General features: G+C 32.9%; 5 protein-coding genes across 10 annotated transcripts; 2 read left to right on the top strand and 3 right to left on the bottom strand.

The window, feature by feature from the left end:
- Positions 1–17,398: 17,398 nt before the first annotated feature.
- On the bottom strand, positions 17,399–98,146 carry LOC118197726 (J domain-containing protein-like). The gene is made up of 5 exons (XM_085811551.1): positions 97,847–98,146; positions 75,339–75,417; positions 75,118–75,257; positions 56,460–56,544; positions 17,399–24,721 (listed from the first exon to the last, which is right to left on the bottom strand). The coding sequence occupies exons 1-5, from the start codon at positions 97,922–97,924 to the stop codon at positions 24,630–24,632; spliced, it is 474 nt and encodes a 157-aa protein (XP_085667677.1). The 5' UTR covers positions 97,925–98,146; the 3' UTR covers positions 17,399–24,629.
- A 17,999-nt stretch (positions 98,147–116,145) lies between these two features.
- Rrp45 (exosome complex component Rrp45) lies at positions 116,146–117,680 on the bottom strand. Its single transcript, XM_035369259.2, has one exon. It carries the CDS (start codon positions 117,532–117,534, stop codon positions 116,236–116,238), a length of 1,299 nt encoding a protein of 432 aa, XP_035225150.2. The 5' UTR covers positions 117,535–117,680; the 3' UTR covers positions 116,146–116,235.
- A 406-nt stretch (positions 117,681–118,086) lies between these two features.
- Positions 118,087–264,915, top strand: LOC146998682 (uncharacterized). 6 transcript variants are annotated; one of them, XR_015039678.1, is made up of 7 exons: positions 118,087–118,434; positions 124,414–124,546; positions 130,483–130,537; positions 152,343–152,480; positions 177,802–177,877; positions 258,930–259,009; positions 259,211–264,915. XR_015039678.1 is itself a non-coding variant. In XM_085811549.1 (5 exons), exon 5 carries the CDS (start codon positions 144,165–144,167, stop codon positions 149,220–149,222), a length of 5,058 nt encoding a protein of 1,685 aa, XP_085667675.1. In that variant the 5' UTR covers positions 118,099–118,434; positions 122,024–122,179; positions 124,414–124,546; positions 130,483–130,537; positions 144,154–144,164; the 3' UTR covers positions 149,223–149,840. The 6 variants fall into 6 exon arrangements, 3 of the variants coding, with proteins under 3 accessions (XP_085667675.1, XP_085667674.1, XP_085667673.1); XR_015039679.1 differs by lacking the exon at positions 177,802–177,877; XR_015039677.1 differs by lacking the exons at positions 258,930–259,009; positions 259,211–264,915 and having other exon boundaries at positions 118,088–118,434; positions 177,802–179,565.
- Positions 177,774–268,296, bottom strand: LOC118197723 (T-box transcription factor TBX20-like). Its single transcript, XM_035369258.2, has 8 exons — positions 267,866–268,296; positions 265,618–265,981; positions 235,750–236,041; positions 209,203–209,485; positions 207,872–208,039; positions 190,286–190,362; positions 186,262–186,371; positions 177,774–182,121 (listed from the first exon to the last, which is right to left on the bottom strand). The coding sequence occupies exons 2-8, from the start codon at positions 265,847–265,849 to the stop codon at positions 181,637–181,639; spliced, it is 1,647 nt and encodes a 548-aa protein (XP_035225149.1). The 5' UTR covers positions 265,850–265,981; positions 267,866–268,296; the 3' UTR covers positions 177,774–181,636.
- Positions 268,297–280,506: 12,210 nt separating this feature from the next.
- LOC118197725 (uncharacterized) lies at positions 280,507–283,721 on the top strand. The gene is made up of 2 exons (XM_085810337.1): positions 280,507–280,729; positions 282,769–283,721. The coding sequence occupies exons 1-2, from the start codon at positions 280,517–280,519 to the stop codon at positions 283,477–283,479; spliced, it is 924 nt and encodes a 307-aa protein (XP_085666463.1). The 5' UTR covers positions 280,507–280,516; the 3' UTR covers positions 283,480–283,721.
- Positions 283,722–288,358: the final 4,637 nt, after the last annotated feature.

Here is a 288,358-nt window from a genome sequence, read left to right as displayed (position 1 = left end):
GAAACAATTTAATTTCTCGCTGAATCAATGTTTTAATTTCAAATGCACTGACTGTCATCTTCAGTGACTTCTTCAAACTTTTGATAACTAGTTTTAAATCTAAGTTGGCTCAGAACATTTCACCGGCGTAACAATTAATGTCATCAACAGTAACGCAAGCCGAAGAATTACAATCTGAGCTGACGAAACCTAGTAACACGGCCTTTTGAGACACACGTTCTGTCTTACAATCCGAAACCCTGGATTTAAATATTCTCTAATCATTTACATTTCTGATGAGGAAACGGAAAAGAGAAGGGGTAAATCATAATAACTGGTTAATTAAAATAATAACCTTACAATATTCCCACTGATATTTAGTAATCGCAGTGAAGGTCTTTAATAAACTTGGTAAGATTTTTAGATTCTAAGCAAACCATGAGCAAGCAAAAAATGTAAGATTAAAACTAATTTTAAGTTTTACATAAGACTCGATTTTCTGGACAGCAATTCCAACACTCTATTTTAATTTTATATCCTTCCAGGCATCTGGAAGAAGAAATATTTTAGCAGTGGCTCCTCGTCCATCGGGCATTTTGGCGCGTAAACTCTGCCTCAGTGCTCCGTACTTTTTTCCCTCTCTGTGAAGCTATCTCGGTACCTAGTTCCTCGTGTGTAGACTTTCCACTGGTCGTTTCTAATTACTCGGTTGCTCTCTGCATCTGATGGATCCTCGTCTGGATCCATGAGTCTGCCTTCTTTTGATTAATGGCATTTCAGTCTTTTCTTTTCTCTTTTACCCTTCTCAGCCTCTTTACTTTTTTTCCAGACATTGCATTTTAGAAATCGCTGGTAATTTCGTCTTTTTTACCGCTGCCTCATCATTGGTCCTTCTAGGTCATTCCTTCCAAACATCTCTTAACAAAGATATATCAGTGTGGTGTGCTCGAAATAGCACTATATCTGATCAACGTTTACCCTTACATTTTCCCCATTTTGAACCTTTAAAGACATTGCCATTTCCCTTATTCGCTGAATCAAAAATATGAACTTAGAGCTTCGAACAAAATTTCCCCACTTTACTTCAGGGAGCATGAAAGAGAGTGCTTTGTTTTCTCAAGACTTTATATCTCTCACTTTAAAGTCGAATTCAAAATTTTTCTTGTCATTTGCTTTTGCTTTACTCTCGCCATATCCGAATTTCTGACCGCTTCATTGACTATTTTCTGAATGTTTGTCACCTGTCAAATATTGAAGAATTTAACATATTCAGTAACAAATTTTGCATATGTGGAAAATAAACAGTTTCGTGAACTCTGCACTGTCATTCTTATCTCGAGATGGCCTGAAATTGGTACATCATGCGACTCTCAACAAAATACTTAGTTTTAAACTCTCTCGGCTAACCGGTCTTAACCCGTTATTATTATTTGTTACTTTGGAATAAAACAAAAGATTATCAATAATTTCATAATTTGCAGCTATGTTTCTAATAGCCGTGATATTTTGGTGTTCAAAATAATCAGGATCTTTTAAACACACTTAACGTTTTTTAAATTCCTTGTCTCTTTGGAGTTCTATGATAACTGTTTCGCCAGAATCCAACTTTTTGAAGTTAACATTGCACATTTGAGTTCATTCAACTCCTCATAAAATGTTTTTCGATAGAGCGTCCGCAACTATGTCTGCTTTAACGGAAGTATGTTTAATTATTAAATTGTATTGTTGTAACTTAAGGGAACATCTTACGAACCTTGCTGGTAAATTCTTCCCGGAATACAAATGAACCACGGTGGCATAATCTGTATAAATATTTAATAGTCATTTCTAAAAAATAAACTTGAAGTTTCTGAGCCGCTTAAAGAACTTCTAACACTTCTCTTTTTGTAACGGTAAATATTCCTTTGAATTGCATTAAGTGCCTTGCTAAAATATGCAACTTGGCTATCCGTCTTGCATTAGCACTGCTCTTATCGCGAAATTCCATGCATCAGCAGAGATTTCTTATTTGGCGTTGACCCCAGAGAATTTTAATACTGGGACTTGAATCAAAGTTGCTTTCTATCTTTCGAAAGCTGTATTTGTTTTGGCCCACCATGGAAACTTAGCTTTCTTTATTGGTAAGTTTAATAGCGGTTTTCTATATGGGTAAGGTTTTTGATGAAAGTCCCTATAACAAGAACACAAATCCAAGAATAAGGCCAAATTATTCTTGACGCGTTATTATATTGTATTGGTGAAGTATTAGACTTGTTATCGTATTAAGTGAAGGGCAATTATTTTTTAATCTTACGTCTGTCTATACTTTTGAGATATCTAATAGCAACAAAGTTCTCTGGCGGCAGATTTGCATTTGGCCATATTTATTTTTAAGCCTGCTTCTTTTAAAAGCTAAAACACTTGTTGTAAATATCGAATATGTTCGTCTATAGCCTCGCTAGAAACAATGATATCTTCTGAATAAATAAATGGCTTCTTCCGGGGGCAGGTCTTAGTATAATGTCCATCACCCCCTGAAACGTGACGGCTGTTTCAAGTAAGCCAAACAGCAATTTCGGAAAGGCATAAATGCCTGATTTAATTATAAACGCAGTTTTGGGCATATAATGTGATTTCATACATATTGAAAATATCCAGAGGGAATTGAAATATCTAACGTCGTCGTATATTTTGTTGATTTAATTTTTACTGTAATTTCCTCGATTATTGGGAATGGATAGACGGAATATCTAGCAATGGTATTTAACTTTCTGTAATCAGTCGCAAAACGCCAGGCTTTGAAATAGATCGGGGTTGAAGATTTTTTTCGGCATAGTACTACCGGGCTAGCGTAAGGGCTACTTACCGGAGTAAAAATTTTGCTTTTTAACATTTTTTTTCGGTGTGCTTCTCAATAATATCTCTTCTATTAACTTTATCGTAGCGAAATGGTTTTTCTCGGTAGGAAGCTATTTCCGGTGTCAATACTGTGGTCTTGCAGCTTGAGTCAAGCCTGAAACTTCGTTAAATAAATTTGAAAATGCAAAATATCTTACTGTTTTAACTTAGTTTCAGCTTAACACCCGGCTTCAATTGTTGCAAGTCTCAGGCCACGCTTGTTTTTCTCCCAACTTATTCATAACAAGCTGCTTTGTGACTTCCTTGATCCGCCACTTTTAAAATATCCATTCCCCAAATTATACGTACCTGCAGATTTTCTAACACAAAGAAAACCACATTCTAATTCTCATTTTCACACGAACATTTAATATGACTTTTCTTTTCCTTTCTCGTGCACACCAGTTGCATAGGGCAGAACGCCGAAGTCGAACTCTACCCCTCCCTCCTCCTGCGATTCCAGGAGGCCATCCAAGCAGGCGTAGTCCCCGCGGTCTCCTCCGGACTTTATGTATAGCATTGGACAAAAAAATAACGCTCAGTCAATAAAAGTACAATGTCACCTTTGCAACCGGGCACCTCTCCGGTCACAAGTATTAATTTAGATGTGGTGTTCCATCCGCTAAGTCAGCACCCAGCAGAGGGTAGAGTGAAGCCAGCTCCCCAAGGAAGATCTCAAATCTAACAACGTTGCGACCTTACATCCGAGAGGCAGATGCCATATGGTATATATTATATTTCGTATCATATATACCATATGGCTCCTGCCGAGCCTGAATCCTCCTCCTGTGAAGAACTGTTATCACCGTGGCTGAGTACAGATTCTAGAAAGTAGCTTCGCCGGTTTTCCGGTTTTTTGGCGTCGACCTCCAGATGAAGATGGTTGCTTAAGGCAGCAGTAACTTTTGCCCCTTCATCACCAAATATTCTGCATCGTTTAAACTTTTCACGGAAAAACATTTCTCCCTAAAAAATTACTTTGCGATCCTTATCCAAGAATGCGACCGCTGGTACGTTGTTTATCAGGATATGAATGATTTGCAGAGTCAAATGTTTTATTATAATACTATTTAGCTGAATCTTAGAGGGATTCTGTTCCTTCGAAGGTGATTGTACTCTCTGCATTTCAGTACCCCTTGTTAGTTTTAATTCTTACCGTCTTCCCCTTGTTTTTTCCTTTTGCAATCATTATTCGTGGCTGAAATTTTCTTCCTATTATCAAAACGTCTACCGCCATCAAGCATTGGCTTCCATTATGTTACAGATCTACACCATTGTCCGCTCGAATCCCGATGTGCGCGTACTTTCTGATACTCTTCTACTTTCACACTTCACCACGAGCTCAAAAAATTGTTTCAGCGCGCTCTCAACTCAAAAAAGTTCTGAACTGGGAGGCAATAATCTAGAAAAGATAAACTGCCTGATTCTTTTAACAAAAATTTACCAGTGCACTTGTATCAGTTTATTGCCTGTCCCCGCAGTACGGCGGTTGCTGTGGTACCTTTCTGTGCTTCCGCAACTGGGTAAAGCAAAAAATGCGAATCCAATTATTCGAGAAAGTTCGCTACAGAACTTCTGCCATGGAACATACTTTAGGTTTCACTGAAGCGCGCTTCGTATCTACGACGTACCCAAAAACCTTCCATGAGACCTACTGGTGCCAGTGGAGACTGTGGTCTTGAAGAAGCCTGACCAAATGCTGCCTGCTCTTGAGCCGTTCTTCGAGCTTTTGTTAAGGAGCCATTGTAGAGTTTGACATGGTTTGGCAGCATAAACTAATATCAGACTCCTAAAAGACTTGGAGCGAATTATCGCTGTGCCTGAAGTGACAGTTTATTTTAAAATCATTAGATGTTTATTTGAGCAAAGAAAATCAGTCACGTGCAAGAAAAAATACACAAAACTATATTAAATATTCTAAGCATTTTACTCCCGTAGTCGCTTAATTTTGGCCCACTTGTGGGTGAGTAGCCAAGACAGCTCATCTATATTCTTTAACCGGATTTCGGACTCCAGTGAACGTAATGGTTGCATGGTTGTTTTTGTAGATTTTTCCATTTATGATATGATATGAATAGGACTAGTTTCTTTTAAGAAGTCCTCTACGAAGGCATCTGATTCCTAGAACATCCCTAGGACAGATAGACCTCACTTATTTTGCATATTCGACAGAACTAGCTTAGGATTTAGACTAGAGAGATAAGCGGCGCTACTCTCGCGTGTAATTGAGAAATATTTCTGCTAGTTTTATAAAACTGGTATAAAAAATAGGTAAAGGTATAAAAAGTTTCTTGTTCAATTATACAAGCAACCATTTTATACTCTCAGAAGAATTAATTTCTTTAGTGTGTTGGAAATTATATTCTCTTATTTATGTTACCTTGGCTTGAAAAACGTAGATATTTCCTTCTCAGCGATTTTGATTTTCTGGATAGTCTGCAAACCGCTATAACTATCGAAATGTTTCTGTCGGTAAATCAAAAGGTTTTTTAATTACGGAGGTTTAATAGCAGCTGTATCATGTGCATCTTGGCAATAATATAAATTGATGTTTCATGGAAGTCTCTTGGCTAGGAATATTGCACAAATCCGAGTCCAATTTAAACCAAGTAGCATGTATAATTTTTATGACCTTCGTTCTTAAAAAAAGGAACACATCTTAAAAACTGATTCGTAGTACACTAAATTTAAGGAAAGCATCGTATCATATTGTATTGTATCAAAAATTTCTGGTGTGTCGAAACAGTGCGCAATATCATCTCTTGTCTACTGAAAACCTCGAATAATAAATAATAATATATAATTTTATAGTTAATGCAAAATGATGTGTTTACTTCAGAATCGAATAACATTAGTGATACTAATAATGCTGACGATATGGTATTATGCTAAAAGTTCACATATAGAACGGAAGGTTACAAGCGACTGGCAGTTTTGTCCTCATCCTTTAAAATGGGTAACTTTCAAATAACAGAAAAATATTTCCTCTTAAATGAGTGCTGATTATTTATAAATGAAACAGTTGTTTCTACGATTCTGAGATACATGTTAATGTGTCTACCATTTACTTTTACTTTCATTTATGTTTTCGATAATATTAAGTGCATCATATATCAATATCTACAGTTTTTAGTTTCAAAAATTATAAAAATAACTACATTTTTTCCCGACAGTTTAAAACAGTTTTAAATTTTCTGTATTGTTATCTTATGACTCTACAGTTCCCCCATCATATATTACCATTTAAGTAATTCTTATTAATGCTCTTATTATTTTATTCTCATTTAGTAATATCACACTTTATTTAAAAGTGCAACCTCCTTGAGGCTCTGGGCAACCATTCTTCAATGAAATTCATAGAAAAGACAACAACATCACAATTTATATTTAACTTCTTAAGCTCAAGGTGTCACTTTTTACATATTACTGTTAGAGTATTTTTTAAGGTTTTGTTTTAACTCTGCAGTTAAATATACATGATAGCGCCATCTATTGACACTCGTAGTAAGTATTAATAAAAAATGTATGTAGCATGATAGAAATCTGTGAGATCCATATGCGGAACTATCTCCTAAAATGTACATACCTATTAAAGATACTAGGAACGAGTATCAGAGTAACATGTGTAAATTTTCAATATTATAGTTCCGAAAGTAAACAGAACTTTCATCTTCAGCTGACGAATCAAATTTTTCCTGCTTTTTCTTTTCAATGAAAGAGAACTTAGGTAATTATTAAGCGGTCCAAAATTTTTGAGTTTCGAGCCTAAGGAATGAGAAATTGTCCATGATTATCTTTCTTAATTAGATTAAAAATAGACCTGTAACTGGACTAGTATGTAATCATTTTACTTCTTATACTTTTCTTTTTGTTATTTTCTTAATTAATAGTAATCATCTATGCGCCGTCCAAGAAGGAGAACAAATTATTCCCTACGAAACACATTGTATAAAAAATATTTTTAAAAATCTATCAAAAAAAATCATGTAAAGTTTTAAAAACTATTTAAAGACACACTTTTTAACGCGTTGACGCCGGCCTGATCCACCGGTGGGTCATACTTATGTTTCGTGGGGCGGCCTGACCCACCAGTGGGTCATACTTGTCTGTTCCGTGGGGCGGCCTGACCCACCGGTGGATAATGATGATTGTTCTGCGGGCCGGCATGAATCACGGATGAGTAACGCTTGTATATATAAAAAAAATACTAAAATACGCGTGTATATAAAAAATATACAAATATTATATTATATTATAAAATATAAGACTTTATAATATAATATAATAATTTAATTTTATAATTTTAATTTATTATTTCATAATTTATATTTTTTTTTTATTATTTTAAAATTTTTAATTTATAATTTGACGCTGCGCCGCCCCATGAAAGGGACCGCTAGTTCAAACGCCGCCGCACGAACAGAACAATGAGTATCCGCGCCGCCGTCAAAGTATTAACGTACATTGCGTAATGCACTAAATAGTGACAAATAAATTTTTAGTTGTCATACTACTCTTGACCCTACCAGACTAATAATAAAATCGCAACGTTACTAATAGCGGAGAATTTTCAGTCAAAATTGTCGAAGTAAATCTTAAATAAATTGAATATAGTCATTCGTATATATGTGTTACTCTCATTGTTGCTTGAAATTACGTTACTGTAGAATTCTTACATAAGCTCTCTACGAAGTTAGATTTAGATGTATGTGACCAAGACTATAGAATCAACTAAATACAATATTTCTTTTAGCATTGAAGTAAAATTATGCAGCTTATAGTGTTTTTTAACTTGAAAGGTGCGTTAGCCCAAATCGACTCGAAATGAGACAAATTGAAACATTAACAAATCTTTTCGGGCAATCGTTAAAATCTGAAACCTTTCAAGGCGTTTTTTCTTGGGGGGGGGCATATGTTTTCTTTTATACTTTTTGTCAATTAGAATGTGGAAAAATAACAAAGAAAATCATTAATTCTAAATGCAAAAAACCATTTTTTTCCGATCAGCACAGCAACGAGGTACTTGACGTCGCATTTCTTTCAAAACTTTTCGATATATGTGATGGTGCAAAATTACATTAATTTCATTAAATTCCATTTTGATTTAGAAATGCGATCTTATTATCCCATAGAGTCGTGAGAATGCTATGAAGGATTTTTTTTAATTATTTATTTACATTTTTTTCACTTTTAGTAACCACGCAATTGCTAAAAAATGGAATGATTTCTAAAAATTTGCTAGAATTAGGTAAATTAGGTTAAATATTCAAAGAAACTCAGTCAAAAGGTTATTTTTAAGTTTTTTTTTTTTTTTTTTTTTTTTTTTTTTTTTTATGGTGCAAAGATCAATGTTCTACATTTAATCTGATTGTTAAAAAAGGGCATCCAAAAAAATTCAATATTAAATGAAAAAAACACTAAAAAATTATCACTTTTTCCCAAAACTGACGTTTTATGAATTTTATTACCGGTTACCCTATCTATGGACTTTCCACTCTAATATTGGTAAAAAAAAGGGATTCAAAGCTGCATGATTGCAATGCTTTTTGCCTTCGTCCCTTCACACATGATTGGGCTCATTACAAGCCCTGGGCTCATTACAAGTGAAAACAGAATGCAATGAGCTATGCAGTTTTGCTTTAAAATTATAACTCAGTTTACAAATTATAACTCATATATTTGCGTGAGAATGGGCTTTCATCATTAGTTCAAATAAAAGCAAAGTACTGAAATCGACTTGATGTGTGTGTCGATCTCGGATTTAAGCGTACCAGCACACATCGAAACACAGAAAAGCTGTGCAAGAATCGAAATGCTCATCCATCACATAAATGGGAAAAACTAATGTTTATTTAGTTTTTAGTTATTAAGATAAAAATTAGCTAAACTCTTACAGAGTTGAATTAAAAGCGAATAGAAATTTTCTTCTATTAACTTAATTCTTTGATACCGAAGTAAATTAAATTTAAACACAATATATACAATTTAATTAATTGTATTTTAAAAAACTTATGCTAAAAACTTATTTTCGAGGGGACATGATTAAGGCTATCAGCAGGAAATTTTAATTTATAAATGTGGTCCTTACTTGTTTAAAATTAGAGAAACGCTGGCCTGTACAACTGAATCTCAGTTTTAGCTGTATCAGTGTTACGGCCAAATCCAAATGAGGAAACGATCTACACATTCAAGACGATAACTGCTCGTGTTCATTTAGAGATCCTTTACCCTGAAATAGCGTGTGTGCAATGATTGAAGAGATTGACTGACGCGCTGCAGGTAGTTGTAACAAGCTACCACCTAACATGCTACAGCCACTCAAGTATGGCTGAAAAAGACAGATCGGCTTGCAGAAGGCTCCGAATTCAAACCCCATGAAACCTAATATATAGCAGGAGATAAGTACGGGATCCATATAGAAGGCGAATTTATGCTCAGTGATGCAGCAAGAATGACTAGCAATATTCCAGCAATTTTCCTCTATTATTTCGTAGAATCGATGTTGAAGCTACTTATAGCTGTTTTCGAGCAAGGGATGAAATTATATGCTGTTAAATAGAGGTGTACCCAGAGCTTAATTTCTAAGATTAGAAGTGCCGGAGCCCTATGGAAGACCGTCAGCAAAGAGGAACAAGAGTAAATAAATAAATGAAATGACGATTAAACTCATTAATAATTTTAAAATTAAATAGTTAATTATTATCAAATTAATTAATAGCTATTTAATTAGTGTTTATAAATTGTTATTTAATCAATAATTATTGTATAATTAATTAAGTTTAATTTCATTAATGATTATTAGATAATTAATTATAATTTAATTGATAATAATTAGCTAATTAATTCATTATAATTTAATTGATAATTTTTAGATAATTAATTATTATTTATAGAAATAATTGAAGATTGAAGTAATTAACTAAATGTAAAGAGATAAACTGAAATTTAACACGCGATTTTTAATAAAATTTTATTTTTATTTTAAAAATCGAGATAAAATTTCTACTGAAATTGTTATTCAGTTACATAAAAGAAGTGCCGCGGCCTTCTTATTCAGGGCTCCGGTGCGTTCCGGCAAGAATTATGATTTATTACAAAAACTAAGACGCACCGGAGCCAAGATCCGGTGGGTTCCGGCCCAATTTAAGTTCTGATCTTAGGGGGGAGGATAGTTCTTTTATCATCACAAAAATTAAATATACTTAAAGTAGAGCTGATGAAAATTCCAGGGCGAAACAGAATGAGGGTATGAGTGGGTGCAAACAAAAAATGAGGGGAATCTTGGTGAGAGAGGACGTTCTCTGTTGATACCGCGGCTCTCTGTTGATATAATTATAGCCATCAAACAGATGGGTGTCAGGGGTAAATGAGTCCTGAATCGGACTCCTAAATGTAAAGTTGCTGGTTACGCTTTCCCGCTTGGAATTTTTTTAATTGCTTTATAAGTGGATACTGTGGGAATACGATGTATAGGACGTGCTTGAGCAGTTTATCTCAGTATTTCATTCTTATTGTACTCGCTGTCACTTAACGCACATTTTAGAACACAAATTTTCATTCCTGCGAGGATAACTAACTGTAAGCATCGATAACAATACACTAGATACAATGGCATGGCAAGAAATTTAGGCGTTCCTAAATAAACTCCCCCAAATTTATTGCTTTTCTTAAAGGAAAAGGTTTCCGCATGTGAGTGAGGGGACTTTACTTGAACGTCTCATGCTTTCATGCGTGCGTATTTCTAGAGAAATAGAGTATTGCAAAGTCTGCTTATTGTTAAACTAAAAACTTTAGGAATTCTAAATTTCTTTCCCTTTAAATTGTGGTTAAGTTTTATAAAAAGAAGTACCGAAGCTCATCTTATTTAGGGCTCTGGCTAAAATTGCAATTTATTTTAAAAATTGAGCCGGGCTTCGGCGCAAGCACTGGGTGTACCTAACGTTTTATTGAGTAAGTATATTAAGATAAAATAACTGATGACAATTAGGTGAAACAAAAAGACTAGAGTAAAGCTCTGTACTTTCAGCAATCCTTAAAATCTGCTTCAAAGACTGCGAAAATGTAATTCAGTTTAATGACATTTTGGGTACATGAGCTTTGGAAAACTTTAAAAAGATCAGTCTATATTCAGAGAATAAACAGATCATACAACAACCACATTAATCTTCTTTATTTGTTAAGAGATAAATACAGATAATCAAGTAAAAATAATATAAATTTTAGCTGTAAATAAATAATTTTGTTATGATTACTGTCCGAATCATTTTCACTAACGCGTTAGTTTAGAGACATAGTAATTTTTTTTAATTTACAAACAAACTATCATATTGTATCGAAAAACTTGATTAAGGTACATAATTTATTCACACTAATGAAATGTTAACATTTTTAGTACATCTAAATACGTAACATTTGCAGCGTTTTCATTAAATAAACGGTTACATCATCTAGCTCTATACAAAAGGGTAAAGAATACATTTAATGCAAATAAATTTATAAGACATGAAACATACTTGTAATGAAATAATATGAATACACTTGGTGTAATTTACTACTCTGAATTTGAGTTACAGCGAAATATTTTCGACCTCTCTTCTTATAAACTTTAAGCATCGAAACTTTTACATTTCATATACGTCTTTCTTTTCAGTTTTTCGAATTTGCCTTCAAAGATCTCCTGCGGTGTCTTTGGAGTGAAACTTTTTTAAAAAAATTCTCTTTGAAAGTCTGTCTTCTTTCTGTACCAATCAAATTAATATTTTTGACGTTTTTTTAAATAAAATTATAAGATATCTATTTAGTTTTGAAAATTAGTTGAAAAAAATTCTTTTTTTAGTTATTAAAAAACATAATATGTTTTAAAAATATCACTTCTGTACCTTTTGAAATGCACTGAGCATTATTATTGTTATTTACATCGAATATGATAGAATTTTTCAAATTGTTAATTTTCAAAACAAGATTCTATTGTCTATGAAATTTTATTACATAATTTTGTTTCTTTTAGAACTAAAAAGCTTCTTTCTATAGAAGCAACACTTTTCAAAATACAAACAGTTTTTAGTAACATGTTAGAAGAAAACTGCCGATCATGATTTTCAAGGTAAAAATCGATAACAAACTGTAAAGGTTTATGCGTTATATTTGACTGTTCTCGAAATAATTTTTAGTTTCCCAAAGTTTTATTATAAACACGATTATGTCCGAAGTTATATTAAAATCATAGATAAAAAAAGGAATGTTTTCTATTTAGATCATTAAGGGCAAGGTTTTAAGCCTTCCCTCCTCCGCTTTACAATATTTAATATAGCAACACGTTTAGTTTTCATAAAAAGAGGCATGATGATGACGCTTATATGTGGAGGCACATCAAAATAGACATCCTAAAGTGTCGCATCTATAAGTGTGGATTTATAATTTTAAGTCGAAGCTGTAATTTATTAAATATATAAAGTCAAAAGAATATAAATTTTTATAGTAATAAAGTATTTGCATAATTTAACTTTTTGTCCAAAAGAAAAGTTTTTCACTTTCGCATGCTGACATGTGTGTTTTCATGCTATTCAATATTTTTACGAAAATTAAACAATGTTTAATAAACTTTTAAAGAAGTACATTTTTAAGGTCTTTGTGCATTACAGGATATTTTATGTACTAAGGAGCATCTCTAATTTTTTTGTTTAATTATTTTGCTCATTTGAATTTTCTAAAGAATGCTTTTTGAAACACTTATTTGTTCATTTAAATTTTCAAAAGAATGCTTTTTGTTGCATTTAGTCAAGCGGTCTTAAATTTGTACTCTTCTGTAATGAACACATTTTCGTCAGTTAACGAATTTTTCTCAAATTAGAAAAACCCTACTTCTAAAACATTTCAGTTATTCGGCACTAGATGACGCCACTAATGAGAATAAATTTTCGTGTTTTGCAATGTTAAACATAAATTTAACAATTACATTTAGATTTTAATTTTAGACATTTCAGAAAAAATGCATGAAAATAATATGTGAATATGCACTAGGAACAGTACAGAGACCGTTCGCACATTTTCAGACGATTTTGCTCTGCTGTAAAAAAAAAAAAAAAAAAAAAAAAAAAATCTTTCGCTTGGATTTTTTTTAACTGCAGTTATATTTTTGGAAGTATAATTTATCGTCTCTACTTGACAGTTTAGTTTTCATACAAAATGTCGCTTTTAAAGAAGCAATGGATAGAAGGTTAGCTTTGTTTTCTTTCCAAGAAAATTATTCTAATCTAGTTAATAAATAACGTTGTTAAAGTCATGGTTTTTCTATATCTAAAGCTACAATATGTAATGCTGTCCACAACAATGTAAAAAAAACGTCAAAATTTATCTTCAATAGAAATAAATTCTTCTAAATACGTATCAAAGGAAAAAACGGAATGTTTCGAATATTGCAGCCGCCAACTGATTAAAATGTTCAGTGTCAATTTTAAACAAAGTGATTAGTGCTGATTTGAATCTTAAAAAGGCGAAAAAAATAATGCGCATCGTCTTCTCCACGACATATCGCCGAAACCATAACTCGCTGCAGAATTCTTTATGAGAAATATTTATCTGGAAAAAAATAGAAAAATGTCACAATAGACGAATCTTTGGTGTACTTAAATGACTGCAATAAAAGGAGATGAACTTACTATCATAAAACAGGAGGAAAAAAATCGTAAAATATGGTTCAAGGAATCTAAGGAAAGTTTTTCTAAGGGATCAGTGAATATGGTTTCTGATAGTAATCAGTATCCAGTAGTTATGGCTCAAAGGCATCATTTAAGTGAAGATCAAAAGTGGCGAATAACTGGTAGAATCGAGGGAGGTCGCTCAAGATTTTAATATCCTTAATATAAATATCATATCAAGAGTTTGAAGCTGCTTTTTGAGTACTAGATCAGTTGATAGGCAACCTGACAGCGACACAGAAACCACGAAGCGACTACAAGAGATTTGGTTTTAGACTTTCAGGCTGCTGCAGAAACTAGGATTAACCATTCTACTGCTGCCGCAAGTGTAAGAATTAATTAGAAGGGTCTGTGAAAAGTATTGAATTAATAAAGCCGGCTATATTTCAAATCAGCCACAGTTACAGGCAGAAGCTAGGCCAGCATTTTGTAGTACCAAAGGTATTTGAAGCATTGCTGTATCGAATTAACTGTTCAGTTTCTGTCCAAATTTGAAATTCTGAGAGAAAACATCCATAAACCATGTATATAGGTTGAAAGAAAATAAAAATAACAAAAGCCATTTCTCCCCGCTAAGTGTATGCAGACCTTTATGGGTTTCAAAGTACCACTTCCAGTTGTTCAGTTTTACCCAAAATCTAATGAGCTCTTCATATGAATGCAGAAAACATAAAATACAGAAAACGGATATTTTTGAAAGTTTCATATAAGAGATAACATGGACAAAAAGATCTTCACACATATCCACACAGGCATTATTCTAAAAATAGTAAAGTCATATTGTGGGGACCTTAATTCGTGCTTATTCACTGAATACTTACTATCGAATTTTTGGACGGAAAACATACCTCCGTTACCTATATACAGAGTTTGGTGGGAGATAAAATATAACACTTTTTCTTCCATCTGTAATAAGATTTACTTCTAATGGAAGATTACACGAGTATAAGTATTCAGGACATATATGATAAATGGTCATCATTCAATTCATTATGTTGTACAATAACTTATTTACAAGCTAAAAAAATATCCCACTACCTAAAGACAGACTAACTTTTAGCCATGTAAGTGATTTTCATTTATTATTTTACAATGGTTCATGCTAAGGTTGCTAAAATGCCAAACTTAAAAGATTTGATAGTAAAAAATATTAAATGAATAAAAAAAACTTTTAAAAATCTAAACTTGCTAAATTAAAAAAAAAAAAAAAAAAAAGAAAAAAAAAAGAAAAGAAAACCTATTGCTCAATATACCCTGCATTTTTTAAACATATATTGAGTTGTAAATTAAACCTGATTAAAAAATTCATATCAAACATACAGACACCAGCAGCCAAGCATTAAAGTCTCCGAACACTGGTAGTTCGGCCAAGCTTCGAATTTGGCCGCATAAATGTGCAACATGGATATCGGCCAAATACGCTAAGAAAATCCTCCATGAAGGCATTCTTCCTTTTAAGTAGATAGCCTTCATGTGCTTTGCCATAATCAAATAAAATAAATCAAAACAGTATGAAATATAGTAGTTATTATTAAAATGTTGCAAAAATGCAAGCATCATTTTACATCTCTTTATTTTGATAAAGAACTGTTTACAATAAGTTTTCTCATAGCTTATCTATTGAAAGAAAGATTTTTTTTTCCCATTCTGCAAAGAGGTATAAATTATTCTTCTTTCAGTTTATCAGCTATAAATAAAATTTCAAGATTAGTTATAGAATATCTGTTTTAGTTTACATGCTACACCTAGTAGCCTGTTGTTTTACATTTGATGATGAAAAACTGCATCAGACCATTATTCTTCCCAAATCTTTTTGACGCATTAAGAGCTTTAGCCAAAAGATTTTTTTATTACAGATGATATTAATATTTTTTCAATCCCTTAGTTTAATCCCTACCATCATCACTGAGGGACATTGTAAGTAAAGATTATTGTCAGTTCCCTCCTTACACCATATAATAGTATGTTAATTTTGGATTCGAGTGTGTCATTGCTTAAGTATTCAAAATTCTATTTAGTACAGCCTATTGTCTTTAATTTTATACTGGTTGTTTGTTCAGTTCGGCATATTTATCATTAAATTAGATGTGTACACGTAATTAATAAAGATGGTTTGTATTATGTATTCTAGTTCTGATAATTTTGACTAGTAGTGATTAGTCAATAACTGACTAATCCTCCCCCCTCCCAGAGTAATTATGTCTTGGTCCTGTATGCATTATGACTGCTATTGAAATTGACTGCACCATCTGCTAATGACACCAACAGAATTTAGTACAGTCAAAAGTCTTTAATCCTGACTCGTCGGGACTTCGGCGATTCCGGATTATCGATTTTTCCGGATTATAGATCATCAGTTTAAATCTCGTAAGATGGCATGCAGAAATTCTAAAATTAAAAATATGAAACCGTAATTTATGAAATAAAGAACAATTATGATCTAAAGGTATCAAAAAAAAAAAAAAAAAAAAAGCTTAATATTTATTTGTTTACTTTATTAAACATTTCTCTCAATGTAAGTTATTTAAGTTGCTTCATTTTATGTGATAATACTTTCTCTTTAATTCTATAAAAAGAAATAATTTCTTGTTCAGTTACAAAGTTCCGCTGTTCAAGTCCCGTTAATTGCTGTGCCGAGAATACCGACTAACTTGTCAATCGAAATTTTTTCGTTTTCACTAACCTCTCTGTCACATTCTTCATGCCTTTATCCATTTTTTGCAGCAATTCCACTTTTTGTTTGTTGGATATCGAAACATACTTTCGTTTTGTGATCCTTTGGAAGTTCCAGCATCGGAAATTCTATTTGAATCGAAAGTTCAAGTTTACTTTTATAAAATTGCTCTTACAGTCTGCAAAAAATAATAAGCGGGATCCAATTCGAAGATTAAGGAACAACGCAATCATTAACATTAACTGAAATAGATAATTAGATAATTTTAGCTTACACCGTCCGTTATACATTAAACGCGCAGGCGAAAACGTATTCTGCACTTGCGCACACGCATATGCGCAGTAGTCAAGGTCTTAAGCGCACGCGTAAAACGCCTGTGCGCATGTGCCAACGCGGCGCATGCGCAGAAAGTTTTTAGCTTTGAGGTCCGGGTTATAGATCATTCCGGATTATGGGTGTCCGAATTAACGACTTTTGACTGTACCTGTAAAACTATTGAGTTTGACAAGCTTCAAAGCTTCCTACAGACCACCAAAAAACATAATCTCATAAATCCTATTGATGGACATCATTTAACTAATTCTCTGCAATAACCATAAAGCAGTGAATTTAAAGGTAATATTCATCCTTTAATTACTGCATATGAAAAAAAAAAATTTACATTTTTACTGCAGCTTTTTACAACTTTGTAGATTTAATGTAATTACAGCATGCTGTTATCACTGCTGAAGGAATATTCAGGTTGCTGATGGCCAGTTTAAAATTAGTTAACCCTTATACTTTTCTACTAATAATCCATAAAACCTTGATTTTGTTTGAACAATGAATATACTTTACTAACTATTATGGATAAAAACCAGACATTATGTAAAAATATATCTGTCCTTAAATTAAACAACTTATGATATGGTGAATATGTCTCTTTTATGAATGATTACTTTAGATTTTAAACACACTGCAGAACACCAAATGATTATTTTAAAAATTAAGAATTAGATAGATTAGGTTGCTTCTGTTTAGCTTAAATGAAATAGTTTACAGAAATTCTCTCTTTAAATGAAACGCAATTAACTTACAATTTATTTTGAGAATTACTTTGCAATTACAATATTTTGCAAGCGTTCATTTTGTGAACAAAATAAAAAGAATGCAGCATATGTATAAAAAGAAAAACACTTATAACTGGAAATTTATTTTAACAACCAAGTCCATAGCAATAACATTTATATAAATTTGTGCTAAAATATCAAATAATAACAATATATATAATTTTCCACCATAAATATAAAATTTTTCTAAATACAAAACAAAATATAGATAAAATTCTATATTAACATTAATATAGCAGTTCCAACTATTCGAGTTCATTTTATAATAGTTTTAATGACCATATAAAAATTCATTTTTGATTCATAATTAAATTTCTTTTCAACTTCATTTAACATTTATAAACATAAAATCTATAACAAATATGCAATAATAATATGGAAATATGTTTAGAGGGGAAAAACGTGTGGTTCAAAATAGTCACATGTTCAAGCAATAATAGATTTATTTCAATCATGCTTTAAAGGGAAGAAAAAAGAGTGAATCAATGTTTTCATACTTTTAACTAGAAAATATAATAATTTAATACTCTCAAAAAACAAAAATATTTTAAGATTAGCAATGGGCACTTCAGCAAAAACATTTCAATTCAAATGAATTAAGACACTGAAGAAACAAAATACCTTTAAGATAGGTCTGTTTTAAAAGCTTGCATTAAATTTTACTTTAAACAAATTTAACATAATTAAACAATATGTTTTTAATTAAATAATTTGAAAATTCAGATTCATCTGAACTTGCACGTGCTATTTCAGGACATCGTTTACACAAATTGCATCAACTTCTTTTTATGTACCTACAGATTACACGTTTGAGCTTATGATACAACAGAACTAAAACATATTTCAAGGTTGAATGTTTCATAAATGCATAAAAAATAAATATTGAAAACAATAAAATTTTAAAAACCATTATACACATGTATAGCACTATGCATTCCTTTCACAACACACTTTTTAAAAAAGGTGTTACAAAATGCATGATTTTGCTCCCCTGAATGAAAATTAATATCTTTCTAAAATAATTGTTAAACAATGAATTTTTTAGCTTGCTCTTTTGTAAGCTTAATGGAACACAGCAGCTGAAACTGTATAGCATAGCAAGAAAATACATCATTTTTTTTTTTTTTTTTTTTTAACTTCTAGCCTTTGAAAATGCTGCCCAGCCAGTAAAGTGGTTAGTGACTCTGACTGAAATAGCGATGGGCAACTTCAAATTTCAGAGCAAGAATGATTGTAACTGTCCATCCCTTCACAGGAGGCAACGATGGCCAGCAGGTTTTTCTATAATGAAATGGCTACCACTTCCAGCCCTTGTAGTTGCACAAGGCTAATGGCTATTAAATAAAGCACCTGGCCATTTAAAAAAAAAAAAAATGTGAAGACATGATGTTTTATGTTTTCAGAAACTGAATTAACAACTATTAAATACATCGCATTTATTTTTTGATTATTTAACTTCTTGATATATCAGCTAAGAAATATTTTGGCATGAATTTTAACACTTTAACACTTTAATCTGAATTTGTGATTCTTTGAAGTTTAAGAAATGAAATGGAAACTATATTTCAAATATTATTCTTTATATTTCGTATCTATTTCAGTTGCTTTAAAAGCAACAGCATGACTTTTATATTAATAGTTTTCTCACTGTACTTTATTATTATTATTATTATTTATTTAAAATAATGGCAATTTTGAAAAAATATAACAGATTCTAAAAACAGCTTGCTCATTTCTCAATAAGCATTTTAATGAAAAGGTACACATTAATATTTATAGGCCTCACAAATTTCCACAAAAGTAGTTATAACCAGCATGGCATAAACTAATTTTACCACAAAAGTGGCAATAACTGACAGCAGCTCTTAAAATATCTAAAAAACTCATTGAAGTATAGAAGTAGCAAGTAAAATGAAATACACTTTAAAATTCAGCTATGAGGTTTACAGTATTTTCAAAGTAGATTTACTTTTCAAATTTAGCTTAACCAACTGCACAAATTATTTTACGACAGAAGACTTATTTCCTTACTGTTTTCAAATTGCAAAGAATTTCTTATCATTAGTATAAAATAAACTAGACATTCTTAGAAGTCCAGCAGTATGTCTTCATCATGCAAACAAGAGTTATTAAACTTTTATAATTCTTCTTAGAATTCTTTTTTTGAATTAGACTATCATGTAAATGCTGAAACATTTTATAAAACTTCACTGAATTTAAAGCATGTAGAGGTCCTCACTTTGTAAGTGCTAAGTTATTGCTGAACGTGAAGAATCTTATGAACTGATAAGCGAATAATCGCTTGAGTTTGTGTGACAGGAAACAACAAGATGGAAAGGTAAGTAACCCTTTATTATTTTAATAAGGTTTAACAGAACTCCGTCTTGGAGTATACAATAAAAGCCGACACTTGGGCTTGAACTTAAGAATTCAAGCACAAGTGAGGCTAAGAAGTTCAAGCCCAAGTTGAGGCTAAGAAGTAAACTAAAACTAATCTAAACTAAAGAGATATAGCTGAAACTATCAAAGTTTTAATGGAGTTGGCCCCTTAAACATGAGATGACTGTGAAGATATCAAGAGCCTGAGTACAACCGAGCATAATAACAGCTTTGAGAGAGAGTAGCCAAAATGGCGGACACGTGCTAATCAGAAACTCCGATTCTCTCTAACTCAGCAAGTAAAACTTCGCGGTTAAATACTGCTCCTCCTCATTATGTATTAAGACATGATTCTAAAACTACGTTCTGGCTGGAAGTAGTAAGTTGAAGTTAAGAATTTGACAAGAAAGAAGTTTAACTCAAAATTTAACTGTTAATAAAATTAACATAATCCTTACAAGGAAAAAGCTGAGTTTGCTCAAAAAGTTATTTTATAAGGCATGGAATGGGTGTTATGTTCATGAATAATGTTCTAAGACTTTCTTTTCGCATACTTGATAATTTAGAACAAGCATGTTTTGAATGAAACATATAAATCTAAGTATCATGACAAATTATTTCAATATTGAAACTACATTTAACCTCTTTTTTGTATATTTCAGTCTTAAGATAATGAGATTTCTTTTTTTTACAGATGTATTTATTTGACCTTTCCTCCCCCCTTTGTTGTTGTTTAGAAGATTATGGAATATAGCAAGATATCTTCTACTTTTATTGTTTAATTTTTAGTACATATTTTTCCAAAATACGCTGCTATAAATAAACAAAACTGATTACATTTACTCTGTTTTATTAGAATTACATGTTAATTAATAAATATTAATTAATATATATTAATTAACACATGAAAATTAATTTACTGAAAATAACTCATTTCTGTCAGTTACTGCCAGTTTCAACCATTTACAGCTAATTTTTGCCAACAATAGAGCAAAAACTATTATCTACTGGCAGAATGCAGGGACATAGATTATAAAAAACTGATAAACAATCATCCCCATTTCACTCAAATTTAAATACACAAAGGCAACTCACATTTAATAGTAAATTGCTAGCCAACATATTACTGTATATGATTCGAGTGCAAACTAAAAAAGAAATAAAATTACTCTCTGAAACATGATAAATCATCATTTTAGATTACATTTCTACATTAAGTATAAATGAACTGAAAGCTTAAGTTGAGTAAGTTTACATATCAATTTACAGGATGATAAATAAAAAAAAGAAAAAGAAATTATTCTGTCTTAATGCTTATTGTTAGTTTTTACTCAAAATATCTAATCTGTATTTTTTAACAAATAAAAATCCAGAGTGTTTCAGGCAGAAAAAAAGGGGGAAAAAAGTCGATATAGTAATTTGTACTATAGCTATTTAAGCAGGAGCAACATAATTCTCATAAGTTAAACTTTTATAATCCTAATACAACTTTTTAATAACAGTAACTTGAAAATGCAGATTTTTATAGATCATTGTAAGTCTGAAGATATTTTTCCACAAATGGCAGCTTATGCAGATACTTGTTATAGTAAATTCAACTTCTTGTAACTTAATTAGACTCAGATTATGCATTTACATTTTAAAATGTAGCAGAATTAAAAAAACATTTCATGATAAAATTCCTCAGGGAAAAAAAATGTTTAAAAAAACTAAAATATTAAAAGGAACATAAAAAACAAAAAGTGTATAATATGTATAAATACGAATAACAGCACAAATAGAAGTATCAAATATCAGAACACAATTTACTACCATTCCAAAAGAAATTCAGTTTTTTGATATTCCTCAACTTTTCAACATTTCTTACAGCTAATCTTCTACTATTTAATTTCATATTCTGCAGAACTTCAGAATAATTTTTTAGATAATTAAAAAATATCATATGTGTGATATAATATATAAATAAATAAACAGACTTATGAAAGTTAAGGAAAACATTTTCCTTTTCTTGAGCACAAATTCCTTTTCTTGAGCAAAGATGCCAAATAAAATTTAAAATAATAAATAAGTTTTTCATCAAAAACAAATAACAAAGAAAAATTATTCCCATTTTAGAAAGAAGGATAAAACTTAAAACAAAAGTGGATCTTTAACTTGCTCCTAAGTAAATATTTTATTTCTCTACCAAGCCACAGATCTGAAAATACAATTGATCATGTCACAGAGAAACTATTCACCTGATTTATTTACCTTTCTTGAGTAACATGTAATATGACCAAATTAAACTTGACTAAAGCTTTATAACATCAGAGTATGAATTTAATAAAATATAAATATATAAAAACTCTTTCATACTTCAGTCAGAAGTGTTGCCAGGGATTAATTTCTAAAATCAGAAGTGGCAGAGCCCAATGGAAGTTATTAAATAAATGGTAAATAGTTAAATAATAAAATGAAATACTGGACCTCATCCTATTTGGAACTGCAGCTGGAATTATGATTTCACTCAAAACCTACGAAACAACTCAACCAGTTTCTGACTGAATTTAAGCTCTAAATATATAGTAAAATCTGCAACTTCAAAGGATTATAGAAACGAAGAATGCTAAAATGTATGATGAAAAATGTTAAAATGATTAAACTGTTACTAATGAGAATAGAGGGAATGTTCTAACCAGTAATAGAATATGGAGGAAATTTGAATAGAGGATGCGTAGGCATGAAAACAAAGACAGAAGAGTCTATCATCACTTTCTGAACATGACTCCGGTCAACATAATTCTAGCTGCCATGTGCAATGTGAAAGGGGAAAAAATTTCCTCCAGATCCGAAGATTAGCTGAGAACAAAGTTAGATATGACAAGTTTCGTATCCTTGCATTTGGTTACATCATCCCAAAAAGTCTGTAGGTACTCTTTTCCATAGGAAGACACTATCATTGGAATGAAAAATTTTCCTGCTGTCATAAATTCACTGTATTTGCTTAAAGAATAAGCCTCTGACTTGTGGATGGAGGCTTTTCTTTCCTTAAAAGTCTCAACTTCCATCCCAGGATCTGTTTCCAAGGAATGATAGGCATACATTCAGAAGTTAGAATCAATTTTTAATTTTATTATTAAAAATAAATTTTTTGAGATCAAAAGAATTTTATGCTGAAATCTTAAATAAAGTGCCCAGAGCTCCTATTTAGGGCTCCAGTGTGATACAACTGGAACTACGATGTATCTAAAAAATTAAGAAGTACCAGAGTTAGGCACAATTTAAGCTCTGAATACTTAAATTTAAACTGAAGCTTAGAATATAAGCATTTTGATTATACTCCACAGAAGAACATGAAACTTCAATTCAAGAATGACTGAAAATAAATTGTTTCTCGTTATTTCAGGAAACTGCCTGCAGTATAGCCTCAGTCACCTCATATAATATCAGTGTCAGCAATAAAATTAAAGCTGTATCAATCTAAGCACTGATTTTAAGTCCCAAAATAAGCTTATCAGACTACATATTAAATTTTAAAACAAAATTCGTATTCAAAAATATTAAGGGAAAAAATTATTCAGAAAGAAATATTTGTAAAAGAAAATTACAATAAACATCATTAATGAGCACATATGTCAATATATTATTTGTGAAAACTTATAATTTTTCACTATAGTTTTATAAAAGAATGTAATGCATAAAATAAATGCATTTTAGCCAAGAAATTCTTATTAATTTAGCTTGAATTTAATTCTGCTTCATTTATAAATAGAGAAAGCTACTATGATATAGTGTAAAATATTTATGATTTGATGAACACATAAACCAACTGAAAATGCTTACAGGCATGTCTTGACAAAAATGTTTTTTACAAAAGTTTAAAATTTTTTAAATTTTTTCTCAGTTTCTTACAAAATTTTTCTCTTTTTCTAGCTCACACATACATATATTTAAAGTAGTTCAACATTTTGCACTTATAACACCTAGCAGCTCATATGAAAGGGTTTAAGATGGAGAAATGTCTGAGAATATAAGCTCATCAAAAGATAAGATGCAGACATTTTAAAATTTTCGAAAAACATTATGGCTCTTTCATATGGAGGAGGAACTGCAATAATTAATTTTTGCATTCATATCATTCTACAGCGATAAATATTGAGTATGTTCTCTGATCTTGTGAAAGCTGCAAAAACCACATTTTGGCACTTCTTGAAGTTAACATTTGTTATTGGGTTTAAACAAGTTGGTTAGAATAAATGGAGTAAGCATGACATCACAAATGAGAAGCCAAGGGAAAATCAACAAATTAAGAAAGTGAAGTCAAGGGAAAATCAACAACTTACAAAAGTAAAACCAAGGGAAAATCAACAATGTAATGCCATGACACCATGGTCACCATGCAGCATTTCATTTTCTATATATTAAGCAGAAAAATCATTTGGGTTAAGCATTACAATTAGAGTAGGAGACTTATAAACCTTCAATGATGAATATTTGATACATAAGTAGCAATGATTAGAATATAAACAAAACCAAGGTGTTTGGCAATGACTAATAGCCACATAATAGCAGCCATGATAAGTTTTGACGTTTCATTGCTTCAGTTCTATTGTACAGGCCATACAAGGAACATTTATTCCCTTTATTTCTCTAGGCTTATAGAAATAATATTCACCAGTTTTGTAGGCTTAAAATAAAAATGAATATTCTTCGCAATAATAGTTGAATTGAATGAATAATAAACACTATATTAAAAAACTAAAATATAGCCTCATAGTTTTACAAGCATTTATAATATGCAGAATATATATATATATATATTTAAAAGAAATTAGACAATAACAGGAAATTACACTATATTGCATGCAATCATAACCACACTGACATCAGTTTATCAAACATTTAGACACATAACAATGCTTGAAATCAATTTTATTATATTTCATAATTGCGGAATTTTCGCAGAATATCTTTAGCAGGATCCCTTTCCCAGGTCACACACCCACACCTAGAAGTACTTGTTTCATCTATAAAAGAATGAGTGCAAATGAATTTATTGTGTAATTTTGCATCAATCTTTAATATTTATAACCTAAAAAATCAACATATATATTTTTAATTTTGTTCTGTAAAATATTGTCCAAATGTCAAATTATAGGCACACATGCTCACAAGCATTAACCAATTACTGCATAATATATTAAGCTAAGATTTGAAAAAAAAACAAACTTTTCTTTTGATAAGTATACATAGAAAATTTCATAGGCTTAACATTTGAAGCAGTAAAAAAGAGCACGTCAATTAATTTTTTCAAATTACCTTTGGTAAAAGTGATGCTTAAGATGTATACATTTTTAATTAAAATTTGATGCTTAACATGTATACCTTTTTAGAATTCATAATCAGTAAGGGTAAAATATGAAATAAATATATATTACAGTTTATTACAAATGTTATGAAAACTTGAAAATTGTTAAAATTTTAGGAGAAATTACATTTAAAAAATTAATTCTTAATTAATAATCATTTAATTTATTTAATACTTAATCTCTGTCATTCCCTTCCTTATGTGAAATTAACCATAAATAAGCAACACATAATTCTATGAGATAAAAGATGAATAACAGGGCAAGTGCTGACATGCTGAATTTCCAAATAAGAAGTGGCTGAAAAATTTCTAGCACACAAAGTTCACTTAATAGCTTATCTAAAGGATACTTTTTACTTAATTCTTACACTTAGTGAATACTGTTTATTTACCGTATATACCCGCTTATAAGTCGATACCGCGTATAAGTCGACCCCCCACTTCCGAAATCGATCGAGAAACTTCGAAAAATTTTTTTTAAGTACTACATTTATTCAAAATCATCTGAGGAAAAAAAAGTAAATATACGATAAAAAATACCTTGGTAAATAAACAAAATCAAAATCCTTCAACGTCCGATTCGCTAAACATTTCATAGAACTCTTCTGTCGTCATTGGCTCGTCATCATACATATTTTCAACTCTGTGATTAGTTCGTCACATAATTTAAGTCATGAAATTACTTCAAGTAAGTGACTTATTTGATAAGTCGCCCAATTTCAGTGCGGGAAGAAAATGAAAATTTTTATGGCTCCGCGTATAAGTCAACCCCCCCCCCCCCACTTTGAAGTCTTTTTTTTTGTCCAAAATATCTCGACTTATACGCGGGTATATACGGTATATGAATTTAATACTTAGCATTAAGGCCATAAGCAATTAACAATGATGTTTTAAAGAACAACAGCATTTGAAATGAAAATAAAATTAGGGTACGCTCACAGTAATATCGACTATTTAATTCACTTCAGAACTCTGCCTAAATGAAGTCACACAAACAATGAAAAATATACAATACTGACTACCTATTTCACCAGAAAGTTTTGAGAGCAGATTTAAAGATTTTGATGAAATACCAAATGCATTACAGTTTATTTGATATAAGTCTGATGCTACTACATTGTTAGTTGGCATATTTACATGAAAACTAGCAAATGAAATATACAAAATTGCAATTAGGTCTGTAACATAAATGAAACTTATTTAAGTAAACTTTTGTAAGTTGCAACATTTGCAGAATGTATGTACTCAATATATATATATATATATATATTACCATTTTCCGCTTTCTATTTTTATCTGATTTTATTTGTTTTATGTTTTAACTTGTTCCATGGTTTGATTTTCATATGTTTTAACTTTTCAAGTGTCACATCGATAGGTATTTTACCGTATTTTTTGCCATTACTAGTTTCCAACGCTTAGTATTTTACTGTGTTTATTTTCTCGTGTAGCATAATTTCTCACCCTTCAATGACATTGTTTTTTTAAAATGTGTTGAACATTTTTTGGAGCCACAGCTCCTGGTAACTTTTAGGCGAGCTTACTACAATTTCTAATATACTTAATTTTGCAGGATATTGCGCAAAAAATTATCTAGACCAAATTGGTCATACAGTATTGTACTAACTACCTTGCTTATTAATATTATTTCTTTTTCGCAGCTATAAGCGCAAAAAAATTCAGTAAGTTTTGATGTTTTTAGTTTTTTAGGTTTTTTAAGCTTTAGCTTATAAGTTGCCGGAAACTGTTTACAGTTCCACTTTTACGATAGGTTAGTCTTCCTTCCAAAAAACACTGTAAAGCAGGCTAGCTCCCTTCTTACTTTCAATTACTGGTTCAGATAAATAACATAGAAATAATTAAATGAAGCAACCAGCTTTGAAAAACCTGTAAGGCTAATGCTACTCCTCCTCCTTCTACTTCTAGTAAAACACAATCACTTTGAAAGATTTACAATTGCATCTACCAAATTACATGTAAAGAATGTTCCCTCACATATATATAGGTCAAACAAAAAACCCTCTCAACCTCAGAATTAATAACCATAGATCTCATATCAAAAAATTTAAAAATAAAAACAATAATAGCACCAAAGATTATCAGCATACAGCAATTCTTGAGCATTATAATTTACATAATTTTAATAACATAGAAATTAATGTGCTTGATATTGTACCAAACACCAAACTTAGACTGCTTAAGGAATCAATTTACATGCTTCAAAAAAAGTCACTTTATCCTTACGGACTAAATGCTTATCTTAGTAATACCACCAATAGACAGTCAGAAATCTCTATATATGGACAATTCAGATTTTTTGGCAATACTACTACCAGAGGATCTAGAGGAGGTGATTCCAAAAACAAAAAATTTTTTTCAACACAAGATCTGAAATTAATTATTCCTACCTTGAACATAAAGAATTCGCTAAAAATGCCATAAAACTTTTTCATACCTTTAAGAATACTACCTTAAGGAATCTGATTAAAATAATAAATCAACCTTCTCAATGCTTCCAAATAGTCAAGGATCTGATTATAGACTTCTGCAATTTTAAACTAAAGAATAGTAATTTTTTTCACAAAAAATTTTTTTGTACTATTCAGTTCAAACACACTTCTTACGATCAGTTAAAAATACCTAGCATATTTAAAAAATTTCAACACTTGCTTCCTGACCAACAACTTCAAATTAAGCCCTGTTTTAAATTTGAAAAAACTTTAGATCAACTTGTTATCAACCACCACGTTATACAAGATAATAGCATATGTAATTGCCTAATGCCTGTCTACAAAAAATATGTTGATCCTTTCCACCAACATGTTATTACTGGAGATCTTAATATCATTGAAGATATAGAATTGCGAACCCTTATGCAACTTGGCACCAAATTTCGTCCTACTTTCGGTATTAATAAGCACTTTTGCCTCAAACAATTCAATAATGATCTTGATAAATTTATCATATTAGCTAGTAATAGATCCAATTTACCTACTACAACTTTTCTTAAATGGAAAGCTGCACTAATTAAAGAATTTCAACATTTTCTGTTCAAGTCACCTTTTTTCAACTCTTTACACAATAAAAAGCATCTAGAGGATCTTATTCAAAAACTGCAAGATAACTTTATCATCACGAAGATTGACAAAGCCAGCAACAATTTTAGTGTTATTTGAAAACAATTTTACTTCAACCTTCTGCATAAAGAGTTAATTAACACATGCACTTACCAAAAAATAACTACCAGCACTAAGATTCTTCTCAATAAATTTAACGCGCTACATAAAAGACTTAAAATACATCCCCAGAAATATAACAACAGGTTTGCCAATCTCTATGCCCTACCAAAATTTCATAAGTCTCCAATAAAATTCAGGTTCATAGCTAATAGTACCAAAAGTTATCTTAAAGAAATAGATTATCTTTTGCACAAAAACTTCGAATGATAGGTGACCTAATTAATAACTATGATTTTAAGGATCTGCATTACAACTGGATGATCTGTAGTAATGAACTAGTTCTAAAAACAGTAAATTCATTTAAAATAGACCATATCCAATGCTACGACTTTGAAAACCTCTATACTTCTTTACCACTTGAAGAAATATTTACAAGCTTACTTGCTCTTCCAGATTTATTTCTGCAAATTTCTGCCATTATTAACAACGAAAAATGGCAACTTTTCCTCTCCAGCGTGCTTTTCAATAATTTTATTCAATTTAACAATAGCATCTTTAAACAAGTGCAGGGAATCCCAATGGGAGGTAATTTTTCAAGTTCTGTCTGTGAATTATTCTTTTTACAAAAGAATTGACCTTTGTCCGTTCACTCAGTACAGAAGAACATAAATTTTACCAACACATCTATAGATATATTGATGATGTCATTGAATTTAATAACTACAACAAAATAGAAGTTGCTAATATCTACCCTACATGCTTAAAACTAAATAAAACAAATACAGAGCAGCATAATGTAGTCTACCTTGAGTTACATATTATTGATTACAATTTTCTAAAAGTTTACGATAAAAGAAGAGAATTTAATTTTTCTACACTAAAATTAACCAACTGGAACTCAAATATTTCCAAAAGAGTCATCCTTAACACAATTTATTCACAGCTACTCAGAATAAAAAGAATCTGCAATACTGCAAAACACCTACAAGAAGAAATACTATACTTCGTAACTATCTTGAAAAGTAACCTTATTCCTCATAAAATAATTAAAAATACCTTAAAAAAAGCTGGCATTAGCCTTACCAATTTTTAGATTTTTTGAGTTAGATAGTGATATTTTATGCTTAAAGCCCAATGGGACGGTATAAAGTGGATGGCTGATTCAGAGAATCTAATGTAAAAATGTACAGATAATTCTTGTTACTACCTTTTCTTTCCTCCAAAAAATTTTGGCACAATACTTTTAATACTCTTGTTTAAATAGTTTTAAATTACTTTGATGGCCAATTTTACTACTTTTATTAACAAATCAAGCCTTTTCGTTTTTCATAGTAGCTTGATCGCCCTCTAGCTTGAAGAATTACGACTTTTTATTAACAAAATGACTGTTTTTTCCTTTTACTTTAGTGGCCATGTTAAGTAGTTTTAGCTGAATTAGCCATTTTCACTTTCAGTAACAATTTTTTCTTCAAACAACTTGACTGACGCCATTTTGAAATCTTTCCATGTTTTTCCGAGTTTTCCGACCCCCTTCGAAAATTAGACACGAGTTACAGCTAACGGACAGTCTTGTCGTATTGGCTGATGCCCTAAGACATCGCCCTCCCCTACTTACGTCACATGACGAGTGGGTTGACGCTGAAGGACACAGAAAGAAATTACAACCCCTTTTCAACTTAGTTTTAAGAGGGAGAGCTCTGCATCGCCACAGGTCAGTTTTTTCTGTTTCTTTTACTACAACTTTTTTTCTTGGTCTTAGCAAGACCCACTGTGTTTGTTTTCATTTAATTTAATTACAGATTTCTAAATTTTATAAAGGCATAAATCTTTAAGCTTGCAGGTCCAGCCCGTATGTTATTGTATATTTAGGACTAATAGCAGACCGCTATTTATTTTTTATCTTGATTTTTGATGTAATCGGAATAGTTTTTACATATTTTAACACCTTAATGTGTCATTTTGTGCGGACGCATCGGGAAATTGGAACAGAGAATTGAGACTAATAAATTTTCTAAGACACTTTGTCTAATTAAAAATTTTGTAGCGAAAAAGTTTCAATTGTCTGTTTCGGCGAAACGTGTAATGGAGTTAGCTTGATTCGACGTTCAATTAGAAATTTCCCTTGAAAAGCCAGATTGGACTTCGAATTCAGCTAATTTACCATTTTCCGCTTTCTATTTTTATCTGATTTTGTTTATTTTATGTTTTAACTTGTTCCATGGTTTGATTTTCATATGTTTTAACTTTTCAAGTGTCACATCAATAGGTATTTTACTGTATTTTTTGCCATTACTAGTTTCCAACGCTTAGTATTTTACTGTGTTTATTTTCTCGTGTAGCATAATTTCTCTTCAATGACATTGTTTTTTTAAAATGTGTTGAACTTTTTTTGGAGCCACAGCTCCTGGTAACTTTTAGGCGAGCTTACTACAATTTCTAATATACTTAATTTTGCAGCATATTACGCAAAAAATTATCTACACCAAATTGGTCATACAGTATAGTACTAACTACCTTGCTTGTTAATATATATATATATATATATATATATATATATATATATAATCAATCAATCAAGTGAAAAGGAATAATTATGCAATTATTTTATTTCATTCATTTATTCTCAAATGAGAAAAAATTAAATATTGTTAAAACATGTAAAGACGTGTAGGGTAAATGATGTTTAAAAAGTGATACCAGATGCAAAGCATAGCTGAACTCTTAAGCAAAGATAGTTTTCTTAAGATGACTTAGTATTGTAAGGTAAAGTGCCTGCAAGCTTTGATAATACAGTTTCCAAAATTGTGAAATGTCTGTGGCTAAGTTACTTAAATCTGACCCTTTAAATAAATTCAATAGAAGGAATTTATTGAAATCACATTCTATGATTGAGATTATTCCAAGAATCTACATACCCTAAAATCTTGTTCCCAAAGTTATTTGTAAGGATATCATGGGCACTTATTTTGATGGGAGGGGGACATTATGCCATATGCAGCCAAGAATCATCAAAAGAATATCACCATGAACAGTACTAGGCCACATAGAAAATGTATATATCTGTCTCTAGTGAATGCACCATCATGAGAACTAAGTTATATGGCCATTTACAGATGTTTTAAACAAACTCTGCTATATGGCCATTGAAACTGATATTTCTGAATAATTTAGCAGTGGTTTTTAAATAGCTCAATATTAAATTTTATCTATTAAATTTTATCTTTTATCTTTATTCCATCTCATAAAAAAATTTCACCTATCCAAAAGAATATCATCCAAATCTAAAATGATGCACTTTAATCTAATTTTTTAAAAATAAAATTACAAAAATCATAGTGCCTTTCACAATCACTGACAATCAAATTCTGCTCAGTATAAGGTGATATAGATGGCCTCTGCAATTACTGAACAAATTATTCACATGTAATTTTTAATAGCACATATGTTTTGTTGATCTGCATAGAATTTTTTGTACCCAGCAGTTATACATCCTTCTCTGGTGTTTGATTTCTCCTGATGGTTAAAATCCGCAGTTCCAATTCAGTTTTCTAAAGTAGACTAACTATGCTATTGGATAATCTGGAGGATAGAAAATTTAATGTACACTGCATTACAGCATAGTTAGATATTCATCTTACAGAAAAGTTCTCTAGTGAAACTCATTTTATATGCATTTACCATATTAGTTGGTGACAATAAAAAAAGCGAAATTTAAATACTATCATATTTTATGGACTCATTTCATCTCTTTTAAAAATACACTGCCAGTAACATAATTCACATTTATTAGTTAATTTTATGCAACATTTACTGTTTAACTGCAAACAAAATATTGTAACTAAAGATAAACTTTTGAAATTAAATATCTTTTCAAGTGTGTTTCTCATTATTTTGTTCAAAATTACTTCAACAGAGCAAGTATTGCATATTTATCGCATATTATTATTTTATTTTTCATCATATGCGTACATTAGTGTACATGTTAAGGCTAAACCATGTAGTGTACATGTTAAGGCTAAACCATGTATCTTCTCATACCAAACAGAAACTGAACACACACATTGCAGAAAATTCCATAGATAAAAGTTTGCCAATTATGTTTAACTTTTCAACAGTATACGGTTGATTTTCTGTTACTAGAACTTGCTGCAGCAGCTGAAGTATTTAGATTGGAAATGAGAAAAAAAAGTGTTTCAGGATTTCAAAAAGGGATCCTATTTATAGAACAACAAGAACAACAACCAAAAAAAAAAAAAAAAAAAAAAAAAAAAAACTGAGAGCTTTTAGATTTTGTATTAAGCTCAAAGGGGCATTTTTTTACTGTTTTGTGCATAATCTTTATTTATTAAATATCATGTTCTTCCCACTTAAACCATAAAATTCAGTTCAAGAGCAATATCGCAAAATAACTTTAAATTGAGCATATCTTTAGAATTTCCAATACACAATCTCACGCGATGGAGATAATCCCCCCCCTCCACACAGCATTGCCATTGCTCCCTTTGAAATCATTGAGTTTCTTAATCAAAAACTCATAAATGCTTTACAAAATATGAAATAAATAATAAAACAAATTCCAAATTCAGGCTTCCAGATGCCCATATTTGGGTGGAGACGTACGTTATACAAAATTTGATGGCTCTAGGTACTGTTGTTTTACCACAATGTGAGAAACATACATACCTGTCATGACATGATGACCACGCATGCGCAGTTTAGCCGAACGGCCTGCAACTCCTCTCTCTCATGAGACTTACTAGAGAAGAGTAGTTAGTAGCACAGTAACAAAGGTAATGTGCTGTATGTCAGCGTGGATGCAAAATGTGCAGTTATACTTGTGTGTTAATCGTTTGTACTTATTATTTTATTTGTGTGTTAATAAAGTTTTGTGCCGTTAAAATGGTTGGTTTATGCAATGCCACATTACGATACGTCTACGGTAGGAATTAAACATATATCCAGAACCTGCACACCCAAGAAGAAGGATATGACAGTGGTGTCAGAACAGAAGGATATGTCATTCTGCAAAGTTCACGGATAAATGCATAAGTAAGTCTTCAGAAAGGTAAGAAATTTGTTCAATTTATTTTGTGGTAAAGTGAAATTCAAGGTTACAAAAATGGCTGAAGAGCTAATGAAATCTAAGAAAGAACGGAAAGTTATTCGTTCAGCTATTACTAAAGTAACAAATTCTATTGAATCATTAATTGCAGCCGGTAACCTTGAAGACCTTGAAAAATCACTGGAAATTTTAAAAGCAAAAGCTATTTCTTTGAGAGCGTTAGATGAAAAAATTAAAACTTTGACTGATGTTAAAACTTTGACTGATGTTAATGACATTGAAACCGAAATCGAAAGTGCCTTGGAATACGACGAAAAGATTGCGAAATGGAGCTTTAGAGGCACAAGATTATTGAAAGAAAAAAGAAATAGCAATAATTCGCTAGTTTCTAATGGTTCTTCTAATGATAGTAACAATTTATCTTTTTCTGGTGTCGATAAAAGTTCTGAATATAATGTTAAATTGCCAAAGATTATGAATGATAAATTTTATGGGAATGCTGAACATTTTACAATTCTTTTGACATGGCAATAAATCAAAACGAAAAACTATCTAATGTGGATAAATTTAATTACTTGCTTAGCCTGTTACGCGGTGCAGCTTAGCCTGTTAGGCGGTGCAATAGAAGGCTTTTCTTTATCTCCACAAAACTACGACGAAGCTTTTAAAATTCTCAAAGAGAGATATGGTCGAAAAGATCTCCTTATTAATTCTTACATGCATAAACTTTTAAATTTACAGCCTGTCCGAAGTTCTAATGACATTAATTCTTTGAGGGAATTGTATGACACCTGCAACGTACAAGTAAGGTCACTAAATTCGATAGGGGTCAAAACCAAATTGTATGGAAATTTACTATACCCTTTGTGAATGAAATGCATACCTCAGGATATAACGCTTGATTTTGCTCGTCAAAACGCAGATGAGGAAATTTTTAATGTCGACAACCTTATGAAATTTCTAAAATGGGAAATTGAAAGTCGCGAACGAACTTCATTAAATTTATTTTATTCTAAGAGTCACGCTAATTCTTTCGAAAGACATTCTCAACCAAACGAAAAGCGAAACAACTTCCACACTCAGAATTCATTCAACGCCAACAAATTTGGCGCCAGCTATTCTTCTAATGTAAGCAAAATTGCAGTTGTTCGACCTTTCCCTTGCTTATTTTGTCAAAGCGAAAATCATGTTTCGGAAAAATGCGTTATTTTTCCGGAAGAAAGGAAAAAGAGTTTAAAGGCTTCTAGTTGGTGCTTTCTTTGTTTCGAAAGGAACTGTAGAACAAAAAATTGTCCTTCTCAATTAAAATGTTCAAAATGTAATTCTAAGTATCATAATATATTGTTGCATGAAGATAAGGAAAGGGTTGTTAAGGAAAAAATTAAGAATAATTCTAACGCCGTAACTGCAAAGATTTCTTCTAAATATTTTACTGTGAATCAAGAAGTTAAAGAATTAATAGATGACTTGCCAACCGTTAAACTTACACGTGATGGCAAATTAATTAATGAAGTTGCAGATACAGGCATGCAATTAACCGTTGTCAAGGCTGACCAGAAAAATACTGTACGCCACAGGGAAGTGTTATCCTCACGTCAGCTTTCGGGCAAGCTTTAAAAGCTCCTCTCATTAACCTACCTTTAGTAATGTATTCTGAAGATGATAAATTTATGTCACCTATTTTTATAACATGTGCAATGGTGGATAAGTTATGTAATGATTTACTCTTGTCGTTAAGTGCTTTTAATGAGTTAAGGGGAGATGATAAAAGAAAGTTTAATTTTGAATGTAAAAATGTAAACATTACTAATGATAGTTTCGGTGAAATGCCTTTTCATGAAACTGAAAATTTTGACGAAATACTTAAGCATGATAGGGAAAACCTAATCAATGAAAAATGTAATGGAACTGTTAAGAAGATAATAGAATGTTGTGCTCTTGCATACGAAGATACAGGTAAGGATGATTCCAAAGGTAGCATGAGACACGATCAATGTGTTTCAGATTCAGAACTGTTTCGAGAGCAACAAATGAATGACCCATCTTTAAAAACATGCTGGCAAAATGCTAAGAACGGAAGTAATAACTTTATTGTTATTGACAACTTTTTGTATCATAAAGTTTTAGGAGAAAGAGTTTACCAGTTAGTCGCTCCTAAAGAAAGAAGAAAACAAATTTTGGACTTAGCTCATTCTAGCTTATGAGGAAGTCACCTGTGAACCAAGAAGACAGCCGAATGTTTGAGATATTCGTTCTATTGGCCTGAAATCAAGAAAGATGTAAATGAATATTGCAGTACTTGTACTTCTTGTCAACTTCAAGCGAAAAAGGCGTCCCTTTGATGATGTTCCGATTACGCCAGTAACACGCCCTAAAGAACCATTCCAGGTAATTAATGTGGATATCCTAGAACCTGTAGAGCCAAGCTGTAGAGGTTACAAATATGTTCTGTGTGCTGTTGGTCAATGTACAAGGTGGCCCGAAGCGGTGCCATTGAAGAATTCGAATGCCAAAGCAACATGCGATGCATTGTTGCAAATCTTTTCACGCACAGGAATCCCTCAGATTGTTGCTTCAGATCAAGGAGCTAATCTTACTGCTTCGTTGACTCAAGAGTTTTTGAAAAGGTTCGGATCATCCCCAAGGTTCTCGACTCCTTATCATCCAAATCCAAGTTCAAATGGCCTGGTACAAAGATTTAATGCTGTTTTAAAGGGAATGATACATCATACCATTAGAGAACATTCCAAAGATTGGAAGAAACATCTACCGTACTTACTTTGGGCTTATCGAGAAGTTCCTAATACTACGACTAGTGTTAGTCCTTTCCAAATGCCTTTATGGAAGACGTCCTAATGGCCCTTTGTCTATTTTGAAAACGTCACGGACTGATGAAACTCCTGCTCCTCATGGACAGTTAAGTTCAGTTACCGATTATCTGAATGATTTGAAGATGACATTGGAAAAAGCTGCTGAATACGCAGGACTTACAGATGTTGGAAAGCAACGAGCTTATGCATTCTATTGTAACCAAAAGACTCGTCATAAAGAATTCAAGGGTTATAGTTTTAATCCCTGATAGTCAAAACAAAGTTTATGCCAGATGGACAGGACCTGCTACAATCATCAAAAAGCATACTGATTATAGTTACATAGTACAAATGCCTGACAATTCCTCGAAGCACGTTCACGCAAACAAGATACGAGAGTTCAATACCGCTGTGAATAATGTCGGTGTGATATATGATACAGATATTGATTTTGGCGAAGTTGAAAACGTTCCAAGAATTGTTCCACGGAAAGCAAAAGAACACTATTCTAATGAAGAATGTGATTTTATGCACCTTGAACATCATAAGAAGAAAGAACTTATGGAAATTTTAAGAAGGCATAAGAACCTAAGAACTGATATTCCGAAAATCGCCAATGTGAGAGAACACAGCATCAAACTGAAACCTGGAAATATGCTGAAAAAGCAGAAACCATATCGAATACCTGAAGTTCTAAGAAATGAAGTTGATCGTCAAATAGATAAGCTATTACAGCTAAAGCTAATCGTTGAATCAAAAAGTAAATATGTGCATCCAGTAGTTTGCGTGTCAACAAAAGAGAATGGTAACATTATGTGTAGATTAAAAGACTATGCTGAGTTTATTGATGACGTGACTTAAAATGACATGATTATATTTTCCAGTGAGTGAAGCATGACTGACGTTATAAACTATGAACTATAAGATATTTTGACTGTTTAGTTTGAACATTTATTTTGAGCTAAAATGCTAATTTTTCTCCTAACGTTATGTAATATGTTTAAAGATTTAGCCAGGGTTTGCTAAAGTATTGTGTTTAATTTTAAATGATTGATTTGTATTGTCTCGTTTATATGATAACTGCTTATATGATTATGATTATGTGAAGGATTTAAGTTTGAAAAGTTAATTGAATGTTACATCTTTTAAATGAATAGGATTACTGAATTTATGCTGAAATAATTTTAATTTAAAATGGTAAGAATTGGTTAATTAAGTTCGAAAATTTCATGAATGTTATTTTATTTGGTTTCAAGAAATGTTTATATGTGTGGATTTGACAGATCATTGAAAGATGCAATAAAATCTTTTAGAGGGGAGGTGTCATGACGTGATGACCACGCATGCGCAGTTTAGCCGAACGGCCTGCAACGCCTCTCTCTGATGAGACTTACTAGAGAAGAGTAGTTAGTAGCGCAGTAACAAAGGTAACGTGCTGTATGTCAGCGTGGATGCAAAATGCGCAGTTATACTTGTGTGTTAATCGTTTGTACTTATTATTTTATTTGTGTGTTAATAAAGTTTTGGGCTGTTAAAATGGCTGGTTTATGCAATGCCACATTACGATACATCTACGGTAGGAATTAACATATATCCAGAACCTACACGTCCAAGAAGTAGGATATGACAATATCTTTGTGCAGATTCTTCATTATTTAACTTAATACAGGGCTCTAATATTTGGTGGCCAACAATTTAAAAAGTGATTTGCCATTTATAGTGAATCAACACAAAATGCCAAAATGAAATTAGCCCTTCTGGGCTAAAAACCACAACATTTCTAATAATCAATTAGCCTAACTGATTCAGACTTTTAAATTCACTGGAAAATATAATATAGAAATTCTTCTCAATCTAATTCCTGTATTAAGATTCATACATGCTAACTATACATACAAATACAGTAAACTCTCGCTACAACGATACCCGATACAACAATAACTCCCTCTACTACAATAATGTTTTGTGGTCCCGGTGATTTTGCATATAAACTAATGTTAATCTCCCCTCAATATTGCGATATTCTCTAGAACAATAAACCTCTGTAAAATGATTTTTTCAATCTAAATTTCAATATTATTTTCTCCCTTTATAATAATATTTTGATTTTCAAATTCTTTTTTTATTTTCATTTCCCCCCCCCCGTCTATTAAGACTCATTGTGGATATTCAACTTATCCCTGAATAAATAGCTATTGTTCAGATTTCAAAACAGATGAAGACCACCCTTTATGGAATTGAAGTGGGTGAGGGGGTGAAGTGTAAATGTATGCCTAGTCTCATTTCCCAGTAAGCTTTGGAATTCTGATAAGGTTTAAGGACATCTAGACCTGTCTGGTCACCTTGTCACAGAACAAGTGCCCTTTGTTAGAGGAACAGAAGGAGATGGAGGCGGGGTATTGTTAAGTGACGTACTGAAAAGTGAGTTCAAAGGTTGTTTTATAGTCTTTAACGATTTTGAGTTCTACGCGAAACATTTGGTTTAAACTTTTCTTTCTTTCACGCGATATTGTTCCCTAAGATGGCAGGGCGAAAGCAACTATCTTTTTGAGATAAACTGAACGTGATCAATGATATTGATGAGGGAATGAAGCAGATTGATGCGGCTAAGAAACATGGATTATCGCAATCTACAGTTGCAACGTTCCTAAACAAGAGAAAGCAAATCGAAGATGCTGTAACTTCAAATGAAATTAACCCAAAGCGAAAACGACTGAAAGTTGCGACAAATGAAAACATTGATGCTGCTGTTTTAAAATGGTTTCAAGAGATGAGAGCAACAAATGTCCCAATAAATGGACCTTTATTATGTGCAAAAGCACGGAAATTTGCAGCAATGCTAGGGAACGAAACTTTCAAAGCTAGCAATGGTTGGTTAATGCGTTTTCAAGATCATCATGGAATAACTTTTCAAGAAGTTCACGGAGAGAAAAAGTCAGCCCCGATAAATGACGCAAATGAATGGTGGCAAAACAAGATGAAAGAAATCTTAGAAAAGTATGCTCCAGAAGACATTTATAATGCAGATGAAGCTGGGCTGTTTTTCCAACTCCTATCCGATTGAACATTGGCATTCAAGGGTGAAAAGTGTTATGGAGGGAAGAAATCAAAGCAGAGACTGACTGTTCTGTGTACAAATAGCACAGGAACGCATAGAATACAACCTTTTGTCATTGGTAAATCATTGAAGCCAAGGTGCTTTAAGAACGTGAAAATGTTCCCGTGGAACGCTTTAAGAACGTGAACGTTCCCGTGGAGTATAAAGAAAATAAGAAGGCTTGGATGACGTCTAAATTTTTTTCCGAATGGTTTCAGAAGTTAGATAATTAAATGAAGAAGAGAAAGAAAAAAATCGTTTTGTTGATAGATAACTGCGGTGCTCACACGTCATTTCCAAAGCTACAAAATATCGAAATCGCTTTTTTCCCTGCCAATTGCACTTCAATTTTACAGCCTCTTGATATGGGCATAATTAAGTGCTTCAAAGGATATTACAGAAAACGGTTGGTGGACTCCATACTTGTAAACTTTGAAAATAAAATAGAAGACCCTTTCAAAGCTGTAAATGTCAAGGAAGCGTGTGAAAATATTGCTGGAAGTTGGTGGGAAGTAACAGAAAAAAACCATTCGGAATTGCTGGAAAAAGGCCGGTCTTTGTGTTATGGAAGATAAGAAATCTGATAATGATGAAAATTCCAAAGACAATTATCTCTGAGATGATCAAGAATGTGTTTTGCACATCAAAAAATTCGTATCCCAACTTGAGGAAACAAGCGGTAAAAAGTTTGGAATTAGTATAGAAGACTATTTAACAGCAGATGATGATCTAATGGTTTTCGCAGGAGTTACTGATGAAGATATTCTCTCTGAAATTACTGATGAGATAGGAAACAATGATGAAGATGATAATACAGGTCCATCGCAGTCGTTATTGTCATCCCAGGAAGCTCTTCAATCTGCGAATTCTCTACGGACATTTTTTTCAAGCCTTCCGTCGACAAATGAAGAACATTTTCGTGCACTAGACTTAATGCATACAGTATTGGTGAACTTAACAGTTAAAAAAATCAATAAACAAACAAAAATATTGGACTAGTTTCAATAAAAAGTGTTTTCAGGTATATGGATATTTCTGTGCTTATTTTCTGAATTTATCTTATTTATTTATTTTTTTAGTATTTAAACCACTATTATTAGTATTTTACAAATTAATTTCTTCTAAATATAGACTTAAAAGTAGTATGTTATGCACCTTAAACTAATAATAATAATAAAAAAAAAAAACTCTTATTAAATGCTCAAAATATGTGGGCCCTGGATATAACAATATGCCTCTCTACAACAATGTATTTATTTGGTCCCTAAAATATTGTTGTAATGAGGTTTCACTGAATATATATTTAAACACATTTAAATTTAAATTTTAACAAACATGTATAAAAGTAAAAAAGGAAATTTAAAGTCAAAATTTAAGGGGGGGGGGGGAAAAAGCAAATTTAAAGCCAAAATAATTTTTTTTAAATTAAAAATAAAATGTACAAACATATAAAAGAATTAATTCTCGAACTAATCTACAATATCATTTAAATTCAGAAACATAAGCAAATCAAGTGCAAAACCAATCCATGAAAATAAATTCACTAATTTAGCAAATTAAAATTAATCCAAACAATTTTTTTAAAAATGCATAAGTGAATGACTGTTGAGCAGGCAGGAGACAGACTTATCAAGGGGAAGTTGCCTCCAAACCTAACTCTCCAATCATTCAATTCGTGTTTCGTCATTCATGCAGGCAAGGGTAAAAGTCAAAAGCAAAAGTAAAAAGTGAAGAATGTCCAAAAAGAAATACCAATAAAGTGGTACCCTTAGAAAGTAGCATTTAAGAATTAAAGTTCTAAAAGGAAAATACATATTATGCTATCTGAATTTAAATGATATTGTAGATTAGTTTGAAAATTAAATCTTTTATACATTTGCACATTATTTTAACTTTAAATTTGCTTTTTTACGTATATAATGTTTGTTAAAATATATATATATATACAGGGGTTGGACAAAAATATGGAAACACCTTTAAAAAAACATGTTTCTTTGCTTAATATGGTGTAGGAAACCCGTTGGCATCCAAAACAGCTTGCAGTCTTCTCGGAATGGATAAATACAGTTCCTGTATGTTTGCCAAAGGAATATTATACCATTCTTCCTGCAAAACGGTGGCGAGTTCAGATAACGATGTTGGCGGTGGATAACGAGAACGCACTTTCCGTTCCAATGTAGACCACAAAGGTTCGATAATATTTCAGGTCTGGTGACTGTGGTGGCAAGGGGAGATGGGACAACTCATCCTCGTGCTCAGAAAACCAGTCCTGGACAATGTGAGCTGTGTGAACAGGGGCTTTGTCGTCTTGGAAGACACCATCACCATCGGGGAACAAAGTTTGTACCATGGGATGAACTTGATCGGCCAAAATGTTCACATAAGTCTTGGCAGTCATGTGCCCTGACACAGTTATCATGGGGCTAGCAGAGAACCACGATATGGCTGCCCAAACCATAACAGAACCCCCCGCCATGTTTCACTCTTGGCAACAAGCAGTCTGTATTATAGGCTTGAGATGGCGTTCTCCAAACGTAAACTCGGCCAGAAGTGGGAAACAATGTGAAAGAAGACTTGTCAGACCATATTACTCAGTTCCACTGCTCTATAGTCCAGGCTTTATGACTTAAACACCACCTTTTCCTGTTACGGGCATTAGCATCACTAATGAGTGGCTTCTCAATTGCAGCATGGCCAGCAATTCCCTGTTTATGAAGCTCCCTTCTAATTGTTTTGGTACTCACAGGGTTCGGTAACACAACATTCATTTCAGCAGTAACTTTTGCAGCTGTGGTCTTCTTATTTTTCGTCATAATTGCCCTTAATGATCGTCTGTCACGATTACTCAGGACACACTTTCGTCCGCGCTGTGATTTAGCAGATGATGTTTTTCCACTTTTCAAATATGCGGAATAAATCTTTGATACAGTACCTCTTGAAACACTAAACACCTCGGCTACCTTGCTTACGGAAGCACCTACCATACGTGCTCCAACAATTTGCCCACGTTCGAAGTCTGTTAACTCTGACATAATGCAATGACAACCTCACATAACAGTACTCTGACAACAACTGAACTGTTTAGCACATTTACGAAGTTGTATAGGTGGCGTCAGTAGTCAAAAACGCCAGCGCCACCTACATATTTCATTAAAATCAATCTTTCTTTTCAAACATGCATTTCACAAGGTGTTTCCATATTTTTGTCCATCCACTGTATATACAGTACAAAGTCCTTAATCTGGACTCGTCGGGACTTCAGCAATTCCGGATTATAGGTCATCAATTTAAATTTGGTAAGTTGGCATGCAGAAATTATACAATTAAAAATATGAAATCGTAATTTATGAAATAAAGAGCAATTATGATCTAAAGGATATCAAAATTTACAAAAAAAAAAAAAAAGTCAATATTTATTTGTTTACTTTATTAAACATTTCTTACAATGCAAATTATTCAAGTTGCTTCATTTTTTGTACTAAACGTGCATGCGTAAAGTATACAAAAAAAAAGTTGATGGTTTTCAGGTCCGGATAATGGACATCTGGATTACAGACTTTGCACTGTATATATGCAAAAATTGCTGAAAGCTAAAATATTATCTATATATCTGAAAGTAAATCCTTCATTGAAAATTAACGAGAAATCTGTATTCTTTTAAAAATAAGTATGTGTAACAAAACTGTGTTGAGTAATTTGTTTCTATTCTGATATCACTGATTTGCAGATCAACAGTATTCTGAAACGTGATGAAACTATGAAAAAGTCAGCATGTGAGATATACTTTCCAGCTATTAGCATTCAAAATATTAAGCATATATGGAAAGAATTCAGGTAACTCTAGCAATGCTGTATATTTCTTTTAGTGCCTAGGACAATTTGAAATAGATAGAAACTTAACTATTTAGCTAGAAAAAGAGTATATCATTAAAGGTCTCTTCCTCTGAAAAAAAATTAAGAGTCTGAAATTAATAATAATACTTTTCCCTTTTTCTATTTTTGTGCATTTTTATTTTTTTCCAAATTATTTTACCAACTTAGATTAAGTTCCATTAACTTATAAATTTGAAATTTTTTCAATTTTATGTCATACTTTGTTTTAATTTAAAATAGTATTTAATTATGTTATGTAATCTTAGAGTAATTGTGCAGAATATTGTTTTGTTAAGTCCTATTTACATATTTTTTCAATTTTAGTTATATACAGGAACTTTGATTATCTGCAACCCTGACAAAAATCACAAAAAGGTATTTACTTTTTACTAGATCAGTAACCAAGAATACTTTTATATCACCAACATAGTTATATCATAACCCACAGTAACTTCACTGAGCTTCCAGGATGGAAAAACTAAGACAAGCTGCCTTCTTAGAATTAGTTAAAAACTTAACACAAGCTTTCTTGCTTAATGAAAAAGTAACATTGCAGCAGGGGAAAGACAACAGGTTTTCCAACTCAATGAAAGTAAGGAATATGCATTTGTTAATTAAAATATTGGAAACAAAAGGTACTTTAAAGGAAAATGTTTTAAATGGAATTTGTTTGGCCACAAAAGCTCCGATTGTTAGAAGTCACCTCTCAAATAGGGTAGATATAATGAAAACAAGCTTAACAAAATCTAATGTTGGATTAAAGCATAAAAAAGAGGAAGAAGCTTATGTAGCAGAAGTTCATGTAACTAATTCTAATATAGATCCCAATATTTGGTACATGGATTCTTATGCTTCTTAACATATGACTCCACATAAAGATGATTATCAGGATGTTAGTATTCATCAAATAAAAACAGGAAGTTCAGTGATAGAAGTAAAGGGTAAGGGTAAAATAACTTTCCTCTTATCCAAAAATTAAAAAAAAAAAAAGGGGGGGAGTCTGTAACTTTTAGTAATGTTTTACATGTTCCGAAGTTAACAGCCTATTTACTGTCCATTCAGTATTTAAATAAAGTATTTGGAATGATTAGTACTTTTACGAGATGTTCTGTGTATGATGGTAAACATTTAGTTGCTAGTGGTATGGGTATGGGAGATAATTTGTATTCTCTTATTTACGTAATGAGTGGGCTTTAATTACTGCTAAAATATTTCAAATGAATTATTACATAAAAGAGTGGGCCATTTAAGTGAAGGAAAAGATATGGTCAAAAGTTTTACATTTAATGGAAAATTGTTAAGTTGTGTGTCATGCATCAAAGGCAAAATGCATAGACAACCATTTCCTAAGGGAAAAGTTAAGCGTACAAAAGTTATTAGGCATAGTACACAGTGTCCTGTGTGGGCCTATGAATGTTGCATCAATTGGTGGTTCTCGCTACTTTATTAGTTTTATTGATGATTTGCCGCGAATAACTTTTGTTTATTTTTTGAAAAATAAATCTGAAGTCTTCAAAAAACTCAAAATATTTCAAGCTTTGTTTGAAAGGCAAACTGGCAAATCAATCAAAATCTTACATTCAGATAATGGGCCTGAGTATGTAAACAATGAGATGGATAACTATTTAGCATCACATGGAATACAGCATCAAAAACCCATTCCATTTACACCAGAACAAACGAGTGTAGCTGAATGTAATAACAGAACTCTTGTTGAGTGAGCACGATCAATGTTGGTGGATGGTCACCTTGACCAAAATTATTGAGCTGAAGCAGTGCAAAATGCAAATCACTGTAAAAATATACCTCCAACTATTACAGTTGCAGGTATGACTCCTTATGAAAAATGGTATGGTGACAAGCCAAATTTAGAACACTTGAGAGTGTTTGGATGTTGTGCATTTGCTCACATTCCAAAACAAAAACGCAAAGTGGGATATAAAAGCAAAGGAATTAATGCTTGTTGGATAGAAAAGGCTATGGAATAATAGATCCCAAAACTTATGAAATAATAAATGCACGAGATGTACACTGCTAAAAAAAATGGGACAGTTCTATATCTCCCGTTCTACTGGGCCGAAATTCAAATTGCATTCTTCATGTCTCAAAAAGCGCGACTTATGATATATATTAGATTTATATATAGCACTATTCTAACATAGGTATTTTGACACAAAATCGGACTTTCTCTGATATAACATACCCATTTTTTTACATATTTCGATTCTACAACTCAAATTATGCCTAAATATGAAATTTTGTAAAATTTGGAGCAAAATTTACGGAGAAATTCACAAATTTATGTTAGCACTTTTTTTTCAGTTTGCGCCAAGAATAGTTCACTTGGCGAACTTCTTAATATATGGCAACATAGTTTCCTTACCCGTAAGAGGAAAAAAGTCACAATCGTTCCTTTTTTCCAAATAATATTCTTTATATTATATTTTTAATTATAACTGTTATTATTTTAAGTATTTTTTTCTTTTTTGAATTTCATTTTAATTGTTTAAGTTGCATGGTTTTTTTTTTTTTTTTTTTTTTTTTTTGGAATAACTGTTTTAAACATTTCTATTTACCTATTCGAACTGCATAAATAAAGGTGCAGCGTTTATTTTTTTTTTCAAATAGTTTTCTTTATATATATTTTTGGTCATAGTTATTATTTTAGGTAATTTTTAAATTTTTATACTTTTATTTTAATTGTTTGTGTTGCATTGTTTCTTCAGATAATTGTTTTCAAATTTTCTATTTATTCCTTCGAACTGAGCATTTTAAATATATTTATTAATATAAATTTTCCAGAATTTGATTTTAATTATTTGAATTGCGTTTCTTTTGGAAGAATACTTTGTAACCCAGACTATGAGGTGTTTGAAAAACGCATATATTAAAAGAGAAAATACAGTAAAGCACAGTTAACACGCCTTTCAATGTTCTGTTCAGAAAAGACATATATAAATAAGAGAGATGTATAACCGACATTTTAACTTAGGATGACTTGCATACACTGCTTTAAGTAGTTTTAACATTGTGCCCATTGCTTTACACAATTTTATCCTAAATTTGGTTTCTTAAAATGTTATTCGTATTTTAGTCAAATATTTTATTTTTGAAATTGCAAGAATCAAATATCATAAGATTAAAATGTTTTAAATTAAAAAAAAAAATACAAATACTAAATTTTACCCAAAAATTTATTTTTTTCTTCTCTCTTTTTTTTTTTTTTTTTTTTCCTTCAGGCATTCTACTTTATTCTTGCTCTTTTTCTTTAGGCATTCCGCAAGTGTATTAAAAAGCATCCAACTTTTTGAAATATCTTGATATATCTGACAATCATTTTAAATAAAGTTATCGCCTTCCATTTCATAAAGGCTCACAAATGGCCGAGCAGTAAAGTCGCTGAACACTGGTAGTTCACTCCGGGGTTCGAATCCCGGTAAACGGGCTGGTTGCATGGCCGTTTTCATGGATTTTCTCATGTGTACCGTGTATGCCAGCTGGTTTCCCTTAATTCTTTACGAAGACATCCTTCCTTTTAGGCAGATAGCCCTGCTTTGCCATAACTTAATAATCCAATTCAATCCATTTCATCAGTATTTGGTCAGAGCCTTTATCAGTCTTTAGGGGCGAAACATTTTGAAGGTATGACATGAAAGGAAAGACTGGTTTCATCAAGAGGTTTTGGTTTATTTAATTATGACAAAGCACACTAGGGCTATCTGCCTAAGGGGAGGGATGCCTTCATGGAGGACTTTCTATGGGAAACTGGCTGCATACACATTACACATGGGGAAAACCAAGAAAACGCCCATGCAGCCAGCCTGTTCACGGGATTCGAACCTCGGACCGAACTTCTAGTGTTCAGTGACTTTACCGCTCGACTGCTGTTTCATCAGGAGGTAAAAAAAAAAAAAAAAAAAAAAAAAAAAAATCTTTAGGTGACATAAACATACATCACTGGATAAACTCCTGAATCTTCAAATAATTCGACTGAGAAAATCATGGGATTCTCCATTTATGATACGATATGATGTTCTATAACGTAATTTAAATTTATACAACCATATAGTCTAAAACCAGTCGCTCTTCACTTTAATATGCAATGATATCGTTTTTGTCTTTTCTATTAACACAAGCTCAATTCATGGCATTTGCTGGTGTACACGTCCAAGTGTTTTCTCTTTGAACACCTAATTTTTTTGCAGTATTCTGAAAGTATGCTCAAATGCATCCAACTTTTTTAAACATCTTGGTATGTCTGACAGCCAAATTTCCCTGCAAATTTTTGCTTACTTTTCTCCCTAATTTTCTTCTTTCCTTCTACAGATATTTTCAGTGCTCACAGAAGAAAATTAAGATTTTTCGATTGCTAGACTTCCATAAATTTTGCATTCTTGTCAATTTTTTAAAATATCAATTACACGAATTGCGTTTCAGCTGAAGACAGTTTTTCATTTTCTAGCGATTTTAACTATAAATAAAGTTTAAAGTGAAGTCCTAAGGATAAATATTTTAATTAAGAGATTTTTGCTAAAAGAAAAAGAAATAAAACAGTCCAGCAGGGTTTATTCTGTACCACTGAGTCACCCGATTCTTATATCGGCTGAAACAATCTAAATCATATTAAAGATCATGTTTTTCATACAATATATAACGCGAGAGAAAAATTAGCTTCTTAAAACATTCTTTCTAAGAGGATTAATATAAAAGATTATATTTATATATATATATATTTTTAAAGGTGGGACTTGAACCAAACTGTCAAACTTTTAAAGTTTAATTTACATGGTGGTTATAATTAAAGTTCCACTTTGGAATGGTCATAAAAGGAAAACTACTGGACCAAGTGTTATCAAACTTGGGAATCGTGTAAAGGAGGTTATGGGAATTTATTTTCTGTGGGGGGGAAAAAAAAAAAAAAAAAGAGTTCAAAAACTCACCACCAGGGGAAAAATGGCGCTGTATGCAATATTGTTAAATTAAATAAGACATGAAAACATTTGTTTAAAATGTGTTTAATAGTTTCCGAAACGTGTTACAAAGCATGTTCAATGTAGCATCCAGCATTTTCCGAAAGCAAGTTAAATCCTGTTACTGCATTCTCAACAGCAGCTCTTAGCATATCAGGAGGAATGTACGTACATGTCAGTGTATCACATTTTTCATTTCTGCCAAATTCTTTAAATTATCACCACAAACAGTGCTTTTGAGATAACCCCACAGCCAAAAGTGACAGGGGTTGAGGTCTGGTGGGAAGAGGGAAAGTGTCGGCCTATGAGACGTTCATTCGTGAAATGTTGCCTAAGTAACTGTGTGACACATGAGAGGTGGGGCCCAGCCCTGCATAAAAATCGTAGTACCTAAAATGCCACATTACTGCAGTTCACGTATCACGAGACATTTTAACGCTGACTCTAAGTGAGCTGCAATCACGGTGGTCCAGCTATCGACTGTTCTTCAGAGAAAAATGGTTCAGTTATAAAACTAGCTGTCATTCACCACCAAATGGTGTGGAATGACTGCTATGCAATCGAACTAGATAGATAGCATGAGGGATTTCTTTGGCCCAAATCGATTATAACCCTTTGACGTGCGCAATATTATTTTTATGATTTTTTTAACTAAAAACTCTAGAAATTGAATATTATGATCCTAGAGACGAATAATATATGAATTAAAAAAAATCTACTCTTGCCCATTGTTCTGTGAGTGATGGTCGCACTGTGAAACCACCGCGCGTCTAGGACTTTGAAACTTACTGATGTAGTAGGGAAAAAAAACTTACCATTTTCCATGCGCATTTCCTTAAATGACGAAATTTACGGATTAAAAAAAAAAAATTTATGTAAGAATTGCATTATTTATATTTTTTTTACATTATTTTACAAAGTAAATCGTCAGAAAAAATTTTAAAATAAACATTTATGTAATTTTTCTATAGCAGTGAAAATATAAGTACCTACATAATAAGGACATTTGGAAAAATGGATTAAAAAACTCAGTAAAAAAAGGATAAAAAAGAACTCAGTGTTTTTTTTTTATTTCAAAGAAAAAAAATTTTTTGTGACACTGTTCAAAGCTTGTTTTGGCTCTTTGGTACATGCATAGACACACATTGCACGTTTCGCACATACATCTTGTTCTATGAGGTTTCTTCCTTGTGCTACAAAATGTACACTGCCTGGATTTAAATTTCGCTGGTATATGTCCAGCGTTATTTAGTTTCTTTTCACCTGGCTCATGACATTTGTGGTTTTTTATGTTAATAGGGAGGACTTTATCTTTTTGGCTTTGTACGGATTGTTCGTTTCCCATTCATACTTATTTTATTCGTATTTCGTCCCAAAATATTCAGAAAATATTTTTAATTTAAATAAAACCTTTATGCAATTTCTATTTTTAATTATAGCAAAGTATATTTACATTAAATTTAAACCACAGGAAATAATTTATAAAATCACAATACTAGCTTGGGGAGCAAGTGTGTTGATGTCAGAGAAAAGTATTTGGAAAAGAAAGACCTTTTTACTGGGCAGGTGCATGTATTGTTAAGTAATAAAATAACTCTGTGGTTTCAAACCCCTTTATCTGTATCCGGGTAAAAATAAACATTCCTATTTGAAAAGCAAGCGAACGTCATTGAGAAGCAAACGCCAGTGGTTTCAAGGCATGACCACCGAGCCTCTAGAGGATTGTAAGCACTGTGACACAATGCTCTAGTGGCGCAGTGGTCGCGCCCTGAAACCACACAGCAAATGCCATATAGAGAGAGGTTTTTTTTATATATATGCAGTTTAATTACTGCAATTATTTATTGTTTATGACAGAAATCACGATTTGCGATGACTAACTCTGAAATTTAAAGTTGTTTATAATAATAAAAGGAAGTTATTTTGTCTCATCGAAAACGAATTTTGAAAGGCATCCGATCTGAAGTATTAATACCTAAAACATATATGATTCTACAGTCATTTTGTGTTATTTAGATGTAAAAGATCAGTAATCAATTCATTTTCACTCAAAAATTTCGGAAAAAAGAGGAGAAAAAAAAATCAGAAAATGGTGGTTTCAGGGCGCGACCACCGAACATCAAAGGGTTAAAAGCGTTTTGAATCAGTATCTTCATGTTTTAGGGCCGAATTCAGGCTCAAAAATTACAAATTAGCGATCTATAAGAAAACGATTTCCACACTGTATGCACTTGTGCTAGTGATTTGTGATCTCACATTTTCTAATCATTAATTCGTGGTTTTCACAGAAGAATTTCTCACTTACACGGATGGCGCACTCGATGTTTGTCGAATTTAATGCCTTTAAATGGTAATTTGCTTACTTCAAAGCTTCTTAATGGTATAAAAGATATTAAACCCATGTAACAAAAGGTTAAGTTAGATTCCAACTCATATTTCATTTAACAATATTGCATACATTGCCATTTCCCCCCTTGCGGTGAGGTTTCGAACTTTTTTTTTTTTTCCACGGAAAATAAATTCCCATGACCTCCTTTACATGATTAACAAGTTTGATAACACTTGATCCAGTAGTTTTCTTTTTATGACCATTTCAATGTGGAACTTTAATTATAACCACTCTGTATATTATTAAATTTTAATTTGAAGCTATGCGTTATATGTATACCATGCGTAAAATTTTCGCTTTTATGGAAAAATAAAGAATCGAAGCAAATATACTTAGTATAATGGACCAAAACTAAAAATATTTCCCCTCACTCTGAAAATAAAATATTGAAACCTTGAATTTATTGGGTTATCAAAATATTTAATTTGACTTATCTTCTAAGTCCTAGTTCCAACAACAATTCTGTCAAAAATTCCGAATTACTTAAGCTGAAGTAATTCGGAATTTAGTAAATATTCACTGTATGTTAATAAAGTAGTCAGAGTGTAATAAAAATAGATTTTACGCTGATGCATTTTTTTGTCTGACTTCACAACATGTAATAAAAGAGAAGGCTTGTAGAGATTTGTTTTTAACATGCCTCTAAAAGTAGATGTTATACTGCTTTTGTCTCTTCAATGTCAAAAAACTTTCCTTTGAGAGGCAACTTTAGTTTTTGAGAAAGAAAGAAAATCACAAGATGACAAATTTTTAGAACATGCAGGACGATTAAGTACACATACTTATTTTCAGAACACAAGCGTTTCTCCGACTGGTTATTGAATAATGAAAAGATGCATTGTAATGCAAAACAAAACATTTGGAATACGTTTTCTGACTGAAAACGTAAAATTAAAAGTCATCTGCTTAATTCACAGCCATTTACAAGTCAACTACTCGGGCAATTGCAGAATCGTTTTGATCCTGAGCTTGTAAGACAAACCTAATATCACTTTAATCTTCCGAGAACATTCCTTCTTTAGCTCATATTCCAAGAATATTAAGTGAATACAATTATTTCAAAAGAAATTGAATATTTGTTTGCATTATGGCTTGGTAGTTTACTAACGAATTAACAAAACTTAAATTCTGCTTTTTGTGTCTAAGAATACAACAATATTTTAAATATTTACAAATAAAATATTAAATTGGAGCCTCATTAGTTGCCTAGCATTTTAAGATTGTTAAATACTAATTGTTTGTTGCGAAGTCTAACCCAGGCTGCATGGTTGGTTTTCGTAGTTTTTTTTTACAAAGGTTCTCTATGAAAGCATCTTAACCAAATAGCTCCCATGTTCTTTCTATGTTCAAATAACCAACTAACCTAGTTTAAGTGCGATTTCCAAGTGAAGTTACTAGCAAAACTCGAATACTCATTAAAAATGATGTAGCTTGCCCATCAGGAGTAACATGAAAGATACGGTGCCAATAATTGAATTGCTGTTACAGTACGCTGTTTCTAAACTTAGATGGGCATTCCTTAATTAAATATCATTGATTTGTAACTTCTATTAGAGCTGACGGTAAGAAATGAAGTGTAAATAAATAATATCGTATGCAATCTTGATTAACATAAAATTAAAAATATTTGCATAGAAAAATATTTGCATTCAGACAGAAAGTTTTTTGAAATATTTGCAGTTACTTTATAAGAAGGATTTATTAATAACCGCAATAATTACTTATTATATTACTGATGATTAGGATTCAGTTCTTGACAATTACATTCTAAATTAGAATTTTAAGGATATAATGAAAATACACTACGCACAAAAATACATTTTAGGATAAAAAATTAGTTGATTTTTTATGCTTTAAACCTTCTTAAATTCATTTAATAAACATCATATCCTCGTTGTTAATTGAATCCAGAATGTTGGGTGTCGTTTATATAATTATTCTTACTCGTCCACAGAATCTGCTGGCTTATCCAGCCATTAAGTAGCTGCAGATCATTTCTACATAACCATTGATCTTCCATTAATTCAGTCTCTAGAGGGTTGTATGTTTATATCATAATTTCACTTTTATAAAAATGATTGTTCTAAATCTTATGTTTCTATAAAAATATACCATGCTTTAAAAATATGGATGATAGTATCAGCCGCTCTTTCAGCCACTTCATAAGCAACAGTTTGTTTAGAAATAAATTATGCAGTTAATGTCATAAAATTCAAATAAACATCAAACGAAAATTCTCAGTTTTAGACAATTCGATTTAAACGAAGTAAAGTAGCAGACGATAAAACGCCGAAGGTAAAAATTTACTCTTACAAAAATTTACTCTTATTTTTTTTAAAAATGAAGAAAGAGAGAAATTTAAAAAAAGTAGTTAAAATTTGAATAATATCATCTATAATTTAAAAAAATAGCTTTTCATATAGCATTAATAAATATTTATTATGCATCATTGAGAGAAAAAATTTCATATAATTAATTCTCTGTAAAATTTTATTTGAAATTTAAGGTCAAAAATAGCTGTGGCAATTCACTGTAACAAAAATCCATAAACCACATTTGGCGTTATTATCACCCAAAAAAAAGTTGCCAAATTTCAAAACGCGAAAATATGTAAATTCGTGTATATCTTAGAAAATTTTAATAAAAAGTCTAATTTTTTGCAGATATGCTTAAAAATACACCTTTTTTAAGATGATGGTAAAAATTTTATACGTTATAATTCAAAATTTTTTTCGAAAAATTTATAAAAATTATTTAAAAATAGAAATTTAAAAAATAAAACACAAAAAATGGGTAAATTTTATTTGGAATGAACCTAAATTTTGAAATGTGAAAGGAAAATAATAAAAGTTTAATAAAGAAAGAGATATTAATAAATCTTTACCAAATTCAATTAACATTGAGGAGCTAAAATTTTGAGAGCTAATATTTTAAAAACTACTCATACGATTTTTACAAAACTTGGTATTCTGGCATAATTGAGTCGTAGAATTGAAATATGGAAAAAAAATCGATATGTTATTTCAGAAAATGTCCGATTTTGTGTCAAAATACCTATGTTAAAGTAGTGCTATACATAAATCTAATATATATCCTAAGTCGTGCTTTTGAGACATGAAAAACGCAGTTTGTATTTTGTCAATCGGCCCAGTAGAATGGGAGATATAGCACTGTTCCCCACCCTTTTTTTTTTTTTTTGAGCAGTGTACAGTTTTTGAAAATTAAATGTACCACAAAAAGGCATGTAATAAGCAAAAATTGTATAATGAATCTTCATTCAGTGGGAGCATTATTATGACATTTTCAGATATTGAGAATGAAATAGCTGATGATCAGACTAATGAATTGGAAAGGATGGTTAATGATAGTACTCAATCTGATCATCATGAATTAGTTTATGATAGTATTAAATCTGATAGCGATGAACATAATACAGCTCAAAATGATAGACACAATAACAGTAATATAGTTGATGAGCTACCTATGCTGACCAGAACAGAAAACTTAGATTCCTGAAAATTTATCAAGACTTTGACACACACGGAATGCCAGAAGTGTGAATGCCAAATTTAGATGATATGTGCTTTATTAAAGCTTTGGCAGCAGCAACAAATGATGTGCATTCTGAACTGAAAACCATTGAAGCATTAAAGGGAAATGATGCAAACCATTGGAAAGATTCTATATGTGAGACTATAATAGGTCATATTAAAAACAAAACGTAGGAAATAGCAGAGAAACCCTATAATACGAACATTGTAGATTGTTTTCAAAATTAAATGTAATTCAGTAGGCAAGATTGAAAGATAGAAGATACGTTTAGTTGCTAAGGGCTATTCTCAGATTGAGGAAACAGACTGTATTGAAACATTTGTGTCAGTTGTCCGTTATGTAACATTAAGAGTTTTATTAGCTGATGCAGCTGTATATGATTGGGAAATTGTACAAATGGATGCTGTAATGGCTTTTGTACAGGGAACTATAAATAAAGACATTTATATGAAAATTCCAAACAGTTTCAGTGAATTTTACAAGCAAAACTTAAAGGGAAAGGTCCTAAAATTAAACAAAGCATTAGATGGTTTAAAGCAGAGTGGTAGAATATGGTACCAACTGTTAGAAAAGAGCTTAATAGAAATGGGACTGAGACAAAGTTCTTTTGATAGTTGTGTCTAAAATAAATGGAAATAAACAACTAGTTATTGTCACTATTTATGTTGATGACTTACTCATTTTTAGCAATAACATAGAACTTAAAAAATTAGGTAAAACAACAACTTAACGAAAAATTTGAAATGAAAGACTTGGGACCAGCAAATTATTGCTTAGGAATTAAAATTGAATGAGATAGAACTAAAAGGTCCATTAGCCTTAGTCAAACCCAGTATGTAGAGAGTATGCTTCACAAATATAATATGCATGAATCTCATGGTGTAAAAACACCACTAGACCAAAACCAAGTGTTACCTAAACTGCAGATACCAACTAGTAAGGAACAAAAGCTACCTGTTCCTTATCGGGCTACCGTTGGAAGTCTTCTTTATGCAGCTCAAGCAACACGACCAGATATAACTTATGCTGTGAATTTCCTTAGCCAGTTCTCCAATAATCCAGCAAGGGTTCACTGGAATGCTGTCAAGCACATCATGTGATATCTTTGAGCCACTACTGATGCTACATTGTCTTTTTCAAAGGACTATAGTACTGACGTCCTTGGTTACAAGGACTCAAACTATGGAGGTGATGCTGGGGATCGACGATTAACCACTGGATATGTTTTCCTCAGTAGAGGTGGTGCAGTATCATGGTGTAGTAAGCGTCAACCTACCATTGCAACTAGTACAACAGAAGCCAAATATATGGCTCTTCCTGCAGCTACTAAAGAAGCCATATGGCTCAACAAAATTGTTACAGAACTTGGGATTATTACTGCAAAGCCAGTATTATTATACTGCGATAACAACAGTGCTATTAATCTCAGCAAAAATAGTGTGTATCATGGTAGATCGAAACATATTGATATACAACACCATTTTGTGCGAGAAGCTGTGAAACTTCAGCACTCTGACATACATTATAAGACTACTAATGATACGATTGCAGACTTTTTGACAAAAAATTTAAACAGTGCAAAACATAAAATGTGTGCAAAGATGATGGGTTTAAAATGAAGACTAATGCAACTTAATGCTTTATTACATGTACGTGTGCTGAGGTAATTTCTCATTGTATTTAATTAGGATAATAATATTTAAACCTAAAGTGGGAGTGTGAAAACAGTGGTGCCATTTATGGGCCAAGAACATTTAATATGTTCTTGGCCCATAGATGGCACCACTGTTTTTATACACTTCTATAACTGTGCAAGCCAATAAAACTTCACTTGTGTTCCAAACTCCCAACAGGTATGTTCTGTGTTATTTATTCTCATACATGTAAGTAACCACTCTCTGCTATATTGGGTTTCTAATATTCTGACCAGCAAAAACATTATTGTGATGGAGCATCCTCCTTATTCACCTGATTTGGCTCCATGCGACCTTTTTTATTTCCAAAAGTACAAATCTTACTTAAAGGAAATCAATTTTACCTCAGCTGAAGAGGCTCAGGCAAAAACAGAAAATCTCCTCAAGGGCCTTCGAAAAACCTCGTTCCAAAACTGTTACCAGCAATGGTAGCACTGAATGCAGAAGTGTGCATATGCTGAAAGGAACTACTTTGAAGGTGATAATGTCACAGATAACTGATTATGTAAGTACAATGATTTATTGGACCAAACTTTTTTTTTTTTTTTTTTTTTTGTGTGTGTGTGTGTGTGTCACACCTTGTACATGTAGAATTTGGTCATGATAACAGAAAAGTACTGAAAATTCTCAATATGACTAAGCAAATGTTACAGATGACAAAACACAATGACATACTCATGGTTTATATGTTTATGGACTCGAGTCTTTTTGTCTGAAAATTTACAATACTTAAAAAAGAAATTCTGTATATCATAAAACACTGATACGTACTTCTCTCTTCACAGCAATTTTCAGGAAGATCACAAGCATTTTCTAACATCAGATCTTTCTGTTTTTTAGTTACCCAATGCACAGACTATCAAAGAGGGAGTGAAAAAATTATCTATTCAGTACTATACAGAAATTTATAATTTGTACCATACAAAAACATAGTTTATTGAATACAGAGCATGAAAAAAAAAACTCGATTGGTCATTCGAATTTTAAAAAATCACATTAATCATATAAATGATTTGAAACACTTATTAGTTTCTAATTCAGAAGTCAAACAACAAAAATCAGCGTTATATTTACAAAATTTTTCACAGGACTAGTTTCGATGGTTTTACCGAACCACCATCCTCAGCTGCAAAACTGCAAATGAACAAGATAGGAAATAATGATTAGATAAGATAAGAAAGCCTGGACAAGAATAAGCAAGTGGCGCCATCTGTTCGTGAAACCAGAACTAAAACATAATTTCTTTAAAGGCAAATTTGGATTGGAATTAGGATCGTTAACTAGAACAGAAAGATTTTTATGAATGTGAAATGTCTCTAGAAAATCCAGTTCTCCAATGGAAGATGTTTTTTGAATAATTTTGGCAGCAGAAAAATTGAAAGTGTGATTTTCGGACCAACAATGTTGAGCAACAGAAGACTTCTGGGTTTCCTTTTTTCTAACATATGCCTCATGTTCCTTGACGCGAAATTTTAAGACTCTCTTAGTTTGGCCAATGTAAATTAAACCACACTGGCAAAGAATCTTATAAATACCCCAGGAATTCATATCCGGAATGGGGTCCTTGAGTATGGAACTCGGAATTTTATTGATGGGAGAATAAACATCCCGAAAGTTAAATTTCTGCAAAATATGTGCAACTTTGTAGCTAATTGATGGAAAGAAGGGAATGACAACAGAATTTTTATAATCTCCTAAAACAAGAGTGTGCCTTTTAGTGTGTTGAGATGAGAATTTTTTAACTGCTTGATTAATAATGTTGGGTGAAAAGCCCCTGTCAATAGCTATTGCTTTTTTTTGTTGTTGTTGTTTGACTTCTGAATTAGTATTTATTCAGCGTGTTATTGTGTCTTACTTATTAGTTTACTTCAAGCATTTCTTTACATTCAGAAACTCCATTACTACTTTCAAAATTAAATAAAGAGCTCGTATGGCTCTTGACAAACCTAACAAGACACATATTGAGCTCTAACATGTGGCTCCGAGTATCGTGAAGGTGTCCACCTCTTCACTTATTATAGATGAAATGAACTTTGAGTGAATTGAGTCTGAAATTATACTTTCATCTAATAAACATATGTATTACTTTATATGTATTACTTTAGTTCTTATTTTTCCTATATCTTTAATGAATTTATATGGCAATTGCTAATACATATTCTTATTTTTTAAATACATGATTTACTCTTTTCTGAAAAATTTAAATCATCCTGTATACAGTGGCATAACTAACACTCTTGGGCCCTTACGCAAAAAAATTTCTTAGGCACCCCAAATAAATTTACGGTATTCAAAGAAAGAAAAAAAAAAAAAAAAAGAGGAAATGTTTTAGATTTTAACTGCCACCCAAAAGGGTTTGTATGGGTTTTTATGCTCTCGCTGAGCTCTACTTTGTTAATAACCCATTGACATTCAAGAACATCAAGAACTATCTTCAGCCAATACCAAGCAGTATATTATTATTGTTATATGACAATGTAAATTTGAAAATATAACAATCTGTTTCTAAACATGCACATGTCCACAGTAGAGCCAAATTAAATGGTATTTTTTGGACCTGTATTTTATTTGTATGTTAAGGGGGTTAAGTATTGCTTTCTTTGCACTTACGCTACATAAAGTCGAACAACAAAAATCACGAGGTTTTCAAAAGTTGAATAGCAGTATACATTTGGAATTCCCATTGCAGTGTTAAGTTTTGGCATAACATTTTAATAAAATTTTTAGTCTTTTCTCAGTTTATCATATCAATATTCAGCTTTCTTAGAAAGATGACTAATAATTTTCTGTCTTTTCATTATTATTTTTTTATCTGTTAAGTTTATTAAATATCATGTTCATCTCACTTATGCCACATAAAATTCAGTTCAACAGAAAAATCACAAAATATTTAAAAACAGCATATCATTAAGATTCCCGACAGAGGGTTAAGAGTTTGCCATACATATTTTTATAGTCACTATATTAAAAAAAAAAAAAAAAAACTAGCTGCCTAAAATAGTTATCATAAAAAAAGAAAAATTGTATAATGATTATAGTTAGTTCAGTTAGGATTATTTCACAAGAATATTGAATGTTTCTAATTAAACCTCTCATGATTCTAATGCATGTTTATTTAAATCAATCATACGAAAAAGTAGAAGAAAAAAAATGCTGAACTGCGCTTATTGCTTTTAAATTGCTCAATTTATTATTTAGTAACTTTCCAGATTAAATTTGAAAGTATCTGAGGTTTTAATGAACGGTTCTTATCTTAGGTTTAATGAACACGATTACATGTGCAAGGTAAAAGAATTTTACTTTCGGCAATGGCGACACATTGCTTTCATGGAGTCAAGTTTGTTAATTAAAACTGAAAGATTTAATTAACAAATTTGAAAATTTTTAAACCTTACATTTTTCTGAATAGCAACAGTCTCACATGCTGGAGATAAAAATGTCTTATTTCAAAATGTGTTTGTCACTGCTGGCTTTCAAACTGTTGAGTTTGTTAATCAAAATTGCATTAGAGTTTTACAAAGTATGAAATGAATAATAAAACAAATTGGAAATTAAAATTCAGGCTTCCAGGTGCACATATTCTAGTGGAGAACGACATTATTCAAAATATGATGGCTCTAGATACTATCATTTTTTTCACAATGCAAGCAACATACATTCATACATGCAGGTTCTTCCTTATTTAATTTCTTTAAAAATAATACAGGGCGACAATATTTGGTGGCAACAATTTGAAAAGTAATATGCCATTTATAGTGCCCAACGCAATACATGTTATAGTAAACCACAAGAATCACTCATATTAATAAATTTAAAGTTTAATGTTAAGATTGGTTTTTGGACCTTGGTTTAATGGAAATAATGGATTTAACAGATTATATATTAGTAAATATGTGAAAAAAATTTTAAAATGCTGTGAATGACATGTTCTGAAAATTGAGAACTGCAAATAACATACCATGATTTTTTTTTTTTTTTTTTTTAATTTGCGAAATTTATGCCAAATTAAATACTCAAATTGTGCCCAGCTACTTCTTTGATTTATATTTAAAAAATGTGTCTATTGGTTATTTGATCATGATAATGAATTATACAGAAATAAATTAATATACAAAATAATTACATAAAATTTAAACAATGCCAGCAAACCAAAATCATTAATTAATTTTTTTAGTGAAATTTACTGTTTATGACATCAGTTTCTTTCAGTTGTAGTTTTATTTTATTAAAAGTCACACAGGTTTATGAATCATTTTATAGGCACTGAACATTTATTACTGTGGGAACCGTAACTGAGTAAGATTATGTAAAAGAGCAATCTAGATGAGTTCACAGTAAGACAAGAGCTAAACAACAGCAAGGATAGATGTGTCCAAAACATTTTGACGATTATTCTTTTTTCTTTTCTTTTCATTCTAATGTAAATAAATAAACCTTAGTTTAGCATTACTTGATGTATTATAATGGTGATTACAGTAAGGCTTATTCATCATCAACCTTTTCTCTACATAACTATGGTGTCAGAAGTAGTTGTTTCGATTTCCTGTCCATAGTTGGATTGTGCTAGGTCATCTGTGTTAGATCCTGATCACCATTGCATCTGGAATAGTAAAGTTCACCCATTTTCAAATGGATTACATATTGAAGAACTTCAAAGCTAGAAGGTATGTAGATTTTGTTTTCATATTTGACAGATTTTAAGTGAAATAAAACAAACCAATGTTGCACTGAAGCATGGTAAAGCAGATAAAATTAGAACCTTACATAGATTAATTTTCAATACAGACGACGATAGATCAAATTGAAAGAGAATTAGAAACTTTTATGGTTTTGACTTTGCTTCAGATAGTGACGAATTTCAAAAGAAATTAGAAGAAGATGTAGAATAAAACTTTTCATTTAATGAGCTAACCTTAATTTCTAATATTTTAAGTATTTCATTTGGTACATCAGAAATAACAAACAATAAAAAAAAGTTTTTATTGTGGTTTGAAAAATCATATTTCCAAAAACTGTATTCATAAAGATAAGGGAATTAAATGTTTTAAATGCAAAACTTTTGGTTATAAAGCTTTGGAATGTCCTAAAACAAATTAGAAAGCAGAAGTAGCCATTTTGAATGCTAATGTTGAATCGAAATTGAACAAAATGTAATGATTGGTAATTTAACAGTAAAATCATTAATAGACACTGGGAGTCAAGCGACATTGCTTGAAGAATTATGTCCTTCTACTTTGATGTGGTTTGTAAAATGCTGAATAGAACCATTAGCCTATTTTAAAGGAAATATTCAAATTGATGACTTTAAGTATAATGCTGACATTTGTGTAGTGGAAAATGATGTTATGTCTTGTGACGTCATCGTAGTGTCGTCATCGTAATGTGTTAATGCAGGGTGTAATTCTAATAAATGATAATGGAGTAACAATTAGAAATAGATCTCAGTGCATAAAAGAAATAGATACTTTATTTATTCTTCCAGTTGGGGGTGAAAGTGAAGTAAATATTGAATCTGATGTTCTGAATATTTTCAGAGATTGCAACAATTAGTTTCAAGTTATGTACAATGTAAGACTAGAACAACAAACATAAAAATGAACATTTTGATAAAAAATAATCACCTATATTTCATCAGCCTTGTAGGTTGCCATTTTCAGAAAAAAGAATTGTTGAAGCTCAAGTAGCTGAATGCACTGTATGAATGATGTATGAATGAATGAATGCTCAAGTAGCACAAGGAATAACAGAATCTAGTTCTTCAGAATATTGTAGCCCAGTTGTAATTGCTAAAAGGAAAGATGGAATACCTCGTTTGTGTATTGCTTACAGGAAATTTAATAAAGTCATAGTAAAGGATAGGTTTCCACTTCCATTAACTGAAGATATTCTAGATCGAACAATCACATGAGTTTAGTACGATCAATCTTAAAAATGGGTTTTTCTATGTTGACGTAAACAGGGACAGTAGGAAGATATATCATTTGTAACACATGAATGTCAATATAATTTCAGTTTCTCAAGGTTCCTTTTGGACTCTACAATTCTCAACACAATTTTTTATGTTTAATTAATGATGGTATTGTTTTGTGGTATATGGATGTTGTAATAATCTTCTTGTCCTCTCTCAAAGAAGGAATCGAATGGCTTGAATGAGTCTTAAACCTTGCTAGTAAGTACAGACTAGAGATTAATTTCAAGAAATCTCGTTTTTTGAAGAAGCGAATCAAATTTTTGGGTCATGTTATTGAAGAAGGTAAAGTTTTTCTATTCCCTTTAAAATTGAAAGTGGTCCTTAATTTTCCAGAACCGATTAGTTTGAAAGAAGTTCAAAGTTTATTTGGTCTTGCCGGATATTTTCGCAAATTTATTCTAAATTTTTCCATAATTTCTCAACTATTAAGTGATCTCCTTAAGAAAGGTAATGACTTTCACTTTAGTGACAACGAAAGAAACACTTTCAATGTTCTGAAATAACATTTATGTGAAAAACCCGTACCCAGCACCAACCGTATCAGCACAGCGGTACTAAAATGCAAACTGATGCTAGTATCCATGGTAATGGTTGTATACCCATGCAAAAATTCTACGATTAATGCCTACATCCTGTTTATTACATGAATAAAAAGACATCTGATGCAGAAAATAAATTTACCAGTTATGAACTTAAGGTACTAGCTGTAATTCAAGCCTTGAAAAAATGTACACTTTATCTTTTAGGAAAACACTTCAAAATTATTACTGACTGTAATGCGTTCAAAATGATGATGAACAAGAAACACTTAAATACACAAACAGCATGTTAGGCATTGATGTTAGAAGATTTTGACTATGAAACAGAACACGAATGACACATGATGACACACTGAGCAGAGTCCCTGTTATGGTCATCACTCAAGATAGCTTCATTTTGAAAATATGAAATGTTCAAGAGCAAGATGATCACATCTGAGCTATCAAAGAAGTCTTAAAAGTTAAGCCTTATGATGACTATTGTGTTAAAGCTGATTTACTTTATAAATTTGTAGATGTTAACGAATTACCAGAATCAATGCAAACTGATATAATTAAGGACACACATCTTTGTGGACATTTCGCTTTTAAACAAACTGAAGACCTCTTCAAACAAGAATTTTATATACCTAAACTTAAAGATGAAATTGACAACTGTATTGCAAGGTGTTCCTTGCATATTAATTAATCATAAATGTGGCAAACAAGAAGGTATGCTGCATTCTATACCCAAACAAGATGTGCCATTTCATACATATCACATTGATCATTTAGGACCACTCCAGAGTACTCATTACAAGTATATTTACTTCGAAATATTTTCAAGATTATTGTCCAACCAACAGTATCTAGCACATTCAAATTACTACAGGACTGCCTCGTGCCAATGGACAAATTGAAATGAATTCTGTCATAATTTATGTTCTCTCCAAATTGTCAATTCAAAATCCGTCAAAATGGTATTCACACTTTGGTGAAATTCAGCAAGTGATCAATTCAACATACCAACGCAATATAAAAACAGCTCCATTCGAACTCATGTTTGGAAATGAAATGAAATCTGCTGAATCATGATAAAATTACAGAGCTGTTAAATGCAGAGATCCAGTCAATATAGTATACAGTAGCTGTGTACATACATATATTGACCAAATCCTCTTGCATTTCTGTGATATTAAAATTTTTTTTCTGTTTGAGTATTCTTTATATTCTCATTTACTTAAAAAAAAAAAATATTGAATTTTTTTCCTTTTTTTGCAGTAAATATTTTATCATTCAAACCATATCACTGTTCATTTTTGTTCTTGCATTTTTCTGATAATAGCTTTCTTCCTTTTTTAAAAGTTTTACATTTGCCTTTAATTAAAAAAAAAAAAAAAAAAAAAAAAAAAAAAAAAACTTTTTTTATAACATTTTATGGTATTGCATTGCATCTTTCAGATGGCAGTATTAGTGCAGAGTTCTAGAGATTAAGTGAATTATGTGAAACACGTTGAAAGTTTTTGCCCCAAGCTAACAATCTATTGTTGAGGGAAAATGAAAAGAGATTTTTGAAGCTATGTATTTGTGAGTAGTGTGGATGTCATCAAACAAGGAACAAGGAAGGTTGTCAGCAATAACAATCCTCAGAGTCAAGAGGTTAAGGGTGCAGAATTTTTCTGACCAATATTGCAGTTGAAGTGTTTTTTTTTTTTTTTTTTTTTTTTTTTTTTTTTTAGACTTTGGGATTCTGATCACATTTCACCATTGTCTTCAAAGCATTAATTTATTTTCCTGCCTAATTTAATTTCATGCCTCTCATTTTTGGAGTTCAGTAAAATCTCAGCTCAACTCTGATTAGACACATGCATAAAATAAACTCATGTCTATAAATTAAGGATAATGCAAAATCAGGCAAAGGAAGTGTTAGAAGCAAAACAAATTTGACTTATTTGTAAAGCTTATTTATTAAACAAAAGGTAAACAGCAAAAAAAAGATACTATATGTTTGATATTATTAAAAAAATTAGCGGTTTTTTCTCCCTGGAGAAAATTACAAAAAAAAAAAAAAAAAAAAAAAAAACCTATTTACAACAAACCAATATTACATGGTTGGTATGATGGTTAATAACCAATATTACATGGTTGGTATGGGACTCCGTACAACGCCTAGGCACGCTGAGTATCAAATTATCGATCTGATCTTGGGGGATATTACACCACTCAAAAAGCAACGCTCTAAGTTCCAGTAGACATGTAGGAGGAGGTTGACGGGCTGCAACTCGTCGGCCAAGCATGTCCCACGCGTGCTCTACTGGATTCAAGTCCAGTGAGAATGCTGGCCAGTCCATACGGGTGATATCCTCCGATTGAAGGCATTCGCTTACGATGTTTGCATGGTGAGGACGGGCGTTGTCATCCATAAACACAAATTGTGCGCCCATTGCACCCCGAAACAAACGTACATGTTGTTCTAGAATGACGTCCCGATAGATTTCAATTGTCATGGTTCCAATTTGAACAGGCAGGCCAGTTCTGAAACCTTGGTTCAGTTCTTGGTGGTAACGGGTACCTGGAGCTCTCCATATGAAAGTCTGGCGAGAATCAGACTGCAAGCTAAACCTGGACTCGTCGGAAAACATCACACAAGTCTACTCATGCATATATGGATGTTGTAATAATCTTCTTGTCCTCTCTCAAAGAAGGAATCGAATGGCTTGAATGAGTCTTAAACCTTGCTAGTAAGTACAGACTAGAGATTAATTTCAAGAAATCTCGTTTTTTGAAGAAGCGAATCAAATTTTTGGGTCATGTTATTGAAGAAGGTAAAGTTTTTCTATTCCCTTTAAAATTGAAAGTGGTCCTTAATTTTCCAGAACCGATTAGTTTGAAAGAAGTTCAAAGTTTATTTGGTCTTGCCGGATATTTTCGCAAATTTATTCTAAATTTTTCCATAATTTCTCAACTATTAAGTGATCTCCTTAAGAAAGGTAATGACTTTCACTTTAGTGACAACGAAAGAAACACTTTCAATGTTCTGAAATACATTTATGTGAAAAACCCGTACCCAGCATCAACCGTATCAGCACAGCGGTACTAAAATGCAAACTGATGCTAGTATCCATGGTAATGGTTGTATACCCATGCAAAAATTCTATGATTAATGCCTACATCCTGTTTATTACATGAATAAAAAGACATCTGATGCAGAAAATAAATTTACCAGTTATGAACTTAAGGTACTAGCTGTAATTCAAGCCTTGAAAAAATGTACACTTTATCTTTTAGGAAAACACTTCAAAATTATTACTGACTGTAATGCGTTCAAAATGATGATGAACAAGAAACACTTAAATACACAAACAGCATGTTAGGCATTGATGTTAGAAGATTTTGACTATGAAACAGAACACGAATGACACATGAGAGCATGCAGTGTCCACAATGCATGCTCTCTACTCCAGGCTAACCACAGGCGACAGTGAGTTGCAGTAAGTGGAATGCATCTGACAGGTCTACGAGCATATAGACCAATCTGCCCTAAGCGTCTGTACACGGTCTGCCTTGAAATTGTCGTACAAGTGGCTGAAGAGAGCTGACGAGACAGGTCTGAGGCTGTGCTCCGCCTGTTTCTTTTGGCAGTAACTGCCAAATACCGGTCCTCATTCAGCATTGTAACTCTGGGGCGACCTGTGCTGTAACGTCTACTCACATTACCATCATCTTGGAATCGTTGCCAAAGCCTGGAGATGACACTCTGGGCAATTCCAAGTTCGTCTGATGCTTCCAGTTAGGTACGGCCACATTCCAGACGGCCGATAATTCTACCATGTAAAAAATCATCCAAATGCGTCCTTTGTGTCATAACTATTCGGTTATTGCCCTGAAATGCTTATAAAGCGCCTGTGAACAATTTTACTTCTTTGCCTGTATTCCTTATATATCACTCTCTTACACTCTCGTCATTGTGATGTACCATCGGTGTCATCTGGTTACTTCCTGAAATTTGCATATGATTCTTGAAGATGTGTGTAGTGATTTTACAGGTGATATATTTATTTTAGAGTTTGATTTCCGCGTGACTCCAAATTATCCTTAATTTATGGACATGAGTGTATATCTAATATAAATAATTACAAAAATGCCTTCAAAAAAATTAAACATTTATGAAAAATTTCAGAGAAAAGCTTTATAAGAAGCTTTTAGGTAATATTCTTATTTATCCTATATAATTATGAAAAGCTTCCATTGGGTATCGTAAGTTTTCAGGTAAATATTCACTGTTTATGTAAAATAGCTGTCTTAGCTATCTACTCCATTTATATTTTCCCTGATTTGGAAAGTGAGTGTCTAAATAGTTAAGATTCTTAAGAAAAAGATGCTAGAAATGTTAGCACAATCAACGCTTATTACAACGGCCTTTCTGTTACAATGACCAGTGCGAAAGGCCTATAAAGATGAGAGTCTATATTAGGTCAGTATTTGCAATAACTATCATTCATTATATGGTAGCATTTCTTCTATATGATAGAAAAAGTTCAAATATATTTTCATCATTACCTTATGAATCATACCCAATAAGATTTCATTATTAGTTAAAAAAATTAATTAAGCTAATTGACTTGGATATTTTTTTCTAAAATTATATACACAAAAAGTATTGAAATTAATTTGTATCAGAATAGTTATAAACTATTCAAATCTGACAACTGAAGAAAAAAAAAAAAAAAAAAATGTGAATTGCAAAAAAAAATTAACAGAAAGAAAGGAAGAAGATAGATTTTAATCTTTTTTTAAATTTTCTTCTGAACTGAACTTTTATCATGAGATATAACTAAATAAATTAGTTGTGTAACCACATTTCAAAACAAAAACTGGTGTGAAGTTTACAATGCCCAGAAGAAATAACAATTTTTACTTCAGCCACTTCATTCTTTTGTATTTACAAAAAAATTTGATATATAACTGCAATATAAAATCATTTCCTAAAACTGGGGATTTCAGTAAACCTCAGCAGTCCTAACTTAATGCACCTTTATTTTTGTTGCTTTTGATACGAGTTCACCTCAAGAAATTCAGAATTTGTTCTCGCAATAAATAAACCCATAGTTGAAGTTGGGTATATGCAATGCTGAATTCAGCTGTTTTATCTGCTTCCAAGGGCCCCTGTATGCATCATGAGGCAGATACAGGGCTCTTTAAAAACTTTAAAGAAAACCATTCTATTATATATATATCCGCCTTCTTTTACATTTAAACATATAAATGTACTTCAACAAGACATTCAAGGGCCCACTAAGCCTTCCTTTTTTACGCCACTGCCTATATAACATATAAATTCAGAAATTTTATAACAAGATTTTTTTTTGAAGCCATTTAGATGAATGAGCTTTCTTAGAAGAATAAAATGTCAAATTTTGCACTTATTTAAAAGTCCTTTTTTTTAGCAATTTCTCTCATTGTGCATTATTAGTGCAATAAAGCATCTGTTTTACAAATAAATTATTTCACGATTATTTGTCTGCTTCCAAGTACCCAAAGACTTCAAATTTTTGTTTTAATAATTATTTGATTTCATACTGGTGCTTTTTATTTATCGACATCATTTCAAAGGATTTGGTATACATAATTTTCTATATTTTTTTTAATTACAGAGATTTTTCAACTTTTAGCGCAAAGGGCGTTGGCCCAGAAGGGCTATTAATTTCACTTTGGCATTTTGCATTGATTCCCTATAAATGTCGGTTCACTCTTCAAATTATTGAAACCAAATATTAGAGCCCTGCATTATATTTAAAGAAATTAAATAATGAAGAATCTGCATGAATGTATGTATGTTTCTCATGCTGTGATAAAACAACAGTACCTAGAGACATCAAATTTTCAATAAGTTGTCCGCCATTAAAATATGGGCATCTGAAAGCCCGAACTTGGAATTTATTTTATTATTATTTCATATTTTGTAAAGTTTTAATGAATTTTTTATTAAGAAACTCAATGATTTCAAAGCGAGCAATGGCAACACTGCATGAAAAAAATTTTTATCTCTAGACTATGACTATGTATTGGAAATTCTAAAGATACGCTCATTTAAAAATTATTTTGCGATACTGCTGTTAAATTGAATTTTATGGTTTCAGTGCAAAGAACATAATATTTAATAAATAAAGGTAACACACAAAATGTTAAAAAAAAATTCCCCTTTGGGCATAATATAAAATCTAAAGGCCTTCAGATTTTTTTTAATACTTTTTTCCCCTGAAACTAAATTAATGTTAGCTTTCACTTCTTAAATTGCAATTCCCATATTTTGAAAATAAGAAGTTAATGGAAAACAATTTTACATTCAACAATCTTAGATCAAGCTTCAGAGAGAAATATTATTATTGTGATTTTTTTTAATTGTAATCACTTGCTTTAAATAAGAGCAAGAAAAAAATTACAACCTAGCAAAAATTTTTATAGCTTTTACACACTATTAAAATTTTTTTAATAGTATTGTTGCGTGCGTACGGGTTCGTTATGAAATGAATGCACAAGTCCGATGAAAAATGAACAAAAATTTATTATTATCACAACAAAAATGCTTAAATTTTCTCAAATTATCATGCAGTATTACAATATCTCACAGCAGTTATCTTTTAACTACTCAAATATCCAATAGAATGTAATTCAAAACAGCTAAAGAATGCTAATCTGCGAATTCGCTACAATCAACAAGAGCAGTTTTCTAAACAACAACAAACTAAGCAACTACTACAAACTGAGATGTTTTCCTCCTTTTATAAGATTTTAAAATCACGCGCTAGAATTTTCTAGTACTTTCTGGAAATCAAAAAGAGATATTTAATTATTTAACGCACGCGCTCTTGTATTTTTAATTTTTCCGGCTTAGCTTTCTTTTAATATTCGTCACGCGCTGCACTGCGCGAGAAATAAAACCATTTAATTTATAACTGAACTAACATTAGCTTTTTAAATACCAAATTCGTAACACTGCCCCCTTCCCAAGGACTGCACGTCCCGGGCAGTACAATCCCTGGACAGGAAGCTAAACTTACAACTGTGGCATAAACATTACATTACAATATCAAACAACATGAACAATAAATACAATAACTAACTTAAACAAATCAAATGCTATCAAATACTAAATACAAAACAAATACTAAATACAAATCAAATCAAATACACATTTAAAAACATAACGGACCATGGTCTGATACTATTTACAATTATTTACATTACGTACTATGGCCATAGTAATGAGCTAACCTGTCGTAATGAACAACTTGAGGTTTAGAGTTCGAAGACTTACGAATCCGAACCACGACGTCATTCAGCCTGTTTAGGACTGTGTACGGGCCATCCCAAGGTGACTGTAATTTCGGACAAAGTCCTTTCCGTCGAGTCGGATTCCACAACCACACCTTGTCTCCTTCGTGGAATTGATGTTCAGTAGCTCTTGTGTCGTATCGGGTCTTCATCTTCTCCGTCGCTAAGTTGACTCGCTCTCGTGCAAAGTTGTGCATCACTTCAAACCAGGCCTGGAGATCTTGAATATATTCCTCAGACGATGAAGGAGCATCTGGAGGGCGGCCAAACAATAGATCACAAGGCAGACGAAGGTCACAACCGAAGAGCATCTGTGACGGAGAATAGCCGGTAGTCTTGTGGACAGCACTGCGGTAAGCTAGTAAAAACAGCGATAATTTCTTGTCCCAGTCCTGCTGGTTTCTGGAAACCACTAATGAGAGGTTATTAAGGATGGTTCGATTGAACCTCTCTACCATGCCGTCCGACTGGGGATGTAATGGCGTCGTTTGGGTCTCGTCAATGCCGAGTAGTTTGCATAGTTCTTTGATTACTACCAAGGTAAAATTCCTTCCCTGATCGGAATGTAACTGAAGAGGCACTCCGAACCTGGAAATCCAGTGCTGTATCATCACCTCAGCTACTGTAACAGCCTCTTGATCAGGAATAGGATACGCTTCAGGCCACTTGGTGAAGTAATCAACAACAACGAGTATGTATTTGTTGCCATCAGCAGTTCATGGCAGAGGTCCCAGGATGTCAAAGGCGATACGTTCAAATGGTGCCCCTACGTTGTAACGTTGCAGCTTGCCTCGGCTGCGTCTCTTCGGTCCTTTCCGACCTGCACAGGCATCGCAAGATCGGCACCACTTTTGCACGTCATCCTTTGCATTATTCCAGTAAAAGTGCTCACGAACTCTCTGTAAGGTCTTCATTATTCCAAAGTGACCTCCTGTAGGGCTGTTATGTAGTTCTTTAAGGACATCAGGAATGCGGGATCTTGGAAGTATCAGCTGCCATCGGAACGTCTTCCCATCATCCGATTCGAATTTCTGGTATAAGACGTCGTTTCGAATGTGAAGTGAATCCCAGAGTGCCCAATATTGTTTGGTTGTAGGACTACAGATAGAAATGTCCTGCCAGGTAGGTTTTCTGTTTGACGACTCCATTAAATCAATTATGGGTTTAATGTTGCGGTCTTCCAGCTGGTCTTTCCTGACTTCATCATCACTCCACGGTTCTCGATCAGCCAATGTTGATGTTGTAATTTGTCTTGCGACCGGAGTCAGCAGCTCGTATTTCGCTTCCACCCTGGAACAATATCGGCAGTTTTCTTGGCAAGGTCTTCTAGACAGGGCGTCAGCGTTTCCGTTTGATGATCCCTTACGATGACGGATAGTGATGTCATATTCTTGGAGTCTCTGTATCCACCTGCCTACTTGACCCTCAGGATTCTTGAAATTTAAAAGTCAGGTCAATGATGCATGATCGGTGCGGAGCAGGAATTTTCTGCCGTATAGATAGTGATGGAACTGTTCTACAGCTTTAACTATGGCGAGCAACTCTTTCCTGGTGACACAATGATTCCTCTCCGGTTTAGACAGGCACTTGCTCCAGTAAGCTACTACACGTTCTTGGCCATCTATTTCTTGGGACAAAACAGCACCGACACTTTCATTGCTCGCGTCGGTGTCGAGAATAAATGGTCTATCGAGCTGAGGATACGTCAGGATTGGAGCAGATGTTAAAGCTTCCTTTAAGTTGTTAAATGCATCTTCGCATTCTTTTGTCCACAAGAATCTTTGCTTGCTCACTGTCAGCTTGTGAAGGGGTCTTGCGATGGAAGAAAAGTCCTTCACGAATCTTCTATAGTAGGTGCAAAGACCTAGGAAGCTTCTCAGCTGATGGACATTTTCGGGACGTTCCCAGGATTTAACCGCTGATACCTTTTCAGGATCCGTGCGCACACCTTCTGCAGAGATGACATGTCCCAGGTAAGTCACTTCCTTTCGGAACAATTTGCATTTAGCGGGACTCAGCTTCAGATTGGCTTCTTTCAGTTTCTGAAGCACCTTCCTAAGATTTTCTAAATGTTCTTCAAAACTCTTTCCGACGATGATGATGTCCAGGTATATCAGGCAGGCTTTGTAGGAAAGGCCTTTCAAAACAGTCTCCATAAGACGTTCGAATGTTGCCGGCGCATTACACAGTCCAAACGGCATCACCTTGAATTGCCAAAGCCCTCGTCCCGTAGTAAATGCCGTCTTTTCTCGGTCTTCAGGCTGTATTTCTACCTGCCAATACCCACTCTTTAAATCAAGCGTTGAGAACCACTTGCTTCCATAAAGAGTGTCTAGAATGTCGTCAATTCTAGGAAGAGGGTAACTGTCTTTCTTCATAACCTCATTCAACCGGCGATAGTCGACGCAAAATCTTGTTGAGCCGTTTTTCTTTCTGACTAGGACGATGGGAGATGCCCATGGACTTACTGAAGGCTCGATGACATCGCCTTCTTCCATATCTTTTAACAGTGTTCGCACCTCTTCCTGTTTAGCAAACGGTAGACGTCTTGGATGTTGCTTGATCGGGGAATGATCGCCGGTATCTATTCTATGTTGTGTCAAACTAGTTCGACCCACGTCAGAAGACGAGCGGGAGAAAACAACTTGAAGATCTTTAATGACGCGATCGGCAGCATTCCTCTCTTTATCGTTTAATTGCGCATTCTGCAATAACTCCGATGTAATGCTCTCTGAGGACACGGACTCTTGGATGTTACTCTTTCTTTCAACGCTGGTTACTGGAGTACATGCTGCAACCACTTCACCTTTCTTAATAATTCTCCCCTTCTCAGTTACATTGGCGACTCTCACCGGGATAACCGTTCTGGATAGGTCGACGAGTGTTGAGGCTACTAGTACTCCTTTTGGGCTATTACAGTTATTGGGATATTCTATGATGCCGTAGCGGAAATTTCTATTTTCGGCTATGGATCCAGGAAGTAAAAACTCGGTTCTTGCGGGTATTGTTATATCATCTTGAGCTATAATTTTGTGGATAGATTTAACTTCTTCGTCATTAACTCCAATTAACGCTATGTCCTCAGATGTAGAATGCAATTCGTTATTTTTAAAGTCCAAGGAAAAATTGTATTTCCTTAGAAAGTCCAATCCGAGTATGCAAGAATCAGTGATCTCTGCTACATATGCCGTGTGATGGCAAGCGGCATTTCCAAATGTGATGTTAACATTTACTTTTCCGTTGATGTCGATCTTCTCACCGGACACAGTCTGGAGGGTAACGCATGGCGGAGTCCAAATAAGTTTGCTTTCCAGTTGCTGAGCCAAATCTTTTCGGATGATGGTAACATTGGCTCCTGTATCTATAGTCATATTGCAGGGAACTCCATTAATATATCCTATTATGAAAAGTCCATTACTGCCGCCTCTCACTGCAGAAATCTGAAGCGCTTTGAACTGGGGCTTTTCATTATCTGGCAACCTCCGCCCCGCGAGATGGCCACTAATTAGTTTCCCTGCTGTTTGTTAGGAACGGTCTTAACATTCGTACCCTGGGGTGTTCTGCAGTTTCGTCGTATGTGTCCTTCAGCACCGCAGTTCCAGCACTTAGTGGTCGGTTTCTTCTCACCAATATTCCGTCTCAAGGCGTTCAGTTGTCTAGTTAAATCGTCTAGACGAGTGGTGACTTGATCCCCTGGCTCCTGAACTTGAGCAGCTCTGACTGGGTGGCAGTCTCGATGAGTGGCTTGCTGGGCTGCCTCGAATTTCATGGCGTACACTAGAGCGCTTTTTAAATCTTTTACATCCGCCATTCGTAGAGCTTTCTGTATTTCAGTATCCCGGATGCCGTCGATAAAGTATTGCAAGGACAGGATTTCCCTTGTTTCTGTCGGGCATTCTGAAAAGGCGAGATGGGACAGCCTTTCAACATCCATGGCGAGCTCCTGAAGTGTTTCGGTACGCTTCTGTTGACGAGATTTTAATTGGAGCCTGCTGTAGTCTTTTAAACACTTCTCCCCAAAGCGCAGCTCCAAGGCGCCGGACAGAGCTTCGAAATCTAACCTTTTGTTTTCGGGAAGAGTCTGAAGGATATCTGCTGTGTTGGCTCTTAAAGAAGCGGCGAGATGACAGGCCTTCGCTTGGGAATCCCATCCATTCGCATCTGCCACGATAGAAAATTGTGTCTTATACACCTGCGAGGAGGTCTTCCCATCATATGTGGATAGCTTCAGAGGTGGACGAGCAGGCATCGGCAAGAATTTAAAACCATCAGTATTGTTCCCTGCCGTCGCTACGAATTTCTTTAAAACATCCACTTCTTTGGCTACTGCAGAAACCCTATCATCAATTTGTTGTTCGATTTGGTGTTGGACGGCACAAACTCTTCCTTCAATTCGTTCCTCCACAGCAGAAACTCTCCCTTCTATATGTTCTTTTACAGAAGAAACTTTTTCTTCTATTTCTTCTTTCACCGAAGAAACTCTTTCTTCAATTTGATCTCTTACGGAAGAAACTTTTTTTTCAATTTGTCCAACTTTATTTTCAACTGTGTCAATTCTGCCTTCTATAGCTTCAAATTTATTTTCTATTATGCAGGTAATTTCTCTTTTCATTTCTTCTTGACCAGCTTGAACGGCTTTCATTTCGTCCTTAACGGATTCCTGGCCCAATTTCATTTCTTCCTTAACGGATTCCTGGCCCAATTTCATTTCTTCCTTAACGGAGTTGACGGCCCCTTCTATCTTTTCTTGGAAAGCAGCAAATGCAGTCATCATTTGCCTGAATTGTTCTTCCATCGCTCTTGTTATTGGCATTCAAATCCCACTTCTGACACCAAAAATTGTTGCGTGCGTATGGGTTCGTTATGAAATGAATGCACAAGTCCGATGAAAAATGAACAAAAATTTATTATTATCACAACAAAAATGCTTAAATTTTCTCAAATTATCATGCAGTATTACAATATCTCACAGTAGTTATCTTTTAACTACTCAAATATCCAATAGAACGTAATTCAAAACAGCTAAAGAACGCTAATCCGCGAATTCGCTACAATCAACAAGAGCAGTTTTCTAAACAACAACAAACTAAGCAACTACTACAAACTGAGATGTTTTCCTCCTTTTATAAGATTTTAAAATCATGCGCTAGAATTTTCTAGTACTTTCTGGAAATCAAAAAGAGATATTTAATTATTTAACGCACGCGCTCTTGTATTTTTAATTTTTCCGGCTTAGCTTTCTTTTAATATTCGTCACGCGCTGCACTGCGTGAGAAATAAAACCATTTAATTTATAACTGAACTAACATTAGCTTTTTAAATACCAAATTCGCAACAGTATTTAAAGAAAATTATTCTACAATAAAACAGAGAAAAATAGCTACTAGTAAACCAGAGTATCTTCAATACTAAAACAGATACTTGTATTTCCATGAAGTTTATATAACTGAGCATGTGAAAGTAACAGTTTTAGAATTTAAAATCTGTTTCATGCGAATTTATTTTCCCTTGACATCTTGATATTAAAAATTTATATTTTTTCTATCTACCTCTAAATCATTGCAACCATGAATCATCATACGAAAATTAAGTCAAAAATACTCACAGTATGAGCAGCTTTACTGAGATTTAAAAACTGTTCAAATGGAATAGTAAAACCACATCTGCGCCATTTGTCATACAAAGCTCGTTTCTCTGGATCTGTGAGTAGTTCCTTGGCTTTCTGAATTTTCTGGAACTGCATGACTAATAAAACAATATTGCATAAAAATTATAAAAAAGTTCTATTCCCGCATCTTAACAATAATGTAATAAACAGATTCTCACCTGCATTAGGATCATCAGGATTTTTGTCTGGGTGATACAGCAATGAAAGAACCTTGTATTCCGCTAAAATCTGATCGGCCTAAAAAGAACGTGTGCATAAAATATAGTTAGAAAGTATTTTACATGCTTTAAGGAATTTTAATATAAAAAAGCTGAGCTCTAGTGTAGATTAGGGACAATTTTTTTTTTTTTTTTTTTTTAATTTTGGGGATGAAACCTCACTTCTGGTTACCATTATAGTTTTAACTTTCTTTTAGCTTCCTGATTTTATTTAAATGAAAATAGATTGATGTGTACATGGACAAATTTAAGGCAGTGCGCAATGCCTAGTTTGTACAATTCTAGTTTTTTTTTTTTTTTTTTTTTTTTTTTTTTTTTTTTTTTTTTAAAGTGAAAACAGATCAATGTGTACATGAACACAGAGTTTGTGCAATTCTTTGACTTCTTATTTTGGTTTTCTATAGAGACCATCTTGAAATTGTGCCTTCCTGTCAACGATCTTGGTGTCAAAAAAGAATTGCCAAGAAACAAGGGGCAGCCAATTGTAAACTTTTACCAAAAGCTGAAGGGTACACCACGACTTCCTTGTACAGAATATTAGATTATACACATTTTTTCTTGCATTTAAACATACTATAATTTCATTAGAGATATATTTCTCATTCAATTAATTCAGTTCTCATCTCGCAACAAGGCATAAATGCATAAAAATTCAAAATATTTTTATTAAAAGTTGAAACATATAGAAAAATATAAAAACACTAAATACTGTTAAAACAATTTTTTTAAAAAATTTACAATTAAAATTACAGTTTCTACACAAAAACAAGCAAGTCGGCCAGCATGCAAGAAGGCAGATTTTTCAGTGCACAAAACTAAAAGTTTCCTTTTGGTCCCACTCGCAAAAAGACACCGAAGGTGCAGAAAGACTTAATTCACTATTCTACTACATTTCAAATCTAAACAAATATGGCTGCTATGATTAAAAAAATTAGGCCTAAACAACTTTTAATTGTTGATAAATCAAACAAATATGCATTATTTAAGAAAACTAAGTGTTCATATTAAATAAAATACATGATATAATTATTTATATGTGGATACTCAAGTATAAAAACATCTAAAAACAAAATAAGTTCACACAACTCATGAAAATATGAAACAAAAACTTCAACTCACTGACCAGAAAATTTACAATTTTTACACAAATTTACTTTTTTTTTTTCAGGCTAGTCATTTGGAGATTAATTTTTTTCATACCTAAGTGGTATTTGAATAAAATTACTTAAAATTCTCTAAATTATACAATACAGGTTGTAAATATGGATACTGTATAAGTTACTGTCCAAAAACAAAAAAAAAAAAAAAAAAAAAAGTAAAGTGTATATATTTAAAATGCACTAGGTGAATATGTTCTGGCTTCAAGTAACAATATGTTCTCCGCAATAGCCTTTTGTTTATTTCTCTTTTTCTTACACATTTCTTTTGTGCTTTGCAAAAGGCGTAATTCACTAGTTTTCACTTGTTGATCGTCTAATTTACATAGACATGCTTGACTACATGAACCAACTGACAGCCCAAGTTCCGCCATAATTTTTAATCTTCCCTGATTACCTTCATGGTACAGTATTGTGACGTCAAGCGTTGCTATTTCAGCAATTCTTCTTCCTGAACCAAGGATCTTGGGACACAATTTCCAAATCAAATTATTTAAAGATTCATTGCAGTTTTGTGTCTTCCCACCAAGACATCTTCGCAACAGTGTCAGTTGCGATAAATCATTAAATATTGGTTTAATAACATCCATAACACAAAAAGGATGTGTTGGTTTATGTCTGAATTCACTGACAGTTCCATTAGCTACAGCTTTCTGGTATTTACACCAAGTATTGGGACCTATTGGACAAAAAGTATGCAGCGGTTTGACATCAGTTGACCGTGTGTGAAAATTGATTGCCCATATTGCATTACGCATTTCTGCCAAAGAAGTTTTGTGTTCTCGAATTGCATTACCATACTAAACAGTCAATTTGTCAATTTGTGTATCAGTTAAGCGACCTTTTCCTCCAATAGATTTTCCATCTGCACATTTAATACCTTTCAGTTTCAATTTCTGAGCCGCGTTTCCATTCTCTTCTGAATATGGCCAACACATTCGATTTTAGAAACGGACACATCAGAACCATAGGGCTAGGCCTCCGTTATAGATTGAAAAGTCTTGGAATCTCCATTGCCTATGTATCCAATATACTTCACATCATGCTTCGTTTCTGACCGCTGGAAAATTCGAACCATACCGACGACCTCCATCTTACCCGCAGAACCACTGTGATTCATAAGACAATCTGCCTCATATTTCATTTGCCAGTTATCATACTCTGGTGTACCTTTCATGGAATTCCATGTATCACATGCCTTACAAAAAGATGAAAGAACCTCTGTGTCAAGAACTTTATCATTTTTGTCTCCAATAATGGTACACACACTTATTTGTGATGTGTGACCCCTGGTTTTCCATGAACAATCGCCGCTAATCACATTTGAAGAACCCATTAGCTGAACTTCTTCGCAAGCAGCATTTTTCATGGATTGTTGTACAACATTATTTGAGCACGACATAAACTTCTTTACTGTAGCATTATATGCTTTTTTCGATACTAGGTGTGGAAGATCCATGGTCCCACAAAATAGTTTCATTACTGAGTAGCCCATTCCAATTGTTCGCATGGCATAAGCATAACGTATGTTAATGTCAGCACAGTTTTTCTTCTTGCCAATAATTTTTTAACTTTTAAATGCACGCAGTTCTATACAATTTACACAATTTAAAGAAAATTTAGAACTTATTCCACACACAACTTCTTCTTTGAAAGTGACATCACTGCCACGTTTTGCAGCACAATTCCTTTTCGAAAAAAGAAATCATTACACTCAATTCCAAGATCCTAAAACCTTAAAATCATCATTAGTTTCATTTTCCAACTGCTTATTAGAAAGTTTTATTTTCTTTGCAGAAGCACTCACATTTAGTTGTGCAGTAGACGACTCGCAATGCTTTTGTGTGTGGATATTACCAGTAAATTTTCTCTTTTTATTTCTACTGCCAGATGATCATTTAAGTGTTAATCTACCTTCTATCCTATTCATATTAATCTTAGGAATGACTTTTCAATATAAATATTTAATTATATTATTAAATGAAGGTAAATATATCGAGAAATCTCTCATAGAATATAGAACACATTGTACAATTTGCAAGCAAAACAAACTGAATGAATAAGTGAAAGTTAAAGTAAATATATTGCTTTCTTCTAAAAAAAGCAGTGAGAATTAAATAATTATTAAATATATCTATTTCCAAGCCATTACAAGAAAAAAAAATGTTAGATTGCTTTTATAAACGAAATTTATCACCACTCTTCACGAGCGAGCGCAGCTGTAGATATCCAGCTGTCAAAAAAGGTAAACAAACACCTCGATCCTGACTTTTAAAAATTGGGCTTCAGTTCTTCCTCGATATCTTTCGTTCTAGTGGGAATTTTTTTAATGTGGTTTGTTTCAAAATGTTGCTATTAGTTAGCTCTTTAATATAAAACAATAAAAAAACTAATTTTTTTTACTCAAAAAGGGTACCTGACCCCTTAAAAAAAATAATGGATTAAATATTCCCTACCTCAGTACTTGAGAAAGCAATCCTGTTAACATTTGATTACATGATATTACAAGCATTTTTTTTAGATTTGTCCTACGAGCAGTTAAGATGACTGAATACTTAGGGCTGTTCCTAGGGTATTTATTGGCTGCCTATGTACTTTCCTAAGATTGCCTCCCCCCAAATTAAAAAAAAAAAAAAAAATGCTTAATGAACAATAAAAGTTTTATTTCATACTCACTAAGTACTTACATATATGACAAATTGCAAAAAAAGTACTTACAATGAATTAAAAATATTTAGGCATGGTATCACGAGAGTCCAACCGTCCCTGATTTTGGCCGCCCGCGTTATTTTATGTGCTGCATCCCCGCTAGGAACGATCCTGTGAATCAGGGCTGTGGAATTGGTAGCGAAAATGACTGACTCTGACTCCGGGAATTTTAGACTCCGACTCGACTCCCACATATACATAAACATATACACATGGGCTACAGCTTATTTTTTTAATATAAAAGCATTAAATGCTACAGGAAAAAAAATGATGGCACAGCAAATTATTTATATTAATTAGCATTTATCAAGAAATGGAAAAACTGGCATTAGTTGTTTCTAAGAAACAGTATAGCTTTGGCAAAATCTTCGTTGGAGGGCCATAGATCCGATCTGATAAACTTCAGAGCTGAGAAGTCTTTCCACACTAACCTGAGTAGGAGAAAGAGCTGTTACTGTTATGGCTACTCTTTTAACTTTCAGGATAGATTTTTTATAAGTTCTGAAAGAGGTGTCTTGCAAGCACAATCATATTTCTCTATTGCTTCAAAGGCCATGCAGAAACCTTGTTTGTATTTTATCATTTTTATATCTAAAGGCTCTTGTTTCTTTATTTTCATCCACTTTGCCTTAGCTATTTCAGTATTATCCAAAAATATTTCTCAAAATCTAATTCATCACTGGAAGAGGACGATAGAGACTCAATTGCAATGTCTGCAGTTTGACTGTTCTGATTTGAATTCTCCAGTTGTTCTGAGAATAATTTCATTCTTAATGAAAGTTCATATATGTCTTTCTTAGCCATTTTAATTTGTTCGTCATCCAAGAAAATCCATTGTTTCGGATCTACATATATTGAACCCAGCAAGATCTCATTGTCTAGCAAATTAGTTTCTCTTTTCTTCATTGAAGTAATGATTCCTTCTGCAATAAACCCTCCATTTCAGAAAGAACAAACACCCATTCTTCCATTCTCGCCTCCTGTCAATTCTTCAGCTTGCAGCTTTTTTGTGGCTATATACGGTGTAGAAAGAAGAGTTTCCATTTCTGCAAGATCATTCCACAGTCTTTCTCTATTAATGAAACATTAGAGTTATCTATATCTTCTAGAAAAGTTCTTAATTCTTACCAGTGAGATTTGTAACTAAATGAATCAGTTTAATCACTAATGGCAAATATCACATCCATCATCCTCCCTTATATTTATTTATCAATATGTCAATAAAATAGAAAATAACTTTTTATTATGTAGTCTATAAATAAAAATAATAACTCAGCTTGTCTTTTTTTTCTTTCAATTCATTTAAATTTCATTTCAAATTCAAACTGTCCAATAAAAACTGCAGTTGGAGTCGACCTGTTTTAGCGACTCCAGCTCCAACTCCTTTTACCGCAAAATCTGCTCGACTCCAAACTCCAGAGCCCTGCTGTGAATACTGGTAATTCTTGTCTCAAATCCTTTCAAATCCTGGTGAACGAGCTGGCTCTGCAAGGTTTTTTCTTTTGCTTTTGTGGTTCTTCGCATGTGTTTTGTGAATAGGAGTCAGTTTCCCCTATGACGTCCTTCCTCAGGCTGATAACCAATGTGCTTAGCCATATTTAAATACTAATCTAACCTTACCTTTCCTTCAAATTCTATACTCACATATCTTGTATCTGTTAAGATTTGTTCAAAGCAGGAATATGATCACCAAGCTTCTACCAATCTGGCAGGAGCATACTTAAAACATGTCAAAACCATACGATTTATAACAAAATCAATCATGTTTTCACCTTGCAAACCTTTATAAATGTTCCAAATTTTCTTATGGATCTTAATAACACTCTTAAGGACAACATTTGTTTCAGATTATTCATCTTATGTAGTCATGACCATGAAATAAACAAAACAGATGACATGAAAATACCTAATCCATAGATCCTTAATGACTGATACTTGACATAGTTTTTATGTTACATCTGTGAACTACACTGTCAGATTTGACTGAGTGAAGTTGCAACTAAATTTCAGAAGACTTCTTTGATAAAATTATGTTGTGAAAATTCAAAAGTGAAATTAAAATCAAAAGATAAATTGAACAGTAAATTCAAAAAACAAATGTTGTCCATAAATATATTATTATTTATTACTAAATAATTAATGATAAAATAAGCATTTGCATATATTTATTACATGAATTGTATATATTTATTATATGAATAATGTAATAAATATATGCAATTCATGTAATTCATATAAATATATGCATTTAAAATTATCTAACTTTGACTATATTCACAATTTTTATAACATTATTAATGTGGACTTGCTGGTTTTCATTCACATTACATATTGGGAATACCATGACAACAATCATGCAACTAGCCTATTTGCTTGGCTAATCAAACTACCAGACTTCAGTTGCTTTACTGTTTGGCTGTTGATGAGCTGCCAGCTGCAAAGCACTGAATAATAATATGTTCCTTTGCTCTTCGTATGAGTTACATGCATGAAAGTTAAGTTCTGAGAAGCAGAGAGTCTTAAAAAAATTAATATGCCAAATTTAAAACTTTTCCCGTTTCCTGGAAATCTCCTGGGACACTATGTCCCAATCATATTGTCAATTGGGACTATTTATCCCAATCGTCTAGGATATTACCCTTTCTCAGAAAGCAAAACTAAAATTTATGGTAATATTGTAGAGACATTAGGATTCTTTTGGAAGCAGGCAAGATGAATAATATACAACCGCCTTCGCCAAGAATCGAACCACGGACCTCTGAAATACCGGCTTAGCGTGCAGATCACTACACCATGAAGGTGGGAAAAATACCTTATAATATGTAATGTGAATATTACAAAACATAAATTCTGTCACATGCACTAGTTTACATACAACAGAAATTTTCAAATATGTTTCGTAAACACAAACATAATATATCAGCATGGAGTAATTTGATCACTGGTGGGACACATTAAACCACTGTTAAATACGATTGGGACAATATATTCCACAAAAAGAATTTATTCAAAATTTCTTAAATCTGACATTAAAAATGTTAAATTACTACTTAATAAGAACAATAAGAACTATTTCATACTAACTATGCCTTAAATATAATTGTACTTACTTATTGTAAAATTGAAAAAAAAAAAAAAACAGACAAATCAAAACTTCAGTTATCGGCATGCTCAAAAGCATAAGTGTGCCATATGCAATCTTAAAGTGTTGCCAGGTTTCTTTAATCATATATTTATTCCTTAATTCTTTAAAAAGACTGCAAACATAAAAATCCATTTAAAAGTGGGTTTTGTTTATCCAATAGAGTATGAAATCTAATCTGTGGGACGTATGTGCCCATTAGGGTTAAAGTGAATATGTTTTCTTTTTGTGCAATACACGTATATAAAATAAGTCACAGCAGAATATAATTTATTACTAAAAAACTTTTATGTAATCAGATAGTTGCAATTGAGTTTCTATTTATATTAGAATATTTGTAGATTTCATTTATGTGATAATAATGGATTTTCAATCATAGCTTTGCAAGTACAGGGTAATTATAATTAATGTCGCGATTGATTTCAAAATGCTCTAACTTTATAACTACACATCAGAATGACTTGACATTTTATCAGAACAATCCAAAAACTTTGCTTCGCGAAGGGAAAAAATAGTTCCAATATTTGTCGATAGATGGCGTTGTCAGTGTTCACATTGCTGTTGTGAATGTATAGCCAAAAGAAAACAGACTCCAAGAGTTTACGACAATTTTATTAACGAAAAGACAAGGATGCGTATTTACAAAGAAAGTAGCGATAGTGACATGAGAAGATTCACAAAACAAATACCTTATGGATGATTAATGCGTAAGTTGTTCAATATGCTCTCCTCCTTGTTCACCGGTCGCGGACACTTAGCCGATGGGACATTTAACTGACACCAGTTAGCCGACAAGACATTTAGCTGACAGGGACACTTAGCCGACATGGACACATAGCCGACAGGACATTTAGCTGACACGGACACTTAGCCAACAGGACATTTAGCCGACAAAGACAGTTAGCTGACAGGACATTTAGCCGACACGGACACTTAGCCGACAGGACACTTAGCCGACAGGACACTTAGCCGACACGGACAGTTAGCCGACATGACATTAGGTCGACAATGAGTCTCGCTCTTCCCAATGGTTTTAAATTTCTAATACTTTCACATTTCATTACTACTTTGCTCAACATATCACACTACATTCATTCCCATTCATTTTTCATTTTCTGTTTTTCATTTCATTTTTCATTTCATTCAAGCCATTTCGCTCCTCCCACTAATGAAATTTCCTTTTCCTGTCAGGAAGTAGAGTGATTCGCCCTACTCCTCGCCACACTGGAACTACTTTTTATCTAAAATGCCATTTACACCCTATACAATTACAGATTAGGCATCGCATATTTATTACAGGTTACTACAATTACAAGTTAGGCATCGCATATTTATTAATATGGGATAGTACTTCGGTACGGAAATTCATACCTCGTGGCTTGCGGCCAGAAGTAGGTTTGGTTTATGTAATTATGGCAAAGCCAGAGGGCTATCTGCCTAATGGGAGGGATAACTTCATGGAGGACTTTCTAAGGAAAACTGGCTCATATACATGTTACACATGGGGAAAACACCCATGCAGCTGCTGGGCCTAACAGAAATAGAGTGACCGTTATACTTAATATATATATAACCAGTCTCTTCCAATAAAATTGCCTTTTTAGGCTAGAACTTTATAAATGCATTCAGGAAAATAGACACCAAAAATTTCCCTATTACCATGTAGCTACAACAGAAACGAGAAAGAGAAGGAATGAAAGAGAAAAAAAAGTTAAAGTTAATGAAAACTGAAATGAAAATTTATACATTTTTAACATATATTGAGAAAGTTACATTTTATGAGAAAAACATGACACAATATAACATATTATATTGAAAATTACATTGCAACTTTCAAAACAGAGTACATAATATTATCAAGATACATGACTGATCTAATTAAATCTAGCTTTGATAGATGGCACCACATTACGGTGACTTTTCAGGATGTCTTGCTTTGCTCCGCCCTGCTTGGTGCTCCTACTTCTGCAGATTCCTCCGATTTCCCTTCGGAAATTTTCCAACATCCGGAATTTCATATCAGCAACGTTTTCGATATACACTGCTCGACATTGAAAATGCAACACCAAGGAGGAATGATCAGAAATTTATGCAAATTTTAGAGTAGACGCACGTCACTGAGTTAATGCGAATGATGTGAAATGTGCAGCTCTCCGACGCACGTGAAGTAAAATATAAGGGAAGGAACGTGCAGCATGGGCAATATTCATGTCGTTATTTCTGCCAGACGAATTATCGAAGAAAGTTGTTTTTTGTCCCGGAGGATATGTGTAATAGGAGAGAAATGCCAGGCTGCCGTTAACGAAGGCACTTCCAGCAGATAGACGATTTTACGAGGGGTATGGTGATTGGACTGAGAAGGGCGCGTTGATCCTTATGTCAAATCGCAGCTGATACCTACTTAGATGCGAGCATGGGGCATCGGCTATGGCGAACATGGTTGGAACAAGGAAATGCGGGAAGAAGGAGGGGTGCAGGTGCAACCAGAGTGACGTCAGCACGCGTGGATTGACGCATCTGCCGACAAGCTGTGGCGGTCCCGCAAGTCACTTGTACCACGATTCTGCAGCATGTGCAAAATACCCTGGATGTTCCCGTGTCGACCAGAACCATTTCCCATCGATTGAATGAACGTGGCCTGCATCCACGGCGTCCGATGGAGCGATGTGTATGAAAGAATGGCGAAATGTCGTGTTCTCAGATAAGTCACGCTTCTGTTTATCCAGTGACAGTCGCCGCATACGTGTGTAGAGTCAACATGGAGACAGGTCTAATCCGACAGTAACTGTGAAATGCCCCACCGCATGACAACGTTGTATAATGGTTTGCGGCGCTATTGCCTACGATTCCAGGTCACCTCTAGTTCGTATTCAGGGCACTATGACGGTCCAACAATACTTGGATAATGTACTGCAGCCGGTGGCAATCCCCTACCTTCAGAGGCTGCCTAATGCAATTTTTCAGCAGGATAACGTGCGACCACACAGTGCTCGCATCTGCCAATATGCTTTGCAAGGAATACAGATGCTTCCCTGGCCACCGTACTCTCCTGACCTGTCACCAATCAAACATGTGTGGGATGTGATTGGATGGCATTTGCAGACTCTGCCCCTGCCTCGTTCAAAAGACGAACTGTGGCAAATGGTTGAAAGGGAATGGAGAGCCATCCCTCAGGACACCATTCGCACTCTTATTGACTCTATGCCTAGACATGTTTCTTCAAGCATCACTGTCTGCGGTGGTACTACATCCTACCGAGCTGATGCCGTTCTCACTCTGTATTCTGACTATCATTTTGGAATAAAGATCACTTATTGCTGCTTGCTGTCTCTGTCTTTTTTCCAAATTTCATCACCTTCTGACCACTCCTTCTTGGTGTTGCATTTTCAATGTCGAGCAGTGTATGAAGAGTGAAAAATGTAGATTTTGAGGCTAAAGTGCAGAATCGCCCACTTATTTGTTTGGCGCTTTTTACAAGAGTTAGAAGAATTGGATTTTTGTCAATTTTCTTTGACTTCTTAAGTGAAAATAGGTTGATGTGTACATGGATAAAGTCAAGAGTGTGCGCAATGCTATTTTTGTGCAATTCTGGGATGTTTTTTTAAGTGAAAATAAGTCGACGTGTACATGGATACTGAGTATGTGCAATTATTAAAAACGTGCCAAGCAGTAGGCGATTCTGCACTTTCCTCGTTTTTAAGACTAGAATTCAGTTATGAATGAAATAAAACCTTAAAGAATACATTACTTCAAAATTAAACATAATGCACTAGTTTAGTGCTATAAACACTAAGTATTTTAAGAGAGAGGTGTGGTCAATAAAATGTTACAGAATTTTTATCTCAAGTATGGTGGCATGAACAGCCCATTATAGAGGTCAATAATTTATACCTTTGCTTGTCTTGATGCACTTTTTTTAATTGCTTCTAATAACAAAATAATATATATTTCGAAACTAACCCTTCACCACCATATGTTTCTATAAAAAGTATAATTTAAGAATAACAATTTTTATCGCATTATTTAGATTTTTCATGACGAGGAAAGGAAATTTTATTTGTGAGAGAAGCAAAATGATTTTGTAAAGAAAAGAATATAACACGATGTATTGAGTAAAATAGTAATGAAACGTAAAGGTATTAGAATTTTGAGGGCATTTGGAAGAGAGAGATTGGAAAATTAATACTGTTAAGTAAATAAGAAAAATTATTAACGATGTGAAAGTGTTCAAAAGAACCCAGTTGATTTAATGAAGAAGCTTTACGGACAATTTCTGAAGATCCCAAATGTAATTAAGTGACCACCGAACTTAGCTAAAAAAATTCTTTTTTCCTTTCAAAATTTAATTCATATTGCCTAACAAGAAATTTCAGCACTTTTTCAGTTTGGCCAATATATACCAAACAGCAGAATACATATCAAACAGTGCTAAATTAACACAATAATTAAAAGCACATATGAGATCTATAAGAATCTAAAAATGAATTTTACTGATAGGTGAAAAAATAACTTATATATAACCTTAAAGAATAGGATGATGGATTATGGAGAAGTCGAGAAATTTTGTAACTGATAGTAAGTTTAAATAATTATTGGGTATGTGCCAGTTACACATTAATGTCCGCTTAGTATCCTGTTGACTAAATGTCTTGACAGTTAAGTGTCCCATAGCTAAATGTCCTGACGGCTAACTCTCTGTGTCGGCCAAATCTCCTGACGACTAAGTGTCCTTGTCGTCTAAATGTCCTGTCGACTAACTGCTTGTGTTGGCTAAATGTCCTGTCGGCTAACTGTCTGTGTCGGCTAAATGTCCTGTCGGCTAAGTGTCTTGTCGGCTAACTGTCCGTGTCGGCTAAATGACCTGTCGGCTAAGTGACTGTGTCGGCTAAATGTCTTGTCGGCTAAGTGTCCGTATTGGCTAAGTGTATGCGTTATCTAAATGTCCTGTCGGCTAACTGGTGTCGGTTAAGTGTCCCGTCCGCTAAGTGGTTGTCGGCTAAGTGTCACGGACCCCTTGTTCACTGCTAATTGACAGATTGGAGGGTATCTGTGCTGGTGCTATGAACGTGGCGTGTGATGCTTGTCTCTAAGTGGGCCAGATTCGCAATCCACCCATCAGATATCCCCAAAGCTAAAAGCCACACAGGTTAGAGCATGTTGGCCACACTGTTGGAAAATGGCAGCTTATGATTCTATCAGATCCAAAATGAGTGATCAGCAGCAGCTTCACATGAGTAGTAATGTTCGGAGGAGTGCCATCTTGCATGAATTTAGTGTGATCCACACACTGATGTTGCTGAAGTGCCGGAAGGACATGGTTTTGCAAAAGTGCTTCATACTGCTTGCCAGTAACTGCACAGGTATGATCTTCTTGAAGAACGGACCGACACCACACAGTCACCTTTTCAGAGTGAAGAGCTATACACTGACTACCAATAAGTATTTGGACACCTGTGATAGAAAAGAAAAACTAACTTTATTCAAAATCAATAGTTGGTAGAGCCTCCACGAGAGGTAATTACAGCGTGGACCCTCCGGGGCATACTTTTCACAAGTCTTTGTATGACAGCTAGTCGTATTTTCTTCCCCTCGGCTTGGAGAAGAAATAGAAGTTTCTTCACCGATTTTGCACGGGTAGTGCACCTCTGAATTCGGCGATGCAACAAGTCCCAGAGGTTCTCGATAGGGTTCAGGTCTGGACTCTGGGCAGGCCAGTCCATTCGATGAACTCCATTGGCACCATACCAAGCCTTGGTTAACGTCGAAACATGACAACTGGCATTGTTGTCCTGAAAGTAACAGGGGTCCAACTCATAAAACTGCCACAACGTAGGAAGCACATTGTCATCCAAAATAGTGCACTAGGCATCGGAGTTGAGCTTACCATGAATGGGGACCAAGGGTCCCAGCCCATACCAGGAGAAACACCTCCAGACCATAATTCCACCTCCACCGAATTTGACTGTTGGCACAATGCATTCTGGCAGGAGACGTTCTCCAGGTAGACGCCAGACCCAGACCCTACCATCCGAACGGTAAAGGGTGAACCTTGATTCGTCACTCCAAAGAATCCATTTCCACTGATCTACGGTCCAATTTCGATGTGCTTTGCACCACATTAACCAAGCAGCGTGGTTAAACTTTGTGATCAAAGGCTTAGGGGCAGCAGCACGACCATGAAAACCTAGCAGATGTGCTTCCTTACGGATGGTATTCATTGAAACAATATTCCCGGATGCCTGTTGAAACTCCTTGCGAATGAGGGCCATTGGTTGGGTGCAGTTCTTCCGAATTTCTTTGGACAGCACTCGTCGGTCTCTATCTCCCAGTTTCGTTGGTCTGCCGATTCAGAGCACATTCCGACAATCACTGCTCACCTTCCACTTCTTAATCACAGAGGCCACTGTCAATTTTGGGTACTTCAGGTCGCTAGATATGTCCCTTAAGGATCGGTCACATTTGTGATACCCGATAATTATACCTTTCTCGAAATTAGAGCTCCAAATTGCGAGGCATCTTGCATGCAACAAAAGCCGATGCTTTCTCCTACACGATATATACCGGCAGAGTCCGTGACGTACCTGAGGACTGCAGATATCATCATTTGCATAGGTATCCAAATACTTATTGGTAGTCAGTGTAGCGGGAACGGATTCTCGGTCGCCCATATCCGCAATTTTGTGTAGTTACAAAACCTTGAAAGTGGAAATGAGCTTCGTCAGACCACAGAATGCTCCAAGGCCATTCATTATCCACTTCCATTAAGGCAAGAAATTGTATTGCAAATGATTCATGTGTTTCCCGGTCAGTAGGATTAAATTTATCTATCATTTTCCACAGGCCATTATGTGGTCATTGGGCTGGATTTTATGCCTTTTAATGCCTGGAACTTCCTGATAGCTGTTAATGCACAGTCACCATTCTGATAGGAAAGCTTCACAAGAACATGATCCTTCTTCGTTAGAGCCATGATGAAGCACTCGGGCAAAATGCTATGTGTGTCGTTAGATTTCTGCATTTTTAAAACTTTCATCTTTAACAATGTGATAAATGTTGCATTTTCGTGATCATTAACTGCATTTATATAAAGATGATATTTTCAAACATATATAAACATTACTAAGGATAACTGTTCAAATTAATGGTAAAAACTAAAAAAGAGAAGTATAAAAGTTAATAATGCTGGAGTTATATATCATAATCTAAAATACTAAGAAGAAAAATAGTATGTAGATTTACTTAATCACAACAATTTATTCTATGTGTTCGGTTTACCTTTTCAAAGCAAATGCTACACTTTGCCTTACACGATTTTCACCCAGCAGAACTTTTTTCCTTATATTGGGCTGAAGAGGGAATTTTTGGAAAGTGCCTTTTGAAGCCATTTCCCTCTTGGCATCAAAAAATTCCTCCCGATGATATGGCAATTTTCCGCGATTCAAGATAGCGGAAAAAATTGCGCCAAGTGCCACTTATCTGAGATTTCCCTGCCATGCATACACTTGGATAGAAAAATAAATACTTTTTGGCTACATCATAAGCTGCCACATAAATTCTTTTTCGTGTCATGGTGCATTGCCTCATGAATACTTTTATTCAGCTTTTTGGTGGGGGTGCAGATAATCAGGAAGAACCAAGATGACTATACTAGGTAAAAATTCCTTTTGAAATTTTTCCTACTGAAAAAGAAATTGGAGTTAGAGTATAGATTGAAGGGTGCCCCTTGTATTATCGCAAAGTTGTTGTTTCATTAATTGCCAAACTGTTGTTTCATTTATCGCCAGGTTGTTGTTTCATTTATGGTAACCTGAGTAGTTGAATGTTATGAAAACCCTATTATGAAGTAATCTGTTGTGTGGTTAAGGTAAAATTTAAATGATGCTAAAGATTTGTAAGGGCTTGTGGTGTTGTGTTGGTTAGGAAATAGTACATTGCTTGTTTTGTGGTTTAGCAGAGTTCATACACATTTTTTCAGATGGAAATTAAGTACTTTTAAGGACCATTAATGAAAAAAATTAAGGACCTATGAGCAAATGGGAACTGAATAAATTCAATTAAAAATATTATCAATGCCTGAATTTCACTATTGTAATACCATCCTAAAATTAAAATAGATCCCTAAATAGTATGCATTATTACTAAACATTAATTAAATAGCATAATTATTAATAAATTTGAGAATAAAATAAACTTTACGCAATTTATCAAGCATTAAATACTTGACACTGAATAGTTGGACATATTTGAAAGAAGGTAAGTGACATTTACATTTTACTAACAGTTAGCTTTATGTTGATTTTTTGGTACTTTTCTGTTTTGCCGACACAACCAATAAAGTCGCCAATAATGGTACAACTCATGCCAAACGGAATATTCTCGCTGGTAACCTTTTACGCCTCATTTTCAAAACAAGTTGCAGCCATTTCTTATAATATTGATTGTTTCTTTCAATACTGGCATACAATTACATAGAATTTTTATCAGATAGTACAATTTTATGCCTTAAGGCTATTCGCGGTAGTTAAGTCAATTAGGATGAAATCACACCGCTCACTCGAAGCCGAAAATATAGAAAAGGCAAAGTCAAGGGTTAAATTCATCAATTCTAATTATAATACACTAGCGAAGTAAAGTACTGTGGTTTTACATAATTTCTGAATAAAATATTCGTATGAATTGAAATAATTCTTGCATTCCAAATTAAGATTCAACTTGAAATTAATGTAGATAATTACTGGGAGAATTAGATTTTTGTAGCGTAGTTTACTTGAGATGAGATCACTTGGGATCACGTGATACGAAACGGAGAATCAGCTTGTTGAACCATGAAAACATAATAAATTCTTAAATTAATGTTTTTTACAAATTTATTGTCTTTATTTATTGGCTTTTTACAAAATTTTAAAGGATATTAAAATGTTTATGCCTTCAAAATAAAAATTTCTTAGAACTAACATTAGTTAACATTTTTTATGTGTATATTGTATGTTGTCGCCAATAAAGTCTGCTTGGCGAGATTTGCGCCGGCGAAACGGAAAAGTACCGATTTTTTTTTTATGTCTCATTTTGTCACATACTTAGTCAGTCTAGAGGTTTAATAAATAGCACATAGATTTTATGCCAAACAGCATAGGTTAAAATGAGAAGTAAGATCATAATCAGTATGATTCATAACAAAAGACTGGATGTTATCACTGCTGCTGCTTGTCTAAAGAGAGACCTGCTGATTAGAACAAACCTGAAAGGCACGGTTGAAACCTGATGTAGGCACGGTTGGCAAATGTTAAAAGTTAGTCAGACACTGTTTGATGCAATTAGTATCATAGCTTTGGGTGCATGATTCTGGGAAATTTTGAATCTGGGATGTTTTGTAAGCATTTTGTGGTGTGTGTTGGTTTTATTGTTTAGACGGTAGAATGGCTGAATGTAGTAAGATTAATTTGAAGTTTCTGTACGATTTGGAATGATAGGGGAAAAGAGCGTTAATTGACTGGTGTGTAAATGAAAGTTTACTTAGTAGCCATTATAAGTGTCCTGTATGTAGAAAGGATATGCGTCTAGTCGAACATAAAAACCGTTTAGATGGATTTGAATGGGTTTGTAGTAAGAAAGGTTCAGATGTGGCGATGCCGATAAACGGATTTGAGTTCAGATAATTTTAGGAAGTTTTTGAATGCTGTTAAGGAATTTTGTGTGCCACAGACTAAAGTCGAAGGAACTTCTAAATAGGGTATGTCGATATTTCCTTTTTGTAGAGCTTAAATGTATGTTGTAATGTAATGTTTTGTAACAACAACACTCAACAAAATATTTATCCGTCATTTTAATTAAAGCCTTCCCAAACATTTTGGTTAATTTATATAGAATTCCTACTATTTAATCATCTTTTCCAACATATAGAAATTTATCTCAATATGCAAACCAGTGCTTTTGCTAGTTTTTGTGTGCTTTATCTCCTGACTTGTCAATCTCTCCACAATGTACCTATGATGGTTTACTTGAGCTGGTAAAAGTTAAATAGTCCAACCCCCCCCCCCACATATGTGAAGCAAATTATTGCTATGTCTAAACTACAATATCAGACAAAGGTTTAAATAAGACTCTTATTTAAAAAAAAAAACTTAAAACATAAAGGCATGTTCTGATGCTAACAAAATCAATTACAGGTTACAGTGACGTAATTAAACAAGAACAGCGAAATTCAAACTAAAAATGTGGACCAGTGGTCAAAGATGATACAATTTAATTTTAATTTAATCTGGCTCAGTAACTCTATCATATGATGGAAATAGAAATGGAAATTACAGTAAAGTCTGAAATCGTAAACAATTAGGTAATTTACATAATATTAACTGCACATATCTTTGAAGAATAGTTTTGTTTATGTATTCAGTTTCTTTCTTCAATATGTTTCCTTTTCATTTTAGAATTTTGGGATTTAATTAAGGATTTCTTTTATTCTAAAAAACACTAAATGCATTTAGAATGTATAGAAAAAGGTGGCGGCTAATTTTATTTCTTTAGTTATATGAATATTCAGAAGAAATATGAAATATATATGGTAATGGCCGGTTACAGAGCTGGTGTGGAAGAATTTTTAGAATTTAGTGACACACGGGACAAAATCTAGAAATGGCAAAACATTTAGAATCCACAGCTGGGGTTGGAAGCAGAATTTAGAAAGGCACTGGGCAGCAGAATTTACAACCCACAGAGATTGCATCATGTGGGAAAATGCCTAGTGCCCTCTGTGTATGATGCATTAAGACATATTAGACCAATCTTTTATATTTTAAGTTTTTAATTTCTTTATTAATAGAAAAATCTCTTTCTATAATGACTGCCCATGTGGTAATATTTGATATTTACCATATTTATGCCTAGTGAAAAGTAGAGAAAATAAAGGGAAGCTAAATATGTTAAGAATAAGATTCTACTATCAGAAGTAAAATATTCAAATATTATGTTTCCATTGTTCTTCCAGATGTTCTCCAAAAAGTAAGAAATTCATTGCAAACTTTCTGTAAAATGCATCTATTACGTGTTGGCATTTTTTCATTTCATGACATAGTTTTCGAATATTCTAGAGTCGTGGGCCTATAAATCTTGCTTTCTAATCCTTCTAAACTTTCTAAGCTGCAATGCTTAAATCCTAAAGAAAAATTACACCTACCAATTGTGTAACAGCAAAAAGTCAGAAATATTTTTTTTGGGGGAAAAGCGTAAAATTAATTTTATAGAGAAAACTGATGCATAGTCTGAGACAATTAAATGGGAAAACCTCTTACTATGAAAAAATTAAAGAGAAGACATTTTTAATTACATAGCTAATTTTGCTTTTGCTAAGAACTGTTTCATAAATTGTGCTTTATAGCATTATACCTTGTTTATTTTTCAGATTCAAAATATTGTATAATAAGTTGCCAAAGTGAAACTTTATATTATCAATGCTACGATATTTTAAAGAAAAGATCAAAAAATTCTCAGATCTCGGAATCAAATATTTTCTATAGAAACTGATCTTAAAATCGCCAAAATGTTGGTAAGTCGCCAAATTTAAAACCATTTAATAAAAAAATTCACATCTCCAAAGCGAAAAGTTGTTTAAGAGCTCTTTATTAGAAAAAATGAATTTTGAAATGTTTCACTTATTGCTTAGAAACTTGAATATCCCATCATTTATATTAGAAACAGAAACAAATTATAACCCATTCAAATATAACCATACAGTGTCTCACAAAAGTGATGGGACACTTGTGCTTTACAAAAGGAAACTGTAATAAAATTAATTGAAAAATCATGTAGAAATTTTTTGTGGGTGTGTTTCATACTTAAATTTAGTAACAATTTTTACATAACATACATTTTCTCAAAATATTAAAATATTAATTTAATAAAAATACAATTGTTTAGAACGGAGCAAAAAATGGCTCACATAAGTGATAGGACACTACGTACCATGCAACAAAAATCATCTGAAGTAAGCAATAAAAATATCTTTTGGGGTATTTATTTTTATTCAAAAGCAATTGGCAATAATTTATAAAATCATCTGCAGTATTTCTCTCTAGTTTGTTTTGGAATTTTTGTGTTTTTTAGCTCTGTGCAGCCATGAATGCTAAACGAAAAGAAAATTTGCCTGAAATTCGAAAATTAGTTATTAATTTGCATATTGAACGTGGAAAATCTATTAGAGAAACTGCTGAAACAGTTAACTTCAGTCATTCAACAGTTTTCAATATCATTAAATGATATAAAAAGAATCATATGATTCAGGATAAAAGAAGACCTGGCCGACCATCAAAGCTATCCAATGGAATAAAGCGAATTACCGTTCGAAATATTTAAAAAAAATCCAAGAATGAGTGCTCCTAAAGTTACTGCTGATTTACATGAATTATATGGAGTAATTGTTAATTCTGAGACTATTAGAAGAGTAATTCGATCTACTGGATATCACGGTAGAGCAGCCAGGAAAAAATTCTTCGTAAGTGAAAAGAATAGAAAACTCAGACTGGCTTTCGCAAAATCCAACATCAAAATAAGAATTCTGATCACTGGATTGAAGTTATATTTACTGATGAGAGTAAATTTAATATATTTGGTTCTGACGGTAGAATCTTGGTGTGGAGAAAACCCAGGGAAAAATTTCGCAAACAGAACTTGGTGCCAACAGTAAAACATCGTAGAGGAGGAGTTATGGTATGGGGGTGTATGTCGTCCACTGGAGTTGGTAATCTTGTTTTTATTGACAGTATAATGGATCAGTACAAGTATATTGACATTTTAAATAAAAATTTGAAATCTTCAGCACGAAAATTAAACCTTCATAACGATTTTAAATTCTACCAGTACAATGACCCCAAGCACACTGCTCTGAACGTTAGACTCTGGCTGCTGTATAACTGTCCTGAAATAATATAAACACCACCACAATCTCCAGACTTAAATCTAGAGAATATTTGGCAAGAATTCGAATCAAGAATTCGCAAACACACCATTTCTTCAAAACATCAATTAAAATCGGTGCTTCAAGAAGAATGGGGTAAAATCACTTCAGAAATCACAAAAAAAAAATTAGTCGAACCCATCCCAAGAAGATTAAATCGTGTTTTAAAAGTAAAAGGAAATCCAAGAAAATATTAAAACCTTTTAAAAAGTAAAATTTTTGGATAAATATTTGATAGAAAAGTAAGTGTCCCATCACTTATGTGAGCCATTTTTTGCTCCGTTCTAAACAATTGTATTTTTATTAAATTAATATTTTAATATTTTGAGAAAATGTATGTTATGTAATAATTGTTACTAAATTTAAGTATGAAACACACCCACAAAAAATTTTACATGTTTTTTTTAATTTATTTTATTGCAGTTTCCTTTTGTAAAGCACAAGTGTCCCATCACTTTTGTGAGACACTGTATATGTCTGTGGATCACCAAAAATATTCCTCCAAAATGCTAATTCACACTCAAAATGGCAGTCATAAAAACAGGCAGAAAATTCAGATGATTAAATTTAAGGACCTTCTGCTGATTTTGCCCAAATTAAGGACTTTTAAGGTCCAAAAATCGATTCCAAAATATCTAAGGACTTTTAAGAACTCTTAAGGACTGTACAAACCATATTTAGATGGTAGAATGGCTGAATATGGCAAGATTAATTTGAAGTTTCTGTATGATTTGGAACAAAAGGGAAAAACAGCATTAATTGACTGGTGTGAAAATGAAGGTTTACTTAATAGCCATTATAAGTGTCCTGCTTGTAGGAAGAGGTTAGTCAATATTGTAGGGTGATCCATGGATTACCACCAAGTTGTTGTTTCATTTATGGTAACCTGAGCAGTTGAATGTTATGGAAATCATATTATGATGTGATTGGTTGCATGATTACAGTGAATTTGATTGATGGGAAAATATTTTTAAGGGCTTATTTATGTATTGGATGTTGGTCAGGAAGTATGCTGCTTATTTTGGACTTTATATGGTAAAATGCCTGTTGAGAAGATAACTTTGAAGTTTCTGTAAAATTTGGAATGAAAGAGAAGAAAAGCCGTAATTGACTGATGTGTAAATGAAGGTTTACTAGTAGCCATTGTAAGTATCTTGTCTGTACGAAAGAAATGCACATGGTCGAACGTTAAGATCTTTCAGATGGCTTTGTTGCAAGAAAGGGCATGGAAAAAATACCACCGACGGTCCGGCACTACAGAGGATAATTTTTACTCTTATTTTTGTGAATTTATGTGGTGACATCAGTATGCATATTCTAATTCAGATAATTTTAGTTTTTGGATGCTTTTAAGGAATTTTGTGTGCCACATAAATTTCTAAATACGGTTTAAGTGGATATTTCCTTTGTGTAGTGCCTAGATGCAATATGATGTATTTATTTTTCTATATTACTTCATTGTTTGATTTAAAATGCTGTTAATTAAGATTATATATTTTTTATTTGGCTCTAGAGTAGAATTGGGTGCTCTTTTGATTTCTAAGTGAAAATAGATCGATGTGTACATGGATAAAGTCAAGGAAGTGCACAATGCTGAGTTTGTGCAATTCTCTGATGTTTTTATTAAGTGAAAATACATTAATGTGTACTGGACACCGAGCTTGTGTAATTCTTTGACTTGTTATTTTAGTTTTGTGTAGCGGCCATCTTGAAAATTGTGCCTTGCTAGCTAATCGCCAAATTTCGCCAAGGGCACCCCAATATTTTTACCAAGAAATATTTAGTATAATCTCGTTCATCTGCAGTAATAAAACAGCTCCCGTAAGACTCAAAAATGAGAAGCATAATAAATGGAAAACTAATGATCAATAGGAAATATTCACTACTTGGGCAGGAAACAAAGTTCTAAAGCGTTGCTTTTTTAACAATATACTCGAAACTGAATTTTGCCTCATATGTCATCTACACTATCAAAGTTTACGATACTTGACCTCATAAATTGAAGTAATATTTGTAATCACTAACTTTGAGCCTGAAGTTAGAAAACTCACAAATTAGCATGGGCCTGAAAGATTGCACCCAACATATATTTTTCTTATGTTAAATACATTGTGTATACCATAAAAGGATCTGCTGGTTCATACATGCATTACAGGTATAGTTTAAGAACCTAAATGATACATTAATATATATCATAAATGTAATGGATTGCATATTTCATAAAATTCTGTATTGCTGAAAATTTTGCCCCTAAGTAATTACTGTATATCTGAAAGCAAATACTTTTGTTTCTAACTTGCGTGGTAAATACTACACAAGCTATTTAAAGTTGTTTTAATGGTCACCGAAATTAATCACGCGTCAGAAAAGGTGGCAGAATATAAAGAACAATAAGAATCAATGGGTTAGATCCCGACCGACAACAATAATACTAGCTGGTAAAGAATACTGAGACTTACAAGTTAGCTAAAGTATTAAGTGACACACTTACAGTAGATGACTCATTACAGCCTAATATACTATAATAATCTTCGTTTGCGCATTTTTTATAATTTAAAATGTCATCCATTTGTTTTACCTAATCCTATTTCAAATTCATTGAAATCAACCACTTGCAATATGATATTTCCATACACTGACTGTCTAGGCTTCCACTTGTTGAAAAGCATCTGCAATTCATGTATCCGAATTGTTTCGTGCAATCTCAAATGGTAGAAGTTTCAGAATCTTAAATAGTAATATTTTTAAAAGCTTGAGCAGATAAGCAATTTTAAAATATGTTTGTCAATGATTTTTTTTCTCCACAACCTCCGTCCAACCATATTTTCAAAGTAAAAATATATTTAGTTGGCATCATTTTTCTAACTGCGTGATTGGCATCGATTGTTAGCCAAAATTTGTAAACACGGAATTTGATATTTTCATGATGCGCTTTCTGCTCACTTATCGTTTTATAATAACATTTTTTTGTGTGATTGATCCACATTTAAGACTAAAGATGTAAACATTTATTACTCTTTTATACACATTTATTACTATACATGTGTATCTTGTTCAGTGTTATTCCAGTGCATGATGAGTGAATAATTTTTATAATTTGAAAATATGTCAGCTATTAAAAGGCAAAAACGCGAAAACAATGCTAGTATCGAAGAAATGTATCAAAATAAAAATTTTATTCCACCAAAAGAAAAAAATTTAGAAACCATCTTTGAAGAGCCAAGAGAATCAAAAGATGGAGCACCAATTCTAACTTCTGTAAGAAAATATAGACGATATTTGCAGTTCGATCCTACTCAAGGCAAAATTCAGAAACGCAAGATAAAAGCTAAAAGATGTTCCAAAAAATTACATATTAATACAAGAACGAGGTCAGCTAAAAAAACGGAACAGTGTAAAGATATTTCTTCGTATATACTGGATGCTTTAGGCGATTCGTCTAGTGATGGCGACTTAGATATAAATAATTGTAAAAATGGGATCGCTGAGAAAAGCGAAACTTCTATGACTTTAGAAAATATAAATGCATTTCCGAAATTAATTGGTAGTTTTGAAACGTTTGTGGCATCCAAAAGTACATCTTCGGAGCCTGTTCATAAAGAGAGTGTGCATATTTCTAATAAATGCATCGGAACTGAGACATCCGGTGACAAAGTCGAATCTTTAAAAGCATGTCAGTCAGAGGAGGAATTATTCGCAAAATCTAAGTCATCTGAAAATAGCCAAAATGAAATAGTGTTAGCAAATACTGAAATGACACAAGAATCTGATTCGCCCAAAAAATCATGCATTGTTACATAACGTTATGAACTTTATTTTTTTAATATAGTGTTTCAGTATATATATACACATTCGATGCTATTAAAACTAAAATAATATTTTATTTAATAGTAATTTCTTCAAATTTAAAATTTGAATTTGTAGATATATTGTAAAAATTCACTAGCATAAAAATATTTTTTAGTCGTTTAAAATAACTTACATTTGAAAGCTTTTATTTTCACTTGTTAACTGTAAAATAAGTACAACAATTTGTCAGCATGCAATACGAGTTTTAAATTCTCAGAGATATACATATAAATTTTTATATTGTGTTGTGTATATCTTAATTCTATATGTTTTAAGCATAGCTGAGTTATAGAAAAGATAATATGTGCATTTCAATTTTGTGGTATTAAATTGATGTTGTTATAAAGTAGAAAAATAGTGGTTTTAAAATTTTAAATGTATGAAGATGAGGTGCAGAATATGTACAGGTTGTGTGAATGTATAATATAAACACAGTAACTGTTATAAACTTTTAGGGTCCAGAGTTATGTACATGACAAATATAATCTTTCAGTTAATTTATATCCTTTGACAAACAAATTGGCAACTTTTGACACATGAAAAAAATTATGTATTCTTAATAATGTTTCAGAATATAGGGCTTTAGGAATCTTTCAGACCAATCCTTGAGGTATGCTACTTGTACGTTACTCAAGAACTTATCTCTAGTACTAAGATCATGTATGGGGGGAAGTGCAGAATTACCTACTGCATTGCACGTTTTTTAAAATTGCCAACTTGAAAATAACAAGCCAAAGAATTGCACAAGCTCGGTATCCATGTACATATTGACCTGTTTTTACTTTAAAAAAAAATCAGAGAATTGCACAAACTTGGCATTGTGCACTCCCTTGACATTGTCCATCGATACATGCCATATAAGTGGGCGATTCTGTATTTTATCCCATGTATGGAACAAACTTCCTTATACATTAAAAACTTATCTTGCTGCATAATATTCTTAAAGTCAACAAATTGACCAAACTGATCTGCAAATAACTTGCTATAACATTACATAAAAGAAACCTTTCAGTGATTAACACCATGAAATTTTGCACAGAGAGTATTCATATAACATAAGCTTTGTATATAGCGAACATCTAGAAACATTTTCACGATAAAATGAAACCTTAGTGCTCTTGTTATGAGAAATCATTATGAATATGAAGCAGATTATTTCAAAGTTTGGTAAATATATATTTTAGGGTGCCTCATGGCGAAAATTGGTGATTGGCCAGCAAGGCATAATTTCAAGATGGCCACTACACAAAACCAAAATAACAAGTCAAAGAATTATACAAACTCGATGCCTATGTACGCATCAATCTATTTTCGCTTAAAAAAAACATCAGAAAATTGCACAAAATCCATTGTGCACTTCCTTTAGCCATGTGCACATCAGTCTATTTTTACTTAAAAATCAAAGGAGCACCCAATTCTACTCTAGAGCCAAACAAAAGATATATAATCTCAATAAACTGAATTTTAAATCAAACAATGACGTAACATAGAAAAGGAAATATATTGTATCTATGCACTACACAAAGGAAATATACACTTAAACCTTATTTAGAAATTTGTGTGGCACACAAAATTCCTTAAAAGCATCTAAAAACTTCCTAAAATTATCTGAACTAGAGTCTGTATACTGGTGTTGCCACATAAATTTACAAAAATAAAGAGTCAAAAATATCCACGGACTGTCTATGGCATTCCTTGCATGAAACTTTCTTCAGACAAAGCCATATGAACGATACATTCGACCATATGCATTTCCTTCATATAGACATAATACTTAAAATGACTACTAAGAAAAACCTCCATTTGCGCACCAGTCAAATAGCCATTTTACGATTTTTTTTTTTTTTTCCAATGGCAGATTGTGAACAGTTACAGTGTAACACAGTCCATTAATCTATACAAGGCCAGATTTGGTAGTCTAGTTATTATGGAGGCACCCAATAGGTGAGCCACCATTACCTCCTATGAAGGGACGGACAGTTAAAACCATGCCTTTTCTGGAATTCGAACCCAGGCCCTTCAGTATCGCAGTCAGGCTTCCCTAACCACTATACCGTCTTTTACGATGTAATGCACAAAATAAGCAATGTACTTCCTAATTGACCTTACAAATATTTTCCCCAGTCAAATTCAACACAGTCATGCAACCAATCATGTCTTAATAGGGTTTCCATAACATTCAACGACTCAGGTTACCACAAATGGAACAATAACTTGGCGATAATCCAGGGGGCACCTTAAAATATAGACTAACCCAAAGTTTTACCACTCTCTCTGCTGACACATGTAAACCATCAGTTATAATAAAGAAACATTTTATTAACATCTAGAAAATATGTATTCTGCACAAAATATTTAACGTGTAACTTATCTAGAACTAAGGCAAGAAATATATACTGTAACACTAAATTTAATAAGCTTTGAATCTGGTTGAAATAATGCAAGATATACTTACTTGATAAGCCAAAATTTACTGAGAAACTAGTTAAAAGTTTCATCTAACACTTTCTTTGTTCCCTTCATTAAAACAGAATGAAGAATTAAATGAGTGACTGTTAGCATGTAAAGAAAATGTTATGTGTTTCAAGATACATAACTATGAGTGTGTGAGATATAAAAATATGATAAAAGTTCATTAGCAAAAGAGTTGTCTTTGTAGAGACTTCTTTACTGGAAATGGACTCATCCTCACCTTATGCACATGGAAAATCCCAAGTGGCAAATATTTTGCTTAACCTTCCAGCACATGCGTGTTGTATTATTTTTTATGACATTCATTATTTTACCATTGGGGCACGAAAAATGACAGAAATGAGTGAATATCGATACAGTCAAAAGTCGTTAATTCGGACACCCATAATCCGGACCTCAAAGCTACAAACTTTCTGCGCATGTGTCGCGTTGACGCATGCCCGTAAGACCTTTACGGCTGCAAATATGCGTGTGCGCATGCACTTTCTACACATGCGTTACCGTTACACATGCATCTATGTATGCACATAATACGTTTATGCATGCGCATTCAATGTATAACGGACGGTATAAGCTAAGCTAAAATTATCTAATTCAGTTAATGTTGCCGACTGCGTTGTTCTTTAATCTTCGAATTGGATCCGGCTTATTAATTTTTGCAGACTGTTAGAGCAATTTTATAAAAGTAAGCTTGAACTTTCGATTATGTGAAATAGAATTTCCGATATATATTTACTAATATGTAAAGGATCTACAAAGCGAAAGTATGTTTCGAAGTCCATTAAACAAAAAGTGGAATTACTGCAAAAAATGGATAAAGGCATATCCTTTCTTTTTCTAACCATTCCGAAATCTGTTTATCAATTTCATGCTGCTCTGCGGGGGGGGGGGGGGGGACGCAGCAGCGTGCAATGAATTGGAAGTTGATCTCTCAGCGCTATCTTTATCTTCAGGGCAGATGTTTTTATTTTATTTGGCTTATAATTCCTTACTAAATGTAGTATTTCATCTCGATGTACTCCGTCTTTGATATGATTTAAATCAAATTCCTCGTCATTATAATTCGCTTCCGATAGTGAAGAAAGTGACACAGAGGTTATTGAAAACGAAAAAATTTCGATTGACAAATTAGTCGATATTCTCGACTATGGACTTGAACACCGGAACTTTGTAACTGAACAAGAAATTATGTCTGTTTATAGAAGAGAGAATCAAAGAGAAAGTATTAGCACAAAAAACGAAGCAACTTAACTTACATTGAAAGAAATGTTTAATAAAGTAAACAAATAAGTATTAAGCTTTTTTTTTTTTTTTTTTTTTTTTTTTTTTTTTTGTAAATTTTGATACCCTTTAGATCATAATTGTTCTTTATTTCATAAATTACGGTTTCATATTTTAAATTTTATAATTTCTGTATGCCATCTTACCAGATTTAAACTGATGATATATAATCCAGAATCGCCGAAGTCCCGACGAGTTCGGATTAACGACTTTTGACTGTAATAAAGTTGTTAAGAAATAAAATATTAATCTTATTATTGCAAAATACAAATGATATCACATTCAAATATAAGTAAATTATTTTTTTTAAGTTCTTATGTTAGTGAGATGGAAATGCAGTGATATATTTCATTATAGAAAATTTTTAATTTATTTTTTAATAATTATATTTTAAAATCAAAGTTAATTTTAATATTCATCAAAGACAAGTATAGACAATAAAAAAGGAAAACACCTTGGTAGCAAAAAAAGTAAGTATAGTATTTACCTCTGCAAGGAAATTTTTTTCTTACTGGTTACAAAAATGCACTTTAAACTAACTTTAATGTTTATATTTATTTCTAAAAAATAGAAATTAAAGAAAATAAGGAACGGAAATCCCTATTGTTCTCCCATCCAAAGGTTTCCTTTTCTTCATCAGATGATAATTCTTGAAGAATCTAAGCAAAATCAGCTGGTTGCACATATTTTTTTGCCATGAAAACGGATATAAAATTTACGGAGACAAATGTATTCAAATTAAAATAATACATGGCAATTAATAACTCAAAATTACAAACTATTTGAGAAAATATTTCATGAATGGTAATAGTCCGAATTTTAAAACACATAAACAATTTTAAAACATAATCCGAATAAACAATTTTAAAACATAATCCGAATTTTAAAACACAACCATTCTTGTGTCGTAACTTTTATGAAAAAGCTGCCACGTAGCACAAAAGCCCAATTAAAAAAAAAATGTCAAATGACTTCCTGTTGGCACATTCCATGATGTGGGGAAGGGTAGGAAGGAGGAATAAAAATGACCTTCAGACATCTCAGCTTTGATATGCGAAAAATGTGCATTAAAAACTGAATTTGTTGTAAATTTTGTGCATATGCGCGCGCTGGAAGGTTAAGAAGTTACTTTGCATAAAAATATGCACATTTTTTCAAAGCAAGGATTTTTTTAAGATCTTACTGTTTTAAACTCAGATGGCAAGAAATTTTTAATGTCCTAATTCATTATTATGTGTTTTATTCAAAATCATAGTAATCATCTAGTAAAAAAAACTTTTTTCCAATGAATTACGGTATTCAAAAAATGTTACATTTCACTAACCAAATAGTTAATTTCTCCCTCACCTCAATAAGTACCTAAAATAACCATTCATGAAATATTACTCTGCACTAATCAAATTAGACATTAAAAAGAAGGTTCAAATGGAAAACATATAATGCCTTATTATTAAAAAAAAGAAAGCATTGTTTTATGTATGTGGAATTTGATAAAAATGACATTATTGTACATATTTAATTATAGTACATAGTAGATACTTTCTTATCAATGCTTATGATTTAAAATTGTGTATAATATGTAAATATATCAATATCTAAATCAAGATTTAAAATGCATTAAGAAAAGAGAAGACACTTTAACAATCATGAATCAAAATTAATTTTTAAAATAATTTATTAATAATTGTAGATATAAATTGGTGATGTGAAAATAGATGTGGGAATAAGAATATAAGGAAAGAAAAGATAGACAAAAAAACTCCAAACTCTCTTCCCATTTGGCACATGAGATTAGGAGTACAGTAGAGGAAAAGACATTCCTCCATGCATGTTAAAGGGAAAGGAAAATTGGGTAAAAAGTCATTTTGGACAAAAGGGCTGTATAACCAAATTTTCTTCCATACTCTGGTACTGTTCTAGCATTCTCTGGATTTTCATTAGCAGCGTTTTGATTGTTTTACCTTTTTTTCATTGGTATGCTGAAAAATCATGGTCTTTGTTTCTATCATTTTTTCACATTATCAGTTTCATTTAGCTAATGCTTGGCTTAGTTATGTCTTAATTCTTATGTTATTATAATTCCAGCTGCAGCCCCAAATAAGATGAGGTCTAGGATTTTAATTTATTTTAACTATTAATAATTAAATTTTTATTTGTCTTTACATTTTTATTGAATTTTAATTTAATATTTTGTTGCTTATAATTCTATTATTTTAATTATTTAATATTTTAATTACTAATTATTTTAGTATTTTAATTATTAACTATTTTATTATATAACAGTTATTTTATTTATTTTTTCTTTCTTTTCTGATAACCTTTCCCATAGGGCTCCAACACTTCTTATCTTAGAAATTAAACCCGGGCACAACTATAATGTAAAATAAAAGATGAGTTAAAAATAGAAAATTTCTAGTGAGTTAAGTGAAAAAATATCAGTGATAATCAAAGAAATCAGCCATTAGAGAATATACTTAATCACAAAAGCTAGCTGTTGTATGCAAAATCATTAAGTAAAATTGTTGAAATCAATATTTTGAAATGACTAAATATAAATAATACTATTTATTATATATAATAATATATAATAAATTGTGCTTTATATAATTGTATCAAGCGATAAAAATTTTAAATATATAGGAAATTTAAATGAAATAAATGATATAGAAAATTCTCAAAATATAACTTGAAAACACATTGGTGCTAGGGGATTCAAGTGGATTAAAAGAAACCTTAAGGCATTCAGTATATCTAAATGTAATCAATTGATTTAAAGGGTATTAGCAAAAGAATGTTGCATATATGGCTCAGAAGATTGTATTTCTAACATAAACATTTAGTATTATCAATCAATAGACCATTTAAGATCTTTTAACAGGTTTTATACTGACTAAAATGTTAAATTATTAGGGAATGTGAGTGTTGTATTAAGAAATGTAAATAACTGTTATTCTTTATAGTATTGACACTAATTTTTCTATTAAATTAAACCAATTTTTATTTTGTTAAATTTAAAATTATTCATTATATTTTGATGAAATAGATTTATAGTTTTTATTTAATTTTGTCAAGTTAAATGTTCAAACATTACAAGTTTAGTCTTCAAACATTACTTTTTTGCTATGTGATAATTCAGATAATTGTTTTACAGAGCTTTTAACTTCTTACATTATTGGAACATGCAGGTTACTGCAAGTTTTTACTCTTACTTCTGAAGAACCGTATAAATGAAATAATGTATTATACTTAAAGCAAACTAAAATGTAGATTTTACTCATTGGCAGGTTACACAATTTAACATAAGTAAATTAGGTGCTGTTAATTACAGAGAAATGCATGACAATAAGCTATTTGTTTATTGGAAATTAGATAAATCAGAAGCTCTGAATGACCTGATAACATTTAACTGAAATCTGAGTAAATTTCGACCAATATGATGCAGAAAATAAATTAATAACTCTTCAGCGTACAAACCATTTAAAACTAGGTAAGCATTAGGATGATAAAAACTGCCTTGAGAAAACTGAAGGGGCATTATTAGTGACTCAAAAGGATATGATTTAATTACTCTGCTAAAAATTTATATCTTCTATAAGAGTTGACCTGAAGCTAGAGAATAAAAAGTAAATAAATAAAGCTATTTAATTAAATTTCAGTCTATTTATTTTTATAATGTATAATAATCTTATTATGCATTTTATTTTAAACCAAATAGAACCAACAACCAGTTCTTGTCCATTGTTGATTAAAAGGGAAAAACAGTTTAAATCATATGTTGATCAAACTGAAAGGTGAAGCATGCCAATGTAAAATTTAAAATTAGGCAAAACAGAAAACTTATTTTGGCATTCATTTTGAGTAAAATTCTATCAATAGAGTTTTGATTCAATATCCCAAAATAAAATTGCTGTTTTAAATCATATGTTTATATTATAAATTAAAAAAATAAGTGACAGTGTAAAAGACAGAAACCATTTTTAAATTCATCATGGTATTAGAAGAAATATTTAAATCATTCCTGAAAGTTTTCTTTTTTTTTAAATTCACAATTAATTCAGTAGCAGTTTTTACTTAGGTGAAGCTTTGTACAATATTCTTATATTGCAAACAAATTTATATATATATACATTTAAAAAAATTTAAGGAACAACAGAAAGAATTTGTAATGTAAAAAATTTTTGTCTATCTATTACAAGAAACAGCTTCTTAGATTCATAATGTATTAAATAAGTAAAACTCATTAATCTCAAGGTTTGTTTCATCCTTCATGTATTTTAAATCAAAATTTCATTTGTGGAAAACTGTAGTATACCAAGCTAAAGTAAGGTAGCAAAAAATTTAGATTTGTTGTAATCAATGAAATAATACTATATGGTCATTCTGGAAATAAAGCCCGTTCTGTACTTTGTGAGTTCATATATTCATATAAATAAATCCATTATCAAAAAATAAGATTGAAATTCATATTCCAAAATTTCTTTGCTGTGTTATTAGCTGAAACCTTAGTTTAGCATGTAAAGGTAAGAAAAATGAATGAAAATCAATAGTATCTTGGTATATAAGACGTCATATCAAAGCAGTATGTTATTTAACTTTTGGGTTACCACTTTGTGGAACTGTTCACCAAATCATCTTTAAGACGAATTTATCCATTTTAGAGCATCAATTAGTAAAATTATTTTTCCTTAAATTTTATATAATGCCAATAATGGTTTTTTTCTTTTTTTCTTTTCTTTTCTTTTTTTTTTTTTTAATTTTTAATCTCACTGACACTGAGTAGCTTCATATTATTAGATATTGAAACAATGGCAAATAAAGGAAAATTAAATAATAAATGAACATAAAAGTAATATTAGATGCATAGCAACACTCCTTCTGCATATCCTAAAAGCCTTTCAGATATATTTATAATCAGTTAATATCATGATAGACATACTCATCTTTACATATATAGTATCTGCACTACAAATTTTTCAACACTCCCACTGCATCTTTATCCATCTTTTCTATCCCTTGGAGCCTCTGCTTATTTCAGTATGAAGTGTGTACCTCAAATAGTATGGATTTTAACAAGTGATGCTCAGTGACAATTAGCAATACAAATTTCAAGCTATATCTAGATTTCAGTTTTGATTCATGCTTTTCATTTCAGGAAAACAGAGGAGACAAAAATATTTACAATTTCATCACCTGTCACTAGGTGTACACTGGCATCATTTCCAGTATTTTTGACTATTATAAAGTTCTCATATTTGAGCTTTTAAGATTATTCGTTGAATATAATAAATTCAGTGAAATTCTGAACATATGGCAACAATGTATTCATTAAAAAAAATTGAATGATCATTACAAGCATTGCCTTTCAAAAACCATTTTCTTTCAAGCAGAAAATCATGCATCATTACTGAAAATAATTTCACAGTTTAGTGTTGGAGTCTGTTCTAATTTCAGAATGAAGAGTGTACAGTATTCTTTATGTAGTATGGACTTAAACAACTGATGCTTTTAATCTGAGAATCATTCCATATCACAGAAAACAGATCTCTAAGGCTTGTTTGGGCTCAAGAACAGCATTTTGTGAAAATAAGTAGTCTGATCTGATGAATCCTTCCAAATGATTTAGTCAAACTAAAACGCCAACCTGCAAAGGAAAGAGTGGATGAGGTGGTGAAAATCGGCGGGGGTGAATGATAATTGATAACACAGCTGTTTAGAATAGTATGGCTGTGTTCTTGTGTAATTTTTAAAAGACTTTAAACATGCAGAACCATAGGGCTCCTAAAGTATTATGATATTTTAGGAGCCCTATGCATTTAAATAATGAAGTTTTTATTGTTATTACTGTTATTTTTACCTAAAATAATAAGAATTAAATCAGTTTTCGTGCTTTAGAATTTGATATACAGTACAAAGTCCGTAATCCGGACTCGTCAAGACTTCTGCGATTTCGGATTATAGATCATCAATTTAAATCTGGTAAGATGGCATGCAGAAATTATACTATTAAAAATATGAAATTGTAATTTATGAAATACAAAGCAATTATGATCTAAAGGATATCAATATTTACAAAAAAAAAAAAAAAAAAAAAAAAGCTTAAGATTTATTTGTTTATTTCATTAAACATTTCTTTCAAAGCACAGATTCTTTACGCGCATGAGTAATGTATGTGCATTTTCTATGCGCATGCGCAAAGTTTGTGGCTTTGAGGTAGGGATTATAGATCATTTCAGATAACGGACATCCGGATTACGGACTTTGTACTGCATTTTTAATGTATTTTAACAAATACTTTTCAGAGGATGCTAGGTGTTTATATACAATAGATGATTAGAATGAAATAAAAATTATTATTGGTTCTCTGAGATGACAAAATACTTTTATGTATTCCCAGGGTCATCAAAGTTAGAAAACCACTGCTTTGAGTAATTAATCAAAGTTTGAATGAATCTTGAAAGATAACAAGATGTATAATGTTTCTTCTAGTTTTATTTACAATGCTATTTTAAGGATATGAAGGATATACTCTAAGGATTATACTTAGAGTATAATCTAAGGATTATACTTAGAGTATAATCCTTAATAAGATTTCAAGATTCTTGGCATTGTCAAATTTATTATGAAAAAGGCAGTTGTTTCAAAATAAAATATTTTAAGCTATCAGCAAGTAAATTCAAAAAATAACTTTGAAAATTTGCTTGTGTAAAATTAATGTTTTAAATGCATTATTTAGTAATGAATCCATTAGTCTATTATATGTACAGTAGCACTAATTATCAAACATAATTTTGAGAACATCGACAAGCAAAGCACTTATTGAAAAAGAAATTTTTTACTAAAAATATTAGTATTCTGTATGAATGACAGAGATTATATGAAATGAATACCATGGCCAAATACCTATATAAAGAAAAAAAAAAAAAAAAAAAAAGTATTCTCTACCTCGACACTTGAAAAAGTAATCCTGCTATGCAACACATAGTTCATTTCTGATTACATGATATTGCAAGCATTTTTTTTTTTTTTTCAGATTTTTCTACAACTGGTTAAGACTATTGAATACTGGTAGTTTGATCTGGTTTCATATCATGGTTAAAGGCCTAGCTGCATGGTTGATTTTTCTAGTTTTCCTCACATGTAATGCAAATACAAGCCAGTTTTCCTTAGAAAGTTGTTCAAAAAATCCTACTTCAGGTCGATAGCTATTATTTTTTGCCATATTCGAATAACCTAAACTTTCCTTCAGATTCTACATTGACATGTTATATCTGTTGTAAGCAGGACAATGATCATTCATCTTCTATCCATGTGGCAGGAGTATATTTAAAACATGTCAGAACCATAGGATTCATAACAAAATTTACCATATTTTAATCTTGAAAACTTTATAAATTTTCCTGATTTTCTTACATCATGAGTTTCATTAACAAGACATTCATAATTTGTTCAAGTTCACAAGCAAATGAGCAATACAATTGCTAAATACTGGTAGTTTGACCGAAATTTGAATCTTCAGTATTCAGTATCTTGGGCCATCACACTGTCATGTCCCCTAAAGTTATTACTGCTTGGCATAATAATCATCTTACTTGACCATGTTACCCACTTTGTCAAAACTAATATATCAGCTGCAGTCTCTTCAAAGACTCTCACTATAACAGAGATTTAAAAAGATCTTTCATAGAATACAAACAGGTTTGTCAATGTCTGGCAACAATTCATGAACTTTTCACACAAAGCATTTATGACTCATTTCAGATACAGCATTTTGAGAAGTGTTTCATCTGACTTTTTCATATGTATGGCTGCATCATTCAGAAGAAAATGAATCATGTTGTCAAGTTTAATTTCATCAGGCCTGATGCAAAGTCTAAAATACTGGAACTGCTGGTTTTTCCTACATCTTTTATAAGGAGAAATAATTTCAATGATATTCTGGAACTGGAATTATCCTAGGGTACATATTAATTTGTCAACAGCATTGATTATTTCATAAATGGAAATGAGAATATTGCTTTTTCCATTCTCACTTTGGATATTCTAAATTGCATTAATGTATACATAGAATTATTTCCATTTTAAGGTAAATTTGTGGAACATCATTTCTTATAAGTTTCCAAACATCTTTTCAGAGATGGACTTTTTTACAAGATTCAGATAATGAAAATATATTGATCATTAGTCTGAATCAGAAAAAGAGTGCGACTCTTCAAAAGACATTCCTTGTGATCAAACTGACTATTTTGTAGGAAAAGATAAAACAACAAAATGGAAGAAAGAACCTTTTTGAATTCAAAGACGCATGGCTTCCCATAATATCATAAAAAAATTGCCTGGCAATACACATATATCTAAAGATGTGGCTTCCCCCATCGATGCATGGAAGCTAATATTTGATGACATAATGATTGAACTGATTGTGAGATGCTCTAATATTTATGTAAAAAATATTTGGGGAAATTTTAAAAGAGAAGCAAAACCTATGGAGAAAGAAGAGTTTCTTGCTTTCTTAGGACTCTTATACATAGCTGGATTGCACAAATCCTCCCATGTAAATGTTAGAGAATTATGGGCGACTGATGGAACAGGATTGGATATTTTTCGTAAAACAAATGAACTATAAGTGTTCTCTTTTCATTCTTCGTGCATTATAATTTGATGATGTCGGAAGACGGGATGGCAGAAGAAAGAGTGATCAATTAGCTCCAATAAAAGATTTGTTTGAAAATATTGTCAAGAATTGTCGGAAATTATATCATGTAGGGGAATATGCGATTTTGAACGAAAAGCTAGAACCTTTTCAAGGATGATGCCTTTTTCGGCACTATATGCCTAAGAAACCTGCAAGATATGGTATATAGATATTTACTGTGGTTGATTTTAGAACCTTCTATACTTTCAACATGGAAATTTACTCATGTTAGCAGCCAGATGGGCCAACAATCATAAAGTCAACAGTTCTTGTGAAAAAGCAAAGTGCATCCTAGCTCCATTACACAATTCTGGAAGAAACGTTACCGCATACAGTTGGTATACCAGTTATAAATTGGCCAATTTCTTACAGAAAAATAAAATTTCTATCGTTGGAACAATATGCAAGGATAAGAAGATTATCCCACCTGAATTTGTGTCGAATAAGAATAGAGAACAGCATTCAACCCTCTTGGGGTTTCAAAAGGATATAATGCTACTTTCTTACATGGCTGAAAAGAACAAATGTGTTAACCTTTTGTCAGCTATGCACAATGATGACCATATTGATGAAAGCACAGGAGATTTGAAGAAATCTGAAGTACTTACGTTTTATAACATGATAAAAGGAGCAGTTGATATAGTCGACGAAATGGGTGGCACTTATTCCGTGGCCAGAATATCAAACCGATGGCCTATGGGCATATTTTTTTCGCTATTAAATATTGCTGGCATAAATTCAAGTATCTTGCTTTTATGTACTAAAACTCTACCAGAGAAGTTCAGGAACAGGAGGCAGTTCTGATTTGGCCTTTGCACTTTTAGATCCTCATTTGGAATTACAACAGAGATAGAAGGAATACAATGAAGATTCGCAATCAAAGAAAAGAATATTACGTTACCGGAGATGTTACATGTGCTCAAGGGAAAAAAACAGAAAATCAAAAACTGTATGTGTGAAGTGTAAAAAGATATATATGTCAAGAATACTGTGAAATAGAAGCTTCGTGTATAAACTACAAAATATATAATTCTTCTTGAGCCTAATTGACTTGGAAATTAATTATATAACTCGGCTAATCTTTGGAATATGGTAACGGGTAGTTTGGCGACATTTTGGTAAGGCGATAAAGGTTACTAGCTAGGACTTTAGCAGTGTGCATGGATAAAGTCAAGAGTGTGCGCAATGCCATTTTTGTGCAATTCTGGGATTTTTTTTAGGTGAAAATAGGTCGACATGTACATGGATGATACCGTGTATGTGCAATTCTTAAAAACGCGGCAAGCAGTGGGCGATTCTGCTCTTTCTCCCAATTTCGCACCTAATCTTCGTCATGATTAAGCACTTTTGTTCCATAAAAGTTGTAGCATAAGCATAATTCGGCAAGCAGATTGTTGGAAAAATATGGTGAGTAAAAAAAAATGCCTTTACTTCGTGAAAACAAAATGGCATCCAAACAAAAACTAGCAAGGTTGTTGTAGCAGGGTTTGAATTACGCTTATGCTACAATTTTTATGGAACAAAAGTGCTTAATCATGACGAAGATTAGGTGCGAAATTGGGAGAAAGCGCAAAATCGTCCACTGCTTGCCGTGTTTTTAAGAATTGCACATACACAGTATCATCCATGTACATGTCGACCATTTTCACTTAAAAAAACATCCCAGAATTGCACAAATATGGCATGCACACACTCTTGACTTTATCCATGTACACTGCTAAAGTCCTAGCTAGTAACCTTTATCACCTTACCAAAATGTTGCCAAACTACCCGTTACCATATTCCAAAGATTAGCCAACACAAATTTCTCATAGAAATCAATGATTCCTAGTCATCTGAAGAAAATGTAAGTACTTTTGATTTATTTGTTATTAATTTTAAAATTAACATTATTTTCAAGCTATATAATGAATGTTGAAATTAATACATAATGCATTACTAATTCAGAAATCAAACAACAAAAATCAGCGTTATATTTACAAAGTTTTCACAGGACTAGTTTCGATGGTTTTACCGAACCACCATCTTCAGCTGCAAAACCGCAAATGAACAAGATAGGAAATAATGATTAGATAAGGTAAGAAAGCCTGGACAAGAATAAGCAAGTGGCGCCATCTGTTGGTAAAACCAGAACTAAAACATAATTTCTTTAAAGGCCAAAGGCAAATTTGGATTGGAATTAGGATCGTTAACTAGAACAGAAAGATTTTTATGAATGTGAAATGCCTCTAGAAAATCCAGTTCTCCAATGGAAGATGTTTTTTGAATAATTTTGGCAGCAGAAAAACTGAAAGTGTGGTTTTCAGACCAACAATGTTGAGCAACAGAAGACTTCTGTGTTTCCTTTTGTCTAACATATGCCTCATGTTCCTTGACGCGAAATTTTAAGGCTCTCTTAGTTTGGCCAATGTAAATTAAACCACACTGGCAAGGAATCCTATAAATACCCCAGGAATTCATATCCGGAATGGGGTCCTTGAGTATGGAACTCGGAATTTTATTGATGGGAGAATAAACAACCCGAAAGTTAAATTTCTTCAAAATATGTGCAACTTTACAGCTAATTGATGGAAAGAAGGGAATGACAACAGAATTTTTATAATCTCCTAAAATAAGAGTGTGGCTTTTAGTGTGTTGAGATGAGAATTTTTTAACTGCTTGATTAATAATGTTGGGTGAAAAGCCCCTGTCAATAGCTATTGCTTTTAAATAATTTAGTTCTTCATCAAGGGCTAGTTTGGAGGAGCAAACTTGAAGAGCACGGAAAACATAGGAATAAAATGAAGCTAACTTTTGTTTAGTCGGATGACATGATTTAAAGTGAGGTGGAAGGCAAACCGATGAAGGTTTACGGTAAACCGTAGTACTGAAGTTGGATGTGTTACGTGTGACCAGAATGTCGAGAAACGGAAGAGAATTGCAAGTCTCAAGTTCAAAAGTGAACTGAATAGCAGGATCAATAGAATTCATTGTTGAAAGAACTTTATTTAAATCATCTTTATTACCTTCAAACAGAGTAAAAGTATCGTCTACGTAGCGGTTTTTTTTTGAAATTTTGTTGTTTGATTTCTGAAGTATTTATTCGGCGTGTTATTGTGACATAATGCATTATTTTACTGAATTCAAATAATATGTTTCATTTGTATATCATTTAATTGCGACGCACGCTCTCGTGTTACATAATACAGCACGCATAATCCCAGGTTAACTATACACCGCTAAATGTCATTTATTAACCTATTTATTTTACTTCTATATGCTAAATATCTCATAACTTGACTGTACACCAATAAAATCATGGCTTCTATATGATAAATATCTTGCAACTTAACTATACACCACTAAAATCATGGGCGATTAGCCGTTGGCGAATAAATGCGCACTAGCGCCAACGGATCCTTTGCAGAAGAAAACCCAAAAATTAGATTGTCACAGAATTAGTAAATTTAAAAGTTATTAAATATCAAATGTATGTAATCAAAATAATCACCAGAAATTTCAACAAACTGCTATCAATTAGCAATTTATACTGTGTGTGAAAAATTCAGTATAGCTGTAAATGATAATAGACTTCAATTATTAAAAACTAGATGATTCACTGGTAGCAAACTGCTGGAGAAAAGATATACTGATTAGAAAATATCTGAAAAATAAATAGAACAAGAAACAGTTTCTTTGCCCCAAATAACGTATTATGAGTTACTAAGACAAATGCACAGAATTTTGGTAATTTGAAATTTTCATTAATGAAATTAAGATTAAAATTTCTCGAGCTAAATTTTCAAAATATATATATATATATTTTTTTTTACCTCTTACCTTCAGCATTTGGTTTTCAAAAAGTTTATAACAGGTCTGACAACTAAAAGAATATTTTAACAGTGAACTTTAAATAGCCATGTACTCACTTTTATGAACATATGAAATCCAATAAAGAGCTTTTAAGTAAGAAATTAGCTAATCATAAATATTCAAGAGTCGAACAAAAACCAGAATCCTAGCCATCCATACCACCTTCAGAGCAGAAACTCTACAAAATGTATGCAATCTACTTTTTAATATCTTCAATATTTTGTCCGAACGTTAAAAATTTCCATTTATTCCTTAATACCAACTTTATGTGTCGCGCAGGCCTGTATGACATACATGTAATAGGTTTCTTAATTACTTAAATGAATTTATAAAGTGTCCTGGGCATCCGCAGAAATTTTCGGGGAGAACAGGGTATAAATAATTACATCAATAAATTTTTATGTAATTGGAGGTTCAGAAGTAGATCATAGAGTACAGCATTGCATCAATAAAAAACATGCACTATGTATATAAATAAAAATAATTTTTTTACCTGATTCTTTTAGTCACATGCCTACTCACCCATGAGTGAACATTGTTTAGGATTCTCTATTTATAATACAACCATAAAAAGAAAGATAAAATTTCCTAAATTAATTATATTTTTTACATGTATGCTTTAAAAAGTGAACAATTAAAAAATATTTTCTTCCTTTTAAATGTAATCTTTATTAAAAGAGAAACATATTCATCATACACTATTTATTTACAATGATTATTACTGCAAAGAACACTTAGGCAAATGGATCACTTGAATACCATCCCCGTGATTTGGTTTTTACATCAACTTGATCTTCATTAATGAACACTGTTTCTTCTTCACTATCAAATTCTATTTCCTCTTTCATAGAGCCTTGTCTATTTCCTTTCACTGATGTTCCTTCGTTCTGTGATTCATTTTCATCTGATGATTCAACTTCTGGCTCTACACCCCACTTACTAACTCCACCTTCAAAAACTGCCATTTCAGGTTTATTCAAAATGCGCAAAGCACGTTCCTTAACATCAGAAGTTTTAATCTCTGACATTATAACTGGCATTGTATCATTATCTTGTACAGTAATAACTTGAGGTTCTGCAGGAGGCAACTCAACATCTTTATGTTTACTAAGAGCATTTAAATCAAACTCGGGAAGAGGACATTTTGCACCCAAAATAGTTCCAGTCTGCAACATATTTACAAGCCCAACTGCTGCATTTGTAGCCCTTTTGTAAGCATCATCATCCAAAGCTCCTCTAATAATCTGAGTAACTGCCTGTGCCCTCTGAACAGCAGCATTCTCACACCTCTGCAGAACATCTTCCTGTAATAATAAAACACCACGCCGATGTATAAAACATATTTCCTGGTGTGCATTCATGCCTATGATATAGCAGCCATCACAGACCTTTTCTTCAATTTCTGTTGGATCAATAAGGATATATTCACCTTGATTAAATAAAGCTAAGTTTACAGTAATAGGCATATGGTGTAAATTAAGAGGTACAGGCTCTCTATCTTCAGGTGAATGGACAGTCACTTCTGTACCCACTACAGTGATATCTGGACGCCTGAAGTGAGCAAGAGCAGAAACAGCTGCAATACTGGCACATTCTATCAAATTTCCATCGTCATTGATAGTGTGAATATCTACTCGAATTGTCCACACTTTCATTCCTGCTACAATGCATAAAGATTCCAAGTCAATACATTTACTATCTCGCACACATCTTTCCAGAGATCTCTGATATTCAACTGCTTCATCGGAAGTTCTCATTAGAGATTTAGCTTCGGGAGAAGCCATGGCAGAGAATTCTAAGTTTATGTACAGAGCACCTTCTGTAGGTGTTGCAGGTTTCGGTTCTGTAACCTCAGAAGATACCTGAGCCAGGGCACGAGTGTTACCTTGCATTACAAGGCAACAACCTCTTTCCTGGCCGAATGTTATTTCCAAATTACGTCCTTGAGATAAATCCCTTCCATCTAATCGTTTACTTTTTCTTGTAACACAATTCACAACAAAATCACGTTCGCAAATTGAAGTTATTTTCATACTGAAGAATGATTTTAAAGAATAACTACAAAGCTACTATACTGAAATAAATACTAAGAGAATATTTTATCCATCTTTTAAATTTATTACATAAACACGTGTATTTAACAGTAGTAATTCCTTTCGGTGCATTACCGTTCTAGGATATTGCCTCCGAAGAATAAAATATTTAAAAAACTCAAATGATGGGAATGGATAGGTCATGAGTTTTTTTTTTTAAATAATACTTTAAAATTTGTAGTTTCTATTTATAGATACAACGACACCAATAAATGCAAAGTTCTAGTCTCTCAAGTATAGGATTTTGACCTGAAAGAAAGCTTTTTTTACTGTGACAGGCCAAGACTGTGATGAGGTCCATAAGATAAATAAGAGAAAGATTCACTTTCCTTCCACGTTGTTCAGAATTTAATCGATTCTAAACATATAGGAGATATTTTATGATATCTTAGAAAATTCTCTTATTTATCTTCAGCTTTCAGAATTTTACTAAGTATTTCGCTTTTTGTTGGTCATGAATTTTTGCAGTTTCATATTAATAACTGCGAAACACTTGGCAACAGATTGAAAAGTTTCGGTTCGCGTTTCGAAATATGTACAGGTTTGTTTATTTGTGTTGGTAGTTTTAATTAATAGTTACTAATTTTTTGTTGTGTTTTGAAGTATTGTTTAATTAAAGTTTTATAAGGAAATTTTCAACATCAAGATAAAATAAACAACTGTCTGCTTTCTGTAAAATAACCCTAGTAACGAATGGTTCGTTTTCTGTTTGATATATTGCGATAATTGATATATTGCGATAAAGTGATTGTTGTGCTTGTTAGTATATGCGTACCGTGCGATAGTATTTGTTGTTATCTAAAGAAGGAGGCATAAGTTTGTTTGATGCTTTAAGTTCTGGTAAGTAACTATATTATTAAAAAAATTGCAATGAAATAACTGTCACTTGAATTCATTGACTCTATTGATGTCAAATTATATATAAGGAATAGAATTATATGAACTTAGAGCTGTATAAAACTTAAATGAATAAAATATTCCTCTTTATAATCATATCTTTATTTTAATATTTAATGCTTCCATCTCCTACCCCCCCCCGAAAAAAAAGACAAAAAATCTAATAGTACCTGTTAAAAATATGTTTTGGGATTTTAGATAGCCTTCCCTCTGCTTTCAAGTTATTGTTTATGCAGTAAGTTTATTCCTTAGACATGAGAAATATATTACTTCTCTTTTAACCCATCTGATTGTTATGGGTTTGGTCGTGAAGTTTTTAATTCTCCCAAAATGTCATGAGTAAATGGTATTCTGTTGATTATGATTTATTTCCTACCAAGACTCATTTTCTTCTACCCCAATCCAACCTGAAATGGAATATATTAGAAGGCCACAGAAATTCTTGTATAGAATAGATTAGAAAGCCACCCTTGTAATGCAGACTTTTATGTCCATAACTGTACAGAGGTAAAAGTACATGATGTGCGCTGCCTAATCAAATAACTGAATCCAGTTCTGTTAAGAGTGTAAGTTGCATATCTTGTTTTAGTTTTTGAAAATTTCATGTATCAAATAATATCTGAGTAAGCAAGAAATAGACTTTAGTCAGATTTGTAATTGAAAGTATACTTGCTATCTTTTAAGAAAGCTCACTGATGTAACCCAGTTAGTGCTGATTTTTAGGATAGTAGTAAAATATAATCCATATGTATGATATATGGTCATTGAACATCATAGTAAATAAAATATAATTTTTTTTTTTATTCTACTCATTGCATGGCTCTTCACACTTTAAAAAGAATTTTTTTTTTTTTTTTTTTTTTTTTTTTTTTTTTTTATATATATATATATATATATAGTCCAAAGGGGTTTTGCCTCTGAAGGACTATTGTTTTCGTTGCGATTTTGCATTGGTTCACTATAAATGCCTGTTTCACTTTTCAAACTGTTGCCACCAACTGTTAAGAGTCCTGCATTATATTTGAAGAAATTAAATAATGAAAAATCTGCATGTATTTCTTGCATCTGTATGTATATTTCTCGCATTATGATAAAACAACGGTACATAGAGCCGTCGAATCTTGAATGACTTAATTCTACTGCGAGTATGGGCATGTGGAAGCCTAATTTTTAAATTTCGAATTTGTTTTATTATCGATCTCGTATTTTGTAAAACTCTAACGAATTTTTGATTAACAAACTTGAGGATTTCAAAGCGAGCAATGCCTACGTTGCACAGAAAATCATTTTGATCTTCCGCATGCGAGACTCTGTATCGGAAATTCTAAAGATATGCTCAATTTAAAACTATATTGCTCTTTGAACTGAATTTTATGGTTTAAGTGGAAAGAACATGATATTTAATAAGTAAAGATAACAGACGGAATGTTACAAAAATGCCTCTTTGGATGTAATTTAAAATCTGAAACCCTTCAGTTTTTTTTTTTTTTTTTTCTTTTAAATCTTTTCAAGTATAATTTCAATGATTTCATTTTTGCATGTTTCTTGGGACATATGGGAGTCATCAATGACATAATGACCTATGAAAGCTTGTCTGCAGAGTAATGTCATTTGGCCTTTTTTATTTTTTTATTTATTAGCCCAGAGGGGCAATTTGCAAGAAAGGCTATTAATTTCATTTTGGCACTTTGTGTTGATTCACTTTAAATCGTGAATCACTTTTCAAATTGTTGCCGCCAAATTTTTGAGCCCTGCATTATATTTAAACAAATTAAATAATGGAGAATCTGCACGAAACTATGTATGTTTCTCGCATTGTGATAAACCAACAATACCTAGAGCCAGCAAATTTTGAATAATGTATGTCTCCACCCGAATATGGGCTTCTGGAAGCCCAAATTTGGAATTTGTTTTTGTTATCTATTTCATATTTTGTAATGCATTTATGAGTTTTTGATTAAGAAATTCAATGATTTCAAAGCAAGCAATGGCAACACTATACGGGGGAGGGGGTATTTTTATCTCCCTCGTGTATCAGAAACTCTAAAGATATGCTGTTTTAAATAGTTTGTGATATTGCTGTTGAATTGAATTTTATGGTTTAAATGTGAAGAATATGATATTTAATAAGTAAAGGTAACACACAAAACATTAAAAAAATGCCCTCTTCGTTATAATATAAAATCTGAAAGCTTTCAGGTTTTTAGGCCAAAGGGTGATAGCCCAGAAGGGCTATTAATTCCATTTGGAATTTTGCGTTGAAAACTTTAAATGTCCGTTTCACTTTTCATTGTTGCTACCAAATATTATCACCCTGTGTTATATTAAAGAAATTAAATAATGAAGAATCTGTGTAAATTTGTATATGTTTCTCGCATTGTGATAAAAGAACGGTACCTAGAGCCATCAAATTTTGAATAGTGTAATCCTCCACCAAATATGACCATTTAGAATCCCTAATTTGGAATTTATTTTACTATCAATTTCATGTTTTGTAACATTTTGATGTACTTTTTATTAACAAGCTCAACGATTTCAAAATGAGCAGTGGCAACACTGTACAGAAAAAAAAAAAAAAAATTATCTCCAGTGCGTGAGACCATGTATCAGAAATTCTAAAGATACGCTCATTTTAAAATTATTTTGCAATATTGCTGTTTAATTGAATTTTATGGTTTAAGTGCGAAGAACATTATATTTAATAAATAAAGGTAAGACACAAAATGTTTTAAAAAATGCGCCTTTGGACATAATTTAAAATCTGAAACCTTTTCAGGTCTTTTTTTTAGTCGAAAGGGGCTTGTCCCTGAGGAAGGACTTGTTTTCGTCTTGTGATTTTTCGTCGAATTACTCTGAATGTCCATTTCACTTTTCAAACTGTTGCCACAAAATATTATTGCCCTGTATTATAGTATTTGAAGAAATTAAATAATGAAGAATCTGCAGAAATGAATAATGTTTCTGGCATTGTAATAAAACAACTGTAACTAGTTTTTGTAGCTGTAGTGTTTTCTGATAAAATAGTTATGTGCCATATTTTTATCATATATTTAAGTTAAATGTGCATGTATGTGTCAGTAACCTTGTGGAAACTAAAAATGCCAATGAAGTTATTAATATGTAATGCAGTCTTCTGATAACTAATTTAGACCTATAAAATAACTAATAATTTCTGCAAATAGAGGGGAGAGAAAGAAATGTATCTTACTACACTCTGAACCCTTTATTTAGCAATGCGTCTTTTATTTTTTTTTAACTCATGCTTGAAACACTTTTTTTAGTGTTACACATATTTTAGTAAATGAATTTAAAAGTTTTTTTTTATATTTATAAGCTACAAATAATACATAAATATATATTATTTTTTCAAGCAATTTATGTATAATTTTGCTAACATCAGTGTGTCATGCACCAGAGTGAGCATTATCATTAAAACTTGAAAATAATGAATTTCTCTGTTTAGAACATTTTTTGTGTTCTCATATTTCTGTATATATTTGGCACTTACGTATTATCGTAATCACTTTAGTAGAAGTCACCAAAGTTTGAGAAGTCTTCAAACTCTGACAACCATGCACATAACAGTTCTTTAGCAATAGCACTAGTATGTTGCAATCCAAAAATTTACCAAATCATCTTTATTTCTGTAAAAAATTGCCAAACTGCACCAAGGAGGCTGTGTGAATATGTAAGTATGAAATATTTTTTGTACATATCTGAGGTTGTTAACTTGTATGACTGTTTTTTGACTTTTATAAGTTAGTATGACTGATTGTGATATGATCTGTTTAAAACATTTTAAAAGATTGCATGTCATGTTCTAAACTTTAAAAAATCTCTTGAAATGCAGAAAGTTATCTTGTGCTGTGTAATGATTTCCATCAAGTTTTGCTACTATCGCAGATCCAAAATTGAAGACCCCACTTTTTTTTTTTTTTTTTGTTATAGGCATTACTTGAAAAAATACATTAATTTTATATGGCTGCTGCATTATGTTACATATAGCTTTATTGGAAGATCAGTCCAAACATATAAAACAGCTCAAGTATCACACAAGAACAATGATAAATAATAAAAAATAACAAACATTTATAAAGTAAGAATCAGAATAAATGAACATGGGAGCAAAAGTAAAAGTTAAAATTTAAACTGCAAGGAAAGGAACATAGGAGATGTAGTCTTTACCAGGAGTTCATGAAAGCTCTGGCATTCCAATATAGTTTATTCATCTCACCACATTTCTAAGACTCTATATCTAGTTCTGGGCATATAAGAAAATGCTCTGCATTCATGATGCCCGAATTGCTGCTGCTTTGTAATGAATATCATTTTACATATAAAAATAGTTCTGTATGAGCGTGCTGTTAATTTATATGCTGTATTATCTAAAGGAATATACTGGAAAATCATTCTAAAGCCGGTGAATGATTCCATTTGATCTTTTTGTGATCTCTATTAAATTACAAATTTTATTTAACACGTTGAGCGCCACACGTATTTCTTAGACAATCCCATTCAGGCCACGCGTGCCGCTTAAAAGCGCTGGTATTGTAGGGTCAGGAGTAATGGCCAGAAAAAAAGACTAAGAGAGTTGTCACATTTTGTATTAGCAGTAATGGAGAACCGTTTTTATATTTACCATATTTCAATGAAATCCATTAGTCCTGTAATGAATCAAAATTAAGTAAATTTTAAATAAATTTTCTGTAATTCCATAAAAGTGTAAATTTTATAGTTATATATCATGATACACACTGTCAGACAGCAGTCTAGTATCGGCCACAGATGGCTGACGCAACCTAAACAGAAAGTCTAGTGTCGGCTACAGATGGCTGATGCGTCCTAAACGGAAAGTCTAGTGTCAGCCACAGATGGCTGACACAGCCTAAACAACATAACGAGTTGCCTCATGAATATTTTTCAGACAGGGGGCTGATCAGTTAGACTAAAACTCTATATGAATTTAAAACATTAATTACAGAGGCATCTATACATCTAGTGGTAGTTCTTTTAGCTGCAAAAGATCTTTAAAGATACATAGTTCTGAAAGCTGAGTTTCTAGATAAGTAGCTAAAATACTTAATTTTGATAATGTTCTTGCTTTGTCAACTTTAGAAAAGATTTTGTGGTTTTCCCCAGTTATTTTAGAAAATATTTCCGTATATTATTATTATTAAATGTGTTCAGTGATTCTAATTCTTGAAAATCTAGAATGTGATGATAATCCATATTGAAGACAATTTTAAATTTGTCATTGTATTAAATCCACCAAATCAGACGTAATCAGTTTTTCTTTCTGCATTATAAAAAAAGTTTAAAATGTTTTTGACATTATTGAACTTTCTTTTTCAATTATGCTATTGAATTTGCAATTTGCTTTTCAATTATGCTATTCAGTTATGCTTTTGGCAATATTGATTTGTTTCATTCTTCATTGATTTTGATGATTTCATTATGAACAGATAATTTACTATGTCTGTATAACAATTTTCACTAAGAAGCAAGCTGATAGCCCTCGAGGCTTTGCCATAGTCACACACACACTAAGAAGCAGTTTTCCTGTTAAAGACAAACAAATTAATGCTTTCAACAAAAAGCAGTTTTCCTGTAGAGAAATTTTAGAGTTTTATTATTATTTTAGAAAATATTTATAATATTATTATTATTATTTCTAAAATGTGTTCAATTATTCTAATTCCTGAAAATCTAGAATGTAATGATAATCTATATTCAAAACTATTTTCAGTTTGCACATACATTAAATCTGGCTAATCAGACATAATTGGTTTTTCTTTCCACATAGTGAAGAAAGTTAAATATTTTTGAAATTATTGAACTTTCTTTTTCAATTGTGCTGTTGATTTATTTGTAATACTGATTTGTTACATCCTTTACTTAATTTGATGATTTTATTGTGAACAGGTAACCCCCTCTATCTGCATAACATTTTCCACAAAGAAGCAGTTAATGTATACAGCAGGAATGTTATAAAGGAAAACTGAGCCCTGAAATGTTGATAAGTTACTCTTGAATTCTGAAAAGAAGCATTCCAAAGGTAAACTTTAAAAAAATAAATAAATAAATAAATAAATAACTAGAATTTATTGTTTTAAGTTCATTATCACTAATTATAATCATTTTGTATGAAAATAAGTAATTTTTTAAGTCAGAGAAAGGTTAATTGCTCAGAAACAAAATGGCTAGTAAATATTAGTAATATTTTCTGAAGCATTTGCCTTACATTTACATCTTTATTACACATTGAAGACTTTTATTTTATTGTTCCATGACCATAAAATTAAATATTTTTAAATTTAAAAAGTAGTCAAAATAATTATTATAATTACATTATTTTAGATTAATGATCTGTTACAAATAACATATTAATGATAGATTCTCATATTGTGTATGTACGCTCTGAAACCCTCAAACTTGTTGTTTTAGTACCTGTGTTTAATGACAACATAATTTTTTTTTAAATGAAAGGTTAGATTATTTGAGTATGGCAAAGCAAACAAAGGCTATCAAACTAAGAGGAGTAATGACTTAGTAGAGAACTTTCTAAGGCTTGTACTCTTGTTACACATGCGGAAAAAACCATGAAAACCAACCATGAAGCCAGCCCATTCGCATAAAATCAAACCTAGGCACTCAAACTTCCAATGTTCAGTGGGCTTAACCATTTGGCCACTGGTAAGGTTTGAAAATAAAAGAAATTATTAGCTTACAGTTTGACCATAAGTTTAGCAAAATATGTCCCAGTACTGTCTTTCCCCAGTATTCAGAAATCAATGCCCCAGTATTGTCATTCATTGGTAGTTCTAACCACGTATTTAAATTAGATGTGTAGAGTTTGAATTAGTGAAGAAACTTGGGTTTGTGAGCTAGGCGATCTCAATATTATTCTTGCAATCTAATAATATTTTTAAAAGTTAAGAAGTTATGTTTCTCACTAGTTAAATGTATCTCTGATTCAAGATTTGTTTTACCTATTTGTAACATATGAGTAAATCTTTTTTATAATTGTATTAATAATTATTTACAGAATAACTTTAAACATTTGTAAAGTCAGATCCTATGTTTGTTAGTCAAATCCTGTTAGCCTTCTTGTAAATGATTTGTGTTTTACAATCCTTTTTTTAATGCTAACTTAATGAAATAATATCTTCTTAAAACTTTTCATCTGAGCACTTTTTAATATTTATTAGAATGTACTTATCTGATTAAATATGTGAGTTCCTCAAGTTCTTTATGTTTACACAGTGTAAAGTTTTGTTACTCTTTCTATGTATTGGAATAATCCTAGTATAATATGATCCATATCCATATCAGAAAGATGCAAATTGATGATATTTTTTAGTAATTTCCTTCAACATTGTTGCATTATATTTTGTTTGCCATGTATCATATTGTAAAAGACAAAATTGCAATGGAAGTTGTCTTAGCTATTCTAATTCAGTAATTTTCTTTTTAGTAGCAGCTGTTTTAGAATTAATAAAATTATTATCAGATGGTATATCTGTAAATCATGGAATGTATGTTTAAATTAACTGCAATTGGATCATAAATAGCTAAAAATTCCAATGCCTTTTATGATGAGTTTTCAGATGCTGTATGGCCTTTAATTGCACATTTTTTCCAAAAAATTAAAATTCATCAACTAATCTTCTCAGAATAATTCTCTTTTCTTAAATATATGTATGTACAGTTATCTGCTATGTTCTCATTTAAATATTAAAACAATGGTCAATTCTTCAGGATCATAAATGTCTGCAGGCACTGTATGCTTTTATGATGCAGAAAGTCTTTTTATGGTTATTTTAGCAATAATTAAATAATAAATAACTAAAACCAATTTCAGTGTAAAATTTTCTTTTAAAAAGAAGCAAATGAAGTAACCGAAAATATGTGATCCCTTCCCCACTTTTAACAGTGCTTTAATAATATCATGCATTTAAAATTTTTAAGAAGTTAAATGTTATATGAGCTGACCAAATTATGTAAATGTGAAAAGCAATAAATAAAAGCATATATTTTTTTACACTAGGAGGATAGGTGTGCTTTTATAATTAGCTATGAAGACAGAATCAAAGTTTTACAATGGCAGTACTAAACAACTGTGCATGTCTCCAATGATTTTCTTTTCTACCTACTCTTTTATTGTCATTGAAACTAATAGTGTCTTTGTTTTGAGTAGTGAAAAAAATAGGTTATTTGTGCTATGATTAGTTTACTTTTTTAAGTTAAAATTTGCCTATGGTGCTTTTTTGAAAGCTAAAAATATTAGCCAAGAGATATGTTTATAATTAATTGACTTGGGTTCTCTACATTTTTCTAGAATTAGAATAGCTGTACCCCCCCCCTTTTTTTTTTTTTTTTTTTTTGGTAGGATTAGTTAGCTCTTAAATTAATTGTACTATATTTTTCTAAGTTTTGTAGTTAGCCTTTCTATCTCGGAATATATATCACTGGAGTCAGTTGTTTTTTCAGTGATTTGATGAGAAAGCAGTTGTTTTATTGTTATAACATCCTTTGGAAAATATGCAGTACACAATAAAGTGTTTTTATGTGGTAGTATAAAGTTAAGTTTAGAGTTTTTCAATTTTGTATCATTTATTCAAAGTAGATTTAAATGTTAGAATTCTTTATTTTATAAGTAAATGGTACACACAAAAATACAAGCAGTTCTGATCTTCCATTCTAGTTACGCAATCAACAGTATTCAACTTATTTTTTTCGTGTCTTGAAAGCATGACTTGGATACATATTAAATTATATGTACCATGTCCATAAAAGTTCTTACTTAGCCTTTATTTTCGCAGCCATTAGTTGTAGGCATATCACAAAAAAGTTTTAAACAATGTAAGTCTTCATGTTTGGGCATTTTTAAATTTAAAATACTACTTTTATAAAAATTATGAAATTTAAATTGTTATATGTAAAAAAAATAAAATATAAAAAGTGTGGCATACCCTGAGATATTTGATATTAAAGCTGCAAATCGTATTCAAGGTTGGTATGCAATTCATAAAGCAAAATGTTTGCATGTAGCGAAACATAAAATACCAGTTAAGAGAATAGGTTTCTGTTGTTAATAGATTAACGCCCTTGAGTGGCATAACCATCTTTAACCGGTCATGAGACTTTTAGTCACTTGGTATATATTAGTTAATAATTTAAAGTATTTTGCATTCTTACTTTCTTTAATAATGTAAATATCATCTGAATCAATGGAAGTTTATGAAAACAGAGATTAAAATGAATAATAATAAAAATTTAGCTAATAAAAGCTTTTTAAATAGAGGTCTTTATGAGCAGATCCAAGAAGGGCATGCCACTTAGAAGGTAAAATCAATGAGGCTATGCAAATTAATGAGGAAGGGTATGGATCATGGTTAGGTTAGGTTATTTGCCATATGAGGATTTATCTGCCTTAGAGGAAAGATTCTTTCATTGATGTCTTTATGAGGGGAGATAGCTTGTATTCACATTACACATGGTGAAAATTCCTAATTTTTTTCAAAATCTTATCACAGATTCGTATAGAATTTGTGTTCTAGTAAGTCCAGTAGGCTTCAGTATTGGTACCTAGTAATAATATTATCCAAAGTAAATAAAAGTATTTCTAGGTTAATGATTTTTACATGATTATTTTATTATTAGGAGAAGGACTGTGTGTATTCAAAATTAGGTGGTTGTGGATGCTGCCGTTTTCTCACAGTGTGAAGAACACACATATATGCAGATTCATCATTATTTAATAATTTATACATATACACAGAATATGTCATATAATATGTAGAGTCTGTTATTATGCAAGGTTTATAATATTTATGTACCTATACAATATATGGTTAGTAAATAGCAGGACTTAGTAACCTGTAGACATTTTTATCATATAGCACTGAATAATTTGCAAGCAAGTTTGGAAAGTATTAGAAAAAATAAGAAGTTCAATTGCAACTATTATTAAGTAATGTTTTTTGTGCAGTGACTGGAAAAAAATGGATGTTATATATTTGACTAGAATCATGTCGAGCATTAAAATCAAATTGCATATTGATTGCATATTCCTTTTGAAACTCAAGAAACATCTGATTGATTATTCGAAACTGTAGTTGGAGGAATCATTTTATATGTAAAAGCTAAAATACACTCTATAGGGGAAAAAAAAAAAAAAAAAATCGATGCACCAAGAAGGAGTTGTCTGATGGAGACAAAAATTGGTGGATGGGAGGATTATGTACAGAATAGAAAATAATTAAAATATCAGAGCAATTGAATGATTTATTTCAGAGTTACATAGTTATAAAAAAATGAGCTTAATAATGTGTTAACCCACCTCTAGACTGGATGCAAGCTGCCACATGGCATGGCATTGACTGATAAAGCTCCTGGATGGTGTCTTGAAGTATTTCTTGCTAAATTTGCTCCAATTATCGGGCTAGTTCATCAGCATTCCCTGTTAGAGGCAGTCTGCTGTCGTATCCCTGACATGCTCTTTGGGAGAGAGATCTGGCTGGCCAAGGAAGTGTTTGACAAGCTGTAAGACAGTTCATAGCAATATGTGGTTTGGCATTATGTTGCTGAAAAATAAGGCCAGGGGCCTGCAGAAGGAACGGTAGCAAAAGAGGTCAACATACCTCTGGGCTGTAGTTTTGCCTCTAATGACGACCAAAGAGGTCCTGCTATCAAGGGAAATGACACCCCAGACTATAACTCGTGGTTGAGGGCCTGTGGGGCATGCAGTAGTGAAAGCAGGATCAGCATGCTGCTCTGGGTGTCTCCAGACACGTCTTCGATGATTGTCACGACACAGTTGGAAGCGGGATTTGTTGCTTAAGACTATATGACCCCAGTCAGCATCATTCCAACCTGATCGAGCCAAGCACCACTGTAATCTGGCTTGACAGTGTGCAAGTGTGAATGGCGTGTGGTGTAACACTCGGTATGAGCATATATTTTTCTCTATCAGCCATCTGTGAATGGTTATGGTGGATACTTGTGTGCGGTTCACATGTCTGATGGTTTATAGTGATGAATCAGTTGCTGTGACAGCTGATCTGATAGTCACTCTGCCCTCATCTGTTGTAACCCTAGGTCAGCCGCTACCATTATGATGCTGAAATCTGCCATTGTCCACCCGGCCACCAGCGGTCGAGTGGTAAAGTCGCTGAACACTGGTAGTTTGGTCTGAGGTTCAAATCCCGTGAACGGGCTGGCTTCATGGGTGTTTTCATGGTTTTCCCCATGTGTAACTTGTATACAAGCCAGTTTCCCTTAGAAAGTCCTCCACGAAGACATCCCTCCCCTTAGGCAGATAGCCCTAGTGTGCTTTGCCATAATTAAATACACACACACACATACATTGTCCACCCATTCTTGCCAGCATCTTCTAATCACTGCATCACTTCGACTCATATGATGAGCGATTCTTTGATTTGCCCAACCTACTTCTTTCAGTTCAATGATACCACCTCTTTCAAACTCTGACAGTTGCTCATAATAAGCTCTAATCTTGTGGTGAGGCATTTTTTTCAGTCATTGACAGGTATCCTAAATCGCAATGGAACAGAAATTTTTAACAACAGTTCAAGAACAGTAAAGGTATGTACATCTGCTGGATGCTCAGTTCCGATATGCTCTCAGTCAAGTTATATACGTCTGCTGGTGTCCAATGAATGTAGATTGCGCTTTTCATTCATTGGACACCAGATTTTATTCATTTGCGTATTTGATCAAAACATTTATGTGTACTAAGTTTCAATGCAATCGTATGATTCCTTCTTTGTGCATCAATTTTTTTGTTATAGTGTGTATAAAAAGTGTGCTGTGCTTGCAAATATGTGAATGGTGCAAATGATTTGCAATAAATGATCATTATATTACATTATGACGAACTATTAAAAATACATCTCAGCACTTGTAGATGAAAGAAACTATATTTCTAGCATTATTTTTAAAAATTATCTCTTTTGTTTTATAAATTAGAATTCATGGATGGGAAGATAATGATCTAAACTTCCTTGAGAGGACACTTCATCAGGTAATCCTTTTTATTTGCCTTTATACTTGTTTATATACTTCATATTCACCTTTATATATATATATGTATATGTACATGGTTCACATTTTCATTAATTATGTTCATAAATGATTGTTTTGTTGTACCCTTTAAAAATCTCTTTATCACTGTGTGCAGTATAACATACATGTATGTAAAATTTTAATTCTGTAAAATTAAATATACACTGAAGAGCCAAATACACTGGTGTAGGCGGATGTATGTAAATATCAGAAGTATAGAACTAATCACAGTAAAATATGGTGGTCGGCAGCATTTATATAAGACAACAAGTATCTAACAAAGTTGTTAGATTGATTACTGCTGCTACAGTGGCAAGATTTAAGTGAGTTTGAGCATGGTGTTATGGTCGACACACAAGAGATGGGACATAGAATCTCTGAGCTAGTGATGAAATTTGAATTTTCGCGTAAGACCATTTCATGAGTGTACGGTGAATATCAGGAATCCGGTAAAACATCAACTCTCCAACATTGCTGTGGCCTGAAAAAGCTCGGAAAAGAATGGGACCTACAATGATTAATGAGGAACATTAAACGTGACAGTGCAAGCCTTCCTCAAATTGCTGCAGATTTCAGTGGTGGGTCATCAACAAATGTCAACATGCAAACTAAGCAATGGACTATCATTGGTATAAACTTTTGGGAGCTGAAGGCCCACTTGTGTACCATTGTTGACTGAACGAAAGGAAGCTTCATGCCTAGCTTGGGCCCACCAACACCACCATTGAACTGTTAATGATTGGAAACATGTTGGCTGGTCTGATGAGTTTTGTTTATATTGCATCAGGCGAATGGACACGTATGGGTATGTAGTCAACAGAGGACTGTTGCAGCTGGTGGAGGCTCTGTCATGGTATGAGGCATATGCAGTTGTTGTGATATGAGAGACCCCTGATACACCTAGATATGACTCTGCGAGGTTACAGATACATAATCATTCTGTCTGATCACCTGCAACCATTCATGTCTATTGTGCATTCCGACAGACTTGGACATTTCTAGCAGGAAAATGCAAAACTCCACACATTGAGAGTTGGTATCGAATGGTTTCAGGAACACTTTTCTGACATCAGACATGTCCATTGGCCACCTAGATTCCCAGACATGAATATTATCAAGTATGTCTCTGATGCTTTGCAACATGCTGTTCAGAAGAGATCTCCACCACCTCACACTCCTGTGGATTTGTGGATTGGCTGCAGGATTCATGGTGTGAATTACCTCCAGCTTCAGATATTAGTCGAGTCCATCTCATGCTGTGGTACTTCTGTGTGCTCTTGGTGTCACTGCACAATATTAGGCAGTATACCAGTTTTGGACTGTGCAGTGTATTTTCTGTAAATCTGGGGCAGATATGTTTTAATATTTTTTCTTGTTATTTGTGATTAAATTTTATCTTGTATGAATTTAAAATGAAATTTACTAATTGTTATATATTAAACTTGGCTTATATCTGCCAATATTTTTTATGTCATCAAGATTTTTTTAAGTTCTAGCTTATGAATTTCCATTAATAAAGTTTTAAGCTGACAGTATACTCTCAGTTTTTTGTAATTAAACTTCATTGTAGAATTTAGAAAAAACTAGTATCAAACTCCTAACAGACTTGCAGCAAATTATCACTTGGTCTGAAGTAATAACAAAGCCTTGAAAGGATTTAAAACGACCTTTTTATTAAATCAGAACTTGAATATAAAATGCATGTCTCATGCTTAGAAATCAACTATCACTTGTGGCGATGTAACTGAAAATAAGGGTCAAATTCAAACCAGGTCTAGCACTCAAAAGCTACACAATTGATTTAACACAAAGTGGGCTTAAAACTTGTCAGTGTCATAACAATTTAAATAGTGGCAGCTATAAAGCAAGCTGAAAAATTACAATCTTATCTGAGCTAGCAAAATCTAGTAATGTGGCTTCTAGAGGCAGAAACATGCTTTGTCTTATAATCCAGAACCCTCGACTTAAATACTGTCTAAACTTATTTGCATTCTAGTGGGGAAACGGAAAGGAGAAGTGATAGTAAAGCTGAAATTATAAGTAACATTTTCCAGCATAATTTAAATAATTGTGCCTTGGAACAAAGATGTAATATTATTTTTTTACTAAAAAGCATTGAGATAAATCCATAATTAAATTCAAGCGTCTCGCTCCATACAAATCTCAAATATACTCAATTGAGGCAAAACCAAACATGACCAGCACTGTTGTACTTGGATATAAACTTAAACTGAATATCCTTAAGGGAAAATAAATTTCTCTTACCTTTTGCTTCTATAGTACTCTTCATCCGTTTCTAAACAAACTCATTTCAGGACAGGTAAGTATTTGTGCATTGAAGTCTTATTCTTTGGTGTGGCCTCTCTCAGCTTCCATGCATGCTCAATTTTTCCTTTCAATGCCTGTCTCCCATATACCTGTCGATTTCACTTCTAGCTGGAAAAATTCTGGAGATGCCAGCTGCTTTCTTGCTTCTGGCCTCACTGTTGAAAACGTCCTTCGGCACTCCTGGGCCTTTAATGGCTGCTATGTCTGTTGATGTGGCGGTAAACCCTCTTTTGGCTCTTTTAGAACTTCTTCTATTGTTGTGGCTTATCCTGCATCAGGCACTTGCATGAAAACTTTTAAATGTATGTTGGGCAGCCATACTTTTTTCCATTGCAGCAAAACACTTCCGGCACCTGGTTCCTCATGTGTTGATTTTACCTTGGCCATTGTTGATTACTCAATTGCTCATTGCATCTGCTGGATCCTTTTAACTTTTCTCTTTTCCTGGAAACTTTTCTTTTTGCTTGTCTGGGCACCCTTTACCTGTCAGATGGCTTTCATTTGATTTGTTGCACTTGGGTCTTTTCACTTTCACCATTTTTGGCCTCCTTTCTTTTTCTTTCCAGTACTTGCATTCCCCAGGTCAATGGTAAATTCAACATATTTCCAGTTTGTCTTTCGTTGTTCCTACTAGGTGATTCCTGCAAAACATTCTTTTAGAGAGATATGAATGCACTCATAATTGCACTTTATTTGATCAACATTTTCTTTTACAGTTTTTTGATCTGGAGCTTTTAACCAGACTACAGTCTCCTTATTTTTTCAACTCACTTGGGCTAATCAGTCTTGATTTGTTATTATTATTTATTGCTTTGGAGTAAAATCAAAAGTTATCAATAATTTAATAATCTGCAGCTATGCTTCTAATAACTGTGATATCATGGTATTCAAAATAGTCAGGATATTTTTAATATTCATAAATATTTTTAAAATTCATTGTCTGTTTGTAATTCTGTGATAATTGTTTCACCAGAATCCAAAAATTTTTTAATTAATATTTCACATTTGAGTTCATTCATCTTGTCTTAATTTTGTTCTTAATGGAGCATCCACAACTATATTTTCTTTCTGCAGGAGTATGCTTAATTATTAAGTTGTATTCTTGTAGCGTATGAGTCTCTCTTATGAGTCTTGGTGATAAATACTTTCTATAATACAACTAGATCCTGGCACCATGATCGGTGTAAATATTTATTGATTCCTCCCTCCCAAAGAAATTTCATAATTTCTGAATAATGAAAAAAATTGCTAATGTTTTCCATTTGGTAGCAGTATAATTTTCTTGCATTGGATTACTAAAATATGCAACTGGCTGTTTGTCATGCATAAGCATGCCTCTTACTGCCAAATTCGATGTGTTTGCAGAGATTTCTATGTTAAAAATATGTGTATATGTGCCAGTCCCAATATTTACTTTATGAAAATTGGCAACAGTAGTTTTTGTTGTCATTCAGTCTCTATCTGGTGTGCATTGCTGAGGTTGCTTATTCCCATGTAACCTAATATTCCCAATATATTTTTTATTGTTCAACCTGGACTATGTCGTTTCTTTAACCCACGAATAACTTAAACTTTATCATGTTATCAGCACAAAAAGCTCAAAAGGAAACGCCATTATGATCAAGGATTGAAGATCACACCGAAACCTAACCTCGCAGATCGCCGAAGCCTAACCACGTTGTGAATCTGAAGTGAGCGGATAACCATTCTTTGATGAAGTAAACAAAAATATTTTTTGTGAATTTAGCTCGATACATTTACTTGAAGAATGACATCTGAAGATTATAAAATGCCGAAACTAAACGGCGATAATTATCACACATGGTGTATCCGTTCGTGTGCCGTGCTGGTGCAGAAGAGATGTTGGAAAGCAGTGGAACCCGGATATGGAATAGAAATGAATGAAGCAGAGAGGAAAAAGAATGATGAAACTCTTACCCTATTATTCCTCATAGTTGAAGGTACATTTCTAGATGATATCGAAGATTGTATTAGAGCCAGAGACACAACTGTTTAAAAGAAATGCATACAAAATTCGGTCTGCTTCATGTACTGCAACTTATGAGAGAATTCTTTAACATAAATATGAAGCCAAATGAGTCTGTCCAATCCTATCTAGCAAGATTAATGGAATTACACAGAAAATTAGCTGATGGTGGATATGCATTCACAGATAGAGAAGTGGCCCTAGTGATGCTTGCTATTGGGACGGTTACAGCCGAAAACATCGCGGCAAAAACATCGCAGACGAAAATGTCGCGGAGAAAACAACGCAAGGCGAAAACGTCGTGCTACAAAACATCGTGGGAGAAAACATCGCAGTTCTAAAACATCATGGTACAAAACATCGTCGTCGAAAATAAAGCGGTTCAAAAACATCGCAGTTTAAAAACATCGTCGTTGAAAATATCGTGGTAAAAAATAAAGTATCTACAAATCATCGCATGACGATAACATCGCAGACAGGCTTTTTTCAGGCATGCTTTAATAAGTGTAAATGGATATTCCCATAATGATTTGTGAGCGCAAAATGGAAAGAACGATAATTTTTACTTTCATATTTTTATTAATTAATAAATTTTGCTGAGAAAATAAAAAGGAAACTTAAGCATAAAAAATTAATGCAAGTTATAGCACTTAATAGAATTTTAAACCGACATAGTTAACTAACAAAGGCCATTAATAAATCATTTTTATAAAGTTTTTACTGGTAATATTTCATGAAAAGTATAATCTATAAGTTACATTTAATTTTCTATGCTTAAGTTTCCTTCTTACGTTTTCAGCAAAAATTTATTAGTTAATAAAATATTTGAAAGTAAAATTTATCCTTCTTTACACCTTGCGCTCACAAATCATTATGGGAATATCCATTTACAGTTATTAAAACCTGAAAAAAGCATGTCTGCGATGTTATCGTCATGCGATGATTTGTAGATACTTTATTTTTTACCACGATATTTTCGACGACGATGTTTTTAAACTGCGATGCTTTTGAACCGCTTTATTTTCTACGACGATGTTTTGTACCACGATGTTTTAGAACTGCGATGTTTTCTCTTTGCGATGTTTTCTCCCACGATTTTTTGTAGCACGACGTTTTCACCTTGCGTTGTTTTCTCCGCGACGTTTTCGTCCACAATGTTATCGGCGGACACCATTGGGACTGCCTAGAAGTAATGAATCACTCATCCTAAGTTTAGAAAAAGATGAAGCAAATCTGACAACTACAATCCTGAAACCAAGGCTACTTGTAGAAGAGAAACGTATAATTAGAAATGAGAGTTCAGCCAAAGTGTATCATGAAGAACAAGCTCTTCACACTGAAGGTTTTGCCACCAACCAGAAGAAGCCTGCATTTGGAAAACCCATGAAAAAGTATGCAGCTAAAAGGCCAAATGAAGAAGAAACTAACAGAGGAAGAAGTATTAAATGCTTCAGCTGTGGCCAGTGGGGGCACATATCTAAAAATTGTGAAGAGGGCAAATATCAGAACGAAAACAGCGCCAAAACTGCAGTTGACCTCAAGACAAACATTACACTTCTGGCAAACAAAGAAAAATCAAGAAAAAGTAATCTGTGGATTTTAGACAGTGGAGCTACAGAACACTTGACCTCTGATAAAAGAAAATCCTCAGACCTTAAGAAGTACACATCTGAAGTTGAAGTTGCTAATTCAGAAAGAATGAAGGTCACTGGAATTGGAAATATTTCATTTTCTGTTGGAGAAGATGGAGAAAAAAACGTCACTATTGAAAATGTCCTATATGTTCCAGAACTAGGAGGAAATGTATTATCCATTGGTAGAATTGAAAAAAGAGGCTTAAAAGTAGAAATTGCTGAAGGAAAAGCCAAAGTGATTGGTAAGAATGGAGATACTCTTTTATCTGGTGAGAAAAAAGGAAGACTATACATAATCGAAGAAAAAATGGCAACTGCCTACGCTACGAAAACTGAAAGTGCCTGCCGACTTGCTGCATCGTAGACTTGGTCATCCACATATTTGTACAACAAAAAATATTGTCCCCATCGGCAGAAACCTGAAATCAACAGTATTAGTAAATGAACCTTGCCAAATCTGTATTCAGGGAAAATGAAAAGAAAGAAATTTCCAAAAGCCGCTAGTACAAAAGCTTAAGACATCCTAGAAGTTATACATTCAGATGTTGTTGGTAAAATTTCTACCCCTTCCTTTGGAGGCTCAAATTACTTTGTGACTTTCATGGATGAATTTTCTCACTATACCACAGCATTCCCTATGAAAGCCAAAAGTGAAGTACTAGAAAAATTTGAGGAGTACCGTTGCATGGTAGAAAATCTCCAAAACAGAAAAATCAAATTCTTGAGAAATGACAATGATGGGGAATACATAAGTGGAAAATTCGACAAGTACCTCGCTGCACATGCGATCCAAAGACAACTAACTGTACCCGACACACCTCAACAAAATGGTATGGCAGAAAGACTGAACCAAACATTGATAAACACGACAAGATGTTTTCTTATCAAGTCTGGAGCAGATCACAGGTTTTGGGCTGAAGCAATGGCCACTGCAGCCTATCTCCACAACAAGCGCCCATCTATGGCAATTGATGGCGATATTCCAGAAGAAAGATGATCAGGCTCTGGAAGCAAAACAGACCACCTCAGAGTTTTCGGATGCAGAGCCTGGAGTCATGTTCGCTCACACTCAAGAGGAAGCAAACTTGATCCCAAAGCTACAGAATGTGTTTTTGTGGGATATCCTAAAGGCGTTAAAGGCTACAAATTGTATGACATGAAGAAGAAACATTTTTTTTTGTCAACAGAGATGTCATTTTTGAAGAAAATGTTTTCCCCTTAAAACTAAGCAAGTGTGACAATCCTGCAGAAGAAGCTACTCTTAAAATTGAAGACTTTGAATCGAAATATCCCTTGGACCTACCTGAAACAGAAGCTTGTGACTCATCTCTAGATCACATAACTCCTGAAGTAAATGACTTGGATGAAACCAAACATCTAAATACAGATCCTATTGACCAAAATTTCGAAAGATGCCCAGACATACAGCTTGAAAATACTCCAGATTATGAAGATGAAGGCCAATCAGTTACAGAGATACAAGACGTTGCTAACAACCTAGACCCTGAAGTCAAGGCAGCAGCCAGAAACCCTACCCATGGGAGTGAGAGAGGTGAAAAAAGAAAAACCAAAATTCCTAAACATTTCGAAGATTTTTATCTGTACAGTGCCCAAGAGATACAACAATCTGATGAAAAGGATTCAGTAACTCTAAAAGATGTCCTGAAATCACCTGAAGCTGACATGTGGGTGAAAGCCATGGAGGAAGAAATTCAAAACCTCACTCAGGCTCAAACCTGGGAACTAACTACGAAACCACAAGGAGCTAAAGTAATACCATCCAGATGGTTGTTTCATAAGAAAAAAGATGAGATTGGGAACCGAGCAAAGTTCAAAGCCAGATTGGTAGCAAAAGGCTATCTGCAAATACCTGGAGTGGACTTTCAAGACACCTTTTCACCAGTCATCAAACTTAAATCTATAAGGTTACTGCTTGCCATAGCTGCAGAGAAAAACCTAGAGGTTCACCAAATGGATGTGACAGCTGCATACCTTAATGGAATCCTAAAAGAGGACATATATATGGCACAGCCAGAAGGCTGCATTGAGAAAGGGAAAGAACACCTTGTCTGCCACCGGTGGCAGACAAGGTGTTCTTTAGTTGGTGTGCATTGCTGTGGTTGCTTGGTCCCATGTAACCTTATATTCCCAATATATTTTTAATTGTTCAACCTGGACTATATTGTTTCTTTAACCCACGAATAACTCAAACTTTATCATTTTATCCTCCCATTGCCATTAGGAAATTTTAATACTGACTTTTTTCGATTAAAGCAGTTTTTATTCTTTCAAATGCTGTGTTTGCTTTGACTGACCAGGTAAACCAGTCTTTCTTTTTTAAGTTCAGTAGTGTCTTCAATAGTTCTTTTGAAGTGGCAAAATCTTTGATAAAAAGTCTTAGGAACACAAACCCAAAAATAGACCAGCTTCTTTGCTGCATGCATTAGGTGCAGGGTAATGTTTTATTGCAATCATTTTTTTATCTTCTGTGAGCATGCTCTTTTGAGAAATCTTACAGCCCAAGTGATGAATTTTAAGCATTTAATGTGGCCACATTTATTTTTAATACTGCTTCTTTCAGGAGCAAAACTCTTCATGCAAATCTCGAATATATTCATCCGTAGTGTCACTAGTAACAATATCGAGTAAATAAATAAATGTGCTTTTTCTAAGACAAGTCTTAGAGTTAAATCCATCACCCCTGAGGGGATGCTCCACATAAGCCAAGATGCATTCTCAGGAAAGCATAAATGGCTGACTTTGTAATAAATGTGTTTTTTGGCACATCCTCTGGGTTTACACATATTTGAATCCAGAGGTGAGATATAGCATTGTCATGTATTTTGTGAATTTTATTTTTTAGGTAATTTCCTCAATGTCCTTATTGACATGCATTTTATTTCTTCAGTTATTAAAATCCATTTTATTTCCTCAATTATTATTAAATAGACAGGGTATTTAGTTATGCTATTTAATTTTTGGTGTTCATTTGCAAAATGCCATGCTTGATGGTCTGTCTGTGGGGAATTAATTGTCTTTCGGGAGAGTACTGTTGTGCTAGCATAAGGCCTACTTGTGGGAATTAATTTTATTCGTTATTATTTCCATAATTATTTACTTGATGCACTTCTCAATTGTTTCTTTTTAACTTTATCATGGTGGTAGAGTGCTCAGCAGGGAGATCTATTTTCTGTGTAGATGCTGTGGGATACAATATGAGTTAACCCTGGTGCCTTATCAAATAAATTGTGAAAATTTGTCTTGCTGAGTGTTCCAGCTTCAATTGTTGCCAGTCAAAGGATGAGGGTGGGACTGTTTTCTTCCCACTTATTCACATCCTGCTGTACCATGGCTTCTCGAAAAGTAATTTTCATCCTCACTGCTTTTAAAAAATTCATTCCCAATGTTACAGGTGCTTGCAGATTTCTCACTACAAAGAAACAGCAACTTTTTGATTCTCGTTTTTCACTTGTACATTTAATGTGACCTTTCATATGCATGCACATTGTTTGCCTTGCGTGGCAATAATGTTTGTTCCTTAAACATCAAATAGTTGTCTATACAATTTAAAATTCTTGTGAAAAAGATTTTCTGCCAAGAAACTACTTTGTGCCCTTTTATCTAATAATGCATCTGCTGTTTAATAGAATTTGAATGACTGCAGGGCCAAATTTTTTACTGTAAAGTGAATCTGAGAGGGGTTTTTGTTTCATCTCGGGTGAGTGCACCTTTGATTAGTTTAAGTTCTTGCTATCTTTCCCTTGTTTCCGCTTTTGTGATTTATCTCGGCAATCGCCATTTACAGGTAAAAATTTCTTTCTATTTGCAAAATGTTTGCTGTCGTGAAACGTGGGCCTCCCATCTGTTTAAAGACCTGAAAAATTTTCCATCTGCTACAGACCTACAAAATTGTCCATTTGACCTCTGGCTGTATCCCAACTTACGTGTACTTTCTGATACCCTCCTACTTTCAGACTTTACCATGTGCTCAAATATATGATGAATAATTTTCAACTTAAAGCATTATAATAAAATCTGAATGATTTCTTTTTTACAAAACCTTGGTGTAGAAAAAGCAATTGTATTAAGTGAATCTGAGAGGGGTTTTTGTTTCTTCTGGGGTGACTGCGCCCTCAGTTAGTTTAAGTTCTTGCCATCTTTCCCTTGTTTCTGCTTTTGTGACTTATCTTGGCAATTGCCATCAGCAGGTAAAAATTTATTTCTATTTTCAAAATGTTTGCTGTCATGAAACCTGGGCTTTCCATCTGCTTAAAGACCTACAAAATTTTCCATCTGCTACAGACTTACAAAATTGTCCTTTTGACCTCTGGCTGTATCCCAACTTGCGTGTAATTTCTGATACCCTCCTACTTTCAGACTTTACACATGAGCTCAAATAATTGTTTCAGTGTGCTTGTATTTCTCAATTCAATTGTCCTTAATCTGCGACAGCAACATAGGGAGTATAATTTGGATAACCTCTGCATTGATTTTTTCCACCTGTACAGTAGATTTGCCAGTTGTATTTTTCTCAGAATAAACAGTCAGTTCTTCGACATGATATTGATATCTACTAAAGAGTTCCACCTCAAATTTTGACCTGTATTTGACCATGAGAATTGCTTTTACAGGGACGACTTTAAATACTTTCAGCTTATAAGTTGCTGCCTGGTTATTCTAACAAAAATTTACCAATGCACTTGTACTAGGTCAGTGTTGTCCCCACAGTGCAGCAATTGCTGTGGTGGCCCTCTGTATTTCAACAACCAGGTAAAGCAAAAATATGCATCCACTTCTTCCAAAAAAGTCAGTATTGATCTTTTGCTGTCAAAAGTCACTGCAAATTCCATTGATGTTCGCATCATTTGTACGATGAATACAAATTGTTCCATGAAACTTACTAGTGCCTGGGCTCTTGAGAGGGGGGTTAAAAATTTAATTATTGTGAGCCATTGTTTGAGCCAAACACCTCTGTAGAGTTTGATTTTCTTTGTAGCATAAACTAGTGTCAGACTCCTGACAGACTTGAAGTGAATTACCATTTGCTCTGAAATAACAGACAGATCTTGAAAAGGTTTGAAACAACCTTTTATTAAATCAGAATTTAAACTTAAAATGCCTGTTTTCTGCATACAAATCAGCCACCATTTGAGGCGATGTAACTTAAAATAACAGTCAAACTCAAATTTAAACTGAGCTTAGTATTCACAGACTGTGCAGTTGACTTAATGCAAAGTTGTCTCAGAACATCTCCCCAGCATAACAATTTAAATGTCGGCAGCTATGATGTAGGCTGAAGAATTAGAAACTTATCTCAGTTAGTGAACCCTAGTAACTTGCCCTCTAAAGGCAGAAACATTATATGTCTTACAATTCAAAACATTTGGTTTAAATAGCCTCTAAACTGATATCGTCTTTGTCAAACCAAAATCTGCTATGTGCACTTTTTGGAAATTTCGACTATGATGACTAGTTTACCAACCAGATTTTCGTATAAAAGACTGCTATGTGACTTTAAGCATTATATGGTGAACTGTGATCGCTAAAAAAAATATGCAATGTGTATCAGCCAGAATATTGTTAAATAAAAAAGTGGCATGTAACAAATGTGCACATAGCAGGTTTTGGTTTGACAATGATGATATGCATTCTGGTCAGGAAATGGAAAGGAGAAGTGATAGTAAAGCTGAAATGATAAATAACTGCTTACTTAAATTAATATTCCTACAACATTAAGCATTTGTTTGTATTCAGATCGAAAGTTACATACAAAATAGTCTTTAGTCTTAACTGAAGATATATTTTTTGTGTATTGTGTCATTCTTCATATCATTTTATGTAATAATCAGACTGGTTAACAAACAGGCTCTTCCTGGATGTAACTTTGTACAACTTTATATGTGACCTGATAGTAATAAATACATAATTCTAAGTCAGTAGTAGATTTTATTTTTCAAATATTTTGATTTGGAGTAATTTTCTTTCCTAACTGCTGGAACAATTTAATTTCACTCTGAATCAATATTTTAACCTGTAATGCACTGACTGTCATCTTCATTGACTTCTGCAAGTTTGTGATAATTTAACTAACAGACACAATTGTGATCATAGCTGTCACTAGGCATTTTGCCACTAGGCGGAACAGTTACCACCACCTCTGACCACTGAATGGAACTTTAGCTAATTTTCTAGCCAAGGAAGGTGTACAATGGAAGTTTTTACCCCCAAGAGCACCAAATTTTAATGGTCTATCTGAAGTAGGAGTAAAATCCTTTAAATTTCATTTTAAATGAACAGTAGGAAATTCAGTATTAACCTACGAAGAAATTTTGACAGTAACAGTTCAAGTAGAGGAAATCTTACATTCTCGCCCTCTTACACCGTTAACTTCTAATATTGATGATTTAAATGTTTTGACCCCTGGTCATTTCCTTATAGGCTGACCGATCAATTCAATAATTGAATCCAATTTAACAGAAGTAGATAATAACAGACTTAGTTTATGTCAAAAAACTACAAAAATGGTACAAAATATATGGAAGAACTGGACTAATAATTACTTGAGCACTTTGAATCAAAGAAATAAATGGATGATTGCTAAACAAAATATTAAAATAGGGGATATGGTAGTGATCAAGGAAGAAAATCTTCCTACCTGCAAATGGTTGTTAGGGAGAATTGTAGATGTGTTTTATGGGAAGGACAACCTTGTGCGAGTTGTCTCCGTCAAAACCAAACATGGTATTTATAAACGAGCAGTTGCTAAAATTGCTATACTGCCAATTGAGAAATAATGTACGAATTTTTTATGTTTATTTGAAGGTTTGAATTTTAATCCATCATATTTGTTCTTTTCACATTGTAATTACATGCATTATAATTTGTGCATTAATTTACAATGTATCATTTTGTATTGTATGAGTATTTATTACTTTTTTGAATTTTACTTATTGTATTGAAATTAATATTTCAACGCCAGGCGGGATGTTCGGTGTCTGAAAGAGTATTGCTTGGCAGCATTGTTTTACGCCAAGCAGAGTTTGGCTTCAGTGTAACCCTAAAGTTATTTCGTTTTTGCCTTATTAGTATGTATGATTTTTGACTTGATGTGAGAGCATATGGTTGCTCGCTTTTAGCTAAGTTACATAGGTAACTATAAGCACATGCATGTGCTAGTATTCAATAATGTTGTTTTTGTTAAAATAAATTTGTTATTGTTAATATTACAGTCCACTTACTGAAGTTAAGTATCATTAAATAAGTTCGAGTTATCTTCGGCAGGAAGAGTATGTAGCCCAAATTCATTAACTTAATACAGTGTGTTTTAAAAAGAACCACAGTAGTGAGATTAAACATTTTCTCAGTATCCTAGCCTGTCCCTCTTAAGCACGGTTAAAGACAGACAAGTAAAAAAAGCTAAATAATAACTAAAGAAAGTTATGCCAAAACAATAGAGGTCTAGAAAATAATAATTAAAACCCTAATTTTTTTCTTTTAATAATTCATAGTTTTAATTGAATTTTTGTTCCTTGTAAGTGATATATATATATTTTTTAATTCTCTCTATGTATATATATATATATATATATATATATATATATATATTTATGTGTTTTTTTATTTCAGTCAAAAATAGTATGGTTTTAACAAAAGAAGAAAAGACTGAAGTTCTCATTTTCTTCGTGGAACTTCTGCAAAAGATTCAAAATCCTATTTATTATGAAAATCTTAGAGGTCATGTTTCTAAAGGCTCCATTGTTGTTAAAAATTATGTTAGGAAAGAATGTAAAGCTGAAAAATTGCTTCAATTCTTCATTAGAAGAAAAGAATATTTTGTTGTAAATAATGAAGAAGTATCTCTTCGAAATAAAAATAAGGATTGTAATGAAGTTTCTTTCAGTGATAAAGATTTTAAGTTGCATGATAATGATAAATGCCAAAAAAGCTCTTTTGAAGATCGGCAATCTTTTAATAAGGATTTAATAAAACTTAGGGGAAGTTCTAGTGCAAATTCATCTATTGCAGGCAAAGATGAAGATGCTGAGGAAGAAATGAGATATAAGGAGTATACTATTAAATACTTTATTTCTGTACTAGAGCAAAAAAAGCAAATTCATGTTGATAATATTGATTATGATGCTTTGTCAAAGAAGATTAAGAAATATTTAAAGACATATCTTAAAACAAAAAGTATCAAAACCTTTTTTCAAAAGTTTGATGATATATTTATCATAAATAATGATGGTTTTGTTGCTCTTGCACCCGTCTCTAAAAATGATGAAAATATTGATCTAAAATCTGTTTCTGTTGAAGAAATAGTAACTGTTGAACCAGAACCTCTTGACCCTGAAGTGAAAAAGGTTGAGAATTTTCTCTCTTGCATTAAGTTCTTTACAGATATCATAGAAAAGAAAAACCCTCCCTGTCTTGTTGATAAACTGAGTGGATATCTTTCTCAAGCATCAAAAGATATTCAGTTTTATCTTAAATACAACTATCGTAATTTTAAAGATCTTTTTTATGATACTCCAGTGATCTTTAATGTGAACAACTATGATGAAATATATCTTTTAAAAGATTACAAGAAAAAAATTAAAGAAGTAGAAAAGCTTGTTCGTAAAGCTTATAAAAGACCATCATCTTCACATATGCCAATAATGTCTCAAGTGAAATCTCGTTTGTCTGCACCTCCCTCTGTGATAATGAATGGTGGACCTGAACTAGGTATGGCCAGTGCTTTGGAAATAAAAAATTTGGAACAGTGTGTTACATATGGTAATCATGGTGGTGATGAGAGAGATTGTAGAGGACTAGAAGTGTTAGGCCACTGTAAGGAATCTGCTATACTGGTATCTAATAAACCTAGTGCTGAAAATGACCATTTAATAGATAATTTCTCACGAAAGGAAAGTGCTGAAGTTCTTATTGAATGCAAAGATTCATTTGTTGCTAATAAAGAATTATACGAGCTCGAATCAAAGCCAGAATTGTTATTTAAAAAAAATATTATGGGAACAGACGGACTGGCAGTATTAAAAAAATCTCTTGATAAGGCACCAGGTTTTATAAACACCAAAAATTATGATAAAGATATTTCTAAAATTGTATGTGAAAATGAGTTTGAAAACTATGATGCTTATGAGAAAGAACTTTGTGTAAAAGTCAAGCTTACTGTAGAATTATTATGTTTAATCATGGCTTATGAAGAAAATGAATTGTCTACTGTTTATGAAGGAAAAGCAGTGAAGTATTTTACTGAAATTTTAGAGAAGAGTCAGTATAATTTTTGCTCTGTTAGTAGTTTGCAAGGCAAACTTGGAGAAGTTTCAGGTGATATTTGCTCCTATATGAATAGGCAGTACAAAGGAGAAAAATTTCCTCTTTTTTTCAAAGCACATAAAGAGTTTATTGTTAAATCCAGCACAGTTGAATTATCTTCTGTGTACAAAGAATTAAAGAACAGTCCTTTGCAGCATGTTCAAGAAAACAGTAAAACGGTAATGAAAAGTCTTCAGAATTTATTTAATAGTCCTCGTTTTAAAGAGTATCAGAAAGAAATTTGTGGATTTTTAGTAGACATAAGTAAGCTTTTATTGAAGAAAGGCAGTGCTAAGATAGAGAACTTGATTTGCATTGCTCCACAATATCCTCTTTGTTTTATTTGGATCAGATCATTAGATGGATCCACTATGTCTACTAAAATGAAACTTTTTTTGGATTCTTTAAAAATTTTTGAAATTAAGGAAGAGTTATATATTGTCTATAACTCTGACTATCAGAGTGCCTTAAAAGATGCATCAACCTTTTTTTATGAAATGTTTTCAAAAATTAATTTTATAAATTCGAATTTAGAAGTGAATTGCTTAAATGAAAAACATAATGTTGTAACAAGCACTGTTGTAGACCATATAAAAATGGCACTTAATGAAAGATCTTGTGTAAAATTAAATGAATTACCTGAAATTTTACATAGTTCTGTATTAGGCATTATACCAATAGGAAAATGTTCTCAGTATCTTGTGAGTGTTATAGAAGAAAGTAATTTATTTTTGGTGGAGAATGGGGAAATTAAACTTAAAATTGAAGCAAAACAAGGGTTGTTGATGAATTCTTGTCATGACAGTGAAGAGAGAGATTGGTCTATGAGAGACCGTATGATTAAAAATGGTGTTGATGTTGAGATCACTAAGGACAAACCATCGTATGAAATTGACGTAATTAAAAGTGGTGTTCAAATCACTGAGGACAAACCACCATATGAAATTGAAGTAGATGGAAGGATGCTAACTAGTATTTGTAATACCAGTAATAAAGAAAATATATCTGTAAAAGATTGTGTGGTGAGAAGTGGCAGTGAAACAGTTGCTGATGTCAGTGTGGACAAATTATCTGATGAAACTGCAACAGATGTAACGATGTTAACAAATGCTCGTGATTATAGCAAGGAAGAATGTGTGCCTATAGAAGTTCATTTAAGTAAACGTGACAATGAAACTTCTGTTGAAGTCAATGAGAAAGAGACACCATTTAAAAGTAAAGCAAATCAAGTAATGTTAACTACTGTCCATGCTAATATCCCAGGAGAAGATATGCTTATAAATTATTGTGTGCTTAAAAATGGCAGTGAAACAAATGGCAAGGACAGTGAGAACAAAACATCGTATGAAACTGAAGTACATCAGAGGATGTTAAATAGTGAGTGCAGGCAGGAAAATGCATCTATGAAAGATTGTGTTATTGAAAGTGCCAATGAAGCTTCTTTTGAGATTAGTAAGGATAAGATGTTCTGTGAAACAGTTCTGGAACAAGGCATGTTGATTAATGCTTGTGATAACAAAGGAGAGAATATGTCCTTAAGAGATTCTCTAGTTAAAAATGGCAGTTCTGAAGACAAGATATTTTGTAATATTGAAGTTAATCAAGGTATATTAAGTAATGCTTATGACAACTGCACAAAAGAAACTGTGTCATTAGAAAGTAATGAGATTAAAAGCAAAAGTAATAGTTATATTGAGATTGATAAGAACAAAGTATCTTGTTCTAATATTGAAGCAGATCAAAGTATGTTAGACAATGCTTGTGGTAACAGCCAAGAGAAAAGTTTGTTCGTTGAAGATTGTGCAGTAAAAACTAGTAATGGTAATTCTACAGTGTTTAATGAGAGTAAGGTGCCAGTTCATAGTTCTGAGGAACTGAACTTTTCAACTTGTAAATCAGATGTACATAATCCTCATTCTTTTTCTGGAAATCCTTTAATGTCAGAAAATTGTAAAAATACCACAGTTAATCATAGAAATTGTCTTTATGAAACAGGAAATAACAGGCAGCTTGAGGAACCTTTTAGAATGAGTGGTGGTGAAACAGAAAATTCTGAGTTGTCTGGTATTACTGAGTCCGGAGAAGTGGCCTTATGTTCAGATTGTTCTGAGAGCTCTGATGAATCGAGTATTCTGGAAAATGTCTGTAATTTGTACGAAGAAGTAGAGTCTGAGTTAGGAAATATGCATTTAGTAAAAGACTGCTCTCCCAATCAATCAAATTCTTTTAATACAGTATTAAAACATTTTAAATTTAATGTACCGTTATCAGGTGCATTTAGTACCTCTGAGGGTTCAACACTTGAAATTTGTGACAGAAATAATGATGTATTGTTAAATCAAAAGAAATATGAAGAAGGTTCTCAGTATATGGATAAAAATATTAAAGTTTTCAGTAGAAATACAAATATTAACTCTCATATGACAGGAAATTGTCAGACTGTAGAAAGTCATGCACATGACTTCTTGCAACCCATTATTGGCAGAATAGCACTTTTATCTACTGATTCATGTATAGCTATAGCTGATATTAATGGCAAAAAACAGCATATATATGGCTTAAAATCTTTATTTCACTGTGATAAGCATGAATATAGCTCTAATTGTTTCAGTGCCCTAAGTCTTGATGATGAGGTATCATGTTACATTCACTTTTCTGAATTCACGAGTGAAGTATGGATGGCTTTTATGATGTCTAGTGAATGTCATCATGGTCTTGGTGAGGAAAGTTTAACAAAGGACATAGTGTCAGAGAATTCTCAATCTTATGTACCAGATCAGTTTCAGTTGAATTGCATCAGGAATGAGAAAGAAAATTATTCTAACAGTTTTACAAAAATTTTTGATGAACTGGTGCAAAATGAAACTGTATCTTTCCATAATGGCTACACAATTCATCTAACTGGTGATACTAAGTCAAGTAGAGACACAGTAGAAGTATCATGTCAGAAATACCCTGACATCTGTGAGGAATCATCACAAACTGAAATTTTATCATGCAACTCTGGTTGCCAGACTTACCATATAGATGATGTTAAGTTATGCATGGCTATGAATGAAGTATCATGCCAGATCTCTCCCGACTTTTGTGATGAAATGCTGCAAACCGAAATTCTGACTTTAACATGCGACTGTCAGACTGACCCATTTGATCAAATAAGTTCTACAGAAATTTCATGTCAGACTGTTTTTATACAACCTACAGTTGATGCATCAGTACAAACTAATTTCAGAGTTCAAGATCGCATCTGCCAAACTGATGTAAGTGGTGATATAACAGTTGATATTCGAGCACTAAAAACGCCTCAAACTGCCACTTTAGGCTGCCAAACTCTTTCTACTGGCGACATTATGATTAAAATGTACTATCATGAGTAGATTTTCCAGTGAAATTTTTATTGTATTTTTTTAATTGTCTCGCTAATTCTCATTTTTAAGTTGTATATGAATGAGAAAAAGGGTTTTATAATTTTGGAATTTGTATTTTGGATTATTGGATAATTTTAATTTTAATTTTTTTTATGCAAAAGCTTAATGTTGAATCATCTTTCAAGTTTAGTCTTGAAAATTTGAAAAAAAAAAGGGGGGGGGCTAGAATTTTTTTTTTAATTAAATGTTAAAATACATATGATTTTTTAATATTTAATGTTATTTTAATACTGAATTGGACAAATAAATTGTTTTGTTTTAAATATTTCTTTGGAGAATTTTCAAGAATATAAAATTTTATTAATTTCAAGATTATTTTCATCCTTCTGCACATCATCTGTAAATTATGTGTAAGTTATGTGTTTAAGAATGGAAATGGTGCAGAAATGTTTATATGTTGTTTATCTGATATTTGTTACATTTGCTTAACATGAATAAACTCTTTTTAAGTTTGGCTATCGAATATGATATGTTATTGAATATGAAGTATGAATGATGTTGATAGTAGTGATTCATTGATTTTTATCCTGTATGTTCGAACGTTAATAAATTGTTTGTTATATTTTATTTGTTCTGTTTTTTTTAAGAATGAAAGCATTACATTTAGAAATGTAAGTAATATAATTTCATGTTCATTTACATGTGAAAATTATCTTCAAAGATTACTTATTGCAACATCATCTTTGTCAATCAGCTGCAGATTTTGTTGTTAAAAGCAACATGTATGTATGAAATTATGCTATAAATTTGTGAAGAGATTGGTACTATTATGAACTATGCATTGTAATATTTTTTAAAAGTCAGATGTGGCATACATTTAAATTTCCTGTTCTTAAATTAGCAAAATGTAAGATTGATTAAATTAAAATCACAAATATCCCCTTCCATTTTATTTATAAGTGACTTTTTCTAAGGGGAAGAATAAGTGTGATGATTGTTTTCAAACTAAAAACAAAAAATAAGTATATTTGGTAATAAAATAGTATGTTTAATAGTGATGCTTTGTTTAATGATAAGAAAGTGACTTGTAATTTTTAATTAAAGGAGGATGTTGTAAAAGTATAGCATTGTTTACTATTTAAAAACCAATAACATGTTGTTTTCCAGAGTTAACAACAAAATTCAGAATCCTAACTAATGAATCCAACTATGGAATTTACTGTGTGAAACTTGCTGTTCCGTCCCCCCCCCTTCAAATGAAGTACAAAAATATCTAACTTTATGGCAAATAAAAATTGGCTGCCAGTCAAACATGAAAAATAAGCAAATGAATAACAACACTTGAGCATTATAAAAGTTTAAATGCTGGTTGAACATTTTTCTTAATTTTTTTTATTTGAATCTGGAATTATGTCTCAAAAATGTTTGTAAGCTATGCCATGCTGTTGGAAATTAACAGTGGAATGATTTGTTAAATGTGGCAAATTTCTTTTTTGTAGATTATTCTTTTTTTTTTTTTTTTTTCCATAGTATGCCTTTGTCCAAAATTAAGGCTTAGAAACACAAAATGGGCTATTGAAAAACAATTAATATACTGTAACAAAATTTTTTACACATCCAATATGATGAGACAGCCAACAGTAATGTAACAAAATAAACGGAGTAAATGTTTGCGATATGGAAATGAAACCGAAAATTTTCAAAACATGAAACTTCATATTTCCAGAATAGTCCAGCTGGGATTACAGTGAACCCGCACAACATCACATGCTTCACAGTGCCTTCATAATGTAAATGAAGCTGCCAATCATAAATTGTGGCAACATATCCCATTCTTCTAAAAGTGAAGATTTTAAAGCCTAGGATGTCTTGGTTCAGCATTAACACCATGCAGTGGCTCCTTGTAGAGCATTCCAGCCTGTTGTATAGGATTTAGCTTCAGCAAGTCTTATTGGTTACACTATATGACAAACATACTGTCTACCTCAGACTTGTTGTCGATTAAATTCTGTTTAGTCTCAATATCTCATCCATAAAAATAAAGTTTTGTACAATAGTTTCCCTGAAAACTTCATGTACTGAATCTTGATTCCTTACTGAATACAATATGGCCCCAATCTTGCTGCTCCAAAAATATAATGCTCAACAAAAGATGGTTTGTTTTCTGCAGTCTTTTGTGGGGGAACAACTACTTCTGGTTGTTAGGCATGTATATAAAATTTGCCTGGAGATTGTTCTTCCAGATACAGTGTCAAGGCACTAAGAGAGCTCTTTTGCCATCATGTCTCTATGGCTTTGTGCATTTAGGACCACATAGTGACCTTTGCAGGTGTAAAACTGTAGATAAAAAACTGTTTTCAACCTTATCACTAATGATTTAATCATTAGATAACTACGCAGCTAGATGGTCTTTATTGTGTGTGTTTAAATAATGCTTGAATTATGTCTCTTTCTAAGTACTCGAATAGGGGAAAACATTCATATAATATGATTTATATTGTGCTTTAATTTTTTTTCATTCCTTCTATGCCAGATATTTGTATCATCCCATATTCTAAACAAATTTTGTAGTTTTAACATTCCTTTGTGGCTTATGTTATGAATAGATGGGAAGAAAAAGGATCTTGGACACATTAATAGTGCAAAGTTATTGGGAAAAAAACTATGCAATATCACTAATTTATATGTATAAACACCGCAATGAAATATGAACGCCTCTTTGTGTTCATTTTCCACCCCTCTCCTATTCAGTATGCCTCATTTGTTTAGAGTCGACTGCCACTGCAGCCTTGTTTCTTGATAATGTTAAGTTTTAGTTGATACCACAACTGGAAGAAGGCAGTAACAGAAGTTTATACTTTAATTAGATCTACACTAGTAGACAAAATTAAGAGATGGGAAATATTTTCCCACATTTCTTCTAAAATACAACACAAAACCTAGACAATTTTTTGCCATGTAATGTCACTGTGGTGCTGGTCTTGCTGAGGTGAGTTTACTTATTCCTGGGGGCGTCGTTACACCAGCAGGAGATATGTCCTCTTGCAGGTGCTCAGCTTATTCCGCTCTGCGACACAGTAGTGATATTTATTGTCTCTTCTGAATAGTCTTGTTTTTCTCTGTTTATAGGTGAAATGAGTACACATCATCTGTTAGACAAAGGTATGAGATGAAAACTTGTGAGTAGGCTTGAGGTAGGGCAGTCCCAAGCTCAGGTTGCAAGAGAACTAGATGCAACACCAAATGTCATCTCTAATTTGTGAATTTGTAAGTTCGCCAACTGCATTTGTTTATAGTATTAAACTGTGTTATAAGAATAGGATTTTTTATAAGAACATATTGATTATTTTCCTTTTATTTCTTACTTGAAAAAGATAGTCCATAGAATATTCTAATGGATAAAAATGGTACTCACTTTGAAAAATGCTTGAGAAACACTGCATTAAACCATGAAATAATTGAACGTAAATATACAGCAGTACAAAATCCAAAGCTAATACGATCTACTTTGCAATGGTACAAAACTACTGAAAAAGTGTATTTTCACCAAGTTTGCAAAAACGCAAACATGCATAAAATAATTGGTTAGGTGCAAATAATATGAATGCAAATTCTTAAGTTGTCATTACATAGTCCATATAATCTGTCCTACATATTACGTCACTAAGACGCTTTCACTGTACTCGGAAAAAGATTTTGATTTCATTGAACATATAAAGAGAGAAAGTGTTGTATTTTTAGCCTTTTTAATCTTTTCCTACTATTTTCTGTAGGTAATATATATTGTTGCGGATTTTGTATTTATTTTTCTATTTTTAGTAGAATTGTAATTAAAATTGTTTTATTTCCCCCAGCAGTGCAGCGCTTGAAAAGTTTTAAAAGAAAGCTACGCCGAAAAAGCAAAAATGCAGGAGCACGCGCATTTAATAAATAGTTACCTCGTAATTGTACTCTTTTGCCTTCCAGAAACCTCGAGAAAATGCCGGAATGTTCTCGTGAATGATTAAAAATATTATAAAAGCCAGAGCAAAACATCTCTGTTTAGTTGTTTACTTATTTGTAGTTGACTAGCGAATTCGCGGTGCGATCGGATTAGCTTTCTCTGCGTTTGAATTGTGTTGTATTTAACGTTTTAGTAGTTTAAAATATAACTACTGTGTGATATTGTACGAATATCTGTAAGGAAAAATTGCAACATTTTGTTTTATTTCTTGTGATATGAATTTTGTTGACCTTTTATCGGACTTGTGCATTCAATCTATTACAAACTCGTACGCACGCAACACCTTTTGGTGTCAGAAGTGGGATTTGAATGCCAATCACTAGAGCGATAGAAGACAGCTGGTCACTGCTTTTGCTGCATTCCAAGAAAAGATGGAAGCTGGCCAAGCATCACTTGAAGAAAACATGAAAGATTCTGTCCAAGGAGAGATGAGCGTGGGCCAAGAATCCGCTAAAGAGGAGATGAAAGCTAGCCAAGTAACTTTTAAAGAATAGATGAAATTTGTTCAGAAATCTGTTAAAGTATAAATGAAATAGGTCAAGAGGAAATAAAAAAGAAAGATTACCTGTATAATAGAAAACAAATGTGAGGTTATGGAAGGCAGAATTGACGCTGTTGAAAATAAAGTTGGACACATTGAAGAAAGAGTTTCTTCTGTAAAAGAAGAAATAGAAGAAAGAGTTTATTCTATGAAAGAGCAAATAGAAGAGAGAATTTCGGCCGTGGAACAACAAATAGGTTACAGAGAGTTTCATCCGTCAAATAAGAAATCGAGTGAAAAGTTTGTGCTGTTTAACAACAAAGTCATGACAGGGTTTCTACGTTCGCCAAGGAAGTTAGTGCCTTAAAGAAATTCGCAGCGACGGCAAGGAGCAATTCTAATGGTTTTTAATTTTTGAAGCATGCCTACTCTTCCCTCCATGAAGCTATCAACATATGATGGGAAGACCTCTTGGCAAGTGTATAAGACATAATTTGCAGTAATGGCGAACAGATGGGATTCCCAAGCTAAGGCCCGTTATCTCGCCGCTTCTCTAAGTGCAGACGTAGTGGATATCTTTCAAACTCTCCCAGAAAACCAAACGCTAGATTTCGATTTGGCGAGAAATGTTCAAAAGACTACAGTAGGCTTCAATTAATCCTTTAACTGTAAAGTTATTTTGATGATTTGGGTACACAAATTGTCAAATTTTTTTATTGGAAAAACCAAATGTAGCCGAAATAAACATCTCCCGATATATATTCGGGTATGACAATACGATGCACTCAAAAAAAAAAAAAAAAAATTACCCCGAGAAATACTCGGGCGTGACATTTTCGAACACAATCTCGGGCATGACAGTTAAAAGGTTAAAATCCCATCAACAGAAGCCCACGGAAACATTCTTGGAGCTTGCCACGGATGTTGAAAGGCTATCTCACCTCCCCTTTTCGGAGTGCCCGACAGAAACAAGAGAAATCCTGTCCCTGCAGTACTTCATCGACGGCATCCGAGATCCTGAAATACAGAAAGCTCTGCGAATGGAGAATGCCAAGGACTTTAAAAGCGCTCTAGTGTACACCATGAAATTCGAGCAGCCCAGCAAGCAACTCGTAGAGACTGCCACCCAATCAGAGCTGCTCTAGTCCAAAAGCCAGAGGATCAAATGGCTGCTCGTCTAGACGATTTAACCAGACAACTGAATGCATTGAGACTGAATATTGGTGATGAGAAGCCGACCCTAAAGTGCTGAAAGGCATACACGAAGAAACAGCAGAACACCCCAGGACACGGATGTTATGACCGCTCCTTGCAAGGAACAGGGAAACTAATTAGTAATCATTTCGCGGGACAGAGGTTGCCAGATAATGAAAAGTTCCTACTTTAAAGCGCTTGCGATTTCTGCTGTGAGTTGCGGCAGTAAGGGACTTTTTATCACAGGACATATTAATGGACGTATTATCCTTGCCTGAACCTCTTCGATACCGAATCTATGGTTAGAAATTGTTACCAGAATCGATGAAACACACAAAGACTCGCATTTAGTCATCGGGCCACTTCTGTCTGACTTTGCCCTGCCTGTAGCCTCCCAGTAGCTCTCCATTGCAGTTCTTCGGCAAATAAAGCTTGGAGGTTTTATTATTACAGATTGGCTATCCGCATTTATTATCTCAGTATCACAGCGAAATTTGCAGGTTTGCTCTGAAACATGCGATGCTATGTTCCCCGCATATCACGTATTCCGATCGCAGTACCACGAATTTGCTTGCTGCAGTTTTACTCGGCAGCTCTTATTTGACAGCAAATTCAAATTTTGTATGGATTGGCTTGATATTATTGAATGAGTTATCGCTATTTTTCTGATTTTTCCTTAATTTTTGGAAACCGGTGTAGTTGAATTACAGCTCCATTGCTGCTAATATTTTTTCTTAAAGGAAGGAATCTTCGAGAAATCTCTGTCCGAAGACTTCGATTTGCATTTTTTAAAAACTTCCAGAAGTCTCCTAGACAGGTAAGAGGATTTATGTGCTTATCTTCGGTTTTACTTGAGCTATCCTTACGGTTCCAAAATAACTGGACTCAGAATTTAAAAATCTGCATATTACAAACACACTAAGTGGGAATAAATATGAAATTATTTTTTAAATGTAAAGTAAAATTTCAAATTATAAATAAGTTTAAAATTACTAAATAAACGAAAACGATACATAACATCACAAAAGTGTATAAACACAAAGTAAATATTTGCAAAAAATTTTAATATCGTATCCTGCTTAAAGATTACATGTCCGAAGTAATGCAGTCGCAACTAACCTGTATTACTATAGTAATGTGCAAGTGTTTTCTAGTGCACTGCTTTAGAATTCAGGAGAGTTTTTTGTAAACGCATCACTATTGTAGCGTAAGCGAGCTTCTGAGATGAATACAGGAGCACGCGCATTTAATAAATACACTGCTGGCCACCCAAATTGCAACACCAAGAAAGACATGAGATATCACAACAAAATTTACTTAGTAGATAACATGTTGACCAAGTATCAAATGATTAAATTTATAGACTTATGTGAAGCATGGATCCTTCCAGAATCAGTAGCCAGAGTAGCCGCCATTGCTGGAGATCACCGCTCCCACACGCCTCGGCATTGATGACGCCTCGGCAGACCAAGCAGCTTCCACGCGTTGCCAAAGTAGATCTGGTCCGGCAGCTTGGGATGTAATCTGGGTCAATCGTTCAGTAACCATGGACCACATGTTTTTCTATCGGCAAAAGATCCGGAGAGTGAGCCGTACAGGGAAGCTATTCAATCTGGCGATTGACGAAGAACCCTTGGACAATGCGTGGCCACGTGTGGTCGCGCATTATCCTGTTCAAATATGGCTGTGGGCAAGCCTGAAGGTAAGGAAGGACAACCGACTCCAACACCTCGGAGATGTAGCGCTGACTGTTTAAAGTACCGACAATGCGTATTAGAGGAATGCGAGAAGTGATATCCAATACCGCTCCATACCATAATACCCGGTGCAGGACCAGTGTGGCGGTGCATAACGCAGCTGTTAAGCATCCTCTCTTCACGGTGTCTCTAGACTCGAATCCGTCCATCGTGGTGTTGCAGACAGAAGCATGACTCATCAGTAAAGACAATTTCATTCCATTCTGCCGTCCAAATCCTTTCATTGCACCATTGGCGGCGGAAACGTCTGTGGTTCTGCGTCAAGGGTAGACGAAGCAATGGACGTCTTGCGGACAGACCACTCTGCTGTAAACGGCGTCGAATGCGAATGGTACGCTCAGACACTGGATTATGCGTTAAAGACTCAATGTGCTGTGCTATAGTTCGTGATGTGACTGAGTGATCCGTCACTGCAATGCGCACAATGTTCCTGTCATAATGTGAAGTGGTGCACTGAGGTGGATGCGATCGAACACGTCGGTCCGTCGTACCCTCCTGCATCCAACGGTTAGATATCCGCATTACAGTTGTTTGGTTTCGTCTAACACGCCTACCGATTTCCCTGAAAGATAATCCACACTCTCGGTAGGCCTTCCTCTGTCGAACTCGGATACTTGATCAAACGATGATCGCTGTTTACTACAAGGCATAATTGATCTTTTTTTTTTTTTTTTTTGAAAAAAACCACAAGAAAAGCACAATTGCCGAACTTGAAAATCGTCGAAAACTCCAAGCCTTAAATAGCGCTTTGAAATGGCGCCACAGGCGCGCGTGATGTGCGTCTGCGCTGAAATTCTAATCATTTGCATATCTCACCTCCGCATGTTGCATGTTGTAAATTTCATGTTATTTTCATGCTTCCTTCAGGATGTTGCATTTACGGTGGCCAGCAGTGTAGATAACTCGTTCATCCAGTGGTCTTTTTAATATTTTAAAAACTTAAAGATTTCTGAGTTAAATAAGATGTAAAACGTCAGCATGGTTACGGAAAGGAAAGACACAGGCTTTCTCTCTCGCGTGTCGCAACTTCTACAACGTTTTCAGACGAAGGGGAAAAAACTTACCTTTTTCGTTTTTGTCCCAAGGTAACCCGCGCAAAAGGGTTGTCCTTAACGAGTTCCCCCCCCCCTTGATCACACTTCGGTGGACACTCGAGGTATGTTCCCGTGAGAACTGAAAGTTCTCTATAATATAAACATAATGTTTCATCAAAACTGAGGACTGTTACACCATATCTTTAGTTTCTTAATCGCATGGAAGGCCACCTCCTGGTATGCAGCAGGTCCCTGAATGACGCTTCAGGTTGCACACACTTAAATTCCTTTCTTTGAATTTTTTATCTATTGATTTGCATTGTATTGCTTCTTCATCCTTATAATCGGAGCATCTAACATTTATTTGGCGAAACAATAAGTCTTTGAAACACAAATTCATGTTTTCCGAGTAATGTTCAAGTGCAGCAGACGGGTTCAGCAATCATCTAGAGAACGGGTTGATTACACGATAGACGAAATTCAAAGCCAAAATAATTTGGGCTGAAGAATATTTAGTGCTGTCATGAATTGCTCTTTTGTACGCTGGTAGAAGTAAAGGCTATTTTAGTCCCATTCCTGCTAACAGAAATACATATTGTTAAAGAGAGTATTATTCGATTAAGCCTGTTTACCATGGTCTCCAAGCGTGGATCTAAGGCAGGGTTGGGTAAACTATGGCCCGCAGATAGAATTTTAATTTGTCGGTCTGAGGCAAATTAAAAGAAGTATATATATTATATATCCATCTCCTTTCTTCTTTGTTTAAATATTTCTTTTTTTCTTTCCCTTTTTTTCAAAGGGCTGATGATCTTTTTACGTTCTTTATTTTTGTTCTACAAAACATAAATCGATGGAAATAGCAAGCACAGACAGCTTTTCTGACAGAAAGTATTAAAAGCGGAAGTTCTTTGTTAGTTATAGCTGTAGATTGGCGTCAACAAGCGTTATCTCTTTCTCGAGCAGACATATGAGAATGCAATATAGGTGAATTAGAGCTCTTAGAAAAAACTTAAAAAACGTAAAATTGAATCTGTTTGCTGGGCAACTAGCTAAGAACGACTTATCTCATTTCCGGAGGTTAAATTCTTTACCCTCAGTAAATGAAGAGAAGCTTAAGAATTATGAAGATGCTTGAAAAAACTGCATTTCGAGTTTGAACGCTGATATCAGTGCCATTCAAACATATCTGGATATTTTTACAATACATTTCAACGTAAATTGTGAAGCAGTGAGGTCATATTTGCAGCTTGAACTAATTGAGTTGCAATCTAGCAAATATCTCAAGCAGTTGTTTCTAAATATGCCTAAGTTAGAGTTTTACAGATCATTATCGAAAGTAAGTTTCCCAAATTTAATACCTCACGCCCAGAAAATCAGTGCTATGTTTGCTTCATCTTATATATGTGAACAAGTGTTTTCAACTATAAACTTTAGAAAGAATTTTTTCAGAAGTAGACTGAGAGATGAGCATTTAGCCTCGTTCCTTAGAATCAGTACATCTCACTTCGAACTACAATAAAAGGAACTTTTAAAAATGAAATCGCAATTTCATTCATCTCATTAACATATTTAATTTGTAACATTTTTGTATATTGTTTTTTAAACTTTAGAAAAATTAATTTTGGTTCGCCAAACTTTTTTTTTTTTTTTTTTCGATTTTTGGCCCGCGACCGAAAACGTTTGCCCATCCCTGATCTAAGGACTAGTTTGATTCTTTTCTGTACCGTGAATCTTACACAGTCTTTTACGTATGCATAAGGGAAATTTATTCCTTTGTCGTACTGAATAAAAAAAGCATTCCAAAGCGGAAAATCTAATTCCGCATAGAACTTCTGCGAGGATTGAAGCTTTTTAGAGGAATTACATAAGCTTCCGGCCACTTACCTCTGGTTCATTTCAAGAAAGGTGTACTGATTACCTCTCGCTATACGAGATAAAGATGCGAGATGTCCAACTCGATGGGAGATGTCGGCTCTTTCAATGGTGCTTGTACACTATAATCTTTCCTTGTGTATGTGTTTGAAGATCTTTATGTGCTGCATTACCATCGTAAAATTTGCGCTGCTTTTCCATATTTGCTTTAGCCTCGTTCCAGAAAAAATATTTACATACTTTATAAATGTTTCCTTTACATCAAATGACCCTCACTAAAGTTACCGTGAAACTCAGACAAACACTGACTCGTCACTGTCTGAAACTCTTTCCATTAATAACTTCAGTTTGTGTTTCATTTTCCATCTGACGTGTGAAATGAATCCCAAAAAATTTTCGAATTGAAGGTTGCTATTTCTAACTATTTGGGGGGGGGGGGGGTTGTTGCTGTTTTCATTAATTCCATTATTGAAATCAGCCTTCCATTTGAACCCTTCTTCGATAATCCGGCGGTTGATTTCTGATATTACGGGGTCTGAAAGCCATATCTTTCCTCTGCTTTCAAACAGTGCGTGCTACTTTCCGCGTGAGGTATTCTTGATAGTATATGAGTATGTTCGTGGTAGGATCATTTGTAGTGTCAATTTTTCCGATGTATTCCTATAGTGTTGTAGTTATGTGGCTACTTGACCTTCGGAATTTTGAAATGAGTAGCTAGCTTAATGAGACATAATCAGTGCGTAGCAGTATGCCGCGCTAGAATTAATGAAGGAAATATTTTACTGCCTCACTAATTGTTAATAATTCTTTTGATGCCAGAGTAATTTCCTTCCGAGGATAATACTAAAATAGACATTAACACGCTCTTGTCAATTACTGCTTGTTTTAACACACACACACACACACAAAAAAAAAAAAAAAAAAACATTATTTGTGAAAATATTGCTTAAGTCCCTTCATTGCTAGTATTTGTATCGCGAATAAATTCATATTCTGGTTCTGATAAGTTAACACAATGCTGAATGAGAAGGCATATGCTTTCTTATGGATTATACTGTCTTCAAAGCTTTAAATGTTATTTTCACACATATCATTATCATTATAAGAGCACAGCTCCAATCCTCCTAGCCGTTACGATCCTGAAAACTTTTGCTTAGTTTCCGTTAGGCGATGTAAAGAAAGGCCTTGCGATGTTGGAATTGCTTTTGATAAATCTTCGATCAGTAAAAGTAAATACGCAAACCCGAAAAATTTTCTTAACTTATGAATGACTTCAGTATAACATTAGTGACGGACAGCCTTAATTTTTCTTGTGATCTGGAAGCATACCTTCTTCCGAGGTATTACGACCAAGGTAGAATTATTTTGAATTTCAAAGAGTTCAGACTCAATTTAGCTTCGGCAGCACTTTGATCCTATTTCTCAAATGTGTGTCCTTTTGCTATGATGTCGAGCCACTTAAGATAGGTTTCATATGACAGTCTTAAAAGTTGTCTGCATCAGGCCATGAAATCTTTCTTCATGTTATGGAATGGCTCATTATCCGCTTGTATTGAGACCCAATGACTCAATACTGTATTTAATGGAAGATCGTTAAGTTTTTAATTAGCGGATATATTTTATAGGTTGCATTAACCTATTTTTCAGTGAGCATTTTTTTGGAGTTTTTCTGCATTATGTTTTCTGTCAGATAATGTATTTTCCGAACAAAATTCTGGGATAGCTTGGAGAAATACTAGAAATATCTCAAGTACAAGAAATGCTGGTTTATTCATATTTTGATAAGATTTTTTTAATGCAGCAGAGGGGCAGGTAATGTACTTAAACATTTGGAAAAAATAAACAGATCGATTTGATACATATGCAAAATGTTTTACTTAAGGGTTTATAAACTTCAAGGAGGGATAGAGTACTCAAAGGCGATTCGGAATTTCAAAGCAGCGTAGATGTCGATGCGCAATCCTTATGTGCTAGTGTACAAAGAAGAAAAACCCAAGAAATTAAAAAGTAATGTGAAAAATAACATTTTAATCAGCAAATCATTTCATTTGCTATAATCAGAGGTCAGAGTAAGTGTTCGAAGTTGCAGTCGCTAGCTACGATACAAGCGTGACACTGGCGCATTATAGTATCACGGATTTTTTGGAATATACTGGGAGTCTCACGAATGATCAGTCTAGATATGCTGATGCATGCGACAGAATTCTCTTCACTGGCCTCGGATGTTTCTTCCTTCAGGCTTTTCAGATAACCCCAGAGAAACATATGTAGGTAGGAGAGTTCCAGCGAATGCGCAACCCCACGACGGGACGCCGACGACCAATCTACCTTTGACAGAATGTTGAATGTTGCCGAACGGAAAGACTAAAATGGGCTCGGGAGCCATCATCCTGCAACCACATATGGTTGCATGCTTTTCTCACCTAATGAATCGGGGCAAGATTTCCTCCAAAAAAATCTTGTAAGATCGCTCCGTCCAGACGAACTGCTATGAGATGTGGGCCTATTAGGTGGTCGCCAACAATGGCCGCCCAAACTTGGTGAGCTTGGGTACTCCTGAATTTGTCCACTACCCATACATTTGCGTTAGTAGCAGCTTTATCTGCTGTAGTATACCACCTCGGTGAACGAGGTAGCAGCTGAAAAATGGGTGCGGTAGCAGATTTCTGCTTGTATCATTCAGCAACTGCAACAACAATTTTTCCAACGATCATTGACATTTGAATTCCGTTCTATATAATGAAGCACCATCTCTTCTGCATCAGGTATCCGTGTCTTTCGTTCCCCATTGGTTTGACTTGTTCTGAAAGATCCTATATCGCAAAATCTTTGATAAAGCCGTGCAAACATCTGTCGATTCGGAATCCGCCTATTCGGGTACCGTTCACTGTATAGGTGCATACAGCGTCTCGCCAATTACAGTCGGCCGTTCTTTACAGTAGATGCTAACTAGGAATTATTGAAACCTTCCATCCTGCTTCCTTTGCATTGGATTGTTGAATGCCGAATTTCGCTTGTGAAGGTTTAACATGTTCCACAACAACAATCTACCAATGCGTTTCAACTTCTACATTGCTATGTATTTCCGAATCATCTTTGAGTAACCTCTACCTTCCTGAAGTTTGCACACGCTTTAGTGGATCATCCTGTACAAATAATTATGTCTGAAGGTTGTAAAATATGGTCTGAACTTTGCTGAAATAATTTCTTTTGTTTGCTTAATTTTACTCAAAAACGCTGTTTTTCGTTAAACATTATAGTAACTATTTTTCAAATCTTCTTATTTAATCTGATTTTTCAAAGTTTGAAACAATTTGTTTCTTTCTACCATGTCATCCGTTCTAGGCAAAGATAACTGTTTTTCTTGGTAATACGATTTAAACTTCTGTAATCGGCATGAAATGGTGAGGAGCCATCCTTTTTTAAAACTAATACGATGAGTGATGGCTAGAGGCTAGAAGAAGGTTCAATAATGCCATGTCATAATTTTTTTCAGTAGCCTGTGGCTTCTTCTTTCTGGGTAAAGATGATAAGAACCTTGGTAATAGGTGAATGATTTTTTTTATATGTGTGTATGCGACGTGTTGTTGTGTCACATTGTATGATCAGTATCATTAGATGAAATAAAAAAAAGTTCAAATTTCCTCATTTTTATGTTCCTTTATTTACTGACTTGCAGCTTCCATATGATTAACATTTAATTCTCAGCTGGCAATTAAATCTTTTAACTCAGTAGAAAATGTTAATTAAAGTAAAGTTTTTTTAACAAAGATGCGTATTCTGTCAGTTCTATTAGCAATTTTGATGCATTTTTTGGTAAGGTCCATGAAAACAGCGGTAGTCCATGCAAGCAACAGTAACCGAAAGTCCTTTCGATAATTTATTTCCGTATCTCCAATTCATATATGCACAATTTCATGAGTTTATATCTCTGATGATATATTCTACTCGAGGATTCACAGCAATATCGTCACAATATTATATTATTCTATAGCAACATATTTCATTGTCATCCATAGTAAGCATCGGTCTTTTCGGCGTATCCGCTGCTTTTGATTTGTAAACAGAATCCCTGTTTCTTTAAAAATTAAAGTAAAAAAATGTATGAGTATACTATTTAGCTACGTGAACTATGTGCTCATATAAACAGACCGTGAACTTGATATATATACACTCTTTTTCAAAAAAATCGGAGCACCAAGAAGGACTTTTGCGATCGTGACAAAATTTGGTATGCAAAAACAACTTGATCGAACATGCAAATTATCAAAATTTCAAGGCAAATGAACAGGAATTACAATAATAGGGCGAATTTCTAGAGTGCAATTTGCAAAGTATAAAACGAGAAAAATTTATCTTTAAGAGAGGAAAAATTTATGTTGCTGCCAATGTAATTCCGTAAAGAAACAACTAAAGATGACATTACGACGATATCGAAGACCTTACAGACAACTAAACGACTCTGAACGTGGTCGCATTATAGGGTTGCGTGAAGCTGGGTGGTCATACCGAGCAATAGGCCGCCACCTGCAGCGTACAGACACTGCTATGCAAAGGTGTTGGCAGCAATGGTTGCTACAAGGAAATTGCCGACAAAATGAAGGCTCTGGAAGGCCAAGGATCACAAATGCGAGGCAAGAGAGGATGATTGTTCGCCAGGCCCGGGCCGTCCCAACGGTATCATTGTCGACTATTCAACGCACTACAGCCACGTGTATACCTCCCCTGGTACCGTCCACCATCTTACGGCGCTTGTCTGAGGCGAGGTTACACTCACAGAGGCATTTAAGACGTTTGTCTTTGACCCCACAACATCGGCGGAGTCGTCTGGAGTGGTGTCACAGCCGATCATCATGGTGCCATCAGACTGGTATCGTATAGTGTTCAGTGAGGAATTTCGCCTCACTCTTGAAGCAGATGACCACCGTATACGTGTCTGGAGAGGACGGGGCCAGGGCTCCCAATCAGCCTTTGTTTTACAAAGGCATACAGCCATAACACCTGATGTGATGGTGCGGGGGGCTATTTCTTATGACAGCAGGTCATCTTTAGTCATCCTCCGTACATCTTTAATAGCTTAACGGTATGTTGATACCATCCTGCGGCCGGTTGCATTCCCCTTCATGGCAAGTCATCCTGGGGCCATTTTCCAACAAGATAATGCCAGGCCACATACCGCTCGCATATCTCTAGACTGTCTGCGTGCGGCTGATACTCTTCCTTGGTCAGTAAGGTTACCAGACCTTTCACCAATCGAGCATGTCTAGGACATAATAGGCCGCCAGATTCGGGCACCACAAAATATCGCTGATCTGGAGCGACAACTGATGAATGCCTGGCAGAATGTGTCGCAAGATGACATTAGGAACCTTTATCACTCCTTGCCTTGACATATTTACCGAAACTGAAATAAATGCATTAATGAAAAAAAAAAAAAAAAAAGCGAATTAAATGGTCTCCAGACGACATTTCAAAAAGCATAGTAATCAGGTCATTATCCGTAAAGTCATACGATTTCTGCAAAGAAAAATTGGGTATTCCGCTTCCAAATGCAAGTACACTGAAAAGATGGTGCTCAAGATTCAGTTGCATCCCTGGCATTCTAAATAATGTACTGTTATTGATAAAAAAATAAAAAAAAACCACTTTCCAAAATGCAACTGTGGAAGAAAGATTATGCGTATTAAGTTTCGATGAAATTCATATAGATTCAAGACTCTGTTATGATTCAAAATTAGATAAGATATTAGGTCCTTTTGAAAAGACTCAATTTGCATTGGTTCGAGGACTCATTTCGCAATGGAAACAGCCCATTTATTTTGATTTTTGATTGTAATTGTTTGCAATGGAAACAGCCCATTTATTTGATTTTTGATCAAATGAAGGAAAATCTTCTGTCTTCTATTTTGTTTGCACTTGAATCGTCTGGGCTTCGAGTCAAAGCAATTGTATCTGACATGGGAGGTAGTCAGACGTTTTGGAAAGAATTACAAATTTCAAAAGTTAAATCTTTCTTTTACAGTCTCAAGTTCAGCAGCAAAATTTGGGTTTTCGCTGATATGCCGCATTGCATAAAGCTTTTGAGAAACCATTTTCTTGCTAAAGGTTTTATTCTCGGAAATGGTACAATTATAAACAAAGACGTTATATATGAAGTACTCAATAAAGATATCGGAGAAATTAAACTGCGCTATAAACTGAAACCTCAATTTTTATCTGTAAAAAAGGAAACGAGAGACAAAGTAGCACCAGTAAAAGCATTATTTTCCTCCACAACGGCTAAAGCAATTATGCATTTGACTGGTAATGCTGCAACAAATAATTTTTTTTTTCAATGGTTGATGATTTTTTTGACATTATGAATAGTAGTGTACCATTACCCCTTAGCAATAATAAGCCTATAAAAGCTGCTTTTGGCCTAGAAAGCTATTATGAAGTACAAGAAGAAAAATTAAATGCGATTAAGCAAATGATTTTTGATCTCAGAGTATGCGGAAAGAAGACAATGCTACCTTTCCAGAAAGGTATTATCATATCGATAACTTCGCTTTTCGGTTTATTTGACGAGGTAAAATCTATAAATGTGAAATATATTTTAACATCAAGACTGACTCAAGATGTATTAGAAAGCTTGTTTACCAGATTCGGGGTCTAGGGCGTTTAAATGACCATCCGTCTCCACCAGACGTAATAATTCGCCTGAAAAGGTTGCTATTGGCAAACAAATTGCCTAAATTGTCGTTAAAGACCAAAGGCTGTGAAGATGTGAAGAAAGTTGAAGCATATTTGACAAAAGAGCTGTTAAAAGCAGCTTTTACTTCGAATGAAAAAGCACAAATGTTTGAGTCTTCCTTATACGAAGATGATTTAATTAATTACAAAGACATCTATGATGAATGTACGTCATTTTCTTGGGAAACCGAAATTTATGATTCAACGAAATCTATATCTGCATATGAACAAGAATCGCTCGCTTAAGTGGCAGGTTATATTGCATATCGTGTGAAAGATAAAGATCATACTTTGGGTGAAATATCAAAAACATTCGTAGATATTCCTAACGACTCAAATTGGATATTTTTATTATCTAAAGGAGGATTAACTGTATCATCACCAGTTTGAATGGAAACGATGATGAAAATGGAAAATGTTTTCCGTTCTTTTCGAAAAGGTAGAGGTGTAATTCAGAATCTTATTTCTGAACTTGAGAAAAGTTTTCCCTCCGTGAATAAGAGTGCAATTCGTTTATTTGGCCGTTCACAAACATTTATAAGGGTTCGGCACTTGAATAGGAATGCAACCCTTGTATCGGCAAGAAAAGCTGACCAGAAAGCAAATAAATGGATGAAACTAACAGAGGATTATCGAACCAAACTATATAGGAAAAAAAATCGTGTAAGTGGATTTATATTATTCCAACCAAAGCTAATAATTTGAATTATTACTTGGTTTATTATTCACTTAATTTGTGACCTAATTTATGCACGTTTCAGCTAATTATTTGGACTACTATATAAAATAAACCATGAAGTTCTGCATAAACATAAATTAGTATCAGAGCATATACTTTTAAAATGTAAGAATACATGCTATTATTCCAAAATATATAAATACTATTTTTAAATATTTTCATTATTTTTTGAGTAATTGACGTTAAATAATAATCCTGATGTTCCATAATAATGCTTTCATAATAGCCATTGCAAAAGCTTACAAAATTGTACTACTCATTATCAACGCTAATTGAAAAGCAAAAATGAAAGAAGTGAAATTTGTTTCGTTTTAATGTGTTATGAAATCTATTATTAGCATTAACTAATTTTTAATCAGATAGATGTATAAGGTCTTTAGCATGTATTCTCAAAATGTATTTGCATATTTTTATTTAATATTTCTATAATTTAAATTACTTTGCGACTAACTGATATTTTAATGCAAAAAGAATTCTTCGTAAATGTAGAAATTTACGTATGTTATCGGTGGGTTACTATTTACATATATTTAAAAAGATGATTATGAAAAAGATTTACTACATTTAAGGTACACTCGAACTAAAAAATTAGTTATGTTTACGCATATGTGTTAATTAAAAATTTAGTTATGTTTACGCATATCTGTTAATTAAAAAATTAGTTATGTTTACGCATATGTGTTAATTAAAAAATTAGTTATGTTTACGCATATGTGTTAATTAAAAAATTAGTTATGTTTACGCATGTTATACTTACGTTTTACGCATATTAGAGTTTAATTTAGTATGACGTAAATACATTACTAGTTCATATGTAGATGCATGTATATTGCAATTTCATGAGCTAAAATCTCGGCTCATATTGGTTATTAAACTATTCTTCAAAGCGTTTTGATTCTCAAGCAAATGCTGAAAAAACTGAACAGCAGAACTGAGCAAGCGAACCCAACTACGTCATCAGTCTCTTCTTTCGGTTGCAGCCGCGAGAAGCTGATGAACCCTTTAGCCCTGGCCGGACACAGTCTGGAGGGTAACGCAGGGCAGCATTCAGATAAGTTTACCTCCCGGTTGTTGAGTCAAATCTTTTCAGATGATGGTAACATTGGCTCCTGTATCGATCGTTATATTCCCTGCAATATGACGATATACTCCATGATGAAGAGTTCATTACTGCCGCTACTCACTGCAAATAGCTGACGTGCTTTAAAATGGTGCTTTTTATTATCTGGCAACCTCCTTCTCGCGAGATGCCACTAATTAGTTTCTCTCCTTCTTGCTAGGAGCGGTTTTAACATCCATGCCCTGAAGTGTTCTGCAGTTTCTTCGTATGTGGTTTTCAGCACTGCAGTTCCAGTACTTTAGGTTCAGTTTCTAGTCACTTCTACTCTGTCTCAAGTCATTGACATAACTTTTTAAATCATCTAGGAGAGTAGCCGTTTGATGCACTGGCTCTTGGACTTGCGACGATCTGATTGGGTGTCGGTCTCTACGAGTTGTGTGCTGTGCTGCCTCGAGTTTCATGGCGTACACTAGAGCGCTTTTTAAATCCTTGACATCCGCCATTCGTAGAGCTTTCTGTATTTCAGGATCACGGATGCCGTCGATGAAGTACTGCAGGGACAGGATTTCTCTTGTTTCTGTTGGGCATTCTGAAAAGACGAGAGGACACAGCCTTTCAACACCCATGGCAAGTTCCTGGAGACTCACCGTGGGCTTCTGTTGATGGGATTTTAATTGAAGCCTGCTATAGTCTGTTAAACATTTCTCAGCAAAGCGCAGCTCCAATGCGCTGGACAGAGCTTCGAAATCTAGTAGTTTGCTTTCGGGAAGAGTCTGAATGATATCAGCTGCCTCTGCTCTCAGAGAAACGGCAAGATGACGGGCCTTAGCTTGAGAATCCCATCCATTCGCTTTCGCCACTATAGAAAATTGTGTCTTATATACTTGCCAAGAGATTTTCCCGTCATATGTGGATTTTAGAGACGGACGAGCAAGCATAGGTAAAAATTTAAAAACCATCAAAATTGCTCTCTGCCGTCGCTACGAATTTCTTTAAGGTATCAACTTCTTTGGCGACCGCAGAAACCCTGTCATAAATTTCTTGTTCGATATTTCCTTAGACGACAGGAAATTTTTCTTCATTTTTTTTTTTTTTTTTTCAATTTGCTGTTGAACGGCGGAAACTCTTCCTTCAATTCGTTGCTCCACAACAGAAATGCTCTCTTCTATTTGTTCTTTCACAGAAGAAATTATTTTTTAAATTTCTTTTTTTCAATTTGCTGTTGAACGGCGGAAACTCTTCCTTTAATTCGTTGCTCCACAACAGAAATGCTCTCTTCTATTTGTTCTTTCACAGAAGAAATTATTTTTTAAATTTCTCCAACTTTATTTTCAACAGCGTCTGTCCTGCCTTCCATAGCCTGAAATTTGTGTTCTGTTATGCAGATACTTTCTTTTTTTTATTTCCTCTTGACCTGTTTCAATCTGTTCTTCAACTGATTCTTGACAAGCTTCCATGTTTCTTGGATGGCTTTTATCTCGTCTTTAATTGATTCTTAATCAGCTTCAATCTTTCTTTTCTCGCTTTCATTTCTGCTTTAACTAAGTTGACGGTGCCTTCAATCCTTTCTTGGAATGCACAAAGGCAGTCACGAGCGTCTTAATTGTTTTTCCATCGCTCTTGTTATTGGTATTTAACCTCACTCCTGACACCAGAAAGTGTTGCATGCGTACGCGTTAATAACAGATTGAATGCACATGCCCGATAAAAGATTAATAAAATTTATTCTTATCACAAGAAATATAACAGAACGCATTAATTTTCCAGAGAGATATTCGTACAATATCACACTATCACGCAATACAATCAATAGCTATACTTTAAACTACTAAAAGCCTTAAAATACAACTCAATGCAAAGAGAAAGCTAATCCGATCTCTCGCGGAACTCTGAACAATAACAGTAGCAGCTAACTAAACAACTATTCGCAATGACAGTAACTAAGCAACTGAGCTGAGATGTTCTCTCTCTGGCTTTTAATAGGTCGCGAGAAATTTCTGGTAATTTCTTTGCTTCTCGAGATTTCTGGAAAGCAAAGAGTAGAATTACTGTTATAATTTACATAATGGTCAATTATATTTATTCAAGTTAGATATAAATTACCGAGATAAACTTTTATTGAATGTTAAATGCACGTGCTCATGTACTCTTACTTTTCCGGCATAGCTTTCTCTTAAAACTCGTCTCGCGCTGCATTGCACGGGGAAATAAAACATTTTTAATTATAATTCTATTAAAATTAGATATTTAAATACAAAATTCGTAGCAGTATCATTATTGCGTATCTGCGTCTTAGATGTTTTCTGTAGCATAGCTTCATCACCGCTTTTAGTCTTGTGTCTTTTGCAGTATTGATACAAATTGAGGACGAATGAGTTCTTTTACGTGCACCGAACAGCCTCCATTTTTCAAATGTTTATTGTACACACGAAGCACTTTTTGTATGTCTTCGCTTATCAGTTCATCAAGCGACGTCAAGCCTTGACTCGCGCTGATTGCCGTGTGGAATGATGCCATTCGTAACATATCCTCTCCCTTTTGGAGTTTCTGGATAGCTTCCTAAAACAGTCTCTTAAAACTTAAATTAAGTCTCTGCGGTTTCTTGAGAGTACAACGAGAACGAGTCACGGTCTTTGAACACTTTCTGGTCTTAGGGTTTTTTTTTTTTTTTTTTTTTTTTTTTTTTTTTCATCATCTGGATCCGGTAACCGTACAGCGCAGTCACTTGCTAAATGCCAGTTTAAGCGCTTTTTGAAACAATTTTCACTTAGATAATGTCACCGACTTGAATATGATATATTTGAATATTTCGTGAATGTCTTTGGATAAGTTGCCCAAATATTTCTTTTTAAAGAGTAATCTTGATTAACTTAGCGCGATATTTTATTCTTTTCCGTAAATTGTTGGAATCAGCTTGTAGGGTTTTTCTTAAATTTTGCATAAAAATTTATTTTAAGTTTTCCTGTTCTCAACTTCTCAAACTTCCCCTCACATTCTCTCGCCAAGATGTAAATTTAAAGTTAAGTGAAGTGCTATTTAACTTGTGATTATCTCAGTTTATTCAGAGCGTGTTTCGCTAGCCTAGCGCACGTTTCGTTGCTATTTCGCGGTCACTCGAGTCAGTCCTTTGGCCTCATCAGTTTAGTATCACGCCGGTTAGATTTCTGTGAGTTCATCTCGTAGGAGTAATTTTTAAGTGCGTTCTTGCACTCATTTATTTTTCAGATTTGATTTTGTATATCGTCTACGTTTAAGTTATCACCGCAAGTGAACGGTGTTTTTGTGACGCACGAAGCCCGTGTTGTCTGTTATTTTAGTTTGAGTTAATAAAGGGTTATTTTGCACCCTTCTTCTGCGCTGGTATGTATTTCACGCCTGTGCGAGAATTCGCCAGGTTCTTTGTAGGATCTAAGTCAGTGGATGTGGAAAAGTAAAGATAGAGCTTACATCGACGTTTGCAACTTCTGAATTTGGTCTGTCGATTGAGAACGTGGCAAGTGTTTATGGAATCAGATCTTTCGTGTCTTCTGATAAATGTTAAAGCTGGGAATTTATTCTTTGACAATCACAAGTTGTTGTCAATAATTCTTCGTAAGTTATGACGGCGTTTCCTTAAGATTTTCTACACGAAGCATCGTGCTGTATTTCTACGTCGCAAACTGCCTTGGCAAAATACTGGAGACAAATATTTAACTATCTTTAATTTCAGGGGCGCTATTGGAATAGACTAGCTGAGTCAATTTTTTATGTATGTCGTGAATTCTGCAAATGCTTTTTGTTACTGAGTCTTAAGTTGTAGTTCGTGATAACCTTTAAGAAATTTTCCCCAAAACCACAACTCTGAAGCTTCTCTTAGGAATTAACATTTGGTAGTTTGTCGCCTGGAAGCCTTTGTAATATTCATGTGGCTTCTGTTCGAGTCATGGTGAAATATAGAGCTTCAGATGTGGAGTCTGCGTAAATTTTTGATACTTCGTTTCATGCACATTCCATAATAATTTGTATCATGGGACGAGAGCATGTTGATAGGACAACATTACTGAACTGGGGTATTACTCATAAGAACGATGAGCATGTGCTTCAGTTGCTGAAAGGGAAATTGATGTCAGAGATGGGATGCTCTTTTCTGACTAAGAACGTTCTAGAGATATCTTTTCTAAGCTTTGTATTTATTTTCGAGTCTGACCATAACTGCAGAAATTTCATGATTTACAGAGTATTTTACGTTCTTTGCCTTTCACACTTCTACCTGCTTTTCAGTTTTTTAATTACAGCTACTTTATGCTTTACACCGTCCAGAATTTTCCCTTTAAGAGCGTAATTTTGCTAGCTGCGTAATGATTTTGTTACTAAGTGGATGACGTATTCAATACAGCGTGAAGAATATCGCTGTTACAAAATAAATCTTAGATCTTCAGTTTTAGCTTTTTTGGTAAGTATTGATTTTTGATTGATTTTATCATTAATTCTATTCACTGCATTCAAAACTTGAACAGTTTATTATTGTAGTCATTTTTATTATTTCATTAGCTATTAAATGGGAAGATTTCTAATTTTAAAAAACGGGGATGGATGAATGAAAAATTAGACTCATCTTTCTTATAAAATAGAAGAAAAGCCCAGAAATGTCATGCTAATAAAATTTCGTGATTTATTGCATCATGACTGTGTGACTGCATATGTACTTAGCAAGATCTTAGAGATGAGGATGTAAGAAGATAATCACTTGATCTTGTCTGCACTCTCTTAATCCTCCATATATATTTTATTTCTCTCTGAAGTCATTACATAGTAGAATCATATGTCTTGATATTTTGATTATTGATTTATCTGCTTTTTTTCCTTGCCTGCAAAAAACCGTACTTGAATGTATTAAATTACGCATGAAGATTCAAAAATGCTTATTTACATTAGAAATCTTTATCGTTCTCTACGAGGTTGATTGGCAACCCTTATGGCTGAAACGTATCTCTAATCTTACTAAATACTTTAGCAAACTCTTAAGTTTTCGTGATCGGCATCGTACTACAGTCTTTTTGAATAATTCTCAAATTATTCAAAGATTAAAACGGAATAGTCCACTCAGTCATGCTAAGAAATTAGATGAACTACAGTCTTCTGTTGAACTTAATTTAGAACCTGTTGCATCCAATTCTTTAGAACCTGTTGCATCCCTATGGGCTCATTGTCTGGTGTGTTTTTTCATACAGAGTTATTGACTTATTAGAAGTACTGTCAACATCCTAAATACTTAAGACATGCTGATGTAGAAGTGATTAATATAATACCTGTTGAGGCTATTTTGATATATACAGACAGTAGTAATAATAAACATGGACACACTGATAACGGGGCTTTTGTTAAATCTGCAGTGGAAGAAATATCTCTAAAGCATAGAAATACTGATTTCTATTCCGTTTTTTTTCAGTTCTGAATTGATTGCTATTGGTTTGGCTTTGGGTTATGTTTTAGAGCGACGTTTATTCAGGAAAACCCGGATCCTTACGGAGAGCCGAATTGTAACCCAATACATAAATAACTGGAGAAATATTAGAGACCTGAGAGGAATTAAAGCTTTTGAAAACCTCAAGACCTTGTCCCATTCTTCTGTCCTCTATCTACAATGAATACCATCTCATGTAAATCATAAAGTGTATGTAACTAAAATGATGTAGTTGGTTGACTAGCAAAGAAGGGTACTTCCATGCCTCAGATTTATGCTGAACTTTTGAACTGTCTTGAACAATACTCGAGAAGAAAGGCTTTAATTCTCGGCGACAGCCTACTGACTCATTCATGGTATTGTAGTACAGGTCCTGGTACTGCTATTGCTTTCAAGGCTGACCGGAAGGACCAAACGGCTGAGGCTCGGTTGACTTCAGGACGTATATTTCTGTGTCGCTAAAACTTTTCCCACTTGAAATGTAAAAACCACGAAGCTACTGCGCAACATCTACTTGATTGTATTGACTTGGTGCGTGAAGATCTGCTGAAGACACCTAATTTTCTGTTGGAAGTTGTGAAGGCGAATGAACTTATGGATCTGATCTGATTCGGATCAGAGGAAGTAGTAAGAAGAAGGAGAAATCTTTATGAAACAGTTTTTATATCAATTATTGAATACAGATATGCGATCTTCGAGTGACTACATCTAAACACCATTTAAAGAATTTCGTTTGTATGAAGCAAACTACTTAAAACTTTAATTTCCGTAATGGTATACTGTATTGCATAAGAGATGTATGTATTGCGTAAGAAAAATTTTCTCATTCAGTATGCCACGTGATCGGAAGGAAGAAACGGATTAACTAAATTAAACAATACTACTTTGGTTAACCTAAACAATGTTAGAGAATAATTCTGTTCTATATTTATCGTATTCTGAGATTGATAATTACGATAAAAATATTTTAATATTTCAGATTCCAAATATTTGGCACGTGCGCCGTTAATATTTTTTTTAATATCAAAGACTATAAATTTGTGATTGGGTTTAAATGAACTCAATATACGAACTCTTTCTCTGCATAATACATGAGTGTGAAGGAGGTTGAAGATCAAGTGCATTGACAGCCAAGGTTTCAGCATAGATAAAAATGAAAAATTAATAGGAATCGGAAAAGAAATAAAAATTCGTGTTTTATAGATATCGTTTTGTGTCAGATTTTAACCACTCTGGTTTTAAATAATTTTATACAGTCAGCTTTCTAAACGCCGTTCCTATGAATATGCAAATTAAGATTTATTCACACCAGCATACAGAACTATACTCTGTTGTGCATGCATCATAAGAGTACATACCGAGTATATCACAAGATAATGCAACTGTTACTGTAAACCAGGGTTTCTTAAACTTTTTTCAGTCGCGACCCCCTTTTATCACTAAGATTTATTGCGATCCTTCAGGACCCCAAAATATTTACAAAAATTTTGTGGTAACCCATAAGTATTGCGCAAATCCGACACACGCGTGAGTGAAAATGTTAGTTTTTTCACTTTTACTGTAATATACTGTTGCAGACATAGAACAATGTGAAAATTTTAAATAAGTAACACACGAAATGTGCAAAGCAAGGAAAATGAACGTTTATATTATAACGTTTTCGTTATAATATAAACGTTCGAAACGTTTTCGTTTTTTTTCTTGATCTGTATTGTCGTATCTGTATCTATTTTCAGACACATCGTGCAAAAATATTTGGTAATTGTAAAATTATTATAAGAAATATCAAAACTGCTAAAATTTTTGGTGACCACCAAAGGAGTCGTGACCCACAGTGTAAGAAACTATACTGCTATAAATGAATTTTTAGTCAGCGAGAGTAAAGTTTTAGTTACCGCATGCTTATTTGAATTACTTGTAGAAAGAAGGCATGCGAATTAGCGTGGAAAAAACGGGCGATCTAAGAATAGAATCAGGACAAAATCAGCCGGAAGTAATCAAATCACTGCTGGTATCTCAAATATCCTCTTTGCAGAAACAACGTAAAAAATACAGAAAGTATCACGTTTTCCAAGAGAAGTATATCTACGAGGCACAGCAACATCGAATACTGTTTCATGAGTTTTATGGTGAACAAAAATAGGCTGATGCCATCATACTAAATTTTTGATAAATTTGCTGCGTCTGCTAAACACGTATAACGAGTATTACTGTGCAGACCATTTAGTCATCTCATCATGTACAGTACTATTTTTAAAATTTTATAAGCAGTTTTTTAATCTAAAATATACTCTCCTTTATTCTCAGCTAGTTCTTAACATTTACGATGTGATTTTGTTCCACCAGGATTTGCAAAGCGTCTTCGTCAAACTCTATTGATCTTCCAGAAAGAGGCTTGTCTTTTAGGCTGTAGTTTCCAGAGGAATTTCTGAAACCACTGTTTACACTGGCTTTCCGTTATTTTTCGATCTTTATATACTGCATTAAAAGCTCTATTAATATTATTTAATTGAACGCATGCTGAATTGAAATATGCCGAATGTTCTCCTTTGTCACTTCCATTTAGCTTTGAAAAAATAATTGTTAGAATGAAACTGCCCTCTTCAAAATATGCACTAAGGATAAGAACGAGATATTAATTGCTTGTATAGCAAGTTGATGGTGTTTTATTTCATCCCTCTCCTACCCTTAGTTGAATTGAGAAAACCTCATTATTCATGTTATGACCAAAGACACTGCAGAAAGCAGCCTGGAGACCAGGAAAACTTTAAAGGAGTTAAATGATGGTCAAGAGATCAATAAAAATACAAATTTCACCGGTAGTTGATCAACATGAACATCATGATGACTCAGTGATTACAAAAACTATTTATTAATAAAACTAATTATTAACTGTCTATTGATATAAAACTATAGCATGTAGTAAGGAAGGAATGATATAAAATAAATATTAAAAAAAATTCAAAGAATTATTTAATATGTTTTCAAAATGAATAATTTTTTTAAGTATACAGATTTTTTATGCAATAAATGCAATAAAGAAAAACGCTGGAACGCAAGAAAGCGCAAACAAAAAATACGAAACCTGGGAAAATCTGCTTATATTCTTTTGTCCATGCTGACCGCTGAAATTTGTTAAGGCAAGTTCTGGTCAAATGGCAGTATATCATCGATATTTAAATGTATTCTTTTACGATAGACAAAAATTTTTCAAGCTAACTACTTATCTCCTCCCCCGTTATTAAGGGGGGGGGCTTTACACCATTTTACTACGTTCGTTGTGTTATTGATTCAGAAGCTGCTTTTCAACCAAAAAAAAAAAAAAAAAAAAAAAAAAAAAAAAAACACTATAAAGGGGATTTTTTCTTCTTGTTATGTAGTGGAAGCGAGCTTTAATCAAGTCAATAATTTACAATTAAAACGAGAAACAAGTTAAAATTTTTTGAATGAGGTGATATAAGAATTTAATTAAGCAATTTTTATGATAAATGTTAAAAATTTGTATCAATACATCAAGCAAAGCCATACATTAATTAAAATTAAACTTTTGTGCACTTAGAATCAGTGAATCTTTTTCTGAAAAATTGTTTATATTTTTAAAGTTAAAAGAATAATACTAAAATAAATAAATACAAATTTTAATTAAGATTTTAAAAAAGTCTAATAATCTATTTTTAACACTTTTATTAAATTTTTTAGTGTAATTGTTATCTTTAAGTTGTTTCCATACAATTATTTGTATTATGTTTATGATGTATACTGTATATTGTAAAGGCAAATGTAAGGAATCTATGAAAAAAAACATGCTTTTAAAAATAGTCGGTGCAAGAGAATCCGTGCTTTAGACCAAGCACGACAAAATTGCAGTTCACATTATAACAAATAGTAATGTTAGTTTTTAAATATAATTATAATATGAAAAAGATTTGCGGCGAGAAATATTTTAAAATGTGGTAATTTAGTTTTCAAACTGCAATAATTGTAAAATTATGCGTGCAATAATTGTAAAACAATTTTAAATTTGTGAATCTTGCACTAATTGTTAAAGTAATAAATGAAATACATATAATTCGGGCAAAATTCTTTCTTAGGTACCCCAATACTAGCCGAAAAATTACAAGGAAATGAGCTGGAAGGATTTTTTACATTCTATGCCGCCTTTCATAGATAAAAATAGTTCATAGTTATAAAACTGGCACATGATTTCTTGATCGCATAGTATTGTCGAATAAATCTAATACAATGGTCTTTTACGAATTTTTTATTTTTTTAGATCTATCTATGTTTGAAAACTTCAAAGACAGCTATAATCTGCAAATCTGATATATGATGCTGCTATTCGCACCAAGGTAAAAGAAGATATGTTATTATAAGGAAACTGGAAACAAATTCTTTGTTCTTTTCTGTTTTCTTTCCTGCAAACTATCAGTGCTTGGATCTAACAAGTTATACACGAACAAAACAAAATAATTATGTACATAGGAATTCTTTAAGAAAAGTTTTTGTGATATTCACAGTCTTCAGATATGTAAATAATCATTTTTCAGACTTGATAAAATGTTCCATCCTTTTAACAACAACTTCTTCTTTAGAACATTTTGCACTTATTGTTATGCATACGACCATATAACAGGCAGATGTGGAGAGGCATTATATGGGTTTTTTATGTGAAACAAAGTGGTGACTAAACAATTGAACATGATTTGGTGTGATTAGTTTAATAATAAATGGTACAAACAATGTGCATAAGATTTCAAAGTCTAGGGTTACCTGTTATTGTGATAAATGTTCTTATTTATAATTGTGCTTAATCAGGGAACAAAGTCACATTATGCAGTTATTTTTATTATCATGATGATGAAAGGAATTCCCTAAATGTTCTTACAATTCTAATTTAAAATTTAATGGCAATGAAAGAAACTTTATCTGTTTGCTTGTATTATTGACAGTACACAATACGTTGAAATTCTCTTTATTTTATATCCTCTTTATCTGCAGCACTTATGTATTTAATGTGTTTTTCATGTAATTCAGTTTTATTCAGAGAATCGTAATATTAATTTCAGTTTTGAAAAAAATTTGGTGGAGTAAGCTTTATGAAAATCTTTCAAATATTCTAAAATGAGGCACTTAGATATTTTCTCGTCGACTATTCTTGGCAAACAAAACCTATCACTAAACAATAAGATTTAGTGTCAAGTAACGGTTACATGGGACGTCATAACATATAAGATCTTTACCTGAATTTTATATTACCCCGATTATTCTTCGATGAACATTTTTAACTTTTGTAAACAAGAATATGAGTTAACTGTTATTTCGCTCTTATTTTCTGTCTAATTTCGAAAAAAAAAAGTTCAAAATTTGAGATCTAACATCTAAGAATCTCCATGAGTATTTTCAAAGTTACGTTACGGAATCCTGAGCAATCTGTTTCTTCCAAACTTCTGCCGAAATGATAAGCGCAAGTTTGGCGGGATGTTCGGCAACTTTCATGGTAGACGGGAAAGTACGTAAGTACCGAAACTAGTTTCTGAATAGACGTTTAATTAATACTTTCACGTTAAACGACCACTGCGTAAGCCATTTATGGTCATTAAGTGACATGTCCGCTTTAACAAAAAAGTAACGCTTGTCCAAATTAGAGGAATTTTCATCCCATTTTTATTAACGTAATTTTTATATGGTCATTGTTAGTTTCATAGTAATATTTTGTCTGTTTGTCCAAAACCAATACGTAAAAGTATAGAGACATTATTTGTATTTAACAGGTGCATATTTTCATTGTATCCTGCAAATAAAAGCTCGAGAATGAATGTGGATTTCACTGTAAGCTTATCTTAACTCGTTGTTAGTCAGTTGATACTTGAATGTGTTGTTGGTTAAGAAGAAACAGTTCCATGATGTGCTATAAAATGTTAAGAATAAGAGAGAATTTATTCCAAAACAATCCAGTTTTTTAGAAAATTAAATTATTCTGGGAACTGTGTATATATTTTTCTATTTAATAAGAATTAAAAAAAATATATTTTATTGACCTTGTGTAAGGATTATTGCTGTATTTTATTTCCCCCATTTTTGATTTATATTTAGAAAGGTTTATAATGTTGTCTATGTATGTTTCCTGTTACTTTGTCTGCGTTTTTGTTCAGAAAGAGGTATCCAATTAGATATTTTTGTTGATAACCTTGAAGAAATAGTACCTGTTTTTTGTTTGAATTTCATTTAGAACATTAGTGTTACAATACTGAATTACGGTTAGAACCATTTTTCTACAGAAATTTAAAAGAAACATCATTTTGAAAGTTTAATATGAAATAAATGTAATTTTTTTTTTTTTTTTTTGATTGAAGAAATTATCTCTAGCGAGAAAAACTGCTGTTTTTGTTTTACATCACGTCGTTTTATTCTTCTATATCATGGCCTTCTCATTTCTAGTCATAAGACCTCATTCTCCATTATGTGTTCGATCAGCATGTTGTAACTTTATTCTTGTATTCCTTCGCCACGGCAAATCATTATAAATAAAATTCTATAAATTTCTCAAAAATTGTAAAGCCAGCTTCTCAGAAGACTTTTCTATGGCGATATGTTAAGTAGCTAAATTGCAAAGATTAAGAAAATTGAGTAAAATATTAAAAAGAAAATACTCAGCTGGCGAATAACTAAATGATAGGGCTGGAAATGTAATGTGAAGTGCTTTACACAGTATTAATTGCCTTTTGTTGAAAAGTTGTTTGCTTTATATTCATCTTGTTCGAAAGCTAATATTTTTAAATAAGGGAAAATGACTGCACATCGTATGTGGAAAAATTTGTGCTTTTTTTCACACATTATGTGTGAGTGTTCATGAATTCGTTTAGCAAGGATGAAGTTTTCCTCTTTAGTTTCATATGTTATATGGTTATAAAACAAAATTTTTATACGAGAAAGGAGTTATTTATATTTAGTATATTATAAAGACTTCTAGCTGAACGCAAACTTAAAATCAATTTTCGTCCACACCCTTCAAATATTGAATGAATGCCAAATAAATTGGTTTAATTATTAGCTAATTAGTAAGTTTCGTGTATGCATACGTATATATTTTTTTGTATGTTTTTATTTTTAATATTTTTCATAGTACACTAATTTTAGTCTATTTTATCCTGAACAGAACTGTACACAGTGAATTATCGTAGAATAAAATACCGTATTAAATTACATTAGAATCTGTGAAAGAAGCTTAAAATGGTACAAATGATATTAGACCAAATTCTTCCAGTAACATATTTTTAGACATTAATTTTAAATTAAATATTTGTTTAGGCTACTTAAAATATGTTGTTTTTGATGACGTTTAATAAAGTGAACAATAATTGCTTAGGGACTGATTTATTTGCACAACCGAAAGCTGATTTCAATCATTTGGATTGCGTGTTCAGAAAAAGACAATTTTTAAGTTTTAATTTAACTAAATAATTAAGCAAAATATGTTTAAAATGATACATTTATTAAAGGTTTTAAGTATATAGACATTAATAGGACAAGAGTTTAATCCTGTACTTAATTTATATGCTGTGTGCTTTTTAATAAAAAGGGCCTGGATGACTTACCTATACCTAACACTCTCGTTAATTAAATGGTATAAATATAAATGTATACGAAGATTGGGCATTAATATGAAAGTGAAAGCAATTATTCGTCGAAGCTGTTTTAAATAAACACTGCGTAAAATCATTGTAACAACATCTTCAAATAAAAAAGTGAAAAATTAGTATCGCTAGCGTGGATAAAATATGGAATTAATTTACTGAAAATCACCCAAACATCTGTCACCAACTCGGAAACTTGCTAACTGTATCATAATCTAAAATTTAGCGAGCTTAATTTTTATGCGTTTTTCAGAAAATAAGTTATTGTGTTTGTCTTGCTATGTACTAGAATAGGATATCTCGAAAGTATTGTGTATTGCATTAGAAGTTGTATTTCCAACTTTAGGTAGTTACTACATATGTGATCTGTGAAATATGCGATTTCGTTTGTCTGCCTTGCCATATATATTTTTCTATGCATGGTTTGCTTAGCTTAAAATTGACATCTCTAGAAATCACAGAAAATGTAGATACTTATACACCGGGGCTCATAGTATCACAGTCAGAGCTGGAATCAACCGTTTTCTGTGTCACCGATGAAGGGCGTAGAAGCCGTGGTTGGAAATACGGATGAAATCTCAATCCTGGATAGAGACCCGACAGTTGTAGTCTTGTGGTATAAAGTGCTTGGCTGGCCATAGCACTTCCTGTTAATTGTGGGTAATTGGAAGGTGCAGTAGTCCTTGCTTGGCCAGCTATATCACTGGGATTAATACTGCTGGTAGTAGCTGGAGTCATTGCTCCCAAATGCGCTGGTAAACTGGAGGGAAAGAATGCCCTTGGTATACCAAAGTAGAAACTAGCAAAATGGGCAGCTGCTTGTTGAGGATTTGTCGAAGCCATCAGTGAGCTGAAATCTGCCATTCCTAAGCCAAGCGCACCTGGGAATTTCCATGGTGAAGCTCCATTTTGAGATGCCAACAGCAATAGCTCGCTGCTAGAAGGAATGCGTCCCAGAGCTGTAACAGTTACATTATCAGAATTAGTAAACGTTTAAAAATATACCAGAAGAAATATAAAGCTAGTAAATTTGATGAAATGAATTATTTTTATCTCTTATATTATCTGTATTCTATATGAACAATGAGACAAGTGCCGATATCAGAGCTAATTGCTCTCTGCAGGCAATGCAGAAAACGAATTTAATGACGCATGTTGTAATAAATATAAACAGGAAGGAGTGCACTCATCTCATAATAGATATAGTGTTTTCACTTAAAATATAAAATTCTATTCTGACAAAATAGAATCTGTAAACACTGTCATTCATCAGAAACTGACGGATTAGTAAAATGGAAAGAATCCAGAACTGGGGTTTTAACGGGGTCGATGAAATTCTAAAGCGAGTTAATGATGATCAAGGGATCAATAGCTGAATATGCACTGGCAATTGATCGGCATAGTGAAGATCACCCAAAAAAGTTATTAATGAAATTAATAATTAATTGTTTATTAATATATACAGTAAGGAAGAAATCATGTAAAATAAATACATTAAAATTATTTCATATGTTTTAAAAATCAATGTTATTTTTTAATGTATATATATATATATATATATATATATTGTAACAAGTACACTTTAAAAAAGTAAATTGCAAGAACACAGAAAACAGCGCAAAATAAATGCAAAGAACGCAAAACTAAAATAAAATAACAAGATACAGATTGAAAATTTTTGAACAAAGAGATTTAAAAATTAAACGAAGCGGTTTTACGTCAAATATTAACAAAAAATTGCATCGATACGTTAAATGCAGCCATCAGTTTTTCGAACTTTTGTGAAATTAAAAGTGATTTTGTTTCTAAAAACTAGTTTATATTAGTAAAATCGAAAATAATAGTACAAAAGAAGTAGTTAAACGTAAATCTAATAAAACATGTTTGTTTCAAACTCTTTGTTCATGTTCTTAATCTAATTGTTATGCTTAAGTTAATTATGTGTAGTTATTTGTATTATAATTCAGATGTGTATTTTATATTATAGAGAAAAATGTAAAATGGTCAATGCGAGAAAAAGGACTGGGGATCTCTGATCACGGACATTAAATTTATCTTCCATGCGCGTTGGCGCATAGTCATTTCTTAGATTGTTATCATTCGTCAAAGTATAAGATCGTTATATTCTCTTTCAGATTAAATCATTATGTTATTAACATACTGAGTTGTTTAAAAATAGTGTGTTAACGTTGGTGGTAGATATTACCTTAGAGATTATGTATGCATAGCATATGGTGGATTTCAGAATGTTGCCATTTCTCAAAATCTAATATTTGCAATTTGTCTTTCAAATTTATTCAATATGTCTGCCTCTGATTAATAAACTGAATGACCATAAAGCAATAAACACACTTCTTAATGATACGTAATAAGTCATTTCTTTTCCAATTTTTCTTTTGTTTTACATTTTAAATTTTCTTTTTATTGTTTGACATTTATTGGTGAACCATATTTTGAGGTGTTAAACTGTAAACATAAATAACTCAGATTTAATATTTTGTCTGTAACAGGCATGACCAACTGCGGTTCGCTAGCTGGATGCAACTTTTTGCTTTGTTAAATGCGGCTTGCCAATGTGGCAAGCGGCATTTCTATTTTTTTAAAAACAATTACAGTTTGGAGCAGGTGACACTGCGCTATGATATTCTTTCTTAGCAATAAGAAATTCGATTTTTTTAAACTACCTTAAGCGTTTAATAATTTTCAGAAAATAACAAAATGTGTCCCATGTACGAATTATCAAAGAAATAAACAAATGGCAAATAATTCCGTTTCCATGACATATTGCAGGATGATTCTATTTTTATGACCATTGGGACAGCTTAGCTTACATAAATTGGCAACACTGATCACGTATAATGGAAAAAAAAAAAAAAAAAAGAGAGAGAGAGAGAGAGACAGTTCTATTTCTCCCGCTCTATTGCACCAATTGAATAAATTCAATTTGCGTTTTTCAAGTCTCGAAAGCGCGACATTTATATATATCATTGTTCTAATATAGGTATTTTGACACAAAATCGGACCTTTTCCTGAAATGACATGCCAATTTTTTTTTCATATTTTGATTTTACGACTCAAATTATGCCAAACTGCCAAGTTTTGTAAAAATCGCACGAGTAGTTTTTAAAAAATTAACTCTCAAAACTTTAGCTCCTCAATGCTAATTGAATTTGATATATCAATATCTCTTTTTCTATTAAACTTATTTGATTCTTCCTTTCATATTTCAAAATTTAGGTTCACTCCAAATAAAATTCGCCCATTTTTTATGATTTCTTTTTTAAATTTTTATAAATTTTTCAAAAAATTTTTTGAATTATAACCTGTACAATTTTTGCCATCATCTTAAAGAAGATGTATTTTTAAGCATAGCTGCAAAAAGGTTAAGAGTTTTTTATTCAAAATTTCTTAGGATATACGATTATTTACATATTGGCGGTTTTGAAATTTGGCATATTTGTTATAAGCGATAATAACGCCAAATGTGGTTTACGCGCTTTGTTAAAATTATTTAAAATAATGAAAATGACTTTTTTCCCGCTCTTCACAATGAGTAAAAGGAAAGGCAAATAGTTTGCTATAAATTAAGAAGTTCGCCAAGTGAATTATTGTTGGCGCAAACTGAAAAAAAGAGTGCCAGTATAAATTTTTGAATTTCTCCATAAATTTCGCACCAAACTTTACAAAATTTAATATTTAAAATGCAATTTGAATTTCATCAACTGGCCCAGTAGAACGGGAGATATAAAACTCTCCTTTTTTTTTTTTTTTTTTTTTTTCTCAGTGTACCTTACAATAATGATAAAACTTGAATCTTATTGCACTAAGAATCTGCATATCTGCAATATGCACTGGAAAAAAACAAAACATATCTAACGATCAGTATTGCATTTAATAATGCATTGAATAAATGGTTTTAAGATATTGCCACTATACGTCAACTCTTTAGTTTTGTGCGATTAAAAAATAAGCCATTATTATTATTATGGCAACAACCGTAACACTGATATTTAATTTAAATTTTTTAAAGTGATTTTGGTATTTCGAAAATAATTTTTGCCTAGCGTTGTTGTTCTACTCTGGTTTTTATTCTTTTCAGAAAAGTCCATGTGGCATAAGAGTAAAGGAAATCATGAGTAATGTTGTCGACACGTTACTTTTCACTCGAGCAAAAACATTTTCTGTTATTTTAAATATCTCTGTATCTTATTTCCATTTTATTTTACTTCTGTTAAGTATTCAAATGCATTTCTTGAATATTTCTAAAATTTACCATGTGGTTTCTGCTGGGATAAAGTGATCTATTACTTAGTTCTGTTTTGATATTGAGAATGCTTTTAATGGAATGTTTACAGAATGTTTGGGACTCTGCGTTACGTTATCATATTTCTTAACATTCATAAATGTTGTCGTTACCCGAAATATAAGATCTATAACATAGGTCAGCCAATTAATCAGCTGCCTGTGTTGCCATTAAGTGTGACATAAGATCTATAACTCATTTTCAAAATTATAATTTTATTGCTTAACAGACTGGTTGTTTTAAAAGCAATCAAGTCTTTAATTTAAATTTTATTATTGATAGTATAACTGTGGTCTGTTAATCTGTACATATGCACAAAATAAAGGACAGATTTTACCAAAACCGATAGTAAAATGGATTCAAAAGGAAATTTTTTCATGACGTCTGTACGTACACGCCTATATATCTTGAAATTTCAAAAATCTATAGTTTTTGAAATTTCAAGCCATAGTACGTTGAAATTTTATATATAGGACTATTATAACATCTAGCTGTTAACTTCGCTATTTTATTGCAATCAACAGAACCAAATATATATATAATCTTTCATGTCATTTTCAAATTACCTTGAGAAATCGGTTAATTAAGTTAAAATAATTCGAGGAAATAAGTTTAAATGAAGTGCAGCAAAAAAATTCAATAGCCTGTTCAAGGGTCTCACGTGTTGTCCACATCATATTTTTTGAAATCATAGTTCCGAAGAGTTGTTTATATCTGTAATGTAATATAGTTTTTTCCCCTTTTATCTGGTACGTATTGTTACGCCATTATTATTTGTCAGAAAACTTATACTTACCCGCAGCGTTTGCCAAGGCATGTTGTTCTGGCGATAGATCACCTGTTATTAGAGATCGGAAAGGAGAATGACGGAAGGCATGCTCCCTCAGTAATGTTTCCACAGATTCTCTGTTAAAAGAAAAATAAATTTAAAGGTTTTATACTCGAAAATAGACGTAGTCGAATAATAGACTGCTAGTCATCTAAGGGTAAAGAATTTTCATTTATTTAATTATTTATATTTTAACCTGTTAAGGAACGTAATAAAATACGATTAGTGTAAATAAATGCGTTAAAAATAAAAAATTCGAGGAAGAGAGGTTTAAGATTCAAACTGAAATTGTGGTAAATTTTGCATCGCTGAAGGATTAAAAAACAATTTTTATTGTCTCTTGTACTTTTCAGTATGTTTTGAAAACAATGTTAAATAATATACAAGGCGATTCTAAATTGCTTTCACAAAATAAGAGGGTGATAGTACCCATACAAACGAGTAATAATTACCATGCAATACAGGTTCTTATTCCTTGGCGCATATGGCCTGTAGAGCTTTGGGCCATAAATCTACTACCACCACCACCACCAGGTTCTTATTCCACTTTGAGAGGCAGTATATTCTGCACGATGGATCGGATATGGCGGATCTGTGGCTTGGCCTCCTGGCTCATCCCCACTGGACATTTTCTTCCGGAAACACACGAAATTTTTAGTGTACGAGACGCTTGCGGACTTAACTGAAGATGTCGCAGCGAGAATCTTTATTGCCGCAGACAAAATTAACACAACACCAGAAATCTTTAAGAGGGTTCGCCAGTCATTCATTCTTCGGTGTGAACTTTGCAACAACACGCGTGGCTGCCACTTTGAGCACTTGCTGTGAGTTTTTCTCTCACCAAAATCAGATTGTGCAACTTTTTCTATCGTTCATTCGCTTTCTCAACGCTATTGCAAGTTCATGTTGGAATTTTGCTCTTTACTACTTTTCAGAGTGGAGTGGAAGCCTATGTATGTTCCATGGTAATTATTGTTCGTCTAGATGGGTACTCTCAACCCTTTTGTTTTGTAAAAATAATTCAGACTCATCCTGTATAAATAACTCAGTAGTAGCATATAAGTGATAAAAATAATAGCTGATACTTTCTAATATTGTTATAAATTTATGAAAATCCATTACCTGGCTGAGAAAATGCAACAACACGAAAAAACGGGGATGTGCTAAAAAGTGACAAAAAGGTCTGCTTCTAAAAAGTGACTTTGATTCCAAGAACAAGCACTATGACGATCGAATTTGCAAGGAAATTAATAAGAAGTAGAACCTTCTCTTTCGGGCGATACATGCTAAAATTCTTATGCAGATTCAATTAATGTTTAGTTATTGCCTTGAGATATGGATAACCATATTGCTTGCACTATTGCCTTCAGTTACCTGTTTTAGTCTAGGATGGGCAACAAAACGACGGCAGGTTGCATCCGATAGATGTTAAATTGGTGTTGGTGTATTTAATTATGGCAAAGCACACGAGGGCTATCTGCCTAAGCGGAGGGATGCTTTAGTGGAGGACTTTCTAAGGGAAACTGGCTCGTATACACGTTACACATGGGGAAAACCACGAAAACACCCATGCAGCCAGTCCGTTCGCGGGATTCGAACCTGAACCGAACTACCAGTGTTCAGCGACTTTACCGCTCGGCCGCTGGTGGGCAAGATGCTAAATTGGAACGAGATCTAGAAATCTCCACTGTAGTGCAAATGGCTGCAGCACTTATTTTCACTTGTCGGCGTATCTTTATGAGATCGACTATTGCTGAATGTAACTTGAACTATATTTCCACACTGACGACTAACATGGTTCTCAACAATAGCAGTAAGATTTGATCTTTTTCCACGTTACCTCAAAATTCTGATTTGAGGATTATCATTAATAAGGCAAAAATGAAATTCTTAACTAAATACTACTCTGTGCAAATCGTGACAACAAGAAGCTTGGTCACGACATCGTAGCAGTCTTTCATGCCGGTTGATTTGATGTCAAAGGCATTGATATCTTCGGCCAATCTTCAGGGAGCTGTTGTTGCTGATATGGGAGCATCCAAAACTCCCTGAATAGACTGAAGTCGACAATAGTGGAATGCGAGATTACGACAGCACCCCTTTCGGATGAGTCAGTTTGATTTGGTTTGGTTTAGTTGATTATGGCGAAGCACACTAAGGCTATCTGCCTTAGGGAACAGATCCCTTTGTAGAGGGCTAAGGGAAACTGGCTTGTATACGCATTACACATTGGGAAAAGCACCAAAACGCCCATGCAGCATTCACCAGGAATCGAACTCGGGGCAAACTACCAGTGTTCTGCGAGTTTAACCGTTTAGCCGCTGGTGGGCTTTAAGATAGGTTTTCGCAATACTTTTGACCCTTACAACGATTTCACATACCTTTCTTTAATCTATTGTCTCCAAATCCTGTGCACAGTCGGCGAATGTTCGTGTTTTCAGCAGCAATGCGACGGTACGAACTAACTAGCAGAATGTAAGCCTAGATTGAAACATCCCGCTAAACTGTTTGTTTGTCGAAAATTTCTTTTGCGATGTCACCTAGCCTTATCTTCAGCTTAGCGTTTACTTTGAAAGAAAAAACCATAAGTAAAATAAAATAATACACAGAAAAATACAACAATTTTACTTTTAATTCTACTAAAATTACCTATCTAGTATAAAATTCGTACCAATATCGATGAATTAGATCGAAGATTAAACTTTCATTTTTATAACATGCTATCACAACGAAAGACATTTGATAGAATCCTGTGTATAATTAAGTAAATTTTAAGTACAAACGTTTATGTATATCCGAAATAGTTATCTTTCTTCTTTTCAGATTTGTATATGTATATGTGTATTATATGCTTGTATTTAAAAGCGATATTAAGATGCAAATGATCCGTATTTCCAATATTTGGGATATTTCTAGCATATCTAAAAGCTCTTATGGGAAATTTTCCGAAACAAAAACAAAATTTACGTTGTCTGATAGAAAACGTAAACGTTCGATTCTACGATTCAAATTATGCCAAAATGCCAAGTTATGTAAAATTCTCGCGAATATTTTTTAAAATATTGGCTCTCAAAATTTTAGCTCCTCAGTGGTAATTGTATTTAGTGTTTATTAATATCTCATTTTTTATTTAACTTACTTGATTCCTTCTTTTACAGCTCGAAATTTAAGTTCAATCAAAAAACAATTGGCAGATGATTTCTGATTTATTTTTTAAATTTGCACTTTTTAGTCATTTTTATAAAGTTTTCGAAAACATTTTTGAATTATAACCTACAAAATTTATACCATCACCATAAAATAGAGGCATACTTGCAAAAAATTAGTTTTTTTATTCAAAATTTCAAATGTACGTAACTTTGTAAATTGGCTCGTTTTGAAATTTGGCATGATTGTTATAAGCGATATTAACGCCAAATGTGGTTTACGCAGTGTGTGAAAATTATTTGAAAGAAGGAACGATACATCTTTTTCTGCTCCTTTCTGCCAAGTGAAATATTCTTGGCACAAACTGATAAAAATATGCCAACATAAATTGTTTAATTTCTCTGTAAATTTCTCACTATCTTTCACAAAATTTAATATTTAGGCATAATTTGAGTCATGGAATCGAAATATGGGAAAACAATTGGTATGTCTTTCGATTTTGAGCCAAAATGCCTACGTCAGATTAATTGTTAAGTATAAATCTAATATACATGTCGCTCTTTCGAAATATGAAAAACTCAAATTAAATTTCGTCTGTCGGCCCAGTAGACGGAAGATATAGAACTGTCCTTTTTGTTGTTGTTGTTTTTGTTCATATTTATATGTAAACTGTAATGTATTTGTAATGTAAAGTTTTCATAACGTATGACTTATACTGGCATGTAGGTTCGAGAAGCAATATTTTCAGTATTTACATAATTTCATAATATTATGTTATGTGGAATGAGAGATCACTGAAAATATGACAGTCTTTGTGAATTTCAAGCTTATTCCGCAAACTTACCTTTCTAGATCGGTCAGCCGAGAAGAATCCCTAAAGCCTTTGGCGAAAGGATTACTGTCTATTTTTAGTTTAGTAATCTGAAAAGAGAACAGAAAAATAATTTATACTTTGTAAATATTTACTTTTTTTGTCACATGTATCCAACATGATTTTTATTGCTAAATTCAACCGTGCAAGTGTATTTTAGTCCAAGGGGCCAATTTGCCCTGAAGGGCTATTAATTTCGTTTTGACATTTTGCGTCGAAAACTTTAAAAGGCTGTATCACTTTTCAAATCGTTGCCACCATATATTTCACCTTGTCGTATATTTAAAGAAATTAAATAACGAAGAATTCTCATAAATGTATGTATGTTTTTCGCATTGTGATAAAACAATGGTACTTAGAGCCATCAAAATTTGAATAAGGTAATCTTCCATAGAATATGGGCATGTAGAAGCCCTAATTTGAATTTGAAATTTGTTTTATTATCGATTTGAGATTTTGTAAAACCACGATGAATTTTTGATTAAAAAACTAAACGATTTCAAAGCGAGCAATGGCAACACTGTACGAAGAAAAAACACTTTTACCTTCAACGCGCGAGACTCTGTATCGGAAATTCTAAAGATATGCTCATTTTAAAATTAATTTGCGATACTGCTGTTGAACTGAATTTTATGGTTTGAGTACATTGAACATGATATTTAATAAATAAATGTAGGACACAAAATGTTAAAAAATGCCTCTTTGTACGTAATTTAAAATCTAAGATTTATATTATATTATATTTTTTTGGACACATTCATTTAAACTTTGTATAAGTGAACATAAATTTATTTAATGTACAAAAAATTATTTTTGCATCGACGAAGGAAATCGGAAAAATTTAAATGAAAAATTGGAAGTCATGATTACACTCTCGTGTGGATGATCAGTGCATAGCAGCATAAGTAACAATGGAATGGTCGAAGAATTTTTGAAAACTTCCGCTGTTTCTATTCACAGTATTGATTGGATTGCAAAATTTCTTTTATCGTCAGAAAAATAATTTATTTATGTTTCGGCAAGCCGCTCGACGATGTTTTTCCAGTCTTAAAGACATTTACAAAGCTAAAAATGCTATATATATAAAATACAGCATAATAAAATGTGTACAATAGTAGAAATATATACAAATAAGGCAACTGTTTACAATAATTCGCTTTTTATTAGCCGAAAAAGCCTATTAATGGGATTTTGCGTCGAATCACTATAAATGCGTAGTTTCACTTTTCATTTGAGTCTGTTGCCATTCGGCAAAATGGAAGATATTTGTCCTGCAAACTGAATCTGTCTGTAGTGGATTAACAAACTAAGCTATTTGGAAGCAATAAATTGAATGAAAAATATTCATTTGCTACTTTTGAATCAGATTGATTTAAATAGTAAAAATCCATTTAATTCATGATCTATCTAATTAAAAATGTTCAGTATTTTAATAGAATGATGTTATGGTTTTTATAATGTATTTCATATTGGGTAATAATAATAATAATATAATTCAATAAATTATTTATTAATAAACTCAATGATTTGAAAGCGATCAAGGCAACACTGCACAGAATAAAACATTTTTATCCCCAGTGCGGGAGACTGTCTATCGGAAAATCTAAAGATATCCTGTTTTTAAATATTTTGTAATTTTGCTGTTCAGTTGAATTTTATGTGGCGTAAGTGCGAAGAACGTGATATTTAGTAAAGTTTATTCATTAAAAATTAATAATAAAAAGGTAAAAAATGTTTGCTAGCCATCTTCCTAAGAAAACTGAATATTGATATGAAAAAAAAGTCTGAAAGTTTTCATATTTTATACTAGCAGCTACGGTGCCAGCCTTCGTCTGGCTTTTAAATGTACCGGAAAAATGCGTGAAAGGAATACCAAACGTTAAATTTAAAAACTGCACAGAATTTTACTCTGCAGAACAACCTAAAAAAAAAAAAAAAGTGTATTACATATAAAAATTTACAATGAAATAAGTAATATCCCTAATACAAATATTAATTATCCTAATAAATAAATTTATCTCTCGTTGCCTTCGCACAACAAACGTCCAGTATCCAAGTGAAACATTAAATTTAAAATCTGCACAGAATTATCGCCCTCATTTTTCCAAGTGGCAACAGGGTCAACAGTCAGCAGTATACAAATGAATGAAAAACTGTTGCCAAAACCACATTTATAAAAGAACGAAACTATTTAAAATGATGCGATAAAATCGAAAAGTTAAAATTAAAAAAATGATTCGAATTTTGAAAAAATCGCTTCAAGGTACACTGGCACGAGGTCTAGATGCACGTATGTATCAAATTTCGTAGCCCTGGGTCTATTAGTTTACGCGCAGCACTATTGAAAGACACACAGACTCTTTCTTTTATTATGTGTAGAGATTATACCCAAAGGATTTTTTTAATGTTTAGTGTATGAGACCTTTATTTATTAAATATCCTTTTTTTTCGCACTTAAACCATAAAATTCAATTCACTAGCAATATCACAAAATAATTTATAAAGAACCTATCTTTAGAATTTCCGATACACAGTCTCGAGCGCTGGATATAAAAATGTTGTTTTTTTTCGTACGGTGTTGCCATTGCTCGCTTTGAAATTGTTGAATTTGTTAATCAAAAGTTTAAGTTTTATTAAATATGAAATAGATAATAAAAAATTCCAAATTTAGTCTTCCAGATACCCATATTCGAGTGAAGGATTACATTATTCAAAATTTGATGGTTCTAGGTATCGTTGTTTTATCACAATGCGGAAACATACATACGTATATGCAGATTCTTCATTATTTAATTTCCATAAATATAACTCGGGGCGATAATATTTGGTAGCAACAATTGGAAAGAATACAGCTTCTTAAAGTTTTCAACGCAAAATGCCAAAATGAAATTAATAGCCCTTCTGGGATAAAAACGTTAGGGGAACTTATCAAACTTTTTGGGGAATCGTTAAAATCTGAAACCTTTCAGATTTTTTTGAGGGGGTGGCATATACTTCTGTAAAAATTTACGTCATTTGCATTATTTTTTATTTAAAGTCAGAAATAGTCCATGAAATAAAAACACTTTCTGAGCTTTACCAATTAAGTAAAGGCTTTAGGCTGGGAGCTTATGAGAAGTAGTTTGAGATATGATATCTTTCATAATCAGTTGATAGCTTAGGTCTATTCTGCCTAAAATCTCTCCCTATCTGATACCAAATAATTCATTTAGAGCAATCTGTGGTATGGATAATGAGTGTTCACCGGAATGCAACTTTTTTTTTTTTTGAGAAAGAATAAAAACGACTTTGCTGCTGACAAAAGAAACATTTCACGCCTAGCTATCTCTGCAATTCTTTCTTTCTGCCAGTATCTTTGACATACTCAGGCAGCCGTTAACATAAACCCGGAGCCTCTTCTTCGGATACAATGAAAAGGAAGTTACTCCGGATTTCCAATTAATTGGCGTGTTCAGGGGGAAGGCAATGTAACTCATCTTTCCCTTTTTCCATTAATAAGGATCTTAATTAGTGCTGACGTAGCATTTGGAATTCCCCGCTGCTTTATCTTTCGGTTAATGCCTGATCCTTATCGCCATTCTTAGCGTCTTTGCGCTGTTGTTGAGGTGAATCGTGGTGCAAGTGCATTAGCGGACTTAAAGAAGAGTTGAAACGTCAATAGGAATCTTGCAATCCAAGCACTTCAAAAGTAATATTTATGTTAAAGGTTACGAAATTTTTTTAACATCAGGTTTAATTTTTAGCATCCCAGAAGGGATTATTACTATTAGTTTAACTATTAGTTTCGAAACGGCATTTTGCGTCGGTTCACTATTAAAGGTGTATCACTCTATTCGAATTTGTTTTATTATCTATTTCATATTTTGTAAAACTGTAACGAATTTTTGATTAACAAACTCAACTATTTCAAAGCGAGCAATGGCAAAACTTTACGGAATAAAGCATTTTTATCTCCAACGCGCAAAATTGTCTATCTGAAATTCTAAATATATGCTATTTTTAAATATTTTGTGTTATTGCTGTTGAATTGAATTTTATGTGGTTTAATTGCGAAGAACATAATATTTAATAAATCAGGGTTACACATAAAACGTTAAAGAAACGCCCCGTTGGGCGTATTATAAAATTTAAATGTTTTCAGATTTTTTTTTTTTTTTTAGTATACATACTGTCTATATTCATCTTGTCTGATTGATTACGATTATGATTATGATTATGATTATTTGATAGAAACGATTATCATTGCGTCACCTAATGGTATTGCTAATACTTATAATAATCTAATACTTCCTTTTGATGGCGACGATCCACCCGCTCGGTCCCTGGTCGCCAGCGGCCGAGCCGTAAAATCGCTGAACACTGGTAGTTCCACCCTGGGTTCGATTCCAAGCCAACGGGCTGGCGGTATAGGCGTTTCGTCGTTTTCCCCATCTATAACCTGTATACGAGTCGGTCCCTTTAGAAAGTCCTCCACGAAGGCATCCCTTTCCTTAGTTTAGTTTATTATGGCAAAGCATACTAGATAGCCCTAGTATGCTTTGCCATAATAAACTAAACAAAACCGAAACCAAACTTCTAAATCGTTCTCTATTCGCACCTATCTGAAATTTTTCTAAAACATCTTGACACACTGACTGGAACTCAATGACTGCAAATCATTCCTTAGTCTCCAGCTAACGCTTTACTTTAACGCTTTAGGAACGTATGCTTGACAGATAACCACACATGGCGAACCGTGTGCGTTGATACTGGTTTCGATGTGATCGAAAGATATTTCAGTTGAATTATGATTTTTACTTAGTTTCTACATTCTAACTGCTTTTACATTTATCACCAGAAAAATAAGTTTGTTAAAAAAGATATTGTGATTTAGCTTACTCGTCATATTGACGGATATCCGTAGAGCTAAGTATACATCATACAGAACTCTGAAATTGAAAGTCTGAAGGGTAAATAAATTCGGGTGTGTTTTCGTCTTATTACATTGATAATTCTCAGAACAAATAAGAAAACTATAAAAATAATGTTTTTTGTAATTTTACTTAAGAAGCCCGAAACCCGTCAAAATGACCGGTCCCGAAAATCTAGTGTTATTGAAAAATTAAAATTTTGTTACTTCCTTTGATTTGTTTGGAACTGTCTTTTAACTAAGGTGGTTATTGTTATGACTTATGCCCACTTGTCTGACAGCAACATCAGCCCAAGCCCACGAAATTCCTCGTGACAAGGAGTGCAGGATATGCCTGCCGTTGGCAACAGCCTTGAGCACCTTACAGGGGGCTGTGCGATTTAGCTCAGTTCCTCTCCCAATTTTGATGGAGAGCACCCCGGGAGGGCGGCTCCGAGGGCCTCACACCCTTCTCCTCATCGAAAGACCAGATTGAGCCAGTAAAATCTTCAACAGCAATGAATTTTTCCTACACTTATTGTATATTAAAATTACAAGTTTGTGATAAGTAGGTTCAAGATCGGTAAGGTCAACTTATCAAGGCAAGGTTGAGGTTATCACCTCAACTTAAGTTTGTGAATGATATTATTCTTGGCATGGCATTTTTGCCTTCTTAATTTTAATAAATGTTGAACTTTTTATGTAAATATCAGAGAAAAGATATGTGTATTTATGTGATCAGCTGCATGTTTGAATTTTTCCCTAGTGATCAGCATTAAGTGCTTAATTATGTTTTTTTATAAATTATGTGCATGTTCTAAGGTGATAAAAGTAACAATGGAATTAATTTAGGTAAGCTTTTCTTTGTAACTATGTATCAGCATTATGTATTCAAGTGTTTGGAATCAGATATCAGTTTTACTGAGTAAGGTGCTATACTTTTCTGTTTATGTTCACTTTAACGTACTCAGATCTGTATTTATTACTTCTCTGCATGTACTATGAAGGTCAGTTCGTATTTGGCTAGGCTTTAGACTACATAGCATTACTTAATGATCATTTTTATGTATTATGTTCATCAGTTTTAGTTTTCATGTATTACGTGGGCATTTTTAAGTGTTATGTATGCAGGTATTAGGGATCAGCTTTCTGTACTCCGTATCATGTTAGTTTTTCACTTAAATATTCAGTTTTGTACTTATGTATGTATTATCTTGTCTGCAAGTACTACGAAAGAAAATGTAGATGCATGGTTCAATTTGTAAAACAACTCCAGTTATGTTTGCGCAAAGAACTAAATTATACAGAAATTTGTTATCTTAGTGATAACAGGTACACAATCTTTTAAATGTTTTTACATAAGAGTCAGGCACATGGAAAGTAATCTGCGTTAAATTACGTTTGGGCGCTATAATTTTTTTAAAATATTTTTTATCTTTTTTTTTTCAAAGTTTACTGTATGCAATAATTTAATAGGTTTCACGGCAGTTAATTTCCTTCATGAAAGACCAACTACTTTACAAAAGCCCGATAAATATATGACAGTTGTGTCAGGATTAGCATCCGCATGTAGTCATTTAGCAAGTCCAGAAAATCCACGGCAGTTAATTTTTCAGGCAGAGTCCTCTTTTCTTTACTTTATCTAACGCAACTTTATGTCTAGTCTAACAGCGATTCTTAACAGTCTTTTGATTGCTACTTTGCTTAATTTTAGGTAGTTCCTAAATACTCTTTCCCCGAACAACAACATCCAAGCTTACATGTATGAGGCTCTTAGCCGTCTATTCGGCTGCGTCCCGGAGCAAGGTGGAGCAGAGAGTAGATGGTTTCTACCAGGAAGATAACACACTGTGAGGCTAAGGCCAGGTCAGTGGTCTTCCTTGGTGGCGCTCACTCACTCACTCACTATACATTTACAAACCACATCAGAATACAAAATCTTCCCTCTTGAAACACTAAATAAAAAAATACTGAAAAATGGAATAATTAAAAGTATATGCTTACGTATATTCTTGAAAAACCTTATTTTAATATACTATTGAATTTATATCTTTCTGTTATTGAAAATGAAAACTTAAAATTAAAGCTTACTTGTAACACTTTGATAATTTTAAATAAAATTTCATCTTGGGACATTTTATTGTCAGGAAATTGCGGCTTTTTATTATTTTGTCGGTATCAAAAGTAAAGTAATACAGGAATAAATGCGATTAATTTCCTTCAGAAATTCCTCGCTACGGAACAGTTTTAACATTATATAATTTTTCATATTTGGCCGTTTGAGTTGCCATATTATGAAAAAATGTATTTTCAGTTGTTTAATCAGCTCAAAAAAAATATTTTTGCTTCAAGGAATTTCATTCGCTTCAAGGAATGTGTTTCCAGCGAAGATTTTTGCCGCTTTAGGAAAAACTGTTTACAGTGATTAATGGTGAATAGCATAATTAAAGAGGTTGAATAATGGAATCAATAATGAAATACTTAATTAAGCTTGAATTCAACTGACATATAAGGCAGCTTTCTCAATAAATATTTATGCAAACATGAAATATCAATGCTTTTACAAGCAATGATTCTGCATTTATTGCTTTCTTTTGGCTTTTATTGTTTAAGCACAGTACTTTTTTTTTTTTTTTTTTTGTTTTGTTTTCTTATTTTTATTTGGCATTATTAAAATAAATACTTACTATAAATGATTCATCGTATTAAAATTTTACTGTTTTATTATTTTAAACGTTCATCGGGTTTAGAAAATCAGAAAGAACTAAGAAAGTAGACACCAAATAGCATTTTATTTCGGACTAGGAGACATAAAAAAAATCCACAATGCTCTTCCCGGGGTTCGAACTCCAGACCTATCGATTGCTAGCGGGCGTGAGAGAAAAGAAAGCAAGGAAAAAACATCGCAATTCTAAAACGGGTAGGTTTAAAACAGCATCGTCGAAAATAATGCGGTTCAAAAGCATCGCAGTTTTAAAACAACGTCGTAAAAATTATCGTGGTAAAACATAAAGCACCTGGAAATCATCGCAGGATGATAACATCTCAAGCATATGTTCCTCAGATTTTTAAAAGTTGTAAATGTATGTTCGCATAATTATTTCTGAGTGCAAGACGGAACGAGGAATATTTTTACCTCTACATTTCATATTTTGGGATTAATTAGTAATTTTTTGTAAAGCAAGAAGAAATTTAAGCATTTAAAAACTGAAAATGAATACACAATTAATCCTATATATAGCAATTAATATAATTTAAAATTTTTGAACTTACCTTTTAAATGTCATTATTTAATTAAATGAAGCTGTACTAGCAGTTTTTCATGAAAAATGTACTAAAAATTTTTTGAAAAGGAAAGAAGAGTAACTACATGAGGTTATCTATATTAAAATTGTTTAATTAATTATCAAGCTGTAAAAATATTTTCTTTCATTTTGTTAATTTGACAGTCTTTTAGTAAAAATTAAAACTTGTCTTGTTTCAGTTAGTTAAATATTATTAATATTTGTAACCTCATCCAATTACACATCTTTCCTTTCCTAATTTTTTAGACAATATTTTTCACACAAAAAAAAAAAAAAAAAAAAAAAAAAAAAAAAAAAATCTGCTAATTCATTTTATAAAAATGGTTAACTAAACAATGACTTTTAATAATAAAATACATAAATTTAAAATTATCTTAACTATTGTACGTAAGATTAACTTTCTACTCATTTTCAGTTTTTGACTGCTTAAGTTTCCTTTAATGCTTTTTAAGAAAAAATTATTAATTAATTAAAAGATGTAAAATATAGAGAATGTTCCTTATTTCCTTTTGCGCTCACAAACCATTATGCGAATATACATTTACCACTTTAAAAAACCTGAAACACAGTATTCTGCAATGTTATCGTCATGCCATGATTTTAAGTGCTTCATTTTTTACCACGATACTTTTTATGATGATTTTTTTAAAACTTCGATGTTTCTGAACCGCTTTATTTTCAGCTACGATGTTTTACATAGGTTGCTCGCATATTTTTAGACGATTTTCATTGCATTTATAGAAATACTTCACTTAAAATTTTTGAGTTTTAAATGTTCTATTTGATAATCTTTATTCTTTACCATCTTTCTACGCTATAATTTCTAAGACAATAAAGTCTTTTGCAGTATTTCAAGATATATTTTATCCCACTTCTCTTGAACAGCTTTACAAAATCCAAGGAAGGTTGCAGGTCGACGTCTGGTCAATCCCCTTTTTAAAACTAAAAAATAATAATAATAATAATAAAAAAAAACAAAAAAAAAAACGATAAATTCCATGGTTGCAAATACTATCACCAAGTCTGAATGCACAGGTCATATACAGAAGCCGTTGCTTCCAAATTTAGAAAACTGAAGGGAAAACAAAAAGGTCTTGGTGGGCCGGTCAAAGTCACTCTCTAACAGATATCTTTATTTACGAACTGCAAAAATTACTATAAAGCTGTGATCAGGAACAATGTGTATAACTTACACGGAATGCGAAGTGCAATAATTCATCCATTTTTTCACACCTGCTCTAAAGCAAAACAACTTATGCATGTCAGTTGGACCCAACAGCTGGTGTAAATATCAGCGAGCTGCTTTTAAAGTGGATGACACAGTGTTGTACACAGACAAATCCAAGAGACTGCTAAAGATTATTATGGATATTCTAAAGCCTGTGTATATGAGACTCTGTGGGCTGAAGTTGTTATAAAATAACTTACATGGAAAGATACAGTATGCAAACGAAAGTTTCAATGGCATTTTGTGGAAATTTATACCGATGGATTGTGGAATCGCAGATTCTTAAGCTGAGGAAATACAGAGCTGTTATACACTTTAACAGAGGGTTTCTAGGCTTTCTAGATCTTTCAAGTTGTACAGGTACGCAACACGGTGAATATGCAAAGGATTTAGTAAGCTCGACATTGAGCGAATAAGTGAATCAAAGTGTCCCTCACTACCAAGATTAAAAATTACAAGGAAAACAAATAGGCTGATTATAAAAAGCAAAACAGATAAGGCTGAGCAAAAGGATGGTGTAACCTATGGACATGGGGAGACTTAGATATCTTGGAGAAGATTTAATAATAAAAATATAACATTTTAAACATTAAATGCATTTCTCTCAAAATTTGCTTATTTTTTGCAAGATAAATCAAATTATTATTTTTTTTTAGAAACATTGTCTCCTTAATCTGTATATAATTAGCTAGATAATGAAGAATGAGGGATCAGAATATAGTAAATCGTTTTGAAATTGTAGCCTGTTATTAAAATAATAATATCGGGAATTTATTGAAAAATCTCAAAAAATTTCGATAAGCTGAAATTTTTTAATTTGTTAACAAATCTTTAAAATTATACGTCATTTTCTAGGCAAAAGGCATATAATTTATTATTGTCTGTCTTTTTCTTATGTAATCACAGTAAATTTTTATGTGGAAGTTTGACATTTTAAATAAAATGTCTTTGAATTTCACGTATATTTAATGTTTTTGTAAGCTTATAATAATATATGTTAAATCTTAATATTCCACAATTAATTACTGTACAAAATAAATAGTTAAATGTGTTTATGATTTACTTAAACTGCGTTTTAAAAAAATGCTCCAAACGTGATCGCATGACATTAATGATAGCCTAATTTTGATTAGTAAATTAAAATTCAATGACATCATAACTTTTGCGCAGATTCATTCTTTGAGGTATTAAAAAAGTGCATTTAACTGACTTTTTCCAGAAGAATAACTAAAATTTCCCGGTAAATTTATTATTATTACATTGAAAACCTGTTTAAAATAACACATTAATATGTTGTTTATTTAAAATATTACATTTTTAACAATGCTCACGCGTTAACATAAACTATCAAAAGTTTAGCGGATAAAGAGAAAAAGAAGATTCGATTTCGAATTTCTAACTGATAGAGAAAAAAGACATTTGAAGAAGGGAAGCGCTACAAGGAAATCTATATTTTACAATTTAAGAGTTTTTTCTTTTCCTGAGTAATTATTACTCGAGCATTTTATCTGTCGGTTTGATTGATTATGAATGTCTCGTTCATCCTTGGTGACAAATTTGGTTGTTTTTTTATTTAAATTTGCATTAAACTGGAAAAATCTTTATAGATAAGAAATGAGATTTATAAGTGACACCATTTATCAAAGAACGATTCTCTGAATTGGACTTGAATCATTTCACCTCTTAGAAATCCTCACATACTGTCTGATTTTTCCTTAATTTAATTTATACCTATTACGTAACCACGGCTGTGTTTAGTCACACATTTATGACGGGTAGAGGGGGAGGGGAGTGTATGGGTTCGTCGAAAGAATCTGGCTTAAGTGTTAAAAATAAAATTAGCGCGATACGAAAAATTAAAAGGTACGTGTGGAGGGGATTCCCATCAGCGGCGAGGGGCTAGTGATTTGTTATGTTTTGCTTGTGCCACCCGGGCACTAAATCAGAAATGTTTTATGAAGCGAAGTGCGTGATTAAGTTGCAGGAGGCTTCTTACGAGCCAGTCATTAAGCATGCCTCTGAAAGCAAATTTTTCATTTCGTTATTTGTAACTTACTTTAGGAGAATGGGTGTTATGTTAAACGTCTGCGTCAAATCTTATGAGATGTAATCTGTTTGCACTGTGACACGTTTTATTGTTGAAAGTTGCCTAAAACATTGTAAGAATGCCTTTCATATCTAATAACATCATAAAAAGGACTACCTTTTAAAATTTGGAAAATTTAATTACATAAACAATAATCTAAATTTAATATCATTTCACATTATAAATTTAGTAGGTTTAAGCGAAATAAAATTGTCCTGAAGTTATTACTTTCCTTAAATTTAAATGAGTTAATTAAATTAAAATTAGAGAATACATAATGCGAACTTGAATATAGTCCATCTGTCTTGTGTAAAAAATCTTTCCGTGATGAAATTTTCCGAGATCGCAATACCATGAAATTTCAGTTATCCGTCAAGCTAAGAATAGTATGATCCTGCTAGTAGAAACCATTTCATCCTTTACTAGATATGGACGGTCTATATTGAGAGTCATTTTTTAGCATAATACGTTGATTAGCACGAATAAAAAGCGCGATTTTAATTGAAAACTGGTTACATTATAGGTCTCCAATTTCATAGAATTAATAAAGCAACAACTGTGTGTTTGGCGTAGATTTAATCGAAACCTCAATCGATTTCGCGGGCAAACAGTGTTGGTTCCTCTTCATCAGGAGCAAAGAAATCTGCAAGACTGGCAGAATAGGCAAGCGAAAAATACATAAAATGAGCTAGATAAATAACACATAGAATGAGCTAGATAGATAGATAAGTTAAATGGTTATATAAGAATCCTTTTTGTTAGGACGACAACCTCAGCTGTTAGAACTGTTTGAGACATCCAACCTCAGCTGTTAGGACGTGTTTTATAGTGCTCCTGTGTTAGTCTTTTCGGATTGTGAAATGAACAGGGACTCGTCCCTTCCCCCGCTTCTGAAGAACAGAAGCGTGGACCGCACCATGCTTCTACAACCTAATGCTTATTCGGACTTCGATAGTTTTTCGGACTTGGTTTAAGTTACTAATACTTTTGGTGAGACTTATAGAGACTTATTTTAAAACGTTTCATACGGTCCCTCGAATTTAGTGGTCCTTTTTGGTTTGAGAGACAAGCTGCAAATAGATTTAGAGACTTGGAATAAAAATTTCAACAGTTTAAAGAATCCGAAGTGAAAGGCCTTGTGTTCTAATCTCTACAATAGTTCCTGCTACCAGAAGTAAAGAATTCTCGACCACGTGTAAGGAAAGTTCGAACTTCTTGGTGCCGATAAATAATACAAATAATTGTGTATATCTTGCTTTGATCCCAGTCTTGCAGATTTGTTTGCTCCTGATGAAGAGGTACCTGTACCTGTGTGCACTCGAAATCGATTAAGATCTTGACTAAATCCAAGGCAAACACAAAGTTTTTGAATTAATACACAATAACACGCCGAATAAATATTAATTCAGAAGTCAAACAACAAAAATCAGCGTTATACCCACAAAACTTTCACAGGACTAGTTTCGATGGTTTTACCGAACCATCATCTTCAGCTGCAAAACCGCAAATGAACAAGATAGGAAATAATGATTAGATAAGATAAGAAAGCCTGGACAAGAATAAGCAAGTGGCGCCATCTGTTGGCGAAACCAGAAGTAAAACATAATTTCTCTAAAAGCCGAAGGCAAATTTGGATTGGAATTAGGATCGTTAACTAGAACAGAAAGATTTTTATGAATGTGAAATGCCTCTAGAAAATCCAGTTCTCCAATGGAAGATGTTTTTTGAATAATTTTGGCAGCAGAAAAATTGAAAGTGTGATTTTCGGACCAACAATGTTGAGCAACAGAAGACTTCTGTGTTTCCTTTTTTCTAACATATGCCTCATGTTCTTTGACGCGAAATTTTAAGGCTCTCTTAGTTTGTCCAATGTAAATTAAACCACACTGGCAAGGAATCCTATAAATACCCCAGGAATTCATATCCGGAATGGGGTCCTTGAGTAGAAGTTGGAATTTTATTGATGGGAGAATAAACAACCCGAAAGTTAAATTTCTGAAAAATATGTGCAACTTTATAGCTAATTGATGGAAAGAAGGGAATGACAACAGGATTTTTATAATCTCCTAAAATAAGAGTGTGGCTTTTAGTGTGTTGAGATGAGAATTTTTTAACTGCTTGATTAATAATGTTGGGTGAAAAGCCCCTGTCAATAGCTATTGCTTTTAAATAATTTAGTTCTTCATCAAGGGCTAGTTTGGAGGAGCAAACTTGAAGAGCACGGAAAACATAGGAATAAAATGAAGCTAACTTTTGTTTAGTCGGATGACATGATTTAAAGTGTGGTGGAAGGCAAACCGATGAAGGTTTACGGTAAACCGTAGTACTGAAGTTGGATGTGTTACGTGTGACCAGAATGTCGAGAAACGGAAGAGAATTGCAAGTCTAAAGTTCAAAAGTGAACTGAATAGCAGGATCAATTGAATTCATTGTTGAAAGAAATTTATTTAAATCAGCTTTATTACCTTCAAACAGAGTAAAAGTATCGTCTCGTCTACGTAGAGGAACCATGCCGGGAAGTTTAAAGTTTCAAACAATTTTGATTCATAATAATGCATGTAGATATCAGCCAGGATGGGACTGAGGGGGCTTCCCATGGCTAATCCCTCAGTTTGCTTGTAATATTTATTTTGGAAAACAAAATGTGTTTGTTTCAAACAGAGTTGAGTGAGAGAAATTAGCTCATCAATTTCGATGCAAGAGAAATGAAATTCGCGAAGTCTGGTTTCTAGACATCTTAATGCACCCTCCACTGGGACATTGGTGAATAATGATTTTACATCAAAAGAAACCATGAGTAAATTACTAGGAGAAATGTTTTTAACCTTTTTTACAAACTCTATTGAATTTTTTATGGTGTAAATGTTATTGTCTAATAGAGTGGAAAATCTAGAAACTAAATATTTAGCTAAAGGATACGAGGCAGTACCTAAATTTGATACAATAGGGCGGAAAGGAATAGCACTTTTATGAATTTTGGGAAGAGCATATAATCTGGCACAATTCGCAACAGATGGGATAAGCGAATGTTTTAAGTTGCTTGAAATGATTTGCGAAGATTTGATCGCAGTTTTTATTTTGGATAAGTCCGAAGGTGAAGGATCTTTAGGGATCGGATTATATGGTCCTTCGTTTAAGAGTTTAGTGACACACTTTAATTAGTAATACACTTTAGTAATACACTTTAAATACACTTAGTTAGTAATACACTTTAAATCATGTCATCCGACTAAACAAAAGTTAGCTTCATTTTATTCCTATGTTTTCCGTGCTCTTCAAGTTTGCTCCTCCAAACTAGCCCTTGATGAAGAACTAAATTATTTAAAAGCAATAGCTATTGACAGGGGCTTTTCACCCAACATTATTAATCAAGCAGTTAAAAAATTCTCATCTCAACACACTAAAAGCCACACTCTTATTTTAGGAGATTATAAAAATCCTGTTGTCATTCCCTTCTTTCCATCAATTAGCTATAAAGTTGCACATATTTTGCAGAAATTTAACTTTCGGGTTGTTTATTCTCCCATCAATAAAATTCCAACTTCTATACTCAAGGACCCCATTCCGGATATGAATTCCTAGGGTATTTATAGGATTCCTTGCCAGTGTGGTTTAATTTACATTGGACAAACTAAGAGAGCCTTAAAATTTCGCGTCAAAGAACATGAGGCATATGTTAGAAAAAAGGAAACACAGAAGTCTTCTGTTGCTCAACATTGTTGGTCCGAAAATCACACTTTCAATTTTTCTGCTGCCAAAATTATTCAAAAAACATCTTCCATTGGAGAACTGGATTTTCTAGAGGCATTTCACATTCATAAAAATCTTTCTGTTCTAGTTAACGATCCTAATTCCAATCCAAATTTGCCTTCGGCTTTTAGAGAAATTATGTTTTAGTTCTGGTTTCGCCAACAGATGGCGCCACTTGCTTATTCTTGTCCAGGCTTTCTTATCTTATCTAATCATTATTTCCTATCTTGTTCATTTGCGGTTTTGCAGCTGAAGATGATGGTTCGGTAAAACCATCGAAACTAGTCCTGTGAAAGTTTTGTGGGTATAACGCTGATTTTTGTTGTTTGACTTCTGAATTAACAAAGTTGTTGCTTTGCTAATTTTATATTTTACTTTGGCGTGTTTCTATTCTTTGAGGTTTTTAGATTATTTACTGTTATGTACGGTAAAATATAGTGTCTAAAGTTAATCCAAATCAGCCTTAGCATCAATGCCATAAATATCAAATAACTTTTATCTTCCTATGTTGCTTCAATTTTCCACTTAAATAGGATACTATACTTTTTACATGTTATAATATTCAGGGGGTATATATAAAATGCTCTATGCATTCCTATGCAATAAGACAATTTCCTGTCATTTCGGTTTTTATATAATTATTAGTAATTATGTAACAAATAAGCGAACGCATGAAACTCGCTGGAATTGCATGAAATTACATGGAAATGACTGGAAAAAGGAATGAATTACATGGAAACGATGATGGGAGAATTAAATAGTAAAGAATAAATCCAAATTTAAAATTAAAAATGCGTTCTGAGACTTAGCGATAAGACTAAACGAAATTGAATAATAATAATAACGAAAAAATCTGAAAGGTTACAGATTTTAACGGTCACCCAAAAAGGTATGCTAAAGTTTCTTAGGCCCTCACTAAGCTCGCAGTCTAGCATTCTGCTCTTGCACTCACTCCTGCTACCTTTTTTTTTTTTTTTTTTTTAAATTTTTTTGTTTTAATTTTTCTTCTTTTAGCATCTTAGCTCTCTTAAGCTCTTTACACTTACGTCACATAAGTTCAACAACAAAACCACAAACGTTTTAAAAGCTGCATAGCAGCATATGTTTAGAACTCCCGATTAATATGTTAACATTATTTTTAAATATCACACTCTTCGCACTTACTCCACATAAAATTCAAGAACGAAATCACAAAATATTTAAAAACAAAGTAATTTCAGAATTCCCCATATACCATACATATTTTTGCATATCCCTTGATTACTTTTTTTAAAACTAGCCATCATAAAAAAGAAAAAAGTATATAATGATTTTAACGGGACCGCAGCTAGTGTAATTTCCTAAAAATATTGAATATTTCTAGTTAGACATGGTTTTAATATATCTATATTTAAATCAGTCACACTAAAAATTAAAAAAATATTAAGAACTGCGTTTATTGCTTTTAAATCGCTTATTTTATTACTCAGTAACATTACAAATTAAATTTGAAAGTATGTTAGGCTTTATTGAACGGCTGCATGCTGGAGCGTGGAAGCTAAACGTGTTTTATTTTGCGAAACCGTTGTACAATTGATTGAACAAAGACATAAGTAACATGGTACAAAAAATAGGAAGACCCAAACGTAGGCATTTCGGACGTCAACATAAATGAGTTTACAGACAGAAAAATTATTCTGATTTTTTAAATGTATCTTTAAAATCCATATAGCGCTGTAAAGTTTTAGTTATAATGTTTTTTCCATACGTAATTCTTATGCAGTTCATAACTTTTTTATAAACTGGCAACAGTTATGAACATGATAGGTAATTTTTACGTTTACATTATTTTTGTGAAAGAAAGATAATAAATCTTAATTAACCCTTTTTTGTGAAATAGAATAAGAACAATGGTAATTAGAAATTATTATTTTTTAATATATTTTTAACGAAAATACAGAATTTCCTTATTATATATAAGGCACAAGTTGACGGTAAACACTTGCCAATTCAAATCATTCATTGTCCTCTACGTCCATTTTATATCGTAGTCAATAGCTGGGTCTTCTTAAATCAGCAAAGTAAAACGTTATGCATAAGAGGTTCTAGATTTCACTTGTTGCATTCAGTTAAGCTGCAGAACGACATGCAAAGTTAATTTAGGATACCATAACTGTTGACTACATTGTAAAATGAACTTCTGAGGACAGAAACAATTTGAATTAGCGATTATGGCTTAACATTAATTTTGCATATGGTATTCCGATACTAATTTTGCATGGAACGGAATGATAAAGGGGAAATAAGAAGGTTATTTCCTTACCAGTTGATTCTGGTAAGCCGTAACAGCTGTGAAAACAGTTTCCGGGAAAATATATGTCCGGAATCTTTCTTGCTCCAAGTCGGAGATGATGGGAGAGTTGTGACTATCTTGTCTTAGACGGACAAGATGGATTCGAGGTTGATATTTGTGCATGGAATTCAGGACAATCTAAAGGAAGAAACGTGGAGAATATTAATTCGAAGTATAATTGTTAAATGCGTAACTTTTATTCATTTTTATAACGTGTAGAGTAGTTATTTTATATTAGTTAGCTTTGCTGTTTTTACCGTTTTCCATTTTCCTGCCAGAATGCTAATTTCTAATTCGCTCGTATTCAAATGAGGGAGAAAAGAGATAACATTTAAAGAAAGGTTTTTAGGTGGTAGAATCAGAGCGTGTTCCGCCTGTTGAAAGTTACGGCTGTTACATGATTCTCTTGAGAACAGTTTATCTGCGGCGTTGCACTAATCTCGCCGTTAGGCTTATCACGCCGGCATTAGTATTTTGAGCCAACTTGCGCGTGTTCAGTCTGTGTAGCCTTTTAACTAACTTACGATTAACTTAGTATTAAATTTATCTTCATTTTTTATTTACGCCGCAAATGCTGGCTGATTCTACAAGCACAAGACGTGCCTTGTGTTAACTAATCTGAGTTAAATGAAAGGGTCCTTTAAACCCTTCAAATTCTAGTAATTTCCAATACACAGCGACAAGTCGCTTAAGACTTAGCTAGCGTTCTCGTAATTTATGTTACTAAAGTAAACTAGACTCTAAAACTTTTTTTTTTTCCTTTTTCGCCCCAAAATTTAGGTCAAATCTTATGAACCTTTGTGTTCTTAATAAATCTGTATGTTTCCTAAGCATATGCATTAAAGATTATTTTATATGAACATAATTATTTTGAATAGCTTCATGTCTTTATCATTTCGCATCATAATTCCTTAATTTTACGTCCGTAGGGCGTTGTAAAACTTAAAAACCCTTTTGTTGTAGAATATATTAATAGGTTTATACTTAGGATTAAACTGTGAAAGATTTTTACTTCATTTCACGTAGTACCCATTTCTATATTTGCTATACACCTTTGTATACGAAATACACCTTTGTGGAACCCAATGCATTATTTAAAATAACCATGTATTTCTTTACACTATTCTTTTAAAACAAACGCAATACATACCTGTAAAAACACTATGCATGTTTATTAACGTTTATTTGCATTTCGAAGTTTTAAATTAAATCAGAATGATACCATTTTGGTAGATAAAAGAGAATATGTATAATCTTTGTATGAAAATCTTCAGAAAATACTGAAAGCTATAACTGCTTACATGTCCTTGTTTGTCCATCTCGTTATTTGTCAACTTGACCTTTTCGAAGGAGACCACTTGTTTCCGTAACTGGTCTGCACTAAACGGTGAGTCCGGGTGAGTATAAAGTCGGGCAGGCGAAGGTGGGTCTGCTTTACCAGCTACCAGCCACGAAGATCTGTGATAAGCATATCGATATCGCTTTTGGTCTACTGGTACTATGTCCAATAGAACAGCGTACTTAGCAGAAGACACGCTTGTATCGATGCCGGTGAAGGATATTCTCAGAGTTGGAAACATTCGTCTGCAAAATGAAAAGATCTGATTAACATTATGATAGCTGCATTTATGACTTCATGATATAGAGACATGCCAGTCTAATATGTAAAATTAGACATCTAAGCAACTTCAGTTTAGCATAAACATTTACGTAAAACTATTTCGAAAATAAATAATAATATAAAACGTTTCTTTAATTTTACATTTTTCATACTATTTTAATCTCCCTGATGATCGGAAGTTTGTTAACAGTATGTCTCATTTTGTTTTTATATTTTTAAAATGTATTTTCCTGTTCCGGAAATACATTGGTGTCCTATATTATTTTTACGTGCACCAAATTAATGATATTTCATGAATGTGACCAACTGATCGCATTTACTTATGTAAATACTAACCTCTACATTATCTCACATTATTTGATCAATCTGTTTCTGAAATGCAGATAAATAAATGCTATTGTAGAGACATTAGATTATTTTGAAGCAGAAGACATGAAAAATGAGCAGTGCCCTCTCCGGGACTCGAACTTCGGATCTCTCGAACACGCGTCGAGTGTGCTGGCCATTACACCACAAAGGCATGCTAAGAAGACGGGAGAAACAGCTTATAAGGTTTTATCCCGAATACGCTTTGGGAGTGCTTCCAGTTACACCACGAAAGCATGTGAAAAGCAGGGAGAATATACCTTATCCTATCATAAAATGGTGTGGCAAGTTTTCTTTATAAAATACGTTTCCTGTTGCAGCTCAGGGGATTATCTTCGTACTAATCATGTCAAAAGAATGAGCTGTGATTTTGAGGTATCATCTTAGAGAGTCTTTGAAGTGAAGAGCTCTCGGCTGTTCATAGCAAGGCAAACAATTATGGAAGTGACAAGATAATTAAATTTTCAAAACAGATAGTTTCTGGTTTTCTGGAAACAATTCAAAGACTGTCAAATTTTTGCCGGGATGCCGAGACAAGATCGTATAAACTAAACAAGCTCTTCTCAAAATCAGGTTCCGTCCGACACAGCCGATCTCAAAAAGAACGTGGCTGACAGATAGCTGAATTTATAGCCGCTACTAGAATATTTAAATCGCGAAAAAGTGTGTATGAGATGTGCCTTTATGCTAAATAACCAATGATTTGTGTTTCGCTGAGTTTATAACAAAGGAAGGGGGGGCAGAAACCCACCTGAACTGGAAGCTGAAAACCTTAGAACTGCAGTTCCACAATAATGGATCTAAGTCCACGTCACTGGAAAGACCGTTGAATACTGATAGCTCGATGCGGGTTCGAACTCAGGAGAGCAGATTGGTTACGTGGTTGGTTTTCGTTGTTTTTCCCATGCGTAGCGTTAATACGAGTCACTTTCTCTTGATAAGTCTTTCACGAAAGTATCTCTTCTCTTTAGCCAAATAGCTTTAGTATTTTTTTGCCATAATTAAATAAGCTAACATAACCGAGGCTCAGTTTAACATCCTAACGAAGATAGGAATATTTCATGTTCCTGGAACCTTCGATATATAATCAAGTTTAGAATCATATGTTAAATTGAGCCTTGGTTAAGTTAGAGTATTTGGTAAAAGGAATATTTTATATTTCCCGAATGTGACTACAAGATCCAGATGTTATTTTAAAAGGGCGGAATGAAGATTACTGGGATCACTTTTCCCTGCACTTGTTCAACACAGCATCCTGCATCTTGTAAAAATATATCTAGAACCATATTTAAGGCTTTTTAAAAGTATATTTTGACTTGACTTTCTTTTAATAGATGATAACGCGCCTCAATATGGAAGAAATTTAGTTCGGGAATTTTTTTTTTAAACCGAAGATAATGAGTGAATAAAGTTAACGAGTTAAACTTTTTTATTTCTGTACCATACAGAACTTACGGAACATCGTCGTAAAAAGTATAAAATAGCGAAACTTATGGTGGTTACAGCGCTTTATTCAGACATAACTGTTACTTTGTACGTAAAGTAAGAACTTTTTAAGCATTTTATTTGGTATTAAATATATAAATAAATATAAGAAATAATTACTTACTGATAAGATGATTAGAATGAAAGGAAAATCGACCTTTGCAATGGTATTAAATATTTAATAACATTCTTATAGGAAGAAAAAAAATGATCATAAAAAAGTATTATGTATTCAAAACGAATTAAAATTCAGGATCATAATAAATAAGATTATAAAAAAAATAACATCGTTAGTTATCTCTACTAAAATCAAATAATATAGCAAACGTATTTTTCAGTTTTTTAAAATTCTCGTTCTATAAACTGAGTGAAATTGTTTTGTTATTAGTCCAAAAAAGGGGCTTTGTCCTTGAAGGACCATTGTTTTCGTTTTGCGATTTTGCATTGGTTCACTATAAATGTTCGTTTCACTTTTCAAACTGTTGCCACCATATGTTAGAGTCCTGTATTGTATTTGAAGAAATGAAATAATAAAAAATCTGCATAAATGTATATATATTTCTCGCACTGTGATAAAACAAAGGTACATAGAGCCATCGAATTTTGAATGACGTAAATCTACAGCGAATATGGGCATATGGAAGCCCAAATTTGGAATTTGTTTTATTATTGATTTCATATTTTGTAAATCTTTAACGCATTTTTTGATTAACAAACTCAAGGATTTCAAAGCGAGCAATGGCAACGTTGTACAAAAAAAAAAAAAAAAAAAAAAAAAAAAAAAAAAAAAAACCCCTCCAGCGCGAGTCTCTGTATCGGAAATTCTAAAGATATGCTCAATTTAAAACTATTTGCGATATTGCTCTTGAAGTGAATTTTATGGTTTAAGTGCGAAGAACGTGATATTTAATAAATAAAAATAACAGACAAAATGTTAAAAAAAAACCTGTCCCTTTGGACGTAATTTAAAATCTGAAACCTTTCAGATTTTAATTTCTTTTTTTCTTCTACTTTTTTAATTCAAAAGCTGTTCATGCGGAAAAATTAAGCTTAGTAGATAACTGAATTTTTAAATTTTATTATGCTTATTCATTATTTCACTTAAATTCTTAATGAATTTTTAAATATTTAATATGTCTATTATTTTATTTAGTTGCACATTTTTGATATTTTATGAATTAAGTTGTATGCTTGGAAAAGGCGAGAGAAGTATTATTTTCCGAGTGCTCATTTTAAACTGTAATTGAGCATTTTTTAGAAATATTCAAACAGGTCTGTTTTCATAGAGAAGTGTGTATCTTCACTAATAGAAGTTTTAAATTACGCCACGTATTTATTAATTACTATAAAATCCTACTGCTCTGTTTTATGTTGTCGATATTACCTTCGAAAACTGTTGAATCGTATTTGTATTTAACCTAAACATCAGTGACATTTCACGTTTTTATAAAATTACAATACTCCTTTTGGTGTGTATGTGAAAAATAAAACAATAATATTAAAATTCACGTATCCTTTTTTAAGGCTATACTACTGTAGTTACTTCGCGAAATTTAGATAAATAAGGCTGCTATATGCTGAAACAATTTTAAAAAAAAGAGAGAGAGAAACGAAAAGATTGTATTTTATATTTCTGTTTCTGGGCATATTTTTTTTTGCTCGAAAACACGTTTCTCGGATCAGCATGTGCGCTATCAGGCTAAAAGGAAGGCCGTGGGGGGTGGAGTCAGAGAGAAATAAAATATCTCTTCCATTTCCGCATGCACCTTATCTGGCAACAGGAATCTCCATCGCCGCCGTTTTTGGAATATTTTCTTCCGTGGCTAAAAATCACGTGATACTTTTCGGCCAGATCGTGGAGTTTCAGACGATATAAAATAAAACTACGCTTTATGTTTTGAGCGGAAGTGACGTAAAATTCTTTTTCACTGATAGAATAGTCTGGACAAATGAAATCTTCAAAACCTTATATTCAAATCACATTCAGTTCGAAGATAAGCTGCAGATACACGTTCCACAAAATCAAATCATTTTCATTACTTTAAATATTTCTTGTTTTTCAAACAGTTATTACTTTATCAAAATTTCCTAACCCCATTTAAATAATTTTATGAAATTTTAAATGCAAAGATATAATAGATATTTAGCAATACAAAGGAAATAAATTAATAAGATACCCTAATTAAGACACAATAATTAAGACACAATAACAATAATAATTCATTTCCTATCTTGTTCATTTGCGGTTTTGCAGCTGAAGATAATGGTTCGGTAAAACCATCGAAACTAGTCCTGTGAAAATTTTGTAAATTAACGCTGATTTTTGTTGTTTGACTTCTGAATTAAGATACCCTAAGTAAATAAGACTAAAATTCGACAATAAACTTTATAATTTAGTTGCTACTAAAATATTAGCAAAAGTATTTAAAATACTGTCCGAAGGTGAATTAATTCCATCTGATTTTTATCTAGTATTTCAAAAGCTCATTTAACTTCCAAACGTGGATTGTAATAAATTTTAGTTTAAAACCAACGAAATAAATCTATCAAACGAACTTTATGAATCCGTAATATTATTTTAGCAGAGCACTATTTAATCTATCAATGCACTATTTAATGTAACATACAAAGCATAAATAAATTAAGATTATCATTTTAGAACAGCATTCATAACTTCAGTCAGAAAGTCTTCAAATTAAGGAGGGTCTTAAGGTATTATTTCTCATAGTACATTCAGTACATTAAACTCTTGTAGTTCGTTTTAGCTGATGAACAAAATGACGGTATATAATAGTTTGCGTGTTTTCCACCGAATGTATTGGCAAAAAAAGCCAATTCCGTTTCAAAATCTTAGAAAGTCTTCCAGGAAAGCATTTCTCATCTTAGAGATGGCTTCTGAATGAATTTCCATATTTCACTGATCCAACTGACCTAAGAATCCTTACCATTCTCTGTAACAGATCTGAAAAGTTAATCCCATAAGCATTTCGGAGCCTATATCTTATAATAGCCTGTTGCTTCATAATAATTGCAGTTCAATCATTGTTTAATCTTTAGAAAAATATTAAAAGTTTCTGAGCGGTTTTTCAAACTATTTTGCATCTTTAGCTGATTAACAGTTAGCTATAACTAGTTTTTATACCTGACAAGTAACCGGCTATTCAGATTTCACATTCATAACACCTCAATCAAAATACAGAAAAAATACCCTTACTAATTTTTTTTTTTCGCATGCTACCAGAAAAAGCACTTTTGGAATATATAATTGGTTTCTTATCTCAGAACTATATTCATTCAGAAGTCAATGAATTCAGAAGTCTCCTGAATTAGTATTTGTTCGGCGTGTTATCGTGTCTTAATTATATTCATATTCAGCGTTTTCTGGACTCTTAACTGAAAGTCTTATATTGTCTAAAAACCTGTGAAGAAGACAAAGTGGCTTCAGCAGAGTATTATAACTCAGTATTACAAAGCGATTCGACAACGTTTTATTAAAGGAAAATCTGATATTCGTATTGATATTTTTTTTTACATTTTTAGCGAGAATCTTTGAATAAAATTTCAAATAACTTGAGGTAAAATAGCACTTATACTGCAGTCAGTTTCTATTATAGACCCTTTCTTTAACGTATCTCTTCTAAATCACAATAACAGCAAAGAGGGTAAATATTTTGTTCGCACTGTATTTGAAATAAAGGACCCTAAAATTCAAATTTTGTATGAACGATCTTATTATTTTTATTATTGTTATCTGTCAAGAACTATGAAAAAAAGTATTTCGTCATAACGGTGCATCATAACGGCCCAGATATAAAATTCCAGAATAAATGTAGTATGGGCTGCACGGCCAGTGCCTTCTTCCCCTTCCTTTCGAATCGCAGAAATACATAATTTAGCAAATTTATTGTTACTCATGAGCCTGTTGGCATAAGTAAGGGCTTACAAATACTATAAGGATGAAGGAGCCTATCATTCTTTTAACGATGGTCGTGATAAAACAAGGATTATTGAGTGTACATGTAGACAAGCATTTTTATAACAGTACCTTGCATAAAGGTGCCACTCGCCAATATTTTCATGAATATCGGCATTCGAAATGAATTGAACAATTATTACTAAGATGCAAGCATCTTTATGCCTGGGCACCATGGTAAAACTAGTGTTTTTTAATTCTTGCTTTTTTCCGGATTTACTTTTTAGTTTCTGTGATTTCATTCCTTTCGGCATGTTTGCTGAATTAACAAAACGAAAACTAAAACTCTATGTATAATGATCCTCTACTTAGCCATGTAGAGTCGTTAGGTTATTTTGAAGTAGGAGATATGAAAAAATGAGTGATGCCCTCGCCGGGACTCCAGTTTTGGACCTCTCGAATACGCGCCGATTGTGCTACCGTTACACCACGAAGGCATGCAGAAAGGAAGAAACAAATAACTTATGTACTCCCACTTTCAAAGGGCGACTGCGGATTAGGGGACCCATTTGCCAAATCCTGCTAGTAAAGAATCATCATCTACCACCTTTTCAGTTTGGGCGCCACTGTAGAATCATTAGGCTATTTTGAGAATTAGGAAACACGAAAAATGAGCAATGGTACTCAAACCTGAACCTCTCAAATACGCGCCGTGTGTGCTAACCGTTAAATCAAGAAGGCATGCTGTAAAGCGGGAGAAAATACCTTATAAAGATATTGGCATCGTACTCAGAGCTGCTTAATTCAAATTAAACATTACTATTTATCATCTTTATGGAACGGCATAGCATACAAAATGTTGCTCTCGTATGGATACCGGCACCATTATGCCAAGATAACATTACGCATTTTTTTTTCTAAAATAATAATGATATATATTTTAAGCTTGTAACATATTACAATAGCATATTAAATAAACCAGAGAATAAAATTCTTCATATTTCACATAACCCTGAGAAAAAACAATATTACTATTTGTTCCCCGAACTTAACAATGTCTTATGTGGGCGGATTCCTGTGGTCTTCCGAAGGAAAAACTTTGTGTAAAGGGAATCGTGTCATTATTGAATGTTGCATAGAAACAAAGCCATTTACATTAGGATCTGCAAAGCCTTTGTTATTTTGAATAAGAATGAGCAAATTCGCTTCCTTCGCGGTGGATGATGATACTCTTCGAAAACCAATTACAAAAGATTATTTTATTTCGAGAGAATATAAGTCCGAGTCTTATAACGTCCTTAGAGGCAGACAATATAACTGGGCGTGTTTAATGCTGAAGTCTGACTTTCACATTTGACCTCCGTATTATATTATAGATGAAAGACCAGCTCTCCTCGTCTGATTAAAGACGAGAAATCTGACCTCCGCATTTGATAGTTTCTATCATACTTAAATTAGGTTGGGAAAATATCCATCTGTGGATGATGGAGCGGTCGAAGTTTTTCTGTCAAGGGTTCTGTTCTGTTCTGAACACGTAGGTGGAAATGTAGTAAGTGCGTATAGTCGAATAGGATGTCGATGGGCAATTCAGTTGTGTGAGGATTACTGTACTAAATATGTGAACTTCTTGCATTTCTTTTTAGATACAGTTGATAAGGAGCTTTTTAGATACAGTAAATGTAGCTGATCTGTATTTTATGTTAATGAATGAAATGCTGATCATTTGCCAGTTGTCAACTGATCATTTGCCAGTTGTCAACTGATCATTTGCCAGTTGACAAAAGCGAATAGTTGCTCTGAATTGTAATTGATAATTTATATCGCAGATATCATTGTATTCTCTGAAGGATGTGAGATTCTCTGAAAGGTTTTTTATGCGTTTTGTGAGAAATCATGAATTAAGAGAAAAAAACTAATACAATTAAATTACCCATAATAGAATTAAATCCCATTTTTATTCAAACTGGTTCGCTGAATTCAACTTTTAAAGTTGTCTTTTAGTTTTTAAATTTACGCAAAAGGAAGTATAAATTTTTCGAAAGACACTCAAATTCTCGTGCTGGTTAAAAACTGATTTTTACTTCCTTGTACGAAGTAAAGAAAGTAATTTAATCCCGAAAAATTTCGGGTATCATATTTCAACGGAAATATCCATTTTGAAGGTTGCCGAATCCAATTGGACGATTTTTGTTTCGTGACGTCTGTACGTACGCACAGAGTAAGAGACCCTTTTTTCCAAACGGATTGTAAAAGGGATTTAAAAGGATCCAAAAAACTGTTTCGTGATGTCTGTGCGTACTTATATGTATGTCGCATAACTTATATGTTATTATAACTTATTAAATTTTGTATATGAGCGTGCAGTAAAGCTATAATATTTAGTTGTGTACCTCCCTTTTTTACTGCAATCGCAGCACCAAACGTATACATACGAGGCGTATTCGGAAACTAAGTACCGTTTTGAAAAAAAAATAGTAAAACAACTTTTTCGAATCCAATTTTATTTTTACATGAAAATACATGTCTTAAACTATTTTTGAACATAGTTTCCGCCAATGATCAAACACTTGTCATAGCGGGTGACCAGTTTTGTATACCATCGTCAAAGAAACTTCCCGCCAGTTTCGATAACCACGACTCCACAGCATTTTTCGTCTCATCGTCAGATCCAAAGCGCTTGCCACCAAGCTTGCGCTTCATGTGCAGGAACAAGTGATAGTCGGACGGCGCTGTATGGCGGGTGATCGAACTGCTTCCAATGAAACTGTCGAATTAACGATTGAGTGACACCAGCAGTATGGGGCCGAGTATTGTCATGGAGCAACACAATTCCTTTACTGAGCATTCCTCTTCGTTTGTTTTGAATGGCACGCCTTAGGTTTGTTAAAGTCTCACAATATCGTCTCGCATTAATGGTTTCACCTCTGGGAAGAAATTCAGTAAGCAAAACGCCTTTCCTATCCCAGAAGACAGTGCACATAATTTTTTGTGATGACATTGTCACTTTGAACTCTTGTTTTTTCGGAGAATGAGTGTGTCTCCACTCCATCGATTGTTTCGATTCTGGTGTGAAATGACACACCCAAGTTTCATCACCTGTCACAATTTGGTTTAAAAAGTTTTCTCCCTCATCACTGTACCGCGTGAGAAATGTTAGGGCACTACCAAGTCGCTTTGTTTTGTGAACATCAGTGAGCATTTTTGGAACCCATCGGGAACACAGTTTGCGATAATTCAAGCGGTCAGACACAATTTCGAACAAAACAGTACGTGAAATTTGTGGAAATGCCTCTGAAAGAGTTGTCATTGTGAAACGTCTGTTCTCATGAATTGCTTCATCAACTTTCCTTACCAAATTATCGATGACAACAGAAGGCCGACCACTCCGAGCCTCGGCGTGGACATTTGTTCGACCTGCATTAAACACTCTTACCCACTTTCTCACCATTCCATCACTTATCGCGTATTAACCGTAAACTTCTGTCACTTGACGATAAATTTCGGCCGGTTTAACATTCCTCGCGTTGAAAAATTTAATCACGACACGAATCTCACAGTCAGCGGGAGAACTAATTGTCTTAAACATTTTGAATGTGCACAGGAAACTGAAAACACAACATAGAGCAACCAAAATGGCGACAATTGAAAGTCAGTGAACAAGAAAGACTAGTGCGCATGCGCGGGACGCCTACCACAGCGCTACGACAGCGCTCGAATGAAACGGTACTTAGTTTCCGAATACGCTACGTATATTATATACTATACCCACTCCTTACCCGGCTTAAAAGTCCTTACCCTGTCTTTATTTTCCCAATCGTTGGTCGTAGACATATACTTCCAATTACAGAGGTGTTTCAAATAACGAAAATATTCACGTTTTTGCAGTGCCAAATTAAAAAAAAAAAAAAAAAAAATTGATTTGGGGCAAATAACGAAATCTAACTTTTAATGCAGTTTCTTGGTTTCTATACTTATAATTGAGAAAGTTTTGTACTAGTTATGAAAAAACAAAATTATAAGAAGTTTGACTCCCGTACAACGAAAATTGAGCGGGTTATTTAATTTGAAAATTGAAAATTTGTAATGTCATTTTTGACTTGCTTTGAGAGATCGGTTAATTAAGGTAGAATAATTCGAGGAAATAATTTTAAATGAAGTCCAAAAAATGTATATAATTTAATAGGCTTTACATAGAAGTCACGTGATGTTTGTATGAGATTTTTTAGTTTAGAGCAGCCAAAACATTTCGCGAAAAATGCACTAATAGAAGCTAATTTGAGTAGTAGTCTCAAATGAGGCAGGGAAAATAAGTGATATGTGGTGTGACGACGTACATTTCGATCATAAATGAGAGAGAATGAAAAGACCTTGAATTGAGTTACAGATTATATCAACAAGTAACTAATAGTATTTCATTGCCTTAACTGGGCTCAACCCGTAGTGAAAATACTCCCCCCCCCGAAAAAAAAATCCACCCAACGATTAAATGTAACGTAATAAGAATATTTTACAGTTCATGAAGCTTTATGTAACCTCATCTATCCTTTATGCAATATTTCATTTTTAATTTGATATACGTTTAAACATTCAACGCAGACAAATGATTTAAAAATATCAATTAATCATTTAATGAAACTGTTGAGTTCCCCCCGATCATTACGAAATATTAACATAATTAAAATTAAATGGCATTTCTTCTGCCTTCTTAGTGTAGTGGTCTGCACGCTGGGTGCGTATTCCAGAGATCCGTGGTTCCATTCCCGGCGAGGGCGTTGTTCATTTTTCAAGTCTCTTGCTTCCAAAAATTCCTAATGTCTCTATAAAATATAGTGGCTTAATGCGAATATTTTATAAAGTAGCGAAGCTGGTTATAATGTCTGTATTTGGAAAACAAATTTATGTTGTTTAATGTTGATTTTTTCTTTTCGATATGCATAAAATCTTAAAGGGAAATTATCCTTCTTTTCACCTTTTAGATTTGCATAAAACTTCACTAATAAAATAATAAACATCAAAGAGGTCGAATATTAATAAAATAGGAAACAACAAATAGTCTGAGTAAAGAAGTATGATAATTTTGTTATTTGAATACTAATGAATTAGGTTAGCAGGCAAGTCCGCCAGGTGATCGGGCCGTGGCCAAAGCAAAATTTATAAATTCTATGTATACCTGAAAAGAAAATATATAAAAAAATTTCGTTGTGAATGAAATTAGTTCTATATACACCTGAAAAAAAAAAAAAAAAAAAAAAAAAAAGTTTATTTTCAAACTCTTCATCTTGACTTGACTTGCGCCAGTTTATCCTAGTCTTGCAAAAATATCAAATTGTTTCAGCTTTATATTAGCTTGATTCATTTCACTTTGTCTTGCAAAAATTTCAGTGTTTCAGTTTTTTTGAGATAATTTCATAAAAAATCTCACTGTCAAAAAACAGTGAAATATTGGTGGAGGAATAAACGGACCGCGTGATTCCATAAAAGATTTGACTCTAGCTCTGTTTAGAAAAGACAGATTATAGTTTTAGCAGTTTTAAAATTCCAATTCATACGCGCTTCGACTCAGCACACCTAACAGCAATGAAGTTCAGCGAAAAAAGCAACTTGCTGGCGGCGAAAATTTGCGTTTCCAAAGTTTTTAATTAATATCTCGCTTGATGAAAGTGGTACGAAGATGACAATGGTCGAAATTGCTTCCTACGAATTTTTGGAATCCGGGGATTACCTCTCTCGAAACTGAACTCCCTGCCGTTCCGGAGGAGATGGTGTTATAAATAAACGAACCGACAAACAGATGCGCATAGATTTAATAGCATTTAACTATTTGAATTTTTTTCAGAATGTAGTTGAAGGAATTAAACAAACCGTACTATACGAGTTTCTGTTATTAGACTTCATTGGTACCTTACGTATATTATTACAGTCTTATCGTACTTGATAGTACCAAGAATGAAAAACATTGCCTGAATTTGTTTACATAATTTTAAATTATATAAGCATTTTATATAATTATACGGAAAAACATATTTTGCTCTGAAATTATAATAATTTGAGCACATGAAGGAAATAAAAATAAGCTATTCAAGACTAAGCTTTAAACGCCTATCCTGAAACGTCTAAACATGCGAAATTTTATTTGCTTGAAGGATTGTAATCTGGCGACAATTAAATTATGTTTTTTTTTAGGATGATGAGAAGGTTTGTCTACATTAACTTAAACTATTTTAATGCAATAAAGAGAATAATTCGAAAATCATAGCTGCAAGTAATTAAAACGATTTGCAAATTGAATCTTGTACTGAATTATTTCTTGCCGTGATTATTAACAGTAAATAAAAGATTTTACGCTTAATAAACTCTACATATTCTTTGTCTTAAATTTCAAATAACTATCAGCTGAGATATATAGTTTGCGAAGCAGTTTGAAAAATATTATTTGAATACTGGAAAAATTTTAGGTAATTCTCTTTCTACAGATAAACATTTTCCTGCATTGTATTCTCGGCTTGGATTGGAATACTTATGACAAAGCATTCGAAGGTTTTTGCCTATGAGTCGGAATGCCTTCGTGGAGAACTTTCTGAGAGAAATTGGCTGGTATTCATGTTAACGTTGGAGAAAAATCACGAAAATTCTTTGCAGCCAGCCCGTTTTCCAGGATTTGAATATAGAGCAAACTACCAAAGTTCAGCGGTTTTACGCATTATATTGTAAAACAGATTGCTTAAGTCTGACTGCCTCTCTGAAGGTAATAAGATCCTGATCAGTTAGGATGATAAGAAAAATAACCGAAATGGAATGGAATATTTGCTGTTGGAAACATTGAAATAAATGCAAACTTTGAAAAATCTTGTTTATAATCTTGTTTATATCTTTAATATGTACAAAATGTTTTATCTTGTGAAATAAATATTTTTTTATGAAAACAAACTAGATGTTTGTTACGAAAAAGGAATATCTTGAAATGTTTTCGTAATTGTGGAATTAGATTTACTCTTAGCCCAGGAAATTAAAATTCTTCTACAATACAATACAAGTAATACAAGTGAGTCATTTTTGATTGATTGACGGGAGAAAGTCTTAGTATTTGAAGCTATTTCTTGGACGTTGAGAAAAATAAAACCATGGAGGTAAGAATAAACTACCTACCTCCATGAATACAACTAAGGGGTATGATATGGTAAACCGTTTTATGATAATCTTAAAGCTTATTGATCCTAATTGATTGTTTTATTGTCTTAATACTAACTAATTATTTTGTGATAATCTTAATATTAATTGATAGAGTCAGTTAGAGTCATTTGGATTTATTTAAGTGAAAAATCTTAAAATTTGAAACGCTTTCTGAGACACTGAGAAAATTTAAATACAACTAAGGCCTGTGATAAGTTAAGAAGTTTTATGATAATGTTAATACTAACTGAGTCATTTGGATTGATTTAAATAAGAATGTCTTAAAATTCGAAGTGCTTTCTTGAACATTGAGAAAATTTAAATAAAACTAAGGGGTTTGAGAAGTTGATAAGCTTTATGATAATAATCTTAATATTAATTGATGTTATTTGATTTTTTTAATTGTCTTAGTGCTAACTGATTATTTTATGATAATGTTAATACTAATTGAGTCATCTGGATTTATTTAAGGGAAATAGGTCTGAAAATTTACACTTTCTTGGACATTGAGGAAATTTAAATAAAACTAAGGGGCATGATAAGTTAATTTGTTTTATGCTAATCTTCTTGATAATCTCAAAATTGATTCTAATTAATTGTTTTATGATAATCGTAATACTAACTAAGTCATCTGGATTGATTTAAGTGAGAAAGTTTTAAAATTTGAAGTGCTTTTTTGGACATTGAGAAAATTTAAATACAGCTTAGGGGTATAATAAGTTTTTTGATAATCTTATGCTCAAAAATATGGAATAAAAATACATTAAATATGAAATCAAAGGCAGTTTTAAAGATCTGTTGGAATAAATTGATTTTAGTATATGTGCTCTAATTAAGTTGTTAAATTCTTGCAGATTATTTTTTCCTAGATTCAAATATAGTTTTTAGGTATGTTTAAGACTTGACTTAAGTACCATCGCCCATCCTCCATTGCCTTACAAAAAGGCGTTATGGAAAGTAACCATGCCTTGAGAATTTCGACTTACACCAATCGTTCTTTTTCTCCGAGTTATATAGCAAAAAACATTCTTAAATGTGGAGTAGAAAGCGTGTGTGGTCAGGGGAGGAGGAGGTGATCCTGTTAAAAGTGCTCTAGCGATACCATAATTTCTCACCCCGTCGTGGCAACATCTGTGGAGCTTCAGCAACGCCCCCTTGCCCTCTAAAAGAACCCCCTTTAACACGAACATCTCCGCGTGAGCCGACCATGCGTGTAACATTACGCGCAAAGGTAGTAGCTAAAAGGATAGTAAGGGGGGTGGGATGATTTTACATAAAAGAAGAAAGGGGGTGACGCGGGAAAGGGGCACGTGCCCTCTTTTCCTAAGTTGCTGATCGGCTCTAATGCAGTTACCCCCCACCGGAGTGTCAGCTTCGGCCAACATTAAGTATGTAGACATAAGCCGGTGGATGCAAATTGAAGTTTTGCGAGGAACTACTTTACTCCGCGAAACCATATTTTCCATCATACTCATCATTGGGCGGAGGGAGCGAGGCGGCATTTGTTTTCTTTCTTGGTGGTAGGGGCCTTGCCTCGATCTCTCTTTAATTATGTGGGGGGTATGGTTTTGCCTTTCTCGGTGCATTCGCGTTTAAAGCCCCAAGTTTCTGGCCTTCTTTAATGCCGAAGCTGTATGCAAGTAATGCGAAAGAGGTTGCTATAATGATGGTGCGTTTGTCGCCAACTTGGCGAAATTCCAATCACGAAATTCTTCGACATAACGTTCGTTTCCGATGAAAAAAATAAAGTATTTATTTCTTACTTTTATTAAGTTTTTTGTTTAGTTCAATCATCAATGATTGACTGAGTTTTTCAATTTATACAATTAAAAGACTTTGTTCGTTGCAAAGAAGTTACCTATAAACATAGTAGCCATTTGGAAATGAACTAGTTTCGAATAATGTCTCAGCCTACCGAATTTCTCTCTTGAATCTGTTTGCAGTTAAAAATACGTTATATTGGCACTTAAGTCATAACAGAAGTCTGGTTGATGTAGTCAGTATATCTTCTAAATTTTCATATTACTGCTTGTTTCATACAACTAGTGTATTATACTAAATAACTAGTACTTGTTTGATATAATTAATGAGCCCTTTGATTTTTGGCACAGAAAGCCGCTTGGTTCAGAAAAATACGGCGTAAATAAAGCTGCAAGATGCAGAATAGTAGCTGACTGATATGTTATTTAAGATATCATAAGCAATTTGTATGTAGAATGTTCTGCAGTCTGCGTAATGAAAGTAAACGTACATGGGAATATTCCAAAAATTAGCCGGAGATCATGTACGCACGTGCAGCTTAAAATATCAGCTATAGTTCGATATAAGTCAATACTGATTACTTGATTTTGAATTCCTAGAGTTAGCCATTTTATAATATGTATGAAATCGGTTTTATTCATGTCTTAAAAAAAAATTAAAAAATTCCAGAGCCATTTGGAAATTTAAAAGCATAAAAATCTAACTTGCTGAGTTGCCTAATCAGTTACTATGACTAGTTCTTAAAGCTCCGGTTGAAAGCGGGCTGTGAAAAGCTAATATTGAACTAAGGTTAAGCAGTTACTAAAAAAATTATTTTTTGAATAACTAATAAATTAACAGAAATTAATAGCATCTGTTGTGGATAGCTGTAATTCATAATATTTCATCTACCGAGAAATTCTACTATCGGAATGCTCATTTTTGATACGCAGCTGCATGAATTTTGACGACATTTTCTGTTCAAATTTTGTCTGCAGGTTATTTTGCGAAGTAAGACTTACAAACACCGAAATATATGATACAAAATTGAAATCCATTTTTTTAATTATGAAAAAATATTTATTTGTACATAGATATATGCAAACTAAGAAAAATAAGGAAAGCCGCGATTTTAGAGTCAAAAATGGTTCATGTATTTAACCCTTTATTTAGCTGTTTAGTATTTAGTTTATACGATCTCTGTCTTCTTTTCCATATAAACTAAACTAGATCCTATAAATTAACCTGGCGAATTCTCGCACAGGCGTGAAGTAAATATCAGCACAGAAGAAGGGTGAAAATAACCCTTTATTAATTCCAACTAAAAATAGAAAGACACGATCTTCGGGCTTTACAGTAACACCGACAACTTGCGGTGGAACTTAAACATTACAGCATAAATCAAATGAAGTCTAAATAGAATAGTGCTGGATTAACACGTTAAGTTACGGCCAGCGTAGATTGACTCAACAAACCTAACAGGCATAACAATTGTTTAAAATGGCCAATGGGCGTATTATAGCGTACAGGAAGATCAGCAACGAAACGTGCGCTGGCTAGAGAAAACACGCTCTGAATGAACGCATCCGTTTAAATACACACTTCACTTAACTTTAAATTTGCATTCCGGCAAGTGAATGCGAGGGGAAGTTGAGGAATTCAGGAAAAATAACAAAAATTTGAATAATATGTTAGTTTTAACTAAAGGAAACCTTACAAGTTTTAATTTATGAACTAATTTTATTCATGTTTTGGTATTTGCCAATATGCTCTGCACTTTTTGTTCTTTAATTAATTATAAAAGAGCTAACAAATTACAAGTTATTTTCTCTTTCCTTTCCGCATTCCTGGAAGTATGCTCGACTCGTATTCGGGAGGTCCGGAGTTCGAATCCCGGCGAGGGCATCGCGGATTTCGTCAGTTTCCTGACATCGAAAAATTCTAAGACTACAGAGGCGCTTGCACTAAAAAAAGGTGTTGCATGTTAATTCGTCACCACCAGGAATGAGCGACTGTGGGCCCTCTTCTCAAGTCACCTTTTAAAAAGGGGAGTATATAGTGCATTTTCTTCCTTCTTTCCCATGCCTTCGTATTGTAACTGGAAACACACTCGACGTGTATTCGGGAGGTCCGCAATCCCGTTGAAAGCACTGCACATTTTTTATGTTTCATGTATCGATACAACTTAATAACTCTACAAAATAATTTAAATCTGTATACACTTATACGTATTTTTCAAGTTTGGGAAAAGAAAAGGGATAAACTTCTAGCAGTGAGGAAATGGGTACAAGGGAATGAAAATTCTGACAACCTGTGGTCTCTCTCTCTTTATATACTATATATGAATGAATTATGTATACTGTAAAAATTATATTTTAAAATTGAAAAAAAAATTTTTTTTTCCTTCCCATATCTTTTTACGTAAGAAATAAACTAATGTGTATTAATAATGAATATATGTATATTTTAATCAAAATTACAATCATAACTGATTACATTTTGTATAAAGCAGTAATAAAATTTATCCAATACATGCGATGGGTAATAGATGTAGTAAAATTGTTGTTCGATTGAGCTGAAGTAACAAATGACAGCTCTTGCGTGTTTATTTGTGAAATATTAATTGCGGAAGTATAATAGTAGCAATAAAGTTTTATGAGCTGATGGGGTATTTCAGATTTATGTATTAATGAATTCTGATGCATTAATTTTATTTATTTTATTGCCATAGCATTTCGAGAATTCTCTTTTTATGAATTGTCTATTATTTTTACGAATTAAATACGTTATTTTAATTTGGTTTGAGTTTTATGGATTCAATTTAACGATTTTATAATAATAGTCAAATAATTTTATTTATTTTATTATCATTAATTTACAAACAATAATAATGAATATTATGGTGTTTATGCATTATTAACAAAGTGCAATAATTAGCATAATAATATTAAAAAGGGTAGGTAAACCAGTTTGAGATAAGGCAATGGTAATTAAATTTCGAAACTGAAGCAGCGAAAGAGTTCACCAATAAAGCGCTATTTCGCCAATTCGCGGGAGCTCGGCTCTTGAGATAACTGGTGTAAGATGATTATATGCCTTCTCGCGCGCGCAGGGAGCGGCATGCGAGCCAAAAATTTCATTTTTGAAATGTAGGAGGCACTTTTATGTATCTCTTGGCGCCTAACGAGTTAAGACAGGAATAAGAATATCTACGTTCCTTCAGTTTTGCACTCCCGATATTTCACTCCGGGAAAGACAGATCGCGCCCTCCTCCATCTCGTGGTGGTGACGTCACAGGAGATTGCGGAGAGAGTAAGAAATGGTTTCGTTTTCATCTCTATCGACGATGTGAATATTGATAGGGCAGGGGTGAGACGGATATGGATGCGGAAGCGAACCGGTGTGTGTGTGTGGGGGGGGTTAATCTACCGATTTGAGAAGATGTAACGCTTCAGAGAATTAAGTTCTCATAACATGATTTTAAATATGAAGGCATTGATAAAAAATAAGTAAATAAATTATCTGGAATTTGATCCCTTACATTCCAGTTTGTTAGCATCTGAAAAGGGATGTAAATTGGTTCATTTCAGTATAAAAATTGCGATCCATCATAATTCTGAAATATGCATGCATTTTTAAATGAGAAATATTTACTTTACATACACCTTGCGTTTTCAGAAGTTTGGAACTTCATTCATAGAAAAAAAAAAAAAAAAAAATTTGAAGAAAATAAGTGCAATATTTTAGCTTTCTACATTCCTTCTTTCTAAAGCTATGATTTTCTCGGCAGGAACAAAAGTTCACTTTCTTTTTAGGATTATATTAATTTCTAAAGGGGCACCAAGGGTCTGCACAATCGTTTTCCTGGTGTAGCGTAAACACGAGCTAGTTTCCTTAGAAATTCCTCCCGGAAAGCATCGCTCTCCCTTAAGCTGATTGCTTTCGTGTGCTTTGCCATAATCAATGGACCTAAGCTGAGTTTTGGAAATGCTGACAAAATTTTATGCTTTAATGCAAATTGTTGCTTTAGGGAGTGAGATCACGAATCTGGCGAAAATGGAGATTATTAATAAAAGTTACATTTGTTTTTCTTTGGAATCAGAAGTCTGATGTTTAATTACCTTGTGTCTAAGAGCAAGGCCATTATTTAAGCTTTTTCGAACTTCTTTCAGAACAAGCAGTCTACAGTTTTCGCCTTCGAGCAAAAATGCCTTGTGAATTATTCCCTGACAGGGGGAGGGGGATTACCAATATGGCCTTCACACGAAGCTTCTAAAATTGAAATTTCTATGTGGGAGGCGTATTTTCTCTTGACGCAGACGCACTATTTATGTATCTTATTATCAACTATACTAAATAATATTTGTGAAGCATTTGAATTTTTTTGAACAAAACTTTGCTGAAATACAAATTAGCAGCAAATCGCAAAAATTATTGCATGTAAACCCATTTACTTCTTTTGGCTTTTAATTAAACCGATCCTATTTAAATAAATAAGCTTATGTGGTATAATTTACAAAGAGAAAGAAACATAAAGCCCATTGCCATGTACATTATTGCTATAGAATTTGATTTTCTTTTTAAATTAGCCTCACGAAAACACGATAAATTAGAGGTAAGATTAGCCTCACGAAACAATTCTTTTAGATGTTTGTTTTACTATATTTATGTATAAAGTGCACTAAAACAATGCTAAACATTAATCTATGTCTCAATTAAATTAAAATGATTGACTGAAAGCCCATACAAACATTTGCTATATCTTTAGAGAAATAGTCTCATCAACAACCGAGCGGTAATGTGGCTGAATCATGGAGGTAAGAAGTAAGATGGAGTCGCCCTAAACAAGTTTCTCCCGTACCCTGCTCTGAAGCACCGGCGATCCCTACGTGGTGACCAAAACATTGGGTCATTTACCATTGAGTTTAATGGGATTTGACGCGTTCGGATGTAAATATTTTGTAATTACGTCGTAAATATACATATAAATGTATATATTTTCTTTTTCTACAACACTTCAGAGTCCTAAGTATGTGAAAACAACATATTTTTAAACAACATTTCATTCTGAACGGAATTAAATGCTATACTTTTCACAGGACAGTTTTCTCAGAATGGTTTAATTTGAATGAAATATTTTCACAAGTTTTCGTTAATTACATTAGAAAAAAAAAAAAAATAAGGTAATTCGATTTCATTCGGTTAAGGTACAAAAATTAAGATAAAAGTTTATTGTATTATTAATATTAAAATGATGCATTATTTCTTTTCTATTTATAGAGCTTCTTCCTAAAATACTTTCTTAAATATGACATGATTTTTTGGCTTCTGAGGCATCTTTTAAATCGAAAAATGTAAGTCAATTTATAATAAATGCTCTATTCGGTTCATTTTAAATTAGAGAATTATTAGGAATTAGCGAAATACTTTAAATAGTACTTGACTTTCTCTGAACATTTCTGAAAGGAAATAAAATAAGTTTTTTTTTTTTTTTTTTTTTTTTTTTAAGTATTATTTAAAATTTGTAACTGAGTTATTATAAAATGTAAGGGGAATAATTCTTTTAATTATACTTATCAGATTTTTTTTACCCTTCATTTCAACAATACATATTCCAAAACTCTTTATTACGTTCTTAAGTGCGCATCCCATAGCATTTGCTTTACAATACCTTTTAACAGATTGCTTTCCAATACGAACAATTCTTGCTTAAATAGTTTTATAACGTATTTAACAACAGGATTTCAATTTATGTTTACAATTCAATATTAAGGTTATTATATATTTAGATAACATTTATAATCATTATAAATTAGATACATTTAATAATTAGATTTCTTCACAGTACTTTCATTGTTTATAAGTGAATAAATTCTTCATTTCAAATACATTTATAAATAATTTAATGAATATTTAAGTATTTTGTCAAAGGCAGATACATGCTTTTTGCAAGCACATACATAAATACTCATACATATTTCCTATTTTTCATTTCCGGCATGTGCAAATCTTTAATTTCTGTGCATTCACTATATTTTTCGTGTAAAGTAATTTACACTAATTTAGCATACACCCGAAAGTTTTACATAAAAAATATATATGAATATAATTTGAATGAAAATTATAAGTATTATTTTTAATACCCACTCAACGGTCAGTTTTTCTTCAAAATTCCTCCACGATGGCATCTCTCTCTTTAGGCAGATAGCCCTTGCATGCGTTACTTAATTTTAAAAGGTACATGTTACAATAATATATGGATGTGAAAAAAATTTGTTTTATTTAAAACATTTTGACGTTTGGAAAATAAAATAAAAGTAGCGAATACTCTATCAAGGGTATCGAAAGACGTATATAATTTTAAATGTACCGTAAGGTATTTTTCATTCTTTAAGCATAACATTTTTCTTAAAATCTATACTTTTGTAGTGAAACAGCTTAGAATTTTATAAAACAAATTCATAATCAAAATCGTTGTTGTTAGTTATCGAAAAATAACGAAGATGTGATTTTTGCGTAAATGTCACTAAACTATAGAAATTGCTATTATCCATCACACTATGAATGTTTCTTTCATGCGAAAGTGTCCCTTTTTCGATTTCTATGGAACTGTCGTGTGTCGAAATACTGTCAGAACCCTGTCAAGCGAGCTTCTGAATGTAAACAAAGAACACCCCATCTGGTGACCCAAGCTTCAAAGCAGTGCTTCACTTTTAGCGCGGGTTGGCCCCTCTCCTCCCTTTCCTACCTCCATGGGCTGAATACTGTTAGTTCAACCGAGTTTCAAATACCCGCGAAAGGGGCTGCTTGCACGGACGTTTCGTGTTTTTTTCCCATGTGTAAACGTGGATCATAGAGCCAGTTTCCCTTACAAAGTCTTTAACGAAACCATTCTTTCATTTAGGCAGATAGCCCTAGAGTGTCTTTCCATGGTTAAAACAAACCCCCCCCCCCCAAAAAAAAAAAATTTTTTTTGAGGGAAAAAAGGAGTGAAATGCATGTAGAACAGGCATTATTATCAACTTTTATGTGTTATCCTGTGATAAGACTTGCAAACACCTGTTCAACAAATAGCATTTAGAATCTTAATGTATCGATAAACAGAATGAAATTAAGAAAAAGATAAATGTTTTACCTGTGTAAATTTTATTTAAGATATAAAAATCCGAAAATATTCTAGTGACATAAAAATTAATTTCGTGTAAAAGCTGTTTTTGTTTCGAGTTCAGTAAGAACTAAGAACTCTGCAACACTTATATTTTGGAATTCGAGATTATTTTTCTCTCTTTCTAATTTTAGAAAGTAGTCTGAGACTATTAAATTGAATGAAAGTGAGTGTTTCTGTTTTCTGTAACGAAAAATGTAATGTCACTTCTGTCAATTTACGAAATTTTGCCATCTTACCTACCACAATATCTAATACCCTTGTGTACACTAACTAGTATCTGCCATAGTATTTTTAAAAGAAAGCTCCATTAACTACTTGGTTAGCAATTAGGTTATAAAAGCTACTAGCTTAGCGTGCCATTACCTGATAATCCATATGTCATAACATTCGATTTCAGTTTTTTTTTAAATATTTTTCATGTCGCATGTACGTTAATGTAATGGGTACTTATGTGTTAACTCAACCGCCTTAGTAGAAGTCGCCAGATATTCAGAATGTGCCGACCATGCTTAGAAAAAAATCCTTCAGGCAAGCAATGCTGTCACTTTCATATTCTATCTTTGTTATATTTCAAGTTCCAACTTTTTTATAAACAAATATTATGATATTTTTTGCCTTAAACTTAGTTTTAAAATATGAGCTTGTGGAATTTGACAGCAATGGTAGAACTGAGATAAATTTCTGAAGGATTATGGAATTTTTCTAAAGGGAACAGCAACGAGGAAATGCGTTTCGTTGATAAGCGGTTGTTGCTGAGGGTTGCACGAAGCCGAACCCCAGCAATTCTGTGATGATTTTTTAAACGAAAATAGATCGTTGAGTATTTCGGAACAAGAAAAGTGCCAAAAAAAATAGAGAAACATTTGAAGAAGAATGTAAGTCTTTTTATTTTTTAATGCGTCATACAATCCTTATTTAATAATTAGAATTAGTATTTTAAATTGCTAAACTAGGTTTTCTTTTCATGTCTTGACAATGTTTGCTGACTTCCGATAAATAGCGATAGTTTGGGAACCTTTCGGAGAAAAACGAAAAACCACCAACTTGCACCCAATAAGTAACTTTCACCTTTTTATTCAGTACGTGGCATGGTAGCACATGCCTTGTATATTTCATCGAATTCATCATGAGGGGGGCGTTGGCTTCATGTTTCATTGAAAATTTGGTACTTTTCCGTTTCGTCGGCGCAAATCTCGCCAAGCAGACTTTGTTGGCGACAACATACAGTATAAACAGAAAAAATGTTAAATGTTAGTTTTAATAATTTTTGATTTTGAAGGCATAAACATTTTAATATGGTTTTTGATTTTGTAAAATGCCAATAAATAAAGTCAATAAATTTGTAAAAAGACATTAATTTAAGAATTTACTATGCTATCATGGTTCAACATCCTGATTCGCAGGTACATATCACGGGACCCCAAGTGATCTCATCTCGCGTAAACTACGTAACAAAAATCTAATTCTCTCAGTAATTATTTACATTAATTTCAAGTTAAATCTTAATTTGGAATACAAGTTTAAATGCAAGAATTATTTCAATTCGTATGAATAGCTTACTCAGAAATTATGTAAAACAGTAGTGCTTTACTTCGCTAGTGCATTCTCATTAGAATGGATCAATTTAACTCTTGATTTTGTTTTTTTCTATATTTTCGCGTTCGGATGAGCGGTGTGATTGCATCTAATTGAATTAATTACCGCGAATGGTCTTAGGGCATATAATTGAATTATCTTTGTAAATATTCTCTGTAATTGTATGCCAGTATTGAAAGAAACAATCAATCTGGTACGAAATGGCTATTTGTGTTTTAAAAAGGAGGCGTAAAAGGTTACCAGCGAAGATATTCCGTTTGGCATCAGTTGTACCATTATTGGCGACTTTATCGTTTGCGCCGGCAAAACGGAAAAGTACCGAAAAGGTTTATAGCTTATTACTTAAAAACCTATTTACACAATTCATTGGCACTAAGAGCTTTCCATTTCATTGGCTTATCGTATTTTGATCTCATAACCAGCCGCCCAAATGGCATAGTGGTTAGGGAAGCCTGAGTGCGATACCAAAGGGCCCGGGTTCGAATCCCGGAGAAGGCGTGGATGTAAAATTGTCTGCCTTTTCATAGGAGGTAATGGTGCCCTCGTATTAGGTGCCTCCACAATAAAATGGCCACCACTTCTGTCCTTAGGAGTGGCCAATGCCATTATAAGCAAGTGCCGCCGTTGGAAAAAAAAAAAAAATCTCACAAACGTATAATAGCCATTTGCTGGCCGAGTTTTATTTCCAATTGGTAGAAAGTGACAACTAATTTTTCCATAATTCTAGTTCTAAATCCGGAACTGCTTACCGTAAATCTTTTCCTGTTTGATTGCCTCTCTTCTTGTTGTGCTGATAAAGTTGCTTTTCGGTCTAATTTTAAAATCTATTCTTTGATATAGCATTGAATAAAAATAAAAATATAGTACTTGTCTATAAATCTGCTGGTTGTGTACTTTGGAAATACCCTCATCGAATAAATATGGACTATTTTATTAAGACATTACCATATTCTTTTGTCTACATGTACGCGTTGTTAGCTAAATGTGCTGTTGGCTGAATATCCCGTCGGTTAAATGTCTATGTTGGTTAAATGTCCAGTTCGGTCGGTTAAACGACTTTTGGCTATGTGTCTCGTCGGCTAAGTGGTTGTCAGCTAAGTGATATAGACCCATTGTAGATTATCAATTTAAATTTATAAAGCCATGGCAAGAATGTTTTACGTTAATTATCTTGGAATCCAGTATCTGCAAATAGTCAAGTTCTTTCGATATATTTCTTTTCAATATCATCTTCTCTTTTCTGCATTTGCATGTTTTTGCAGGTTCATTGGGATATTTTTTTGAAGCATTCAGTTGTTACCAGTCTGTTTCTAAATTATATGAAAAGATTTAATTAATGATTCGCTAAAGTGTAAGTGCATTAAATTCCTGAAACATTCATTGATTATTCAGTCAGTGCCTACGTAATCAAAAGACTTCTAATGTGTCTCTTTTAAGGTTGAAAAGGCAACGTTCAAAAAACTGGAATGAGGCACTGAGCCAAAAAAAAATTCGTAAACTAGGAATTAGTTAATAAGCTTTAAAAATTAATTGGTATGAGCGTAATTTTACCTTTGGAAAAAGGATTAGGTTATTTAATTGCGACAGAACAAGCGACAGCAATTTAGATGGAGAGGCAAGTCTTCATCGAGAATTTTCCGCGATAGCGTACTTACATGTTTTTGTATGGGGATAAACTCGTTGTTGTTGTTATTGTACCTTATCTCACTTGTTTGATAGTAACATCAGAACAAGCCCACAAAATTCTTCGTGGCAAAGAGTGAAAAATTGCGCCTGTCTTTGGAAAGAGCTTTAAGCACAATACAGATGACAGTACGACTTTTACTATTTCCGCCCGGAATTTTGATGCAGAGCATCCCAGGGAAATGGTTTTTCGGCTCGCCGCATATTTAGAGTGCTCCCATGCCGTACAGACACGATACATTTACAGACATCCATGCCTTCTCTGTCATTCGAAACCGAGCCCTTGCGGTACGGCAGTCAGCGTCGCTAGCCACGGTTGGGCGGCTAGGAAAAATATAAAAACATCTAAACAACTAGCCTGTTCTACCGACAGGATACTTCTAGCGAAAAAGACATCCGTCTATTTTTCATTATTTCAGAAAGTTTTCATTGTTCTTTGTTTGTCTTTCAATGAATCAGACATGTGGATTTCTTCCACTACCTTAGTTTTATTAATATCTGGGAAAACAACAGGGTTTATGGCAGAAAATCTGTCGAGGAGACGGAACGAGTTTGCGCATAAAAATTTCTTGATGAAATGAGTTTTTTTTTTTTTTTTTTTTTTTTTTTTTTTTTTTTCCACCAGTGATGGTCAACCATTCTATCATACCAGTTCTATCATACCTTTTCACCTGTGCTAGCATCACTTTTTACCATGTAAAATAGTATATTTACGACCCATGTATTCTTTAATACACTATAGCGATAGCATCGCTGCCAACTCATACTGAACAACAGTGAGTATGCAGGCATCCATTGCTGCTTAAGATTTGCCTTGAATCCAGTCTGCTCAATTTTCCACTTTAACTGATGATACGTTGTGAGAAATTATCCCATTTTCCCCGTGTGTGTTTTCGTGGTGTAACTAGTTAGTACATCCAGGTAGTAGATTAGAAATTTGAATCCCGGTGAGTGCACTGTTTGTTTGACATGTTTTCTGGAGCTGAGAAGCCTAATAATCTCTATAAGATTAATTTAATTCTTCTAAGTGGAATTGAAAGAACTATGTTTAAAATTTGAACAGAAAGTAATGGTTGTCGTTAGAACTGAAATATTTAAACTCTTACCTTCCAGTCTTCGTAATGATCATCTCAGTTCCAAGTTCGAAGAATTTATCCCATAAGTCCTTTGTTTCAAGGATAGCTTCCACGTTTCTCAATTCTTCGCAGTTGCACCTGGCCTGGAGACGAGGATCTTTCGGGGCGGGTTGCTTGGAGCCGGATTTTCCTTCTTCGGTTTTTTCCGATGCGCCGCCGACAGGGCTGAAAGTTTCGCTTTTCCGCACTTGATTTGGATTACTGGCTTGGGATATAGTCTGGATCAGCTGACCTGGACTTGTTGTCCTCTCAACCAGTTTCTCTGTAAATAAAAGTATTTTTAATCAGATAATTAGTTACTTATCTTCAAGCTCAAAATTTACTGCAATCAAGAAAATTACTAAAATGCTCTTAACTTGAAACTTTTGTAAGTGCAATAAGAAATATACTGAAAAAGATACCCTCAGAATAATAAATTAAAGAACTTTAGATATTTAGTAAGAAGTTCTAATGTTTGAGTCTAATGTAGCATCCAAAGCAAAAGCAGTCATGGAAGTTATTTGTTAATGGATTCGATTACTATTTGAATTACTTAGAAGTAAATAGTTCAAAATTTAAAATGCTAACGGCAATGCGTTTTTTTTTTTTTTTTTTTTTTTTACTTTAAGTGATTGGAACTAATTTTCTAGTGAAATATGTTTAACTGAAAGTAAAGCCAGGTTTTATGCAGTTTTTTTTGCTACATTTTTAAGTCAATAATTATTTGTTTTGAATGTAAAGATTTTTAGAATTTATTGGCTAACCTAGCTTCTGAAACTCTTTTTTGTTTTCATTTCTTTATTTATATATCTTTTATAATAAAAAGTAAAATAAAATAAATAAAAATTAGAATTAATTTATTTCCTTTTTTTTGGACTTAATTAATATAATAATATTATAAAAATTCGTTTTTTACTTTGAATTCAGCTGTGTTCCAATCTTACTTATCACACGTGAGCAAGGTCGATTTCAGCTTGATACCTTTCTCGTCCTTTCTGTTCGTCCTTCCAATTTGTAATTTATGTATTCGTTTTTAAAAGTCATGATTATCTGTGCTACTTAATGAATGGGCTTAGACAAAGTTAACCTAAAGCATTATGTAAATTACTAAAAAAAAAAAAAAAAAAAAAAAAAAAAAAAAAAAAAAAAACCTTTGTAAAAAAAATAATTCTTCGGAATTTTAAAAGAACGGTATCGTTTCAAATATAGTTCAAATAATAATAATAATAATAACAAATTAATACACTTTTAGTTTTAACATTTGAAAAAATATGTTTCCTTTCTCTCTGTACAGAGCTGCATGTGCATGTGTACATAAGCCTTGCTGATATTTTTTCTCAAGATAATATTCTAGATACTGCCCAGAGCTATGGCATCATTAAATTCAACCTCAGTCTGTTGGCTGGAGCCAGTTTTCCTTAGAAAGTCATCCACTAATACCTCCCTCCTCTAAAGCAGATAGTCCTTGATATACAGGTAGATAGGTTTATTGTGATAAAATAAACCAAATTAAATCAGTCTGTTGACTGATATAATTTAACGAGGGAGCCTGGTAACACGGAGGAGACGCCCAGTAGGTCTGGTTTATGTGATTATGGCAAAGCCTCGAGGGCTAAGAGAAGGAGGTTTAATTATCCCCCTGCTAGGAATAGATTAAATTGCATGACTTCTTATTACTCTAAAGGAAGCTTGTGTTTAAGCGAGATCCAGGTCACTGTAATTTTGTGTTGTATAATTTTAATTTGACCCTCAAAAATAGCGAGGTAGAATAAATTATCCTATTCTTATGTTTGAACGTTATTAAGAGTTTAGAAATTCTAATGGTGGCAGTTCACACGTAGAAGTCATATGGCTCCTCAAGTTGATTGTAAGTGAGCTAGCCAAGTTGAGTTGAACCCAAGATAGGCGTTACAAAGTTATAGGATTTTATCAGATTAGGACTTACAGAATTCTGTGACTGAAGAACAGCTGCTACAAGAATAGTAAGAAGAAAGTGAGGAATGAAATGAACGGATGAGACACTACAGAATGTGTAAAGAAATTATCAAACTAGAGCTTAGTTACAAATTAAGAAACTGAATTGAAGTTTCTGACCTCATAAACTTTGTGAAATAGTCTTCATAATTCCCAAAAGTACGCTGTAAGGTATTTCTCCCGCGTTCTTGGCACGCCTTCATAGTGTAGTGGTCCGCACGCTCGGTGCGTATTCGAGAAGACCGTGCTTCGAGTCCCTGCGAGGACATTGCTCATTTTTCATCTCTCTTGCTTCGAAATAACCTATTGTTTCTACAACATAAGCATTGTTGAAGGGGGTAAAAATATAGAGAAAAACTGAAAAACCACATTTACAGGGTCACTTTTTTGAATTATCCGTCTTTTCTAATTATTCCTTGTATATTAGTGCATAAACTGACACGGATAATTGAGAGCGTTATATTGAAATGAAAATGTACTTGCTTTAATTTCTTTTTCGTCAGGTATTATAGGAACTATTGAAACGCATTAAGTGTACGTAGCTATAAGTAAATCAAACGGCAAAACAGAAATTGCTAATAAAAATTTCCTCTACTCAGTCACTGCTGATATAATTTCAGCTGATATTCTTTAGAACAGGACATACCTAAGTGAATGAAGATCTAAAGTTGGGTGCAATAAACGGGCACAAAAGGTAATACTGATTCCCTATTCAAGGAGCATTGGCTGACCATTCCAGTGTTCAAGAGTTCTGAGATACTTAATTATATCTAACCCGAGAAGGATAATACGAGACTTGTTCTGTGGTTAAGAAAGTTTAATTGGATGTATCCAAAGATGCAGAATTTTTTTTTTAGTGCATTTATTATCTAAGACACTGGATATTTTATTCTGAATCTGTTATACATGAGTCACTCCCTGACTGCTTGAGAAAAACGGCACATATTTAAAAGAAAGTAAGTACTTGCCAGTTAGGTGTTGTATTTGAAGTGAAGTAAAAAAACGAAACAATCACATTTTGCCTACTATTTTCGATCACTTTAAGAACAATGATTCTATAACCAAATTTCCATTTTATCTTTCCGTTGACATTTGACGAATTGAACATACCATTATCGAATTTCACACTCACCTGCTTTTCTGGAGCATTTTTTTTTTTTTTCTTTAAAGCATTTTACAATCCTGTCTTCTTTTTTCTTTGCTTTTTTAAACGAAAGGCTGATATTAAAGCCACTGTTAAAAGGCGAGACTGTAAAACCGATCACCTATATACAAGAGTTATAATAGATTGATTCAATTTCCCCTCCAGAGTGTAACTTGCAGAAAGCCTCGTAAAAGTAATTTTTGGGAGTGATGTAATAATAATAGTGTGGAGGGTAGTCTAAGCACTGTAGAGGCAAACCGTTGGCATTTCATACCCCCCTTTCCATGCAAAGTATTTTATGGATGGCCGGTGGAATGATGGAGAGTACCTGCCACATGCGAGGATATTCTCACTTCTACACTTATTTCATCATAGTCAAAGTGGAGTTTTTTTAAAAGCATTTTCAACGTACGAATTGCGAAGTTTCGGATTACATTACTTCCTGGTTTATTTAAAAGTTTGAAGCTATGATCGGACGTGACGAAAATTGGATAAATATTTTTTTTTTTTTTTCCTTCTCTAGGTTTTTCACTGGTATTATGGATCAAGACTTATTTTCAGTTTCGTGAAAAGAAAAATGGAATACAATATATGTAACAAATACGCACATATATATGAGGTGCATTTAATAAGTTCTAAGCCTGTGATATAATCCATCTGGGATGACGAAACGTAGTGAAATGTTTGCATCATCTTTTGGAAGTATAAAAGGAAAATACACACAACACGTGTTGCTATCTGATTTTCAAGAGTTCTTAAATGTTGTCAGTCAGTGATTGATGTCGTCGTTTAGACTTGAAATGTCAAACATGTCTTCGACATAAAAATGTCGAAGATTGATTTATTAATAAACGAAGACATAACACTGACAAATAGTCATGAACACGTGGTTACAGTCAATGATGATCCAGCGCTTTTCTTTGCCACCGTCAAAAGGTGAGCTGCCATGTTTAGGCAAAGAAAATATCATTCAAAAATTAATCCCAAACCAGGCAGCAAGTATGGATGTGGCTATGGAAGAAATGTTTGTTAAAACCTAGGAATGTGTGATGGAAAATACGTGAGTGATAATTTCTCAGATTGCTATCAAAAATGCCTCAGTGTTGGTTCAATGGAAAAAAATTCGTGCATGAAAAGTTGCGAAAGTACATGCCGAAATTCTGCACTGAATGAGTACTCAGTATGTTCACCTCCAGAAGTGAATAATATCAGTCAAATATTCTCGAGAATGTGGGCCTTACGTTTACTCAAAACTAGCGTTAGGAAACCACTGTATTCCAGAAACAAAACAAAAGACCATACTGTGGAAATGCAGTAGATGTTTTCGATCCCAACAAGTCAGAACACAAAATTCTGCTGGGAATTTAAGGCACCATTTTTCGAGACAAAAAGGAAACCACTTTTTATTGATTATACGACACATAATACTCTATAATAGATATTATTATTATTAGATTATAGATAACAAATGATGACAGATGTTATTATTATTAGATGTTATTAGTGTCCTAGCCGGCATAGTGAGTAGCGTCGCTGACTTCCTTGCCGAAGGGTCCGGGTTCGAATTCCGGAGAAGACATGGATGCTCATAAATGTATAGTGTCGGTGTGGCATGGCGGCAGTCTAAAATCTGTGGTTAGCCGAAAGACCTCTCGTGGGATTTGGTGGATTTAAACTGTCCATCAAAATTGGGGGCGGAACTGTGTTACATCGCACTGTCACCTGAAAGGTGCTCAAGGCTGTTGCCAACGGCAGGCGTAATATAACGCTCCTTGCCACGAGAAATTTCTTGAGCTTGGGCTGACTACGTCAGGCAAATGTAACCTGTTCACTTCAACTCCAACAAACCCCCCAAAAAAGCAAGCGAAAACGCTCTATCACACAGGTACAAGGTTTCAGAGCTTTCTCTCAAACAATAAAGGTTTTGCTCCCATCCACTACATTTACCAGACTTAGCTCCAAGTGATTTCTTCGTTTCAAATATTTACATGATTCTTGTTATAGCAACAACATTCATTTGAAAGATACCATTCAGAAACGGTTTGAAGGCTGCAACAAAATATTCTTTATCTGTTGCTTAACGGATTTCCTATATGTACGTTGCTTAACGGATTTCCTATATGTACGTTGCTTAACACACTTTATTCAGAACTGAAAGGATAACTGTAGTAAGTGCACCGAAATTGAAAGAAACTATGTAGAAAAGGCATTAGAAATTACGTAAAATTTTCAGATATTTATCTTGTACAAGTAACTTAGGGTGAAAACGTATTGAACAATTCTCGTATTATATGCTCAGATGCGTACATACTATGCACACATGCGTACATGCAAACATTTCATATCCAGTTATCATATATGTTATTAATTTATGTAAAAATATCTCTTAATTTTGACTTAAAATATGCAGAAAACAATTTTTACCAATTTTTAGTCCAACAGGGCTTTGTCCTTGAAGGACTATTGTTTTCGTTTTGCGATTTTGGATTGAATCACTATAGATATCCGTTTCACTTTTCAAGCTGTTTCCACCAAATGTCAGAGTCCTGCATTATAGTTGAAGAAATTAAATCTATAGTTGAAGAAATTAACATCTGCATAAATGTATGTCTATTTCTCGCATTGTGATAAAACAACTGTACATAGAGCCATCGAATTTTGAATGACGTAATCCTCCTACCAATATGGGCATGTGAATGACCAAATTTGAAATTTGGAATTTGTTTTATGATCGATTTCATATTTTGTAAAACTTCAACAAATTTTCGATTAAAAACTAAAGGATTTAAAACCGAGCAATGGCAACGTTGTACAGAAAAAACATTTTTATCTCCAGCGCATGAGACTGCGCATCGGAAATTCTAAAAATACGCTCATTTTAAAATTATTTTGCGACATTGCTGTTGAACTGATTTTTATGGTTTAATTTCAGATATATATATATATATATATTTATTTATTTTAATTTGTTTCAGTGTTTTTTATATTTATATTTAAGTTTATTTATCTATTTTTTCAGATTCAAACTTTTTTTGTTGTGTTCTTGTGACTTATCACAGTTGTCTGATAGCCCACTAAATTCATCGTGGCAAAGAGAGCAAGACTGCGCGTGTTGTTGGCAAGAGCCTTGAGCGCCATGGAGGTGTCAGTACGATTTTGCTCAGTACCGCCCCCAATTTTGATGAAGAGCACTCCGTAAGGACGGGTCCGGAGGTATCCCAGACCTCTTGTACTACCATCAATCTCAAGAGAAGACTTTCGGCTCGCCGTATTTTTAGAGTGTTCTCATGCTGCATGCTATACATTTACAAACCCCCATGCCTTCTCCGGGATTGGAGCCCGGACCCTTCGGTACGGTAATCAGAATCACTAACTACCATCCCGGTTTGGCGGCCGTTTTCTTGTTTCTAATCAATAAAGCCTATTCACCACTTCATCTAACGATTAGCTTTAAGTTGTAGACACCATCCTTAATAGTAGTAACAGCCCATCAGCGGCTGAATGGTAAAAGCTGGTGAACACTGTAGTTCGATACGGAATTTAATTTCAAGAGAACGGGCTTGCTGTATGGGCGTTTTTGAAGTTTTTCCCAATGTGTAATGTGGAGACGGGTCAGCTTCCCTTAAAACGGCCTTCACGGGGCATATCTCCTCTTCCGTATAATACCTAATGGCGGAGCGTGTAATTTGGGAAACAAAAAATAGCAATAATATATTGTTACGTAATGTACAGGCGCGGTAAGATGGCTTCCCCGCAAAGCAGTGTTAGGGTTGCCATAAAATAGCAAGAGAAGGCAGAGTTGCCACATTTGGCAAGAAATCGTCCATTTGGCGACAAAATTGGCGATATGCCATGGACGGATGGATAACCTTCTGGAACGAATTCTTACCGGTTTAGCCCAGAATGTTCTCCAACACCAGCCAGAAGCTATATAAACTCTGCAGGTACGCGGAGAGTTAGTTAGTCTCGTCTAGCGATTCGATCCCTGCGGAATCGATCGAGTTGACAGCCGGGCAACGTGTGCCGTGTGGGTCGTCGATTGCATCGAAAGAGTCTCGTAGTGTATCGCGGTTAGTGCATCGTCGAGAGAGCGTGTTGAGCTCCGGGAACGACTGAACCGAAGAGTCGGGAGCTGTGTTCTATGTGTCGTCGGAAGCATCGCGAGTTGTAGCGTGGAGAGTCTCGAGAGTACGTGGAGTTCCGAGAACGACCAAGCAGAGTCGGAAGCTGTGCTCTGGTGCTTTGCAGTGACCGCTATTGCCTGACAGTGTGAAGGCTGTGTCGCTGAACGAGTCAGCGTGTTTATAGCAGTTCGACGATTGTAAAAGTGATTTTGGAGCTATCTGATTTAATATTGGTAAATAAAGTGTGTTTCGATACTTCATCAAGTGTCGTCGTTATTCACTCCAAAGCTACGAATCCCGTACGAACGTGAAGGACGAAAAAAACGTAACAACTAGGAAAAAAAAAAAAAAAGTAACAATATATATTTCCTCCGAAAAGCTCTACCACAAAGTGTTGAGGTGAAATAAAATATGAAATTTGAATACAAAATAATAATAAATTTTGAAAGGAGTTGAAATACGTAATAACAGAAAGTTTTCTTAATTAATTCAGATAGAATATTAATCAAATTACTTATGAATTCATAGAGCAGCATAAAGAACAATGTTTATTACCAGGAAGGATTCCACTTTTATTATATTACAAACTATTATGCAATTTTCTAAAAAATACTGACTAGAAAATTTTAAGTGCCAGATTATTTTATTAAGAAATGCAGGGACAAAATTTGCATCAGAATCTCAATATGCACATTTTTCTGACTTGACGTTTGAGCTTTAAAAAATGATAACTCCAATAAATTATTTTACCCCCATCTCCCTAAACAAGGTCATTTCGGAAAGCAGCTCAGTTATTTTGAGAGCGTAAAGCATTAGTGATGATAACTCAAATATTATTCTGTGAGACTTCCGATTCCTAACCCGATCGATACCCTCAAGTTGCACTGAGCTGACAATCAAAATTCAAATTTTTCTTATCAAACTAATTTATTTTATATGCCAATAAAACCAAGAAGTTATATTTCCTAAATCTTATAATAGCAAAACAGTTTTAATTTAAAAAAAAAAAAAAGGGGGGAAAGAAAGAAAAAAAAATCTGAAAGGTTTTAGACTTTAAATTACGTCCAAAGTTTTTTTTTTTTTTTTTTTTTTTTTTTTTTTAAACATTTTGTGTGTTACCTTTATTTATTAAATATCATGTTCTTCGCACTTAAACCACAAAATTCAGTTCGAGAGCAATATCGCAAAATAATTTTTAATTTAGCATATCTCTAGAATTTCCGATGCACAGTTTCACGCTCTGGAGATAAAAATGTTTTCCTGTACAACGTTGCCATTGCTCACTTTGAAATCCTTGAGTTTGTTAATCAAAAATTCGTTAAAGTTTTACAAAATGTGAAATCGATTCAAATGTGATCGAAAAAATTCCAAATTCCAAATTTGGCTTCCAGATGCACATATTCGCAGTAGGGTTACGTCATTCAAAATTGGATGGCTCTAGGTCCGTTGTTTTATAACAGTGCGAGAAACACATATATATTCATGCAGATTCTTCATTATTTGGTGGCAACAGTTTGGAAAATGAAACGGACATTCAGAGTGATTCGACGCAAAATCGCAAAACGAAAACAATAGTCCCTCAGGGACAAAGCCCTTTGGACCAGAAAAGTAATTACACATTAATTTTTATTACTTCCTTGTATGAAGTAAAAAGGAAGTATTGTAATCGCGAAAAGTTTCAGGCAGCATATTTCAACGAAAATATCCATTTTGACCGCTATCGAATGGAATTTAACGATGTTTTTGCGTGATATCTGTACGTAAGGACAGAATAAAATACACTTTTCCTTCAAAAAAATTATAAAACTGCTTTAAAAGGAATTCTGAAGAGAACTTTTCGTGGCGTCTGTACGAACGTATGTACGTACGTGCGTACGTACGTATCTCGCATAACTCAAAAACGAGTAGCCTCAGAACGTTGAAATTTTGTATATAGGACTGCTATAACATGTAGATGTGCACCTCGTATTTTGGTTGCAATCGGCCGCACCAAACGTATATAAATATATTTATATATATATCCACTCTGTTACCCGGCTCAGTGATCTCAGTTTCTTTACTCTTATATGTTTGTAAATTGTACATTTTTTGCTTTAAAAATGATTGTATTTGTTGTTTTTATCTTCCGGTTAAGGTTTTTATGCCTTTAGTAAATCTGTATGCAATATTTTTAGAATTATCAACAATTTTAAAGTTGTCTAAGTGCCGCTAAGCCTTTTTTATATGGCGGCCATTGATGTTTACATTTGAAACAGAGACTAGTGGATTTTTTGCCAATCTAGAGAAACTTAGCTTCGCAACAACAAAGATAACGCATTCATTTATTATTGCCAATTAAATCATGCTTAATTCTTTCTGGAATTTTTTCGAGGAAATAAGTGTTTAAGATTTACTTCGTAATTTTTAATATAGGTATTTTGAGATTTTATGCATTTTTGCCTTCTCGCGAAGTGAGAACTGAATTAATTAAATGAAAAATACTCATTCGTCTATGAAAAACTGTTTCTTTTTTGTTTAGTTTGCTTAATTTCTTTTATACATCATTCTAGCTTTATTATAGTATTTGAATAGAACATGTGGCAACGATTAGATAATTCTATTCTTTAAATGATATAAATTTTGTGCATTGTGAGTTATAATGTGAACGAAATATATAAGTTAACTGTTATATAATTTTTGGATTATATAACAGTTAACTTAGTTTCCGTTATATAATTATTATATAAGTTAACTGTCATATAATTATTAATACTGTTAAGTGAATCTAGCGCCAGAGTGTCGTTATGGTAAACAAATACTAGAGTGAATTTTAAAGAATGCATTTATTCTATTGTGGTTTATCCGCTGTCGGCGAAGTAGATTTAATTCAATCCAGTAAGTTTAAATGAAATGCAAGAAAAAATGCGTATAATTTAATATTCCGTACAGGGAAGTCATGTGCTGTACACATCAGATTTTTTTTTTTTTTTTTTTCTCAGCATAGTATAATTTATCACCACTCTTCCATTACGTTCTTGCAGGGTTTATTTAAAATTTTTTATTTCCTATAAATATAATTTTACGGCAGACTTATCATCGAGCCGGCAACTTCGCACATATTAGCGATAGCCCGGCAATACCTGTATTGATTGATTGATTGTACATATAACAAATGAATATTTAAGTGACCCCAGATCAGTTCGTTTTTATTTAACCCCTTGAGGGTGATTATCTGTGTTTATCTCGAAGCTGATAGTTCAGTGCTTTAGTTTAAGAGGTCTACAAAACGAAAAAGAGAAGTATTAAATTTAGTTAGTGAATTTTGAGGAAAATGGCAACTTCATAAAATTAAGTTTTTTTTGTTGCATCATTAAAACTTACAATTTTATTTGCATAACAGTATTAATACACTCATGTATAGCACTTCGATATTTTTTAACTGAATTCAAGAGGATAAATCTCAGTGGTGGAATTTAAATTCGGTTTGCTGCCTAAATAAGTGATTAGGTATACTGATTAAATAGCGATGAACTACCAAAAAATTTCAGTTCATCGCTATTTAATCAGTTTTTAATAACCGATTCGTTGAACTGACTACTATTTAGGTGCCGGTTAGGCCGAAGGATGCGAACCAGCTGATTCCCCACAGTAAGTAAATCTGTTATGAAAATCTATAATCATCATAAAAAATAATTACTTATCTACGACACCAACTTCGCATAAAAGCAAAATCGTCGAGAACACTGGATCTTACAGAGAGCTAATTCACTGTAGTCCTTAAAATACTCTCGACTATAAAACCATAAAAGCACGGTGAGATATGTATATTACGTTTGCCAACAGATGGCAGCACAAGGCTTCATTCTAAACTTGTTTTTCGATAGTTTCTCTAGTTTTTTCTGACACTTTCCCACAGTACAATTTTTTTATGTGACTTGAATTTCCCCTTTGGCATTTATATTTTGGATGGGCAGGTTTAAATGCAACTGTGGACCACAGCAAGACTTTAGCACTTCTCAGTTTTTGAGCGAAACAGTAATTTTCTTCGTGCAGTGTACTAGAGCCCGAAGATGAGTTCCGGCACTTTGTTATGAGACTGATAGCAATATTGCTTATTATGGGACTGATAGCAATATACGCTATAAAATCTATTATTAATGCAATATTTAGTTTAAAATTTAGTAACACTGACATTAAAACTGGCTACTGATTACGCCTCAGAAACTCTCAGGAAAGACGAAATACGTGGAAACATTTGAGTATCGAGGGAAAACAATCCCCGAATTCGGAATGCTGTTCTCTTCAGGAAGTAGAATATTTATGATCTCAACTCATTCTTTCAAGAAGGCTTTAAATAAATTAAGTGATAAGAAAAGGAAACAGTTTCATTTGATGTAAATTCTAACTTTTCATTTATTATCGGTGTCTTATTATCTTCAGTTTCGTCGCTTTTCATTTTTACTTCTTTGTACGAAGAAAAAGGAAGTATTGTAACCCGAAAAATTTCGAATATGATATTTCAACGGAAAGATATATATTTCGGATATGATATTTCAACGGAAATTTGGACTTGCATTTCGGGAATATTTCAACGGAAATTTGGACTCGGCTTTCGGGAATTTGAACGACTTTGCTTTTAGCGTGACGTCCGTACGTACGCACAGAAATTAGGACTCTTTTTTTCGAAACGGTTTGTAAAATGGATTCAAAACGGATTTTTTGCGTGACTTCTGTACTTACGTATGTATAACTCAAAAACGCGCACACCTCAAAAACGATTAACCATAGAATGTTGAAATTTTGTATATGGAATTGCTGTAACATCTAACTGTGCATGTCCGTTTTTTATTGCAATCGACAGTACCAAAAGTGTGACGAAAATATTCATATTTTGACATTATCAAATTAAAAAGGGAATTAATTTTCTACAAAAAAATGAAATCTAACTTTTAAGTCTGTCTCCTGGTTCCTATACTTATAATTGGGAAAATTACATATTCGTTATAAAAAAACAAAATTCTAAGAAGTTTAAGACCCGTACGAAAACACTGACCACAATATTTAATTTCAAAATTTGCTGTTTTTGATGTCACTATCAACTTGCCTTGAGGGATCAGTTATTCAAGTTAGAATAATACGAGGAAATCACTTTACATAAAGTGCAGCAAAAAATGTGTATAATTTAACAGGCCGTACAATGATTCGGCAGGACTTCGACACGCGACTAAATTTAGAAATCAGGCCCAGAAATGTGGCACGCAGTGCCAAAGTAATTAAGTGGTCGAACTTTAAAAGGTTGTGATTTACCTGAGCCTATATATCTGTTGTTCTGAAATCGAAAGAATTTAGTAAAAGTTCTATTTTAGCGATGAGCTTTTTAATACTATGTATGTACTTTTGGCAGTTTAACCTTAAGTGGACTTTTGAACTCTTATTTACTTTCTAACTGTTAGTTGCATTATTTCATAGAACTAAAATTATAACTTAAAAACACTGTATGTATGTAAATGTAACCGTATCTGTGTCGCAGTTAGTACTTCAGTTCTCAAAATATAAAAGTTGTTTACACTATGGTGAGGACGAATTATGTAATTAGTTAAGCTAAATATTGTCCTTACCAGGAGCATTCTTACAGCCCTCTAACCACCTGTTGCAGATGGATTCTGCAGTTTTTCTCCAGCATCTGTGCGTGCGTGAATTACCTCTAGCTTCAACTTCTGCACCTATTAAACCTTTCTGTTTTATGCACACTTCCCTAGAGACCTGCTGTCATGATTTTGTGCGCAATGACACAGTAAAAGGCACCATTGACAGAGCCGTATTATGGTCCCTATCACCACATTGTCAAACAGATTTGTAAACATTTCACCATTATGATAAATGAAAAAGACTACTTTGTTGGAATTAACCGTTTGAAGCCAGCCTTCACTACTCAGTACGATGTATCATCAACAACCCCAGTTGTTCCTATTGACAGTTTTTCAACAGCTTCAGTTATACTTCTCTTCCAGGATAGTGAATAGTGAATATACGTTATAAGGTATTTCTCCCACTTCCCTAGCGTGCCTTCGTGGTGTAGTGGTTCTGCACACTGAGACGGTATTTCAGAGGTCCGTGGTTCGATTCCCGACGAAGGCGGTTGCATATTTTTCATCTTTTCTGCTTCCAATTAACCTAATGACTCTACGACGTTATGACTTAGCACACTATAGTGGTTTACCCTATATAGCAAATATTGATAACAGGGATTGAAGGGTTATTGTATTTACAGTAATCCAAAATACGCTTTCAACATTTGCACTAAGTCATAACAAAAACGCAAACGTAATTTTTTAGCTTTAGTTCTAAATTTTCACGTGTCGAAAGTTGTATGTGAAACTGTATTAATTTTTACAAGAACCTGATTTTAATTGCAGGAAACTTCAGAAAGCCAGTTGACACAGGAAACTGATTGTAATTATAAGAGTGTAAAATTGAGAAGCTCAAATTTATGATGAGTATAAAATGAAGCTTTTTTTTCTCAAAAATTATCACATGTATACGGTTAAATTTAGCATTGCATCCTTATTATTTAAAGGATTAAAAAATAACAGAGTTACTTCGTTATTTAAGGCAAAGTATTAGGTAAAGTTATGTCCACTTTATTGCAATAAGCAAAAATCACTTGCAAATTTCAATTCGAATCTAAATCTTATTGAAATTTTCAATGAGATTTAAATTTCAATGAGAATTGAATTTCAATGTGATTTAAATTTACTTTACTAAATTTTTACTCATTTCTACAACCTTTTCAGCTTTATACTTATTGTTTTATATAATAATTTTTGTTGTGATTTTATACAATCGTAAATACTATGCGAGCTGCGCTTTTATGATCATCAATTACGTAGAAATACCAGCAATTATTTTATGATTAATGGTTATATAGGAATATGAGCAATATCTTTATGCTGAAATGTTAGATAGCAGGAGCAACTCTTTTGATGAAAATTCAAATTTCAAAACAAATTTAATTTTTGCTGCGCTGCTTTTCGTATTTTGCATGCTCCATTTAAAGGAAACCCTCAGCTTAGAGTTCACAGACATACACTGTGAATGAACGAGAGTACTCGGGCAAATTTTATATCCGGGCACATGACAGAGCAAATTTCGTCAACATCAGAATTTTTGTTTTGCTGATGACGCAACAAACCAAAAAATCTGATAAGCAATATAAAGTGTCAAAAATAGAACAACTCATTTTCATAAAAAGAATAACTCCTTTAATTTAAAATAAATTTTTCATAAACTTAAGAAATGTTAAATAAAGAAATAAAAAATTGCTATATATGGCGATTTATCGCTTGGGCCTGACTAAAAGAAAAGTACCGATTTTTTTTTTTTTTTTTTTTTTTTTTTTTTTTTACTAGATAAGCGGATCCGTATATAAGCCAAACCCCGTAATTTAGCTTTAGGAAAATTTCGAAAAGTTCTCGGTTTATACACGGAAATATACGGTACTTTCATTTGGTCGCTATTAAAATCCGGCGGATTGTTTTACTGTGTGTTTTTTATGTTGTTGGCTTGTCTATATCACATGGAACAATGGTTGCCACAGCTTACTCCGAAGAGAGGTTGGACTTCTAGTTTCCACCCCCAATTATGATGGAAAGCACCCCGGGGGGTACGGGTACGAGGGTCTCCCACCCGCTCTCCTCTTCCACCCATTCACACGAGAGGAGTTTCGGCTCGCTGCATATTTAGAGTGCCGCCATGCCGCACCGACATTACACCTTTACAGACATCCATGTTTTCTCAGGAATTCGAACCCAGGCTCTTCGATACCGTAGTAGGCTTCCCTATCCACGATCGCGCGTACCTCAATGGCATACTTCATATAAACCTTAACTATCATGATAAAGTATATCTATAGATGTATATATGAATATGTGCGAGGGTATGCGTACTTTTATTTGCTTCGGAAAATATATGTATATAAGTGTGTATATATCTGTATCTGAGTTGATATTTATATGTATACATATATTTTTATTGCACTCTTCCTCAAGTGCCTTGTATGCATATGTATATATATATATTGCATTTAATAAATGTCGTCTGCTCTGCCGGGGTGACCCAGGGCTGCGACCTGTTAGCTAGTGGTTGAATCCCGCTGGGTTGGTAACCAATTCTGCATGGATATATCAAGTATACCTGGGTCGGAAGCAAACTCAGCGGTTTACCTCTCCTATCCACTATACCATCTGGGCGTCTTTTGTTATTTAACAGATAATTGAATGTTTGCGATCGGTAGAAGGCAAAGAATTATATTTTGAATTGGATTTAAGCTTTATGAATCATGAATTTATAGATACAAGGCATTTAATAGGTTTTAGAAGTGCTGGAAAAAGATATAAAGCTGACAAAAGCTTGGGGATCTTCGTGACACTGTCCTGTGCCACTTGTGGGTGATGATGGGGTAAAAGAAATTGCATTGTCCTCGAAATCCCATGCAACATTAAGAGTGGTTAAGAGTCTCCACACCATGAGAGAACCATCGCAAGCTTACGCGAAGCCTTTATGAACAATGTGTATCCATATCTTTATGCAATATCTCTTGCAATAAAATATGCTTATTTTTAACGGATCATTTCATAATTTAATTCATCAGATCATTCCACTTAGTATCAGCCATCCGTGATATACTGAATAAAATTTCTGATATGTCTGAGGCGTTTTGCCTGATGCCATGACAACAGCAGTAATAGTTTCTCATTGCACCAAAATTCACGAAATCACAAAAGCTTTCCGTATTGTTTCTATAGAGGTTATTTGATTACTTGCTGGCATTCCGCCGCTCTCAATATTTTATAACTTTTATTATGAAAAATTTTTACTCAGCTATAATTTAAAAAATATTTTAACATGTGAAAATGGGGATGTTTTAAATGGTAACGCCTTGACAGGAAAAGATTTTATTAATATACATCCAAAAGATTTTAAGGCTATACCGTACGATAAAGTTTATATGAATACTGGCATGATTGATATATACACTGATGGCTCCGCATATGAAGGTGGAACTGGTTGTGCTTTTGTTATTTTTTATTACGGAGTCGAAATCTATAATAGAGAAATACGATTAGAAGGAAATAAATCAGTGTATCAAGCTGAAGCGGTTGCAGTTAGAGAGGCACTGCGGTGGAGTTATACAAATTTGAAACAGTACTTTACAATATATATTTAATCTGATGTTCTCTCGGCCCTACAAGGATTCGCGAATCCGGAACCAAGCGATAGACTTCTTTTGGATATAAAAAACATTTATAACAAAATAAGAGCGAAAAATGGTACATATTTTTCATTGGGTTAAGGCACATATTGGTGTTACCGGGAGTGAGAGGGCGGATATGCTAGCTAAAGAGGCAGCCCTGGGAGAGGGTGATATTTCTGACGATATTAATGATTCCAGAATTATCTTGAGAAAAATGAAAGCAATAATAATTGAGAAATGGGCTTGAAAATTTTGACTATAAAAAGAAAAATGGATCTTTTTAATAATATAGATACTATTCAAGTTATCGCGGATCATGATAGATTCCTGGCCTATTTAAAACGTTTTAATCTCCAGGGCAATGATCAATGCTTGGCTTGTTGGAAGTACGGAAATGGAATGAATTTTATGGAAGAATGTAAATTGACCGAGAGTGCGAGGACGAGATTTGGAAAAATAAATGAACAGAATATAATTGAAGAAAGAAAATTCTTGAATATTTATGCAACAGAAAGTATGAAGATTGTGAATGAAAACAAGACTATCATAGGAATAGGACATTAAATATTTTAGTTTTTCTTTTGTTTACGAATTTATGTATTGGGTGAGTGACTTACGTGTCGTCTTACTATTTTTTGTTTTCGAACTGATTATACTTATGATTTTTCTTATTTTGTATTGTGTGAGTATATTTTTAAAGATACACAATCTGTGTTAATCTATTTAATCTGTGTTTTAATTTTTTGTTTCTATCTTTTAACTATATTTTTGTTTGTCTGCGTCGGGTGTGCTGCGTTAACCAAGAGGCCGATTATTATAGGCTAGGAAGGTTGCAGCATACCCATAAACTAAACTAAACATTCATGCAGATTCTTCATTATTTAATTTCTTTAAGTATAATAAAGGGCGCTAATATTTGGTGACAACAATTTAAAAAATGATTCGCCATTTATAGTGAAATGCCCCAAAATGCCGTTCCGAGAGTAATAGCCCTTCTAGGCTACCGCCCGCTTGGGCTAATGAATAACTCTTAGATTAAAAATGTTTTATCAAAAATATCAAAATAAGTCAAGACCTGTAAAAACAGAATCACCTAAGCTTTGCGATGGCTTACTAGTGCCTAAGTAGGGAGACGTCCGCCTTCAGCGGCGCAATTTCGGGGACTGTATTTTTCATATGAAACATAATTTTATAGGAGTTAATCATCGAAGCAGAAATAAGTATTGGAATTTTTTGAATTATGGTAAAACTCCCTCCTGCTATCAGCCGAAGGGAAAGGATACCTTTATGGGAACTAAAGCTCTCCAGGAAGAGTTTAGGAACTGAAAACTGGCTCATATTCATGTTACGAAAGGGACTGCAGCTCGAATTCACATTACACACAAAAATAAAAATCACAAAAATCACAGGGTACATCACAAAAATGGTCATGCAGCCCGTTCTCTGGGATTTGAGCCCAGATCGAACTACCGACATTCAGCGGTCTTAACCACTCGATTTTTGGCAAAGTGAAGAATTACAAAATGCTGAATTTTCATACGAAATTAAACTGAAAATTACATTTACGCTGAACGCTGGAATCACAACGAGATTTCAAATCCATATCTTGCCATGTCTTTCCTACTCCATCGAAACTTTTGAATGAAAAATACGAACGTCAAATAAATTGTCATAAATATGTCCTCACTGTGTGAGAGAAATATTTTAAAGTTTTATTTCTGTTACTGTTTGAGAAGAAGAAAGAGAGCGTTAGAATTACAGTACTTTTGAATTTCTGCAGTTTATCCTAAAATATAATCTCCATATCGCAGGTTTAATTTGTAATATTATTAGGTATTTTCCTCGAAACTGCTGTAAGTGTTACTTATGTCCAGAGGGAAATTTATTAATTATACTATATCGGTAAAGAAACGTCTAAAACATAAAATGGGAATTTTAAATTAAAGAAATCTTATTGTGCTCCGTTCAAACCAGCAACTCGAGTAATGAAACAAACTTTTAAAATGACAATCGATGATTTTACTAAATAAAAAGAAATAAAATGCCACTTTAGATTGTTGGACTTAATGTTTTATTACAAATTAGACAAAGATATTTTAATTATATCTGTAAATTTCGTTCTGGAAGGTTCACATGAAAAGTCTTTTCATGTGCAGTGGAGACAAAAACTCTGACTGCTCCGGTGTCGGTGGACGAAACCGATGATACCTCATAATTCGATTCCTGAGGTTTTGGATTACTCTGAGGAAGGCTTATGGCCATATGGCTTCTGCCTGATCCCAAAGTTAATCCATATTGGCTGAGGGACGAATTTCACAAGTGAGTTGTCGACTCACGAAATCCCAGAAATGTTCAATATGTGATATTCTTTGTGAATGGAGGGGCCAAGGAAGAAAATCTGATACGCTGAGGTGTCTTGAATTTTTCTTGCTACATGTGGAGCATTGTTGATGCGCACCTCCAGGAATGTGTTACATGCGTTAAACGAAGAACAGAGAGCCACACGTTCCGTCATTATCAAGCAAATGAGGCCTGTCATCCCTTACTGACGTAACAATTTGTGGTCCACTGCCAGATATGCAACATACCCTGGGATCTTGAGCCCAGTAGACTTTTACTACTTTTAATGCTACTACAGTCCTCTATGTGTATAATTAACTCGATGTTTAGCCAGTCCACGCATGGACTATCATTCTGAAATTCTAACTATTTACATAAGATATCCTGGTGTGCATTCCTTGTAAATTTTAATTTAACCGCATGATTTCTTCATCGTGCTTGAATTTTCACGAACATGCATTTTCTAATTACTAGAGATGAACATTGTGATTTTTTTTTCATCATTGAGGAAATGCTTATAATTGCATATTTTATTTATTTATTTCGTTTACAATGCATGAAAATAATCATAAAGATTTTTAATTATATACTAATGATAGTATTAACTATGAAATACAAATTTTAATAGTTAGTTTAATAGCTTTCATTAACTAACGAGTATGCTTTTCACTCGGAAAGTTGGCCACGAATAAGGCCGGAAGCGGTGAATTCTTTGTTATGGAAGTACCTAACAGGTGGGCCTCTCTTTCCTCCTATGAAGGGATGAACAAATTACATTTATGCCTTCTCAGGGATTCGAACCCGGGTCCTTCGGTAGGGAAGTCAGAGTCACTAACCAATTTTATGTCTGGACGGCAACATATTTGGGTTTTTATTTTCAGTAACGAGCGTTTAACTAAATGGAATTTTTACTTTATGGAACTTTATAAATTGTTAGACTTTTGTTTTTACAAAACCCTGCCATGTATAGTATTGAAAGCATTTTCATAAAACTCTGTGTCGCAGTTTTAAAAACTGTGACTGGAAATAATATCTGGAATTATTATTTAAGAAAAATAAAGGTCTGTATTTAAAGTAACGTCTTATACTTCTCTAATCTATATTTCCATCTTACGGAGAAGATTCTATAAAATTAAACTGAACAATATGCAGATGCTTGTTTATATTAAGTAACGATGTTTTCAGTAGGATAAGGTTGATTGTTCTTTAATATTGCTAACTGCAATACTGCTGGTGTTTCTGTTTCTTTTTTTTTTTTTTTAAAGCTAGGTCGTCTCTACTTAATTTAGCATTTAGGTTATGTAACGAAACATCCTTTCGAGCTTTTAAGCGGCATCTCTTAAACTTTTCTGCAATGACCTTGCATTTTGAAGGTGAATTGAGCACTGTTTGGTTTACTCCTGTTGAAATTCAGTATTTACTTCTCGAATAACCTTGAAATCCTCTTGTGGAAGTATTTTCATTGAAAAATTTGAGTAATAAATGATAAGAATCTGTTTGTTGAAATTTCGATTGTAAAGTGCAGGGTATTCGAAAAATGCTGATAGACGCTTTAGCGCATTTTTTGGGCCAAAAGGCTTATTAGAGATTATTTTCAGGGAATGTCTTATTTGTTTGTGCGCAATAATTAATATCGTATTTATTCGCATATATTTCGCCTGAGCACTTTAATACAAAGATCTGAAAATATTTTAAGTATTCAGGTAATTTTCTTCTTCTTCTTCATTCAAAAAGCAAGCTTCCCTAAGTTTTAAAACGAATTCGGCCACGTTTAAATGCCTTCACCTGATTAACTGATTTATTTATAGATTGTGGGTGCATGGGCTTTTATGGATGAAGAAATAATAGTGAAGAATTTCAAGAAAACGGGAACATTTAATGCTTATCATGGCTCTGAAAATCATGGCTCGTTTAAAGACAGATTGAATGGTATCGATGGCGACTACTTGCAAGTGAAGTAGACGACGCATACAGCAATTCCAGCAGCATTAGAGGATTTAAGACCTAGAGTGTAGCAGTGGATAAGAGAATAAGAGTAGACGAGATTCACAATACAGGAGACAGAAGTAAAGATATCCTATTAGATATTGATAATATTAATATTACTATGGAATCTTATTAGAATGTAGATTTCTCTTAAATAAGTGGCACAGGTATAGTTAGTTTTATTAGTTAATACTTTTCATTATGTTCTTACTATAACCGCGTGCTTTAGAAATTAAATTATTCCCATAGTTTTTCCCTCTCGATTTTCGTATAATTAAATAAATTAAAAAAGGGAAGATACGCTAGTAAATGCGGTATTCATCCATTTACATTGATGAAGATTTATTTGTATATTTAAGAAACTACATTTATTCTTGTATAAAAGTTTATATTTATCATATACAATCATACAATCTTCTTTTGGAACATCGTCGTAAAGCTCCAAACCCCTAATTTCTGCCTAAATTTTTTTCGACTCTTTCCTGTCGAACTAATATTTGCCATAATCAGTGATGTCTAGCAATATAGCTCTGTTTAAATGACCACTTCTAACACCTATAGCTGATTGTACTGCACTGAAAATACAGCTGTCAGATATTTTATCCCACGATTTCTTCATACGGGCCACGATCTCTTGCGAGTATCCAATTCTGATCGCTGTTTTCGGAGATCTAATTTAGTTAGCAAAAAATTTTAAGTTTCTACCCTGGGTGTTCTCTACAATTCCTTTCTTGAATTTAATAAAATAGGTCATTTTTGCACTCATTTTGTAAAAGCATTAAAATAATATTCCTTTCAAGTCACTTATTTAATCAAGTATTAACTGAAGCCTGAACGAGACAGAAGTGACAACCAAAACTTAAGAATGATGGACTATACAAAACGACGAAAATTTTGAGGCACAAAACTCAGGAATATATTAAGTACCTCCGTTAGAACACATGGCATGCTAAATTGTGAAAATTCTAGTAATCACAACGATTTCCGTTCAGTATCACGTACGTATGCGTGTGAAGTCTGTTCTCCGATTTAAATTCGGAAATAAGTCTGTCTGACGATTTTAACTAGTGCTTATTTTTGGCTATTTTTGACCCATTAGAATATGTACTTTTAATTAAAGAATTTTTCAAAATAAAATAGAGTACTTCATGTAAACAGTTTCAATGTTATTAGAAAAGTAATTTCATAAATGCAAATTTTAAGAGCATTTTATGTAAACATTTTCAATATTATCAGTAGGAAGATTCAGTAAATATAAAAATTTAATCGTGTGCTATGGTTCCCGTAGAGCAAACATTTTAACTGATAAACTTATTATTTTGTGTCTTCATTAGCTAAAAACAAAAACTTTTACATTCAAAATTGCAAATACATTATTAATAAGCAGTATATAAGTTTAATAATAGAGGCTAAACAATTAATCACTGAGGAACTAATCACAATTAATCACTGAGGAACTAATCACAATTAATCACCAGAATAAAACAATTAATCACTGAAAACATTAATTTTTCTAATTATATTATTCTCAAAGTACCTCTAATTTCACCATAATACGCATTAAAACATGACCTAAGTCAGTAATTTTCTTCTGAGATATATTCAAAAGACTTTGCCTGTAAGAACTTTTTTTTTTTTTTTTTTTTTTTGGTCTAAAGAGGCCATTTGCCCAGAAGTACTATTAATTTCGTTTTGTCATTTTGTGTTGATTTACTATAAGCGTTGTTTCACTTTTCAAATTGTTGCCACCAAATATTATCACCCTGTATTATATTTAAAGAAATTAAAAAATGAAGAATCTGCATAAATGTATGTATGTTTCTCGCATTGTGATAAAACAATGGTACCTAGAACCGTCCGATTTTGAATAACGTAATCCTCTTACAAATATGGGCATCTGGAAGCCCGAATTTGAAATTTGGAATTTGTTTTATTATCGATTTCCTATTTTGCAAAATTTTAACGACTTTTTAGTTAACAAATTCAAGGATTTTTAAAGCGAGAAATGGCAACGTTGTACAGAAAAAGCATTTTTATCTCCAGCGCCCGAGACTGTGTATCGGAAATTCTAAAGGCATGCTCATTTTAATTGCTCTTAAACTGAATTTTATGGTTTAAAGTGCGAAGAACATGATATTTAATAAATAAAGGTAACACACAAAATGTTAAAAAAACGCCTCATTGGACGTAATTTAAAATCTGAAACCTTTCAGATTTTTTTTTCCTTTAAATTTTGTTCAAATGCATTGAATATTTTACTACTTGGAGTTTTATTTCACAAGAACATATAAAAATTAGTTTTTATTTTTACACAGCGCTACCACTCATACCGTTGGAAATGTTTGAATAAAACTGAGTATCTTATTTTTAGAAACCTGCTGGTATAAAGTGACTTAAGTAACGGAAACTTCTTATTGGAAGCACATATCAAGAAACAATGCTTAAAAGGAAGTAAGACCTACAACCACTTTTCTTTACTACCAACTGTATTTAATTATTTTAAGTAGCCATTTTAGTTCCAATTATTTTATTTATTACTTTTTTCTGCTAGAAGCAGTTTATATTTTGTTTTGTAGTTTTCTAAGACATGAGTTTTAAGCGTTGGAGTTATTTCTAATAAGGTTTTTTTATTTTATTTTTTTTTTCTTCCAGATTTGCTGCTAAAGCGGGAGGATTGCTCCAAGAGCTATTATTTAACTCTGTAGCTTAGTTCTCTCATGGACGTCGTATAGCTGCGAAACAATTACATAGACATTGTTTATTTCGTATATTTATCATTTTAACTCTCAAAACAAAGAATGCTCTATCTTCATATTCCACAAAATGAAAAGAAAATCTGCATTTAATTAATATTTTCTCCAACAGCTAGACAGTTTTTTGGTTAAGTTTTCATCGGGAATAGGAGAACTCATCTGTCATTTAGCTCGTCATCAGTGTAAACGTCGTCCAGAATGGCCACAGGGGTACTATTTGAAAAAGGAGAAACGCCGCCCTCTTTTGAACATCCAGGGGAGATGGATACGTAGGTCTTTTTCTCTTCCACCGACATCGAAAGAACTTTCGACTCGACATTATTTTAAGGGCCCTCATTCCGCGAAGACATTGTACAAATATAAATATTCATCTATCTCTGTGATTCTAATCCAAGACTATGGCTATGGGAGATGGATGCGTAGTTTTTTTTTTTTCCTTTTTCTCTTCCACTGACCTCTTGAGAGAACTTCCGACTCGACACTATTTTAAGGGCCCTCATTTCGCGAAGACATTGTACAAATATAAATACTCATCTTCTTCTGTGATTCTAATCCAAGGCTATGGCAACCGGCTTTCCTATCATCATGCTAACAGTTCGATCAGTCAGTTTACGAATTCCTTGTTTAATATCTCTCAGTTTAACATATCTTGATTTATCTTGATTTAATGTGACTTTAAGGAAAGATGTGTAAAATTTTCTTGGAATTTCGGAAGACAAGTTGTTTGTAATTTGATAGGCAAAACTGTAAGTTTATAAACAAGCTTCCAATACCATTACGAATTGAAACATTCGCAAACAGTTTCGTAGTTATTAAATCTGGAGAATCATAATAAAACAACAGTTTTGAGAAACACATTTTCCTTTTGCCTTAGTTGTAATTTTTACATTTATTTATTCAATATGCTGTATATATACATGTATAATACATTCCGAGACTTATCGCGGATGCGTCAAACTGCATATATTAGCAAACGCTATACAAAGCAGGATATTCGTATAACATTCATTATCATACTTAAATTTAATTGATAAATTCTGCAAGTAAGGCACTAGCAACATTAAACAAAATAATCATAAAATATTCTGTATGCAACAATACATGATATGCTAGTAAATAAAGCAATGCAAAATTCCTTTAATTTATACTAGAATATATTGTGTCTCATATCGATGACGTTAAGGGATTGCGGCATTTTAATTTAATCCGCAAAAATACGAGTATATAAATAATTGCAGTTCTTATGCTTTGCAGAATCACATTTTGTTCCAATGAATCATAAAAATAAAAATTATTCTATCTTTCTAGCACTTATTGTACACTAGAAGCTTCCAAGCAATCGTAGCGCACGTTTGGGATCTTCTAGGGAGAGTTAGGTGAATACTTGAAGCAAAAGTAGAAGGAAAAAAAAGAAGTAAGAGTCTGGAAGTCAAAATACTGTTTGATCCGAGATTACCTGTCAACATATTTATGACTATCTAGTCGGCACGCGAACTCAGATTTTGCTCGTTTTTACTGGAGAACTTCATATAAGACTCAATTTTGAGAACCTGCAAAAAGTCCCAAACGTTGTACCAAAGAGTGAAAGTAGTACAATGTTGGGGTTGTATGAAATGCTACATTTCAGTTATATTACCTATTACCATCACTTTGATCCCATCTCGAAGCGTACAACTTACAAAACTTAAAGCACTTTTTCCATTTTCGGCTGCTCCGAACCGCAGATAAAGAATCAGCAGATATGGAGTGTAGATAGAACTGCAACTACTGAATCAGCGGAATTGGACTATGTGGTGCCTTTCTATAAAATGCACTTTATTTGAATCTTTTAGCCTACCGACGAGTCGCCGAGCGGAAAAATTGCTGAACACTAGTTATACTATCCGGGTTCGAATCCCGGCAAGCAGGTGGATATGGAAGATTCCTTCGTTTTCACCCTGTGTAGCGTGAAAAGGAACCAGTTTCCTTTCAAAAGTCCTTCACGAAGTTGGCCCTCCAATCAGGCATATAGCCCTCGAGTGCTCCTCGCGCAAGTAGCTTAAATTTTTTACAGCAAAAATTTTCAAAATTCAAGATGTTACTTTTAAAAACAATAAAACGAAAAACATATTTCAGTTCTTTTTAATAAAAATAGGAATTGAATAAAGGAAGTTAACTATTTAGAAAGTAATTTGCAATAAAATTTTCGAAACTTCCACAGTGCACGACGTACGGGCGGCCCTCCATTTTCACAGAATTCTCCGCCCCACACATTTTAAAAAATTCAATTTTTTAAAAATTTTTATCGATATTGGAAAAACTGTGATTTAAAACTGAAACCAATGGTAGTTTATCGAGTAAAAATTGCTAGGTCACTGAAAGAGGAAGACAGAGGATTTTTTTCCAGACATTTGGAGATAAAATGAAAAATGAGGAGTGATTTTATAAATTCTGGAGAAACTTTGAAAATTATCGCATATGAAATAGTTATCTTAATCACTAAACTCAACTGGACGTCAGCAACGAAGATCTTAAAGAGCTGATTGAAACTCACTCGGTACCTCCACCAGATAAACATTTAATTGAGCAACAAAAGTTGAATGAAATATATAGTGAAAGTGAGGTAAAAGGAGATGAAAATGTCACCAAGAGTGACAATCAAAATTATGAATGAAATCTTCATGCATCTTGATAAATTTTCCACGATCATGGAAGAGTGTGATCCCGATGGAGAACGTACAGCAATTGTGATAAACACAGCATGTTGCAGAGCTCTTTAACCAAGGGGGGGGGGAGTAATATTCGACTAACTCTAGACAAGTTTATAAAGAAAGCACCTGAAAGCGCTTAAACACACCTCGTAAACTCAATGTGTATATTCATAAATAAAAAAAAACATTATTGATAAATAAATATTTTAAATACAATTTTAAATGCTTTATTCTTCGCTCCAAAAGGGCGTTAGCCCAAATGGGCTATTTGTGTCGAAACGGGCTTTTGCGCTGAATCACTATAAAACACTGTATCACTTCTAATATTATTGCGGGCCCACCAGTGGCCGAGCGGTAAAGTCGCTGAACACTGGTAGTTCGATTCGAGGTTCGAATCCCGCGAACGGGCTGTCTGCATGGGCGCTTTCCGTGGTTTTCCCCATGTGTAACGTGTATACGAGCCAGTCTTCCTTCGAAAGTCCTCCATGAAGGCTTCCCCCCTTAGAGAGATAGCCCTCGAGGCTTTGCCATAATCACACACACACACAGTATCAAATATTATTGCCCTGTATTACATTTAAAGACATTGAATAATAATATTCATAAATGCATGTGTGTTTCTCGCATTGGGAAAAAACTGACGGCACCTACAGCCATTAAATTTTGAATTAAGTAGTCCTCTACCCCAACATGCACACATAGAAAGCCCGAATTTCTTTTATTATCTGTTCATATTTTGTTAAACTTTAAGGAATTTTTATTAACAAACTCAACGATTTCAAAGTCAGCACTAGCAACACTGTACGGAATAAAATATTTCCATCTCCAGCCTGCGAGACTGTCTGTCGAAAATTATGAGAATATACGGTTTTTAAATATTTTGTGATTTGACTGTCGAATTGAATTTTATGCGGCGTGAGCTCCAAGGGCGTGATGTTTAATAAATAAGGTTAACATACAAAATGTTAATACTAAAAAGACAAAGGAAAAGTTTTGTAAGCTATGTTAAGTGAGAAAATTGAACATTGACACAATGAACTGAGAAAAGAGGAAAAAGAACAGAAAAATGTCTGGCAACATTTAATACTGCATTAGGAATTCTAAACATATGTTGCTTTTAAAATTTCCGTGACTCTGCTGTTGAATTGCATGTAGCGTAATTGGGAAGTAAATGATGCTTCATAATAAAACTATAAAGACAAAAAAAAAAAAAAAAAAAAAAAAAAAAAAAAAAAACTGAAAGCTTTTAGATTTTATATTACACCCAAAGGGGCTTTTTGTTACCGTTTTGGATGTTACCTTTATTTATTAAATATCATGTTCCTAGCAATTAAACCATAAAATTCAGTTCAACAGCAATATCGCAAAATATTTAAAACAGCCCATCTTTAGAATTTCCGATACAGTCTCGCGCGCTAAAGATATATATATATATTTTTTTTTAATCCGTACAGTGTTGCCATTGCTTGCTTTGAAATCGTTGAATTTCTTAATCAAAAATTCATTAAATTTTTACAAAATACGAAATAGGTAACAAAACAAATTCCAAATGTGGGCTTCCAGATGCCCATATTCGATGGAGGATTACGTCATTCAAAACTTGATGGCTCTAGGTACCGTTGTTTTAAATTATGCAGATTCTTCATTATTTAATTTCTTTAAATATAACACAGGGCAATAATTTGAATAATTAATATAACACATAATTTGAAAAGTGAACTGACATTTAACGTTTCAACGCAAATGCCAAAACGAAATTAATAGCTTTTCTGGGTTAACACCCTTTCGGCTAAAAGGTTAACAGGTGTGAAAGCAGACTAGTAGACTGGAAGACAAAAACAGACTGGTAGACTGCGAGCTCAGCGAGAACGTAAAAAACCTTTAAACCCGTTTGGGCGACGTTTAAATCCGAAACCTTTCAGATTTGTATATTTTTCTTCTCGCTTTTTTTTAATCACGTTACTTTCGAACATTCAATATTCACACACATTTTCAGGAACCAGCTATGTGCGAAAGTCCAAGGCCACCAGTATATGCAATTAGAAATAAATAGCTGACAGCTACCATACCATGAAGACCATTCGAGGTTTTCGGTTAGGAACATATTTGTTTGAAACATATTTGTTTTATATCATTAGGTTAGGAACATATTTGTTTAGAAAATAAACTGAATTTTTAGAAATTGAGCTATTAGTTTATTAAATAAATTTAATTTTTAGAAACTGTGCTACTACTGTATTATTGCAATATTTCTTATAAGATTATGCTACCGAAAGAAAAAGCAAATAAAAGAAAAGACTTTAATTTTCTTGCACTTTGCGCTAAATATTAGGGAACAAACACTAAATAATTTCTGAGCAAGATTAAGATTAAAGTGTTGTTTTTAAAAAACAACTCTTATTTTCTTATTTTATAATATATTGGTTTAAAGCAATATTATGATTGCGTGTTTGCTGAATAGGTAGAAAAAGTCAAGGATTAATAATTATTTAATAAATTTATGCTATATACAAAATATTTTTATTAGACCGAAAATATTCAAAGGAATAAAGTATTTTATAGTTGCATTTATTAAAAATCCTCAAACTATCTTAGAATCTTTTTAGCATACTTTTTATGTACCTTCAGTATTATACTGCTAATGAGCAAGCATTGAAGAAGGAAAACTTATTTCTCTTTTGTCAAATTTAGAAAACTAGTGAGAGAATAAAATTGCTCTGCTGCTGTTATATATAGATATACATATATATAGAGAGAAAGAGAGCAAACGAGAATATTAAATTTACAAGAAATGTGTGAATAAAAACCTTGTTAATTTTCTCTCTTCAATGCTATTTTTCATTGAAGGTAATAAGTTTCGTTGTAGATTTAATTATAAAACAGTTTCCTTTTCAAGATAATTCTTGCAGACTGTCACAACAATAGAAAAGGGGAAAATGTAAGGCTAGAAAATTTTTTTAATAAAATTCAACGTCTTATAAAATAAAACTTAGTTTCTTCTTCCTTATTTTTATAAATAAAACTAAGCGTCCCTACTTTTCCTTCTTATTAAAACTGAATTTTCTCTCTATAGATTTTATTATTACAAATCTAGTGTTCCGCACCTTATCAAATTGCCACTTAAATTCCACTACGTGAGTTCATGCAAAAAGAATTAATGTTGCAATCAAAAATTAAATTGATAAATGAGAAAGTAATAACAATTCATTAGTGATCAATAAATTATGTTTTCAGTTGGAGCAATCTCAGACAAAGTCGAAAAGTTAATTGATTTTTTGCATGCTTCTTAGTTTGCTGATTATTATGCTTTTAGCTTTTATTTCAAGACATCATTTTCAAAAACGTAACAACTTTCGGGAAACTTTTCCTTATTTTAAAATTTAGTTTTTGCTCGAAAACAGCAATTTCGTGTAGGAGTTTTTGCTAAAATACATATAAAAATAAATCAATATTCTAAAACGATGATTAAAATTTTTTATTTACTTATTTATAACTAAATATTAGGAATAAAATTCAAAGGGCAGTCGTTTAGCGCAGCGATAATTTTAGGAATTTAGCTTTACAATGTGAACTGTTATGCAAGATGAAAACACCAAATTATAAGAAAAGTACTTACCAAGGGGAGAGAGAAGAGGTTCTTCAGGGACTGGCGACATCAGGGGCTCCTCGGAGCAACAACTTTCGTTGCAGCTGTCGTCACTGAACGGCATCTGGGAACGAGAGATCAGGGAATCGATGGAAAAGTCCTTGGCCCTGGCAGAGAGCGGTGGCACGTGCCCCCTGACCAGCTGTTTCACCAAGTCTCCAGTATCCACCATGAACTGGGCCCTTGAAGTTGGGGCCACCATCTAAGTTTCTCTAGCTGCTGTCCATTACGTCTTGCCCATGAGCAAATGGTTAACAGAGATCATAGATGACATTTGCTTATAATGATTGTAATTCATTTCAGTGTTCTTTTATAAAAAGCGGTTCGCTGTTTTCTGAAAAATCAGATATTTCGAATATTACATTTAGTCTTCTCCCGATAATCTATTAAAATTAAAACCTCAGAATATATGAAATCGTCCTTTCTTATTTAATTTTTGACTGTTCATCGATGAATCTGTTTCCAAGTTAAATAATTCTTGTTTCTACATCGAAATCAAAGTTTTAACAGCTGATTCCGAGTTCCATGGGGTCTAGTCTTTAAACTTAGCAGTTCATTATCATTGAAATGCTGATATATTGATAATTGTTCTTCAGAGTTCAACTAAAGGTATATTTTATAGTGAAAAATTAAATTGATTGGACAAGTCACCTTCCTATTTCTGGATGCTTTTGTAAAATCTGGGTACTATTTCTAGATTCAGAGATTAAAATTTCAACTCTCAGTATCAATATATGTATATTAAGAATTTGCCATTCAACATACATCTCAACGTGTAGAATTCATTTACGTGGCATAATTACGTGTTAATTTCTTAAATGTTACATACATATTCCATTTACGGAAAGTAGGAAGTGTAAATTCTTGCAAGGTGGTTTTTAAGAAGGAAGAACATTATCTATTATTATGCTTCTTTAATAAATATACATCAAAAGGTCAGGTATTATGTCATTTTTTTTAAACTGAAATAAATTTGTTATGCTCTTTTATCGCACAAGTTATTGATCAAGTTTGTTGCTTTCCTAGCGTTTAGTATCCATGACTTCATTTCTATGTAAGAAGTGATTTTATTTCAGTTGCAGCTAATTGCTAGTATTCATAATTGATAACTGATATTAGAGGTCAATATTTTCTCAATCGTGAATCTTCAGCTTGTGAGATTTTATAATGACTACTTATCTTTTATTGCATTAATGAAATAATTTTATATATGATTAATAATTTTGATATATAGATGCACAAATATGCGTTAATAGTCAGCATTTACCTGAGAAATATTTTTTTTTCTGTTTATAGTGTGGGGAATATTTTGACAAGGTAACTTTTTCGGTGACTGAAGTTCACGTCAAAAGTTGTAACTAATTCGTGAACATTTATAAAAGTGATAGAACATTCAATGAGCACAAAATTGTCTATTACTGTTTCCTTTCAAATTAAATTCAAGCTATTGAAAAGAAAACTGAATTTCTTGCGTTAAAAACTATTCCAAGTATTTTCCAGAAAATAATTCATTAATAATTTACTAACCCTTTTACTACTTATAAACCTATTGGCATGTGATATAATACTCTTTTATTTAACGTTTCTACTCTGATGATACTTTACATTTTCTACAATTAATATACTTCAAAAAATTTTCCACACATTGCTTAATAAATCAACAACATTATAGCTGGGAAAAATTCTTTTATGATTGAAAAGTAAAAATACTAATTAAAATAAATTGTGTTTCCTAATAAATAAACAAACGAATATCTAAACTATTTTGGCTATTAATAACGTTTTACCGCCAGTTTTATAATTATCTATATTACATAATAATAGAAGATAGTTTCCTTACTTACGTTTCTGATATTTTTATAAATTGATAATTCCATTCTAAAAATTAAAATCTACAGTCTTATCTTTGGTACGAAAATAACACAAAATTCAGAGAGAATTGTTTTAGTTACCACAAATACGTCAATTTTTGTCTTGAATGAGTATTTTTCATTTGACAGAACAAAATCGAAATCTCGTTTTAAAACAAGTTTGTCAATCAGTATTGCCTCAGTCTTTATCTAATATTTTTGCAAAAAGAAATTAGAATTGCCTCTTTGGAAATATTGAATTGCATAACATGTAAACCAAAGTTCACTTACTTGTTTCTGCAATTACTAACTGCATACTAATGTGTTTCCATGACAGCAAGGAAGCAGAATTTTTACCATAAACTTACCTCCTGCAAAATCTCCGAACAAGCCATTTTCAGCTTTTTAAAAAGCAACTTCTACATAGTTTAACACGAACATCAACTGTTTTTACTAAGCAATATGCGGTGATAATGTTTTCAAAAGTTAACAAAACTTTACTAACTATATTTAATGCAAATATTTTTCTGCCTCCGTTTTTTTAAAAAACTACGCAATGACGGCATGTGATCATGTGGCTACAAATGTATTCACAGCTTTAAAAATAGAGGTGTCCATGTGTTCGCAGGTGGATACCTTCTCTGCGGTAGCCCTGGCATTCTGAAACGGAACAAAGTGGAGAATGCTAAAACTGCTTAGAACATGAGGGGGTGTCGCTTGCTCGTATCCCTCGCAGTCCTCTCCCCTTCTCTTCCAGTACCCGCGACTCGTCTTGTAGCGCCCCCTGTGACCCACCCCGTCCGAGTGGTGGTAAAATTGGAATTGTCGTTTCGGGAATGTATCTTCGTTTTTTCCTCAATGAACCATCAAGGCAAACATTTTGTCAGATTTGTATAGCAGTGGGGTTTGTCGGAATTGGCGATTTTGGCGATGCTCTTTTTTTCCTAATAGCGCCAAATAACTTCCTAAAATCATCATTCACTTTTATCGCAATATAAGACTCTGAACTTTATTTATATACATGTACAATGTATGTTTAATTTCATATCAAAGTATATTATAATTTTTTTAAAAATGGTCTATATTTTGTTAAATTTTATTTAGACATAATGGTCACGTAAAATTGTAAGTGCGTTACAAATAATTTTTTTCCATGGAATTGCAAATTTTGATGCTATTTGAATTTTCAGTGATAAAAATAATCACAAATAAAAGTCGCTTATGTAATAGAATTATCTTCTTACTCATTTATTTGATGTTAAATTTATTACAATATACAGAAACGCCCATTTGAAGAATTTTTCCCGGCTTAAAAATGTAAAGACAAAAGCAGCTTTGCTTAACCTACTTCATAAATTTATACGTCTCTAATCTGTATAAATCTTCTCCCAGTAAAAATTTCACGTATCTACAGAGAAGAGGTTTGCTTTATTTAATTAAGGCAAAGCACTCGAGGGCTATCTGCCCAGGGGAGGGATGCCTTCGTGGAGGACTTTGTAAGGGAAACTGGTTCGTATGCACGTTACTCATGGGAAAAACCACGAAAAGCCACCCGTTCGCCGAGATTCAAACCGCGGACCGAGTTACCAGTGTTCAGCGAATTTACCGCTCGGCCGCTGGTGAGCTTCGCTGAGAAGAGATCAAAAAAATTTTAAAGAATAACTAATTCTTAACTTTGAATTTGAACCATACTATATATATATATATATATTTTCCAAAACGAAAAAAGTTAAGAATTTTTTATTAATATCAAGGGAAGGAAAACTCAACATCTATTCGCTTATGATTTGAAAATGAATGAATTTTTTTCAACAGACAAACCACAGGCATCCTGTCTACGGTATTCCTTTAGCGAAATAAACTTTAAAAAATACGAAATATTATTAATTCGTCATTAATTACGAACGGATTAATTACATAGGACGGATGTATGGGACTTCCATGACATAAGCTGTGTGTTATGTAAATGCGAAAGACGAAATTCCAAACCAACCAAAAAAAGCAAATTTAAACTGGCACAGATTTTGAACAAAACTCTGAAAGTAATAGAATTTTATTAAAAGATTTGCGCGAATTCTACGTATGTATTTTTCTGTGGCAGATAGTGCTAGATCGCTATGTAATATTCTACGTTCATTTTTTTCTTTTATTCTGTTTCATTCATTATTATGCTATGTTCATTTTTGCAAAAGTAACTTCATATTTCTAGATGTGAGTACAAGTCTCTGTCGTACATGATTTTCGTTTAAAATGGTTTAATTCTATAATGATTATTCCTTCTGAAGCTTATCTCAGAAAAATATTGTTTCCAGGAAAGAATTCGAGAAATTCTTTATCTAGAAAAATTAAAGGATGAACACATTTTCCAGTTGACATGCGTATTATCGGGTTGGCAAGAAAGTAATTTCGTTCTTTTAGCGTGTAATAAAACTCAATTTTTTTCTATAAAAATGAATTTTGATCAGTCAAATATCTTTCATTCTGTTGGATAGCCTTTTCCCATCTTTCTGGTTACGTCATTATTCTGCCCTCTCCGAAATTCTGGTCTTTATCAGCAAAAAACTCAACTAAGTGCGATTTAAGGTCATCGTTATTACTTCTTAACGAGTCCAAAATGTCTTATGTGATTTTCAGTTGTTGTCTGTAGTACATTTAACATTTATACAATCTCTCGCGCAGTTATATGACGATTCGATTAAATTATTTTTTCGGGGAGGAGGGTAAGGATATAAGAGAGAACACTGGTCATCTTCAAATGAAAAATTTCCGGAACGAAATTTTTTAAACGAATTCTAAAATCTGCCGTCTCTTAAGCAATAAACGCCATAAACTTCACATGTATCTTTATCTGCCTTTGTAAAAATAAAGAACTAAAATATGTTGAAAATGTTTATTTTTGCACACCGTGTTAAAATTGGTCGTAAATTAACAATTGTAAACAAAAGTATACACTTAATTTATTTCTGTACCAACCTTAAACTGTTAGCTGCCAAATCTCAAAATTTTAATAAGTAAATGTAAATTGTAATATTCATTTGAGAATGTTTGTCATCTACAATGTATGTTCTGGTATTGACAAAATTGTTAAAACTTGTTAAACTTCTATTTTACGCTTAACTTACTAAATACTGTAATTAATTTATTTAGTTCTTATTTCTTTTCTATCTGTAAATGCACATTCATAGAAGTATAAGAAAGATATAAACAAATAACAATAAATATAAAATAATATAAGAAAAATGCGAACCTAAATGGAGTTTTGTGTTTGGAAATGGATAAAAGGATATAATCTGTTTAAAAGAAGAAGAAAGGAAGGCATAGTGCTTTAAATACTATACTTTCATATTAAAGTAAGTTAAGTTTTTTTTTTTTTTTTTTTTTAAATTTATTTATTTATGTAGAATAACGTTTCATTTTAAATAAAGTGTTAGAAATTAGGATTAGGTCATTTATATTAGCCCATTAATTAGCTGTTAAAGTTATAGAAATAATACGCCATATAATATAAAAAAAGAACATTTCTTTTAGATCAGTTTTTATGTCATGTTAACATTAAAATTTACGTGCATGTGCTTCGTTTTCAGAGAAACATTTCTTAGAATGAGAGCAAAATGCTCTTTGATGAATGCTAATGAATTCTAGATTTGGCAAGAGAAAGAGAAACTTTGCTGTAAAAATTTATTTATTGTCATAAAATTCAGCTTATTTTTTTAATTACCGCAGTGTTTAAGTAACCATAGTTTGCCTGTAAAAATTATTTCCATGTTTTATGTGGAGAGCAGTTTTCACTGTTTGTAGCTCAAAAGCAAGATAATTAAATTAATTTTGAGATTTAATATTTTTAACGAAAGACGAAAGCATTTAAAATAGCTTTAGAATATTTTAATCACTAAAATACTTTCCGAAAGTTTACTTTTGTTAGCTTTTAAAAGTTCAGTTCAGAATCTAATATTTTTTAGTTGCCAACTTTATGCATTGTTTGTAATGCGTTAACTTTCAAGTTGAACCTTTCGCAGGTTTTTAAAAAGTACATCGGTGAAGAAAGAATAGCAAAAATTATTTAAAAAACATTACATAACATCATGAACTTGCTGTATATTTGGTACGTTCGACATGTTTCATAGTTTGAGAGCATTTTCTTGACGCCAAGTAAGGCGATAAAACTCCAAATATAAGTTCGACATTCGTTCTCTCGCGGTCAAGCGCATGGGCGATGCATGACGCAATCTTCTCACAACTCTCCGATTGGCTAAGGATTCGTCACGAGCCAGGCGTTGCCCTTAGCTGTCCAGATCGCTGATTGGAGATGTACATTGGACCAATGGAGAAGGCAGTTTTCGAAGAGTGGTAAAGATTTAAGTATTGGAATCTTGCTTCGTGTAAATCAAAATGAAACCATCAACAATATTATCATCGCTGTATAATCCCTATATAAAAAATTCACTAAACTGCTATTGCTACACATAACCAACTTGAAGGCATCTTTGAAATTTGTCACTTGATGTTTACCGTGAAATTAACGCCTTGTAGATCGCATTATATAATAGCTACATGTGAAAGAATTTGCATATTAATTTTCAGACGAAATATTTTCTGCGATGCGCTATTTTAAGAACTTACAGTAAAAAATTAATAAATATATTGAAATATTCACGCTTATTTCTTCTAATGTCTCGCATCATTCAATGATCTCTAGCATTTAAATGATAAAAATTTTCTCATGAGTAAATTTATTTTAAACATATTTTTAATATATTTATTTAAAAACAAATCAGCTATTATCCACTACTCAGAATGAATAGCCTGATATTTTATCAGAATATTACTTAGCTATATTTATTTCGCGAAATATATCTAAGAATTTTTAGTTTGAAAATTATACATACAGAATTTAAAAATAAATGAAAGACATTATTTGTCATCTGTTGGCAACAATGTCTACATTGATTCCAATATCATAGAAACTTTAATGACTAATATATCTTCGGGTATTAAAAAGGTTTTTAATCTGATATAAAATTAAGGAAAAGAAAAATCTGAAAGCTTTCACATTTTATATTACACCCAAAGAAGATTTTTTTTAAACATTTTGTACGTTACCTTTATTTAATAAATAAATATTCGCACTTAAGGTAACCTTTTTTAATAAATAAATGTTTATCGAATAAAATTCAATTCAACAGAAATATCACAAAATATTTAAAAACAGCGTATCTTTAGAATTTCCGGCAGGCACTCTAGCGCGCTGGAGATAAAAATGTCCCCCTCCCGTACAGTGTGTTGCCACTCCTAGCTTTGAAATCGTTGAGTTTCGTAATCAAAATTCTTTAAAGTTTAAAAAATATGAAATAGATAATAAAACAAATAAGAATTCCAGATTCGGTCTTCCAGGTGCTCATATTCGTGTGAAAGTGTACGTTATTCAAAATTTCACGGCTCTATGTATCGTTGTTTTTTTTTTTCTAAAATGCGAGAAACAGGCATACTTTCATGCAGATTCTTCATTATTTAATTTCTTAAATATAATACAAGGTGATAATATTTGGTGGCAAAAATTTGAAATGTGATTCAGCCTTTTACAGTGATTCAACGAAAAATCCCGTTTCGAGACTAACAGCCTTTCTGAGCTAACAAAAAAAAAAAAAAAAAAAAAAAAAAAAAAAGCAATTTTTTTATACTAATGGTATTATTATTAGTTTATTTTTGTACAAAGTATTTAGAAAATTTTAGTACATTTTAGTGAAATTTGTGCCTTTTTTTTAATGTATGCATTTATTCTTTTGAATATGCAAGAACAAATTTTTCATAAACATCCAAACTAAAAAGATGTTAATTCTTTTCGAGGTAGGTAATATAATCCTTAGATGTATATTTTATTAATGGCGCAAATGTTCACAAAAGTTTTCATGTTGTTGTTCGAATTTGCTAAAATCTGCAAATGTTCGCAAAAATCTTTTAAATACAGATTATATCGATTAAGCATATTATAAATTATATCAGTTAAATATGTTGTTAAAAAATAAAATAAAAGCATAACGTATAAGCAGCACGAGTATTACTTAAATCGTAGTTTGTTAGGTAAATACAATGTGATTCGAAAGATAAATTGGCGATAAGTCTCGCCGAATGACAATATCTCGAGAATTAATTATATTCTAGGTCGTGCGAAAGTTAAATCTTTGGGAATGGCAACATGTTGTATGCCGCATTAGATGATAATGGTAACATAATGCAGCGATTCTAAAAATTAGAAAAGGTTCTATATAAATGGGTGCGAGAGCACTGTTTTGGAGGATTGAAATATTGCAAAGCACACTAACTGCCTAAAGCATACCTTCGTAGACGACTTTCTAAGAGGTTTGTTTTGGTTTGGTTTATTAATTATGGCAAAGCCCACTAGGGTTATCTGTGTAAGGGGAGGGATGCCTTCGTGAAGGACTTTCTAAGGGAAACTGGCTCGTATACACGTTACACATGGGGAAAACCACGAAAACGCCCATGCAGCCAGCCCGTTGGCGGGATTCGAACCGAACTACCAGTGTTCAGCGACTTTACCGCTCGGCCGATGATGGGCAACTTTCCAAGAGAAATTGGCTCTTATTCACTTTACACACGAAAACACCCATGCAGGCAAGCCCGTTTGCCGCATTTTAATCCGGATGGAACTGTTAGTGTTAGTGTTTTTGGGCCTTTGATGATAAGCTTACGATAATAAGCTAGATAATCTTTACTAATTTATCAAACTTCTCTTTTTATTTACAATAAAAATTCTCTTTTTTGTGTTATTAATTTAAACAATTTAATAAAAAATTTTAAACATTTTGAAATTTACTTTTAGTTTCTCAATTTTTTATATTTTAGGCAATAATAAACTAGTGTTCAAAACTTTTATTTATTTTTCTTTTACATTTCTAGGATTTTATGAATAATAATAATTATTATTATTATTTCAAATTACCAGTTTTATAAAAATGTGGCATGTATAGGTAATTTTCTAGTACTGTGCATATTTGTGGATAAATATTTAAATATTTTAGCTCGTACAGTCAAGAATTAAGAAAGGTAAATGTATCATTTTTTTAACTGGTATGTTTAAGAAATACTTCTCCCCCCCCCAAAAAAAAGGCGTTTGGCGTTTGAAAATAAAAATTTATTTAAAGTTATGCAAGCCTATAATAAAATTTTTGTTGAAGATTTTAGATGTTTTTTAACTTCTGACGTTGGCGCTGAAAAAGGCGCTGAAAATTATGCATCAAATAAAAATTTTTAACAAACTTGATTTTTTTATCACATAACTGTTTAGTTAATGATAAAATATTTGCAATGAATAAAACTGATGATATAAATAACAGATTAAGAATTTACTACTAATTTTATTATAAATTTCCAATTTTTAAAAACATTTTACCATTCTATTCACACTGTAAACCTTAAAACGCTTCTTTCGCGCATTGAAAATAAATAGCATCTCCTCATATGTAAGACATATAGTTATTAAGTATGGATTATTTGCGGAGATCATAAAGAAGTGTCACATGTTCCTTCAGCAGGATTCTTATGTTTAAGTTCTCATATTGTACGTATGAATGAACTACATCGTATGTAAGAGCGCATGAATCGCACGTAGCGCATTAATCTTGAGAATTTACCATCAGCAAAGCATTTTATCCCAAACCTTATTGACAGAAAATCTTTTACCACCACTCTACGTAAAACTGAGTCTCATGAAATACTTTGTGAAACCTTAATAGAAAATTATAATTACCTAACATATCCTTATGAAAGTCCCTATGCTATAGCGGAATCTAAACTGAAGGAAAGTTCTGTATTTATTCGCATAATAGTTGCACTTTTTTGCCAATTTTTCATTGTGAAAGTCTAGTTGCGACTATTATGCGAATAAATTTACTGCACAATATTGTACACTTTTGACGATTTTTTATCTTCAAAACGAGGCTGAGAATTATGCGAGTGAACACGTTATTTTCGACATATTAGACACTGAGAGAGCTATGGGGTACCCGCCAGTTTTAGACGAACAATTGTTTTAAACAATTTTTCTATTTGCTTTATCATTGCAAGATAAATGCGCAATTTTTCTTTGCCTTCTTCAAAAAACTAATAGATTATACGTTTTTTTAGAATTACAAATGAATACATACAATTTTTATAGAATTACATTACATGTTTTCTTCACTTTTTAAATGTACAGAAGATATATAACGTTAGTCTAAATGCGTATTTTCTAACATCCTATAAAATGTTTCGCTATTCCATCTGGGCCATGTCTATTGATAGTTTCTACTGATAAACGTCTTTTATTTAAAGCTCAAAGGGGCAATTTGCCCAGAAGAGCTATTAATTTCATTTTCGGATTTTGCGTTGTCCACTCTAAAACGGAGTTTTACTTTTGAAATTTTTGCCATCCAATACTAGTGCCCTGAATTATATTTAAATAAATTAAATAATGAAGAATTTGTATGAATGTATGTACGTTTCTCGCATTATGTAAAAACAACGGTACCTAGAGACTATAATAATTGGTGGCAGCGGTTCAGATGAGAAAAATCCATGCAGAAATTACAGACCGTCAGGCTCTCTAAATTCATCTCAAGATTATGGGACAGTCATTGTCCGGATATCAACAGTGTTTTGCAGATATTACAGACCGTCAGGTTCTGAAGTGCAACACGAAAGGTTACGAACATCAGTTCGAAAAAGTGATTACAGCTCTCCGAAGCGGTGAGATAAGAAAATCCATGCAGAGATTGCAGACCGTCCGAGTCTGAAATTCATCTCGAGTTTGTAGGACAGCCATTGTCCGAACATCATCAGTGTTTGCAGATAGTACAGACCGCCAGGCTCTGAAGTGGAGCACGAATTTACGAACATCCGTTCGAAAAGTGATTTACAGCTCTTCGAAGTGGGGGAATAGAATCCACGAAGAAGTTACGGACATCAGTCCAGAAAAAGAGGAACGACAGTCTCCTGAAATAAGCTCATCTTTAAGCGCGGTGATAAAGGTGCTACTTGTGCGATCATCTTTTGTGTTCGAGAAAATTTACCGCAGTGAGCGTGTGAGACAATCATTGTCCGAAGATCATCAGATCATTGTGATGTGTAGAGTATTGAAAAAGTGATATGTGGGTGATCACCCTTGTGATCGAGAAAATTTAGATCATCAGATCTTGTGTGTATGCCATATAGGTGCCTGGATCATCAGTGTCCATAAAATCTTAAATTGTGAGAAGCGAAGTTCTGACGGCATCCGGTTTTGCATCGCAACCATTTCAACTCTCCAATCCAGACGGGTAAGTAAGTACCTTGGATTTTTATATTGAGGCAGTAAAGTAATTTAATTTATTTCTGTAAATCAGTATGTAAGTTCACATAACTGTTTTAAGTCAACTTGTTCCTGTAAAGCTTAAAGAAATGTGCTTTTTGGGTTTTATGTTACAATAAGAAAGTATAAAATTTAAAATTTAAACCTGTGTTAATAGATTTTTTTTAATATCTGAAATGTTAATGTGTTGTGCTTAAATTAAACTTATATATTGGATTGTGTAAAGGAGTAGAATTACTGTAACTTGAAGGTTTTAATGTTAGGTGGCATTCTGACATATCATTTCTAAGACGTTTTGAATGTTATAAATATTAGAATTTCAGTTAAGGTGTGTCAAACTTTTATTTGTGTAAGAACTGAGAATTTTTTTTTTCTATTGAAGGAGTAAAAGGGGAATGATAAAACCCCCAGTATCTTTCCTTTTAACTGTTGTCATATTAATGCTAATTGCTAGCATATGGATAGGTATTGTGTAATTTATTGTATTTCTGAATGCATATTTTAACATATCCCAAATTTTGAGGAAAGTATATTGTATTATCATAAGCAAGTGTGTTTTACGCAACTGAATTTAAAGCTTTGCAGAGGATAATATTATTTGTAGTTTCATACGTCCTCAAGTAGACAATTTTTGTTTTTATTTTTGAATGCATAATGTGCATATTATAGTGTAAACTGTCTTGTTTTGTCTAACATCTGTAAAATAGGTTGTAAAAAAATTATAAAATTTAATTTTTACTCTCTCTTGTGAAAATGATATCTGTTTAAATCAATTGCATGTATCTGTAGTGTGAGGGATCTAAAATTGTTAGGATCATAATTTTTGGTTATATCATGGCATTCTTAGCAAAAGTTAAGAAAGAGGATCTTAAATCCTTGGCTGAAGAGTTAGGGGGAAAAGTTAGCCCTGAACTTAGGATATTGGATTTAAGACAGCTGATTATGGGAAATGAATCCTATGAGGAGGAACTAGTGAAAGGCCTGTTAGAAAATATCACTCCACGAGGCTTGAGAGAGAAAAAAAGGAGCAAGAAAGAATTAGGAGAGAAGAAGAAGAAAGGCAAAGAAGAATTAGGAGAGAAGAAGAAGAAAGGCAGGAAAGAATTAGGAGAGAAGAAGAAGAGAGGCAGGAAAAAATTAGGAGAGAAGAAGAAGAAAGGCAGGATAGAATTAGAAGAGAAGAAATGGAATTTGAATTATCCAAGTTACGTTTACTAGCCGCTAACGGAAATGACTCTGGAAATGGTGGGAATGAAGAAAATGGACTAAAAAAAAAAAAAAAAAAAAAAAAAAAAAGCCGATATGATCTAAAAAAAGATGCCAAAATTTTATCCTGAAGAGAACGATATCAGTTTGTATCTAGTCATGTTTGAGCGCTAAGCAAAGCGTGCGAATCTTCACCAATCAGAATGGGTTTCGGTTTTATTGGCAATTTTGCCAACTGACATAGTTCAGCTGATTATGCGACAACCAGAACAGCAGGCTTATGATTACGCTTATATAAAAGGGATACTGCTTAAAAGGTTCAAACTTAGTCCAGAAAAATTTCGCATCAAATTCGTGCAATCTCAGAAACACCCCCAAACCACTTGGAGAGATTTTGCCTTTGAATTAAGGAATTATTTTGAAGAATGGATTGCAGGTTTGGAAGTTACGAATTTTGAACTTTTAAAGGAGCTCATGATAACGGACCAAATGAAGCGTCGTGTAAATGCCGAAGTGCGGCAACATTTTATTGACGAATGGTCGAAGATAACGACTCCAGAGAAATTAGCGGAAATGCTGGAAGGATATGAAAATGTGCGTGTACCCCGGAAGAAGATCTCTCCTGTTCATAGTTCGGAGTCACAAAGGGGAAAAACAAATAATTTAAATTCGAGGGATCCGAAAAAGTATCACCAGTCTGGAGGGGAGGATAGATACGCCTCTGACAGAAAGGAACAACTCCAGAATCAGGATGAGCGTCAATTTGATATGAGAAGACCAATTAAGTGTTATTCTTGTGGTTCAACCCAACACTTAAGGCCTCAATGTCCGGAAATTAAAAGGGATCTCAAAACTCCGTTTATTGTAAATAGAGTCCAGGAGATTGAAGAAGATTGTTTAGCCCCGTATCTAACGATGGCTAAAGTGAACGGTTTTGATCTGCCAGTTTTGAGAGATACCGGGTCATGCATTGACGTAATTTGCAAGAAATATCTCACTCCTTCGGTGCTGACGGGCGAGACTGTTTGGGTAAAACACACGTTTGATGAGGCCCCAATTTGTGTACCCTTAGCAAACGTTACAATAGAAGGAACTTTTGGCCAAATAACAACAAAAGCAGCGGTCACTCGAAATGAATTGGAACATTATCTGTTAGGAAACAGAACCGCCGAAAAATTAGCCGTAGATCAACACGATAAACTTTTCTTTCAGATGAAAACAGGTATTCGAGCTCCGAGTCAATCAAAGAATGAAATGGGAAAAAGTTGTCCACTGGAGTCTGAACAAGGCGAACTCGAGCCCTCAAGCGAAGTTTCTCCCCTCATTATAGAAAGGGGTAAAGTCTTGTCTCAAACACAAAGGATAGAGAAAACAAATGTCTTTCTGCCTGAAACGAAAGTGAATGAACGATCACTGCCTACAATAAAATATTCTTTTATAGCGGACCTGCAGAAGAAAAGTGACGTTGTAAAGCCATCTTGTGACTTAGTCGCGTTAAACGATCACAGTAAAGGCTCGTTTCCACTACTGCGTACGAACGCGTTGCGTCAATTGAAGACACGCCTACGGCATCCGTACAAGCGTTTCCACTGCTGCGTCCGTAAAATATTTTCATTTACCGCCGCTAGGTGTCACTGTAATATTTTGGCGCCAAACAACCTGTTCGCGAGAGTACGCTGAACATCTGATCTTTTCCCGCTAAGCGATTGCTGTTTGTTTTGAATTTGATATGGATCCTGACGTAAAACGCAGAAAAGTTTTGTTTCTTTTACTATCAAAGAAACGGGAAGCAAAACGGAGCGGTTCTGAAAGGAAATGGTGGGTTAGACCAATTTACCTAAATCGACAAGACCAAGGGGCGCAACAAAATCTGATAAACGAAATGCGACTGCAGGATACTGAGTCATTTTTTAATTTCTTCCGGATGACTCCGCAAAAATTTGATGAATTGTTATCAGTTGTTGGTCCACGAATTACAATGAAGGCCACTTCATTCAGGAATCCCATCTCTGCACAAGAAAGATTAGCTATTACCATAAGGTAAGTAGAGTTCACTATTTAAAATTCATTTTTTAATTCTATTTTCCATAGCATATTTCGTCATTTATTTTAATATTTATAAAAAAAACTATTTTATAATGCAATGTATAAATCTATTTAATTAATTAGTTACTTTCATTTTTTTTAAATCTGCATGCTATTAATTATTGTATATATTTAGTGACAGTAATAAAAATAAAAAGAAGCTAGTAAAGTAATCTGTTTAATTCCTTGGTTGAAATGATTTACAATAAAGATATTCTGTATGATAAATAGCAAACATATAATACATAAGTAGAATTAACCTAATTAAATTTATTGGAAATGCAGCATCTTTTATTTTTATGTTTGAAAGGTAATAATTGTATATCTTTCTCTTTGACATTTCAAGTGTATATTATTTTCCAGATTCTTGGCGAGTGGTGATTCCATGACCAGCATCTCCTACCTGTTTCGTGTTGGGAAACCAACAGTTTCAAAAATCGTTAGACAGGTGTGTGATGCTATATGGGTTAACTTGTCTCCAGTGGTATTAAAACCACCTACAACAGAAAAGTGGAGGAAAATAGCTACTATTATAAACAATGAGTGGGAATTTCCAAACTGCATTGGAGCTGTTGATGGGAAACATATAGTAATGCAGGTAAATTTTTCATTTATAGTGCTGATTAATTTTTTTAAACCAATAAGATTATATGTATGAATTAGAAACTCAATTGTCCTTCTGTCTTTTATCTATGAATTTTTATTACCCAATAATCCACAGAAATAGTATGAATCTCACAAAAAGTAAAAAAAAAATTCTTTAAAATACATCATTTATTCTATGAGCAAAAATGTTTGGAATAAAACCTAAAATATTGTGTGAAAGAATATAATACTGTGCTGTCATGTAAATCTAAGTAGGTATAATTAAAAATTGACGTGCAATTTCATTAATTATGGGATGTAATATTTCTTATATTATTTCTTTGGATCGTTATTTAATTCTTTTGGCTCTAATATTTGGTGACAATAGTTTAAAAAGGGAAACGACATGTATAATGAACCAACGCAGAATGCCAGAACGAAATTAAGCCCTTCTGGGCTAATAAATAAATAAAATAAAAGAGGACAAGTCAAACATTCATAAATCAAAAAATTTTTTAAACATTGTATCATCATTAAATTTGTTTACATTACACCATTTGTTAAACATAACATTTACATCATTAGCTGATTTAGAATCACTTGTTAATTTCATGTCCTGTAGTTCATGTTCATAGCAGCCCTAAATTGTTTGCAGACAATGTTTATAAAATACATCATTTTGTTACACCACTGGCTAAGTTTTGGCAATTATTAGGTGAATTAAACTCTTTCCACATGTGCTTTTTAGGAATGCTACCAAAAATTTTACTTGGGGTAAATGGAGAGATAATCCATAATTAGAGTTTAAATATTAATAATACTAAATGAAAAAAAGTAAACTTTCTTTTTTTAAAGTCTAACAAAAAATCCTGATTGTTCTTCACATTGATCTACCTTTTGCCTGCCTCCTTAAAGCCACTTCTGATAACATTAAATAAATTCGATATCAATTATGTTGAGACTTGACACTGTACCGGATATATTTAAAATATTACCTTTTTAACAGTAAACTAGCTAAGTAGCTTATTTTATTTAAGTTTTGATTCCAAACCTTTTATCTATGCTATACTAAAACTGTACCTTCATTGTCAACTGCCTATTTCTGGTGGTAGTAGGAAATGTTTTTATTTATTTACATATTTATTGCATTCATGATTCCGAAGCTGATAGATAATTAGAGTTGAACTGTAAATATAATTTTAAAAGTTAGATACTGTTAAACATCTGCTAAATGTTAAAATTAATTCATAACTTTCTTGTTGGGAATTTTATGGTGTAATTAAAACTATAAACCATTTCTGGGAAAAGTCATGTCTAGTGAAAAATACTACTGAATAAATAAAGTTCAATGTTTCAGTAAACTGTTAAGACTTTTAAATAATTTCAAAAATATATTCTGGGTTAGTTTGATTTTAAATATGTCCTGATTTGGACCATAAAATTATGGTAAGCCTAAATGTGAAATACTTTTGTGTAAAAAAAATTCTGTATTAATAAGTTAGTATCATAGTAATGTCACTAAAACATTATCAAATATATTATTTTGTACTTTAACAAAATGGAAGTTTTTATATATTTATACACTTTTTATAATTGCTATCAGTTTTATGAATTATCTAGATATTTGAATTATGAATTATCTATTAGATTTTTGGATATTTGTTCTATACGTGAAGCATATAATGTAATAACAGGTATCTCTTAAGTCTTTATCTAATTTCAAAATGTTGCACTGACTTAAAAAAATACCAATTTATTGGAAAATGCAAAATGATTGTAGTTACACCATGTTTAATGTGACCTGTGGCTGCTTGGCACAAATGAATATTTCCAACCTGTAACATTATCAAACTGGATGAAGACTTTAGGGACACCCTGTACTTATAATGAGGCATGCCTCTGGCATATTTTGTTCAAAATTTAGAGTTGCTTTTAAAGGTATATGCAGTTTAAAGGTTTTAGTCTTAGAAATTTTTTTAGATAATTTTCTTTTTCAATATTTATTTTTTTTTAATAATTATCAACTGGCTCTACATATGTTTTATATTACAGGCTCCTAATTCTTCGGGGTCTGCGTTCTTTAACTATAAAGGTTCCTTCAGCATTGTTCTGCTTGCTGCATGTGATGGAAAATACTGTTTTACTATTGTCGACATTGGCGGTTCTGGTAGGCAGAGTGATGGTGGGATTTTTCATTCCTCAACTTTTGGTCAGGCTCTTCAGAAGGAATCACTGAACATACCAAAGCCAGAAGCAGTATGCCCTGGCAAATATTTGCCTTATGTTTTTGTGGCTGATGAGGCATTTCCTTTGAAGAAAAATTTAATGCGACCATTTCCTGGTCGCAACCTTGATACACCCAAAAAAATTTATAATTATAGACTGTCTCGCTGCAGAAGATTAATTGAAAATACGTTTGGAATTTTTGCATCACGTTTCCGGATTTTCCGAAAACCAATCATTGGTAAAATGGAAACTGTGGAAAGTATTGCAAAGGCTGCAGTTTGTCTTCACAATTATTTGAAAATATGTGATGACATGTTGCCAATTGCAAAAAGAAAATATTGTCCATTTGGTTTTGCTGATTTTGAAGATCATGAAGGGACTTTTCATGATGGACAATGGAGATCATATGGTACAGGTAATGGTTTGACAGATCTGGCCACAGAAGCAGCTCCAACATGTATGGCAAATAACCAGCCAAAATCAGAGAAGAATTTAAAGAATTCTTTTGTGGTGTTGGTGCTGTTCCTTGGCAGATGAAGCAAATTTTTGCTACCAATTAATTTGAAAATTTTTATCTAGTGCATGTACAGTCATAATTTCAGTTTGTATTGTTAATAATGCCTATTTGGTGCAGATATTTTTTTAATATAATTCACTCCATAATATGTATCTAGAAATGTGTAATATATGTATTTTAATGTGTATGAAAAAAATAAAATTGTATAATAGTATGCAAGTTATAGAAGAAAATCTAGTTGTATAAATTTAATTTGCACATGTACAGCCACTACAAACAATTTCTATTTCATGTGTTCTGATTGTTACACTTGTTTGGAATATTGATAATTAAATTTATGATGAATAAATATATTCAGTTAATTATATATTAATTGCTTGCTTGATTATCCTGGGTTTGTATTCATTGCAGTTAATTATTATCCCAGCAGGCGGGACTGGTCATGTGTTTTCTCTATTATCTAGTAGACATTGGCTTGTGGATTAATAATGTATAAAGAATGATAGTTGCGTTGAAAAAAGTAAAAAAATGGCGATGCTGTCAGATAGCGAAAGCAATAATCTTTCAGATAGTGATAATAACCTCAAGGCATTTTCCAGATGTTGTTCCTGTGTATAGAATGTCAGGTATGACTTTGTGTTATCCCTCGTTTCAAAAACTATCATACCATGACTAATATTTAATTTTTTTTTATTTGCCCGAGATAACTCAGGATAGTAAACTAATATTAAAACTAAATGCTTTTACACCTTTAAAATTCAACCTAAAATCTATATATTTTTTGCTTCGTTTCCTTGCATTTAATAATAAAATTAAAAAAATGACGATTTTTTGCAATTTAAAAAAAAAAATTGTAAGGGAAGCAGTTAAGGTAAATAAAATTTCATAGAAAAAATTAATATGTCACATTTATGTCAAAATCCTTATTTATACACAAGAAGTTACGTATTCATATTGAAAAAAATTTATTTTTTGAAAATTTACACATAATGCAAAATATATACAGCCTTCATTTTAGCGAAATAAAATTTTTGAGATATCTTCCATTGCCTTTTTTCTTTTTTCTTCATCAAAAGATCTCAAAACGCATGCACCATACATCATAAAGTGATGTATAGCGTCCTTTGGAGTTGTCTCCTCCTCCAGTAGCTTGCACAATGCAGCGTCCACGTTATCCCTCTTTTTTTTTTTTTTAGAATATATTCCTCCTTAAATGCAAAAGCAGCTTTTAAATTGACAGAGTAAATACATTGTGATTATGAAGATAGAAAAATGTAAATGCTTAATAAGGACAATAAGCCAAAAAATACATAATTTTAATACCTTTAAAGTCATAAGATTAACTCTCATAACAAATGTATTGTAATGTGATAAGCATATTATATTAGGCAGTAATCTGAATCTAAATTATATTTATTGCATTTGATATTTTTGCCACCTGACTATGCAAAGTGTGAAGCAAGATAAATATTTAATAATTACAGTTGCAAAGAATATTTAACATTTTAAATGTATAATGTTATTAAATAAATAAATACATATGCATGCACACACCAATATATATATGTAATATTTTGATGATGAAGAAACCAATTAATTGTACAGAGCTGGTGTTAGCTTTTAAAGAATAAAGAAGCATAAAAATCACTAAACAGTCCAACATCTGTTTATTATTTTCCAAATTTAGCATGTTGAGATTTGTAGCATTTTGGGTTGTAATTCACAGCCCAATAAATTTTAAATTATGCAGATTACATTTTAAGCAAAGGATGAGAGCAGCAAGTGAAGCAATACAGCTGCGAGCAAATAAGCAAAAAAAAAAAAAAAAAAAAGAGGAATATGCAGTTCATAATGATGATATTTAAACAAGAATTCAACTTAACCATACTGGCTGAGAATTACTGCACAGTGATATGATTACATCTGCGGGATTAATATTCAGATGATGCACTATTATTTTTAAGATGGGGAAAGGACATATCCAAATTACAAAAGAAATGTATAGGGCTATTGTCATTATTATTTAAAGTAATATTACCTTGTGGAGTTGAGGTACTTGACTCCCCATAAACAGGGGAAATCGGTGTGGCTGACGTACTGCCCTCCTCAATAATAGTAACTTGGCTGCCGATTCTGAAGCCTTCATCTTCATTACTATCATTTTCATTATTTTCCAGGGAGACATTTAGTTCATCATTTGTTACCTCCTCTGGTAACGGAATATTTGATATTCATCTGGAATACAATGAATGCAATGTGTATCTATCTCTCTCTATATATAAACATATAAAAAGGTAATAAACATTTCTGTTTAAAACTGCCAAAGAGTTCTTGACTTTTGCAGATAATTAGAAAGTATCTTAAAAGATTATATGAAAATACCATACTTGAAATAACAAGTTTATAAGTGATAAAACTGTGAAATTTCATGACAAGATGAAAGCTGTCATGCTGCTTAAAGGCTTAAAATAAACTCATAACAAATTTCAATACTTAACAACATTATTAACACGTCGACTGCCACCGCACGTTTTGGATTCCAGTCCGAGAAGCCAAATCGATTTAATCATATAATATTAAAAATGCTAATTATTATTCTTTTGTTAGACAAAGCTATTCGCAGAAGCCCACTACGAGTTAATTCATCCAGACAATCGAAATAGGGTAAAATAAATTGGTAGCTCTTTGTAGTGAAGATTGTTTTAAAATTTATCACAAGCAATAAATATATTCTTTTTTTAACTAATAAATAAACACTGAATGTATATTTTTGGTTTATTTTCAATAAAATTTTTATTATTATAAGCCAAACTTTGACTGTTTATTTTCTTCCAGGAGGCCAATAAAATTTTCATTCTTATAAGCCAAACTTTGATTATTTATTTTCTTCCAAGAGGCCATCCATTCATATTTAGACTTATAAACTAAGAACTAACTCGTGGCGGCGCAAAAGTAGCAAGTCCAGGAACTACGAGATAACTCGTACTGGGCATTCTGAAGAAGGGCACTAATACAAGTTATCTTGTGTTAGGTAGTCAACGTGTTAATGATTAAAAGACATATTAACTTTCTTGATACTCATAAACATAGAAAGATTGAAAAGTCATGCCTATCACGTAAATGTATTATCATAAATTAGACTGCAGTTGTAGTAAGTATATTATCTATCGCTGTATGGTACTGAAAGAGTTCTTACAATGTATACACACGCCATGACATTTTATATTTGCTACATTTCTTTAAAAATAATATGTGATAACATTTGGTGAGAGCATCCATTTATTTTATTTGCTATACTGTTTCTTTAAAAATAATACATGGCAATAACATTTGATGGCAAAGTGGTTCAATACAAATTTCTCTGATTTCTAAAATAAAGATTAAAATTTTTATCAGAAGTTAAAAAAAATATTAATTGTAGATGTGCTTAATTTTTAAAAAAATCATATCTGTTTAAATTTTGATGTATATATTACAAATAATGATTAAGAGCATTTTTGAAAATGTAATGAACTGTGGAATATTGATTATCATAAAGTTTGCTGTTAAATATAGGTCCCATACAGCAATTTTAGAAAAAAATTCAAATAAAACTGGATTACTTTAAAAACAGCATATGTAGAAATAACCAAATATATTTCCAATAAAATAATGTTCTTACTTCCTTGGTAATGTATATGGGAGCAAAAAGCTCATCATGTCGGCATACTTCCAAGGGCGCTGAAACTGTGCCGCACTGCCACTCGGTAGTTTTTTCCGGCGCCTTACGTAGGTGTCTCTTAAGAGACGCCACTTTGCTTGGCATTCTGCCTCTAATAATATTAAAATTGGTAAATTAGACATATAATAAAGCAAATAAATCTGGTCATATAAAAACAAACTAACATGCTATAATGCTGATAAAAGAAACAGAAGTATGCTACATGACTGTGTTAATGATAGAATAACAGCTAATATAAAATATATCCACAAATTTATTTTTAATTATTATTTTGGAGAAGATATGGTTATTACAAAAAAATATGAGGCAGCATTTTTTTAAGTTGGTGAATTTCATATTTCTCATTTTCCTCTTGACTGCTTTAACTAGCATTGAAACTGTGCAGTATTAAAACAGCTTGCAAAGTAACACAATATGAAAACGATTCCTAAAATTAATTTATTATCAATGAAATTCTTGTTTTTTAAGCATTTTATGTTAGTGACTTATAATTAAAACACCATTTTATGTTAATGATTTATGATTAAAAAATTTATTGATCTAGGGAAAATTGGGACAGTGCTTTAAATATGTTAGTCCAGATACTGGTATTTTTAACATCCTATAAAGATAACTAGATTACATGAAGTAACTGAAAAGTGTCAGCTAATTGAATTTCATTAACTTTTAGAAAGTGTTGTAAATGTTAAAGGTAATGAGAAGAAACGTTTTACTCGCTAAAAGAATACCTTTGCTTTTGTGTACTATAACATGAATATGTATAATAAAACGTTTTCGCTACGCTTTCATTGCAGTTATACTTCGTTTGATTAAAGATGCAGTATTTATATTTATTGTTATATTATCATTTCTGTGCGAATAAAGCGATACACTTTATATTTTAATTATGTAGTTTAACATATCAGTAATGCACAAAAAAACAATATTCAGAAAAATATCACTTACCGCTAATATTTAAAGTACGGCTGATTTCCCGCCACGCATTTCTTCTGATATATGTATCTTTGTATTTGGAACTTGTCACATCGTACAACACTGGATGTCGCTGAACTTCATCTATAAGCATTTCATTCACATCCATTGCATTCTCCATTTTTTTTTTTTTTTTTTTTTTTTTTTTTTTTTTTTTTTGTTGAAAACAAGCATTGGCGAAATCGTTGATTCCATTGGCTTCTTTA

The sequence above is a fragment of the Stegodyphus dumicola genome, chromosome 2, assembly GCF_044657685.1.
Source record: "Stegodyphus dumicola isolate Sdum_Otavi_A_Nest chromosome 2, ASM4465768v1".
Classification (NCBI taxonomy): Eukaryota; Metazoa; Arthropoda; class Arachnida; order Araneae; family Eresidae; genus Stegodyphus; species Stegodyphus dumicola.
The sequence above is the reverse complement of the archived record's forward strand: the minus strand, read 5'-3'. Positions and strand labels throughout refer to the sequence as shown.

Coding starts and splice junctions, on each gene's coding strand:
- LOC118197726 (XM_085811551.1), bottom strand. CDS start 97,924: ATGGATGACATTTTAAATTATAAAAAATGCGCAAACGAAGATTATTAT. Junction 75,258..75,338: donor TCCTGATGATCCTAATGCAG/GTGAGAATCTGT, acceptor TTGTTTTATTAG/TCATGCAGTTCCAGAAAATT. Junction 56,545..75,117: donor TCAGTAAAGCTGCTCATACT/GTGAGTATTTTT, acceptor CCTCTTTGATAG/TCTGTGCATTGGGTAACTAA.
- Rrp45 (XM_035369259.2), bottom strand. CDS start 117,534: ATGAAAATAACTTCAATTTGCGAACGTGATTTTGTTGTGAATTGTGTT.
- LOC146998682 (XM_085811547.1), top strand. CDS start 144,165: ATGGTTTTAACAAAAGAAGAAAAGACTGAAGTTCTCATTTTCTTCGTG.
- LOC118197723 (XM_035369258.2), bottom strand. CDS start 265,849: ATGGTGGCCCCAACTTCAAGGGCCCAGTTCATGGTGGATACTGGAGAC. Junction 208,040..209,202: donor AGATGGACAAACAAGGACAT/GTAAGCAGTTAT, acceptor TTCTTCCTTTAG/ATTGTCCTGAATTCCATGCA. Junction 186,372..190,285: donor CGGCTGACCGATCTAGAAAG/GTAAGTTTGCGG, acceptor TTCTTTTAACAG/AGAATCTGTGGAAACATTAC.
- LOC118197725 (XM_085810337.1), top strand. CDS start 280,517: ATGACCAGCATCTCCTACCTGTTTCGTGTTGGGAAACCAACAGTTTCA. Junction 280,730..282,768: donor GGAAACATATAGTAATGCAG/GTAAATTTTTCA, acceptor TTTATATTACAG/GCTCCTAATTCTTCGGGGTC.